The following is a 256,014-nucleotide window of genomic DNA, read 5'->3' on the forward strand; positions in this document are numbered from 1 at the left end:
ATCCTAAAAGCACGTTTTATTTGTTTGTTTTAGGCACGCGAAAATACCCGTATGTTAGTTTTGTCACGTTCATGGGACCGCCCATTAAAAGATTAATTTAAGGCAAATTTTTCGAGGTAGGTCATGAATTCGTGACTAATGAAATTCAACATTGTTGTATTGTAATGCTAATTTAATGCATTAAGTTCACCCGGTCAAGTTAGTAATGTTTTGGTTCATTTTTGAAGGTTATGACTGGTGACTGACAAGTTAGATACGTCACACAACCATTATGAATGTACAATTGTTTCTTGTAGCAGTAATATCGCTTAGGTATGTGGTTACTTTTGGCAAAACTCCACATTCATTAGACAAAATGGAGTAATCCTCCAATTCTTCCTGTTTTTCTGTTTGAACTGAAATCATATGTTAATGTACTGTAAAAACAAAACAAGAAATGTCTGTGTACATTGTCTTATTTAACTGAAATCTTTACTGTAACCCTTGATCAAATTGAGAATGTGTTTGAGAGTTGACTCTTGTTAATTATATTTTGTATTGTATTGACATTATCCTAGCTGCAAATGAACAACATGCCTCAGTAAAAAAAAAAAAAAAGCCCAGCGTACAGAGAGAGTATTAAATGAATATGAAAAAACACAGCATTTGCCATGCACCGTTTATGGCTGAAGTGAGATTTCTTACGGATAAATTTCAGAAATTATGACTGACTTTGCCATTAAGAATCATTACTTGATAAAAATGTGCAATCTTAATAGATACCCCATATTTTAGGATAGACTTTCTTTTTATTGCTTATATTTGAGGATTAATACTTACTCAACTGTATAGGAGTTTTACCCCCTCCAGTCACATACACACATTACACACACATACACACATTACCACGTGCATGCACACATTAAGATGCTGTATACAAAACACACAAAATACACAACACTTTAATATTCACTTGCACTTCCTCTTGCTTACCATGGGGTCAAAGTGTCATTTTATTACCCCAGGCTAGCTAGTTCTAACAGGGATCATTTAATCCCTCAACACGATTAATACCTGTGCAGGATAAATTGAGAGAAAAAAAAAATCTGTTCTATTAACAGGTCACTGGCTAAGGCTACTTCTCATGACATTTGCAGTTTGTCTGTGTGTGTGCGTGTGTCACTTTACTATATAAACACATGCAGTTGTACAGGTCCATTTATGGCGCAAATTAAATCACTTACATAATTTAGAAAGCAATGACAGAAGAAAAATGTCTCTTTAGTGTTATTGCTTTGACCCCTATTATTGTCAATGGGGCTGGTTCATTTTAATCTCGATTGGTTATAAAATTGTACAGTGTAAGTAGTATACAACAAAGAAAAAAATGGTAGTCTCATAGCCATTAGGTTAGATTATAATAACTGACCAACATTATAAGAACTGAATATTCAGACCGAGTAATTGTCATTTGAGAATTTGACAGTATTGATTAAAGATGACCAAATAAGTGGATAAAAAAAAACATGGTGGTGATGTTTAATTAAACACCAAAATCTATTCATCCATTCATTTTCTCCACCACTTCTTCTGTTCAGGCTTTCAGGGATCTGGATCCTATTCCAGTTGCTATTTGCAACTCACCAATCAATCACAATACATATACTATGCTTTATGGACTTCAATGTGGGAACTATTACCATTTTAATTAACAGTTACAGTTAGAGGCAAGCTCTACGTTAATTATTACCGACCAGTGTGCCTTGGGAGATCACCAGGTATTGTTCCAAGCAATTATCCAATCTCATTTAATTATTCGCAAAAAATGTATCTTTATTCATCTCTCATTGCCAGTGATCAATAATATGAGGCAGAACAATTAAATTATCCATTCAATGGCAAATTGTAAATAATTAACTTGTGTACAATATCCACTTTTTGTAACATTTTTGATTGGCAATGTGCTGTGGGCCTTTTATAATGAAAATGTTTTGTTTTGCCTTGGCTCAGGTTGTGAAAGGAGGCCAACATTAAAGCAACACAATGGACCACGGTACGGATTCTGGAGTTCCCTCACCCAGCACAATTGTAAGTTGCCACTTCTCACATAGCCACCCACAACAGTGTCATCAAACAGGAGAATATCATTAAATATTCAAAACAACCTCCCGCTAATTAATGATTATTTGAGCATATGTGTTCATTTAGATGTGGGGACCAAGTCCTTCACATTAAGCAATACCAAAGAAGCAGCACTCAGTTTCAAAAACTTTGGTTAGTACATCACTTCCTCTCATGTGAGATCGCTTAATTGTTGTGTGGAGGTGCAACGATTAACCGGTTGCAACTACGGTAATCAATTATCAAATTTATTGATAATTAGTTTGGATAATCGATTAATCTTTTAAGGACCTTTTTTTCATTTCAAACTGCTTTGTAATATGAATTTTGTCTGACTTCTGTAATCCTCCAACAAAGCGGACTGATTATCTTTTTGTTGAATCAATAAATAAACCATTTATTTTGGAAAACAAGTATTATATATTTTCCATATTTTAAAACCGCTAACTGAATCATAATTAATTTGTTTGTTTCTTTTCTGCACAGTCAATTTGAATTAATGTCATATTTTCTGGTGATTGGCTCCAAGTCAGCCCTATCATTCAGAAGCTCCAAAATTGCGTTGCTGAATAGGTTGCTGTTTCTTTTACCATCATCTGCAAATCTGATAAGCTATGTATCTCTGTAATCGCTGTATAATTAATTAATTATGCTCAATTAGGTGAGGGTAGCAGTGACTCCACAGGAGAGGCCTCGGCTCAACACTCAATCAGAAAGTGGAGGAACTATGTTACTGCAGTTGCTGGAATTTAAAACACATCTGCTTGAGGCCGTACAGGAGCTGCACATTCGAAGGGTACAGTAGAGTATCACACGGTCCTGTCCTTATGTATGTTTTCCCACGGAAACAAGAGTTAGTAGAATGATTTTATGATGGTATGATTCCACAGTCGAATGGCATAAAGGTTGTCTATTTTGGAACTCCATCAAAATATTCCTGTGCTACAAAAGTTTCACAGAAAACCTTGGAAGTTCAACAAAATAACAAAATACCTACAACTAAAATTGAAAAAAAAAAATTGTGAACATAATAAAACTGGTTTGAAAATGCTTTTAAAAAAACTGCATCTTTCGTTTATAGAACTAACTAACGTCTCCGATAAGGATATTTTTTCACATTTTTTGTTTGCCTGCTATTTGCATCAAACGGGATAAGCTGCCTTGTTAAGTTCATTCTTAATTGCGCAACTTAAAATAAAATAGCTTCATTTCATTGAAAAAAGGAAGAAAGTTGTGAGCATTTTGACCCGAAAGAGATCTACCGCTACCTTTGTCTTTTGGCTGTGTGATCCACACTATTAGACACCAGTTCGAAGGTCAGACATGCTATTTGGCCCTTGACCAATAAGTAAAAAGTTAATTTGTTTGTCAATGGCTATTGGGGGTGGTCATCATCCCACCCTCAAGCAAACACATTCAACCTGACAGTACATTGTCCGAGTGCATAAAGGCTGGAAGAGCAAAAATGTGATGTTAACTTTTTTTTTTTGCAATTTCAGTTTTATTGTTATGGTCACATTAACTGGAAAAATCAGTCTGCTCTTCCTCAGGCTGCTTCTATCACCAGAGGTTAAGGAGTACCATGTCATCATGGTCTTGGTACTCTGTTGCTATGGATTGGACAAGGCAGAGACAATATTAGGTTTCCTTGTAAATTAAAGCTTTACACGAAAGAACACACTGCAAGAATGCATATATCGAACATACGTAGTTTCATTTTAATTGGATCAAAATAAAAACACAGTGTGCCAATTAAAAAAAGCATTCTAAGGGAAAATCATCATCAACAAACTGGCTCTTCAGATTGAGAAGCAAGGTGTCAGTTTGTTTTTTAAAACTGCAACAAAACAAATTTACGAAATAAACATTGTTGTTATCATAATTTCCTAATACGGTCCAATCTGTTGCATGTTCTGTTTGGATTAGGACGACAGAACAAGTTCAGTAAAGCTTTAGTGTAGTTTCCACAACACTTTAAGGCCTAATGATTATTTGTCAAAGGGAAAATAACAGCTTTATCTTGTGCCCTCCTTTTGCACCACTGAACTGGTAGGCTACCATAGTTTAATGGGACTTATATAATAAACAGAGTTCAGCTTCTCCCACATGCACATAAATAGTCTCATGGCCATCGAGAGAAATTGACTTTTACCCACCTGCTTTGTGGGGGTTTCGAAGGAGGATAAGGACAGCTCACAACAAATATCTCCTCCCCTCTAATGTTAATCACTCTCAATGGTGTCCTTTCAATGAAATAGAAGAATGAAAGGGTGAAACTTGACTTGTATGTGATGCATTTGCGTACGGTACCCAAAGTGTGACTGACTTTCTTCACCTTTTGAGTGGAACCACATTGTCAGTATGTTTTGTAAATTTCAATTTCAATATAAATGAAGTCAATTGTTTTCAATATTTGTTTACTTTCTGCTTCTTTTCATCAATCTCCCCATGGTTCAGGAGGCAACAGCTCGGTTTGAGATTCAAATCAGCCAAGTGGTGCTGGAGAAACAGGAGATAGAGTGGGAGAAGGTACGGCTGGAGGGCAGTGGTTCTGTCAGTATTCAAGCTTTATGTCATTACAAATGAGCGCTTTCATCACTTGAGATATTTCACCCGATCATGACAGGACTCATTGCAGCGCCAAATCGAAACAGCTACAAAACAGCATGCGGAGTCTCTCATCAATGTCAAAAAGCAGGTGCAGCTCATCCTCACTTTCAAATGTTCGACTGTTACACATTGTTCTTGGAAAGAATATCGCTGCCTTTCTGATGTGATTTACAAAACCCAAAAGGTTTCACTGCAAGGAAGAGCTCGAACCCAAACTCCCAAGTAGACTTGCATTTTCCCATCATTCCAGTGTACAAGCCAGCCAATTTAATATGCACTAAAGCTGCTTCTTCTCCTTCATGCTACACTGAGTTGCTCGACCTCTTGAAGTACAAAGTGACATCCTAGGAAGAACCTCTAATCGTCTCCTTGAGGGGAAATTCAATTTATGTGCTTGAACATGATGCACACTCATAGTCCAATGTGCTTATCTCCATTTACAGAAGTTCTCAAACTTGTCCCTAAGTAATGTCATGCTATGCTTCTTCCTAGTCCTTTTCGAGCATTCTTTGTTATTGATTTTTTTCAGTTTGTTGCTTATTGTTTGTTTGTTTGTTGTACGGACTTACGTATGGCACGATAAAGTGTTATTATTTTATTTTTTTAATCTTTTTATGTTTTAAATATGTTTGAAATAAAGATAAAAACAAAAATGTCAATGGCTGCCCACAAGGGGAAATTAGTCTTGATTTTCTTTTTTAAAAAAAATGTAAATTTGACCTATGACTAGCAGACATCTTAAATCTTGATGTTTTTCTCAAGTTACAGGCCAAAATAAGAAACATGGAGGAGGATAAGGTATGAGCATCTCTGTACTTGTGAATTTCCTTCAATTACTGTTTTAGTAGTAAATTTTCTCGTCTCACTTGCACCCTCTTGGCTATTGGAATGCATTCTTTTGCTCTCAGCTTTGGCTTTTATTTCTTTTTTGACACTCAGAAGAATAATGTCACATTACAGGGGAAATACCAGTTCATTTCTGAGTTAAAAGAGAAGGAGATTAGCAACTTGAAGGAAGAGCTGAAGTCGCTCCAGGTATTGAACTTGTGCTCTCTGTCCATTTATCCTATTCGCACCATCACATTTATTACTTCATTGTTCTCATTCATGCTTGAAAAAAATAATGATTTACTTTGGATCTTTTATAAAACAATAGTACTCTGCTAAGTCAAGGGCAGAAGGTCTGAGCCAATTTGGCTTCCAAAATGTTTGTCCTCGGGCTCAACGCCATCGAGGTGACAAACAGCCATCCCCACGGACCGCTGCACTTTAACGACCAGCCGTCTTGCGTGTAGCTTTTTTTTTTTTTTCTTCTTGATATTCTATCTGGGAGACATTAACTGGTTTGTTTTGCTAAGTTGAGGCCCAGCTGTCTTAATTCTTGTGACATGGTCTAGTAGTTCCCTCTTCATTTTCACATGCACCGTTGTTGTGATTAAAGCATCTCAATCACTACCATCTTGACAAAATGCTAAAGTACAAGTTTCCTCAATTAAATAAAATAAAATTGTGAGTTTCATATTTTTTACATCAGTACTTGAACTCCAATGAAATGACTTTATGTAGAAGTGATTTATCAAAATAACGTTTGGATCTAATAAAAGAAAAAGTAAATATGTTGAAAAAACATTATGGCCCTTCTGATTGGTCATGATCTTACAATAAAACTTTGTGATTGCATATTTTTCCTAGAAACACGGATTATATATATGTTTTTGTTCCGTAGCCATTTTAATACCGAGCTGCCCTTCCTAGAATAAATTAGCAACTTTAATTTCTTGGGGAAATGTAATTTATTGGACCTTTTAAAACTATAATAATCATTATGATCTGTTGTTGATGTTGTGGATTTTGGTGTGAGTTTATTCCTGTCTTTCAGCTGCTGAAGTACAACTTTGAAAAGAAATCCAATGAGTTGGTAAGGAGGTTTTTAACTTGTTCCAGTCGTTGACAGAAGATAGGTGGGAGTGAGAAAAATTAAATGACTGGGGGAATAGGAGGACTAGCTTTTAGATGGAGGAGCTCATCACCATTAACGGATAGGGAGAGTGTGACACTTGAACCGCCCTGACAATATTAAAATATTTTATAACAGGACCACGCTTGGTTGAACCCTCTTCCTATGCCAGTGGCACAGTCAGGGAGTTGAAGGAAGGCTGGTGTACTAGGAGAGCAGGGAGTGAAATGAGAGTGGAGGGAGTGAATTATTGAAGAACGAGTGATACAGACAATCTAAGTGTAATGGCACTTTGAAGAGCGCTAAAGCTCTGTGAGGCATGGACTTTGCTGATGCCTTCATCCCATGATAATGTGTTAAACCATAAGCCTCAACTGAATTGACTGAAGTATCTCGGAGAAGATTTGCACTTTCTACTTCTTGTTTTATTTCTTGTTGGCAAGAGTATGATGAGTAAGCAACACATTCTTCTGGCAGCTTGATTCAGAAGGGACGTTGATAATGATTCTAAGGGCTCATAACTGGTAGCGACCCTAGAAATCTTTAAATCAACTTATGGTATTGACCTGTAGGGCCCTTGACTGGATTTTATAGCATTTTCACTGTTTTATAAGGATGTGTTCTAGTGTTTGTTTTACATGGTCATTAATGTATCTGCTGTATTTCTTTGACAGGAACAAAAGCAAGCTTTGCAGAATCGGTCAAAAGATAGTCACCTGATCCAAATAGGGGAAGTTGAAAAACGCTTTGGCACTCTATCCAGGCAGTGTGCAACACTCAAGAAGGCCCATGAGCAACTGGGGCAGAATGGTAGCTGATGGAAATTCTTATGTGAAAATGTACCTTTAGAGATTGTTTGGCTTTCTACAAAACAGTGAAATTGAACTTAAAACTGCATCAACAACATGATGTACAAATGGAATAACAATGCTAGCTCCGGAGTGTTCTGCAAAGTTAAAGACTCATTATACAGTCACCGTGGCCATGTTTTACTTGTGAGGTTAACAAGATCCTGGAAACAATTAGCAGGTTTTTTTTTTTTAACAAGATTCCTTTATTTGTCCCACACAACATCATAACGGTAGTAGCTTGTTAGTCCCTAAAGTATTGCTGGCAAAAAAAATACTGAGGAGGTAAGATCCTCCGTACACCATCATGTCTATAAAACTTTGTAACGACAACACATCAATTGCATTGATATCAAAAGTTTATTCTGATGTTTGTGCGTGTGTTTGTTTTTTCCTGACAGTTGATGAAGCCATGAAAAGAAATAAGAAACTAACAGCTACAAATGAAAAACATGAAGCAACCATTCAGAAACTAATGAAGGTATTGGAGACTTACATTTTTTTAAAACAAAAAATCTTCAATAATCCTCACATCTGGTACAATATAGGTGGGATCTGAGTCAGAGCAAAATCATCTTCTTAATTTGTGAATTTGAACCAATCGTGTTTGTCAGGAGTTGGAGGAAGTCACCATCAAACTGGTCAAGACAAAATTGTCATCAGTCCGACATGACACCTCCGCCATAATGACACACAAGGAGCAGCGTCTAAACCAGCTGAGTTACAAGCTGAGCATGGTAACCAATAACTCAAGAAGATAATTGAATTGCTTGTCTGTCAATCAATATGTGGGACACAAAGTATAAGGAATAAGGAAAGGTATTTAACTTGTTACAAGCTAATGTTCATATGTTTAGGAAAAGGAAATGAACAAGAGACTACAGGAAGAGTATGCAGCTTTGCGTTCAGAGAAACAGGTGAGTGAATCATGACTAATCATGAACACAGTCTAATTTGTGTCAAATTTTCATAACTTCCATGAACAAATCCTTTTTTTTTTTTTTTTTTTTTACAAATTTGACAAGCAAAATAATTGTGTTCCAGTGCTTTACTAGATATCCCACAGTGTGTTTATTTTGTGTGACTGTCAAGGAGGCGATGACGTCCCTGCAGCACACTCAGCAGCTTTTTTTGAACCAGACACAGGCTGTGAAGAGACTAGAGCTGCAGCTGCAGACACAAGAGGAGCAGTACAAGGTCAGAACTTATGATAGACCTTATGTTCCCCGTTACCTTTACATTCCTCTCATCACTTAAGTTACTTGTGAATTGGGATGAAGACCGATCATCCGTATTGATAAATGCATGATAATATTAATTGCCCTATGTGGATTTTCTTATAAAAGACCTCATGATTGACGATGAGGCAGCACAGACAGATCAGCTACCTCCCAGAAAGAAGGTTGCGGGTTTAAATTTAAGCTCTGTGTGCTATCTGTGCTTGCATGGGTTTTCTCAGATCTCACTGTCTACTTCCCAAAGTGCAGTATATGCACATATTATAGGCGAATTGAAAACTCTAAATTGTCTTGCTGTCAGTATGAGAGTGTCATCGTCGTAGAATGTGGATTTTGGCAGAGGGCTCTTCATGGGCTCCATCAAGTCAGTTTCTGCATCCATCATGTGAAGGACTGTATGCATCTTACGGGCCAATTTTAAAGGGAATGACGAGAGCCTCTTGGCTGCAAAGCAAATTGGCTATGTTGACTAAGAGATTTTTCTAACTGTGCTGAGCAGTGTGCGTCTCTGAAAATACTAACATTTGTCGTTGCCCGCCCCTTCTCACAGTTAGGCTATTTTAAGATTGCAGGTAAATTCTAATTCTTTTCCACTACTTGGACCAGTGCCATCACCAAAAGTCAAATATATGAGCTCCGCGTTAAAATTGTCTTTGCATCTGAATGTTGTGAGGAGTAATGGTGTTAATTTAGTGTCATTTAATTTTACATTTGACCTTCATTTAATACCACTTGAAACATAAAGTGGACATTTGTGGCAGCAAAGCATGTTCATTTGTTACACGTAGAAATAACGGGACCTTTTGTAGAGGAGTGTCATTTCATCCATCCATCCGTTTTCTATACCACTTGTCCCCACGGGGGTCACGGCGTGCTGAAGCCTATCCTAGCAGTCATCGGGCAGTAGGCGGGGGACACCCTGAACCGGTTGCCAGCCAATCGCAGGGCACTCAGAGAGGAACAATCCGTACTCACACCTATGAGCAATTTGGAGTGCTCAATCAGCCTACCGTACATGTTTTTGTGATGTGGGAGGAAACCGGAGTGCCCGAAAAAAAACAATGCAGGCACAGGGAGAACATGCAAACTCCACACAGGGAGGGCCGCAGGTGGAATCAAACCCGCACCCTCTGAACTGTGTGGCGGACGTGCTAACCAGTGTCCCGTCGTGCCGCCCTCTCACATTTATTAATGAATGAAATTATTAAAACCATCATTAAAATAGCACAAATTTGCAAGAGAAAGATATCGATTCACTTTCAGTTTACAGTTTCACGCCCTCGTTTCTTGTTATATCTGAAAGTTTTATATTGCTTTAAAAATGCTTTGAGTGAGTACTTTTACTACAGGCCCTCAAGCAGGAACATGAAGCGATGCAAGAAAAAGTTGCTGAATTGATGGTGAGCTACACAAAACCATTTTGGACAAATAGGAAAGAGATCATTTTATTGTTAGAGAAAGACACAGAGTTCCATTTTATTAAGTAGTTTAAAAGGAAAACATTTTGGTGATAATAGTTTGATAAACAAAAGAAAATGTTTTCTTTCACATGTAGAGTGAGCAGCAACATTTCCAAGCACTGAGAGAGGTACACGATGACCTCCAACAGAAATACAACGGACTGTCTGCACAAGTCAAAATGCAGGCCCAGAAAATACAGGAATTGCAGGTATGCATGGATTTTGCCTGTATCATGAATGAATTATTTTCTATAGGCATTAATGTATTCAACAGAGAGGCTGACCTGTATGCATTTGTTCAAATCCATCCATTATCCACACCGCTTCATCCTATTAAAGTAAAATATCAATTAAAAGCAGCTAACCCTACCCTACTCTAATAACAGTACACATGGAAAAGTATAGAATTAGAAAAGTTTAGAGAGAAAATACTATAGAACAGAGAGTACCCCAAATATAGTGCGGAAAAATGGAAATGAATAAATGAATGCTAGTGCAAAGAGGAGGGGCACCGAGATTAAAAGTATATAAATATATATAGTATATTAAGTATTTGTAGTATTAGTAGTGTTATTTGTTTGTTTGCACGAGTGCTGCGGTTCGATTTTCTACTTTTGATAGGCGCAGTAAATGTTCTCAAAATGACATCCTATATTATTTTGCTATTTTTAAAATCAATTCAGCTTTACTAAATGATCATTCTATTTGTTCTAACATTTCATCCTGTGAACAAAACATGATTGTATATTTAGCAATACCGTGCCAAGACATTGTCTTGCATAAAACGAAACTGGAAAATAAAATGGAAAATAAAATAGAAAATAAGCTGACAATATTTTATATCTTTCTGGTGGCCCATGTTTGTTATTTATAATTTGATGGCATGACATTTTTTCCAAATAACAGCCTCCAAGTGCACAACAGCTGCTGTTGACAGGGTTGACAACATTGTTGGATTTTAAACTTTTGGATGTTTGTTTTTCCTCTACACATGAGAGTCTGTCTTTCTACTTAGATGTTCCCCAATCTAGCAGAGGGAACCAAAGAGAGACCTCTTGATGAACCCAAATCCAGCCTTACACGGCCTGTCTTTGGCAGCCTTCAGAGCTCGGCCGTTTCTCAGAGCAAAATCCTGGACTGTCTGGAAGATACAACTGCTAAGACTAAACTGGATGGTGAAATGGGAGGTCAGCCAACATAATATAAACAATGTGATGAGCATGTTTTATTATTTGTTCTTTTCAAGAATTTAGTACTGTACAGCATTTTAAGTCGGTTTGGGACATGCAAGAATTAAGGGTTAGGGGTCAGCGTTAGATAAAAGATAAAATACAGAAATAGTATTTTTTCCGGACAGACAGGCCGTATTTTTATCAAAACTTGAAGCCTTGTTATTTGTACTTACACATTGTGCTTTCCTAGGAACACCAAAGCTCTATGGGAAGTGTGAAATTCAGCTCCAAGTTCAATGTGAGGAGCCCTTTTCAATTAGGTCACCCAAAAAGGTCCTGGGACTCTTGCGAACAATGGACAATGATGATATCGTTGTGAATAAACACAAACGCACCTCAAGCACAAGTGGACAGCTCTCCAATGAAGTGTCAGATGTGACTTGTACTACTTCTGCTCATGAGTTGGCCATCAGTGAAAGCAGAGTGGATGGAATAAACATATCAAACTCAGACAACATGTCAAGCCATTACCTACTAACCAACAACAGAAATAGCGTCCAGGGGAAGATAAGCGCAAGTGGAACAGACTGTAGTGGAATGGACAAAGTGAATAACGCAAGGAACAATAGAGATAAGGGGCACAGAAGTGAAAGTCAGCAGAGCAGTGCTGAAGATGTCATGGAAGAGAGATGTACTGGAGAGCAGAACAAGACTCTTTTTTTGCAAACAGCAGACAGTGGAAACAGTCAAGAACACGGCAAAATTGATGCACACAAAACAGAAACGACCAAAATAACTGCCCAGTTTAGGGATGCGGAGAAGAAGGAAGGACAAACAGAAACAGAGAAAGAGGCCCAGACAACTTGTGATCCAAAGATCAAATCCCCATCGGACGTTGACTTTGTGGACATCAGTGAGAAAATAAGCATTGTCTGTGAGGCAGACTGCTATCAAAAAGACACAGAGAAAGCTACAGACCACAGCTCTGTTAGCATGAGAGAAGAGAAGCGACTTTACAACCTCAACAGTTCTCCAGACCAAAGTCTACATAATAAATCTATTTTAATTGTGCAAGAGGCTCAATGCTCAAGTCAAGTTGAGGTCCAAACCAACGCAGAGACAGTCAAGTCTTCACCAATTGCACCTTATCCACTAGTTGAGAAAATCACAGAAGTGACGAGATTGGAGGAATCAACAGTTAATGTTGGAACTACCTCTTCTGACCTTCTCAGTCTGTCAGCAGATTCAGTCAAAAATCAGGCAATGAGAGAACCTATTCGTACTACAAGCAACGTGACTCCCACAGATGAAATGAGTGGTACAAACACAAATGAGATGTTCAAGAAAACCATTGTTGACACCGAGGTTGGATGCCATAATATGGGTGCATCTGAGTCTGCAAATGGACTAATGGAGGTTTTTGAAAGCGATGCACACGTGGAGATCTGTGAGATGACCCCTCAGGCAGAACCTGTCATTAGTGATGGTGATTTCAATAGTTCCATTTCTGACACAGACATTACAGAGGATTCTCATCAACCCAAAAGTGGTGAATTCCCTGAGGTTAGCACATTGAAATGCAAACTGCAGCCTGTTGTAAAAGATGTTTCCAACCCAAACATTGCAGTGGATTCAAACTCTGAAAATGTCCTGTTGGGGTCTGAGCGACCAAAAAATGGTGAAACATCTGAGGTTGAAACATCAACATGCCAAAAGGAGCCTGGCGTAAAAGAAGCCCTTGGTGATGTAAAGCGACTGTCTTTGCCCAATTTAAAGACTTACAGGCTGTCATTTGACTGGGGTGGCCCGATGAAACAGACGGTTCTTCCCACCATTACCTCTGACTCCAACCTGCTGCCAAATGTTCAGGTACGCATTCTAGAAAAGGTCAAAATTGAGCAATTTGTTGTACTTAATTAAGTTTTTGGGAGGATATTACTTTAATTACTGTATCAGCAGTATTTATGGCTGTCCACATACAGTATCTTCTGTTTGGCAAACTGCAGATGCTTTAATACCTAATACCAATACTGTTTTTTGCCTTCTTATATCTCAACCAACATAGTTTTAAAAGTAAAATTGGGAAGCGGTTTACAGTCTTGGATGAGCCAAAATGGTAGTAAAAATGACACTGCACCATGTAAAATACCAAAAGTTAGTCAAAAAAAATGAGAAGAGAGAAGCATTGTTGTTACATTTATATATATTTCCGGGCACTTATATTGCATATACTTTATTCAGAGAGATCAAATCAAAATGTTCCCAAACAAACATTTTCTGTTGAATGGAACCAACAGAACATGTTCAGTAAAAGATTGCAAAAACAGCACATGGAATAAAATAAAATCCTCCTAATGTGAGATAACAGGGGACCTCCATTGCATTTTGAGGTCCCTTTATTATGCAGTGCTTGCCACATCCTCGAACCACTTTCTGAAGGGGTCACGTCTTCTTTTGAAGTAAATGCGTCAACTGATGGAATTTGAATGACTCTGAGTTTAATGATGAATTAAACCTGCCAGGCTACCAGAGAAGGGGCTCGGTGGTTCGTGTCCAGGAGAGAGCAAACAATGAAAGAAATTATCGAATGTTACTTTTAAGTACAGTAAAATGATGAATTATTTCAATCAATAGTTTTTCATTTCAAGATACCACCACAGTCAAAGGCAGGAGGTATACAAAACAATTGTTTGGATAACAATTAGGCATTAAATATATTTTGGTCGATGAGATACAGGTTTGATTTTGATGTCATTAACCATTTCGCCTTGGTGTGTCTTCAGAAGTCTCCTGTGTCTGGGCAAAATGCAAGTGCTTCTCATGAGATACTCACACAGTCTCACTGCACATTTCTTAAAAGCCAGCCTAGTAAAGGTAAAACCTGAAAAGAATTAGATTATTGTCTCATAACGACATGTTTCACTGTTCTCACTGCAATATCTCACTTCATTCCTCTCAGAACCATTCAGAGTGTCTGACCTGTTGAAGGCCTCCAACGTCTCTGCATCCACAGGATTTGGGAGGAAACATAAGATGGGAGAGTGGAACGTTTGCGGAGAGGGCGTCAGAGAAACAGTAGTAACAGATGTTAGTTACAGAAACTTGATACTCTCGTAGCGTTTTGTCTAAATAAGGCTACAACTTCTAACTCATAAACAACATTGAGCACCTACTTACTGCCGTTGTCCAAAATTAGTTGTGAATTATCTATTGCACAAGGAAATACAGTAAATTGCCACAGTTGGATTTAAATGTGAGACGTGAGCTGCCTCAGATGACATTGCCGTATATATGCCATATTTTTCTCTATTTAATAAGTATCAATGTATTGCTTTACAAGTTTCCCATAAGGTTGCTCAAATTTGAAACCGTTTTTCTAATAAGATTTTATGGAAGTAGAAATAATCCATTCCAGGGTCAAACTGTCTTTACTGAAAAGAGTTTTTGGCAAGCATACAACCATGGTTTTAGTAAAAATTTTATCAGTATACAAATGGAACAAGCAGAGCATTGATGGACTGACTGACTGGACAAGTGATTATATTATGAGTAAAGACAGACTGACTATGACGGAAGGGTGCCAAGGTCACAAAGGAAGGATGGCAAAATTTTGTTGCCCACCTTGTAACAAGTTATCTATATTGTTATTCTTATCACGGGTAATTTAAAACTTAGCAATTCTAAGCATTCTTCATTGTATACAGTGTTCCCTTGTGAGATCACGGTTCCCCTTTCGCGGCCTTGATTTTATGCAGATTTTTTTAGGGGGTGTCAGCATAGCTTACTTTTTATTTGTTTTTATTATTATTTATGTATTTTACAGTGTAGCAATGGTAAATAACAAATGGAGTGCACTTATATGGTGTTCAGAAACTCAGAATGTTATTCTTCAAATGTGCTGTTGAGTCATTCAGTTGAGTCGTATAAGGCAGATAGTAAACAGTTACATTCAGAAATGGTGAGGTGAGGTGAGCGCTTAGCCACCGACCACATGACAAGGGTAATGAAAGAATGGCAAAAAAGTTTGTTAAAGTTAGTCTTAAAACGAATTACCTGAGGGTTAGAGTTCGAAAGATAAAGAAGACGATGACAACCTCAAAGACGAAGACGATGAAGAAGTAGAAGACGACAATAAAGAAGGGACTCATGGCCACCAACTTTTGTTTAGCACAACAAGGGTTGAAAGTCAAATTAAAATGCAGTATGCAATCATTCGATATGGGCAAGTCACTGGAACAGAGCAGATTGAGTACAGGCACTTTCGCATCAAAGGTTACATGTACAATAGCCGGACAGAAACCGGTGCCTGGCAAATCTCCTACCACATGATGACATGTAATGAGAATTACTTTATCAGCTTTTGTGGTCAGATAACAGCAGATAAACTACATCTGGTCAAAACTTTACACTCCACTGAAGATGTGAAGTGGATCACTTTGGTTGAATGTTAAATCATGTTTATTGACTGATGCGTCGGTCCTCATACATCCTGTAGAAAAGCTAAAGAAGAATCGAAATACTGGCTACCACAAGGAATTTGTGCAATTGTGTCATGTGTCCCTCCTTTCTTGCTTTCTCCCCACTCTTACTTAGTCTTATTTCATCATCTCACTTTGCTCCCACTCCTACTTCATCATCTGTCCATCAGTCGTCAATTTTCTTTTGTCCTCCCATATTCTGTCAGTATTTTTTCTTCACTGTTTCACACGCTGCTATGTACTCTTCTGTTACAATCACTATAAAATATCACTGTGGTTTATAAAATCCAGATGCAGGCTGTTGAGGGAGATATAGTGCAACACTTTGGATGTGTGAGGAACAAACTACTATGACAAAAACTGTAGTCAGCTAAATTCTTCATTCTACGTGGATTCTATATTATGGGAACTTCATATGAGCTCAGTCTAGGCCTGGTTTTTCTCTTCGAGCTGCCCAATCTCTGTTCATCAGTTAAAATTTCTCAAGAGGCCTAAATGAGTTGTCTTTTTTAGAGACTACTGTTTTATACGACATGGGAATTCAAGATTCTCTTTGTGTGTGTGTGTGCGTGTGTGTAGGAAAGCAGAGTTCCATTGTCTGCCCCTTCTTGTCAAGTCTTCAACTCTTCCAGCACGTGGCATTTTGGGTATGTCTATTCCTATGTCCTATATCCGCTGCTGTTAGTTGTAATCTAATTGAACGTGCTTTCATTCACAACATTGTACGGCCTGAAATCTATTTCTACCGCTGAAAGTAATTTCTGCCATGTCTTGTTTATTTTTGTTTCCCCTCTTCATGCAAAATAGAATTCCTTTGCCCACTGTAGCTCCAAGATCCGATGCTGAGTTGGAACCTCTGTGCTCTCAGGAACAGTCATCATTCAGATCTCAGATCTCAAAAATTGAAGAGTTCTTAAAATCAGAAACGTTCCACCTGTCCAAGCGACCACGCACAGACCACTAAACCAACACAAGATGTTGGTAATGCCTTAGTGCTTAAAATATTTTCATGTATTAAAAATTAATTGGTAAAATATATGTTATTATTAACTCAATAGTGTTCCCTGGGTTAATACTCCATGTCGTTTGCCTGTTGCACTTTTATTGGTGGTTCAAAGATGACAAGGCAAGGGAAAAATATCATTCTTGTAAAAAATGTTCCGTATTTTTTTGCAAAATAAATTACATATATTAGGGACAAATATGTATTTGCATTTTGTGTGTGTGTGTTTGTGTGTGGGTGCGTGTGTGTGCGTGTGTGTGTGTTCACGTGCGTGCGTGTCAATGGTTAATGTTAGTCACGGTTCCATTTGAAGCTTGCCATTACTTTTACACAAATTGCTCGGAATAATAACCAGCAAATGCCAAGCTTTGTTGTTTGTTGTAATGGTGTTAATAGCTAATTAGCTGTGAGTCTTTAATGGCAAATGGGGTTGAATGTCTCAGAGGTGCTGTAACCAGTCACACCGTTAGTCTATGGTTAGGCAGGAGAAATAGAAAAAAAAAAACTATTAACATGGATTTAGAGGTAGCAATTAGCTCAGCCTACTTTGTTACGATTAACAAACATCAATTAACACACATTAAGTCAAATTAAAACATTCTAATTAGCCTCTTGTTAACTTTATGTTCCCACTGAGCGAGTAACATATGGCCTCATGTTAGAATGAGCCATCGCACCACAGATAGTTAGCCACTAATTGCAGACAAATTGCTTGCCAGATATAATAGTGAGGAATTGGTAATAGCTGCATAGCAGCTAAGATTTTGCTTAACAAATACTCAAATGTGGTACTAATCATAAAGTAGAGTATTTAGGGAGACGATCAGAGATAAAATCCAAATTCCTACCCCCCAAAACCTTGGCATGCCACCAGACAGCATGGTTCTGTTTATTGCAAAAAGTTTTCACTCATCATTTCATAGCTGTTTTAGCAAAACAATGTGCATTGATGACCGATGATCGAGATTGCCTTGTTACTTTTGTCACCTGAGGCGGTTATGCTTATCCTGTGTTATGAACAGTACATTTGCTGCTTACTAGCATAACTATATTTTGGGAACTTTCTGACTGCCAGTGTATCAGCTACCAGATCTAAAAATCCTTTTGCCGACGTGAGACTCATTCTGCTCACTCATTAAAATTAATGGTGCATATTTTGATGGTTACCACAACGCATGGTCCGTCTTTCTGCACTTATTGCTAATGAATACATCTGAATTTTAATGCTCTCATAAAGACATCTGGTGCATTTCAGTGGCTTTGTCCACCACTGCTGACCCTTATCGTTATTGGGTGGTAGGGGGGTGGGTTGGTGGGTGTAAGTGGGAGAGGTGTGGAATGTTAAGTAGTTAATATTTTCACACACAGTTTGCTCTCACATCTAATTTCTTTATATTCCTTTGTTTCTCTCACACACATACACACACACACTTGCGCACACACACCATGGATTATGAACTTGTGGTGCTTTGAAACAGTCAATTACCCTCTTGCTGGGGAGGATACCTGCAGTTAATTACTGCTCAGTTTTTTATATGAAGAGTAAATAAGAAGACCACTGACATTCACATTCCATCAATGTGTCCCCTTGCACACACTCGTCTTTGTATTTTTTAAGTGGCGGTGCATAGCCGTATTGTGTTGCATACAGCAGAGGCACCATGCACCCTTAAAACTGAAAACTAAAATTTGGACTGACCCAGGCTGTTGGCACAAGTTTGACACAACTCTGGATTGTTTTGAGTTGCATCAAATCAGTTTAGGTCCAATTTGTAACCCAAATTGAGTTGTTTTCAACCCAACATTTTAAAGGTATGGGGAAAAACATTGCATGTTTATTGTATCAAAAATATTCATTTACAAGATGATAATATCCTCATTGACATTGTCAATTCCCCCTAGTGGCATCCCTGTTAATACTTCTCAAATGGTACAATGTCAGATAATCAGCGTTCTCATGTTTTTAACGGCATAATCTTTGATACTGCTCTTGCATTTGATATCATTAGATTGTGCAAATCGTCACAAAGCTGTGGTGCGTAGGTTTCATGTGGTACACAATGACTCAATGGTAAGGTTCACATTTTCCCCGGAAATCGGCTTACCAAAAACACGACATTCCTACCTCCTTAATATCACACCATACCCTTAACCATCCGCTAACCCAGTTCAAAGCCCGCTTCATGGTCACTGTTACGACAACCGTTTGGTCCTCCAAAATATACAATGAATTTGTTCCAGACACATAAAAGGTACCCCTTTCATACAGATGCCTGCACAAAAATAGAGCAGTTAAACGTCACTTCTGATTTATTGCTTGATTTTATTGAAATTCTGTACATAAGAAGGGAGTGAAGCAGTATATTTGTCAATCCTCCAGTTAAATGGGTCTCGGCACTAAACCTTGTTGAATATCCTGGGGTTATAGGGCCGTGTTTTGTCATATTATACCTCTTGCCGCAAAATACATCACTGTAAATAAAATGGGGAAGTCGTATTAAACGGCGCAGTAGACGGAGTGCAACCCTGGCACTCTGAGTGGACTCAAGAGTCTTAAACTGAAGAAATGCAGCTGCTCCTTTGGCCTTGTAAAATACTTGAATTAGAAGATTATAGTTGAGGGAGTGTTGAATGTTGTTATATCTTTTGTCCCATCCGGTTTCTTAATAACTATCTGACACTGTTAATGAATGAAACATTTGAAGTACGTTGTTCCTTTGTACCACAATGGTGTGAGTGAACTTGTCTCACGAGGCAGCTACTATAAGCATGTTTGTTAAGTATAAACAAATATGGTGTATGATGAGTGGCTGTAACCATCACTTCACACTGTCTTCAAACATTAACATGTTTCTCATAACAAATAACATTTCTTTACTCATTATTATACTGAATTTTCTTATAGTAAGTCTATTGACTTGACTTTATTTTGGCCTTCCCTGATGGCAAATCATCAATACTGGAGTTTTGTCATTCTTGATCGAATATATCAGGCCTGGAGAATCATTTACGATAGAAAATTTGGCCAATTGATGTCTGATCCAGGCATTAGACTGGGAGTTGATACAATAGCTCCCAGGTGCACGTCTCACTATGCGGCCTGTGGAAACCCAGGGAAGATTCAAATGGTGGAAAAAAGTGAGTGAGTCATTATGGGTGATTACTCAATGCCTAGACTTAAATGACTAAAATGTTCATGCAGATGTACATATATCAATATATGATTTCATAGCACAGATAAAATTGCAAATGTCAATTACAGGTTAATCTAACTTTTCATGAGCCAGAACCTTATCCATCCATCCATCCATCCATCCATCCATCCATCCATCCATCCATCCATCCATCCATCCATCCATCCATCCATCCATCCATCCATCCATCCATCCATCCATCCTTCCACTTTCAACACCGCTTATCCTGTTCAGGGTTGTAGGTGATGCTGGAGCCTATCTCAGCTGTCTTCGGGCAAGTGGCAGACTACACCCTGAACTGAACAGTCGCAGGTAAGTCAGAACTTGCTGATCCATATTAGGATACATTTCCTAAACATTGAATAGTCTTGAAATTGTAATTGATTTTGAAATATGTGATTATCATGACATCACGCAGTCACTCAGGTTGAAAAAAAAAATAGTACCAGTAAGTAGCGTGTCATTGCACTTAAATTATCCTCCCAGGGGGGGATCACCATGATAGCAAACATACGTTTCTGATTTCCTGGGAAGGCTTTTACTTCTTATGGGTACACGATCCTCCCACAGATGGACACTGATACCTATATATCTGGAGGAATGTGCGTGTGTGTGTGCGCGTGCATGCGTGTGTGTGTGTCTCCACTGCAGCATGCATGAGTGGGTTGCTCCTGAGAATGAAACCATTCGGTGATGGTGAAGAGGCCTTAAACTTTTAGGCCAGGGTCACCCACTCGTGCATGCACATGTAACTCAGTGTTCCTCATAGTCACAAACTTTTTCATTTAAGGGAGAGTTTATTAACCTGTTGATCCTTGGTCACGAGCTTTCCTGGTGTAGTATCTTCCCGTATGTATTCCTAAATGTTAATATTTAAATATCTTCAAATTTACTGAGTTCAGGACCTCACACGTGCACATGCTCACTGGCCTCTTAATCGCTGACCCAAAACAACACGTCAAGCTCTAGTTCTGCCATAAAACGTAATTCGTTATTGCCTTTGAAATGTCAAAGACTTGAGACCTTTACTCTGCAGCAACACATTTATGATCCGTTTCTAAAGTTGAATCATGGCTTTGAACTCGCAGATAACGACTGCAGTGATTGGTCTTATTTATTCCATTTTGTTTTCAATGGGCGCAACCCGTGTGGATGAAATAGTAGATAAACAGAGACTTCAGGTAAGGTAGGGGTCACAGGTTTACCTACATGTTGTAAACTGCATTAGATTCTTGATAAGGATCCTTGGGGTAAACAAAGACAAATTTAAGCCTTTCTAAAGAGTAGAGGATTCACAAAGGAGAGAGTTTTGAGAAGGTTTGTAAAACAATACTGGACAGAATAATGCTGGACACACAGGTGCTAGTTTATTATCATGAATACTCTACTTAATCATTCATGACTTGTGTGAATTACAAATCTTTTTTTTTAATTGTTGCAAAATCATGGCACGCTCACACCAAGTACAAGGTAGATGGAGGCTGTAGGTATAGAAATAGGTATAGGTATAGAAATAGGTATAGAAATCCCACAAAATTGAATTGATGACCGTGGTAGATCAACATTTTACCTCCCAGGCTTGACTCATTTATAATAGTGAGGTTGACCTCACCTCTTAATCTGCCTGAATTCATTTCTCATTATTTAATCTCTTTTGAGTTACTTGCTTACAGACTCATACTGTGAGTTGTTATGGTTGCATATCACTCAACACAGCACTGGATATTTAGCTTTGGGTGGTTGGGGGGGTCAACATGCCTACACTATACTTCACTCACATGGTGGATAAATGTTTTTCTTAATTCTATTATTGCGCCAAAACGCTGATATTAGTTATCACCTCCAGAATTCTAGAAGATTTGAATTACACATTGAGCATCAGTGACATTTCTGATTGTGCCATCTACTTGGAAATACGTCTTGTGTACGGCACTACTAAATACTGCAGACAGATCTGTGAGGTTGCACGAAAAGAAGACAAGAGAATGAAGAAAAGTAATAGTGGTTAAGAGTCGAAAGAAAAGTAATGCTGCCAGTTTGTCAACATCTGATCAAGCATCAGAAAAGTTGACTTCAGGTTACTAGCTAATATTTGTTCAACAGCAGACCTGCTTACAAGTTGAGACAGAATTTTGGGACAAGCAGGACAAGCAGGACAAAAACTGGTTGGACGGATGGATGGATGGATGGATGGATGGATGGATGGATGGATGGTGGATGGATGGATGAATGGATGGAACTGCAAGCAATACATGTCATTCACCTATTTACCCTCAATCTGGATGGGGAAAAAAAATAAATTTGGCAAACCAATTGGCAACAAAAAAGTTCTTTGATGATTACGGTACACATATACTTCCATATAGAGTAGAATGTCAATATTTATCATACAGTCTGAAAAATATGGTAAGGAACTGTATAAATATATATTTTCATGGATTTGAATAAACATTTTACTGTGTTCATTACATTTTTATAACTTTATAATAAATGTTGTTCCTGTGTTTGGCTTCTTTATGATGTCGGTTACTTTTAATTTGCATTTATTTGATTAACAAATTAATCAAGTGTCCAAATGCTTTCAATTTCAGCTTCTTAACTGAAATATGATCCAATTTATGTAGTCATTTATGATAGTGTACTGATTATCTTGGTGTAGAAACAAAATAATATTTTTGCTTTTACTTTGGGAAACATTCATGAACATTTCTGCTTAATTTATGACATGTCACAGACTAAACAAATAACTGAATCGTAATTAATTTTTGTTTGAAATCATGTTTTTTCTAAAATAATGGAATGGAAATTTAAACATCGATTTAATGATCTTTTTTTTATATTATATAAATAATAAATCGTTAGTTGCAGCCCAGGACAATGGAGCACCATTGCGGGTGCCACTCAAGCGAGAATAGATATACAGTTTGGTGCGGAACCTTGATACCCTTATTTAAATCGTAAAAGTAACATAATAATAATCATTTTTATAAAACATCATAAACAATGCTAATTACATTGCTGTTCTGTTCTCCTTAAAGTAATCAGTTCGGTTGTGTTTTTATTTTTCAATAATTATTTGGAGGGAGGCAATAAAGTGAATTGATGTTAATCTGTTTACTGCTGATTGATGGTGTTCAGCCCAGCCTTTAATGACCTGTCAGACAGCAGGAAAAATGAGGTCACAGGTCATCTGATTCTGACCAGCAGAGGTCTTACTTCGCCGCTGCCCACTGCCACTGTGGTCATCTCTCTATTTTGGTGTTTCTGTCTCACAGTGTTTTTTTTTTTTCGTGTGCTTTTTCATGTCGGAAGTGAATCAGGCCACCCTCCAAAAGCAACAAGTGAACCTCGAAAATAGAAGATTTAGACGAGCAAGGGAGTTCTGATTCAAAGAAAACAGAGATACAAATGTCAAGAAAATCTCCTGTTTTGCTGTTTAGGCTGCTAATTATGTCTGGGTACAACAAAATGATTCTACAGGGCCCAATGAATGTTTTGATTTAAATGGCATCAGAATAGTATTGTGTGTTTGAGATCATTTTTTGAATTATGCAGCAGATCATCTAAATGATCAGCCTTTGACGACTGACACCTTGGCATCATCAGTCCCTGTCACCCCATTTGTTATTAAAGTGCTGGAATGTGTCTGGTACTTTATCATGGAGAGCAGTCAGCCAGCAGCAGGACATTCATTTTCACCCTTTTCAGCAGACGTCCTGACAAAAAAACAGGTACGTACAGACATACACATGCATGTAATATAAGAAAACACACACAATGATGGCTGAGCAATAAATTTGCACGTCTTTATTGTGGAGTGCTTTCAGTGTGTGTGCACATCCGTAAATCGTTCATTAATCCCCACGTATATTTGTTTCAAGAAAATATTTAAAATATTTATATCGCTCTCATTTTCTTTCAACCTAAATAGGCATGAAAATTCACAAAAAAATCAACTTTGCACTTGTCATTTGTCATGGACACTTACAAAAAATGCCTCTGTAGCGCCCCCTACAGTGGAAATACATAATCTAATCCTGGTAACCTTGTTTTAGAAAAATTGGGACGCCTGAGTAGCACTCTAAAACGTAAGAAAAAATATATTATTTCAGCCATATGCCAAATTGAACAGGAAATGAGCAATGACTTTTTCAATGTCCACTTCTGGCCCATTTTTATACATTCACAGGGATTATTATTTTATTCATTTGCCGTTGCCCAAGACATTTCATCTTCAAACTTGGTCTTTACTATCTCAAGACCTGAGACATTAACAGAGTTGAAAAAAATTGACAAACTAAATGATGCTGTTTGCCAAGAAAACAATGCTGATTTTGAGGGTCTAAACATACTCTGAGAGTCAAGCCATTGTCTCCGACTTTGTGTTATTCCCAGAAAATTATGTAAAGTTCCAAACTGGGTCAAATGGATCTTCGCCAGAACACTTGCAGCATCACCACATTTTTGTTCCTAGTGTTCTTGGCACAATTTGGATCTTAGTACTTTAAATTCTAGCAGACCCACTAATGATTATTCAAGTACATGATGAGAACACAAAAACCTCCATCGAGACTGCACTTTCTGTATTTGTTTATCAGAAACCTGATGATTATTTTAATTGGACCTTTTTTAAAACCAAAGACTGATAAAATGGAATATTTTATTATGTGAAGAATGTTTCCTTTTATGACACACCTTTCGCTAACTCCACACTCATTCATTCTGGCCTTTCTCTGTCTGATAGCATGTCTCAGTTTTCTTGCCAACGCTGTTATTTACAGTTGCTGTTTGGATGACTGACTCACTCGTTATGTATAGGTGACGAGGATGAAGGTTGAAGTCAGTGTTAGATCACTGAGGCCTAAGAGGTCCTTCATCTGTGTTTGATTGTTTAGTTTACTTTATCAGTATTACCATTATGACTCATTGTGAGAGCGGATTCTGGATATTAACTGTCAGGAGGTTTTGCGATTTATATTTTTATAAACGAGTATTGTTTTTTTCTGAGAATAGATGTACTATTGGATGGTCTTTCATCACAAGTGTCCTAGTTACCTAGTAACATGATAGTCATCTTGTTTTGTGTTATTAGACGGCTGGTGTCAGGCGTAAATGCCTGAACATCCAATGGATTTGTTTCCTTTTAGAGACACCTGGAGTAGGAGTTGAATGACTCAGCTGATAGAGTGGCTGAATCCCAGTCTGAATTTTCTGGTTTTCGTTCCTCAGCCCTTAAGTGACTTTAAAAAACAAAGATAAACTTGTGCTATGTGAGTAAAACTCTCCTTGTAAAATGTACTTACAATTTCCGTAGTTGTTTTTAAGTAAATGTCATTCCAAATTTACTATGCAAAATACTATGCAAGCTCTTACTAGAAGTGGAAAAAAAACATGAAATACATATCTAAGTGATAACTTAAAAATATCACCCCAAATTTGTTTGTGCAAAATTTACTCTGACTACTTAACTCTTTTTTCAGTGTTAAGATTTTATTCTATGGTCCAATTGCGACCAAACTGATTCATTTTCGAGTAAAATGTACTCTATGAAATTTACTTTGTACCTAAGCCCTGATCACATAGCTATAATACAGCTTACGTGACTTTCTGCCACCGGGTCAGCTAAAAAACAAGTGCAGTGAGCCCTGCATCGTCACAAAGATCAGGATGCGCCAGGATTCCAAATGCGCCGTCTACAAAGACAGAGGCCTCTGTGTTGACGAGAGTCGCTAAGGGTTTGAACATGTATAAATCTATCGCTGTATGTCTGTATCACCTGTTGAACCCCCACCCGGGAGTGAAGGCATGTTGAGCTCAGCCTGTTTATACAATTAGTATAGAATGTCCTTATCGGACACATTGACGTTCGCCTTTGCCGTTTCGTTTTACATTCATACAATGTTAAATGTCAACTGTTACTATGTTTAGTAAATATATTTGGCTCTGACTTTATCAGTCGGGTTTAACATCAGCCACTCGGGGAGCACGGGCATCTCAGTTGAATAGGAGGTTTGGATATTTGAATGTTGAATTCCTGTCTGGGGCTTTATATTGTCTGAACGGGAAGATTTGGCACCATACTAAGGAAAGAGCTATGATTTGTTGCTCCAGTGTCTATCTGAAAATGTACTTTTGTGTACTGAACATTCAGTCGAATGCTCTTCCTTCGGTTGTCCACTAACAGTCGGAGATACTATCTCTGAAGAATTCTGTTTAACAGCCAGAACATAACTCAGCGCGCAGAGTGCTGATAGCAAGCCAACTTATCTCCCTACACTTTTGCTTAATTCTCTTGGAAAATGTTTCACTTTCTGACTCGTACTACTGAATTTGTGGCAAGCTGGTGGTATATGTATTACAGTTTCACATGTCCTATGTTATCAATCTTTTTTTAACCTTGATGAACAACAGTGTTCCATTCCTGACACAGGCCTCCTTTTCACAATTTCTCTTAGATTGTACCCCTTATCTGCTTATTCAAAGCAATAAAATGTCAATGTTTATATTACGTTCAAGGTGACATGTGTTTTTACTCCAAAAGGCTTCAGAGAGATCCAGAACTTCAGTGTGCGTTCCAGTTAAGCACCTGTTGGGAGGGACTTTCTCTTCCTTCAATAGATAGAAATGTTGAATTGAAACAAACTAGCTTTCTTGGTTTTTGCAATTTTTGATAACCCAATGCCAATCATGCCCATATATTATTATTGCTAAGCAATTGAAACACACACAATTATTATTGCTAAGCAATTGACACACACGCACGCACGCGCACACAGACACACACACAAAGCTGCAATATATTTGTTTTCAAAACGGGAGGATCCTAGATGGACACTCACATTTTAACAATCACATTTAAATGTCACAAGAAAAGTGTGTTTTCTCTCAATGGAAACGTCCGCTCAGCACACTTCTTCTTTCTCTGGAACTAATTACCGCACTGTCATGTCTCAATTTGGTTTGAGCTCTTTCTGAAGAAACATGTCCGGTAGGAGAAGGATCCCATTGTGGTGATGATGAGTGGATGTAGACTCTGGGTCTATGTTTCACTGGTTGAAAGTAATCCCAATAGTGTGTGAGTGCACATAAGTAGTTTGTTACATAGATGAGCAGAGATAAATGATGACTTCACCATCTGGAAATCCAGTCTCGCTCCCTCTCTCTTTGCAAGGAACTACTGACCCATGATTCAACTCGAGGAGGAACAGAGGGAGAGGATGAGGGAGGAACATAGTACTAAAAGTGCTTGTCATGAGGAGAAAAATCAGTGTGTTAAATGGCATTGTTGAACTGCCAATTAAAATGCTCGAAATAGAATATATACAATACATGTATACAAACGTAGACTCTGAGTGAGCCTGATTTATTGAGAATTACTGAAATGTCAGTGTGCAGTCATTCCTGTTCTGATCATTAAACTAGATTTTCAATGTGTAATTTGTTCTGATGTACTGTAATCATCAGGTGGCAGCATCGCTCACTGGTCGAGTTGTTGTCTTTGTTACGGGTTCAATCCCCAGCCTTTGAATCCATGTCGAAGGAGCAAGATAGAATGGAGGATGGTGTATGTGTATACTGGAAGCCACGCCTCTCTCACCCTGTGGCTACTTGCATCTTTTAACCAACCAGTGTGAATGTGTGAGCGCATGAATAATGTATCCACTGTCTTTTGAGTGTCCAAACGAGCGCTAAATCTGATGCATTATTATTATTATTATTATTATTGTCATGCCTCAGTCATTTTTTTCAATTTTAGGCAAACTTTAAATTTGAGCCACAACGGTAATTTGAAGCAACACGTGTTTGCCATTTTTTTTGTTTGTTTCTTAGCAAGTGTAAAAATGAATGTTTTAACAATAATGAAGAGTACCGGCCTCCACCCCGGGCTGTTAATATATATTGCAACCTATTAATTACAAATGTTCATCTTATTCCTGAAAGATGATTCACAGTGGTGCCGTTATGATTCTAGTGGGTGGAGGCTGACATTGATTCCGTGGGGACTCAAATTGTGATAATGCATTTTTGGATTTGAACCTTCATCATGGCCTTCACCAAAATGTCTGCCTTGTACTATTTCGCTCCCCTTATTGGAAGTGAGTCTTTTATTTTTGTATTTTGCCTACTCCTGTATTTATTGTTGTACTCTGCCCACATAGTGTATATGCTGTGAAAAAGGTCAATAAATCCAAAAATGTAATGGTGCCTAAGCAATGTATAATGCAAGTATGATGTCACAACACTCGAGTCAGCACTTTAGTCAAGAGATTTTTGCGAGAGATTTTTGTTGAGATTTTGCACAAGCATGGGGAGAAATAAAATGTATTATTGTTAAATACTCTGTTAAATACGAAGACAATCCAGCTTAATTTTGATTGACCCTGTTAGAAGTATTAAAGTTGTTAATAAGTGAGATTAAGCGAAATATTAGACACATCTTTCAACATGATGCAGTACAGTTGTACGCCACTGTAAACTTATCCATTATAAATCACATTGTTTATATAATATTCCTCCAGTGTCAAAAAGAACTAAGCATTGTTACCTTCAATCTAAATAATGCTCTTGTACTGGTTTTGCTATAGTCGATGTGTTATGCTAACAAGGCTGTCTAAAGCACTCTCTTATTATTTATTATGCAACTGTCAAATGTTTCCCACACACAATGCTGCATCAAATACACTATGTCATTAGTTCATAGTCGAACGCATCATTTGTTTTCAGCCGAGGTGACATTTGGACGCAAAGACATGTTTGTCTCTTTTGGCTCTGTGTTTTGCTGATAAATGATCCACTGATCTATCATGATAAGCCTTGTGATCTGTGATAGGTTTCAAACAAAGAAATAAACCAGCAGCACCAAACGCACATTCTCTCCGACTCGTCTCATCGTGTCTTTTTTTTTTTTTTGTCCTGCGTGCACGACCGCCTCCACTCTCAATATTAACATAGCTGGCCATCCCAGAAGAGCACTCATGCATCTGACTGGTCAACCAATATTGCTGAAGATTGATAGCCACACTGCAGACAGTGGAACACATTCCTCCTCTCCAAACAACAAATTATCTTCAAATGAAAATTTACCGGTGTTATACTCACCAATTTTTGACTAGCCACGGACAACAAGCATCTTAAACAGGCCTTCCATAGGCCCACGTTGGGAACGCATAATTGCACGAACATGCCCCCCCCCCCTTCCCATCCCTATAAGACACGTCTGGTGTGAATTGTTATTTTTATTTCTAGCTTTTAATGTTGCAGATGTGCTTGAGTGCAAATTTCTATCCAATCCAATCTGTTCTGTCCCAGATTTTAGCATATTAGTACTGATACACTAATGTTCAGTTTGTGAAACTTGTACTGTTGTGGGCAAAATAACAAGAGGTAATTTTAGTATGTGTGTGGAAAGCTTTGCTGAATAAAAGTGCCATTGTGCCAAATTATACTGACAGTGAAAATCGTGAATATATAAAAACATGTTTTTCCAATGTGAAATATGTATTTTATTTTCAGTCTGTGTATTATATTTTATTATTTTATCATGGTGGTGAAAATTCGTTCCGGAGAGGCCCCATCTCTTAATTAACACGATTCAAATAATTATCAAACCAAATACTTTTAACCAGAATACAGATCATTTCATGTTGAAGTAACACTGTGCAATAAATATTGAAAATGCATATTCTTCATAATATTATAGTTGGACACAATAGAAATGCCATACATTTTACATATGTATGTAAACAATCTTTCAAGTATCAAAACAAAATATAATGTAAGGATGAGATAATATAAGCTTTATTAGTCTCCCCATGGGGAAATTTGCAAATAAAGACATACATGTGATAATATATTATAATTTAACAATATATTTGAACATCATTTTATTTGACTGCAACCGTATCATGAAATATACACAATATTTTTGTAGACTGATTCAAAATATAATTGTATGTATTTTATGTTCATCTCGCTTGTGATGTTACGTTTTTTAAGAAAATAAACTCAACTTGTCATAATGCATTTTTTTAATGATTGTATGCATAAAATAAATGACTCAAAGAAAATATATTGGTGTTTAAATATAGTGTCACCTCCTGACTCCGCCTACAGATACACACAGATGGAGAGCATGGAGGGTAAAGAGGGCTACTCCTCCTCACTGGTCCACTCCTCTTCCTCCATTCACAGAGATCACTATTAGAGAAGACAACCTCTGTGCTTCTTGAATGGACCCAACACTCCTCCACGACAAAGCAAAGACCCCAGCCGGTTGTGTTCTTCTGTTTTTCTTTTCAACGTCGTAAAGTTGACCTCACCGCTGCATCACCATGAACCTGAGGAGTTTCCGCAGAGTGTGTGCTATTTTCAAAAAAACGACGGGCTTCAACTGAGCCAGACTTTGGCTAGACTTCTATGCAACAAGGTGGATCTTAGGGTGCGAGAGGGCAGTGAGGCTTTTTAATCGATAAGGAAGCAACGTCCATCATTTTATTTTTTTTGTTAATTTTGGACCACAATGGGTTCAGATGTACGTGACCTGAACTCCCTGCTACCTCCCGTTCCAGCCGGGCCCAGTCCAGGCTGCCCGGCTCTACCAGTCAACACGGCCCCACAGTGGGCTCCCGTCCTGGACTTCCACACTGCCACCTCCCCTTACTCATCTCTGGGACCCCCTCACACGTCCCTCGGGCCGCACTCCTTCATCAAGCAGGAGCCCAGCTGGGGGAGCGCGAGCGACCCCCACCACCTGGACTCGGATCCTCACTGCGGCCTCAGCGCCTTCACCGTCCACTTCTCGGGGCAGTTCACGGGCACGGGGGCCTGTCGATACGGGGCCGCCTTCGGGTCCCCCCCTCCTGCACCGGCCCCCTCCGTCCAGCCACCTTCAGTCGGTGCCCCGCATCATCACCAACCCCCCAGCAGGATGTTTAGCAACCCACCATACCTGACCAACTGCATGGACACACAGCCTGCCGCCCGCAACCAGACAGGTACATGCTCTACTGTACACATTTTTTTTACATGTGTATGTGCATGTGTGTTACCTGCTCTATACAGATTGTCTTCATGTGTAGCTCATTCTCTTAACATAACATCTGTGTGACCTATGACCTATGTTGAGCTGTTGCCTTCACGGCCTCCAATTCCTTGTTCACTTCAATCCCTCAATGTGTCACTGACTTTCTAGAGTCTATGATAAGCAAGATTCTGAAGAAATAGAATGAAACTCACAACATTTCTACAAATTACTTTTGACAGTTGCTTTATGCAGTTTAAAGTTCATGGACGCACCACGGTATAAGCGCTGTACTATTCCTAATGAAGTAGTTGTTAAAAGTTAAAAGAAAAAAAAAACATATATTGGGAAGACAAAGATTACATGGATACATCATTTAGCACCACAACTGACATGATAGAATTTGAAACAAAAGGCTTCTGTTTCTTTTTTATGTGGAACTGACCTGCTGCACTCACTCAGCACAATATTAGCTACACACACAAATACCTACACGATTCCATCAGTAAAAGTTGTGTCGAAAAATGCAATGCTTATTTTCCATTCATTTATCAAAGAGGTCATTAGTGGAGAGCTGCATTGCATCGGGCTGAAACCAGTTACTCGATTAAACTACTATATGAGAGAATAGTATTTAACTGAAATTACAACCGCAATAAAAACATTTAGTTAAATAAGAACCTCTCGGACAGTGATAGTAAAAGCATTATTACTTTTGTAACGGCAGAATATGTGATGCAACATATTTATTGCATCTTATTTGATTTTGCAAATGTGTCTGATGAAGTTCATGAGTTATGAATGTCAGCACCAGGAAAGACGTGGAATAATTGTATCTGATGCTCTGACATTATTTTGACCCGAAATTCTGTATCATGCATGACTGTACATTTTATTGCCTGTTTTTCATAATCTAGATTAGATTTTTTTATTGTTTAAAAATACAACTATGTTTTTTTGAGCATTGCATTGCACACTAAAATGTATGTCGCTTCTGATTCAATTCTACTAGCGAGTATTTTGATTCAAATAAGATTTATGTAAATTGTAAAAAGTTTGAAACACTTTGAGAAATCAGTCAAATGTAAAATGAACAGTAATCAGTAAAATGAAGGATCCCAATAAACACAATTTCTCGAGTATAAAATACAATGCAGTAATTCACAGCTTGAAATCTTAAATGTTCCTGTATTTTACGAGTAATTTTACAATAAATGATTATGATTTAAGTGCAAGCAATTTAAATAACGTAGTGAAAGATAGTGAATGTTTTCTCAAGCTGTTTCTTCCGCACAAGCATAGAAAGTCACAATCAATTTGGGAATTTGAGGCCATTTTTGTGGCTTACAATAAAAATATTAATTTATCAATCCATTCAAATGATCACTTTCGATGCCTTTTATCTTATTGTAACTGGATTTGATTTAGTGACCACATTATTATTTTTAGATTTCAAAATGGTTTTTAAATCATGGGCTAAAACAGACAAGTCAAATGTCAACAATGAGGATCACATTCGGTTGTGTTCATTCAGGATAATAGAACTGTTTATCCGTGCCCAGTAGATTAATTAGCAATAACATGCCTATCAAGCAGATAATTTAGGAATAACATTATAATCAAAGCACTGAGCTGACCTCTGACCTCGTTTATCTGGTCCCCGCTGTGGCTGGACAAGCACAGGCAAACAAACTAAGAGCAAGACTCAGGTCACACAGTAGAGCTGATAGCGGCGCAGGGTCACTCAGAGACCGAGGCGTCACCGCAAAAACTTCTACCTTGTGAAGAGGCACCCATGGCCGAGTCTAGTTCCATCTGGATGGACAATATGTCATTCACGGTTTGGTGGGTAATTAAGCATATCAAAGGATTTTCAAATTAAAAGAGAAATTCAATTTCACATGGAAAAAACAGACGCACTCATCAATGCAGGAACATGCAAAGGAAGTAGAAAATAATAGGATGAGTTTTGTTTTTCCATTCCCACTCAATTTATCGCGCTACATTGCATTTAAACTTAACTCAGTGTGTGTTTGTGTGTGTGCGTGCGTGCGTGTGTCTTGCGTGTGTGATTTATGGGGTTGAGTTCTGCCATTTAGTCAGTCATGTCATCAATCACATCTGAGTGTCAGACATTGAGTCAGCGTGTGTGTTTAAGTGTGTTTGTTTGATTACAGATTTGACAACTAAATAGTGATTATACTAATAATATTTTGAGGTATAACTAATTGCTGTTTAAACACAGCAACAACATGTTGATGGTGATTTAATTTAAAAATAAAAAATACATTAATGTGACTTGAATTTTGTGTTTGTGTGTTGCAGGTTACAGCACAGTCGCGTTCGATGGCGCCAACAATTACGGTCACACTCCAACTCACCCCAGCTCGCAGTTCTCCAACCACTCCTTCAAACATGAAGACACTCTAAGTCATCAGAATTCCATCGGTATGTTTGATATGATGTAACATCGCACGAAATCAATGCGTCACAGCCTCAGGAGACGAAAACAGATTTAACTGAATATGTATTTATGTCTCGCGAGTGGGTGCACGACCGCATCCGTAAGACCGCTGACCTCACAGTGGGGACGTCTTCTGACGTCTTCGTGTTGACCTGGTTTGTCAGAAGAATAAATCAGCCACATCCTGACTCACAAACTCCCTGGGCTTCTCTTCTCATCCACTCTTTCATCCACCTACCCATCCCGTTAAAAATACTCGGCGTGTGTTAGTGGTGATAAGTGAAAATAGAGGGGTTTTTTGTGTTGTGTCATTGTTCCAATATATTTTGGGACATCTTTGCAGCAGAAATAAGCAGCATTTTTGGAGGTGGGAGAGAAATTGGAATGCAAGGAACTGTCAAGGGAGCAGTTCACTCTCGAGTAGCAAACACAGGGAAAAAAATGAGATTTGGGGATAAAGATTGGAAAAGGGGATGAATAGAAAAGGCCTTAAAGAAGACTAACATAATGGAACTTGATACCCATCCTTGCTTTCCATTGACCCTGGGAGCTCCACAGTGGAAAGCAATCCATAACATAACTTCATCCGACCATTTGTACGTTTTTTGAATCAAATATTCCAATAGAAGTAAAGAAAAGAATCCCTTCCTGGGTCAAATTGTTTTAATCATAACACCTTTATTAAATTGGATGGGTATTTTTCAATATCAACAAAATGTCAGGAGGCTATAGTGAAAACGTCTATGCAAATTCGAGTTATGCCACAGCACTGCAGCCTGTACCTTAACTTGGCTAAGTGGTGACCTGCAATGTGAGCTTGCTTCACATTTCTTTCGCTGTGTATTTTTCTTCTTGCCATCTCATGTTCTTCTTTTCTCAACACAAGTGTTGAGGCTGATTATTATTTTGGAATTATAGTCAGATTTTTTTTTTTGTATGCATGCTTTTATGTAGTTATGCCAAGACAGGTGGTATCTTGATTTTCCAGTGCCTCAATTTGAAGGTTTTTCGAGATATGAGGTATCCCCCAGTAATTCTTCATTTTGTGGTGCAAATAGTGTCACAACAATTACCTTGAAAAAGTAGCTCCATAACTTTATGGATCATTTGCTTTTAAAAGTAACTTAGTTACTTCACTTCTATAACATTTTATTTAATGTTATTTTTATTTATTTCATTCTCTCTGTTTACTATGTTTTCATACAAGTGCTGTCTTTTCCCCATTAAAACATTTATTGGGGCGCTGGAATGCAATAATGGCATTTTAATTCATTTAAATTTTGATTTGAAAAACGGGTAAATTTTTGGGAATAAAATTCTGAAGTCTATGCTGATGTTTAGCATTGCATTATACGAGACACGTGAGCTTGAAAACAGCTTAAGAATTACACGAACGCTGACAGAAACAATCGCGTGCAGTATACAATATGTCTGTGTGTGCCTCATTATGTACATGTTTGTATGCATGTGTATATTTTTGTGTATATGTGTAGCAGAGCAGCAGTATCCTATGCCCCCTTCAATGTATGGATGCCACAACCCTTCAGACAGCTGTACCGGCAGTCAGGCTCTGCTGCTGAGGAATCCTTACAACAGGTACATACACACACATACTTTGTACACATTGATTACAAATAGTGTCATGATGCTGACCCCACATGCAAAATCTATTTTTATGATACAACAGCAATTAAAGGTGGGAATTTTTTGCAACTATTGTTTCATTGTAACTCAGTGAACGATGACAGGATGCCGTTTGAACAGGATGTTCACCTTCAGGACAGGTCTCTGTGCCATTGAAGCTTCCTCGATGTGGTTCAATTTCCTTTCCTGATGTTTGTGTATGCATGTCTAGACATATGATGGATGAGTTTGAAAAGTCTTTCTGATGTGTTAATTAAAACTTTTCAAAACTATAATAGAGGTTGAAAATTTTGCAGTGGATCTGAAATCACTCTTATAATTGGGCGATTCAATTCTTTGGAAACCTATTAAGATAATCAGCAGAAACATTGTGTCAATTTTGTTCGAACAATGGAATTGGTGTTGTTTTCATTCTAAATGGCTTACCTAAAGTAAAATCTCACTTTGCATTGTCGCCAACCACGAGCATCTGCGTCCGTTATTGCATGTTAGTGTTGTAAGATAGCTAGTTGCTAAAACCATAGATATACAACATCTAGAGTTTTTCTTTTTGTCGCAGTTCACTAGCACTCTATAACTATAGCTCATTGAATTCCTCAACTATCACACATGGACAAATTGGAGTGGTAAACTGCATGTCTTGGGGATGTGGAAGGAAACCAGAGTACCCAGAGGAAACCCACACGGGCACAGGGAGAACATGCAAACTCCACACAGGAAGGCCAGAGACAGAATCGAACCCTTACACCTCTGATCTGTGAGGTGGACATGCTAACCAGTGTATACTGTATATGCCGTATTTTCCGCACTATAAGGCGCACCTAAAAACCTCAAATTTTCTCAAAAGCCGACAGTGCGCCTTATAATCCGTTGCGCCTTATAGTGCGGAAAATACGGTACATCAACTATGGAAATCATGCAATCAATTACAATTAAAAATGATCGACTGGCAGCCCATTACTTATGGGGACAAGTCATAAATACAGCATTAGAAGTTTACCAGTTTGCGCTGCTTTTGTATGTTGTTTCCCAAAAAACATCCTTCACATTTTATGATAGTGTTTTCCTTCGAGAGTGCCGAGCAGCAGTAGAGTCTCTGTGAATGCCACAGTGTGATGTGGGTCTGTGTGTGCGTGTTTGCTGGGAAGCTACGGCTTATTTTTATGACAAAGACGACCAGCAGACCTCCAAGTTTATATTCCCCCCTGTTTCTCTTCCACAGAAACATGCATACGCCTGCACGCACACACATATGGGTTGATGTGGTTGTCTAATCTCACAGCCTGGTACAAGTTGCACTGTGTTTAATTGGCATGATGTCAAGTTGGCCCACTTGATCCACATGAAATAAAACATGCTGATGTTGTATTAGGTGTGATTTTATGTGGGGCTGTAAATACTGTATGTTGGTATTAGCATTTATTCTTTTTACCATAAATTTATTAATAAATTATTTTTCCATGTTGCCATTTATAAGCAATAGCTTTTGTTCAACAAAGAGGGCCTACATTTCACACTAAGCAGAGTTGTGAGTAAATCAAAATATGAATGATTCATCATTGCTTCAAGAATAGTACTTTTTGGAATAATTTTGTTTGGGGAGACAAAAGTTGGGAAATAGATTGATAGCAAGAATGAGGATATCAGATGAAATCAAATAAGATTTAGCTTACACACCAACCTTTGGTCAAACACATTGGTGCTGTTTTATTCCTTTTAATGAAATAATTAATTATTCAGTTGCATTGTTGAATCTTGTGTCCAGCCTCAATGTCAACTACAACTGTGCTGTTTGTGAGGCCCCACTAAATAGTAGCTGTGCTTTGAGCAGGGTGTCACTCCCACTCGTCTCTCCAGATTGTTTGCAGGCTGTAGGTGGCGTATATAGGAGGCTGTAAATCCAGCACGTGTGTGTGTGTACATAAATGTGAGCGTGAAAGGTCACGGGCATGCCTCTTGGCTTTGTTTCATTCATGTTGCTGGTGAGTTCAATTGTCTTGAGCAGTATTTTTTATTTTCTTTAACCTCAAATTGTGCGTGTGTGTGTTTCTGTAAATGTGTTGGCATTTGTCACCAGTGTTCCCTTGGGGACAACATGAAGCTACATAACATCACAAGGGGACTCTCAGCTCATGAGTTTTATTTTCTACATCTTGTTTGTCCTCCACAGTGGTGAAAATGTATATCAAATGACCTCTCAGTTGGAGTGTGTGGCTTGGAACCCTGTCAATACACTGGCATCCACCATGAAGAGGTAGGAACTCATCCATCGCTATCTTTACGAAGACGCAGCCAGTTGGGTGCAATTTTTAAAAAGAGAACATTTAGGGGTAGAAATGAAAGAGGACTACTAACTGCTTCTATACAGTGAATTAGTGGTGTCTGCGAGAAGGTAACCTGCATATGGCAATGTTGGTTTAGTATATTTGTTATGTGGCAGGGTGGAGGAGTGGTTAGCGGATATGGCTCACAGTACTGATGGGAATTTGAGTCCAGGTTTGCGTGCACTCCCTGTGCTTGCATGGGTTTTCTCGGAGTACATTCTCCAAAAACATTCATTTAAGTGTCACTGGAGACTCAAATATTGTCCATGGGTGTCATTGGGAGTGTGAATTCTTCTGTTTTTGACTTCTCCAAAGTCAGCTGGGAAAGGCTCCAGATCACTGGCAACATAGTGGGGCTAAGCAGTATGGACAATTAATGGACGGATGGATATATATTGCCCAATACTATATCTATTGAGAGATTTCTGTGACATTTTTAAAAATATATATTTTACTGATGATGGAATTTGTCCATGGCAAGAAACAAGTCAATTAATAGAAAATAAAATGTCAATCACCAGTCATATAATCTGTTGACCAACTTCTTGTTTAATGTAGCAATCAGATCAGGGCCCTTTCATGTCAAAAGCAGTGCCTAGAGCACAGATGTCAAACTCAAGGCCCGGGGGCCAGATATGGCCCGCCACCTCATTCTATGTGGCCTGCGAAGACAAATTGTGCATCAAATTCGTGTGTCATGACTAGAATTGCAAATTGTCTTCACTTTTAATATCTTTTTTTAAACATTTGACCAGTTTTTAACGCTTCTGATTTGAATAAGAGTTATTTGTCAGTTTGTTTTGTAGCTTTTACTGTATATAATGAGATGCTCATACATTTATTTGGGTAGACAGTCATAATGTCCCTCCGAAAGAAGCTATGTAACATCTAAAAGCTAACAAATTAGACAAATCCAAGAACAAATTAAAACTGAACAAAAAAAGTCCGCATCCAGTTGTGGAATCGGGTTTGTTGCCTTTCTTCCCTCCTGCTTCTTCATGGAAACTCTGACACACAAACAAAACATTAACTTATTAGATCAGAATTTTAGACCTGTTTTTGAAAGGCTACTACATCTATGTCCTCTCTTCATGGACAAACTTGGAATCCAAATATGCAAGTAGAAACAAAGTTTTGGGAAAGAAATATGTATAACAAAATGCAATTTAAAAATCCATCCACATTGTACGACTGCAGTGTCATCATGACCTGCAAATGCTTTCGAATCAGCAGGCATCCACCCACGATAGTAAATGAACAGGTGTGTGTGTTGCATACGTGAATGCTTCTTATAAAGTTGTGTACGTGCATGAAAAGCTAGTTTAGAAAAGTATGTGTCAAATAGGGTTGGTGATGAAAGTTTGATTAAAATGTCTTGCTTTTCATTTGTGCCGCTCTATCAATGGGGGATACAGAGGCATGGGGGAGTAAGGTTGAAGAGATGAGAGGGAGGAAGAGGTGGGAGTCGTTGGAAGAGAATGAGATAAAGAGAAACTGGTTGGAGGAAGAGGAAGTATTGGGGAGTTGAGCACAGTTTTAGTTGAGGTCACACAAACGCACACAAGCTGCATGGGATTTTCTCAATGTGTACGTGCATGAAACATTAGGCGGGTTGTTGTGTAGCATATTGTAGATTTATAGTTGATGTTTGATGTTGCATAAGCTGCTCAGCTGACACTGTTGCGATGAGTTTAAGTGTAAGACATGGACCCCAAGTTCCATCTTCATAAAGACGGTGCTAATCGCTTTAGATTGACTTTGCAATCTGTGTGCTTTTGGTGGTTGTAGTTTGCAGTAATGTCAAACTCCAGTGTCCCATATACTGAGAGTTGTTTCTAATATTTTAATGGCCATATTTTGCTTGAAACATTTCTCTTCTGTTATTGTACTGCACAGGTGCCAAACTCAAGGCCCGGGGGCCAGATACGGCCCGCCACATTTTATGTGCCCCGCAAAGACAAATTGTGCATCAAATTCGTGTCATGACTAGAATTGCAAATGGTCTTCACTTTTAATATCTTTTTGTTTTTAATATTTGACCAGTTTTTACTCGTCTGATTTGAAAACGAGTTATTTGTTAGTTTGTTTTGTAGCTTTTACTGTATATAATGAGGTGCTCATACATTTATTTGGGTTGACAGTCATAATGGCCCTCCGAAAGAAGCTATGACTACAATGCGGCCCGTGAAAAAAATTAGTTTGACACCCCTGTTGTACTGGATACCTGAAACGCTGTTCTGTTGTTGTATTTCAACGGTGGCAATAGTTTACACCACCTTTAGCAAAAAGATTCAATCACAATGGATTGTTAATTATTATGATGGTGACATTCGTTGTCCGGCAGATGTAGCGACAAGATTCTGCTTGCTTACAGACAGAGGGTAATATACACACGTTTCTCAGTGGATGTTATCAGAAGATGTTGAAGGTTACCCTTGCAGATGTGTCTCACAATGCAAGTGTTTTTCTACTCCTCCACACGGTTATCCAGAGATAGGATGATCCCAGACTTATCAAACTTCTTTGTCCAGCCAAGAGATGTAACTCTATTTTGATGCCCAACGGAACTGTGTGCATGAATGGTGTTTTGTTTCTTCTATTTTTTTATTTTTTTTATTTGCCACTTGTGTTGTTGTGGGAGTGAACACAGCCGGCTTGCTTCAGGTCAATAGAAATAGAGTGGCTCCTCTCGTTCCTTTTTAAATTTAGCACCGGAGAAGCACACGACATGTCTACATGGCAGAAGCATATATAAACTAACTCGCTGGAGTCCATGCAGATGCAAAGTACATGACCAAGGAATTACAAAAAGATCTCCACTTGCTGATGATGTTAGGGTTATGGCCAGCGTGATCGTAGATCGTCGCTGTGAAGTGGCCACTTGGACAACGGCGCAGGGGGTGATTTTTAAAATTCTAAAGATGTTATCTATGAATGAAATATTAGGACTTCCACCACACATATTCACAGTGGTCAGAATCTGTCTGACAGCACCTTGATCAGATTCACCAAAATCGTGTTACACCACCTGTGCCACAACTTAGACCTGCTTTCAGATGGTCTAATATGTACTTTCAGCCACTAAATCAGCAGGGGCACAGAGGGAATGTAAAAGAAAACGTTCACCGTAACGCCCAGCAAAAACATGTCTCATTTTATTCATCATAATTTTCTCAGACTTGCTTTGTCTGGTCCCTCAAATAGGATTTATTTTCCCAGGTGACCTGACCAGAAACATAAACGCTATCACAACTTAGCTCCTCGTCCCGAATACTCGCTAGTCTCACTGAAACACCAAAACGGTATGGTGATGGCTCAAGTAAGGCAGTTTTTGTTAATGTAATGATATGCGGTATCTATACAATGAGTCCTTTCTGTGTGGAATTCACATGCTGTCCCTGAGCTTGTGTGGGTCTCATCGTCACATACCTCAGTACAAAGATTAGAGTCACTGAAGATTCTAAATTTGAGGGCCATTGTCTGTCTTTTTATTGTATGCTTATTTCTGATTAAATTTTTGGATCCAGAATATATCAAAGGATTGTGAGATCTTGCAAAAGTTTTGTGTAGTTTTTTTTCTACCTTGTTTTTTTCTACCTTATTCTCTCAGGGGGACCATAGAAGGCAGACAGCACAGACCCAAATGTTGTGCACTCGCGTTGTGTGCTTTGTGTCTACTCCACATTTTTACCTCATTTGGCCCGAGTAAATTTCTCCAAACAGCAACTTGACCCTGCTCGAATCTTGTCTCTTCTCTTTGTAGTCATGCAGGGGGCTACGACAGTGACCCAAGCGCGCCCATGGTGTACAGCTGCAGCACACAGTACCGCATACACACGCATGGCGTCTTCAGAGGAATACAGGTATGTCTGTCTGTGGACTAAGCATTTAATGCTTTAATATCACTTCATATCCCTTATGCGTGGTTCTAGGTAGCCTAAATCTAGCTTTCTTTTTTTGTTTTTTTACCAAATTGGCAGATGTGCTGTGGCAGGAATGCCCAGTGCAGTGTCGCACGTCTACCAAATTTATAAACATGACTGGCACAAAAATGATGTGCCGTCTCCTTTCTGTCACCAAATTGTGGATAAATTGGGGGTTATGCTGAAATAGAATTTACGCCCGTTTTTATGCCAAGCATATGGTTGCCAGTTTACCAAAATAGGGACCTTTGACACTTATGATCTCAGTGCTAGATGCTTTATGATGTTCCTTTTTGACTTTGTGATGAGCTATAAATTATGCTTTGAGATATTTAGTAATCCCCTGTTTAGATTCAAGATTTTCGGTGTCATTTTTTCCCTCAAGAATTCCGAACAAATCTAGACTGAGTCAAGTGGAGTAGTGGACCTTTTTCAACTATTTAGAATGTTGGGAGACTGGATTTTATAAAAACTGATTCCGTATGAATGATATAGCTCGACTCTCTGTTGTGCTAATTGCACAATGATCGCACCACTAGCAATATATTTGTCATCTCTCTGTATTGAGTTTGAAGATCAATGAAGGTGAATATGAACCTAAAGTCTACAAATGATCATCTGCCATCTGAATCTCTTGCCGCTACTCTATCCTCCCAGAAGAGTCCTACTCTAGAAGTGATGTTAACTGTAAGTCGCTATCTGGTTTACTAATTCATCTTTTGGAATCACCAGTGAAAGATATAGCACGGTATACCGTCACCTTCCACACCATTTTGATTCCCTCTCTGGATTTTGTGCAATCTTGCAATAGCCACAGGTTGAGATTTAGCCATAACACTGTTTCTATCATGCAAATTACAGTTTGCACAGTACAGACAAAGAAGCATCGCAGGAATGACAAGAATGTATAACTGACTACGACATCTGGTCCTCTCCCCATTTCTGATACGGCTCGATCTTAGCTTGCAGGCAATTATTTCCAATCTGTGAAGCTGCATTCAGCAAAAGAACTGAAGTCAACTGAATACCTCCAACTACTACCACATTTACACACAGATTCTAAAGAGTCCTCGGCAGATAGGAGTGTTTAGTCTGCTAAAACAAACCTGTTTACCCCACCAGTCCATCTCGGACCCACGTCAACCAGGTACAGAATGTTTCCGTCCTGACTGACGCTGGTGCTGACTGTGAAGACTTAAATTACTGATCTGATTTTTTTTTTCATAGAGTAGGACTTTGTCTGTGGTGACCACAACAAAAAAGTTTGCCTTTTTTGTCTTTGAGCCACATCCACACTAGCCAGGATGCATACTTGTGTATTTTGGGCTCACATGTACCAGCGGTGCTTCATGCATGTTTTCATTTCATACAATAGTGAATTGGGTTTCTTGGAACATGATCAGCCAAGGTGTATTAATTTGAATGTGTTGTTTTTTACCAAATTGGTTACTTCTGGCAGTCAAACTGGTCAGAAGTAGCTGAGCAGGCCTTTTTTGTTTGGACTGACTACTCAATGCAGTCCAGTATCTCGAACGTGCTGCAAAAAAAAAAAAAAAGTTCCATGGGATGAGACCCTGTGAAGATGGTGCAATCAGTCTTGCAGGAATCCACCAGTTCAACTGTTCCTGTCAAATTCAGCCGTTGTTTGATTCGCGTCATACGTGTGCTTGGTCTGAAGAATGACAGGTGTTTTAAAGCAGGCCAAGTGCAGCAAAGTGAATGGAATCATTCTTCATGCTTGAAGGTCACCTGTTGATGTGAAGATTTCAATGGGGCAAATATTTAGAGGCAGGAAATGTAACGATCACAGGTTTCACAAAGGAGATAGAGAAAATAGTTTAAATTCCTTCAAACCGTATAAAGATAAGGTCTCGCTTTATTTTCCCGATTGTTGTTGAACTCTTATTGTGTTCTTTATGGTATTTGCTGTGATTCTCTTCCACAGGGCATTTGCAGTGAGCAGCAGGGTTCTAATGGGGCGCTCTGTCTAAAAGGCGTGACTAACAGCTCCCAATGGGCTGCAGTCAAATCGGGGTCACCTTACAGCTAATTATTATCAAATGAAAATAAAGAAGGAATATGACCATTTTATTTTAATGATCCCAAAAGTGCAAGGTTGATTAAATTACATGATTAGTCTTATTAACTGAATGGAATAAATATAAATCCGAATGTCTATGGATTATATTTTACAGGCATGAGATATTTCATTTGTTTTGTTAATGTGTGTGTGCATGCAGGATGTAAGGCGGGTTCCCAGCATTGGTCCAGCAATAGTTCGATCAGAGAGCAGCGAGAAACGTCCATTCATGTGTCCACACCCAGGATGCAACAAGCGCTACTTTAAGCTGTCTCATCTGCAGATGCACGGCCGCAAACACACAGGTGAATACAAGAGTGCATTGTTACTTCTTTGTGCCTTTTGAGTTTTATCAGACCCCTCTCCCACACACACACACACACTTTATTAAAGCAAAATAACTGAAAGTGTGAAAATATTCATGTGTATATCTTTCACTGCTTTAGTTTTTTATTTTTACTACAAAGTGGTAAAAATATACCATCAAAAATCTGATTTTTATATTTAGCATTATATAGTACATATTACAAATTTAAGTTATAGTAGCATAATAAAGTTGACTTGAAGTGGAGTGTTTTGAATAGCATTTCTAACTGTCATACAATTTTAGCCAGAGGATAATAAGCATATAAAATTACATACTTGCATTTAAAATTTCATGCCCATTTTTTTTATAATTAAATGCTTTATTGCCTTTTTAAATTATAATTAAATGCTTTATTGCCTTTTTAAATATACAAAATAAGCCAAGACACAGATGTGTGCAATGCTATCCTCCATTGCAAAATATTAAATTTAAAGCTCCTTGCCATGACTTTTCTCATCTTTGTGTCACTGCACACGGACGCTCTTCTTTGCTGTCCTGTTCTTAAGCAAATAACATCTGGCATTGAGGAGTGTATTGCTTCTGTTATTTATTGCCAAACAGACAAGTACATGGAAATTTGTGCTCGTTCAATACCCTTTCTTTGTCTGCGTCTAGGGGAGAAACCTTACCACTGTGACGTTGCAGAATGTGGTCGGGGCTTCTCTCGCTCTGACCAGCTCAAAAGACACCAAAGGAGGCACACAGGTTTGATTATTGCCTGATTTTCACTTATTCCTTCTCTTTGTTCTCCCCATTTGCTCCAACCTTCTTGTTTGCATGATGGCCATGATGTGTAAATTGCACAGGTTTGTCCAAATGGTCTCCTAAGATCAAACATGGTGAAAGTCCCACCCAGAGGCCATATCCTTCCCCGCAGCTTGTTTTTTACCGGCCCGCAGCATATTCCAAAAAGCGGCTCTTTATATGATGAATATTTGTAGTTTGAAAAAAATATATATATATACTTAATAATATTAAAAAATCACATCACCCCCCACTTTTCATGAAAATCCTAAATGGAGTGTTTATCACTGTTACATGCATAGTAAAGATTAGATTATCTGGTTGGGCCCCTCATATCATGTAAAGGTATAAGTACCGTAATTTTCGGACTATAAGTCGCGTTTTTTTTTCATAGTTTGGGTGGGGGGGCGACTTGTACTCAGGAGCGACTTATATACATATATATGTTTTTTTTTCACTTTTTTGGGCATTTTATGGCTGGTGCGACTTATACTCCGGTGCGACTTATAGTCCGAAAATTACGGTACATATACCTTTGCCCATGTGAGTTTAAGGTGAGAAATGTGAAAGCAAACACACACACACCCAACAGTAATCCTTCGAGTTTGCGGCTCTTGGCAAATGTTAGGGGCAACCCTGATCTTGGCTGGCGTTACAAAAAAACTGGCAGAGCTTTGGACTGCCTTTCCTGCAAGTCGCCGCTCTACTTTATTTTTCTGTCTCCCGCTCTGTGCGCGTGTGTGCTGAATATTTCTCTCGTGTGTGTGAAACTCCAATCTGTGTGCATGCAAATTGTACATGTGTTTAGGAGTTAAACCCTTCCAATGCGAGACGTGTCAGAGAAAATTCTCTCGGTCTGATCACCTTAAGACACACACCCGGACTCATACAGGTAAAACAAGTGCGTAAACTTTTCTTTTTTCTTTTATACCTCGTTCATGTTTACAGAATATAATAATTTATGATTTGGACATAACAGATACATAGACTAACGCATGGATAAATAACAAAAGATATTTCAATAAAACTTTGTTTTCCTAACCTCTTTTTTTTCCCCATGTGCACGTCTCCCACTCACCCTTCAGGCGAGAAGCCGTTCAACTGCCGTTGGCCAAACTGTCAGAAGAAGTTTGCCCGCAGTGATGAGTTGGTGCGGCACCACAACATGCACCAGAGAAACCTCACCAAGCTCCAACTGGCCATCTGAGTCTGCGTTCACTCACTGTGGCAAAACGGTAGCGTCGGATTGATTGTTAATACTTTTGTGTGCCAAAATCAATGCAGCAGAAACCGAGGTTGCCCAAGGACATTACATTCTTTCCTTCTTGCATGCGTGTCCACTCATGAAATTCCCGTGCCCATTCCTTTTGAGGGTTAAAGTAACCCGAGTGCTCTCTGGTGAAGCTTCAAATTATTAGCTTCAGCCCTATCTGAACATGACTCACTGAGCAATTAATCAGATTTCACAGAAAAACCTTGGGAGCCATAAAAGTGCACTTTTCACCCGAATACTCCCCAAGAGCATTAAATGTGATTTAATGATTGTGGAAAAAGTTGCACCTCACAGAAATAATTTAAGCCCGAGCAAGCAGACTTCCATCATCTAATCTAAAGGGCCCAGTGTAATTGTTACCAAAGTAACTCATCAGCATCATCTTACATTTCGGCATCCGTTTTTAAGGGGCTAATTGCTAATCCAATTTATTCATACTGGACCAACTCAAATTGATTGCAAGATCAATTCATTTGAAGTCAGAATAGAAGCCATGCATAATTTCTTGTACATTTTTGCATGGCAAAATGGTCACATAGAAATTTTGTGGTAAGCAGAGAGTGTAATTTGTCACAATATCAGGAACAAATCAAATACAATAAAGTGTTTAGTGTCATCACCACTTTTGTAAATATCGCCTGTTAAACTATTTATTTTTATTTCATGGATTGAGTCACTGGAACATAAGGGAGATTGCTATGTGCTCATACCTTTTTCAATGCTGTAAAAAAAAATGTCGTGATCATTTGCATCTGACTTGGCAGGCAGTAATTTTAGCGTTTTTGTCTGGGTCGCACAATGTCAACAAAAATTGTAGTTAGGTGTTCAGTCATGTGATGTACACTTTTTTTAATTCAACTCGTGCGTCAACATTGCCTTAGTTTCGTGTGTAGGGGTGTAAATAATAATGGACTCGGCCTTTGTTTTACACACCGCATGTTCTCAAATGTCTGTTGGGTCACACTGGCTCTGTGACCAGGACATGGTCAAGATGTAAATAATTTTGCTTTGCCATGGGAACTGAGTTTTCCATGAGGGATACATGTGACTTTTTGGTGGGTGAGGGGGTGGGTTGTCTTTGAATGTATCCTGGAACTATTTTTGTTTCTTCTTTGACATGTAATAACAATTAAGCTGTAAAAAGTAAATGCCAGTGAAATATTATAACGATGAGCTCGCTGTATAAATGTTTTCTGTCACATTGTATCCACCATTATTATTTATTCAGGTTTAAGCTATTTTCTATGAGCAATTAATGAAATGTGCACAAACTAACTGCTGAACAGCTCCGTTGTCACACTCTTTTCAACTTTGCCTATAAGATAACAAACCTTAACATTAAGATTATTTTGTTCTAATTTAATTTACCCTAACCGCACACTGATGTATCAAATATTCCATCTCTACAAAGAAAATGCATTTTGATTGACCTATAAGCATTATTGAGTCATGCCCAAAATTATTCATGCCCATGAACAATTTTAGGGATGACTGTATTTAACAAATGTTTGCAGTGGTGTAGAAGTATAACACAGGATAGTAGAGCAATTAATATTTTACCCCTTTTACTGTACAATGGAACAAATAAACTAAATCCGGTGTGACCCAGAGGCAGTTGTACATCGATACCACAGTAAATAACACAAGACAAATTATTTAAAAACTTTTTTTGGACTGTCTACAATAACAGTGTTATCTGTATTGCTTTTATGCAGCTCTTAATAAATCTCAAGGTGGGTGTAGGTGTACCTAATATAGCGTCCAGTGAGTGTATTCGCCTCTGTGCCAAAACTGATCCCCCTGAAAATATTGTCATATACATTATCACACACGCGTACTTAGTACAGTACAGTACCAACCACTTTCCTCGCTTTATCTCTGGCCAGATTCTTCATTACATTCCTCGACTCCCCATTGGGTGAAAAGGGCTGATAAAAAATGAACATGTTTTCTTTCAGTGTCTCTCAACTCTTTCACTCCCCTTGTGTTCCTTCCTCTCGTCTCCCCTCTTCGTCCTTGCTCGTACAAAACTTATTTTTTCATTTCCTATAGCCGCATAAATTATGATGCTCAGCTTCACAATAATGTGATATTTGCAAGTTTGTACGGAGAAAATAACAAGAGCAGAAGAGAGACGAGACTGATGGAGGGCAAGATGGATAAAGACAGATCCAGCAATGTTTCTTTTGTGAACTTTTATCGCAAGTTTAGCCAAAGTGTTAGTGTAAATCAGACATGTCCAATTCCCTCTGTGGAATTCCCCTGAAACTCCCCAGGGCCTTTGTGCTATATCTCAGCTGTCGGACAAGGCCTCTATCTCCCATCTCACTCTGCTTTGTGTGTGTTTATGTGTGAGCTTCACTGTTTCATCTTGGTCCAGTCTCATTGCTCAAGGCCTTTGAAGCCAGGTAGCTGCTCAGTGTAACTGTGACTTTGGCCACTTTTACATCCAGTTCCTCAATTGAAGGGGGGCATGAAAAAAAAAAAAAGACGAGAGAATATACACTGCCAATTAGGCACATGAAGATCCAAAGTACATATTGTACTGTAAGTTTTTGACAACTTTTATTTCAGACATTTAATTTTCAACCTTTGACCAAATCATATACTTAATTAAGCGCAATCAGTGTTAAGTAATGGAAGTTTTTTGTAGGATAAACAAGTTTAAAAAAAGAAATCAATGACTTTATCCTGTATATTTCTCAGAAAATAAACTATAAAGAGTGTATATCATGTATGACCATGTTTATTGACTTTTATGTCAAGGAATTCTAACTCACTGTGATTGATTGACTACAAGCTCTGAAAATACTTTCTTCATCCATCCATTTTCGACACCACCTATCCTCACTGGGGAAAGCGATTTGAGGTGAGATGCAGGGGACAGCATGGACTGGTCACCAGGGCACATGCTAACAACCATGCACACGCTTTGAGGAGTTTTCAATGTCCTCCGTTCAAGTGTTGAATGAATCCAGAGCACCCACAGAAAAAATACATGCATGGGCAATGTGTCAAGCAGAGACCCCAGTTGGAAAACCACTTTTATTGAGCCAAGATACACCAATCACAATCAACAATCCAATTTCACAGCATACCACCAAACAAAATACTTAAATTCTAATGGATGCTATGTTGGCCCTGAAGTGCGAAACACAAAGACAAATAACAAAAATGAACTAATCTAAAAACAACTACAAATAAAAACAATAATCATAATTATTCAAAACAACTAGATACAACAACAAAAATAACTCAACAAAAGCATAACAAGTACAACAGCAAATTAAAAAAAGTACAAAAATATATAATGAAACAAAACAACAAAATTAAATGCAATTGAAAATAAAAATTTAAAACACACAAACACACACACACACACACAAACACACACCGTCCTTTATTGATTTCGTGCTGCTTTATCAGAATACCGCAACCATGACAAAAAAACACAATTGCATTTGGTAAAAGGATATTTAGGACAAATGTTGACAACACACAAATAATAGTAAAATGAGGACAAATGTATTTGCTACAGGAAACTGTTTATCCTTTCTGGTTTCATTTGGTGAGGCTTATATTTTATTACTGTAAGACACAACCTGATAATGCGCAAAGCAATGTAGACTAATTTTTGCACTTGACAATTTCTGGAAGAATCAACTTTTTCTGCTTTAGTAAAGCATAATAAAAGTATCGATGAATTTAAAAACTAAGTCATAATGAGTAAACAGTAAAATAACGTGTACTAAATGTGACACCATCATGTTTGCAATAGGAAATGTATTATATTTTTTAATGTATACATTTGAATAAAATTGCATAATTTTGAAATACACACAAAACAAATTACCAATGAGGCTACCATTAGTTAATACCATTGTTATTTTAAGCAATTAAATGAAGAGCTTATTTAATTTACTTTACAAATATTTATTCATAATTGGTAAAACTTGTTAACGATGTGCTGAATGCAACAGAACAACCCCGTATAAGAACACATTCATAAGCACTTTGAAGGAGTTCATGTAAAGTTAAACATACACAATGGTTTAATGCTTAATGATGTTAAACACTCCAATGCATTAAAAAAAAATATATATATTCCAAGCAAGGCAAGACAGCGGACGTTGCAGGCTGCTCAGTCATTTAGTCTCTACCGCCACCGTGTGGTTAATGTGTGTATGCTGTCATCACGGCGAACCAAAAGTGGGAAGACTTAGTATCAAGTTTGAATCCATCATCTATACACAAACAATTCGCAGTCAAAATCCCACTTCTGAGCAATTTACAGTTTTCTGATATTTGAGGAATGTGGGAGGAATCACAATAAGCCGGAGAAAGAAGATGCAGATGTAGGAAGGTCTGTGCCAAGATATGAACTCAGAATATTTGGTCTTTAAGGACGTACTATGAATGTATTTTTATATTTGTATATTTATTTTTATATTCTGTCATCATGCTTGTCATGAATGCCATATAGGATATATTAATGTATTTAGTCATTTATACTATAAATCTTACTTTCGTTACTAGTTACTTAATCTTGTTATTCATATGAGGTGTTTCAGTACAAAAATAATAATAAAGTTGTCTGTTAAAAGAGTTGCGGAAAATAATTGGCACAATATTGGTACAATGGCGACAAATACTTTTGTTTGAGCTGTTTTATGCAACAATATAGTAGCATAAAATAAGAAGTTGAACAGTTTGCATGCATGTTCTCCCTGTCCGTAAGTGATTTTCTTTTCCTACATTCCCCAAAAATGTATTTTAAGCTTAATTGAAGACTGGAAATTGATGAGAGGTTTACAACGTGTATATGCACTGTAAAAAAATAGCAAGTGAATTTTATTTTGTAGTATTTAGTGATTAAATTTAATTACTTGTTTTAAAACACCTAAACAACTGTTAAGCAATATCACACTATAACGATTGATGGTCATCGTTTTCCAAAGTAAAAGCAAGTGTTGGCAAATGTTTATTTTGATTAAACACTGCTTTTGCTGCACTAAAGGAATGAGAGAATTATTACTTTTGAGAGCCTGGAAGTAGAACATTTGGATAATCTTTAGTCAATATAAGTCTCCAAAAAATTATTCGATTATTAAAATACGAGGCGAATAATTTGATAATCGGTTTGTTGTTGATTAATCGATTCATTTTCACACCTCTATGTTAAATCTTACCTGATATGCAGTGTGCGCTGCTGCAAACACGAGCGTTGTTGATGCATTACATGCCCTCCTCCTTCTTTTAAGGCCTTGTGCAATTAGAAGTCGCCATTGAGAAAGAAGTGGTCATCACTAGATGACACCAATGTTTAATTAAAAATGAATTAAAATGTAATCACGTGACTAACCATGCAAAACGGTAACAATTTGTGTACGACATGTACAACTAAGTGCTAGAACAGATGAACTAGTTTATTGTGGACAAATTACTTTATGACCACGTTTTGATTTTTCACAAAGTTTCCACATTTCCATTGAGTCGGATTATAAATGGAAACTCATTCCTCGTCCTAAACCCTTTAACCTTCCTGCAGTGTCAGGCTTTACTAAAGGTGTCTCGGGAATGTGGTTCAACTTGGGTCCCGTGTACTGCTTTGCTATTTGGAGAGAAAACAGACGCGTTACATAACCGCTCCATTGAGCCTGCGGGAGCGAGACGGAATGCATTGACGTCACGAGGAAGGAAGGGCTCGCTCGCTCGCTCGCTCGCTCCCTCCCCCGCCGCTTTTATGGAAAGCCTTTTGAGCGTTTATTCCAAATCGTTGATATCCAGTTTAAGGTCCATGAATTACTATGTCCTTTACCCTTACAAGAAAGGCAATTGTAAAATAACAAACAATTAACACTATGTATCTTTGTTAACGTTTTTTTTTCCACTACATATGCAACTTTTGACACATAGAAAACTAATTTAGTACAAAACTGCTGTGCTGTAGCCCTCTAGTAACACTGCTAGGCCTAAATAGCAGGCATGTCACACACTAGTATACTCTGAATTATTATTGGCGTCGTGTTACTAATTAATAACAAGGCTTTACAGCTTTATTTACTTTTGTATTTCGTGCATTTTATACACATAGTGTTTCATATATTGTTATTAAAAGTCAACATGCCATTTACAAACGAATTTAAGACATTTAAAAGCAAAATATAAAAAGTAGTTCACTATAATTTCAAAAGGAACGTTAAAGACACATTTGTTCCACTTTTGTGCCGTATTATACTACCAATGAGGATAAATTCACCCTTAAGAGGAATATCAAGAATATCTAATAAAAGTTCAAATGGCTTTATAGAAATCCGTTTCTGTAATTATTCTTTAAGTGTTCTATTAAGGTTTAATTTCATACTAGTAGGCCAAAAGTTACTGGTACTCGAAGAACACCATTGAGGACCTGGCAGTCCAGTGTGCTCATATGTCTCTCTCTCTCTCTCTCTCTCTCTCTCTCTCTCTCTCTCTCTCTCTCTCTCTCTCTCTCTCTCTCTCTCTCTCTCTCTCTCTCTCTCGCTAACCCTGGCAGTCAGTGTGCTCATATGAGTCTGTCTCTCTCTCGCTCTCTCTCTCTCTCTCTTTCTCTCTCTCTCTCTCTCTCATTGGCTCTCCATTGCAGTGAGGAGGGAAATGTGTACGCTGAGAGACAACATGGAGCTGGGAGAAGGAAGCGGAGGACCCGTCGTCGACGACGGTGTTCATTTTTAAGTTCGGCGGTGACAGCGAGTCGGACCCCCGCGGGTTGATCGTCGCGAGATGTTAGTATTGACGGTAAGTTTGATGGCGTCGTTATGAAATGTCCGCCGTGGCGTCCTTTGCTCGTGAAGCGTACGCTGGTCAAGCGGAAAGGAAGCCAGCCAGCCAGCAGGATGGCGGATTTGCCAAGTCGCGACTGCAGTTGTGGGCCGGCCAAGTAAACGAACAGCTGGCCGCGACACCCACAGTTGGCAGTTCCGTGGGCGACACCAAGACCAGAAACAATTAATCGTGCGCTTAATAACGCGACGAGGCCTCAATTTCGCCCGCTGGCAGTTTGTCCACATGTAAACAGTGAGGTGAGGCCGTCCGATTGTGATGTACGAGTGATGAGGATGGAGACAGATGATGCGAGCTTCGCGTGAGAAAGAAAATCGCGCTAACAGAAGAATGACGGACGGTGATGTCAGGTGGACGGACTCGTTACCCTTAGGGTGATCAGGTGATGACATCATTCGCGTAAACGTCACATTCGGACATTCTTGGTCAAACTAACATGGGAGCCTACACTTACACACTCAGGCAGGCTTCCACTTACAAGATCGATCAGACGTGCCATTTGTGCAGGGTGAGTGTAATTTGAGAAAGGCCGACAATGATCCCTCGTTCCACATAAGACAATGGAAAATGTTGGACATGTTTACTACTTATACTCAACGCTTTTGGAAATTAATCCAATTGCAATCCCCCCCAAATTTTGCGATTGCAATTTAAGATGATTCGTTTTTCAAGGTCTTCTACCCACTTATTTTTGAACAAATGCACGCAATAAATAAGCAATACCAGATATATGCTTTGGTCTTACAATATTCAGGATAACTTCACATTTCTGACATCTGGTATTAAACTCTATATTAAATACACTGCTTCTTTATGGAAAATATCGAAACAAAATGAAAACTGTGTTTTTCATCTTTGTACTGCTAGGCAACCCCCTTGCAGTGAAGATTTTGATCCGGCAAGTCTCCTTACAACCTCCCAAGGTTCTGCGTACATCTAACCCCTTTTTGATGTCAACATGGAGTGCGGCGAAAACATCCCAGCCCAAGATGAACATCTTAAATCAGACCGCTTGAATCTCAGCGGACTGTACCATGTGGGTCGGACCTTGGGGAGGGGCCACTATGCAGTGGTCAAACTGGCTCGACATGTCAACACAGGACAGTTGGTCGCTATCAAGATGATTGACAAGACCAAACTCGATGTCATGGCGACAAGCCACCTCTTACAGGAAGTCAGGTATAGACTGCTTCTGCTATCTTCATACAAACCATGGATGGAAGATTATTTGTTGTTTCGATGATTTACAGATGTATGAAGCGGGTGCAACATCCCAACGTAGTTCGCCTTTATGAGGTCATCGACACACCCACCACCCTTTACCTGGTCATGGAACTGGCCGAGGGGGGCGACCTGTACGATTACATCCTTCGCCACGAGACGGGCGTTGCTGAGGGCACCGCCAAACGCCATTTTGCCCAGATTGTGCGCGCTGTAGCGTACTGCCACGAGCTCCACGTGGTGCACCGAGACCTGAAGCCAGAGAATGTGGTGTTCTTTCCTCAGCAGGGGGCAGTGAAACTGACAGACTTTGGCTTCAGTAACCTATTCAAACCTGGGACCATGTTGGCCACTAGTTGTGGATCCCTGGCATATTCGGCACCTGAGATTTTGTTGGGCGAAGAGTATCATGCTCCAGCTGTGGGTAAGACTCTTAAGTCGACTTTTATTATGCACATTGCACTAAATTGTGTCCTGCTTTTATCTCAGTTGGCGTGGTCGAACAGCGGTTCAGGATGACAGAATGACTAGTTGAACCAAAGTACTTTGAACTTCGGTTTTCTGGTTTGGTTCACAACCGTTACACCCTTACTCAGTCATATATTCTTTATCCTCTGCATAGAATGACTAATGTCAGTGCTGCACTGATAAGCTGAGAAATGTTGAGAAGTTTTGGTGGTACCCACTGTATTTTTTACAAAGAACTGAAAGATCACTGAGACTGCCTGCTGAGCACGAGGTAGAATTTCAGCACTGCCCTGTGAATGAGGGGATAGCCACAAGGATGCCACATTTGCTCCAGGGAGCCAGAGAATAGTGGATAATTTGGTGATGCGTTGATCAAGAATCCTTCCATGACCCTTCTTCTGTATGTTCCTTCTCATTGCCTTATGTCCTAAATCGGGATTACTCGTACTATTTGTCCTTTCATATTCATCTGCTTGTGTGGCTGTGTGTAACACGTACGTTATGTACGTGTGTGTGCATGCATGTGTCTGCAAAGGATTATATCGTGTATCTGGGTCAGTCCAAGCAAGCCAGCCAAGCGGGCACGTTCTGCAGTGGAGCCAAACACTGCAGTGTCTGCCTTCTCTGTATTTCTCATCGTGTGGGAACATTGTGTGGTGTTTGTCACACTTTTTGAGGACAGGAAATAGATGTCCTTGGTGTTGTTTGGTGTAATGTCCTCTGAAGCCATTTAAGCAGGTTTTGGGTTCAGATTGGTCAGTTGGGTCTTTCTTCTGTGGAACGTAAATGATGTGGAAGTACTCAGGCTTCATCCAGGGTTGGAAATTGATGGACGGATGTACGTTAGAACTAGGAGTGGGACGATACGGGCAACTCACGACTCGATACTGTAGCGATATTTGGTCCACGATAATGATAATATCAGGATATAGGCGATATTCGACATATAGCAAGAAATTTCAGCAACAATATTTTATGATACGCGACTCAAAAAGAGAAAAAAAAGTACCCATGAAAAATACCAATAAAAAGGAAAACGTCTCATGCATTTATTCCTATTAAAAAAATATATATATACACCCTATACTAGACACACTCGCGGTGGTCGACACAAGCTACAAAATAAGTCTAAAATTTGTGTCGTTAATACTGTACACACCAGTGTCATGAGGAAACATTGAAACTATTTCAAAATATGAATACCACCCAAACCTAGCAAGTACTAGCCATTGTATATTCAGTTATGAATGATCAGTACTGAGTAGTTATGCTGGACTAAAATCGTGACAATTTCGTGCGCTAAGTATATGATTTGTTTCAAAATAGGAGTTAATCAAGCCAGTCCAATTTGAGTATGGAAAACTGATTAATATTTAAAGCTAAATGTCCTATCACTGTATTCGTAGTCTGAGTGGTCAATAGGCCAGTCATGGCGGCTATAGTGTGTATGTGCGATATTTCGTAGTGAGCTGGGAAAAGTACAGTACTCGGTGGCTTCTCCACCCTGTTGCGTAAGTGTTCTCTAAACAGAGACAAGTGTGACTGTGTACATTGTGCGCTGGTGACTGAGCGTGCTTGTTTGGACTGTGATGGTGGACAATGGCCGTATGTTGATACACATGGGAGTGCTGTGTGTGCAGGTTTGGGGATCATCAGTTTTCTATTTTTATATCAATCCTTTAAAACCAAATTAATGTACCATTAAAAACACTATACCATGAATTTGAGTTAAGGATGGTATTCATTCTTAAATATTCACTCAAACCTCGAGTACATTTGATTTATGAAAGTTCATTTAACACAATGACCAAAATTATGAACCAGACCTGTCATTTGGATGCAGATGATGATCTGACAATGTGGCAAAGTAGCACCAGCTACTGCTGAGAAAGACTTGATTTTTTTTTAAGTATCGGTGACAAGTATCGGCTGCCACCACAATACCTGAAAAGGCCCGCATCAGCCTGATACCGAGACCTGCTATCGTTACTCACCCCTCGATTGTATTTGTTATCGTTGGCCATCATGCATTAGATAGTGCCTGAAATCTCTCTGCTCTTCATTCTAAAAGGCTTAAAATTGCAACCTGCAGAGTGTTTGCAAAACACCGCGAAGCACATGGCCCAGTTCTGTGTTTTTCTGTCCTTTGATGTGCACTCGAACATATCATGTTGTTGTTACAGTGCATGTTACTTGTGGCTCATTGCATGGACAAGAAGACAAAATGTTGTGACAGTCAACCTTTTAGTGTCATCATTTTTGGCATTTTTGAAAATGCTGAAATGAATCTTTTGATTTATTTCATTCCTTTTTGTCTGCCCAAGCCAAGGCACAAAAGTATTCAATTATCTTTCTGATCTGAAGCCTACCATCCAATTTAACCTTAATTTTATAAGCCTTTCATAAACCGAGCCTTTGCACAGGAAAAGACACGCTCGACCGCTTCCTGCATTATACGGATCCAATGAAGCAACCTTGAAAGGGCAATGTCATGACAACACACATTAGATCACTGCTGCTTTTCTTTTTTTTTCTTTTTTCTTTTAAAAATGCCATTTTCACCCTTCATATAGTCTATCTGGCTTGACATGTGCAGTGAGCTCTCATTTGCAGGAAAAAAAAGAAGAGCAAAAGAAATTTCATTCTCAAAATAGCACTGTATCATGAGAGACGCACGCACGCATGCAACCAGGAGGTGGAAGGGAAGGAAAGGGAGGGGGACCACAAGAGGAAATACATATTCTGTCAGTATCCGGAAACATGTCTGTGGGTGCACGTCAGAAGTCAAGAGAACCAAAAAGCTTAAACACCTAAGTCATTTTCAGATTACTTTCATAGGTTTATTACAGTAAGCTACACATGATTACTTTATTTTGCTATTAAATGGCTTCACTTCTTGTTTGCGAAGGCTTTTAAATTTCATTTATGTGTCGGACTCACATTGAGTGTATGAATTGCGCAATATAAATAAAGCTGCCTTGCTTTGCCTTGTGCCTGACAGCATGTCTATATTGATTCCATTTTGTGTGTGTTGCAGATATCTGGTCTCTTGGGGTGATCTTATATATGTTAGTGTGCGGGGTTCCTCCCTTCCAGGAGGCCAACGACAGTGAAACGCTGGTAATGATTTTGGATTGTCGTTACTCCATCCCCGATCACATCTCAGGAGACTGCAGAGAGTAAGTACGCATATGCAATGGTGATGTTACCCACGTCAATCAAATGCCCCCCTTTCACAGCCGCTAAAAGAAAATGACCCTAATGCCATCACATCCTCATCGTTGCACTTCATTTATTAAATGCTATGTATTACTGAAGGCTTCTGAGCGTTTACTGCATAGATGTGAGTCACCCTGTGTTAAATAGCTAGTGACCGTAAAAGCATCTCATTAGTTTCAGCAAATAATTTTAGTGTTCTAGTTGGGCTGCACGCAGACATGCTTCATTAAACACTCGGCAGTCACTCGCCTCGAATTGCAGCAACAAAAGTTTTGGTTTTTCATTGACCCTTTTTTTTTTTTTTTTTTTTTTTTTACATTTGATCTGCCATATCAAAGCAAGCACATGAATCGAGTGGTTACATAGGTTTTGACTCATTGGCACTGGCTCCTCCTCAGCTGCAATAGGCTCCGGCTCACCTACCACCTTAATGTGGAGAAGCACTGTAGAAAATAGTAAGATTTATATCCAACTTAACAAATGACATCTTAATGTAAGGCTTATAGGCCACATTGCGTTTTATTTACCCAAAGCATTTTTTTCCTTTAATAGTTATTTGACCAGTATATAGAAATCCGACACTTTATAGGTAATTGTATGGATTCTTGAATAGAAACAATTCATGGATGAATGTTAAGATGCGTTCAGTTCTCATTTCAAATCATGACAAAGAAATCAGGACCTAAGTTAAATGAAGCAACTCCATAGTCCTTGTTCAGACTGTACGTCTGCTTCAACATTTCAAAACATAAAAGGTGCGTTTTCAACGGAGTCTAAACGTACATTGCTGTCATAATACAGCACTGATGTGCAGTAGTAGCGGTAAGTTGCATTTTATTTATTTTTCCATTGAGTAAGCAACAATGTTGTCAGCCCAGTGCCTGGCTGTTTGACCACAAACACTGTGGGATATATCTGATTCAAAACAATCTGCACTCACATGATCACATGATGGAGCATCTGAGCAGAACAGAACAACCTTTGGGATATTCTTAACGTCTCATGAGTTTGCTTTTGTGGATTGCCCAAGAAAGTGGATGACACTCGGTTGTATTCATGGCACATGAACAGAATGTTTTATAGATAGAATGCAATCTAAATAAAGAGATGCTTTTAACCACCTTAAAAAAAACATTTCTTTCAGCTAAACATAATCGTTTAGTTCAAATTCTGTTCATGAGGTATAGCTTCATCTCGTGGACAAACAATACAATGATGTTATTTTGGGTGACTTACTGTTTCATAACAAAGTAAGAATTTATTGGCGTTTATTTGACAAACTCTGGCCGATGATTATTTTGGAAAGGTGCTGTATCAACTGACCGATAATTTGGATAAGCCCTCATGAAAATGTTGATGGATTACACTGGTGTTTCACTTTTTTGCACAGTATAATCTGATTGTGTGTTTTTATTTTATTTTTTTTTGTCAGTCTGATCTCCAGGATGCTCCAGAAGGATCCATCAGTCCGAGCGTCGCTGCAAGAAATCGAGGCTCATCACTGGTTGCAGGGGTTGGACAATGTGCTGCTCAGCCCAGAGGCCCCTCCCCATTGGCTGTCAGGGGCGCTCTCCTCTACCTTGCCGCTTTCCCGAATGGTCGAGTCCGGCGACCTGCTCGCTGCCAAACCGCAGTCTTTACCGGCGCCACGGCAGGTCAACCTCAGCTACTCGCTTCACCCGCCACCGGTCGAGGAACCTCGCGCCACCAAGAACCTGCCAGCTCTCCTGCAGATCTGTGAGGAAGAGGAGGAGGAGGAAGAGGAAGAAGAGGAGGCCAACCTGGCCAAAGAGTGTGAGGGTTTATTGTCTTTGTCTGTGACTGAGCTACAGAAGGACACAGAGGTCACACAAGAAGGTGTGGACGATCGAGAGGAAATGGAGGAGCAGGGCATGAGCCCGGAGGAGACGTTGGAGGATGAGGATGATGGTGCAGACATGGAGATAGAGCACACGCAAAGCACATGCGTGATTTCATACCAACCGGTCGCTCACCTAGACAATCACGTGAGTCACGCGCCTGAGCCCCCCTCCTCATGTGAGGCTGAGGCCGCTTTGAGGGTGCCGTGCTGCCAGGGGTGGAGCGAGAAAGCCCCCCACCAAGAGACGGAGCCAAACAACAACTTCAATAAAGCCGCCTCCGCAACCCCCAAGAAAGTAAAGACAAGCCGTAGAGGGAAGAAGGAACAGAGGATGGACACGGGCGCCAGGGAGGACTTTGTGACAGACAAATCTCAAGCACGCAATGCGACGGGGTCTTGGGACGAAGCCGCCAACGGCGCCAGGATGGAGCCGGCGGGGAAACGCCACAGCCTCAAACTGCGCGAGCGCCTCTTCCAGCTGCCCTTGTGTGAGAAAGCTCTGTCTTTCAACATCCCCACAAACAACAAAGCTAAGATTCTCCCACTGGCTCAGTACAACTGTTGCCATGTGCTCTAAATGACACCGCCTGAGACACGCACACTCCCAGCGTGGTTCCATGAGACATTCGAGTGCCCGCTTGAGCCGAAAACACGACGTTAAGCTCCAGTTTGTCTCCGGCACAGTGGCTTGAGCATCGGCAGTCGCTTTGCGGCTTTGAGAGTGTAGCAAGCACACTGTACCTGCCCGTCCTGAAGAAGAGAAGAAGGTGCTCCTTCATGAGGTTTCTACAATAAAGGCTTCACAGAAAAAAAAAGCACTTGTTTCTTCTTCTCCTGCCCTTTGCACAACCTGCTTCTCTGGTTACAAACCTCTTAATATAAGCTGAGAGACTGTTACAATATATTATGATATGCTATACGCTATAATATGCCTCAGACTGAGATGATTGTATCATTCTCTGTCCCCTTAACGTTCCGTCTGTGGACCACTCGCCCTATTAGTTTTTGTTGTCACGACTGGGATGCGACCAACACTTTTCAAGTGTGCCACTCGTCATGGGAACCACGTGACTTGCCGTGCATGCTGTTACCGTTATTTATCACCGTATACCTCAATATCGTGTCTTGGCTTTTGCAGGACACTTGCTGTTGTCTTGTTACCTTGATTGCACACAGTACGGCACAGTTCCTGGTAGCTTCCTACTGTACATCGAAGGAATATGAGTTACGTGTCACATATTGATAGAGGAGTCACAACATGTATATTTGGTGTACTATTTTCACATCCACTCATGTCTTATTTGAGGTGAAGATGATAAATGTAGATACATTTTGTACAGTGACAAGGGCCAAAGCTGTAGAATAAGCTACTGTACAGTATATATATGGTTTCCCCCCTCTAGCTTGCAACTTATTCGTATTCATTTTTTACAGTTTCGTGCCCAAACTGGGTATCCAACCTAATGGTTCCCGCTTATAGCGTGACATCTGATTATCGCTCGTATTTCAGCAAACAATGTAAGGGTAAAATTTGTACCAAGAACAGATTATATATAGAAGTAATTATTCCTACACTTGCAGCCTGCCTCTCCCTGGTGTGTTCTGTCTACGACTGCTTTGTAATTAGAGGACCTAGTCTCTCTGGAATCATGTACTTATTTTTCTGTATCTATTTATTAAAATTGATTAAATCAATGTCACCAATGTGCTCCGTGTCATTTGTGAAGAAGAAAAAGCAGCCTTATTTCTGTCTTTATTGTGATATATATATGTTCATTGTCATCTCAAGTTAACACATGCAGAACCTTTAATATAGTTGATGCCCACTGGGAGGTGGAGGTCGACCAACTTTATATTGTAAACAACGAGGCGCCATAAGCCAATGTGTTGAAAGAATAAACCTCCCAAGTGTGATTGACCACATACAGGTCATGTATCTGTCAACATTGGAGAGTGAATGAATAGCACAATGTGCCAGAAGGCAAATTAGTGGTAATACTGCCAAATCAAGCAGTCATTAGTGACACAATACAAAATATAAATGTGACTCCACATTTTACACACACACAAAAAAAGAAAAAAAAAAAACACAATAGCAGAGCTCAAGTGGTCGTGGTTTTTTCTCATTGCACTCAACAGCTAACAATCAAACTCAGCATTTTTTGTTTGCTTTTACGTGACACGGTACACAATATTACTTTTATTGGCAACATCAGGATTGACTTTTGTAATATTTGGGGACATTTTAGCAGTTCCTAAATTCATTACATTTTTATTTTTTAAGGGGGCGAGATAAACATCAGTACCGAAACACAGAAACCACATTCTGTTATCCTTGTTACCAAAGAAGTCCTGTGCTATACTTTCCTAAATCAAAATTTAGATTGCAGTAAAGAGAGCACTGAGCAGCTATTAAGTAAACTGCTTCCTCTTCACTTTGATATTTACCTATTGTCAATCACTGTAGCTTATCGATAGCCTTGAACAGGACACCAAACTAAGATCTTGTCAAGAATACAGTGTCAGCATAATAATAAATATTTTTGTCTCTTCCTGACTCCCCTTTAACCAACCCACTCAAACTCTTGAACTGTAAGTTTCTTTGAAAGCAACTCTTGTACAACAAACAATATATACATTCAGTTTGCAGGAATTTTTGCAACAAATATTGAACATTCTAAACGTTTGAATTGCACTTTCAGTGTACGTGTGATAAAAAAGTGCAACTCAGAGCGTGTATATTGTCGAAGCACCATGTGTGGTAATAGCAAGCCAAGAAGCTTGGTGGAATTAAAGCTGCCATTTGGAACCTTGGAGTCAAAGCTACCAACCAACACGGGGAGAAAGATTACCAGACAGCCTTTTCTTAATAAAGGATCAGGAACACTTTTTAAAAAACAATATAAATTTAATATAATGCTTCTAATATTCATTTTCTAAAAGGCACACGTTTCATGGAAGAGAGGATTGTTGTTTAAAACATATATTGTATCTGTATGTCAATGTTATAAGGAAACCGTGTCTCACCATTAATGTTTTATTCTCAACAAACATGGGCTCCAACTTTGTTTTTTTAACATTTCAAAATTCCTCTTTCTGTGCTTCAGTGACCTTTTTCGCTTTTATTTTGAATTTGAGTTTATTTAACTCATGACTACAAAAGTCTGAAGGATTTTTTAAAACCACATTGAAAAGCGTTTTCAAGACATTTTACTGTTGTGAATTTCAAATAAAATTCGTTTTTTTTTCTTTAAATTAATCAAATAAAGAGGTTGTGATTTGTCTCCAAAGTGTAAAATGGCACCTTTAAAAGTACATACGATGAGTACGTATACGGGCACAGCAACACAACTGAAGCTCAAAGATTGTTCTTTTTGGGTCCAGTGCCTCACTTTTTGAAACAAATTCAGGACTCATCAGAAGGCAGGTTCTGGAAAAGAAAACAGTAATACATTTTACAGGCAAAAACTAAACTCATTCAAGACAATTAACAACACTGACTTTGCCTTTCTGCACCTCCATAATCAAATTTGAAAGATCCTAATTAAGGATCTTAACACTTTTCAAATTTAAGAGTTCACAAAGTTATGGTTTTAAGAATTACAGAGATTTTATGCAGAGTATCTCTATTTTCAGGGTCTCAGTCCCATCAACAAACATCATGGCATAACACGAGCAATAGCAATTTTTTCTCAGCTGACTGTTCTGTGAGGCAGCGGCCTTTCATTTGGAGCTTTTTTGAAAGGGAAAATTAAGCCAAATGATGAGACCAAAGAAGACCTACATTTAGAAGTAACTTTTACCTTTTCATGAGTATCCTTGATTTCATTTTTCTCCCCCATCCTAATTTTTCTCCCTCACAGGCCTACCAAACTGTTGATTTGACCACACTTGGGGTTTTAAGTATAATTTGTCATAGATTTATAATCAGATTTTTTAGCCAAATAATAGCCTCCTTCACTTGGACAAAGATGTCCTTGGGCTTTATACTCGAGTCACATGGCTTCCAAATGCCAACTTTGTAATCAACTGATCAATGCTACCAACTCCAGACTATCTTGAAGTCACAAGGAATTGTGCTGACCTTCTGTCGTAACGCCTGCATGGATGTATACTGCATGCGGGCTTTCTTCTTTTTTATCCAGTCTGGCTCATCTGGAATCAGGGCTGCCACAGTCACCTTAACTATGATGAGAACATGCTGCAAAAATATGAGGAAAATCAGTCGAACATGCACTCTGAGAAATAAGTCAAAATTGAATTAATAAATGTTAGTGGTAAGACATAAGTATGAAATTGCTTTCCACTGGGTGTACAGTACCGTATTTTCTGCACTATAAGGCGCACCGGATTATAAGGCGCACCTTCAATGAATGGCCCATTTTAAAACTTTGTCCATATATAAAGCGCACCGGATTATAAGGCGCACCTTCAATGAATGGCCCATTTTAAAACTTTGTCCATATATAAATCCATATATTTGGACACGCCTGCTGTAGTGGCTCAATATTGGTCCATATATAAGGCGCACCGGACGCCTTATAGTACGGAAATACGGTACATAATTATTTCAATACAAGTGTACTCAACATGTCCAATAAGTAGCGGTTTGTCAACAGCATTTGAAATTGAAGGACTTTCCCAGCATGCCAGGCTGCATTTGAAAATAGTTGTATACTTCAGCTTTGATTAGAGGTAAGTAGGCCTACTTGTTCTATTGTTATTGTCACTTATTGTTTGTGTTCTCTCGTTGTGTGTCTTACTTAGTATTCCAAACACATTGGAGTAATTCAGAAGGAATATATACATTTGTTACGTATTTTAAACACAATGGCCTTAGCCCTTAAAAGGTCTGGGAGTGTATACCTCAGCCAAAATGGCCATCAGCATGATGTCGCTGTTGCTCATCTGTCCCTCGTGCTGCATCCTTTGCAACTGCGGTGACAGTGTTAGCAGCCAGCAGTTCGACACCACCGCGACGAAACTCAGGATCTCAAACGCAATCTGGAGGACGACACAATGACACCTGTAGTCTCTAGTCACAATTGCGCACGCTGCATTATCTGCTGACCTGCCATACACCCATATTGGCCACGGGGGCAGAGAACGGCTTTCGGAAGAGCTTGCAGATCTTGTAGGCGTCGGAGCGGATCTCCGTTACGTTGTTGATGAGCAGCAGCACGGCCGTCAGAGGGTACACGCACGAGAAAAGACTCAGATAGCCAAACTGCACCAGGAGCTCAATGTACTCTGCAAAGAGGCCCTGGCGGCGGAAAACATGACGTGGTCAAAGACTCCTTGCCTACTTTCCTGCGTGTGGCTCCACCTTACGCCGTCACAACGCCAAGACAACTTCTCAGAGAAAAGTATGTTGTCACAGTAGTTGGCTTTGACATAATAGCAGGGGCGTCACACCCGTGGTGTCATCGTCATCATTTCATATTTAAAAAGTGCACTCACGGGGAACACTGGCAGCGTGATTTGATTCCTAAATTTGTCCTCCTCTGGGTCATCTTCGCTCTCCGACCTGTGGGGGGCACTAACGAAGCGATCCACAAGGAAGGGGATCACCACTTCTGTCACTTGGTTCACCAACTGAGTCACGATCAGCAAAGACGCCAGGCGCTACACATAAAATAGAAATTATTCATGCGGCCCACCAGACCAGATTTTGTTGTTGTTGTTGTTCAATTTGATAGTTTATACTATTTTTTCCAGAGAAGGCTTTGCATTTATTGTACTTATGTGGCTGTTGAGTGTAGTAAAGCGGAGGCCAGCTGTCACCTTGCGAAGCAACGACACATCCTGCTTGACAAATGCAATGTGGAAGAGGACTGCAAAGTAGTTGAAGAATGTGAACTGATGAAGGGGGTAATAAAACAGCAGAGTCAGCAGACAGTTGGGTGATGTAATAACGCTCATGACAGAGGGGGAAACTCACCACCAACACTTTAGCTGTCAGGTGGTTCTGGAAGGCAGATTCTTCTCTGTGGTTCTCTGAAGGCATATTTTTTTTCGTTATATAAACCAAGGGTGACTGAACAAAATTAACTTGTTATCTGGGCTCAGGGGGATGAACATCTTATCTTTGAAATAATGGTCACTCGAGGGCTTGGATAAGTTGAATACGGTTAGTCTTGTTGCACACTTACCAAATTCAGTCAAAGACTGGGCCACTCTTTTGTAACCAGTAGCCAGCACATTTGTGTAGACGATGTGAAGCACAGAGGGTGCGTAGAGTAACGTCTGAGACACCACCGAGTCCCATTCCTCGTGGATCCACATCACTTGGTTCTCCGCCCAGTAAAAACACAGCATACCCAGGAGCACCATTCCTGCACACGTATGTGAAACTAAAGTGATTAATAATAGCTTATTTGTGTGACACACGCTCTTATGTAATTGTGTTCTGATCTGTAAGGCATCAATATGCAGTAGCTAAGGAACCATACACAGACAAACTCATTGAAGAAGCATCTTGAAAACTTTTAACCCAGTCAGGCGTCAAGTCGAGTCATACCCAGAAACAGTCCGACCACCGGGACGGAGACCAGAGCCATCCGCAGATCCCTCTGCCATTCGGGAAACAGTGGCTCCATACGACCGGTGACAGTGTTCATCCCAAGATCGCCGTGGAAACCAGGTCGAGGTTCCGCAAAGCGCTCAGAGAGGTGAAGGGTCCCCCAGCGGTAGGAATTGGAGGCGCTACGACGCTTCCACAGTTCCATGAACACGGTGGACCAGAGCATACTGAACACAGCTTGGATCATGTGACCACTGACGCCGAGTCCGGCGTCCTCCTCGTGGATCTCGGCCTGTGAGCCGGCCACCGCCTCCACCGCTTCCTTCTGCACCTCACCTGGGAACAATACAAAACAGTTTTTGAAAAACATTCTCTTTAAAACCTAAACAACACTGTGTCTACCTCAACACTATGAATAATCATTTTGCACATACTTACTGGAAAAGTAGGTAATGAAAAGGCCCAGAATAGCCGGTGGCAACAGAGACCAAGTGTAGAAATCGAGGAAGCTGAAGTAGAATCCCACTGTGCTTCCAAAATATGCATTGACTGAATCTGATAGTGAAGTAGACAAAGAAAGATATGAAATACGGATGGACACAGATATAGTAGCACAAATCAATCACGCCATTTCAAACACAAAGAAAGTAACAATGGTTACTGATCACTTTAACAGTGAGTCTGTGCGTGTGCTAGTCATGCGCATCCACCTACCCAATGGTTGTGACAACTGGTTCCCAGAGTACCAAGATTTACTGAGCTCTTTCAGTTTTGCCTTGTTATGAAGAGGAAACGTGTCCACAACCACGCCAGTGGAGATCATCTTATGCCCTGCAAAACCACTCAGGGTTACTCATTTCATCAAAACAACACATGGAGTGAAAGTCCTGAACCTTGCAGCAACCAAGCCATTACCATGACATACAGTAAAACTGTACAGTAACATACACACTGACAGAGATGCTGAGGGAAGCATTTTGAAAATTGAAAGTGAGAAGCCAAGAACAGCTGAGATCAGCAACTCACAGACATGGTTTGTAGTGCTAGCAAAAAAACAACACACTTGTCATTACAGTTTAGAATCATTTCTGGCTTTTTTGGGGGGAGGGGGTTGGGTGATGTCAGTTGATCAAATATGATGAAGTTGTAAATAAAAGTCTGTGTATTACAAACAATAACACCACATGCCAAACCAAAATACACGTATTGTTAATTGACGATTACAGCAACTCTTGATACAACTCTTGTAAGGGGCCTCGTGATGTGCTATGTTGTTGCTGTTAAGTCTTTATACAAACTATCAATATAAACTATGCATGTGCGGTGCAGGTATTATTTCTGTCCACTTGGGGGCCATCATTCTTACTTTCTTCACTCCAGGATCTGTGACTTGGAATACATATATGTATGAACAAATGTTGGGCATGGGTTGTTGAGTAACATCAGAGGAACAAAAATCTTCAATATGGCGAAACATCCGCAAAATAAAACTAGATAGGTGTGATTTAAAAATTGGCGATATAGTGAAACAACAATTAACGAAGCTCGAGAAGATGAAGCATATCCCAATTGATGTGTATGACAGAGATGAATAAATACTGATCATTGTCTACTATGATTTTTATTTTATTCTATTTTCCTGCAGGACTCACAGATGTTGTCTCGGTGCTGTAGGGCGTATTTGTCAGCCAGACCAGGTATCCTCACATCCCTCCGTGCACGCAGACCCTCCAACTCATACTTGACAATGTACTGTTTCTCGGCCACCGTCAGGAACATCTCCATGTTGTCTGTCAAACAGGGTTGGAAAAGCCCTGTTAGGCGTTATGCAGTAAAACATCTAACTCATGTCCACAAAAACTTAGAAACAAAAAAAAAACCTCTCAAAAAACTAGAGCATACCTGTCAATCATTTGAGATTTGATCAAAAGACTCCAAATGCTTCCAAGGGAATTTAATGATACAGAAAAATCAAATGTTTTCCATCTGATTCATTTAAGATTCATTTCATTTGATTCATTTCCTTGATCTTAACACATTCAAGAAAACAGATTTTTTTAAATGAAACATTTCCTTCTGACAACCACAATTTCCCACAGCCATTTGTAGCTCATTAAATATAATTACCCAAGTAAATGTTTATTTTACATGTTAATAATTATTATAATTAATAATATTTTTTTGTACTTTTTTTAAAATTGAATATCAGTTGTTCTCAGGTGAAGTAGCTTACCCAATTTTAACAATTACTCTGAATATTTTATTACAAATTGTGTCAGATGTGTTTTATTACTATCACTTATTTTTACATTCTTCCATCAGTTATTCTACTGGTTTACCTGAGTGTCTAAAGTTCTCTCTGCTGTCGTATGAGAACGTCTCCATTTCACCGTTCTTAAACGTCTTACAGAGACCCAACTCCTCGGTAGCCTGTAGCAATGTGCACCGTGGGGCGGAGACCATGATGATGTCACCAGTGGCATCTTCACCTGGGTGGGCCAGCAATGCTGCACCTGGGAGAGTTGAGGAGAGTTATCCACACTCTCTTTTTGAAATCTATGCCCCAAAGTGGAAAGAACACAAGAGGAAACATGGTTGGCTTTTCTTTTTGTAATGAGGCGTAAACTGCTGCTCTGGAAAAAAATCCACCTTCTCCAATGAGTTTTGAGTTAACATGTTGGTGTGACATCCAACCAAGCAAACATTTTTGTTTGTTTTTCTTTTGTATATCCATGCACCTCAAATGTATGCAAGGGCTGGGATAGTTCCGATGCTGTATTTCAACCACAATGTGCTGAAACAAATATTAGGCTTCATCAGGGCTTAGGTTTTATAATAGTACGTAATATATATAATATATGTATGTAATAAATGTAAATAAACAAATGAATAAAATAAATGTAAAGATGGACATCATGCTAACATGTACTTTTATTTTGTTTTTAACCCACATAGCATGCCCAAAATAATTAGTACACAACACAACTCATATGTTTCTGTATTATCAACACCGTTATTATTTATATATTTTTATTATTATAGCTTATAATAATTATAAAATGTTCCATAGTAATAATATTGAAATAGAGGGTGATAAAAATAATAATAATAATAATAACAATAATATTACATGTTCATACTCCTTCCAATGTATTTAAAAAAAAACAACATATTTTTTAAAAAAACAACAAAGCTTTCCCTCTGGTCCTACATCAGTATTTTTAGATTCTTGATTGTCTATTTGACCTTCAACTTCCTCAGTTAATGAATTGCCTCATTGTTTCATTCAGGTACCTTTCCGAAGCTTGCTCATACAGGGTTGTTTTCCCAACCCACTTGTTTGGGTAGCTGTTTGGGACTTTTTCAGATGGGGTACTTTTATCTAAAGATTGGATTTTAGCGGCCTCTCTAGTCGAAGCCAGTTTTTCGGTCAGTCAGTCAGTCAGTCAGTCAGTCAGTCAGTCAGTCAGTCAGTCAGTCAGTCAGTCGAGTTGACATATAGTATAACTTCAGGAGCACATGGAAGTCGTCAGGAGTTTCATTTTATGGTTATTATTTTTGTACGTCTTTCCTTCTCCTACTACTAAGAGAGCACTTCATAATTAAACACCATGTTTGTGCGTACAAATTCACTGAGTGCATAAAGGACCTCACCTCCATCTTTTTGTGGCGTTCCAATCAGTTTGATGAGCCACCTTTTGGTCTCAGGTCGGACGTTCTCGCCAAGTTTCACCAGAACCAGTGGCTCAACCCACTCTGAAACACAGCAAGGGCAGCTAACCTTTGTCCATCCTGGCCCCGTTGTCGCAATACCCGGGGCCTTGTCACTCTGTAACTTCTCAGGGCGCTCTTCGGAGGCAATTACCACACCTTCGTCAAATCCTGCCTTACTCATGATGGCACTGAGAAGAAGAATGTGGGAACAAAAAAAACAACAGCAATCTTCAAACAAATGTGGTCCCAGTAACATGTGCTGATTTGCCAAATAGTTTCTTGGGAGGGAAAGAGCAAGAGAGACAGAGAAAAAGAGAGGGAGGGTAGAGAGAGGGATTATATTATTTTGTAATCGACATAGTGCCTCCTTATTGATGTAGAATTCATTGTTGTTGCTGTCAAAGTCTTCAATTTAAGGATTCAGTTTGTGTATTTTGTTGAAAAGAATGGTGGAGTGGATGATTTAGAAATGCTGGAGATTCTGCCTACAGTTGTGACACTGCCTCCTGAAATCTGGATTCAGACAAAGAGCCTAATGTGGTTCTCGTGGCATTGATTGCGAGCTAGTTTTTTTGTTGTGCTTCAGAAGAGATGGAAGAACTGAGAGTGGAAAAAAATTAACTTTTGTGTTTCTTTAATCCGGACTCTACTCAATGAACTGCCCATTAAAAAACAAAACTTGAAAAAATAAATGCATTTCGCTTTCTGTTTGGTCATAGTCTTATGACCAACAAATAAACATGTTAATTATTATTATTTTTTTTTACTCGTGGTTGAAGTAGTTAGGAACACTACGGCAGTCATTTGGTGGTTGGAACCAACATCACCCTTCTAACACAAACATAAAAATATTTGCTTTGTAAAGCCTCAACGTAACAGGGAATTAGCGCAAAATATAATTATTTTTATTATTTTATAAATCATCATGAGTGTAAATTCTGTGAAAATAAAATTTTCAATTATTTTAGCATAAAGCAACAACAACAAATTCCATGTAGGGATTCTTTCCAAAAAAAACTCAAGCTTATTTACACAGCATTCCAAATGATGTCCCTCCTCTAGTGTTTATGGCTTGTTGATTATCTTATTTAGCTCAATGAAAAGGCCTAAATATCAGCACAAAGTCTCAGTGTGATGCAGTGCAGCCAGTTGCGTAGCACTGCAGCAGACAACACACGTTGCTCATTATCTCTGTAAAGGCAGGCTCTTTGATATAGTACTGGAGGTCATTTGATTATGCAAGTGTACCAAATGAAATGAACAGCGAGTGTATTACATAATAATAACACAACAAGACAACTTTGGGATTTTATTGTGAGGCCCCATATGCAGCACTATACATTTATAGACAGGAAGTTGTTTTGTACACGTAGCAGACTGTAATGCATACTGAGAAGCCATAAAAGGGCGGTCAGAACAGATTGGGGTAGCCATGCACTCATCTTATCTGGACAGCCAAGGAGGAAGAGAAAGTGACTTGAAGTGACAAAGAGGATGAATTGAGAATACAACACCTGGTAGGGTCTGGATGATGATGAGTGTGTGGTCTCCAGTCCTCCAGCAGGCCGCCAAGAGGCCCACCAAACTACAACACACCACACCCCCTCCTCCTGTTAGGGGACATGAAGAAAGGTTTCTCGAGTCAGCTTCAGTGAAAACACAGCAGAAATGACACCGGATGACTGCACACACTCACTCAGCTCAGAGCCCTCGCAGATTTCTTGGTCTCTTCGTATGTGCAGTATGGCAAGAATGCAGAGAAACTTCCCTACACTGCAGGGTGTGGACTGTGGAGGCTTGTTTGGTTTATATTGGGCTCCTCCCTCAGGCCTGCTTGCTGCCTTACTGCTGCCGTCGTTGCAACCCTGGGTCCTACTGCTCAACCCGACTGTTTGACTGTGTGATTGGTCAGGGCAAATGCAGATTGCGTTTGGGAAAATAATCAAAACTGAGCCAATCAGACTGTCATAAAAACTTTTCTTTTTTTTTTATTTAAAAAAATCAGATAGATGTTGCCACATATGGGCAAAAAAATCAGATCTGGGTAGCATTTGCCTGCAGTGTGAACCTTGTCTTAGTTGCACACTGCACAAATTTTGTTGTTAGATAGAAAAAAAAAATCTCAAAGATAACCATAGAAGGTCCCGTTTGAAGTTTGCCACAAATGTGGAAGAAGGTGCTCTCATCAGATGAGACCCAAAAAGAACTTTCTGGGCTAATTGTAAAACGATATGTTTGGTGTAAAAGTAAAATGGCGGCGTCATGGTTCGTGGTGTTTTATTTTTTCAGCAGGCACAGAGTTGATAGTAGATGGAGTTGATTAGTAGATGGACGGAGCCAAATACAGGACCATTTTGGAAGAAAACCTGTTAAGTGCACCTGCGTGAAAAGTTTTAGCTCCTGCAGAACGTGAAAATGACCAAAATCTTTTCACGCAGGTGTGTTTAACGAGGGTAACTTGGAAAACATATTGGAACGCGGCCCCGAGGACTAGAGCTTGATACCTGTGACCTTTGACCATGATATTTCCCAAATAAAGTGGCCTGTTATTAGGTACACTTGAAAATGGCGGTGTACCTAATGGAGTGTCCGTGTGATTCCCTCGTTAAGTGCACCTGCATGAAAAGTTTTAGCTACCAAGTTCTTACCGAGCAAGAGCCCGTGTCATCAACCAGTCGGCTGTTTAGACCTGGCAGCGTATGGTCGTCTGCACTGTTTTGTACTAGTGATGTGCATTCCAGTTTTAAGTGAATTGAATCTTTAGAATCGGTTCACTCAAAATAGTTGTTCAAAAGAATCGTTCACCAAATCGTTCGCTACACCTTCTTATTTATTTCTTCTTTTTTTTTTTACCTCGTGTAGTGTACCAAAATATCCCATAATTAACTGCCTAAATAATTGTGAATAATTTAAGACTATTCTACTTGTTAATACCTACGCGCAAAATGGAAAAAAATAAGATATTCTAACCGGAGATTGCATTGACCTAATTTTCACATGGTCCTTGTTTACATTTTGCATTTGACACTGACAGCTGTCAAGTGCCACGTTAGGGCTCTTCTTGTGTCAGTTTTATTTGTTATGTTTTTTCTTTGGGTTTAACTTTGGGTGCTTCGAAAGTGTCATTTTAAATTATACTTTGCTAGGTTTTCGTGTACACTGTGTTGTGATGACATCTGCTGTGGAGTCTTCACTGATCTAACTATTCGCTTATGAGCTGATCCATAAAACCATACATATTCCTCATAATATGAGCGAGGCTTCCATGGTGTAGTGGTTAGTGCTCTGGGCTCTCACCCCAGCGACCCGGGTTCGAATCTCAGTGGGACCTAAAACTTTTTATCATGGAAAACTTTGCAGCACAGTTGCTCGTGTCCTGCCCCATATAACCATACACCTCCTTAGAGCTAGGGTTAGGTTTAAAGCTAGGGTTAGAAGTAGGGTTAGAGCTAGGGTTAGAGCTAGTGTTAGGGTTAGGGTTAGGGTTAGGGTTAGGGTTAGAGCTAGAGCTAGGGTTAGGGTTAGAGCTAGGGTTAGGGTTAGAGTTAGGGTTAGGGTTAGGGTTAGGGTTAGAGCTAGGGTTAGAGCTAGAGCTAGGGTTAGGGTTAGAACTGGTTAGGGTTAGGGTTAGAGCGAGGGTTAGAGCGAGGGTTAGAGCTAGGGTTAGGGTTAAGGTTAATGTTAGAGCTAGAGTTAGGGTTAGAGCTAGGGTTAGGGCTAGGGTTAGGGTTAGGGTTAGGGTTAGGGCTAGGACTAGGGTTAGAGCTAGGGTTAGGGTTTGAGCTAGGTTTAGGGTTAGAGCTAGAGTTAGGGTTAGTGTTAGGGTTAGAGCTAGGGTTAGGGTGAAGGTTAGTGTGAGAGCTAGGGTTAGGGTTAGCGCTAGGGTTAGGGTTAGAGCTAGGGTTAGGGTTAGAGCTAGGGTTAGGGTTAGGGTTAGAGCTAGAGCTAGAGCTAGGGTTAGGGTTAGGGTTAGGGTTAGAGCTAGGGTTAGGGTTAGAACTGGTTAGGGTTAGAGCGAGGGTTAGAGCTAGGGTTAGGGTTAAGGTTAAGGTTAATGTTAGAGCTAGAGTTAGGGTTAGAGCTAGGGTTAGGGTTAGGGTTAGGGTTAGGGCTAGGGTTAGGGTTAGGGTTAGGGTTAGGGCTAGGACTAGGGTTAGAGCTAGGGTTAGGGTTTGAGCTAGGTTTAGGGTTAGAGCTAGAGTTAGGGTTAGTGTTAGGGTTAGAGCTAGGGTTAGAGCTAGGGTTAGGGTGAAGGTTAGTGTGAGAGCTAGGGTTAGGGTTAGCGCTAGGGTTAGGGTTAGAGCTAGGGTTAGGGTTAGAGCTAGGGTTAGGGTTAGGGTTAGAGCTAGAGCTAGAGCTAGAGTTAGGGTTAGAGGTTAGGGTTAGGGTTAGGGTTAGGGTTAGGGTTAGAGCTAGGGTTAGGGTTAGAGCTAGGGTTAGGGTTAGAGCTAGGGTTAGGGTTAGGGTTAAGGTTAGAGCTAGGGTTAGGGTTAGGGTTTGAGCTAGGGTTAGAGCTAGGGTTAGGGTTAGAACTGGTTAGGGTTAGGGTTAGAGCGAGGGTTAGAGCGAAGGTTAGAGCTAGGGTTAGGGTTAAGGTTAATGTTAGAGCTAGGGTTAGGGTTAGGGTTAGGGCTAGGACTAGGGTTAGAGCTAGGGTTAGGGTTTGAGCTAGGGTTAGGTTTAGGGTTAGAGCTAGAGCTAGGGTTAGGGTTAGAGCTAGGGTTAAGGTTAGAGCTAGGGTTAGGGTTAGGGTTTGAGCTACGGTTTGAGCTAGGGTTATGGTTAGGGTTGGCGCTAGGGTTAGGGTTACAGCCAGGGTTAGGGTTAGAGCTAGGGTCCATAAAACCATATATATTCCATGCAATGTGACTGAGGGTACCATAGTGTAGTGGTTAGTGCTCTGGACTCTCACCCCAGTGACCTGGGTTCAAATCCCAGTGTGGCCTAAAATATTTTATCATAGAAAGATTTGCAACACAGTCGCTTGTGTGCTGCCCCATATAACCATAATAAACATTTGCTTGTGAGCTGCTCCATAAAACCATATATATTCCCTGTAATGTAAGCGAGTTTTCCATAGAGTAGTGGTTAGTACTCTGGACTCTCACCGCAGCGACCTGGTTTCAAATCCCTGTGAGACCAAAAATATTTTATCATAGAAAAATTTGCAACAGTCGCTCGTGTGCTGCCCCATATAACCATTATAACTATTTGCTTGTGAGCTGTTCCATAAAACCATATATATTCCATGTAACCTAAGTGAGGGTTTCATAGTGTAGTGGTTAGTGCTCTGGACTCTCACCCCAGCGACCCGGGTTCAAATCCCAATGAGACCTAAAATATTTTATCATAGAAATATTTGCAACACAGTCGCTCATGTTCTGCCACATATAACCATTTGCTTGTGAGCTGCTCCATAAAATCATATATATTCCATGGCACATAAGCGAGGGTTTCACAGTGTAGTGGTTAGTGCTCTGGGCTCTCACCCCAGCGACCTGGGTTCAAATCCCGGTGAGACCTAAAATATTTTATCATAGAAAGATTTCCAACTCAGTTGCTCGTGTGCTACCCCATATAACCATTATAACTATTTGCTTGTGAGCTGCTCCATAAAACCATATATATTCCATGTAACGTAAGCAAGGTTTTCATAGGGTAGAGAGTCCGTGTGATTCCCTCGTTAAGTGCACCTGCGTGAAAAGTTTTAGCTCCTGCAGAATGTGAAAATGACCAAAAACTTTTCACGCAGGTGGACTTAACGAGGGAATCTTGGAAAACATGTTGGAATGCGGCCCCGAGGACTAGACCTTGACACCTGTGACCTTTGACCATGATATTTCCCAAATAAAGTGGCCTGTTATTAGGTACACTTGAAAATGGCGGTGTACCTAATGGAGTGTCCGTGTGATTCCCTCGTTAAGCGCACCTGCGTGAAACGTTTTAGCTCCTGCAGAACGTGAAAGGAGCTAAAACTTTTCACGCAGGTGTGTTTAACGAGGGTAACTTGGAAAACATATTGGAACGCGGCCCCGAGGACTAGAGCTTGACACCTGTGACCTTTGACCATGATATTTCCCTAATACAGTGGCCTGTTATTAGGTACACTTGAAAATGGCGGTGTACCTAATGGAGTGTCCGTGTGATTCCCTCGTTAAGCGCACCTGCGTGAAAAGTTTTAGCTCCTGCAGAACGTGAAAGGAGCTAAAACTTTTCACGCAGGTGTGTTTAACGAGGGTAACTTGGAAAACATTGGAACGCGGCCCCGAGGACTAGCGCTTGACACCTGTGACCTTTGACCATGATATTTCCCTAATAAAGTGGCCTGTTATTAGGTACACTTGAAAATGGCGGTGTACCTAATGGAGTGTCCGTGTGATTCCCTCGTTAAGCGCACCTGCGTGAAAAGTTTTAGCTCCTGCAGAACGTGAAAGGAGCTAAAACTTTTCACGCAGGTGTGTTTAACGAGGGTAACTTGGAAAACATATTGGAACGCGGCCCCGAGGACTAGAGCTTGACACCTGTGACCTTTGACCATGATATTTCCCTAATAAAGTGGCCTATTATTAGGTACACTTGAAAATGGCGGTGTACCTAATGGAGTGTCCGTGTGATTCCCTCGTTAAGTGCACCTGCGTGAAAAGTTTTAGCTCCTGCCGAACGTGAAAATGACCAAAAACTTTTCACGCAGGTGCACTTAACGAGGGAATCTTGGAAAACATGTTGGAATGCGGCCCCGAGGACTAGAGCTTGACATCTGTGACCTTTGACCATCCTATTTCCCTAATGAAGTGGCCTGTTATTAGGTAGACTTGAAAATGGCGGTGTACCTAATGGAGTGTCCAAGTGACATCACAGATCAAACAGCCAATCAGGAGGTGGGGGTGAGGGCGGGTGTGGCACTTTTCACTTTCACTTAAGCTTTTTCCCTATTGAAGTGGCCTGTGATTAGGTACACCTCATGGACACTACAATAGGTACACTACACGAGGTAAAAAAAAGAAAAAAGAATAAATAAATAAGAAAGTGTAGTGAACGATTCGGTGAACGATTCTTTTGAACAAATATTTTGAGTGAACCGATTCTAAAGATTCAGTTCACTTGAGAACTGGAATGCACATCACTAGTACAAAACAGTGCAGACGACCATGAGCTTCCAGGTTGAAATAGCCGACTGGATAATAACATGGGCTCTTGCTCGGTATGAACTTGGTTCGACCCCAGGTGTGAGAAAGTGCTTTTATTGTGCAATTAGCCCTTTATTTATTTATTCTTTCTTTTTTGTTTTACCTCATGTAGTGTACCTATTGAAGTGTCCATGAGGTGTACCTACACATATTGTCATATAAAGCAGTGAACCAAATGTCTGATTTTTGTTTTAATTGGCGAATAAAAAAACAAGGAATAAAACACCAGACAAGTTTTAACATAAATGTTTATTTGAAAATAATAATATTAAATGTAAATTTCAAACCAGCAATCTAATGTGAAATTGCAGTAGATATATTGGATAACAATATTTAGGCGTATATATGCATACACGTTATTTAAAAACTACTACAAGTGTTATAAAATCAAGATTACCCAAAGAGAAGCATAATCTCCCCGTTGTTGCATAACGGCGCATCCCTTCATGCAATAAAGTTAGCCGTTAGCTTGGAGAACACGTGCATAAAAGAAGTGGTGTTTCAGCGAGTGGTTCTTTCTTTCCTTGGCAAATCGTAAATCGACACTCTGGCTTCCATAGCAGTGCCGGCTCTACGCAGGGGCAAGAGGGGGCAACGCCCCCTCAAACAGATGTCCTGCCCCCTCGAATCAAACTTTTAGAAGTGAAAAATCCGCTGATAGAAACACACGTTAATCAGCCCCCTCTCTTCTCTCATGTCGGTGCAGTGTGTGTCCTCACACAGCCTGCTGTCAGGACTCCGCGCCCCTCCGTAAACATCCAATCCCTGTGAGTATGCAAATGAGGCAAGACGCAGCCAGAGAGTGTCAAGTTACAGTCAGCGCGGTAGGAGTTGGAAGAAGCAGTAAAAACTCCACCAAACTCGTCGTAATGACCCGTGATATAACTAATGATTAACGACAACTCAAATAATAGTTAATATAACATTCATATTATATGTTCCCCCCCCTGAGAGATTGCCACCTTATTGTGGTCAGGGGGTTTGCGTGCCTCAGTGACCCTAAGAGCAATACCAGCAGAAGCTTTAATCTTCAGGTGGGACACCCAAGCTGGACAGGTCTTAGTGTAGAGGCCTGACAGAGTGCAATCCACTTCTCCAGGTTGAGATCTGGACACACAGCTAACAACTGCCGTGAAGAAAACACTAACAGTGTTAAAAATGTGTAAAAAAAAAAAAAAAACATGCCCCCTTCACATTTCTGACTGCCCCCTCTTATGTGCATTCCTAGAATGTTCCATAGTTCACGCCAGGAGGGAGACGCAACACATTTACTGACTGATCCGTTGATGCACGGGAAGTAAGGCAGTTGACTCGTTCGCGAACGGGAAAGTCAGGATTCGTTCCCTCACTGAACGGGAAGTTACGTCATTTTCTTCTTCGTTTTGTTTTACGGCGAGGCGGCACCAGCTTCAATGGGCATTACCGACACCTCCTGGTTGAAGTCATATGAACTGAAAAAAGAAAACAAAATCGTTCTTTTGAACGAATCGTTCACTCACGAGCCAACACTAACAGCAACATAACATAAAATAACATAACATAAACTGAGTATGTGCCAATGCCACAACATGAAATCTCAAGATTCTCCGATTTGCCACGCATGCACGATTAGCAAGTGGCTGACCAGTGGTTTGGCGATCCTGTTTACAATGCGCTCGGTATTTAATGTTGGACAATTTCCCACGGCACAGCTGAACATCTCTCACGACACACGTGATGTTGGGAAACACTGCCTTAGTGGATTCCCGGGTATGCTGGAGCCTATCACAGCTGACTCTCAGTGTGAGGTGTCCTGAACTGGTCGTCAGCCAATCACAAAGCAGGTAACCAGTTACACTGAGGTTCACACCTACAGACATTTTAAGATTTTCAATTATCCTACCAACCATGTTTTTGGAGAGTGGCGTTTGGGGGGGGTTAGGGGAACCCTGACTAAAGGGGAGAAAACGCGACACAGGAAACCTGGAGTCCAGATATGAACCCACGACTTTGTATATGTAAGGCAGATGTGCTAACTTGAACAGACAATCTTTTAGACAATCTAAAAAATAAAAATACTAACATCCAAAATGTAGACATTTATTTACAAATACATTTGCATAGAAATTTAAAATTGCAACATAAGATACAGGAGAACATTTTCTTTACAATAATATGTTGTCTGTGCCCCCACTTGTCTAAAAATGGCATTTTGATTAGTATTGTGTTTGTGGAGTGTGAGTTATTCAGGAAAATTCACCTGTTTTTATCAGGGGCGGCCAATTTGCTATTTGCTGTAGACCAAAAATGACATGACAGTTGCCAGGTCTCAGGTCACAACCAATCATGGCTCAGCTTCAGAAAACTGGTGACAGTTCAGTTGACAACAAGTGGCAAAATGGCCACTCCCTGAGATGGATAAAAACAAGTGGATTTTGACAAATTCCACAAACGAAACAGTAATCGGAACAATAGGGCTGCACAGAACATATTACAGAAAGAAATTGGGGGTTGACTTCTCCTTTTCGCACATACTATGCATAATTTTGTAAATATTTAGCACAATATCCAGTGCCTGAATCAAGCTGGCTAGCTGTTGTTTTCATCTTGATCAAATAAATGTAAAGATTTGTGTATACTTTATTCCAACAGACATGTACACAACCTCCATTGGTACACTCATCATCATGACATTGTGTTTGGAATCCATAAAGGGTTTTGTCATGAACATTTTAAAATTGCTATTACAATACCAATACAAATGAAGAAAATATAATCAACTCTGTGAACACAGGTTGGATGAATTGTGTTTCAGCCACCTCATTATCACAGATTTGAGAGTTATTGCTGCACTGAATAGGTTTAGAGTGCAAAAGCTGTTATTCCACAAATATTTACATTTTTCATCCTTAAAATAGTAAAAATTGAAAAAAGCATGAAGGTAATGTAATGTGTATGTGATTTTCCATGTTATGCATCTATTCTGTCAAATGTGAGTCATTCTGCAAACTAGTGGATTTCCTTCCAGTGTATTTTCTCTGAATTCAAAATGTATTACGCGTCAATGTTTTGTTCTGCATTGGTTATCAACAGTGCCCAGAGGGAACGCTTGAGGCTCAGCCAGCTATCAACACTTCCTGCTGCCCAGTCAGATGGTCGGTCCATCGTCATCCTCCTGGGAACTGTGGAGTCATTGCAAGCAGTCGCTTAATGCACAGTTTGTTCTCAAATGACCAAATTCAACATGTAAAAAAAAAAAAAAAAGATGCAAAGAGACAGCTTTGACCCCAAAGTCCCGCACAGCTGGAAGACTGACAAGCTGACCTCATTCCCTCACGTCATTCTTGCTCGGGCACGTATATTGACATCATCCATCGTTTTCGAAATTTGTGGAAAAACCGCTGCTCTCTACAGGATGATGCGCAACTGGAACTATCTAAGAATCTGCTGTACAAAGCATCTTACAAAACATATTTTTATATTTTTTTTACATTGTAGTAGCTTCATCATTAACAAAAGAAGAAAGAAAATGGGGGGGGGTTAAGACTTACAAAAATACAGTGCATATCCATTGAGGCCACACTATCAATAAGATTTTTACTCAAGAGAATCGTTTTACATGCATTTAATCCAAACTGATGGACGAATCTTCTACCATTGGGAGAACATCCCAGGTTACACATACTTTGTTTGCCTCCTGCCCTTCGCCACCACGTTCCATGTTCCACGTTCACGCACCGCCTTTCACTTCCTTACTCCCTTTGCTCACTCGGAAGGCTGATTTTAGGGAACCGCGTGTATTGAGGATGAGAAGAAAATGAGAGCCTATGATTCTTTGTTGTTGTTCTTATTGTAGTCCCGCGTGGTTATTTATGATTGAATGAAGTCCGCAAAACTTGACGTGTCAGAGTAATGCTGTATCTGTATTGCGCTTCAATCAGCTCATGGCGGTGTAACTCGCAAGTGATCTGACATGGGAAGGTCAGTGTGGTTAGAAGAGCAGCAATGGCATGTGACTTGGTTTGGGCAGTGATCCCTTGCGACAGTGAGGAAAAGCACACATCAACACTCACACACACACACATACACACATGAAATAGGAATGGGATGCTGACAGGATGTGAAGGCAAGATGAAATATTGAGAAGATGAATGGATTAGCTGCGTAAGCAAAGCCGTAGCCTGCATTTTGGCTGAACTGGGTGTCTGGTTTGTTTAAGACCTAATAGGAGGGTGCTTGATCAGTACTTTGGCCTTCTCAAGGAGACCTTCGAGATTAGAATTTCTCAGCAGGGATGACTGTGTTGAAGGGGTGGTCCCAGAATGCGGTGCTGATTCCAAAACCTGGAAAGACAAACATTTGGATTAAAACAGTTGTTCTAAAACTCTTTACACCAAGTATCACTTGAAAATTAAATTAGCTCTTCAAGTAAAGACCATCATCCACAAATGAAAAATTCAGCAGAATTTTAAGGATGTGTTTTTAATATTGTAAATAAGCCACTGTCACATTATCAACTTCTTGAACCTTAAAACTGCATCTAAATAAATAATACCTACTTAATGATACATTAAAATGTGTTTAGCATAAACAGGTCATTAAAAAATGTACCTAAATACATTTTCATGAATAAAAAGACTGAATGAAAATGTTACTTAAAAGCTAAACCGTAATTGGTCAGTGATTCTATTGGTTACCGCTAGAGGAAGCCCGCATACCATACTTAGGGAACAAATCAAACTGAAAGCAGGCAAGTCCACTGATGTCGGGTTGTGTGGTGCCTACCAGCTCTCTGGTGCTCAAAGTGGTGTTTGACGTGGTAGGCCTTCAAGCTGTACATGTACGAGCCTTTCTTGGGCGACCCGTAGTGAAGGTAGTAGTGGATCATATCGTAGATGACGTAGCCACACAGTCCCCCAACAAACATGGACATGGCCACAATTTCTGGCAGCAGGTTATTGAGGATTGTGTAGAAGATTCCAACCACAAAGGAGGCCAACCCGGGTGGAAAGACCAGCCGAGAGCCGTCGAATGGAGACTGAAGAGATGGGTCATAAAAGATTAAACATGCGGATGTACATTCGAAAAGTCAACTTATTGACAACTGTGGAAGTCAATATAAAATTTAGAGGATGTGCTTTGCCAACATCTACATATTACGTCCCCTGTGGTGGCAGCCATTTAGAGATTTTGGAATTCTGTCGACACAAAAGGCTCACCTTTTAAAAGGTGCTCCTTCGGTTTTTGAAAAAAGTAAAAGCTTTTAAGTGCGCCTTATGGTGCGGAAAATACAGTCATTTAAAGGGAGGGGTGTTGGAGACATGATACACAGGTGCTTGTTATTCATGGGTATTTACGGTACCTACGTACATGTGATTAATACTATCGAAATATCATGCGAGATTCCCATTTTAACTTTTGATGCCGCAATTTGTTTGTACCTTGTGATGCTGTCCATGGAGGAGAAAGTGTAGCGTGATGAGGTAGTAGTTATGAGCTGGTGGTTTCATGTGAAAGACAAAGCGATGAATGCAGTACTCGATGAATGACCACAAGAACCAGCCCATCATGAAGAGCAGTGGGAAAGTGTACTTATGGACCATGACAGAGAAGTCTGTGGACACAGGCGCACAATATTAAAACGGAGGATGAACATGTACCAAAGGTCACATGTCAATGTTAGAGAATGAGTGGCATTTGTGAATTTTGAATAAACTTGTGTTACCTGAGGTGATAGGTATTTTGGTGGTACCCTTTGCCAGGTTGGCGTAACAGGACCAACTAAGATAACATACAAGAGGAAGCCAAACCACGGGCACCCAGTACCTGTTATGACAGAGAAAGCGTGAATCTGAGTATTTATCATCTAAAATTGAAAAGGAAGTCTTATTTATTAACATATCCTTAATTATTTGAAAGTAGGAGCTGCCTGTCTTACCAGGAAGTCTTGGTGCTGGCCTCAAGGAAAGAGTTTCCAAAGAGTCTGATGGGTCTGTCAACTGGCTGATGTACCCAGGCATCATATTTCTCTCCTAAGTGGCCTACCTGCCACGCCAAGGGCTTCCTCCAGTCCACCAAATCCTGACAAGAACAGACCATGACGAGAGGAAGTGATTTCACGAAATCGCCAACAGGTGGCAACAAAACATTAGGAATTGTTTCAGGAACAACTCAGCGACTTTGTGTGTGGAGTAAGAAGTGGGGTTGTCCAAACTCCATCCATCCATCCATCCATCCATCCATCCATCCATCCATCCATCCATCCATCCATCCATCCATCCATCCATCCATCCATCCAAGATGGTTTGTCGTTCAAATGACACATAGGTCATTGAAAACTTGATGTCCATAAGAGGAGAGGCCTTTGGCAATAGCTTCTTGATTCAATTATCTTGTTTGAATAAAAGAAATATATAGAAAGATTAGACCCCTCTGTTGTGATAGCACAGCTTATTTGAAAAAAGAGTGGACGAGTCTCAATTCAGTTAATCGGCACCAATTTTAAATCAAGGCTTTGTTGAATATAAGCTTTCGTAACGTTTAAACTCACTGAATGGCGAAGGTTTGTAAGTCTTTCGGAAAGTAGCAAATGTTTTTTTGTTTTTTTGTTAAGGTTTGTTCAAAATCACAAACTGTCGCAGACATTCGCCAGGCAACTTGAAACAGTTTTAGTGGTCACAAACATTTTTTCTTGTCGCAAAGAAATTCTAAACATGTTCAACATTTCAAAAAACTGTTGGCAAATGACTGGCAAACGTTTTTGTTACAGTTTGCGGCCTTAAACAAACCCTGGCAGAAAAATCCATTTGAGCAACATCATAAAAAGCATGCTCCAGTACATTACATTATATTGTAGGAAGTAATAAAATAAAAGAATAATTTCACTTGACTTTTTGTCACATTATAGAAAATTGTAGATGGGCATTTTTTATCCCTGCAAATATGTGAAGATAGGTATTACCCAAAAAAAAACTTTAAATAGGAAATAAAATCACTACTACGATTTATCTGGACATGACAATTCTAAATTATGGGTTTGGGAGGACATGACACGACTACTATAAACGTGGTCTGCTTATTTGAACATTTCAATCCACTCAGTAGAAAAACAAACATCCTACCTATCAAAGAATGGAAAAAAAAAACTAAGGTAACGTAAGCTCTTGCCAAATATTCATCCCTAATGACCTGACAAACCGGTTTTCTTTACGTCACACTGCATATGTGAGTGTTTTCATAAGTGAAACAGCTTATTTTGTAAGATTAAAGGTCACATGTTTGATTTGTATTGGACAAGGTTAGGCTTTCCAAGCTGTTACGTGACTTCATTTAGCTCACTGTCAAATGAGCCCGATTTTGATCTGTTGTACCTGTATATTCCACAAGGAAGAACATTTGGTCATCAAAGGCAAGAAATGATCTACTCTTCCTGGATGCAGAAAATGTCACTGTTTCAGGAAAAAGAAAATTAGGGAGCGTTGCCATCTCCCCTCCGGCACTAACGTTATTGTACTCCTGAGTGTTTCAGTAACCACTGGTAAATAATTATGCTGAATGACAGAAATGCCAGCCTTATGCCTTGGTGCATAAGAACAATGATATCTATGCTGGGTTCCATGTCCAATATTGCCAAGAGTATAAAACAGAAAGAAACCGGCAGGTTTGAAGACAAAAGCAACTTTAACAGGTAACTGGCGGTGTTAATCGGACAAATAATAACCAGATTTGCCGATTCCTCAGATCAATTTAAATTTTTGTAACATCCATCCATTTTCTATACCGCTTGTCCCCACATGTCAGACAAAAACCTGTAACCGTATAATTGATTATTACTTGATTTCAATGGTCATAAAAGTATATAGAAAGCAATATCACATATACTATACGTATATATACTATATGCTATGTAAAGCATGAGAGGAGTATGCTGTATGGAATGCACTAAGATACTAAAGAATAAAATGGAAGATTTTTCAAATGCTGTACAAAGTTATTAAGTGGGATGATCTGAAGAAATCTGATCATTTGGGTTACACCAGTCAGTAATAAGTATTTCACAGATAATTTATGAGACTTTACAAAAATGTCTTAAAACAGAAATAATAAGGCTATTGAATGAAACTATGTATTCTCTGAATGATTAAAGCTCGAAATCAGTTCCTAAAAATAGCATTTAAGTCAAAACTAACTGATAGGCACAAATTTACATCATTAAGAAATAATGAAATTATAATGAATAAAGAAAAATTGAAAATGATATGGCAGCAAATTAGTAAGCTAACTGGAGGAAGTAATTCTAGAGAACAGATTGGAGCGAGAGAGACAGAGAGCCAAACACTCCAGAGATTACCAAAAAAAACAAATGGGGAAAGTTAGAGAGAAAGGCAAGGTGAATGACCTGATGAGCAGTTACCCTTTGTTCACTTAAATGCACTCTGTCACTGGCCACTTTGTACAACTTCATGCAGGCTGGTGCTATTATTTTAATGACGTCAGTTGGAAGGTGAAGTTTTGACACAGTATAATATTGTACTTTTTTTGTTCATTTTTATGTGAGCTATTGATCAGGTCAAGAGTCATCTATTAACGGGACATAATGAAGGGTCAAAAAGAGAACGCAGCTTCCATACGTTTTCCAAGTCCACAGAGCTGCAGAGGTTGTGTGGATGATTCTGGCCGTCATCTTTCTCTGTTGCCACAGCATTTTTTTCTTCTGTCTGTTTACTGGAGTTCCTTCTCTCACGCAGATCCTGGAGAAAATAAAGAAATAGAAAAAAAAAGAAAAAAATTCTGCTCACATTAAAAGCCAACAGGTCATCATGCCCTGCAGGGAGAATGTAGTGTAGCCTAAGTTTCCATTGTCACTGTACCAAAACTAGTGGAGAGGTAAAGGTTCAAATGAAGAATTAAAGGTCAGACTGAGTTTAAAACTTTTGGTATTCTGACTTATCCACTGACTGACTTATCTTACTATGGAGTGGATGCACAAACCCTGATAAGACTGATTTGCTTACCATGAGTTTCTTCCGTTCGTGCATTTATATGGCATGATAAGCATGGCTTTCTGTGGTTTAACAAAAACAGTAGAATATATCTACAAACAACATTCTTCCTGCAAAAGTACACTCAGATTAGTTTTCCAGATAAAACACAAAGTTAACCTAAACTAAACATCACACCTTCGATGTTTGCCAATAATTTCACGCTGGCCAATAGCCTAAATAACAAAATTATTAGCGTTGCTATGATCTGAAAACTTGTGATATACTTCCATGGCAAGGAAGTATTTCCCGTTTCCTCACCTCTGTCATCAGGTGTTTGTGACATAAAGATCTGCTCTGATTTTCAGATATCCATCGCCGTTTTGGTTTCTTTATTACTTTATTTAGATGTATTCTTTCACTGATTCTTCAAGATGATGTATTTGGTCAGAATGTTTGCCGTTTATTGTGATTTCGCCTCATAAGTCACACATCTTTCATAAATCTGACCTGCAGGCACTGAAGTGATGGAAACTGTTAGTATACATAAAAACAGTGTCGTATTGAATGAGAATTAGTGATAGTAGTTTTTTGGTGAAATATATTTTTAAATGCTCTTAATAAATGCATTTGTTTTCAAAAAGCTTCTTTTGAATATCCATGCTTTACTACCTACTAAAGGCCAAAACCTTTTATGCAATGACCTTTACGTGTCGTTTATATTACTTCACACAAACACTACATCCATCTGCTCCTGGTTGGGCCCCCCGGTCAAAATTTAGAACCCAGTTCAGCCCACAAGTCAAAAAGTTTGCCCACCCCTGTCCTAGACAGTGTATCAAGTGTGTGTCATTGGAAAAGAAGGTGGATGCAGTTCAGTAACTAATTGTTGGTTGGCATCTAAAGAGTGTTTGTGCACACTCTTCAGTTGTGAGGCAACAAGTGAAACCCCACAAACGAGTGGGCCATTGTCACATTGGAAATGACGGCAATCATTCGATTATGTTTCTTACTCTGTCCTTACCTATCAAAGTTTTTTTTTTTTATTCTTTTTTTAACCTTGACTGCATTCCTCCGTGTGTGCGTGTGCGTGTGTGCGTGTGAGTGTGCGTGTGTTTGGTTAATGTTTGGTTAATAAGTGACTAAGAAAAGTACACCGCATACCGGTTCACTCAACATCGTACAGTAGATTTATGTTTCAAAGTTGAGGGGAAAAAACACAAAGGCTAATATTGGATGATAATGTTACTGGCAAGAAGAAGGTCAATGAGAAGGACTTATGGAGGGGGTGGAGGCAGCAACAACACTGGCTTTTTTGTGTCTGAGAAGTAGAAATCGAAAAGAAAACAAAGGAGCTAGTTACTGTAGAAGAGGGGAGTGATTATGAGGCCTCGTACCATCACAATGCTGACACTGCAGTGGGCCACCGAGGGCATTGGAGCAGAGAATTCTGAGCAGTCCATTTTATCAAAAGGAAAAGGAAACAGTATATCAAGTATGAATATTAACTGAACATCTGCACAACCAATTTTGCACTATCAACTTTTTTTCATCATCAATACCATATTTTTTATCTTCTTGTTATGCTTAATACAACATTATATCGGGGCTCTTCTTATTTTCTTTGAAGCTATACAAGTGTCAACACAAATGACATGAGTTTTGCCATCAACACCATTGTGACAATTAGGGGTGCAGACAAAAATTGATTCTACAAAGAATCGCAATTCCTAATCGAAATTCCATCAAATCAATTCGAAAATGCTTATATTTACGCCCACTACTCGGCCACCATAGCGCACGGTTAGCTTGCTGTCTGAAAGAATACAGTATGCAAGCACGGAGAAAAAGGTTCTGCCATTTAAAAAATAAAACATAGCCTCAAATGTTTCAGTCATTGAGCAGGATTCGTTACCTTTTCTTCTACCTCACATTGCCATCACAGTTGCACACCTTGAAGGTGCCTCATTAATAAATTACTTATTCGTGTGGCAGCCATGACTGCAATGGAAAAAATCATCCATCCATCCATTTCCTGAACCCTTATCCTCACGAAGGTCACGGGTTTGCCAGCCAATTGCGGGGCACACATAGACGAACAACCAGCCGCACTTACAATACCAATGACGAGCAATTTATAGTGCTCAATCAGCCTACCAGGACTATTCTAAAATCAAAACACGACCAATTGAAATTCTGTAGCAAGTTAAAACAAAACACTAGTGTTGATATAAAACCTTATTTTGGAATAACTTGGCAGCGTCGTCCCAGAGCTTGTCTATGACAGGTTTTGTTCAAGGATGTCCGTCGTTGAGCAAGGAAAACAAAGATGTGGAGTAATAGTTGGTTCTTTATTTGCAAGATCTTGGGTTGTTTTACGGCAGTCAGTACACAATGCACTCCAGCAGATGAAACAACAAGGTCAGACTCCAGATCAGAAGGTTTTACACAAGCAGGAACACGGAAGGGAAGAAAAGGAAGGGGAAAAGAAAGAAAAACATAACCTCATAATGCAGACATTTGTTCTGTTATCACCTGAATGTTTGTTATCTACTGAATGTTTTGTATCAATGTGTCATGACGTTAATGAGCTCTGCCTTATGTGTCATGGAAAAGTTACCAAGCTGCGTGTGCCGTGTCTGTGCTCTGATGGAGCAACTATGTTTGTATAAATTAATACGAGTATTTAGACATTGCTGTTGCTCCCTCTTCACAGGCCAACTCGTTCTCAACTACTTGTAGCTAGTTTTTTTTAATTAAGTGGTTTTTAATACGTGTTAAAACAAACATTGCTATTGCATTAACATGAACGCCATCTTGATAAATCATGTCATGTTGTTTACATTGATCTAGCCTACGGCTGTTCTGATTAATGTGGCTAACCCTCACCCATGTAAACAGCAAAGTGGAAAAGGTCATGTCACAGTGGATTCAATTTGAATGACATTAAAAAAAAAAAGTCTAAAATTTCAATTTATAATGCAGAATAATTATTTTGCTTGTTGCTGATACACATTCATGAAAATGGGTGAGGAAATATTATTGGTAAGATTTTGAAATATTTGGAAATGATCACATTTCAAGCAATTCTCTTAAAATGATCCCTTCCTCACACTGAGTTGTTGAAACACCTTAAGATACTCACCTTTGTACACCGTGCCCGTACTTCATGCAACTGCTTGTCCTCATTCTTTTCCGAGGATGTATGTTAAATGTGACGCATGCTAGTTTTAGCAATGTGAGAACAATGTCTTCTCTGCTGATTACAACACACAACCATAGGACTGTTTCCTCATTCATGAATGAATGTGACTCACTTGCACGTCCTTGTTTTTAAAAACGTTGCAGCTTTCAGAGTTAAGACAGGAATGAAACGGGATTGAGAGAACGTCAGATTTGTCTGAATACTGCTCATTCAATAATTACAAGAGGATTTTGCGTCAAGGTATACATGAATAACGCCATCATTGTTTATGGTTTACAGATATAAAACAATGACATCAATGTTTTGTTTTCCATTGGTCTTTACAATGTTTATTACGCAAATTTATATGTATCTATTTCAATTCAAACTAATACATATGTAGCCTTTCAAAACATATAGTATATATATATATAAATATATATCAAATCTGTCAGTATTAGAACAAGGTGCTTGAGTGCTAGTATGCAAGCAAGCATGTGATCAGCCTTGAGCAATGGCGATTGCTTTGTGTCACTATTAGTAATATTAGTAATCAATTGCCATTGCTGAAGGCATTTAATTGAAGCCAGCTAACATTACTTCATCACCTCAAAGTTCCTCTATTAGCCAAATGTTACAACCTGCTTTGCACTTTTTTACTCCGTGCTACGGTTACAAAAGCCTGCATTGTCTGTGGCTTTTGACCTGCCGACCTATTGCTTTATTTAATCTTCTGACTGAAAGAATCTCACACATTAATCTGAACACATGAAATTTAAAGCATATTTCGATGGAATAAAACATCAAAGAGGCTGTCATGGACTAAATGTCATTTTCAAATATCAGCAGCCATCCCTGATTATCTTTCAACACCAAGAGCACACGTTTGCTTGCTTTATTTAATCCTCTGACTGAACATATACAGTGGGGACAGTAAACAATGATAGCATGACAATTCTTTTTTTTTTTTTTTTTTTTTTTTTTTACATTGTTATTTTTTATGATCTGACTGAAGTCCTTTTGGGCATCTGACCTGTGTAACAATTACCCAAACGTGGGCAGTCAAAAAACATGTGATTTAGTGTGCACGTGAGTGAACGATAATAAAAGTGCTTATGCCACATACCTGAAAGAACCAATCTAACCTGAATGACCAGTATTCCAGATTCACAGCCTGGCTGCGCGTGTTTGCATGTGTACACACACTCAAGAATCAGAGGCTGTCTGTAGCTAGCCAATTTCAGCAAGCAGTGTCAAGTTACCAGAGCCGTTACCATCAAGCGTTTCATTTTAGATCGTCATTTCAACCAATTCCATTACATCAAATAAAGTTGCTCATCTCCAGGATTTAAGAAAGAAAATTGAACAGGATTATAAGAGTTACAGGAAAAGAAAATTGTTCCAATTGTAAAACAATGGACTTATTTGTGTTATCCAGTCAGTACAATGTCGGAAAAAGGATTGGATAGTGAAGCCAATACCCACAGGAATTACACATTTCAAATAAATACAGAAACCTAAATCTCCTAGTCTCTCTCTCGAGCTTGATCAGGTGTTAACTGTGGCGAGAAGTAAAGCCATCTGAGGCCTTCACCGGAGAGCTAAGTGTCATGTCGGCAGTCTCTATGGTAGCAAAGGAAAACAATACCTTGGGTAATGTATCACCATGGAGCAAACTCAGAGCTGCTCTTCAAAATTGCAAGAGACAATTCATACTGTTGGGAATAATATGAATGTTGAAGACGTGATCTAATCTGCAGGCTTCTTCCCCTTCACCGGGGTTGCAACAACCAATCATCTTCTTCCATTTTGCCCTCCCTGCTCTACCTATATGTGCAGTGATTATGGTAAATGCTAAAATCTAATCTACAATTCCAGTGGCAACTAATGCTACCAATAAATGTTTGGCAGTTGATTGATGAAAATCACTAAATTCTTTCAGATATCACCAGACCTGGCAGTTTCTCTTGTCATTGTATTATGGCGGAGGACAATTGCATCATTGACAAGAATTCTACGCGGATGGGAGTCTGCATTCCACTCAATGACTTGCTCGCCTGCCAACATTCCATACACTTAATATATTAACACCCACCATGATCACCTCAATGCTCGGCCCCGTGCTCCTACGTTGCAGATTTATTACACGGTTTCATCTGTTGATGATCTCGTTTTTGTGATGAATACATTTGTATCAAAAATAAATCTCTTTTGTGATGTACTGGAATTGGTCTGATAACGTGCTTACAGGGCTTTTCCATACTATGTCATTTGTTCGGGCATTCACAGAGTCACCCATTTGTAATTCTGGTTGCTTCACAATGTCTGTATTGTCTTACTGCAGTGACTGCAGAAATGTTCTGAATGTCAAGGGGTGAATAGTAATTACAGGTAGAATTGCAGTGAGTGGTTTACGAATACTCATGTGCTCTGAGTTTGCAACTTTTATAACACGCAATGTGCTGAAAGTTTTTTTTCAATCTTAGAAAATCGATCTTTGTTTAAAAATGTTAAAAGTGCAGGGACGTTAACTGAAAATGTCAAAAGATTAAGAGTTCCCGCTTTCTGTAGCAAATGAAGGTTTTACAAAGAAAATGTCTTTAAAAATAAAATTTTGGTCTTTCGCTTATCCATCATCCACTCATCAGTTTTCTGAACGCTCAAGAATGGGGCAGTCACATAGGCTGGAACCAGGATTTGAACACGACTTCAAAACTGCGAGGCAGATGTCTGAACCAGTCACCACGTGTTGCACACTTATCACTTATTTAGGGGTAAATTCTTTCATTCACGCTTAACCCAGTTCCTTAGGCATCCATGTTATGCACTTTATAGGCATGCCAAGTCTCTCGTCTTTGCTTCTGACACACCCACCTGCGTCACCGTGTGAATAACCACGCCGCCGCCAAAGAGGTGTGACCCATTGAAATCTGAGGATGCCTGCAAGTCTAGGATTGTGGCGTTTTCATGTCAAACTTTAAATGTGAAATTGGTTCGCGTATGGAGCCAGAAGTTACCGATCATCCTTTTTTACCCGCGTAGCTATCTCATGGGCTACTTTGAAAAAGCATATGTAGGCTATTTGCATTCTGCGTTGAATAAAAATAATGAAAGTAATTCAATCTGTGGACTGTGCTCATGACTGAATGTATATTTGGAGCTGTTTCATTGTTGAAAAGCAAGTGAGCTTGGGTTGTCGTTTAAGCATTGCTTAGCAACGCTTTGTGCCGCACATGAGCACTCCACCTGCGTATGTCCAAGTAAAACAAATTATTCAAAATCCAACTCTGCCGTGCCAAATGAGACAGTCCTACTTGTTGCACTTTTTTTTTTTTTGCCCTTAAGATGATGGCCAAAACGGTTAAACAGACCATCCAGACTGCCAGAAAATACAAAGAAGAAAGAGTAGAAGAGTATTAAGACTAGCTGTTAAATTGTCTGGTAAACAGATTATGATTCAAAAACCTTCTCCTTGACATTGTTTCTGTGGTGAATAACATGGAAGACACGCTATGCAAATCCTCATCACAACCAGGTGCTCCTTTATTTGTGTCTGACAACAGCGTGAGTTTCAGGTAACGTCCTAACAGTATCCGGCTATTGTTCCTTTTTGCGTGACAATCATGGCTCGCCCAAACTCAGCGCAGAGTGCACACACACAGGATTTTTTATTGTAAATATTGAACCTGTTTAACATTTGCCAACCCCAACTGTTTTCCGAGCAGTTCGGGAAGGGGGTGGGGGGGTGTAAAAAAACAAAAATCACTCCTAACACACCCCACACACAGGATAATAAGTAAGAATTAACGGGCCTGTTGACTTTGATTAGAATAGGTATTTCAACATTTTTTGCTTTAGCTACGGATATAACAGTCACATTCAGAAGTGACTGACTGTGTTTCTATGGACAAAATTTCTTCAATACGATTATTTGGATTAGTTATGATCAGATGCACTAAAAATATTGGTTTGATTATGACTGTGTGTTCATGCGTCGCACTTTTGGCCGGAACAAATCGGTCTGACAGGCGCAGATTGACAAAATATACCGAAAATAGCAAGAAAAAGCCGTAGCGACTTCTGTGTCGATAAAAAAATCACTCCGTCCATTCCTACTTTAAATATGAACGCAATTTTGCGTATGTTTCCAGTTGGAGCTGTTATGCTGAGTTAACACCTCTTAATGGAACTGCAATATATCCTTCAGGCATCCACATATCCTCCAATAAAGATAGATTATTCCATCATTTCAGAGCACGTGTTTTCATGCACGCTGATCGGATTATCAATCGACATAAACCGCCCCGTAGCCATTGTGTAACATCACACAGAGTAACAAAAGAGGAATTTACATTAAAAGATGAACACCAAATGTTTAAACTTTTCCAACCTAGTTTTATTTTCATTACAAACTAAGTCTTTCTGGTTCTGAATGTAAACAAACATTGTTTATTATAAATGTTATGTTGTTGGCAGTGTAAACAGCACCCCCTTTTTTATTGTAAACCTGCCCTCGGGTACTTGCATGCAAAAACACATTGTGGGAGGCCCAATGTGGTAAACAAACAATATTGAACCATTTCTCCAGAAATAACTATGTAATGAGTGTGTTGAGATCCTGTTTAGATAATGATCACCGTCATGGAGACCAATGTCAAACCCCTTACTTAAAAAATATGTGGTGCAAAGTGCGAATTGCATATGCATCCTCTCTTTAAATTTAAACTCCACCCAGGTTAACCGCAGACTATTTTCCCGACTGACTTCTGTCAGGAGGTTTCGCAGTATCAACAGCAAGGTGTGCAGATTTAGGGTCAGTTTCTCCCCCCTGGCCATACAACTGTTGAACCCATACATCAAATAATCCCTCCTCTAACAGCCACAAACCACAATCCCCTACTCTCCCATGAGATTTCTGTTGGACTAAAGATTTATCATTAATGCTACAATGCTGCTAAAACTATGCTGACAGTGGAATATAATCACTTTATTGTTGTATTCATGCTCAACTATTTTCTATGCACCTATTCAGTTTATTTCATTCATTTGATACTGTGAGCTTTTGTCACATTTTGTTGAATATAACATGCAGTGGTTATATGTTCTTTGAGTGACAATAAAGGCACTCTAGTATCCTGTTTCATATGATCCTCCTTGAGATGGTTCTGTTGCAGAAAGGCAGAATGGATAATTCACAGAATGTACAAAGCAGGAGAAGGAAATTTACCATAATTAAGATTTGGGAGTCCTGACAAGGAACAGCTTTAATGCTTTCTAAATAATTGAATGGAAATGCCATTAATCCATTCCAGCCTCCCACAAAAAAAAAAAACGATTTTTAAATGAGAAAAAATACCACTCTGTGAAATTGTACTGAATAATAATACTAAAAAAAAACAAGTTAGGTGCACCCAACTCTTTGACTGCCTCAACACTTCAGTTTTATAGGTTAACTAACATCTTTTTAGGCATCCAATATTTTTTGAGTGTTTCTCAATGTTCTGAATCATTAGTTTTCCCCTTTTCCGTATTTTCTGAAAATATGGGAAACAATTTGGAAAACAAAAGAAGTCAATGATGGTTGCACGCAAACTGTGTTATGTGATATACTGAATTTGTAAGATTTCCTCTTTTGTGTATGTTGCAACACTTAGTCATATGTGGCTATATTCACATACACATGTAATATTCCATCGAGTGTTGACATCATCCTCCAGAACTATAACATTTGATGGTTTCAATTTACATGTCAATTTGGTCACAGTTAGCTCATGAAAGTATCTGTTAAAATAAATTGACTCTTGAATAAGAAAAAAAGAAACATTCACACGAACAGTTAGATAAAGTGTGCCAAAGAAATGTGGAATAATAAAGTGCTTTGCCAATTGTAGAGCGACTCAATTACGTTTATCCAATTTTGGAACGTTTCAGTGACTCACTGTCATGACTAACATCGTACCATCAGCTATGCATCAGCTCATCACTGCGGAGGTTCTCATTCTCAATGTGTCTTTGTCATCCTTAAAACAAAATTGTGAAAGCAATCTATTTCCTCAGCCACATCATGGGGTTCTCAGATACACTGCTTAGGCTAGATATTCTTCATTCCACAGCTGACACAACCAGGAAATGCTGCTGTGATGAACACAAAAAATGTCATTTTGAATCGAGAGAATATATTGTGTAGACTTTAAAAATCAAAACTCTGGACTCTATGGGGAAAATCGAACAAATAACATGACAGCACTGAATAAATGAATACACCTAAATCTTGATTTTACGCAGACTTTGGGATCCAGAATTTGGGAATCGTGTTAACCCCGAAAGCACGTTGTATAGATTGTCTTGTTTTCTTTTCAGAAAGGCATGTTTTTACGCAGCCGAAGGCGTCCTTTGTTACATTAATTTAGGTCAGGCGTGTTGTTGGGCAGCTGAAGGGGTCTGTTTGCTCCACACGTATGGAAGTCTGTTGACATTTTTTAAAAAGAGAAGCAATACGCAGATGACAGGCGGATTGAGTACGTCATTTTGATGCTATGTGAATTGGATGGAAGAGAGAATAAAGCAGCCACTTATTCTATTACTGTGTCTGGCCACGCTCTTTGATTAAAAGAGAATAAAACAGCTATTTATTCAACTACTGTGTCTGGCCACGCTCTTTGATTTGTGAGTGACTGTGTGGATGAGGTGCTTCCGCAAACTTCTCCCTTTCCGAATGAAAAATGATCCTTGCTATCCGTAATACTGTATTAAAGCAGTCAAGTTTGAAAGTGATTGGTTAATTCTGAACACAGCCAAATAAGAGGATGTGCACATATCTCAGTGATTTAATTTGACCTCTCTGCCACAGCGTGTATTATTGTTTTTCAATAGAGTTGCACAGGTCACGGGTCAGGGAAATAGTTGGTTGGTTACAAATCCCTGGCCCTTGAACAGTCATGTCGACTCTGTCTCCTGATTGCTACTTGTTTAAAACTTGGGGATAATGAAGCAATGTCTCAAATATCTCACACTCACATCAGCTAAAATATGTGACACATGACACTTAAACAATGACTAATGACTACTGTACAATATTTTGTCCTACTTCAAAAGTCCAACCGTTATTGACATGACATGACTTGCAGTGACAGCGGCAGTGTGCTGCATAGACACCAAAAGCAGAAGCTAAAAGCTTGCAGTTGCAATTATATGAAACGGGTGGGAAATCCACAAAAAGAAAACTCGTCATGTAAATGCAAGTGCAACATTAGACTAGACAAACTTCAAATCTTTTTCATTAAATTTGTCACTAAATGGGAAAATGAATGGAAATACTCACTTCTAGTCAAGTCATCGGGAATATATAAAATGAGAAATAAAACAATAAGAAGATAAGAAAAAATGACGTGATGAGAAGGAATGCCTGTTAATGTTTGAAACATTTTTAAAATTGTCATCAGCGATAACAATCTCCTAGTCACTCGGCACCAACCCTCTATATGCAAAGTGCCTGGTATTGTTTCTGAAACACAACCAAAGAAACAATCAGTATACTATTAAGGCCACACTGAGCAGCACACTATGGGTTTCTATTTTTTTGTCCTCCTCTCACTGGGACAAGACAAACCAGTTTTTTCCTCTACTTTGCTCTTTATCTCTTTCCCACTGACACCCACCGCTGAATCATTGACACCCCCCCCCTCCCTCCAACACACACAACCATCCCCCACCCGACAGGTTTACCCGATCACCTATGCACTCCTCCCATCTTCTCATTGACATTACGCGTGTTTTATACCAGATCCCTCCCTGTGCTTCTCCATTAACAAACATCTCATCCCTCCCCTATAATCAATAAAAGGAGGAGAGTAGGTACACAATGCCTGATGCCCCACAGAAATGTGCACTAAAGTCATTTGTCTAAAGTCAATGTCATTAAAAAAAAACATACAAGGATCATAAGGCAGGGTTGTTTAAGGAGGCATTTGGCTAATCTGTAACAACTTTTATCAAGCTTTTCGGGTCTTATTGCATCCTGTCATCCTGCTTGCCCTATTTTACTTTTACTAGCTTGTTGACCGCGAATATTCCTGGAATGCATTTGTGACTATTGCCCATAAAAAGCAAAATTGCTCAAAACTGAGTGGCAAAAAAGATCCTGAGGAACATGTATTTACTAGCATGTAGCTTATTGTTAATTTAAACCCACTAAATCCACTGTGCAGCTATTTAAATTAGAACGTAAAACCATGAATTTGAATACTACTTGTTTTTTCCCCACAGAAACTTCATATTCAGAGTGGATGAATTCACATTACCGCTTTTACTCTATCAGCCCTTGTCACTTGTAAGGGATATCTATTTGGTTGAAATTCCATATTCAAAAATAAAGAGTTGATGAATTGGCATTTAAAGTGCAAAGCAGAAATCCAACTGTTCGTCTGCCAGTCCCAGCCAAGTGATGCACTCCTTTTTACCTCAACTGCTTCAACAGACTAATAACACAGCTCATTTTCAGATATAGCTTTGTGTTCTTGAAGGTCATTTTTGACACCGACTTTTTTTAATTATTATTTTCTTACATGCAAGTTCTTTGAGATATTTTCATTTTTTTATTTGACCTATAAAAGCTTGTACAATACAGATTTTAACAGGTGCTGTAATTTGTATCTATGATAATTCAGAAAAATATCCAGCTGTTTCTGAACCTAACACTTAATTCATGAATATTACTAAATACAGTATATCACCATGTTACATATGATACTATTAATAAAACCCATGCAGGCACGGGAGAACACGCAAACTCCACACAGCAAGGCTAGAGCTGCAATCGAACCCCACACCTCTGCACTGAGGTGATGTGCTAACCAGTGCGCCACCTATAATTAATATTTCTTTTTTATTTATTTATTTATTTAATACCTGATCTGCTTGAAATTTTTTTGGGGGATTTGGAATGAGTGCAAAAACAATGGTTTACTTGCATTTCTCCTAAAAAAAAAGAAATTTAGTTGACCAGTGTAATCAACTATCACTCAGGGGTGCGGTGACCATTGGGAGTTTCAGGGGATTCACGAATAGCCGTCCATCTCAAAGCTGGGTGAACCCCTAATGACCCCTGGTCGACCATTATGTTTTGGTACATGATACAGCCTTAGTAGAGGTGGCACAGGTGAATGCATGTTTCAGCTTGTCATTTCAAAGTCAAAGTCAAAGTCAAAGTCAGCTTTATTGTCAATCCCTTCATACGTCAAGACACACAAAGAAACCGAAATTCCGTTTCCTCCATCCCACGGTGACGAGACATACAAGTAGGCGACACAAAACAAAAACAAGTAGGCACAAACCATAAATAATAAATAATAAATAAAATAAAATGAGCGATGAATAAAAACAGACCAATAACCCATTGAATATGAGGGGCAAAACCGAGCCAGTGAGCACACAGCAAGAACAGGACGCTACGCTGAAAGGGGGAGCGAGTTCAGGATCCTAACAGCCTGGAGTACGAAGCTGTTGGAAAGTCTGGTGGTGCGGGAGCGCAGGCTCCTGTACCGCCTCCCAGAGGGCAGAAGTTCAAACAAAGGGTGAGCGGGGACAGAGAGAGGTCGCTGCGTATGCACGCGCCGCCATCTTGAATCTTTTTTTTGACATCTTTGTAGACCATGTCACTATTGACAACGGGTAATACCGTATTGGCCCGAATATAAGACGGTGTTTTTTTGCATTGAAATAAGACTGAAAAAGTGGGGGTCGTCTTACATTCGGGGTCTAGACATTATACCCATTCACAACGCTAGATGGCGCCAGATATCTTTAAAGCGAATGCTAAACTTAACTCCCCAGGCCAAAGTGAACCCCTGTCACGAAGAAGAGAAATAAAAATAGCAGTTTGCATTATTTTACTGCAATGTTTTTCCTTATTCAGGTTTGTTTCAAGACTACAGTTACAGTTAGACTTCACTTTGATGGTTAATGTAGTTATTGCAATTTTGTTGTTTTATCACAGTAGATTGGTTTATTTACATTTCAAAAACCAAAAGTGATTGCACTTTAGTTTACATATTTAAATGTTCAGATATTAAGATGTGATAGACAGTTTTTGCATGATTTGAATGAGCAAAATAACATGCTTTCTCTCTCAAATATATTGTTATGATTATTTGTTTCAGATGTACTGTAATTATTTTCTGTATAAAAATTAAATTTGGTGTTCAAAAAGTCTTATTTCAAACTTGAGTCTTGAAAAAGGGAGTCGTCTTATAATCAGGGTCGTCTTATATTCGGGCCAATACGGTATTTCTGTTTGGGTAAATGCAGTCCATCTTGTAAATGGCTGGACCAATTGGTATAAGGCAGTGATGGCATGACATGGAAGATCATCAGGTGTGCCGCTGTAAATTGTTCAATTTCACTTACTTGATCTGAAAATTTACTTGGTAAATGTATCCACTACTCATGTTGCGACATATTGGTAGTGTGCAAAATATTAAAATGCTCTTTCCCTTGAGGTCATTGCATATTCACGTCTCACCGCGAGTTCTTCTTTCAACTAACGCAAAATATGCGCCCTGGGTCAATAAGGGTTGGGAAATACTGGTTTCGATAGTCATCAAAACCTGTATGTCCGTATGGAGCTTTAAGGACGCAGGGAAAAAGTTGGCCAATTACGTTGCTTAATTGTGACCTACTCGGGGGAGCATGGCTGAAAAGGTACCATGCACCTGTCAGGCTTATACTGTGATTTTTTTTTTTTTTTTTTTCCTGAGGCCACCGATGTCAGCCAAACACGCTCTGAGACAGCTGCTGCTTACCTGAAGCTCGTCTGTGTCTTTGCCGCTGTGTCGGTCCAACTCTCCAATGTAGTATTGCTCCATCCACCGTCGGGCATTCTCCGAGTGTCGATGCGGGGGTCCCTCCAACTCCCGGCTCACGTCTTTTCCCGACCTGCTAAGGATCAGCGCTTCCCCTCCTGGGTGCATCCGCAAGAAGGCGGTCACGTCGTACACCCGGGACCCGAGCAGCACCCAACACGAGTCCTCAGTACAGTGTCGGGTCACCTCCCTCTCCGTAAAGAACCGGGGGGATGTGGAAGGAGACATCTTACAGTGCAGATGCGGAATCCACCTGTACCGGGGGTGGGGGGGGTGGGGGTAAAATCTCAGGGAGTATTTAGAGGGAAAAATAACTCCGAGGGCCTGTTGTTTAGTGAGTCCAACTTGGCAGTTGACACCCAGACGCTGGAAGACAAACGTACGGAGGGAGGACAAAGTTGAGGGGCGGGGTCAAGGAGAGGTTCGCCGGCTCAGAAAAACGTAAATTCTGTACGCAGTACACCGATAAATTCACCACTCGTCAACTTACATCCTCTTAAAGATTAAAATAATCATTGCATGTCCTCTATTGAAAAATATGCTGGTTTTAAATGCAAAAAACAAACATATATTACAAGTTCTGTTAGCAGCAAAGAAAAATAAATGCGTCTTTTTGTGATCCTAGTTTTCCCAACTGTCCATGAATGCACCGTGACACCGAACCACACCTGTCGCACAGGCGAGCGCAGCCAGCCTCACTCACACACTCCACAACAGCTCGTCGGGTTTGACAGGAAGCTCCGACTCAGCCTTTATGGCATCAGTCATTGAACGACGAAACTTAAGGAAAATGCGGTCAGATGTTCAACATACACTACCAACGGACCTGAAAATTGACCTTTCCCCCAATATCACCCTCCAGGCCTTACGTAGATGCGAATGAAAAATGAAAAACAAAAAAAACGCGTGAATCGGAATCCTGAAGTTGGCACAGGAAGAAAAAAAAAAACTCTTTCGCAATGTCGCTCTGTAGACTTTATTGTTTACGCATTTGTCCCCTTTATTTTCACCCTAGAAGTGTAGAAAGTCGTTTCCACGAGTCCCCTATAGAAAAAGAAACGAGATTAAAATACATGGCTGGTTCCTGCAAGCGTATAGGAATGAATATACTGTATGCTGTTGTTTTTGGTTCTTTACTTCAGCGCACATCTTACGTGCCACAATTGCTGGGGCGTTTTGAGTGCGGTCTAACAGCACCTCCCGGCGGATTTTGGCGAACGCAGTTAAGGGGTACAAAGATGAAGAAGTGAGTATTACGCTCAAAGCGATTTTTAATATGAATATGTACCCCTCCATGTACATTGAAGAAAAACTTGCTGCATGTGTAAAACAGTAGGATAGTATAGAATAGAAAATAGGTAGGACAGTGTAGATAAGGAGGACAGTGTAGAACAGCGATTGTCAACCGGTAGTCTGCGGCCCTCTTGTGGTCCATGGCGTTATTGCAGGTGGTCCGCAAAATTGGAAATGGAAAGCAATTGTAACATTTTTAAAAATCAAATTGATTTATTATTTAGACCTGATTTATTTTCCAGCTAATTTTGTGAACCATTTACCCATCCAAATTATGTCAAATGTAGCTGAGATTCCCAAAATAGACATACAGTTGCAAGTAAATAGCCTGTATAGGGCTATCCTCCTTCGGTGCAAAATAAAATAATATTCCAATGAATATTATGAATTAGTCGATGAATAGCATCCTCACGTAGTTTACTTGGAGATCCAGTTGGCATTTGTGTGTGTGTGTGTGTGTGTGTGTGTGTGTGTGTGTGTGTGTGTGTGTGTGTGTGTGTGTGTGTGTGTGTGTGTGTGTGTGTGTGTGTGTGTGTGTGTGTGTGTGTGTGTGTGTGCGCGCGCGTGCGTGTAAACAGTGAGCTATTTTTACAAGTGGCATGCGAGGTAGTCAAGTGGCCCTTGGGTGCTAGTAGGTGTCCACGGTGGTGACACCTGGTCTGGGGACACTGAGTTGATCTCTCCTATCTCTGGGGTTGAGGTCACCGGGGTAATTAAAAAGCTCCTTTGTGTCCAGGCCCTGGAGGCGAATTAGAGCGACCTACAGACTGGGAATTAAGTCTCCATCATCAGATTTGTTGATGGCGTTTTCTCTCAGGTGGATGTGTTTGCTAGCACGCTCGTAGACTACAGTACAGCATGCTTTCCATTTCAGCGTCAAATTTTAGTGTCATTAATCCAAACAGAAAAGTCAAGCGAGTGTATTTCTTAGTTGATTAACAGGGAAATAGACTATACCATATCCTTACAAATTACACTCTAGTCTCATTTCAAAATGATTTCATCCTGCTAGCCTTTAGGATAAACATACCACAGTCAAGGTCATTTTATTTATTGCTCTCAACTAAATTAATTAACTAATCCCTCGTGATCATGTCTGAATTTCCAATGTCCATATTGACTAATCGATTTATCTGTTGAAATGTAAATTTTGGCTGGCGTTACATTTCCTTGTAAAACAATTCACCTCTCATCAGGTCTTCTTTTCAAGTAACACTTAACACACTATGGCAGTATAGAGAAGTCTAAAATAGCACTGGTCAAAAAGTTTTTCCATCCATCCATCCATCCATCCATCCATCCATCCATCCATCCATCCATCCATCCATCCATCCATCCATCCATCCATCCGTTTTCTGTACCGCTTGTCCCCACGGGGGTCGCTGGCGTGCTGGAGCCTATCCCAGTAGTCATCGGGCATTAGGCGGGGGACACCCTGAACCGGTTGCCAGCCAATCGCAGGGCATACAGCGACGATTCACACTCGCACTCACACCCATGAGCAATTTGGAGTGCTCAATTGGCCTGCCAAGCATGTTTTAGGGATGTGGGAGGAAAGCGAAGTTCCTGGGGACAACCCACACAGGCACGGGGAGAACACGCAAACTCATGAATTCATTGTAAAATGTGGATGCTATAGCATTTTTTTTTTTATCAGAATAAAATGATGTTGAATAATCATCTCTCTGTGTTAACACATTTAAATTGCTGAGGGAGTACCTCCATGTGCTTGCTCAATGATTGTTTGATAGATGTGTGTAACGTAGACAATGTGTAACGCCCTGATGCATCACTTTGTTCAGCAATGACATCAGACACCGAGTGACGCTTGCTTCCCTCAGCGCCTTCCTCCGTGTTGTCCATCTCAGCTGATCTTTTTCCCTCCATTTTGACATCCCGTCCCATCTGTCACGTCCCATCCATGCATAACATTTTACCTTCTTTGCTCCCCTTTCATCTCCTTTCCTTCTTTTGCCTCATCCCCTAAATTACAACTGCTTCTAAAAATACCTCACCACAAAAAGACCTCTTCATCAGTTCGTGTCAGTGTTTGTAACATGAAGCTACCTGAAGTGCACACGCGTGTGCGATGTCACTGTGGTGATGTCAGAAGGAGGTGGACTTTTGGCTTCGAAGGGTGATTGGCTGATCTTCTCTCCTGTTCATGTGTGTATCTATAAGAAGGCTGCCGTCCCAAACTGATGACAGTATTTTATTGAATCAGGCCTTAACTTCATCATCATCATCATCATGGCTACTTTTGTCCATGTAAGTATGCGGACATATACGAGCTGATGTAAAACGTTTTATACGATTAGGAAGTTAGACTTGATGCTTTTTCCAATTTGCGCTTGTTAATACCCGAATAAGTTGTTTCATCATTTGCAGTCCAATGTACATGTGATGTGTTTTTCACATATGTAATTGGGCAATTGTTTGTGAGCACCATGATCAAATGTCAATGCTGTAAGAGTGGAGGTTTAGGTTTCTGTTGGAGCAGGTGATTAAATCTACTGCCATTCACCCTGTCCATGCAAAAGGGAGGCCCATTCATGCGTTTGATGTACATTTTACATAACTTGCTTTCAGGGTGGTTTAACTTTGTTACCACATAATGAGGTAATGTGATTTAAAAAAAATGATTCATCCTCAGTTTGGATTGACATATTATGTTTTGTATTGTGGTTGCAATTTCTACCTGATCCTTCAGGGGGGACTTAGTGTAAAACACTTCTTACACTATCACGTCACAGTTATAGAACTCGACAATGCAATGAAAAAATGTTTCAAAACATCTAACAGCCCACAGCTGTGCCACTTACATCATCCTTTGCAGTTTAGTCATATTTATCTTATAAGATAGCCATAATATAAAACATTTTTTTAGAAATACATGATAACACATGCAGATTTTTACATGTTCAGATTACTTACTGACTTGCTCTGACAAACCAATCAGATAATGGGAAAATGCCATTATGGGCCAGCTTGCAAATTTAAAATTTGATTGGACAAAGAAACAGCTTATAATTACTGATATAGTACTAAGTTACTTTGGCTAGAACTACTAGTTCTGAAGGCCCTGGACAGGTTCAATTAACATGACAATACATTAGGGCTGAAATTTGACTGGTAGGTTAAAGCTAATGTCCACATGCATTGAGGCAGTGCAGCAAAGAAAGAGTGTTGGGGAAAAAAAAGACGTTTTTTTTTTTATTAACAAATGACAGAATTATTATCATTACTTTATTGAACACATTAAAGTAATGTGTAATTGTGTACCAAGGGCACAGGTTTTTTTTTTTTTTTTTGCATGCATGCATCTAGGCTCAAAAATGTATTGGATCATGTTAAAAAAAAGACAATTTCGTGTCCCTTAACACTTTGCCCTTTCTTCTTTCTGTGTTGACAGTGTGCATCTTGTTATGCGCACAGCAGCGTTCAGCCCCTGCACATGTTTGGCAAATGTCCAGATCGGGGCAACTATATGTCATTCTTTACTTACCGAGGTCCTCGCTATGCCCCACGACCACGCCTGCCTCGCCACGCTCCAAACATGACGCTGCGGCAGATCTGTCACATGCTGAAGCTGATGAAACAGGTCAGGAAAAGAGAAGCTGCTGCAGCCAGGTTAGGATCAATACAAGTCGGTGAATTCTATCTTGAATTATGAATTATGGTGTATATTTAAAACAGCTATTTGATACATAACAACACGCACTGTATTGATGCACGCTTTTAAAACGTGCCGAGTTGTCACGGATCAAACGTATGGCCCAGGCCAGAACCAGCCATTAAGGGGGTCTAACTCTGTCCGTGAGATTGCGACGCAACTTTTCAATAAAAGTAACCATTTTTGCAATTTTCCCCACTGGAGGGCGCCCTAATGACAATTCAAATGACGATTTACCACTTACCGTACTGGCCCGAATATAAGACGACCCTGATTATAAGACGACCCCCTCTTTTTCAAGACTCAAGTTTGAAAAAAGACTTTTTGAACACCAAATCTAATTTTTATACAGAAGATAATTACAGTACATCTGAAACAAATGATTATAACAATATATTCGAGAGAAAAAGCATGTTATTTTGCCTCATTCAAATCTATGAGTAATAGATGTTTTGTTGTTGTTGAGGCCAAGGGAGTGTACAGTAAATAATTAAATAGTGTCATGTCACCACAACAAACATTCAATCACACTTGCTTCTCTAATTTCTCAACCTCTGTGTCCGGTTTCTTGTTCTTTACAGGAAACAGTCGTGTGCCGCCCCGACACCGGTCTCCTCCGGCACCAAGTTGGAGAGGAAATGTATCCCGAGCTGTATCAGACACAAGCGCAATGTAAAACGTGCCTGCTGATCCACTAGTCCTTAATGACCAACTTTACCCTCAGCAGAAACCTTCTTTTTTTTGGGGGGAAATCCTACTTACTCTAACTATCCCTGAAAAGACTTTTTAAAATGTCCATGCCCCGACAGCATGGGAAACAGTTCATGTAGAGCCAATTTAAAATCAACTTCCCTCAAGTATGCCAGAGATGGGGTCACATTTGTAATGGCTCTGCTTTGTTCGCAAACCATCATCCGATCAGATGCTCTTGTGTTCGAAACAGCAATGGATCTGCTGGTTTTTGGGTGAAAGCTAATGAGGAGGAAATCATTTGCCACTCTTTTCGCATGAAGTGTTGATTGTGTTAAAGTGTGTGTGAAATAAATAAAATAGGTTGACAAACTTCCTGCACTGTCAGTCTCACATTTTATCTTATTTATATGTAAACATAAATACACCAAATTGTTGCCGATTCAATTACCGTATTTTCCGGACTATAAGTCGCTCCGGAGTACAAGTCACACCAGTCATAAAATGCATACATAATAAAGAAGAAAAAGATATATATAAGTCGCACTGGAGTATAAATCGCACTTTTGGGGGAAATTTATTTAATAAAATCCAACACCAAGAACAGACATGTCATCTTGAAAGGCAATTTAAAATTAAAATAGAATAGAGGCAACAGGCTGAATAATTGTACAGTACGCTAACGTTACGATACATGAACAACAAACTGAGAACGTGCTTGGTATGTTAACATAACATATTAAGAGTTATTCAAATAACTATAGCAACAAGTTTTCCAAACCATCCATGTCACTCCAAATCACTAAATCCAATGAAATCTTCATCCTCTGTGTTACTTATAAACAACTCCGCTAACCCCGGAAGTAGAAGATGCGGCGCTTCCTCTTCTACATGAGTATAAGTCGCACCACCGGCCAAACTATAAAAAAAAGTGACTTATAGTCTGGAAAATACAGTAATTTCATATGCAGTGGTACCTTGACATACGATTAGAATTCAATTGTTCCACGTAACTGAATCTCCATCCACCCGTCCGTCCATCCATGATCTGAACAGATTCCAAGTGCAACTGAGAAAGGAAGACCTTTATCTTAGACAACTGCTGAAGATGGAAGAAGCTGGAATCAACAGCACCGATTACCCAGTCAAATTTAAAAACACTGTTGAATTTAAGACTGTTGGCTTTTGATAAGAGTGGTCTTACAGCTTCTGAGCCTGCGTACATACAACAGAAATCATTCAGATCAGATCATTTTACTTCTTTTAGGTGCTGGTCACAGAAAGGCTGTGATTATCAAGCTAATCACCATCTAGGTCACACTGTTGCGAGACAGCAATCCAGACTCAACACTGCAAGTCAGCCAGGGTTCAGCTGTTTGCTAATCAATAGAATACGCTACAAAATATAATAGTATAAAACCATAATGTAATATTTATTTTGAACAATAATATATAATATTGTTTCGCCAGATCTATCACTTTTCATCCTTCACACAGCCACTGGAAATAGAAATGTAATTCAGTCACGCGGGAGCGCTCATGATTTCATGACACTGTGCGCTGGCACTCATGACAAATGCGGTCAACAACAAAGAGACAACCCGGTGTGTGTTTGTGTTAGGTGTACATTTGGGAGTCAAGTCACTTTTTATTTGATGGCTCGAAGCTCAAAGAGAACCAGTGTTGTTGCACACCCGACGACGTGTGTGGTTGAGCATTGCTAGACGTGAGCAAGTTGTCGAGAAGTAAGCCAAAGCTCCGGTTTCTTAAGTGAAGTTGATACATTGGTGTCACGCTCACTCACTGACAGCAACCACAACTAATGATTGATGACCCGTACAAACAAGCTTGTTCCGTATCAGAAAACCTTGGCACGTGCATCGTGCAAGTACGTCACACCAAAAACACTTTGACAATGTCAAACTATGATAAACGCTTTCCATACAGTACTTTTTGTCAGAGTAACAATGAAATTGTTTGAACACGTATGCAACATATGCTAAATTTTAGCAGAAGGGTAGTCAGAGACATTTAAAAAGACCACCTTGACTATTGTACATGTTTCTTTTCATTTTATGGACGAAGCACGGCGGAACGCTCACATTGAATTTTGGAGGTTTATCAGCATTTGTTTGTAAATTTTTATTTGCCAATGCATGTAAATTGGCATCATTTATAGGCTTGTGAGTGTCCACTGTAGTTTTAAGTTTAGCCCAGAGAACAGAGCTGATGGTGCAGGCCTTCGATGCATTCATGTCACCTCTTTCTACTTGGTGTAGTTTGCATCATTGCAGGATTGCATGCAATTCCTTGTTCAATTCCTTTAGACATTATACAAAAAAAAAAAAACTCTTGACAGGCAAAGTTCATCTAAATAAAAATCATTTATTTTTCATTAATATTATTATCATTCTAGCTAGAGAGAGTCCACCATGCCACCTTCAGAACTGGAGTAGTGCTAAGACATTTGTCTGTCAGGGTAAAAGATGGCAAGGAGGGCGGACAGAGAGATGGGTGCATGGATGAACGGGGTCTTGGGGAGAGGGAGTGGTGGTGGCTTGTACGGGGGTCACACTCCTGTCCATCTTCCATGCTGATGCAAACAAAGAGGTGGGACGACATAAAGGAAGGATGGAGACATGGAGAGGGAATCTTTAAAAGTATTGTCCTTGTACAAGAGACTGACATGGGAGGGGGTCAGGTGGTGAGCAGCTTCAAGCTCATTGGTCAGACTGCTGGACAGGACACCAGAACAGGCCAATCACAGACTGATACAGAGGAGGAGGGTGTATGTATACCTGCTTGCATGTGTGTATGTGTGCGTGTCTGTTTGCACATATCTGCGAGAGTGTAACTGGTCAGTCACTTTGATCCATTGTCACTGTACACTTGTCAAAGTTACTGTCACAACCGCGGACAAAGTTGAGGTAACAAACATCCTTCTTCTTTCGACTCTCTGCAGAGAAAGAGGAGAAATGACACAAGGGAACATATTAACCCATTTCAAAATGTAAAATAAACAGAGTGCACAGAAATCTTTTCATGATTGGCTGTTTGAGCTAACCTTTGACCTGATATCCCATAATCTAAAATTGTGACATCAAATGATTTTGTTTAAGGGCCCATTCATTCCCAAGACGTTTCTAATGTCGCCTTCCCAGATTTTGTTCTATTGTATAGAATACACACCTTTGTTTCATCGCGCCGTGGTGTTGCCACTGGAAACCATGTTGTCAGAGTTGGACAGAGACTGCTCCTTGACAACTGGGTCTGTTGTAAGTTACAGCGGTTAGTGTTAATGCATCCTGGAGCGCCACACTGACAAATTATTGAATACCAACAATACAGCACAAGCTAAAGAAAAACATTCAGGGACACTTCCCAGTGTCAATGCTGCTCCAACATTCACACTGGGGTCTAAGGATGGAATGTGTGTGTTACTGACAGAAGTAGGGATGCTCCATGGCCTCTGTGGCTGTCAATCTCTGTTGGTGGTCGTAGCGTAGCAGCTTGTCCAGAAGGTCCAAAGCCTCAGGACTCACTAGGTGCTGGTTTTCGGTTTGCACAAACTGCTCCCAGCGCTTCCTGCTCTGTCTGAGATCATGCGCAGCAAGTAAGTAAATGAATTGGCAGAGGGTTGTCATTATTGTACTAGTGCCACAACATTCACAAAATAACCTTGTCTGATTTGATATCAATTTATGTATACACTCTGAAGCACTTAAGCAGCAGTTATGCACTTAGGCGAGTGGTCCCCAGAGCTGTATGAGGTTCATTTAACACTGATTCGCAACGTAAATAAAGACTAACTATTTTATGTGATGATCCCCCGTTACTTATTTTTTCCATGTAATTCTACATTTGAAGAGTACGGCGAATTTAAAAAAGTCGACACACCCTAGTTCAAATGCTAGGTTTTTGTCAAGCAAAAAAATGAGAAAATGTGCTGTGCCAATAGGCGAGTGATTTTCATGCCTGTCGATGTTTACCAGCTGCTAGTCAATTTAGCTACAATCCCGGAGACTCCAACTTCACAATAAAATGTATATCCGATCTGTTCTCGTCCTCTCTTTTGTTATCATTTTGTCTTGTCCGACGTTAGTATTTCCTATCGATGTATTTAACTGCTGGCAACTGAATTTACCCCGGGATCAATAAAGTACCTATCTATCTCTTTGTTTTTTTTTACAAGGAAACAAATATCTAGCTATTATTTTGTAATTTAAAATCGACATGACTCAGTAAAATAATCGTTTTTTTTTCAGCTTCACAGAAGACTATACACTCCATGCGATAAAATGATGATGGTACACAAAAGTAGATAGCATTTTGGGGTTTACTCAGTTGGTCTTCATGATTTCATAATTGCATAATGATGCCTAGAAAACACACAGCCGTTTTCAGGGCATCGGACTGTTTCAGCTTGCACAAAGAATGTTCCTGTCCATGACAAATTTAACTACAAACTAGTTAAAGTGAGAATTCTGGCTGACTTACTGTCCAAGCAGATCTTTGAAGCGTGGATCCAGTTCGATGTGGTATTTACGCAGGTAGCCGAACAGCTCATCTGTCCCCAAAACCTTGGCAATTCGCACCAGCTGCAAAACGGACTAGTCTCAGGCAAACAATCAATCTCAACGTCTGAGGTGCCTCGGTGAGAGAGTTACCTGGTCATAATTGTCCTGCCCGTGGAAGAAGGGCTCTTTCTGGAAGATCATGCTGGCAAGCATACAGCCCAAGCTCCACATGTCTAGACTGTAATCATACATCTGAAAGACAGAGTTCAAACAATAGCAATGGAAGCAATTCCTATCAGCTATGTGAACAACACAAAATCTCCCACATTTGTTTTGCCTTTTGTCATACACTATAAGGCGTGCAACGATAGTAAAGGAAAAGTGCAATAACTGCTAAACCAAAAATGGACTCTTGACATTAAGCATCTTGCTGTTGAGTACACTACAAGCAATAAACATTTAATCTCTATTATGCACATACATTTATTTTGCTATTGCACATGAATTTATTATATGCTGCACAACACTAATTTACGTAAAAAAAAAAAAAAAAGAGGGGGGGGTCAATACTAAAATTTCTTTCTAAGCCAGCACGTTACGCGCCTTACCTGATAATCCACCAGGAGCTCTGGGCCTTTAAAATATCGGGATGCCACTCTGACATTGTACTCCTGGGAAGGGTGATAGAACTCTGCCAAACCCCAATCTATAAGGCGTAGCTGAGGGGGGAATAACACTTATTAAAATCCAGCATTCTGAAAAATATGGGAAGTAATGTCGAGTGGTCAATTTTCTCTATTAAGAGGAATGTAATGGAAGTCCTGAAATGTCTCTTAAACTGACGCTTTGGTGGCGATTTGTTGCCCCCTGCTGGACATGTTGCAGTGTATAATTTGAAGTGCAAAAATGGTGATTCCATCCTACATGCGGGAGCGTGAATGATTTTCAAACCATTGAAATGCTTTTTAATAATTCGTTTTTAAAAATGTTTGATAATCATGTTGGGTGTGTTGATAGCATTGCAATAAACAGTGATAATGCATTGACAGCAAGTCAGTAACAATTTTGTTACATAAATGCCCCTTTAAACACACCGAGGGTCGTTTGGATATCGTTTTAAGAATGACCACACATATACTCAGTTCTTCTCATAAATTACTTGAAATCTGAATTGATTTTTTTCTATCTCTGTCAGCTACTTTGTCAGATCTTATTCATCGTGAAAAATTCCACCATCCACAACAGCATTCTAGTAGTATTCACCATGAGTGGTCGGACCAAAATTACATCTGCTGTTATTTTGAGGCTCGTCCTCCCACACTATTCACAGTTAGCGGAACTCACATAACCAAGAAGAGAGAGAATATTCTCTAACATGAGTCAAAAAGGCAACAGAATGAGAGGGCAAAAAAAAAAGGCTTTGAATACAGCAGGCCCGTGCCACTGATGGAAAGAACCTACATCTTCAGTAGTGATGGGCAACATGGACAAAATTTAGGATACTGATAAAGTTGGAAATATGGTTAATTATTGTTGTAAAATAATTAACCGTATACTTTATTTCTATGGCTTGGCAATGCACGGCGAGCAGACGTGTCTCACTCTTTTTACTGCCTGTAGTTTGTGACATCACCACACCGTGCAATCTCCGTCGGATGATAGTCATTGGCTGACTTTAGGGTATCTGGTTGGTTGGCTTGCGCTGCAAATCAGCGCAAGCGTGATAAATTCACATAGTTGCCAGATATCGTCTTGACTTTCAGGTTTAGTATTTTGTATGTACAGTAGTCGTCTGACTTGTATGCGGGTAGCGTGGGATTGATTCCCGCTCGGTGACGGCGTGCATGTGAGTGCAATCGATTGTCTCTGTGTGTGCCCTGCGACTGGCTGGTGATCAGTTCAGGGTATAGTGTGCCTTTCGCTCAATGTCAGCACCCCTGCGACCCTGAACAGGATAAGCCGTGTTGAAGATGGATGGATGGATGGATGGATGGATGGATGGATGGATGGATGGATGGATGGATGGATGGATGGATGGATGGATGGATGGATGGATGGATAAATGTACAGTCAGTCCGTCATCTGGACTCATAAGACACCATGGCCATTTTTCATTGGTGCTTCATTAAGTGTGTGTGTGTGTGTGTGTGTGTGTGTGTGTGTGTGTGTGTGTGTGTGTGTGTGTGTGTGTGTGTGTGTGTGTGTTACTGTGTGTAATTAATAGGAGACTGCCTACCTTTCTCAACTGGTGGTCGATCATCACATTGTGGGGTTTGACATCTCGGTGCATGATTCCCATGCTGTGACAGTAGTCCAGGGCCTGGCCAGTGACAAGTACAGACCAAACATTAATAATGACCATACTGACGAAATCTACTAAATGTCATTTCTCACCTTCAGTAGTTCATACATATAAAAACGGATATCATAGTCAGTCAACTTCTGGTATAACTCCTGTAGGGGTGAGAGATGAATTTGTCATTTGAAAACATCCCAACATTGGCCAATATTTAAAAAGGTGACCGTTGTTACCTTGAAGTCTGTGTTATTGATGCATTCAAAGACAAGTGCTGGAGTTCTGGACTGTGATAACATGACAAAGAGAAGAAACAGCAACTATTATTCAGAGTGATGAAGAAACTGGTGTATGAAAGAAACCAATAGATGCTTGTCCACCATCTACGAGAATTCCCCCCCCGCCAGAACACTGAGAAGTAACACATTTGAAGGTGTAAAATGACGAAATTTGCTAAAATAAACTCAGCAACATTTATGTAAACATTTTAGTATTGCAGACTGACGACCACATGTAGCTTTCCAGTGTTGACAACATTGTACCAATAATGATGTTAAAGAACGGACACACAAAAGTGCACTGACCCAACAACTGTCATTTAAGAGCCACTGTGGAACCTTGTGCCCAATTGTAAGCCGCAAAAACACCCTTAACTATTTCTTAAAATGCATTCAGGATGAATTTCTCACAGTTCATAGAAGTTTCATTGTCCGTACAACTGAAGCAAGATGAAACACTCAGACCACTAACATTCTGAGAGGTCACAACGATCCCTTTCGTAATGTGGTTGTATTTTGCAATGGTCTTGTGAAATGATTCTCCTAAGTGTGCCGTGAGATCTCTAAAGGTGTGCGGTGAGAAATGATCTGAATTCACTTAAGTGGTCAGAAAATGATTTCTTAGTTACTATGTATTTATAGCCATCTATCTATGCCAGCAGCTTACAGCGACAGACAGAACATGACGTCAATGAAAGGAGTGTAAAAATTCAAAATCCACATGGTTGCACTCAAAATTTACACTATGGATATAATTTCATTTGTTAACTCACCACGGGGTCTTTGACTGTGTCCACCAGACGGATGATGTTGGTCCCACCTCTCAGATTCTCCAAGATCTTGATCTCACGCTTGATCTTCTTTTTCTTAACTGGCTGAGATGTGACATGGGATGGGGAGTTGGGGAGTGGGAAATCACATCACATGTCACTTTTGACTCCTGATGCTGAAGCTGCTTATTCAGCTGGCCTGCCTCTGGCCTGCACGCTTCAGCATCATACTGTCAAGTCACTCAGACAACTCTCGCAGCAAAAATGCCGTTTAGGTGCGGCGGATCTCAGTTCGTAGGGCTGCTCAATGAATCGAATTTTACTCATGATTACGATTTTTAGCTCCAGACGATCTCAAAAGTCATATAATCGAGGGCAAACGATTATTTGCTGTTTTCGTTCTGAGATGTCCAAGCGCAACTCAACCCCTACGCCCCCGCGTGTGTGCAGAGTAGAGATCCAGGCCATATTTAACAGGCAGTGTTGTACCTTAACGCGTTCAACGAACGAATGTTCATGAAGTCGTTCATATTTTGGACGAACGTAGGCATTTTTGCTCCGTGAACGAGCTCATTCTGGGGCCAATGAATGATTTTGAACGGCAGTTTACTTTCGTTCAAGGATGCCAGGGTTTCTCTTAGACGTCAAAATAAAACCGTGCTAAATACACTGGAAACAAGGCAAGGGGGAAAAGGATTTGGCCACCAACAGTGGCACGGCGCGCGCCTCATCAAAATGCGACGAAAGCACGATGTCAGAAGCGCCATTCGATGAAAACTCACGTGTCGCGCGGCGAGCATCCCCACTCGCCCTTTCTTGTCAAACGGTATCATCATCCTGTGAGAGCATTCAGGCATTTGGCGTTGAACCACAAATTACTCTTAATGAGATTGTTTCTGTTGTTTTAGTAATTGATGTACCTTTGCACTTTTATGTCCCAAATTCTAAACGTTTTCTGGTTCTTTGGGCAAGCAAGACATCAATTTGTGTTTGCGCATTCTGGACCACGGTCATGTTTTTGTTTCAATACATACGGAAAAAGACAATTCAAGCAATTTTCTCTTGTATTTAAGATTGTACAGCGATAGCACCTAGATATTAGTGTGAATGGAATGGGTGAAAACAATGAGAAAATGCCAGAGGGTAACACCGCGAAGCAACTTTTTTTTTTGATTGAGGGAAGAGAAGAATTATAAAGTTTTAAATTTTAGAACCATAAACTTAGTTCATAAAATTACGAACTGAACAAGTTCATTTTAAAATTTGTTAACAGAACCTTGAGCTAGTTAGTGTAGAAAATGAACTTTCCCAACTCTGTTAATAGGAGAGTGTTTTTTTTTGTTTTTTTTTAATATGTTCAATAAATAGTTCCAGTCATGTTCAGCAAATGCTTTTCCAATTTCCAAAACATAATTGTGATTACTATATTGAACAAAATAATCGCGATTATGATTTTTACCCATAATCGAGCAGCCCTACTAGCTGATATTATTTTTGCTGTCATTTGTATGTCAAAGTGCATCCCCGGACATGGCTGAGCAGAGCACATTGGGAAAGAAAACTCAGAATTGCCTAATTCACCACTCCTTTTCTAAATGGTCTAGCGACGTGTCTTCGAAATTGGGACAGCGTGAGTGGAATCATTGTCAGATTGTGTTCCATACGCCAAAGAGCCTGGTGAAAGTCACTCAATAACAACCAAAGGTATGCGCTTCTGAGACGCAAATACTTTGCAGAGCGTGCCTGTCATGTGAAACTGCTGAACATTCAAAATGTTCATTTAGTAGGGACTGATACTTCCAAGAGGAAAAACTTGATTTCAAAAAAATATTTCCTTTCCATTATTTCTCTGGTAATTAATGTTATTAATTGTATTGTAATTGGATCTGGGTTTCAAAGCCTGTTTTCAGGAGAAATACAGAAAGAGGAAAATATGAAAGGAAAAGTTGTTCTGCAAGTCAATTGCTTTTCCTTTATGTAAAAATGAAAGATTTGAGTAATCTGATTCCTATGTGAGAAAAATACAGATTCTAAGGCCATATTGCCTTTTTCAAGGTTGTACATTGCAGGTGTCACGCAAAACTTTAGAATTGAAACCGTGTGTCATGCAATCTCACCAGAACTCAGTTCAGTGACTACCAAGATTATTTTTGCTTTTTCTTTGGCTTCTTGAAACTACTATTCCAAAACGACAAGCCTTAGAAAAGCAGTTTAACACAAGAAGAGAACAATATAGACATCTCTCATGAGGGTAGCAGACTGACCGTTTCATGCACTGTCAAACTACTTTTCGCCCACCTTCATCATGTGCATCGTTATTTTAAAAAAAGAGGAGAGGTCGTTGCAATTTTCTCTTTCGGATCAAACATGCTCACCTTCAGAATCTTGACCACCACCTTCTCGTTGTTGGTGATGTTTATGGCCTCGAACACTTCACTATACTTCCCTCTGCCCAGTTTACGTACCAGCTGGTAGTCCTCTTGGTTGCTATGGGGACAGACAGAGAATCTGTGCAGTGTATGCATGTAAGCAATAGTGGAAAAAATATCTTTAGATCCGGAGTGAAAGCCCATCCAACCATCCTTTTCCTACACTGCTTGTCGTCATTTGGCTCAGAGGAGAGCTGAAGTTTACTTATAATAATTTATTTAGTATGTTAAATGCTTATTCATTTTTTTAGACCAAACCGAACTAACGGTTTAGTCATTACAATCCTTCAGAGGGAAATGTAACTCACACTGCAATACTGTACATACATACTTTGTGTTGCACACATGCAGACATTCCAGGCCAGATTCTGAGTTAAAGAGGCACGCAAACTACTTGGCGAGAACTGGAAGGGTTAGGGTTGTCTCCAACAACTAGCTGCCATATTCTCATTATTGGCAAGAGCAAGACTCGAACCTGTGATATTCAAATTTACTAGGAGCATAGTGGCGCAAAATAAGTAAATTAATTAAAAAAAAAAAAAAAAAAGCATTTCTCAATAATATGACTGGTCACACAGGTGCAAAGGCCACCATTAGTGGGCAGTCTGGAGCCCTGGGGTACACCCCGGATTGGTCACCAGATAGACAACCAACCATTTATGATCCCATTCACATCGATGGATAATTTATACCATTCAACCTATGGCCAGAGCAAATTTGAACCCAGAGCTATGAGGAAGAAGAAAACAATATGCTTTTGAAAAATGTCTTTCAAAGCATAAATCTAGCAAAGTAGCAAGGAGGATGGTGAGAGACTGCAATGTGGTGTCATCACACCCTCGCAGCAAGAAGTGTAAAAATAGACAACCATCCACACTTTCCCTAACAAGCAGCCATTATGTGCAGTGTTCAGGCATCACATGCATGCTATTAAAGACAACCAGAATAAGAAATGTCCTCACTTCCAGTTGGGTACGTGGGCCTCGTAGTCCCAGTAATCCCGGCTCTTCAGTGTGTTGACATCGACGTACACACGGGACTTGCTACCGGCCACCGGACCCGGCATGGCGAGACCCGTGGCTCGGAAGCGGGGCGGTCACGGGACGGGAGATTGGTCACGGACAATGTTGTGTGGGTTCCGGTTGTAGACCAAGATCAGGATCGAAGCTCGTAGGTGGGTGATAGGTGGACGAACGGGCCAGCTAGCTTCCGTCTGCAGCAAGTGACGATAAAAGGGGAGCGGGCGGAGAGGAGCTCAAATGCCCGCCCTGCAGTTCTCCTTCACCGGATTGTCAGATACAACGTTCCCGATGGGGCTAAGAGAGGAAGTCGAGATTCCGGAGAGGAGCGAGGAGGCATCGGGGTGATGAGGTAGAAAAGACAGCGGCTCCAAAAGTGGCCACCGAGGATTGGTGTCAGTAATTTCAACACCGCTTGGTTAAAAGTGAGGGGCTACTTTGGAGCCACGGGCCCTGAATATAAAACGTTAGGGGGTAAAGCGATACGTTTCCTGTGCCAAATGGAGGGCAGTAACCCCTCGGTGGTCCACTCTTAGCTATCAATCAAATGTTGATTGGCGATGTTGATCAGTAGTGGGGTCGAGCTCCGGGAGGGAGCGAGGGGGTGGAGTATCGGAGATCGATGTTGTAAGCTAACGTTAGCGAGCGATGCTACTTGAGCGCGGAGATGTCGCACAGACGAGGAGCGCTCGCCGCCGTGCACCACCTGCAGCGGATCCCGCGTCATCAGCGACCGGCTGTGCGGGGAATGAGCGCTTCGAGAGACCCCCCCAGGACAAGACGGCGGCCGACGAACTGTGGGTGTCTTCAGTGGCCACGGTCCTCCCCGGTCGACAGCACAGGAAAGGGGAGCGGAGCGAGAATGAAGAGACGCTAGCGCCACCCGGAAGTGAAAGCCGATGACTACGGGGTTGAGATTGAGAAGTACAATCACCGGCTAAACTGCTGTGTCATAGCGACCCCTTGTGACCAGGAAGGTAAGTCTCCCAAACAGGACCGAAAGATAGTGCTAAATTTCCTATTAAAATGAACAGAAATCTCATCAAGCTGTTCAAAAACACATTTTTTGGTAATGTGGTTTATTGTATGAAACATTAAAATAGGCATCTGAGTAAAATTTCAGCATTATCAGACAGACCATTTGAAGAAGATTCCAGTCACATAAGTATAATTTTCCTGTGTCAAACATGAATGAAGTTAGAACTTTAAAAGCAGTCAAAATACACCAATTTCTGGCCAAATATCAATATGAGTCGAAATTTTTTGTAGTCACTTTTAAACTTCCATAACTTTCTTAATCATTATCCTATTGTGAATAGACTGTTATCATTGGAAAGCTTGATAAACATTTTTTGTAATTATTTCAAATTAATCAGGAAAGCAATTCCAGCCTTTAAGCAAAACATTAAGTAAATGTCTGCATAACAAAGACCTTAATTTGAAAATACCATTGACTATAATTGAAATTTACAATACAAACTAATATGTTAATTTGAAAATACCATTGACTATAATTGAAATTTACAATACAAACTAATATGTTGGTAAAGTAATATTGATGAAGTAAAATACTTCAAATAAGATAAAAACAAGGACTACTATGGTTGTTCATATTTTCCTAATAGATACCATGCATAGAAAAAAATTATTAAGAAGCAAGAGTGAACGGAGTCAATTAAGGAACAAAAGTTAGGGGCTATTTGCAGTTGTTAGAATTCATGAAATTAGCATGTTTGGCTTCAAACCATCACACCATGGCATAATTTCCGGTGCGACTCGATCACAATTGGTGTCTAAAGACACATTAAGCCTGTCCGAATTGGCCACGGTTTATGTGGTCCACGGAGGCTACACGAGGAGCCTTTGAAGGGGTCAAAAGACCCAGTCTGCTAATTGCCTTTCTAAAATCTGGAAAGCACGTGCGGTCGGGCGAGTCGCGCTGGAACTGATGTCATGTAGCTGAAAATACGGCCTTCGAGGACACAACCTATGATGAGGGCCATTAAGGAAAAAGTAATGTGCACTCAAATGTTTGGAGAAGGTCCAATTAAATTCACCTCTAACAATTATAGTTTAGGTTTTAGGTTCATTCAAAAATGTCACCACAAACCTTATATCACTTTAAGTAGTGTTCTATTACACTATACTATTATGAAATATTCTTACACAAGTTGCTGTGTCTGACAAAAGTAATTTTATAATGACAAGTTGAGGACATTCTACACAATTCAACACTTCTAAGTTCTGTACACTTTAGAATAATTTTGAGCATCTTAAGTATGTAGACTGACTGATCTTTGATACACTGCCATGTTGATTGTTATTGCCACCTTCTAAATTACTACTCTCCTGCGTTCAATTCGGTCATTTGAACAAAACGGAGATGGATGACAATCGCAAAGCGAGATATTTGAGTAAAATAGCCACATAGTCTACAACCTTTTTGTTCATCTTTCCTAAGATAAACATCCAAAATCAGCACCTGTCACTCAATATTGTTATAGGTGTATGATGTCAGACATACAGATGATGGACATAGAGGCAGAGGAACCCACTTCAAGGTTTAAACAGAGAATTTGTCACAATATTTTAATACAGCACTCACTGTAAATGTGGGGAAATTCATGGAAGAACAAAGAAAATTTGCCAGATTAGTAGAAACAGAAATAGATCGCGAAGTCTCTTTAGCAAATTTGCATGTTATGCATTACTCTACCTTGACAGATGTCACCAGGCGCAAGAGTTTTTTTTGTTCCAACACAAAAAGGATTGGGAATCTTAAGGACAGCGGCTGTCTTTTGTTCACCCTCTGGGCTTTAAATTTGTAAACAACGCAGGTGGCGCTCAAGTGTAAAACCTGGCACGTCGAGATTTTTGCGCTGCTGCAAACCTTGTTTAGCGAGTTGGGAATTTGGTAAACCGCTGTGCAAAATGCTGGCCGTTCCCGGGTACCGAGGGCGTGTCAACGATAATGCACCTTACAATTTGATGGCTAAAGGTTGACTAAACTTCACCCCTGGTGGAACTAGATCAAAGCGCCGGGAGTCTAACGCAATTTTGGTCAACACGATTGAAGTGCATTTCATTTATAATTATGACAATAGTGTGCATGGAAACCTCTGAATCACTGCAGAAATCAATTCATTGAATGCATTATTTTTATCATCTTTATTGTATTTCTCCCAAAAACCTCTCGGGCCGCGGCACAGCTATGGTTCACACACAAAACGTACTATCGGGGTGAAAGGCAGGCTCAAAGTGCCCAATTCATAGCGGTGATCTACTAACTCCCGAACCGACTTTACATGATTTGCCTGTTGAGGTCTGCTTGCAGTTCCTTATAAACTTTGCACACTCGTGAATTTTAAAGGGAATAAGAGGAACTGCTTTGAATGGCTGCAAAAGTAAGTCTGCTATGTTCGCACCCACAACAGCGCAAACCACCCGTTTTTAACCATGAGCGCCTCTGCAAAAATACCGAAACTTGGTGTAGCCCACACCTTTTGCACAGTAGGACCGTGCTCTATGTGCCAGAACTGCGCTGGGCACGAATATAGAGCCCTCTATGACAGACAAAAAAATTTTTCTACAAGACTACGCTTTCAGATCTGCTGATGCATTGCTCAATGACAATTTCTGTCAGTATGTATTTCCTTTTTTAAACAAATAGTCTACATTCACACACTCAAGATGGTTGTCATTAGGTAACCTTCAACAATCACTACATGCCGGGTGGGGTGCTGTAAGAGAACGTGTTTAACTGATTATAACTCACGGCCAATGACTGACAGAGGCCCTTGTTAATAGTAGTGTATTTTCAGTTTGCTGCCCCACATAGGGCTACAGTTCCCTGGTGATACCCCTAACTAACTGGACTACACAGGGCAAAAAAAAACAACAACCCACAAACAAACATCTGTTAAGTCATTTAAAATGGTGAGCAGGAATACAAAAAACATCTTTAAATACATTTTCTTGAAAGACATTTTGACAAGTTCACGCATCACATACATCCACTATGTACAGTACTGACCTCTGAAGGAAACTTCAATAGACTGAATACTCGTACTTATTGAATGTCAATATTATCATTTTCCATGTGTGGGATCGGCATTACACGTGTATTTAGGAAAGAAACCACACATACAGAACTATTTCCCTAGAAGTGGAACATCCTCAACCACTAAAATCTTCACACTAGTCAATTTACAAGAGCTATTAGAAAATACTGAGTTATCTTTGCATTTCAGCTGTCCTGGGTCTTTCAATTGTGAGGGCCCAAAAAACATTTAACACCAGAATTATGCAAATTAGGAAGTGGAACTATCAGGTTGAACATTTTGTGGTGGCAAAGAAAGCAAAAGCAAATGTCTGTCATCAAGTGTCAAAGGAAATGACTGCTCGTGTATGTTTGTAGCATAGTTATTGTAATTACATAAGTGGAGCCTCATTTGATAACATACAACTGCCTATTTATACAGTGTCCCAAAAGGTAACTAGAGTAATTTATTGAGTATCAGAGAAACAGCTCCGTATGCATAATAGTCCTTCATGTAGTAAATATAAGGCAAAAAGCTTTAGGCCAACACACCAATGAAAAAATAAACAGCCTAGTTTTTACAACCCAAAGTTGGCGAGTATGGTAATCTGCAAATGACAACTATAATTCTTGAAGAGCAAAAGCCATATTTTTTGTGACAGTTAAAAAGAATGGCGGTTTCTTTGTTGCACTCCTGTGACAAGAGGTCTGAAGCGGATGTTCAGGTGGGAGGATATTATGGAATGCAAGCTTCCAAATCCATAATTTGACATTTTGGCCATTTTAGTACAAAAATATTTGTGGTGACGCTTGCAGTGGTGTGCTTATGAATGGTGGAGCTAGAAACTGCTTTCTGTTGACTGGTAAAAAGCAAATTGTCTGCATTCTTCTGTCGTACAATGTAATGAATTGAAGTGGCAAAACACTAGAGTTCAATTTAGTTCAACAGTCCAGATGAGGATTCAAAGATGTATTTTGATAAATTAATCGGCAAATTACACTGCCTGGTAGTGATGGAAAAATGAAGCTTCGAATTTGCTTCATGAACCAACATTGGGCTGAAGGCACACTGACGTGCTATTTCTTAAACTCCTTCAAGAGTGCCCTCTAGAGGAGTCAATGAATGTAACAACTGTTTTATGAAGCAGATGTCAAGCTTCATTTACCCATCACCAAGTGTCTGGTAGGTACGCTACGATATTCCAACATTTACATAGCAGATGCAGCTATCACCCTGCTGTAAAATCAACAACATGAACATGCCTTATCTGATCACAACACACCTTAGGAAAATCTGAGTTTTGTGATCCTTCCCATGTGTCCCTCGCTCTACTTTTTTTGGTACCATACTGTGCCACTGAAGTTGGTATCCCATCAAAGAGTGCCAAAAAGAGATCATTGATTACCGTGCAATTTTTGGTAAAACACACACACACAAAAAACCTGTACTTTACTAAACCGGAACACAGTGTTGTACCTGAACGCGTTCAATGAACAAAAGTTCATGAACTCGTTCGTATTTTGATTGAACTGAATATAGTGCATTTTTCCTTAGTGAACGTTTTTGTGAACGTGCTCATTCTGGGGCCAATGAATGGTTTTGAAGGGCAGTTCATTTTCATTCGACAGTGCCAGGTTTTCTCTTGTCAGACTTCAAAATAACAGTCCGCTAAACACACTGTAAACAAAGCTTAATTAGGCAGGGGGAAACGATTTGTCAACCCCGGCCAGTCGCACGCTGCTGCGTATGCCATCAAAATGCGACGTGTGCTTGAAAAGGTATCATCCTGCGAGAGCATTCAGGAATTTTAGGACACGTTGTAGTGCTCTCAATGGCGCTGACCCACGAGTTAGTCTTAATGAGATTGTTTTTGTTGTTTTAGAAATGTATTTGGGCTTTGCACCTTCACCTTTGCACTGTTATGTCCCAAATTCTAAATATTTTCTGGTTCTTTGGGCAAAGAAGTTAAGAACTAAAACATTCACTAAAGTTAGTTCAAGCAAATATCATGTTACTTTACATTGAGTACGTCATTTGTACATCCTTTGTTTCCTACCTCAGTCTGGCACCTATAGCTGATTGATTGCATTTGCACATTCTGGACCACAGTCGTGTTTTTGTTTCAATTGACAATTCAAGCAATTTTCTCTTATATTTGAGGTTGTAAGGTGATAGAAGCACCTGGATACTAGTGTGAATGGAATGGTTGCAAACAATTAGAAAATGTCGATACGTCACATCTTGCAGCAACCTTTTTTCTTTTTTTTTTAGGGTAAGAAAATAACTATGAACTTTTCATTTTTGAAACATTGAACTTAGTTTAAAATACAATTCAATTATGAAGTATGAACTAAACAAGTTCGTTTTAAAATTTGTGAATTGATCTGTGTACTACAAAGTTCGTGTAGAAAATTAACTTTCCCAACACTTCCGGAACAATACTACTCGGTAGAAACATGCTTGCAGGGGACAAAAAGTTTTCAGGGATTCAGTTACATGCACTGGGGCACAGGGTAGTCCCCTCCATCAGCTGTGTGCTGTACTGTGTGATCCTGCAAAGAGCCCAAGTCACTGAAACGCTCACCACACCAAACACACTTGAACTGTCCTTCTCTCGAGTGCGTGTTCTGGTGTTTGGTCATGTGTTCGCGCTGTTTGAAAAACTTGTTGCAATGCTCACACTTGTACGGCTTCTCCCCCGTGTGAACACGCACATGTCTGTTGAGGTCTGAGGAGTATTTGAAGCGCTTCTCACAATCGGGACACTTGAGCGGCTTTTCCCGGGAGGGGTCGCAGCGATGCTGCACAAATTCAGAAGAAGAGAGGAAGCGGCGGTCGCAGAGGGAGCACTTCAGGGGCTTTTCTTGGCAGTGAGAGTTTTGGTGGCGCTGCAACGTGGAACTCTTCTTGTAGCCCTTGCCGCACACGTCGCACTTGTACGGCTTGTCGGGCACGGTGTTAGGCGACTCGCCACACTTGTGCCTAAGTAGCTCTCCCGATTGGCTGAACTCCTTCTGACATGAGGCGCACTTGAACAGGTTGTCCATGCCGTGCACGTGCTGGTGGTAGAGAAGGTGCGAGGGTTGCATGAAGCCCATGTCGCACAGATTGCATTTGAACGGCCGGTCGGCCGGGTCTTTGTGTGTGCGGCGGTGGCGCACCAGGGCGTACTGCTGTTTGAAGCTCATCTGACACTCATCACAGTGGAACGGACGCTCCTCTGAGTGCGCTCGCTCGTGTTGGCGGAGATCGGACGGGCGTTTGAAACCCTTTCCGCAGGTTGCGCAGCGGAAGGGCCGAGAGCCTTGCGGGTGGCAGGGATGGTGAAGGAGCTCCGATGACTCTTTGAAGTGCAACTCGCATAAGTTGCATTTGAATAAGTGCTCACCAGAATGCACGTACATATGGCGCACCAGATGGGAACGGTGCTTGAAGCTTTTCTCACAAACGGCACACTTGAAAGGACGTTCGTTGCTGTGTGTCCGCTGGTGGTGCTGAAGGTGTGACGATTGGCTGAAAGCCTTGTCACACGTGTCACATTTAAAAGGCTTCTCCCCTGTGTGCACTCTGTCGTGACGGGTGAGTTCTGACAAGTGTTTGAAACCCTTCTGGCAAACAGAACATTTGTATGGGCGGTCGCGGGCTGACGGGAAGGGTAGAATGGATGAGCTACTGGTGGCCGATGCCCTAAGACTGCTAGCTTGCTGGGCATTGTTTGCCGAAGAGTTGGAGCTCATGCTGCCGGAAGAACCGGGCCGGTAGGTCTTCTCACATATTGAACACTTCATCGGATTGTTGCTGTTATGGGATGAGTGGTGGTGAGCCAGAGAGGTTAGCAAGGAGAAGCCCATCTTGCAGAGGCCACATACAAAAGGCTTCTGTTCTACTTGAACACATTGATGCTCTAGTAAGTCAGTGGCCTGGTGAAAAATCTTCATGCACTGGGTGCACTGGAAGGACCTATCCTGACTTACTATGCATTGGTGCTCGTGGGGGTTGGCTAGGTGGGAGATGTCATGTCCACAGGCCCCACACTTGTGTCCTCCCTCAGTTCCTACCTGCAAGGTGGTCTGCTCGGTTGGAGTAGAGTGCTGCTGACTGTGCTGCCCACTCCCATGCTGCCCACTCCCGTGCTGCTGATTCCCACTGTGCTGCTGATTGTGCTGTCCATGCTGGGTCTGCTGCTGCTGTTGAAGAGATGTTGACTCTTGCTGCAGGACAATTCCATACACAGCACAGCCCAGAGAACTTTCGGCTCCGGGAGGCATGGCGTGAACCACCTGAGGTTGAGAAACACCATGCTGCTGCCAAGCTTCACTCATGCGGGCTCGAGTGTACGGGTTCAGTTTGACAGCAGGAGTGGCCCAGCTACAGCAAGTAAAAGAAACTGTTAGCTAGTAATAATGAGAAAATGTTTTGGTGTGTTATGACAGAAAAACAAACTCACTCCATGACTGCCAAATACACTGAAGAACTACCTCAAGGTGATTTCTGAAGGATTGATGTTGTAAAGGTGGCAACAGCGATGTTTGTGGATAACAGGAAGAAAATCCAGCACGTTCACGTTTGTGTGGCATCTGTGTGGACAAGATGGCAGTAGCAATTCAAATATTCATACGACAGGCTGACTTCATTCATTACATTTATTCAATTGTTTAAAATAAGCCAGTAAATTAACCTTTCAACTTCCTCATGATATTAATTTGATTTCTCTTGATCAATTGGAACCTCGCCTCAGGAGTACCAAGCACGTTAGCATCACAAAGAGATGCGAGTATAATGACGAACCACCATGCGCACAGCTGAGCAAGTGCCGTATATTGAATCGATCAGTCGTGGTGCCAGGCTCTTTTCATTGTTAATTGCGCGAATAATTGGCCTAATGTGATTAATAAACGACAGCATATGGGAATCTATGAACGTCTCCCCAAAACGACAGCGTAAACGCGATTAGGTGAGCAACATTAGCTTTGGCAACACACAGGCTCAAGCAACCGACCCGCATCGGACAGGTTTGGTCGTGAGACTAAAAGCCGTCACACACTTCTGTTTACATACCTGGCGCATTAAAAATGCTACTTTGGCGTGCATCAGATATTCAAAATAGCATCTCCATCTTCTCATCTGCAAACGGCGCTCGTATGCTCTCTTGTCGAAACACTGAAGCTCCAGGGGCCGACGCAGTCGAATAAAGAGATTTTGTGGCTCACTAACAGGTTGTGAGAATCCAGTTTCGTTTTCCGAAACGGTTACCGTGTCACATGTGCATTTATTTGGCTAAGACGGGATTCAGTCGCTAGTGGAGAACGTGTGCATTACGTTATCAGTCGCTGGTTAGCTTCTCTTTTAGCTCCCCCGTGTTTTTAGCTAGCTTGCCTTCTGTCCGTCCCCGCACACGGGAACATGAATACAGCAAGTACGAGAGCACACATAAAAACGGACCTGAGTGTGTGCGCGCGCGTGCGAATCCAAATTATTATTGTCCCTCATATAGATTACTGTCTGTTGCATGTAATACAATACAATACAATACAATACAATACAATACAATACAATACAATACCCAACTCTCTACGCTTCATTAAACCTCACATTTTGTATTTATTTATAATGCGATGTTCTGTGTTCATTCAGATTTATATTCATTTGGAGAAATTTTCAAGAAATGTCCAAACAAGCAGTCAACATACTTGTTAACACAGCATGCACACAAGTTGCTACAAAGAGAAAACATCAAAACAGACTGTGACGCCATTATGCCAACATTAGCATGGGAACGTTTGCCATCGAGTTGTTTCAAGGGCACGCAAATGTTGAGACTCAGAATTTGTTAACACCGGAAGTGCACTTTAACTTGAGCCTTTGGCTTTGGCAAGCAAATGTGGCCCAGCCGGTTATCTTTGGTTGAATATGATGAGACATTCCCGATAAACTGCGTCGTTGTCTTATTTCCCAACACGGACTTTTAGAGCAGCTGTAGAATGTTAGTCGGCTACAGCAGCAGTTCGGATGAGGAAAGTGATGCTAGTGGTGTGGAGGCAGTCGCCGCTCCAGATCATCACGGCGATGGCGATGATTGTCCGATGAAAAAGAAGCCCAAAATAGAGAAATCATCGGCAAGGTAGTATCACACAAATAGCCAACACATCGGCAAAAAATGTACTTCCCCTCAACTACATTTGTTCACAAAGAAATTAAGCATAACAAAGCCTTTCTGAGTGGTTTGATTAGTTTAGCCTCAGGCGGGTCTGTACTTGTGCCTTCTTTAGCAGCGGACCTGACGGTTCCTGTTTAATAACCAGGGTGTGTATTCTCTGCAGACTACCCCTGCCGGGTTGTTTTCTTAGCATGTTTCCAGATGATGAGGAGCCACAGACTGAGGAGAGCTCTTTGCATGATGGTCGTATCCGCTCATTCAAACATGAGCGAGGAAATTGGGCGACCTATGTTTATTTTCCATGTAAGTATTGTGCAGCGTACTTGCATAGGTGTTATTTGGCTTCCTGCTACGTTCTGGAAGCATGCTAGGTTAATTTAAGGTTCTAAGTGTACAGGAGGTGTTGGGGTGGGTGTGAAGCTTAAGAAAACTGGTGAGCTGTGATTGTTTGTGACCTGAGACCTGGCAACTGTGATTCCATTTTCAGTTGACAGCAAGTGGCAAAATGGCCGCCCCCTGCGGTGGATAAAAACAGATGGATTTTGCCTGCTTAATTCATATTCCAAGAATGAACATTAACCAGAACACTGTGTTTTGACTTGTTGGGCTGCACAGAACATATTATTGCAGACAGAAATTGGGGTTTGAGTTCCCCTTTAATGGGCTAATGGGGGAATTTCTTTTTCACATAGGCGTACGAAAGAAATGAATTGCCATTGTCGAGGTAATTGCATATTTTTTTAAATGTCTGTCATCTTATCACATTAGACAAACCTGAAGAGGAGTTTGGGGAGTTAATGGAGGTCCTTATGTCAGCTGCAGCTGCCTTTGGAGTGGCTTTGACCCCACAGGAGGAATTTCACCTCAGCCTGTCTCAGACAGTGGTCCTGAGACACCACTGGATCCAGCCCTTCGTACAGGGCCTCAAGGCAGGCCTGGCCCCCTGCAAAAGGTTTGCTTTGCTTCGTCTTTACATGTAGACTCGCAAGAATTTGTCCATAAGGCCAAAGAATTGACAGTATTACAAACATGCTAATATGTTCTGTTTGCAGGTTTATGTGTTCCGCATCCAGACTGAACGTCTATTGTAATGCAGAGAAGACAAGGTACTGTCATTATGTTTTTTATGTTAATACTTGATGATCTGTCTGTGTAATATTAGTCGTATTACCTGCTTACTAAGATATGCATTTTCTTTTTTGTTTGAGTAGATGCACATGCGCTGCCTGCTTCTGTGATTATTTGATTATAAGCATTTCTCTCTGCAGGACCTTCATGGGGATGGAGGTTATAACCGGGCATGCTCAGTTATTAAATGTGGTTCGAGTGGTGGACAGAACATTGACAGACTTTCACCTGGACACCTTTTATCAGGTTGCTGAGGAGCACAGTTTAATGTGTACATTTTTGTACACGCTAAAACCGCTACAGAATTCACGAATTTTTCCTGTATCCTGTAGGATCCATCTTTCCACGTGAGCTTGGCCTGGTGTGTTGGCGACTTCACTGTGCAATTGAAACAATGCCTTCATGAGCTTCAGGTGAGCTGGAAAACAATGCGACAGAATGTTAACCATCAAAGTGTTTATTTCAATGTGAACATTGTATCTTTTTTTTCCCCCCAGAATTTGGTCGATAACCATGAAGAGGAACCGTATCATCTGTGGTTAGACTGTGCAGAGTTGCGCTGCCGCACAGGAAACAAAACCTTCCGCTTCCCTCTGGATGCTTAAAACTGAATGCACTGAGTGTTACAGCATATCCCGGCACATGGAGTTTCATGACTATACAGTGGGTCCCTAGTTTCTGGTCCCAACATATGGGGGAGGTAATTGCACAGCAGCATACGAATGTTGTGTCGTTATGCAGCACAATAGGGCTCGCTCAATTCACTGCCATACCTTTTTTCCTTTTGATATTTTTATGTTTAGCGCTTCGGCGTGTTTTTCATTGCACCTTTAATGCAATTATAACGTCAAATGACTTTTTAAAGCTCCCTCATTTCCCCATCCAAAACACTGATGTATGCTTCCTATTTTTGCAAATGTGAGATACTTGCATATTTTTCTTAAGCAGGGGCCACCCATTACTCTGCTTTAACTATCAGATGATGATTTTTGGGACAAATGGTTTTTTTTCTTCAATAATAGTATATTTTTGTATGAGTCTTGTCATTGAATTCAGGTATATGACGATGCCATGTCTGCTATATTGTCTTGCACTCATCAGCGAATAAATATTTTTTTTAATACTGTTGCATATTGGGCTACTGTTATTACTTGATGGAACAAATACTCTTCTCAAATGAAATTTCCGATTTTAGGAAACGAGACACTGAATGAACTGAAATGCTACCCACCCAGGTTTTTGTACCAGCTTGTATAACATTGCTATTAAGCGAAGAGTAAGTAATAACGGCTGCATGAACATAGGCGAATAGTTTAACCCAAGACACACTTAGGACTGCCCCCTCTTTTGAATAAAATTTCCTTATGCTTTGCAAGACCAAAATTGCCAAAATCAAAAATAAAACTAATCTAAAAATATAATTGACAATTTAATTTAAGAAATACATGGAAATAAAAACAACAAAATATATAACAGTAAAAGTAAAAATAAACACAAAACAAACTCACTTCTTCACAACTACTCTTCACAGACTGAAGGTAAAAAAAATTACTTCTATATACAATTATACACTTTTTGTTTCAACATTGTTGGTCTCTTTATTCTATTAGGGAAACTTAACATTCACAAAGCCATTTTTTTAAATTACTCCATGTTTTAAGGTATGTTTGATACCTGGGGATGTTTCTTTTGAGTCTCATAAATTTGTAAAGAACAAGAAATATAAAAAGATATCTGAAATATACTTTTGGTGAAAACTATCAACAATTTGTCGATATTTATTTAATTTTAGACAATCATTTTCACAACTTGCTGTTTCTGGGTGGGCGTACAAGCTCCTTTATTTTGAAAACATTATATCGGAAGTGGCTGTGGATACTGACTAGCAAATCTTTTTTTTTTAATACAAATTCTGTACTTTGTACTTTTTCTGCTGAATCCCGTTTGATTTTTTGATCAAACTGGGCGCCAGGTAAGTATATCTTGTGGTTTTATTTAGGCATGTATTCTTTTTATTTGTGTCGTGCTGTTTGTTGGTTCCCAGGTACACTTAAGCTTTTAGCTCCATATGCTAACCCCTTTAACCAGCTAAGGGAAACGGCAACGTTGCTTTCTTGAAATATTTATTTTTGCATTTGGTATTGATACCCTGTTGGGACACAGCAAAGAGCAATGCACGGGTGTTGTTAAGTATAAAAATAGCTTTCTTGTTGACCAAACGACGGGAGATTATCGCCAGTGGAACGAGCTTTGGCTTGACACTTTTTGTTGCTAGGCAACAGAACTCTGGTGCCTCTGGCAAAGCTCGTAATTACATTAGTGTTGCAAAATCACGCATTGTCATTTGATAATATATGTTGTTTTCTTTTGTTTAGGAGGGAGCATATGCATCATGTTGGTCCCCATATTCACTCTCAAGCTGAGCCATAAAATAAACCCTCGAATGGTGACGTTAGGAAAATTTGATGGCGTCCACCCGTGCCTCACTGCAGCCACACAAGCTGGAAAGGTAAAAATTAAACCCCATTTGTTAGATTCTTGGCTGCACAATGGAGTTGTGCTTTGCTCCTCTGAAACATTTATGATAAGGGTCAGCAAAGACTCTAAATTGTCCATTATTTCAGGTTGAAACTCAGATTTTTATAGTGTAAATAATGTCTTCATTCCAGCCAGTAACATTTTGCTCTCTCTCTACAAGGTTTTTATACACAACCCTCACACTCGTGCTCCAAAACCTGCATCTCACCGACTGAGCCAAAGCACTGAAGATTCAGATGTGTCTTTACTTAACATCAACCAGGCAGTCACTTGTCTGACTGCAGGTCCTCTTGGCACAAACACTGCCGGTGACACACTCTTGGTGGGATCTCAGACCAACCTGCTGGCTTATGACGTCCATGACAATACCGATATCTTCTACAAAGAGGTTAGTAAAATAAACTTTGAGGACATAGGCGCTGGATCAAATGCCATGGCCAAATAAATTGCACACTCACCAAATGCTTCATTTGGGACAGTCTTAATGAGATACAAAAATAGTAACAAAATTGTGTGTGAAAGTGTGTTGTCCATACATTTGCCTGGTATATTATACCTTTTGGCTATTGTTTACATTCCCACTGAATTGCTGTTACCATTAGTGAATACTTTCTCCTGAATTTGTTGTTGATGAGTTGCTCATATATTGATTAAATCTGCGACTCTGCACATAGGTTATTTAATGTTGTCTCTGGTCTACGTTTGTTTTGTTTTTTCTCTTTGTACCCCTGTGTGTGTGTATAGGTGTCCGATGGGGCCAATGCAATCGTCCTGGGAAATCTTGGGGACATCCCGAGTCCTCTTGCCATCATTGGAGGGAACTGTGCCATACAAGGCTTTGATTGCCTGGGCAATGACCTCTTCTGGACTGTAAGAAATGAGATATAATCTACTCACTAACTCCAATACTGTTTGATTCAATAAATGTAGTGAGAAAATAAATTAATAATCAATACATTTTTTTGTTTATAATGCGCTTTTAGATTTGAGAGTGATTATTTAGTTTATGTTGGAATTTACAGTATGCTACCGTGTATGTTTTTTCAAGGTAACAGGAGATAATGTGAGATCGCTTGTGCTCTGTGATTTCACTGGGGATGGCAAAAATGAGGTAAGCCAAGGCGAAACACTGCCATTGCTTTTGTGTTTGGATTGCAATCTGTTAAGGAAAAAAAAAACAGTTAATGTCATAGCAATAGTTGGATTATTAATTCTATGAGGAAAGTTGTGTTTGTTGTGGGACTTGTTGCAGCTCCTGGTTGGATCTGAGGATTTTGACATCAGGGTTTTCAAAGAGGATGAGCTTGTGTCTGAGATGACTGAAAATGAGGTAACTGGCTCCCTTTCAAATGGGATGAATCAAAGGCAATTCATGAAAAGGATTAGAGATATTCATGTACATATGATAAAATGATGTCAAGTTAACTAGTGCAAGTAAATTGTCACCAATACATAGTCCACAACCAACTACTCACTTAATATAATTAAGATAATGTTTTTTTTGTAATTTTGATGATCAAATCAATTATCAAAAATTCAAATTTTTGATAATTATTGAATGGTTTTGTGACCTAGTTTGATTTTGTAAAATTGTACAAATCAGAATTTAAGCATCTAAATTTCAGATTTTTGTAGTGCTCCATGTACTATATCTTTGTGTTGAATCAAAACATAAAACATTTGCTTTTACTTTTGAAGAAAAAAATCTGTGTCTTTGTGTTTTTTTCTGACATGTTGCTGACCAAACAAGCGTCAATAAGAAAAGTGTTAATATGTATATTATTTCACATTTCTCTTCTTTGCGTGTAGACAGTAACAGCACTGTGTCACATGCACAGCAGCCGGTTTGGTTACGCCCTGGCCAATGGCACTGTGGGAGTCTATGATCGCAACTCTCGGTACTGGAGGATCAAGGTAATTGACTAAAATCATTTTAATAATGCTTACTTGTTTCTTTATTACTGCAAACACTGATGTAAACATTGAAAATTCTTCAATATTTTATATGCTCAGACTCTTCATTTGTCACCCCCACTAATTCCGCTTCGTGGATTCTGAGTCCCTTTTTACCGTTCAGAATCAGTGGCTCTTTTATGATCTTGACTATTTTTAATGTAGCAAAATGTTTCTTTCATTCTATTTCGTCATTGTCTTGCATTATTTTTTTCTTCAATGTAGTCAAAAAATCATGCAATGAGCATCCACGCCTTTGACCTGAACGCTGATGGGGTTGTTGAGCTCATCACTGGCTGGTCCAATGGAAAGGTCAGCATTTTAGCATTAGATGACCTTGCACTAATAAATCAATGTTACAGAAAACATTCATGTATTCATCACCACCTTTTTTGCTCACATTCCTTTGATATTCCAGATTGACGCTCGAAGTGACCGCACAGGCGAAGTCATTTTCAGAGACAACTTCTCATCCTCTATTGCCGGAGTAGTTGAGGGAGACTATAGATTGGATGGGCAGAAGCAACTCATTTGTGCCTCTGTAGAGGGAGAAGGTTTGCTGCGTGTACTTTTTGAGTGACTAAGCTTGAAAACAATCACAGTGAACAGCCTCTTTAAACTTTGAGTGTAATGTTGATTTATTTTTGCCATGTATGTGCAGTCCGTGGCTACCTGCCTGCTGGAAAAGAGCTGAAAGGCAATCTCATGGACTCCAGTGCTGAACAGGACCTCATTAGAGAGCTCAGTCATCGCAAACAGAATCTATTGCTGGAGCTCCGCAATTATGAAGAGAATGCAAAGGTACATCTAATTAGACAAGTGCCAAAATTTAAAAAAGGATAAATAACAGACAAGGACAAAGACAAGTGCCACGAGTAGCGGTAAAGACAAAACACAATTTTATCAGGCGCCACGCATGTTGTAGAGTCTGACAGCAGTGGGAATGAAGGACCTGCGGAATCTTTCCTTCCTACACCGTGGGTGTAATAGTCTGCTGCTAAAGGAGCTGCTCAGGGACCGCACAGGACAGAGCTCGCTCTCCTGACCATCTTATTTAGTCTCCCCCTGTCCCTGTCCGTACTGCACCCACCCCAGCAGACCACAGCGTAGAGGATGGCTGAGGCCACCACAGAGTCATAGAAGGTCCTGAGGAGAGCCCTGCACACACCGAAGGACCTCAGCAGGTGGATGCGACTGTCAGAAAATAGTCAAATAGCATTATAGTTGACCCTCGGTATTCGCAGGAATAGGGACCAGGGTGACCTGCAAAAATATCCTCCCATTTAAATGCATTGGCGGGACAAGCCTGAAAAAATATTTTTAAAAAAAACAAACGCTGATGAACCTCCAATACGCATTTCCCACAAAAAATAGGGTCCGCTCTCCAGATCTTATATGTTGTGGGTTTCAGTTCAGGGTGGCCTCCATGCATTTTTATGTAATGCAGGGTTTAAGTGCAGCTTGAGAGAGGTTTGTGGTATTCTACTGAGTCCAGCAATTATAAACATATTTCTTCTATCCAGCTGTATCTTTTTACCAGTCATTGGTTCAACAGCATTTATGTTTCATACAAGAAACCTCACTTGATAGGACTCACACCCATACTAATTGGGAACACAGTTTAGAATTCTTGAAGACAAACATGTGACTTTTAATTCTCCCATGTTATGATTCCCAACAGCTGTCCTGTTGTTTCAGGGTGTGTCGGACAGCACAGGTGGGATTCCAGCCAACACTCAGCTCCAAACAGCTCTCACAGTACAAGCTGCAACTGAGGTCCAAAAAGCCCATGTGGAGCTCAGCATCACAACGCCAAATGGTATCATCCAGTAGCACACAACTAAGAATGTTGTGCATAAATATTCTTTCCTTGAATCCTTTATTTCCCTCCTCCAGAAACCATAATCCGCGCAGTACTCATCTTTGCAGAGGGTATTTTTGAGGGTGAGAGTCATGTTGTTCACCCCAGTGTCCAGAACCTGTCAGGTTGTGTTCGAGTCCCCATCGTACCTCCTAAAGACATACCGGTAGATCTGCACATCAAAGCATTTGTCGGTGGCAGAACCAGGTAGGCTGGGCTTGCTTAGGTGTCACATTGTTATACTCACTTTTTGAATGAGGGAGAGATTTTAGTTGCCTTATCCTACATCAGTTGTAACTAGGCTCAGTAACTCTCTGGGGGGAAAAAAATGGTTATTTTTAGGTGACAACAGAGCCATTGGCATAGGTTTGCTGAATTATCTTGGTTTCACTGCAGTAAAGTTGTAGGATTAAAGAATTAGAAAAGTGTTACAGAAAATGAATACATAGGTACTATATATGAACTTGAAATATTCCTTTTTACATATACAGTGATCCCTCGCTACTTCGCGTTTCGTTTATCGCGGCTTCACTACATCGCGGATTTTTTTTCCCCAAATTAAAAAAACATTTAAAAGTCAAAATAAAACTTCTAAACTGAGGAAACGTGTCTAACCTTTAGGACAATTATCCGCAATAAACGAGGGATTACTGTACTACATTCTTCTGAAATAAAATGAAAGTAAAATTACAGTTCTTTCCTGTCTCTCACCACACAACTTGCTTTTATTTGCACCCCCCCAGCACTCAGTTTCACGTGTTTGAAATCACTCGACAGCTGCCGCGTTTCTCCATGTATGACATTGCAGTCAAACCCTCAGCTCCAGCTCCCACCGGAAAAGTCACTTTCACCATCAATGACCGGCCACAGCGGGTATGTCAAGACTCTTCTTGAGAGAATCCAAACCTCAGGGTTGGTTTAACTAACTTGTGTGCATGTGAGTATAGGTCACAATGTGGTTGAACCAAAACTTCCTGCTGCCTGTGGGAGTAGATAGTCCTGACGTTACATTTAGTTCACTCCGGGGAGGTGGACTGCTGTCCATCAGTATGGCCTCTAATGGACAGGTAAGCCCAAACACTTATAAAATATTGATGGAAGATGATTTTTTGGGAGATGGCAAATTTATTTTGGGCATTTAGTCAAGCAAAACAATGATCCACCTCTTAGAACTATGTGATGTTCCCTGTTAAATAAACCACAGCAGTTCTCTGATTACACACATTTTTAGGATTTTTTTAGTCAGAGATACAAGTAAACTTTTCCAGGGTAATATTTTGCACTGATTCTGAATCTGTCCCTTTTCTGTGGCGCATTATGTTTCAATAATAATATACAAATATATTTAGTAATACTTCTGAATTGTGGGTATCAGATCACTCTGCAAACAGACGATATCGACCTGGCGGGCGATCTGGTCCAATCACTGGCCTCTTTCCTGGCTATCGAGGAACTGTCAGCAGAGGCAGACTTCCCAACTTATTTTGAGGATCTTCAAACCACACTCACTGAGGTTTGGCTTTAAGAAAAAACATTTCAAATACAGTTTATTTCTTTTCACTAACTCATAAAGGTCATGGGTGTCTATTAATCAATTCTATTCCTAAAGTGCTGTCTAGTTGCTGTCTTGTAATTAGAGATCCTTAAATGTATCCACTAGGTGGATGAGTTCCATGCAGTCCATCAGAAGTTAACTATGGAAATGGCTGACCACTCCAACTTCATCAAGAGCATGCTAGTGCAAGCAGAGGATGCTCGCTTGATGGGTGACATGTGAGTTCCAATATGCCATTTATATTCCCATTTTACACTGCATCACCGTGTTGCCTTTTTCTCTTCTCTGCTTAAGATTCTACCAAATTCTACTTTAAATGTGAAATGCCTATCCTTCAAAAATAATGATTTCTAATTTTTGATTTTACCTGACTTCAAAATCCAATCTTCAGACTTACATTTACCTTTTATTATTACAGTATTATTATTATCAATTGCTCCAGCACTTACTGTTGACTTTCCATTCATAGGCAACACTGCAATTCAACTGAGCATCCTTCCATAACATATTTGATGTCCCAGCCAGATCAGTCCGATTGTTTATCAATTTGTTGGTCATTCCTCGCCCTCTTTGTCTTTGGCAGGACTTCCATGAAGAAGCGTTACAGAGACCTATACGATCTAAACCGAGATCTTCTCAGCGAGTATAAAATTCGCTGTAATAATCACAATGCTCTGCTGGCCTGTCTCAAGTCTGTCAACCAGGCCATTCAGCGAGCTGGTCGACTCCGAGGTAGGCTGCTTTGACCTCGAGTCCGTATATCATTGTGTGCTATACAATTAATGATCCATCAAATATGAAATTATTAAAGCTTTTGTACATAATCTAGGGAAAAAAAGAAAGAAATATGAGCGACTATTACTCTTCAAAAGTACTTTTACATATTCTCCCTCTCTGTTTTTGTCTATTTGTGCTTGTCTTTCAGTGGGTAAACCAAAGAACCAAGTCATTTCAGCATGCCGGGACGCCATCAAGAGCAATAACGTCAACGCACTCTTGAGAGCCATGAGAGCTGGCGTGGCTGCCTCTTGAAAGTGATGCAAGGCTTGAATATGTGCTAGATTGTTTAACTGCCAAATTATATTTGTCATTTAATTTGTTTGTGCAAATCACAATTAGTGAAAGAAACTGAACACAAAACATGCATACAATAATAATAATAATGATAATAATAATAAATCAAACAAATTAAATGACAAATATAATTTGGTAGTTAAAGATTGGATTGCAGAGAGCCATCCATGTCAGTCAAGTGTTGTGTGTAGCTAGTCCATCAGTATGGCGTGTATGAGACAGCAGCTAGAATAGAAAACTGTAAACGGTTCAGTGTAGGAGCCAGCTCGCAGTTTTACAGGAATGGCATTTAACTGTCAAGGTAATGCTGACTATCAAATCACATTATTTATTTTTCTGAGTGGGAAGTACTAAATATTTTAAAGACGCAGTTTGTAGTATTACCACTGCCATAGAATTCAAACACAATTAAAGAACAAAATGTTTGTGGGGAGATCTATTCTTTAGTCATCCCAAGCATTCAAAATATTGTATTCAAATGTGACAATGCACAAAATAACCCATCCAGCCAGCCTGTTACACTGTGAATGTATCCCCAGCCTATAGCATTGGTATGATATTCTGAGATGCATTAACTAGCATTATCAACTTCAATTCCGAACTTTTTTTTTTCTTATTCCAGCTATGTCAAAAATGTGTCTGTTGTCACATGAGGGACTTTTGAGTTGGAATGAGCAATTGAAAGGCGGTTTAAAAGTTATTAGTGTGCCAGGTTCCAGAATCTGTTGCACATTGGTCAAAAAAGGCCTAGTAATGGCTCAAATTGTCATGTTTGTGTTACCACAAAAAAAAACAGCAAACGCCAGCTATGACTGTTTTGCTGACTCAGTAATGTTTTAAGACAAAGGGGAAACCCATTGGGAACATTGTTGCATATTAGCTCCGTGTTTGTAGCCAAAGAAAACATTCAGTGTCACAGATGATGATGTGTTTACTTTTTCTAAATTATGTTTGTCGATGTCCTTTTGTGAAGATTAAACTAACCATTGTTTTAAGTTTTGTGTAACTGTTCCATGACTTTGACGGGGCATTACGAAGGAAAAATGTGTCTTTCCGATGAGCTGGCTCACTCAGCAGTTTTCTCCAACTGCTGGATGGATTTGGACATAGGGATTAGTGTGCATAACCAAACCAACGTGTCCTCTAAAAAAGACAGCAAACTCATTAGCCTTCTCCTCCTTCGCTGGCTTTCCTCTTTTCTTTACTCAACATCTGCGAATCACATGTGACATGGCACAGCTGCACAGGACCAGCCCAGACTTTCTTGTGTCCACCAGCAGACTTTATGCATCATGAACAAAGAAGGTAAACAACAATTAATAGTGCAGTTGAGGGCAATTACACTGTTCATATTACATTCACACAGAGCGAATAGCATATAAAACGTACCCCTGTTCAAATGCCAGTTTTTTTTTTACTATGTTAAAAAAAAAAGGAAACAAGGATAACCATTTTTAAAACGTTTTTCCACTTGTAATGTGAACTACAACGGTAGAATCACAGGGAAAATACGTACATTCAGAGAGCTGGAAAGTCCATACATTAGTAGTCAGCTATCAAATGGTATTTGAATTCTGTCCAGGTTATTTACCGTATTTTTCGCACCAAATGGCGCACTGGATTATAAAGCGCACCCTCATTGATTTTTTTTTATTTTAGAAATTATTTCATATATAGGGCGCACCAGATTAAAAGGCGCATACAATAGAATCTATACTGCAACAAACTGAGGTACCTCGAGGTGGTTCAGATCTGACCCACCCATCGACCCTCTCAAGCATATTGTAGGATGTCGGTCAGGCAATTAGCCGTTTGACTGTGTTCTTTGTGATGTGCATTTTGAGGTACTCTGGGAACGCTGAAGTACAGAATTGAATACATGGATGAATATTCTCCTTTTTCTCTCATTTAGAACTTTTGTGAACACAAAGCTATATATTCTGTGTACCACATATGATTTTGTCACAAAAGCAGAACTCTTTAATGGACCCAAAGCCCTCAATAGACTACTGCGTAGACTAAAGAATGCAGTCATAAATTATCATCACAGTTGCTCATTGTGAGAAGCTCCTCATCGTCACTTTGCCCAATACTATGAGAGTTCTATCCTTCTTTACTACAAACAAATTGTTGGGATCAATGTGCCCTTTTGCAGGAAAGTCCACATTGCTTTTCCCCACAATGCCTTTTCCCCACATGGACCACACCAACCCCCATTCTGCTGTGTCTGCCTCAGTCTTGGCTGTTCCTCCAAATTTTAGCCACGTGGTTAGGGTTCAGAAAATGCTGCCTTCACGTCCTCCCCTTAATTTCCTGTCCTGACAACCAAATCCCATCACTACATTTTTAGCAAGTTTAAATGTTTGCCAGTGGTATTAAACAAATTCACTTTCATCACTATACTTTAAACATTGTATTTCACAATTCAAAACGACATGTTAGCGAGGGAGCTGCAATGCAGGTTGTATCAGAAAAATAACGAAAGGCATATTTCCCATAGCACTTAAAGGCAACAAAAGTACCAGTGAGACGCAGTACGTACAGATGTTTCCAGTTTGTCCTACCTCCTCCTTTCTCGGGTAAGTTTGAATCAACTTGCTTTATGTTATACTTACATGCTATTTAAAATCACCTTTATTATAAAAAAGAATGGTTATTGACGTTGTAAAACAGCTAAAATATTTAATTGTGCGTGTTTTCAGACTTTTACGTTAAACTATTCTACGTACGTGACAATTAGGCATTACATGTTATATATACTTATATACATTTAGAAGTGGTCCTCTAACAATCAATATTATGTTGACAAGTTGACTAATTATTCGGCACGCGAATACAAATGCTGTATTCACTTATATAACAGCAGACACGCCCCCTTCATTTGTACACATGTAGAATTTGTACGTTATCAATAATATCGATTAACGCTGTGAATACTGGGGGAACTTTCATTCACGATTAATAGAGAAACAATGTGACAAATGTTTTTTTCGGAGAAATAAAGGTTAAAAAAACCCGTTTCCCCCCCCCCCCCCCCAGTTAATAATTATATTGAGCCAAGGCACACATTTCATTCGTATCGGAAAATATTTCACTGGACGTCACACCACTGAGTAAAACGGCTCACACAAAGTGGATATGTACAGGTTAATTATACCTTCAGCCATCTAGTGGAAGAGCATTATTTTTGTTTTGCCTCCTACTATATACGTGGTTGGCATAAATAAATTAAGAAACGACGCATATATTAGAAAAGAATACATTTCTGGTCAAAATAGCTGACAGTGGATAATTTTCCGCAGCACACCTAGCTGATCACCTCCCATGCAGGGCACACTAATGTGCCACTGCACACTGGTTGAGAATCACTGTTCTAAACAAATACAGTTTAAGGAGAGACTGCAGTGTATATTTTTTGGGTGAGCGGCGGGCGTAGATGTGTCTAACAAACATTTTAAAAACTACTGTCAGTAATTGACGATCTGTCACGGATCGAAATGGAGCAGGGCGACCAAATGCAGCTTGGAGCAGGGTTTAGTCAGCAAAAAAAACTAACAGACCCGGCAAACTGACATAAAGTAAGAAAACAACAAGAGAACTAACCGACAGGGACGTGAAACAAAGCACGTGAAGACATTAGGACATGACGACAGCAAGACAGTACGACAACAAACGTGAAGACAATGATCCGACTGGAAGTGAGGGGCAGACAGGACTTAAATACACGACAGGTAACAAGAGGCAGGTGAGAATGATCACATGATCATGGGCACACAGGAGGGGAGGGGCGAGCACACAAGCACACGGACAGAAACTATGACAATATGCACATATCCAAACAACCGGGGATGAGATGTGACACTATCTTGGAGTTCATATTAATTAATACCTCTGCAACAGTGCCAATCAAAATAGAGTATTGCCGTGATCCATCTGTTGTGTCTTTGTTTTATTTGTGTCAGGATGCCTGTGCTGGCTCTGGAGAAGAGGGCAATGGACATAAATGGTTGCCCAGACTCTCACATACTACAGAGATCATACATTTTCTAGGACAAATGGTGACGTCCTAAAAGCAGAGATGCTTAAGAGATCTCTAACTATATCACCCGCTGTTGAATGTGCTATTAAAGCCAGAAAATGGTGATGCTGAGGAGAAGGCGGTGCTACGTAAAAGGAGATGTTATGTGCACGATGCTGCTACTGCTGCTCTTCTTCCTGTTACTCTATGCGCGACAGGTAGACCCAAATCGAATCAAATACCATAAATAGACAAATCGGCACAAAGCTCCCATTCTAACCGAGACTATGACGTTCCAGGCCCTTTTGTCCTCTGGGTGGGACAAGCCAGCATGGAGGCTGGATATTCTTCGTCCCACCAGCTCCAGTCGGACCCTGCTGGGAACAAACAGAGCCAAAGTGGCCCAGGGCGCCCCGGAGGTAAGATTCAAGGGTTGATTAAGAGTACATTTTTGTATCGGGCCTCCTTATCTACAAATTAACTTCGATTTTGAATAACATTTAAATGTTGAAATATCTGTACTGGTCAACAGAATGTTAAAGTGGAAAATTTGATCTGTAATCATATGTTCTGTGCAGCCCAAATAGTCAAAACACAGTGTTCTGATTAATGTTTTGTTTTTGTAATACGAATGAGGTCTCAGAATCAAACACGGCTTACCAGTTTTCTGAAACTGAGCCATGATTGGTTGTGACCTGAGACCTGGCAACTGTGATGTCAAAATGGCCGCCCCCTGAGACATTTTAAAACGGGTGAATTTTGCTGCATAAATCACCTATTCCACAAATGCAATATTAATCAGAATGCTCTGTTTAGACTGGTGGGTGCACGTTCAACATATTATTTTAAATATATTTTGGGAGTTTAGGTCCTCTTTAAATAATATCTCAAATACAATCAGAGGAATGATTTTAGTCAGTTTTCATTGAAATGTCCGCTACCCATATCTGTCCAAATGAGCAGTATGCATTTAGCCCCTCTGATCTTCAGCTACCTCCCTGTGAACACAAGTCAAAACGCACTCAACCCAAGTCCAAAGCTCAGTCCAAATCCAAAGCAAAGTCCAAGTCCCGACGGAAGGGCATCACACCAACGAAGACGACCGGCGCTCCTCTGCCGACATTGCCGCCGTTTGACTTTGTGGGTTACCTGAGAGAGAAGGACAACCGCAACTTTCGGCTGCTAATAGATCAACCACAGAAATGTCAGCTGGGAGAGTCTGAAGGAGCTGGAGAAAGCCGTGAGCTCTACATGCTCATTGCAGTGAAATCTGTCGCTGCAGATTTTGACAAGCGGCAGGTAAACACATATTATCCTTTTTTTTTTTTTCTTTCATCCAATGATTCAATGTACTGACAAGTTCACGTACTGAGCAGCACTTGCATATTAGAGTTCTCCTTCAACTCACATCCCACCTCTGGGGCATTACCAATCACAACAATCATCAGCGCAGATTTAATTTCTACTTTAGTGATACGATCACTGCCTTGTCTGACACTCGTTTCACCTCAATAACCTTCTCTGCTGGATGGGTTCCTTTTTTGTTTTCAAACAAAATGGAAAATTCTCTCGACTTTCAGGTGGTACGTAGGACCTGGGGTAAAGAAGGCAGGTCTATCCGCACTGTCTTCCTGTTGGGGGTCCCTAAGAATCGCACAGCCTTGCCTCTGTGGGATCAGCTGCTGACCTACGAGAGTCAAACCTTTGGGGACATTCTGCTGTGGGACTTTGAAGACACCTTTTTCAACTTGACGCTGAAAGAAACTCACTTTCTAGAATGGATCAACCGCACCTGTCCTCGAGTCAAGTGAGTGTGAGATTTACCTAAGCCAAGCAAGACGCAGTCATCGTCATTTATCGTCTGTCACTGTCATCTAGGTTCGTCTTCAAAGGGGATGCTGATGTTTATGTAAATGTCGAGAACATACTGGAGATGCTTCAAAGTGAAAAGTCAAATGAAGATCTTTTTATTGGGGATATAATCGTCAACGCCAAACCCATTCGGCGCCGCACTTCCAAGTACTACGTGCCAGAGTTTGTCTACGGTAGCGCTTTGTACCCATCTTATGCCGGGGGAGGGGGCTTCGTCATGTCTGGCTATACAGCACGGAGACTCAGCGCCTCCTGTCAACAAGTATTTGCCACTCGCTACAAAGTCGAGTCATCTTTTCGGTCTTTTCTTTCACGTTGATATTTTCTCATGAATTCCAGGTGGAGCTGTTCCCCATCGATGACGTGTTTCTGGGAATGTGCCTCCAGCTGATCGGAATCAAGCCATCGCGCCACCAAGGTTTTCGGACCTTTGGCATTCCGCGTCCATCAGCAGCGCCTCACCTCCAGACGTTCGACCCGTGTTTTTACCGGGAGCTCATGGTGGTTCATAGCCTCAATGTGCCCCAGATCTGGCTCATGTGGAACTTGTTGCATGACCCCAAACTGAGCTGTCACAACAGGTCCAGACTGACATCAGGATCCTTCAGGTGGAGAACAAGCGATTTAAAAGGCGAGGAGGAGACTGACTATGAAGAGAAGGGAGTGTTTGTCACACATGATTAAAATCTGTAGGAAAGATTTAGAATAAAATAAGACAGGCTTCGTGGCTATCTTGAAAGGCCCGTGATGCCAAGCACAGATGCCCCACATGACACCTCATCCAAGTTGGCAGACGGGCAAAATGAACTGAAAATAGACAAACATACTTCTGTGTTTTCCCCCTGTTAAATAGGCATTAAGGAAAGAGTCATGCTTTTAGTGTTTAATTAATGACTGACATCTTCACTTAAAAATGTTCTGTCACTGCCTATGGACATTATTCCAAAATAGCTGGCCAAGTGTGCACAAGTGTGTGTCTAGATTAGAATAAATGTTAATGAACTAATGAAATCCCACCCAGTAATTATGGTGTCATCCAATTTGGCTAAACACACTGCAAAAAATGTTAATGAACTACTTTAAAACTAGTTGAAGTCCCACCCAGTAATCATGATGTTTGGCTAAACACACACTGCAAAAATGGTACTCTGAGAACTAATAGCTGACTTCAAGAGCTGATGAGCTTCAAGAGCTATTTGGAACCTGGACACCTGACATAACACTTGTGATGTGCCCCGAAGACACTTATACATTATCATGTGACTGCAGGTGGTGATTTATGAGAAATTTTTATTTTGTATGTTCTTGTGGTTTTGGCACGTTTGTTTCTGAGTCACTGACTTTGAATTACTGTTTGTGTTATCCCCTTAACGGCACTTTTGATGGTTTAATAATGCCCTTTTATTTCTTTTTTTTTGTGAATTTGTAACATGCAAAAAAAAAAAAACTTTACAAATGTTTGTCACATCCAGATTGTTTATTTTTTTATGGACGGGGGGGATCAATATCCTCATCACACTGAAAATAATCTTGGATGTTAATGAACTGATCATTTGCACTCATAAAAGTGCAAATGGGTTCAGTAGCATGTTTGGAGTTTTAAGTCAACAAGCACAAATTTAGCAATGCTTCAAAAGCATTTTTGAGAAGCAAAGCTTTCAGTCACCCTTTGCACTGCATGATATAATTATTGCACTTTTTATTCAACATGCCAAGTATCATTTCTTCTTGCACAGTCAAAGAAATAGCATTCAAAATATAATCACGTGAAGAATTTTAACAGGTTTCAATTAAGTACAACCGCCTCATTTTAAGGAATGGATTTCAAATGCTAGTGGAGTGAGTCCACAATATATGGATCACAATATTCACTTTGAGAGGAAATAGTTGGGTGTGTGATGGGAACAGAACAGACAATACAAAGCGTTAACAGGAGAGTAATATACATATTACTACCAAAACAAGGCTTTGCATTATAAATTAAAAATGTATAATACCCATTGACCTGTCTATAAAAATAAAACCGCAGATGGACAACTTGTCTCGCAAGCCATTAGTGGTTCTGATATATCCACCTGAGGAGATGCACCCATTCACTTGAAGCTGGCTGGAGCTCACCAAAACCTCTACATGATTACTCTATTGGGACACCTTTAAGTCAAATGTATAAATTCTGAGGCAAGCCTTAAAGAGTTTTTGGTGTAGATATGGTTGCCACTCAAAAAGAGCTCAAACGAAAAAGTACAAAACATTGAGGTGTTGTAGAAAAATGCAGTCTGCAATCTGAACAGGCAAAATGTAAAATTGACAGAACACATTAAAAGCAGCATGTGAGATGCTGTTATGATAGGAAATATAAATTCATTAATTCATTCACCAAAATGCTGCATTTCACTTAATCCTCCATTTACATTCTATGTACAAGGAGATTTTTCTTATTTTACATTGGATATAACAACTAGTCAAAAAACAGGCTCAGTGGGAGATGAGGCACAATAAGTTCCGCAGTTTCTTCTTCTCTGCTTTCTTCTCAAAGCAAGTTGCCAATAAACATTTCACTACAACTCTCAGACATTTACAATAGGGTACATCCAACCCAAGATCACGAAGCAGATAATTTTCTTCTGCCTCAGTCAAACTCTCGCGGTAAACTGAGAAACCAAAAACTCAATTTCTGATTACAGCCAGCTTGCCTCTGCAGTCAAAATGTGGACCCGACCATTTATGATTACATAGCGCAAACATCCCCACACAGCAGCAGTTTACACTGAATTGATGCCCCGACAAATAATAAAACATTCTTAGAACTTGGTACTGAGAAATTAATCAATGAAATTAAAAGTGTTATTTAAAAAATAAATATGCAACTCGTATATAATTTCGATAATTTCCATGATAAAAAAAAAAAAAAGCTCAAAACGAGATGCTTATCTATAGTCTGCAATGTTAAAGTATTGGAATGATGAGTTGCCCATCCTTCTGAATTGACTATAACACACAAGAAGTAATTAAAAATAAACATTTAAAAATTTGGGCCGAACAAATTGTTAAAAAAGGAGTATGCGGGCCACACAAAGAGAAAACCTAGAATGTTACCAGAACATGAATTTCAGCCATACTTCCAACAATTAAGATACATTTCACAAAAAATAAAGTCCTGAATAAATTCAAAGTAAAATATTACCCAAATGATGTCCAAAGTGTTATTTTATGAAAATAAAGTCCTAATATCACGGGACAAATGTCCGTAATTCACACAACAAAGGCAGAAAAAAAAAGTCCTTTTGAAGGATAAAGGCTTGATTCTATGCTGTTATGACTCAAAACATACGCACGCACACACACACACAAAAGCAATCTCATGACACATCAACACTGTCAGCAGCATCAGCAGTTTGAACACATCTTCATATTTCATTAAATATTATCAGAAAAATAACACAAAGCAGGTATCTACAGGGGCATAGTAAAAGGGACAGAGGAGAGATGGCTGTAACATGATTGAGAGGACATCAAAAATGTATTTTGAATTTACAGAATTATTAAATATTGAAGTGGTGGGGTAATAAGTGACGTTTTCCCCTGGGGGCTCTAAATTACTATCAAATTCTAACAAATTTTCTTTTGGCCCAAATAGTGCTTCATAGCTTTGGAATCATAGTGGGAAGTTGACAAACTAGATAGAGGAGGATCTTCTACTCTACCACTTTCATTTGCAGAAATGCATGGAAAATCATCCATTTTCTATACCGTTGTCCCCACGGGGGGCCCAGCAGTCATCGGGCAGTGGACACCCTGAACCGGTTGCTAGCCCATTGCAGGGTATGGAAAACCATTTCTTCAATATTCTTGATATCCAGGTGGAGGTACAGTACATGTACTACAGAGGTACGTGCTTTGCCCTCACGAGTAGAATATCGAATCAATACAGATTTTCCCATGCCAAAGTTGTCCTACTAGTAAATACACCCACCTCTTGCCAGACACAATGGCATAGGATGAAATATTAGTTAGGTCAGCAAACCAGGACAAAATAACCCCAAAATGCCATTTGCACTTGGTAGCTAAACGAACAAGACAATGCATCACTGGGATACTTGAAGAGTAACACACAGCAAACAAAAGAGAGGACAACGTAACACAAGTTGTGTTGACACACCCTACACAGCATAGGGCTATCGACTCTCTAAACTTGGTCATTTAGTAATTTAAAAAAAACAAAATCAAGTCCTTTGTCAACTTCCTTTCTCCTAACATAATCAAGTACAGAGGTGCATTTGCGTGCAAAGTGGCATTATAAAAAGAACATGGAAATAATGATGGTATGTTAAGTGAGACCGGGCACACAAAGAGGACAAAAAAATGCACTGTCCAATGCTTCCAACATCCCGGACTAAAAATAAAGAAAAGAGGTTGCCAATTTGTGCTTCTACACAAACCCGTTTCCCGAGTTCATGTGTGCATGTTTACTGGTTGAGAGGAGGAGTAGAAGAAAATTAAAAAAAAAAAGGGGTGGGGGGCAAAATGCTGACCTCTGTTTTGAACTCACTTGGCAAGTAATCTGTGTGCTTTGTTGATTTGATAGATGATTCGGCAGGCTAATTCGTGCGGGGGATCATTTATGGGCGTATTGGGAGTGACAAGGGAAGCAACGTTGGCAAAGCAATGGTTCTGCTTTAAGAGGCGTCGCATGTGGCCTGGCCAATGAATGTTTTGGTCCTTTACTGTTCAAATAACCTTTGGATTAGACAGCTTTTGGTGTATCAGTTCTCTGTAGCATCCGATGGTTCTTTCTGGTTTGATTGGCGTCTTCCGTTTTTCTTTTTGACAGGCGGCAGCTGCCGGTTGGCAGTGCAGTTGGTTGATGATGATGATTCCGAAGATCAAACCAAGTTTCTCTCATGTTTGACTTTGACCACAGCAGTTTTTCACAAGTCCACAATGGCAGGACATTGCAATTCTTTCAAGCCAGAAGGGCAACAAATGGAACTGTTGCCATTTGTGATTTTAATGCTGTGTTGTTTTTGTGGCTTGCTTGATTTCAACTGTGCTGAAAATAAGCCAGAGTGGAATGCAATGTCGGGTTTCTGGTTCAGTGGGAGCTGCTGCAACCGGCCTCTGGTTGGGCTTGACTGGTGGTCAGTGGAGCACCATAGAGCGTCACTGATGCTATGTGGTTATTCTGCATCACCTGGAGAAAAAAATATGAGGTGAAAACAAAATGATGCCAAAGCTTGTTATCTGGTCTGAGCTTGTCACCTATCTTTAATGGTGAGCCCGCGCACTGTGCAGAGCAAACGCATTTCAGACGCTTGTATCTGGAACCTTGTTATTTCAGCCGCGACCTACAGTTTGTGATTGATGTAGTTCGGTTGATTACCTTCCAAAGGGCAATATAAATTACGGGTGTATTCAGACCTGACTGTTTGGTCCACTTTAAACGGACCAGGGTTCGATTGTAACGCTGATCCGGACCTTTTGTGCGGATGTGAATACACGCAAACGAATCCTGGTGCGGATTAAAGAAACGGACTGAGAGTCTGAGACCCACTTTTTCAAGTGGTCTCGGTTCACTTCAGGTGTGAATACAAACAACGTAGATCCGAACCAACAGCACAAATATGCAGAGCAGGAATGCAGCGCGTAGTACTCGCATGTTTTCCTCCATTTCCGGGTCTGTGTGCCACCCTGGTCATTGCTGTTCAATGGGAGCACAGATTGCCACGCGGGTGTGTTTACAAAATATACTTCGCTTGCAAAACGTACAGTCTGAATAGGAACAGCACCAAACGAAAAAATGTATGTCCGCTTTTGGTCCGGACCAAACAAGCGGACTAAAGGACTTTTCTGCTCTGAATACACGACATAAATCAAAAATTGCGATAAACTATTCTGCGGACCGGATGTGAGCAAGCATCAACAAGTAAACATCAGACATCAGTAAATGTGCGTGACAGCAGCCAATCAGACTCCAGCTTTTCCATCTCACCTGGTTTGCATGTTTAAAAGATAAACAGAAAGTAAAAGACATAACAACTAAACATTGACATTCACACGGACTCAAGTTGCATACAAAGTAGACTGACCTCAAAAATCATCCTCTGCAGTCCAAAGCAAAATGTAGAGCCAAAGGGGTTGGTATTGTTGGCAGACGAGGACCTGTCAACCAGATTTTTCTTTTTCATGGTGACACTACGACAATTATGTACTTGCAGTAAAAGTTTAGATGAAATCCTTTTTTTGGTGTTATTTCACAGAAAAAGTATTACCTACGAAGCACAACAGGCTTTTCCATTGGGTGGCCCAGCACTTCCTGAACCTGATCCCACTGGTGATGAAAAACAGACGCTAATCACGTCGTGTTAAGTTTACAAGTCAAAATGCTAGAGGAAATAACAAAGCTATGATGTCACGGAGCAACATTAATGACCACTAAAAGCAGGGAAGAATTGCTCAGGAAACCACTGGAAAATTTTTATGTATGTTTTGGTTGTAAATGTACTAAATCTTGTGATTTTTCAGAAATACATAAAACCCATTTCCGTAGAGATTGCAGATGAGTCCAATTTAGAGCGTGTTCTTTCAAACAAATTTCAGAGAACTGTTTACAAGTTTAGTGACTGACCTTGCTGTAAGCAGTTAGTATGCAGTCATCGGTCTGTGAGTCAGCTCCTCCGAAGACAGAAAGCAAATGCAAATTGATAAAGTGGGTAAAATGAATAAATAAAAGCATTACAGATGGTGACACTAGAGCATCCAGTCACTAACCTTTCTTCACAATGAGTGGAATTTTAAAGTCACATCGATGGTATCTACAGTGAAAAAAAAGGGAACAGAATGACAGCATTTTTGTACAAAAATGTACTTTTGCGATTATCTAAACAAAATCCAAAGTTCAAAAACAAAGAAATACACCCAAAGTGACAAGGTATTTACATATTGAAGTTATAATGTCCTGGGTAGTTGGTATGGAGGACAAACTTCTTAACCAGATGAGTTGTGGAATCGAAAAGGATATCCTGCAAAAGAAAATCATCAATCTCCTTACATATTACAATTCTGTAAAAATATGGACACAAACGCAATGCCAACTTCTTAAAACACAGCCAAGTCCTTACGTACCACTCCAAGAGTGAAGTAGTTAAAGAAGTAGTCGTTACATTTGGAAGAAACCTCTTTGTGAGGTGATGGAGAATGAATCTTCATCTGGAAAATAAAAATAAAAACACATATAGAGACGATCAACTCTCACGTGCAGAGTATCGGCACAGTAATGAGAAGTGTTTTCTTTCCACATGACGCAGGGTGAGAAGTAGAGTTTCAACACCTTGTCCTCAGACTTGTAGAATACTTTATGAGGGGATCCAAGAGCACCCAGCACCTGCTGGCAGGAGTCTCCAAAGTAGATCTTTCTTTCTAAGGACATCACTTTAGCATCACCCATCACACCAGGACTGAAATCTGCACTCATTCGAAACAAGATTATGAGTGAATAAACATATACTGTAGTGTTCCGCTGCTGTGTGCACAAATGTCCGTGTAGTGATGAGAAATAGAGTACAGTTTGCTATTCAAGCTACTAATAGAATTCATTCTGAATGGCTGAAAATAAACACACAATTTCTCCAAAGAATTTAAGAATTGGCACAAAAACGTGTTACCTGCAGAAAGTAGGAGGAACTTAAGCCCCACTGGTCCTGTACTCTCTCTCAGGACATCCACACACTCTGCATAGATGTTACCAAGGAAACAGGCCAATGGCATCGCTGGAGCTCTGAGTACATGACAATTTCAATGTTATAACACAATACAGAACAAGTTTCCGAATAACTTAGTAACAGGGTGGATGTGAAGTACTTTGTTTCTTGCAGGTTGTTGCCAGCGTAGATGTGCATACTCTTGACAACGGCCCCATGTGGAATCTGCAAGTAAGCCAAGCCCATAGCAAAGTTAGGCTGCCAAGGCAAAACAACTGGGAGTAATAGTGTGGATGGAAACGCACAAATCGTGTATACATAAGAGTGTACCCATCAACTCAAGGCCATGTCAAAAACAATGCAACTGCTGCAAGAAGATGAACTTGCTAGAATGATCAGAGAGACTTTACTCGTATCGCACCTAAGCAACCATATGCCTATTAATCTTTAAACTGATTGTTAACAATGCATTTACAGTGCAGGTTGGTTGTCTCGAAGGTAGAAATGCTTAATCTGGAAAACTCTAAAGAGAGAACCCATACAAGTTTACTTCCTGTTCATGATTTTGGAATTGTTGTTTTGAAACTGATGTTATAGCTCTAAACAAATTAGAAACAGTTGCTTCCATTTCCATACATGCAACTTGCGTTCTCCCGATTTGAAAAGGACTGGTAAAGACAAGCGTGCATATATCGACAACTGCAGTTTTTAAGCAATCACCAACTGTACCATTCTCACCTCGTATTTTGGAGCTTCATTCCAAGAGTCAAGGTGGAAGGAGAATGACAATCCTCGAAAGCTGAGATGGAACAACTGCTCTGCTGCATTGTAAACTGGACACAAATGGGACATAAGAGAGCATTTAGTACATTTCTCTATTTATGAATTCTCTATTTTTCCATTGTGTCTAAATGAAAAATGTTAAAAGAAAAGTGTACCTCCAGGGTGGGTTGCCCCAAAAGACTGGTCTATTTGTTCTATAGTGGGGGCAACAACTTGAGAGTTGAAATGGACTCCACTTGAAAGACACAGAGTATATAGCCAGTGAGACACATAAACAACCATGTGCTATTCGACATTACTTCAGATGCTAATGTCTACAAAGTGTCCTAAGAACACATTAAAAGACGGACTGACTCCATTACAGGTCAAATAATTGCAGCGGTGTGGCTAAAAGTTGAATGTAGTCTCCAATGCAACATAAAACGAACAATGAATCGACCATACATGTAATAATAAAGCAGAAATCAATTCCAAAATGTTCTTTACAATAATATGTTGTATGAGCCCCCACTAGTCCAAACACGGCATTCTGATTAATATTGCATTTGCAGAATATGAGTTCAACAGCTAAATTCACATATTGGAACATATTATTTATCTTATCATTGTTTCCTTTGGGAAGACATTCTTTTGATATATATCAGCTGGAATAGAGCCAGCATCACACAATCGATTGCATGAAACCACAGCTGTATCTTGGATTTAGAGCGAGATATAGTTTTCAAACTCTGCATGGGACTATTTCATATGCAGACACCATACTCTGAAATCCCAGCTATTAGTTGTTTATTCCAGCATCCATATTATACATACTCTAAGTATTTGGGTGGATGTGTATACATTAAGAAAACTCTGAGTCTAAAATTTTATTTCATCCACAGGGAAACTGTTTGGATTAAGAGTATACATTTTATTTTCACTCACCAGTATTTCAATTTCACTTTGCTTCGGTCATACACTTCAATTACCTGTCAACAAACAGAAAAAAAAAAATCAATAATGTAACAAGAATACAATGCTTCTTTTAGTTGAATGTGATACTGAGTGAAATGATATTAATGGAAAAACAAAACAAAAAAAACAGTATTATGCAGTTGGTTTATGAGACCTTCTCTTGTCTATCAATAATGTAGTTCATTGTTGTGAGATCTTCAGAAACAATTTTGTGGAGGTGGTAGTACAAAAATATGTAAATATTTCACCTTGAGTCTCTGATTTGTAGCATCAAACAGCAGTTTAATACCATCCTGAGTCAAGTTCAGCATGAGGTCATGGCTGAGCGGAGTCTGTTGAGACAAACCAGCTCATTTATTAACATTAAGATGGGTGGACTGTGGATATGTAATTATGCACATGAAGCTGAAGGCAATTCCTGGAATCTGGCAGATAGCAAGGAACATTTACGAGAGCCACAAATCATTTCTCAACAGACAAGACAGAATCACTGACAAAACGTTAAATAACAACATACATGTAAATAATATATCATGCAAAAAAGTATTTGAGCCAGTAGCGGGCTGACGCACACATTGAAATTGTCAAAATATTGTCACCCCTCAATACAATGTAGACTGAAGTTGCATGAAATATATAAAACAATAAAATGTTTGTTGCTGGTACGGCCATCAACAGAGGATCTCGTTATTATTTTTGCTGTAAATGAATGAAACAGATATTGTGACCATCTCACCTGTTCATTGTAAAGCACCTGGACATTTTTTATGATGCGGCACTGTTTCTGGAGAATAGAGATGGCCTGGGCCAATGGCATGCCTGCATGAAAAAATAAAAACAACAAATAAACAAAAAGCATATTGAGTCTAACTTCCCGTAAGCTTCACTATAAAGCAACATCCAGAACCTGCAGTTTGAATCTATGCAACAAGCTATTAATTTCTTTCTGTGGTAACTATTAATGTGATAAATTATGGTAAATATTTTAGGTGCTGTGTCCTAAATGTAAAAATGCATTCAAATCCAAACAAAAACGACGAACGGTATTTCTCGGGATTAAAGCCAAATACCTTGTTTTGTTATGTTCTTTCAAATATAGCATTTGTCAAATCAATACCTACCGAGGACAAGTTCCCATTGCTCATTTCCAAGTGATCGCTCTGGCACCACTTCCAGATCCAGCATTGGCGAGTAGTAGCTGATGGCTCACCTTAAAACTCAATGGGACCCTCTGAGGGACCCTCTCCCTGTCTCTCGACCCTGACTACTGCAATCGGATACTTAAATTCATAACTCCCAACATAAACAAGCCACCAAATACAGCGGTGGGCATCAGCGTGAAACTTTCCAGTCATAAGTGACCACTTTAATGTACGACATTGAAACTATGATTAAAAGAGTGCAAAAAGATGTCAATCAAATAAGGATAAAATAACGATCCCAAGGTCTCAGTCTTACAAGCAACAATTTTAAAAGCAGGCTACCAAGTTAGCTGCTCTCGACTTTGGCAAACAAATTACGCAACCTGACGCCAAAGTCGACACGTACAAGGTCGGCAATCAGTCGGAATATTGCTTCATTTAAAGGCTAAATTAATCGGTCACTATCGGCAAATTACGAAAGCGCCGAGCAAGACAACAACAGTGTTGCTCTATTCGCTAACATTAGCCGACTGAGCTAGTTGCGCTTATTGCATTGAGAATTAAGTACAAAAACCGTATATAAAGTAAATATCCTGAATTCGATACACAAGAGATAGAAAATGCAGCTCACACGGTCATGGCAAAAATAAACAAAACGGCTTGTTTGTCTTTCTTTCTTTCTTTCTCCCTTCCACCATCACCAGTTTGTGAGCTAGCTCTTGTGCCGCGAGGATGCCAATTCAAATTGCCCACGTCTCCCGTTAGTCATGTGTTTGTGAGCTTTTAACCATCCGCTGAATTCCTTCCCCGGGCTGAATGTGTCCGAACAACGGCAACTTCAGGAATCAACAAGGGGACGCACGATCAGCTGATTGATCAACTTCCGGTGTTTGGCGCATGTTCTGGGTGGGCTTGATGACGTCATAGCAAATCGGGCAGCAAGAAACCACCATAGAGGTCGAGGGTCGCTGATGATGTAGTGGTACACTACAATTTATTGGCTAGATAATAAATGAGCAAATATAATAATATATATATATATATATATTAGGAGTATGAGGACCTCTGTGCAGGTCAACTTTTTAGTTTATTTCATTGTAATTTCTTTACCCACAGAGAAAACACGTATAAACATTTGTGAATAAGCTCCATGGAGAGTTCTCATTAAAGAGTGACCGCTGCACAAAACAAACAGATTTTGGTTAAATAATAAAAAAACCACACAAAAACACATTTGGCTATTTAAAAACATTTATGTGACCTAAAAACAGAACTTTGGATCCACATTCAAAGCACAGAATAAAACTTACAAAACAAAGAAATGCAGAGGAAATTCTAACCAAAACTTTTTGGTATTTGGTAAATTCCAAAATCCAACCTGTCAGACACAAAACACTTTTGTTTTAGTCACTAACAAAGATAAAAGATGGGGAAAAAAGATTTTTATGATTAGGAGCAAGAATATAAAAAGTAAACTTTGTGACTGACGCACGCACACACACACACACACGCAAGCACGCACGCACGCACACACACACACACACACACACACACACACACACACACACACACACACACACAGGATAATTAAACACATTTCACGACGCTCGTGCTGTAACAGGAAATTGTTTTCTTTTACTGCATTCACACGTTTACAATCCTCAATGAGGAAAAATTGGGGACTGGCCAATGAATATATTTAAAGTATAAAAGATAACGATTTGAAGTTCTAACAATCAATCAATGTTTGTTTTATTTTGGTGTTGATTAGCTGTGTCATGTGACTTTGAGTCACCCAATTATTCCTCATCTGAACCTTGTCAAGCGAGTGCTGTGATGAGAAATAGACCAGCCCATAGAACAGCCGACACAAATAGGTAGCCCTCAGTTTAGCTTCATGCAAACAAAATCCATGTGAACTTGACTTGATTGTATCACATAGTGCAAAACACAACCTGGATGACATGTTATGGACCCCCTCCCACACACACACACACAAATAAAACCCACATAATTTTCCGTAATTGTTTGTCGCTACATTACCCCTGACTTAATGTACATTTTTGGATGGTTAACTCACCAATGTGGTCATTTGAGAAACACTTCAAACTACCAAAAAGCAAAAAAAAATCTTTTGGCCTCTCTCCCTCTCATCGACCTCCCTTTCATCCCAGCAAGGTGAATGTTGGTCTCAGAAAACAGCCGTTTTTTTGTTTTTAACGTTAACATTCTGAGTTAAGGGATCGCGATGACCCACTGTCATCTCCCACATTTATTCTTGATCAAAAATATATTTTGGTATGTGTAATAAGCTATTAAAACCAAAGACAAGATTTTGCATGACTTGATCTTCAACTCTTATTTACTCAGACATTAGTCACATTTAAATGTGATCAAATACAGGTGTTCTTATTCTTTTCTCGACATGGTTCACTTTCCATTCAACTAATTACCTATATTTGAATGTCTACCTAAAGTAGCTGTTTCATTTAAAAAAAAATACTGGAATAAAATCTGAAAAAGTCTTCATTTCTTTTTAGCTAATTGTATTAAAAGTGAACGCATGCCAGCCTGAGTTTCCTCTTCTTTTTTCTGCTACCTGTCATCTTCCTCGGCACATCTTGTGTTCCGTATCAGCGCTGGCGATGTTTAAGCGAGGGCTGGGGTCTTGCTGTTGTCTGTACTAGAGTGAGAGGGATGAGGGGATGACAGGGAAGAGAGGAAATTTTAGCCCAAGAAGGTGAGTATGACAGGTGGATGAAGATTTGACAGAGTAAAACAGAAAGAAAAATATGAATGATAGCAAGAAAGGATACAGAGAGAGGAGAATTGCATTAAGTACAAAGTTTTAAAATTTCAAATGCATCAGTCAAACTGCAAGTTTCTTTCGCCATTTAGCTTGAGAAAAGCTTATCGAGCATATCTAAATCAATTCCACTAAGCACCACTAGAGGTTGCAAGAGAGCTTATTAAAGGCACTTCTGTGTCGACACGTTTGCATTCTGACAGATTTAGCAGGATGTCTGGCGCTAATAAACGCACGCGCGCACACACGCGCGCACACGCACATCCCCGCACAACCAACCCACCCACCCGCACACACACACTCGCACACACAGTGTCATTAGATCATCAGAAATGATTGGCATAACTTTCGAAGTATATGATGACAACGAGCATGGGTCATGGCCTGCTCTTGCTGTAAAAATACTTGCGGTTACGTGTTTACACTTGTGATAGCCGAGAGAATTGCAGACGGAGGGTGACGGGGAGGTGTGAAACTGGGCACAAGGGGTGAAGCAGGTAGCAGGACGACATGCGGACAGAGATAGCAAATGGGGTCATTAGTTCAACTGGAATGCCATTTGTGATTGGCCATAATAGCAACATATCGCACAGTCGCACACTCAAGCTACAGTATGTCATGGTACAATTTTACCTCCTACCAGTCTGACTGACTCGACTATCAGTCTGTACTCCAGGAAAAGCACTTGTCAGAAATAGAGTCCATTGCAGGCTGTCTGTCTTATCGTAAAGCACGATAATGTTGATTTAATTTTTAATTCTGTCTTCTCTAAATGACAAAGTTCATTTTTTAAAATAAAAATACTCACTGTTTTTGCTGTTTATGTTGTTTATGCTGTTTCACGGGGGGGGGGGGGGGGGGTGTTTCTCTTTGCAGGAGCGAGCACTCTAATCATAAGGGCAAGGAGAGCTTTCTCTATCGATCCATACACAAATTGAAGCCTGCTAGTCTGGTGTTGCCTGCTTAACCACAACTCAATACTAGAGAAGTGAGCGAGTGTGTGTGTGTGTGTGTGTGTTTAGCAGTGCAGCAGCTTTGCTGTGTCTGCAAGTTTTGCATGCATCCACTTGAACAATACAAATGTGAGACGAAGCATGGGGGCTGATGTCGATCAATACTAATGATATATTAATGCTTTCTGGCCTAGATGATCATTTACCGCCAAATTCTCTTTCTGCTGTGTGTGTATGTGTGTGTGTGTGGGCATTGCAGCCATTAATCATTTTTACAGATCCCTTTTGACCTTGAATACAGTAAGTGGCCTGCTTTTGGATAAATGAATTAAATTATGTTTTAGTGGATTGTTGTCTTCAACGAGGAAAATGAACAATTCAAGAATATTTTTCTAAAAATCCCTCAACTGATTATTTTGTGTATTACAATGCAATGTAATGTAGAAATTAGGGCACTGTGAGACAGTGAAATTCTTCCAAAATTAATATATCAGGGTAAAACATTGTTCTATTTTCTATAATATTTTCTTATCTTCTTCAGGGTCACGGGGAGATGGAGCCTTTCAGGATATAACACTGATTTATTTATTGATTTATTCAAACTTGACGCTTAAATAAGTTAAGCAACATTTACATGTGTGTAATTCGCTGTCTTTCAGGGGTAAGCCATGGCAATTCTATTGATTCAATGGGAAACACGAGTTTTCTTCTTCTCTGTGCCTCAGGGAAGAAATTTGAGATCAGTTAGATGAAACGTGACCTTGAAAAAATGCCTGACTTCCTCCCTTTGTACTTTACTCATCTGATGTCTGTCTGCTGAGTGCCTTCCTTTCTCTCCTCTCTAGTTGCTCTTGAAACATGAGCAGACACTTTAGTTGGGTCTTGATGAGTTCTAGCACATATTTTAATCGACTACTTTTAGGGGAAACAAGGTGGCGTAGTCAAGCGATCCCCGGTTGAACTTTTTTGGCTCAGGCACTCACTGTGTGGCATTTGAATGTTTTTCTTTCCTAGGCTTGCAGGGGATTTCTCCACATACCTCCCCAAAACATGCACGTTAGGTTCAATTGATTACCTTTAATAGTCAATTAAGTGTAAATATATGTCGTTGTTTATCTATTTTTGCTCCGCAATTGACTGGTGACAAGTCTAACTTGGACCATGCTTAAAGTCTTCTGGGGCTGGCTCCAGGTCAAAGGTGACCCTTATGAGGACAGGCGCTAAAGGAAATAGATGGACGGATGCAGGCAAGTGGAATGATAGATCCCTAGAGGTGTTTCCGAACCAGTCCTTTTGCCCTGGATGAGAAAAGTGCCCTTTGGAGACCATCTTTTTTTTGTCATTAATATTTGGGGAAAAAAAAAAATAAAAAATTATATTTTATGTTTTAAAATTACGTTTGTCCAAACAAATGCTGATTTAATTTAAAATGAACAAGAAACTGAAGAATATCTTTTTTTCCCCCCACAACTGTATATTTATCAACTGTGTTTATTGTGTTAGCAGAAATTAATCCATGAGGTAAATCTATCTACAACTGATTCTCCTGATAGTGTGAATAGTTTTGCCTATTTTGGCTTGAGCACATGCCCTTCAAAATGTCTGTGCACTGGATAATTCTTTTAGCAGATACGTATGGTCTTCAATCAAGTAAGTATGCCATTAAACAAATTATGTTATGTGTAGTATAGTCTCTGGCATAGCTCAGATGTATTACATCAATTCAAATGCATGCTCAATGAAAGGCACATATATTGTCAAGCACGCAATGAGCCATTCCGCAGAAACACAGCAGAAAGTAACGGAGGACACACACATAAACATGCCCACACACAAATACACAGATCCCACCGACGCGCAAGATGGTTTAGTGCAGGACAGTGTGATAAATAAAGTACACAGACCCTGTTGTTTTCTGCTGGCTGTTTGTCGGTCTGTCTGTCATCAGTCCCAGATTTTAGAAACCACAGGGTCCTAAAAAAAGAAGCAATTCAGGGTTCAATTTTAGGATGTGCACTTTTCGTTGATTTGACCGAAATTTATAGTAAAGTGCATTGAGTCAATAAATATGTTTATAACTGAAGAATAGAAGAATATTTGACACATGTACGTATAGAACTTACTGTAACGCAAACACAAAATACTTAGACATAAAGGAATTTAAAAAATAAAAAAAATACAAATTTATTCCCTAAAAGAGATGTGAAAACTTTTCAGTGTAAGAACCCTTTTCTGATTTGACAAATTTCAGGTAGAAAGGCACAAACATACTGTTACAGTAGTGAGTTTTACTGTCCGAGCATTCCTGAATTAGAAATCTCTTGCTCTCTCACCTCTAGATCCTCTCTGTGTGATCGCTCTCGTTCTTCAAAGTCTCTGGTTCTGCGTCGAGCCTCCTCGAATGCTGCCTGAGCCAAAGCGTCCTCATGCTATGCACACGCACGCACGCAAGCAAGAATGTCAGAGCAGGTTGCAAACAAGTTATTTTAGGAAAAAACCTGCGTGAGATACAGCAGTCAGAAATAACGTGGTGCATGTCAGTTGAGTTATCCACTATTTAAAGACAATATGTGTTGCGGTACCTGTGCCCTCTCGTCATCATATTCCAGGAATCCCATCCCATCCAGTCTTTGTAGGTCAATCCAACCTCTCCAAATCACGCACACTCCATTCAGAATCATCGGAGCCTTCAAATGGACCTGAGGAAACAAAGAAGCAAAAAAAATCTCCTTTCATTACTTCAACATAACCACATATACAAGATGTTTTTAATCTTATTTTTTTTTTCATTGAAATGTGATTTTTTTGTTAAGCTTGAAACTGATGATGTCAAGATTTTTCTAATACATGTGTGTTAGTAAGTTTTCTGTGGTGCGTTATCAAATCAAGAATTTAGGAATGAATCAACAAAATCAAATATCATACACGCTTTTTTAGGGGGACATGAGGCAGCACCAAGCGCCAGTATTTCACTCAAGCTATTTTTGGAGGAACTCATACAGGGACCTCTTTTACCACACTGCTCAGAGGACGGAGGGGGACCGCACCCCACGAGGTTGGCGAGGTTGTGGCTTTTAGTACAGTTTAGTACAGATGTGCATACGACAATGATAGAAGAGAAACATTTGTAGCAGAAAAGGATAGATGGCTTCCAAATCATTGAAGCTGAAGTAGAATGGTACTTTCAAAAGAAAACTTCATTTTGCCTGACAAGGAAAATGTGCATGTGTGTGTTTGTACTGTGTGTCTGCATGAGGGGAAAATATGCAGAAACGGTCCAACCACAGACTTCCTCTGAGAACCATGTCAACCCCCACTTCCATTTGCTAACGCACGCACGCACACGCGCACACACACGTACACACACACACACTATTATTCCACTCTATATATGTTTTGTGGAGATACTTTGCAGTCTTTTCTATTCTAGTTTGAAAAATGAGTAATTTTCCCAAATGGCATGATTATGGAGGGGGAAAAACATTGTCAGAATAAATTAATAATACTCCCATAATCTAAATTATAATATCCACTATATCCCCAGAAATGTAATTAAAAATTGAGAATGATTGAGGGGAAATCAGTGATTTATGTTATTGTCGTTAAATATCGTCAACTAGTATAATGACGGTTAAGTTTGAGCAAATATGGTTGTAAATGTATTTTTGTTGTTAAAGCAAATACTACTTTATAGCACTTCATAAAAACGTGTGTGTGTGTGCGCGCGTGTGCGAACGTACATGCATGAAACAGTGAGTGTGAAAGAGATCAAGAGTGAGTGTCCTCCCAGTCAGCATCAAACTGCCCATAGGACACAAAATAACGCCCACGAGCTGTGATAGCACAATAGGCATCTTTGTTTTCCAATTCTAGAGAGACAGTATGTGGCCCCAACACATGTACACACTTTCATCACACAATCTTATAGATTGGTGCATATTACGACCAGTGTCCTTTATTTACAGGTGTTGTGTCAATTGAGCAATGAGTCACTCGTGCTTTTTTTTCTTTCTTTCTTTCATTCTTTCCTGCTAGGACATTAAAGAACATGACCCAAGTATTTGTCTCATTACTCATCCCTGATTCACACGCACGTTGCAACCCTTTCACAGCCAGCTACATGAACATGACACCAACAAAGTGCAGATGTCACGTCAATTGCGATGTTTGGTGACTTAATCACACTGGTCATGTGGAACTCAGGCTGGGGAAATTCTCTCTAGAAACTAGAGTTTTGAATTTAAAGTTAAGCTTGTTGGGAACAAATACGCACACATGCACACTGTTCCAAAGTCTCTTGTTTTTATGAAAGTCAATAGAAAAGAAATGGCCATGATTACTGTTTTCAGTCGCATTGTGTGAACCCACAGCATCTTTTAACCCTTTTGTAAGAAAAGTTTGTTAATTTTCAGAGACAAAGACTCAAAGTCTCAAAGACTCTTCTCCATTTTGTCAATGCCAACGTGTATCTTGGGCCAAATTAAAACACTGAAAACATTTCCCATGTGTTTTCCATTGCGCATTATAATGGTAAAATGGTTCAGCGGCAGTTTGTTTTTCCATTGTGAGCCTGTTTACATTTGGGTTCCTCTTTGAGCCAAGTGCTGCTTGTTACTTCCTATGGCTTTCACAGACATGGAAATGTTATGAAAATGAACACAGACTGGACATAGTCCCATTCACTTAAGTTTGAATGTGAAGTGAAGTCACTAAGAGGGAAAAATTCAGTTTAATCCATTTCACTTCCTGCCAACGGCAATTTTTTTACATGACATGGTCTATGCTATCTTCTGACAAAACTAAAAGGATTGCTAAAAATCTGAACTCAAACAAAAATCTTTTCATCTGTCTGGTTTCTGTACACAGTGCCTGATACCCAGTGCTTGTAATGCAGTTGGTAGAGTTGATATGTGGAGATGAGAGACTGGCAACAGATCATTTGTCTGTGGGCACCAGGTATCCTCCATTCATGAATGTAAAAATATGGAGGTGCGACCAATTGAGTGTTTTCAAAGGTGGCGAATGTCGCATTCTTGGTAGGGTTCGTTCAAGGTCGCAAATAGTCACCAGCTGTTTGCTTGGATCTTTAATTTTGAGACAATAAAAATCACTAAAACTGTTTGCAAACTTCTGGCAAACCTTTGGTGAAATTCTGTCACCTTGAAAAAAACCCAGAAGAACTCTGACATGAATGCAACATTCACTGCCTTCAAAAACATTTGCAATTTTTTGTGGCTCAATGCAAATAGGGCATAATGGGACATTGTTATTTTCTAGGAATATTTTAGAAGTAATCATTTAAAAATATAAACAAGCAGGGATTTGTGAAAGTTAAATGTTACATATTGATTGTGAGAAAGCATTAATATGAGCAATGTCTTCTTATAAAGGAATCTCATTAGTTTGTATCAAACAAGCTCTTCGCATGAAACGACTACAGAAAAAAATTAGCTCTCGGTTTCAAAAAAGTTGGTAACCCTCTATTTAGATTCTTCAATGAACCAAACACACATTTTGGGATTGGAGGGCTAAACGGGAGGAGAGAGCAATCCCATGTCTATATTCCTTTAGCATATGCTCTAGTTTTCAGGTCAACCCGCCCCTCCAGAATTATGGACATACTGACCAAATGGTAATAATGTCTGACTCGAGTGACAATCCAGGTAAACAGTCTAGCATATTTCACTCCTCCCAGTTACTGGAAGAGAAGGACATACAACAGAGGAATGCAGCTGACACACACATGCTGGATGTCACACCAGACTGACCTCTCATTGCATTGAAACTTGTGTCACTGTCAGTTGTTTGTGAATCTCTCCGACAACACGCATCATTTCTCTACGTGCAGAGAGACAATACCGGTAGTCCAACATGGGCACACAGAGAGGATGTAAACAAAGGATGTGGTCTAAGTGTGGGGCAGTGCATTGTGGGAATGGGTGTGGTCAATCATTTTAAGCCTAAGGAGGTAATATGAAACCTGGATGGCATGTGTTTTGTGGTACACTACTAGCCTTTGCTAACAGGGAGATCCAGACAGCAGCAGTAACAGAAGAAAGCAATTAGTGGAGGAGACTTTGATGATGTCACTGACGGATGAAGAACCCTTGGCACAGCTTCTGTTCCAAACACTTCTTATCTGACACCAAGGCCTTTCATTTAGTGATTCATTTTAACTCCTGTCACATGTTTGTGTGTGATTGTGGCAGAGAGATTAATAGCATAGACGAAAAAAAACACATGCAGCTAGATAAGAGTTTACTAGAAGAAAGAATCTGAACAGAGCCTAACTTAATAAAATTACAATCAAACATCTGGCATTTTCCCTTCTTTTTATATAAAGCATGGACCCAAAAAAATCAGACCTGTTATGTACCGATAGGGGCTTAATATGTACCTTTTGTTAACATATTCAGATAAAACTTTAAATCACATTTACTGCAATTGACTGGTGACCCCGCTTATTGTCAAAGGTCACCTGGGATAGGTTCCAGCCCACCCGCAGCCCTATCGAAGGCAAGTGGAAATGGTATAGAAAATGCTTGTGTGGTCAAATATATTTCTCAGTTGATCAGTAGGTCAGTGTTCAATTAAATCATAGAGCGCTAGCAACTAAGTTGGCATGTCAACCATAACAGCACTGGAGAGTTGGTCGACTGAAAAGAATGATCAAAAACAGGATTCCTTTCTGCTGTTTTGTTTCCTCCAGACAAAACTGAACTCTGTTCAACATTCCTATCACACAGGTCAAAACAATCACAGAAAAACAGCCTCTTTTGTTTCAACCCTGTTTCAAAATCATAACCTCCACATGTGAGAACTGCACTTGTCTATTTGTAGGCAAGAATGATGCTGCCTATCAGCCTCAAAAAATGCTGAAAGTGAAAATATATTTATAAATAGCTGTACAAACATGTCTCTAATTGTTTACAGTTTTGCAACAAAATTGTTCAAAACAATAAAAGGTCGGGCCCAAAGTACACTAACTGCCTTTGTATTAATACGTTCTGTATAGAACCACTAGTCAAAACACAGTGTTCAGAATCAAGTGTTGGAGTGTGACAGAATATTACCACGTGAGCAGAGGATGAAGAAAGTGTATGTACTGCGGCGACAGAGCTTTGAGCAAAGAGGAAAGTATGTCAAATCGTCGTTGCATCATTTATCGTGGGAAATGTATAGGCATCCATGTTAAAAACGAAATCTTTTTTTAAATGCATAAATACTTTGCAAGTGTGGATCAAAAAAATATGGAACCGTGACACTCATGTATTGAAATGAACCGAATCATAATATTTGTGTACCGTCGCGCTGTATTTCTAGTGTGTTGTACAAAATGTTATAAAATATCTATTCACGTTTTACTTCCACAACTTCATATTATATTTTTATGAAGGCATTTAAAGATTTTTTTTTTTTTTTTAAATAATCAAAGAAAATCCTGAAAATGGCTGTCTGCTCAAAATGTGAGCAAAGCTCAAAAACAATCTGCCACAAACTAACATTTCAAATATATCAAGATAAGTCCTTCTTTCCTGAATAAAATCAGAAAATTCTTTGATGTGTGTGATTTGACTAGAATTCGTCTTTCCTGAAGAAAATCAGAGAAACATTTTTGCAAATTCTTTCACGTGTTATTTGACTAAATGAAATCCGGTGTCTGAGATAACTACAAAGCAGACTATTGAGACGTAATGAATGCCTTCCTCTTCCAACTATTCCTTTTCTTCTAACAGAGCATTGCCTCTCGAAAATAGCGGTAACACATTGACCTGTCTGTCTCCATACGTCATAATATTAACCTTACATAAACAACTGCAACCTTATATTTATACTTCTATTTAAATAGTCCAATAATGTGTATGTGACTTTGTTTTTGCAAAACAACTATGCAACTACTTTATGGTGATATTCCTGGCCTCATTAAAACTTCATAGAGCTGTGAGCACAGTTGAGGTAACAAAGAAGGCGATATCAACTTCCTAACACACAACACACACACACACACACGCACACACACACAGCCCAAAATACACTGCATGTAGTAATCTTCCCTCTCTCATTCTCTCTCTCTCACACACCCAATTACACACTGCAACACTCATCAACACAACACTCAGTTGCAAACCATCAGTGCACTCGTGTTAAATAATTGAGATTAGTCCGTCAGCCCTGGGGCAAGGAGGTCCATCGATTCTACAGACTGCATTTTTAATGAGCTGCCAGCCAGCATGCATTTCAGCTGGCCAGTGTCCATGGAGCGGCCTTCTGACACACGCACGCACACACACACACACACGGACATGCGAGTGAGGTGCCAAGGGAGACAATTAACAATCACAGCAGTAGCGTTGCACTGCTTTCTGCACTAATGCCTTCTGGTCTCTTTAGGTTATTTAACTTTGACTCCGATTTCGACTGAACCCAATCACCCTCATGAATGGGAGCTCAGCAGTGATTCCACCTCTGTGATTTCTACTCATTGATCGTCACAACAATCGCTGGAAAGGTTGCTACTGGATCAAACAAGATTAACATTTGACTCCGTGTCATCCAGCTTTCCTCCTGACGAATCTATATGGAAACGGTGATGGGCTGACTTGAATGAGTACAGTGAAAAAGTACTTGGCCCTTTTCTTGAATTCTTGTTTGTGTTTTTTGCATAGTTGCTCGCCCTTTAGTGTTCAACATCATGAAACAAATGTAAATATCAGACAATGATAACCCAACTAAACATCAAATGCTGTTTTTTAAATGCAACTTTCCACAGATGGCTAAAATGTGGCCCACTTGGCCCTGTGTGGAAAAGGCATGTACAAAATAACAACTGAAATAAAGCAATTTCTGGCAATAAGTCTTCCACATAGTATCTGTGGGGATATCTTGGCCCCTCGTCCTTGCAGAATTGCTTTAATTCTGCAAAACTGGAGGATTTTCCAGCATGAATGGCCTTTTTATGGTCATGTCACAGCATTTCAATCGGATTCAAGTACCAACTTTGACTAAGCCACTCACTCCAAAACCTTCATTTTCCTCAAGCCATTAGTTGAATTGGCGGTGGTCAGTCAGTGACCTGCTGAAGAAACGAAGTCAGCTTCATCTTGAGGTCATAAACAGAAGGCTTAACATTCTCCCTTAGGATTTTCTGGTAAGGAGCGGAATTCATGGTTCTGTCAGTCACAGCAAGTAGATCCAGAGCATCACTCTGCTTTTGGGGTAATTTTTGGAGTCTGGTAAGGTTCGCCACAGTTTCATAATTTATTCATGTGTGTGTGTGTGTGTGTGTGTGTGTGTGTGTGTGTCTCCTAAAACTTTGTAAAAACCTCTACACCGATCAATGTCAATTACAGTATTTCTCATCTGTTGATTTTTTTCCAGATCATAGCATTTTATTTCAGCTTTTAGAAATATTTTCCAAACTTCATTTCTTCTGACAAGTTCTATTAAAGTGATTTCTTGCCTTCATTAAGTCAGGAGGTAATCAGGCTTAGTTGGGTGTGGTGAGTGAAAATGAACTCAGCTTCAAAAAAATGGATTAGACACAGTTCGTAATTCATAATTTAACGAGAGGCAAGCACTTTTTACACACAATGTGGTTGAATATGTTTTTTTTCTCCAGTCAGTTTCAAAGTGTGTGAGAGTGATAAAAGTATAACTAAGTACTACTAAGTATATTAACCAATGCTCACTCTACATTACCAAAAAAAATAGATATGCTGGGACACAGAATAAAAACTTATGAGGTAAAATTGGCATTTTAATAAAATGTTGTCTACCATTTTGGCATGCAACTCACACCAGCACTTCCTTGTATGTGACAAACAAATGAGAGACTGTGCTTATGTTTGTTTATATATAAGCCCTACCTTTCCCGTCTCTCTCTCAAAGTCAACATACTCCCTCGTAGGAACCTGCCTCTGATCTCCATGCAGGTTAGCTGGAAAGAACTGGAGGGAGAGGTTGGTGCCTGTTGCTACAAAGGCCTGAGGAGAGGAAGAATGAAAGGGCTGGTATTAGAGCGATAGAAAATGATGACAATCCTAATAGTTTTTGAAAGTCTGAAAAGGAAAATATAATCTATTTGTAGTATTGCAGAATTGTTTAATGCAGTGCTATTCAATTAGCGGCCCGTGGGCCACATGTGGCCCAGAACCAACCCCCGAGTGGCCTAGCCTGTAGTCCTACCTGCCTGAGTTGAATTAAAGAGATGCAGAGGGTATGTTCTTTGCAAAATGTCAAAAATTCCTACAATATTTGATATCGTGAATGCAACATGCGCGTAGTTTACATTGCTAACGGTGTTGTTTTGAAGTGTGGCGTTTTAACTATGAAACGTAAAATTTACCATGTAAACCTTCGATATGCAAATATGTATGGTCATCTCTTGATTTGAAAATTTGGCCCAAATAAAGTCGTAATTCAATAGCCCCGGTATAATTGACGTACCAGTAGATAGCGTTCCGGACATGCCTTCCAAAATATTAATTAATTGTTAATTTTCTCATACATTGAGAAGAATTAAATCATATCACCTCACCCCAAATATCAGCAATGTGTGTGGAATATATTTTCTTGAAGTAAAAGGAATATGACATATTATTGAGTTCTGATGTTGGATACCTTGAGGCAAATTGTCTTAGCTTTTAAGGTGGAGTTCACTAAAGTGATTATTTTCTCTTTTCTGATGAATTAAATGTTCCAAGAATTTGACCTCAATTTAGAAAAAGCTTCAGGCTCTGGACGGAGAACACACTTACACATGTTTTCTTGCACACGTGCTGAAAAACAAATGCGATTAAAAATCGATTGAATGCACTGCTCTGTCAGAGTGCAACGATTTGTACAGGCAGAACATTAAGTCAGAAATTTCCATTTTTATGCATCTGTGTGTGCGTGTCTGTGTGTGTCTGAGACAGATCAATACTAAGGGCATTTCGGTTGGATCTTAGCTGGCTGTGTATGAATTATGTACGGTGTCATAGTTGAGAGGACGAGGAGAGAAAGTCTGAATTTAAAAGACAGGGTGAACATGTAATGAAAACATTGAAAATAAAATCAGAACGAATGACACACGCACATGCACACACAAGCGTCACACACGCGTGCACGCACACACATTTAGAGAATCTAAGAGCGCCCAAGTCCTAATTTCTACCCTATTGGATTACAACATCTGACAGTAATTTGCTGCCTACTACTGCGAGAGAAAAGGAGGCAAGGAGTGACTGCTTGAGAGCAAAGAGAGGGAGGGAAAGACAGATGGAGTGGGTAGAAGGAGGAACACAGAGAAAGATGAGAAAGAAAAATGGAGGGAACATGGGCAACGGCAGTAAGGAGGAAGAAAGAAGTTCAACGGAAAGGGGAAGCGAAATGGAAATAAGATGCAAGCACGGCATGAAAATCAATAGTTGTTTAAACGCTGACTCATAATGAGTTTACACAATGTGACTTTGAATAACTGTCCCGTCTATCAGGGCCATCAACATTTTAAGATTTTTTATCGCATTCACGCTAGGTATATGTACCTTTATGGCGACGAGACTTATTATTCGTTCGGATACATCAAATGTAGTAATACGAGACTTTGAGACACAGTGCATCCATATGACTTCATTTTTTTTCTTAAATATATTTTACATTGTTTTTAAACTGTAACAATGCAATGCAATTGCCTTTCATTTAAAATGTTAACCTTTTGATGTGCTCCTTATATTGGATATACATGGTTGGTTGTGCCTAGTGTACCTAAACAATTGGCCAGTGGGTGTTCTCCAAAAGCATCAACTTGATGAAGATCTGGCTGTGTCTTTGCATCTGCTACTTGCTCACACTGATTGTGAAAATAGCAGGGGGTCTTTTAGAGATATAGCAAATCAGCGTCAATTTTCACAGCAATGAGGGAGTTTATAAATACAGCGAGGACAGACAGCCAGACGCATCCATGGATGAAGAAAGACGGCAAAACTAAACGGGCTCTCTTACTCTCTCCCTGCTGAGATGATGATGTAAAAATACAGAGGGAATACAGTGTGGTTTTGCCAAACTTCACAATATTTTTAGGACATAATTGATTGGACATGATTTTAACAGGCTCAGTCAGTCCGGTGGCATAACAAAATGAATATACAATGTGTGAGTGTTATAAAATTATAAACCTATTGAAGGCCACATTTATGTTCTAAGAGGTTGTTCTTTGCAGAAGAGCTGAATTCGATCAGCTCATGAAATTATCCATATGATTACACTTAGGATTTACTAATTAACAGTGATACAGTTTGAAACTGTTTGGTGTTACCATTCCAATTTTTAATTATCCTCACTTCTTTATTTAGACCATGTACGAGCAGTAGTTGTTTTTCAGCTTCTTCCAGAATACAAGTGAAGAAAGACAATAATAATAATAATAATAATAATAATAATAATAATAATAGTAGGCTCCAGCACACCCGCGACCCCCGTGGGGACTAAGTGGTTCAGAAAATGGATGGATGGATAATAATAATAATAATAATAATAATAATAGTAACCGTGATAATTTGGTCACTTTAATTGTGATATGAATTTGTTGAACCATGACTGGCGAAAGCAGTACACATAAAAATACAATATAATTAATTCCAGATCAGGGAATCAATTTCAAGCTCTGTAAGATGTATATATTTTTGTACATCAAACGAATGCTTCTTTTCTTGTTACCATGTTGACAAAGACATAACACGATACTTATTAAGAGTAATATTAGTCCAATTTGTTGCCCAGACAGTGTGATGCAACCAGAATCTGTCCGAGTAATCACGTGTTTGATGTCTGGGTGTGCTTTTGCACAAAGCTGACACACTCATGATTGCTGGGATCAAGCAAGACGTAGCTGTCAAACCTGATGACATGATGGACAACTTGACTACTTCCTGGTGCAACACTATGCAATTATTCTCAAAATAGTTTATTTTTTTTGGTACTTTTATCATTACATTACATGAATACAAACAAAAACAAACAGGCAGACTGTGTTTTGATTTGCGCTACTTACTATTTCTGACCGTCCATCTCTGCAGGCGTTCTGGAATCGGGCTTGTCTCTCCTCATGGGGTCTGTCCCTAAAGCCAGTGTATTTAATCTGAAAACAAAACATCGCAATCTTGAAAAGCCCGGCGACAATATACGTTTTCAGATAGGCAAAGTCAACACCTAACCTGCCTTTTCAAGATAAACCACAGGAATTTTGATTTAACACCATCGTGCTTTGCTTCCAAAAGAAAAGGAAAGGAAAAAAAAAACTGAAGCAACGTTCATAACTCTTCATTTGAGGTTAAAATAAATGAACTTGTAGATACCGTTTATGTAGACGAATTTTCAAGAGGGTCAAATAGCACGTATGGTAATTTTATATATATAAATATTTTTTCAACTTGAGGCCGTAATTACCTGTATTTGCAGAGCATCAGACTTAGTACAAATAAATTTAATATCAGCCAGTCAGTATGTGTGTTTATTTCCGCCGTGCGCGCTCACCTCACACTCCCTGCTCAACTTGCGGAAAAACTCCTCATTCTCAAACTTGCTCCTCTGGTCCGGAACTACCCGCGGCATCTTTCCCACTGTGGATTCCTCACTTTTTCCCCGCTTTGTCCCCCCCTCACCATCAACCAAAAACGAGCCCGCGCAGTCAAACTTTTTATGCTGTTGTTTCTTCGAGTCTTTCAACTTCCCTTCCGTGTGTTAGTCGGCTTGTGTCTTCCTCCTCGTGTGGAGAAATTTGTATCCTTCTTTCCACGCGCGCGTGACTAATGATTTTTGCTGCCCCTATCGCACCCTCTTTCTCCTTGCCTCCGAGTGCGCCTTATTAAGTGACCCACGTAGACAGAAAAAAACGCTCAAGATCAATTTGACCGCGTCTCTCTCTCTCTCTCTCTCTCTCTCTCTCTCTCTCTCTCTCTCTCTCTCTCTCTCTCTCTCGCTCGCTCTCCTCCCTCTCAATGTCTCTTGACTAATCTTTCTCCCCGAGCGTCTTCTTTCTCTACCTGCAACTTTCAAATGCTCCTCCCTCCGTGGGCCTGGCCAAACTTCACACATTAAAGCCCCCGTTTCTTCCATTATTATTATTATTATTATTATTATTATTATTATTATTATTATAGAAGCCGCCTATGTAACAATGAATGATCACGTGACGCCGAGCTATTTTACCAGTATAAGGGCGTGCTCGTACGTTTTATTTATTATGGTAGTCCACAATGTTTAGTTGTGATCCTCAAAATGTTTACAAAAGCCAAAATGACTACGCGCAGTCACTACGAAAATAGGAAGTCAGCAAAAGAAGAGCCCATCATTTCGTCACGATGGCTTTTCAAATTTCCGCATGGCCGTGAAGGCACCCAACGCAAGTCTACTTCCTGGCTCCGCGGAGTCGCTCTTGTGACTGAACACCCAAAATACCAGCCGCCCCAACGCCCCCACTACCCCCATTCACAACAATAATACAACGACACACGCTGCTCGGCAGGTCACTGCGCATGCGTGCGGTCCCGAACCGCAAACTTTATGGGATCCATATGTGAGGGGCGCGCCAAGCAGGGACGCTATTTAAAGGCTCCCCCACAGCAGAGTGGAACAGGCTTTTTGAGATGGAACGTTTTTCAATTGTCTGTTTAAAAATTAAAACTGTCAACTGCACACATTTGGTTTCTTGTGCAAATGTTCAAATGTGCTCAGAACACGGTGTTCTTATAATGAGTCGGTGGAGTTACTGTATTGCTAATGTGATGGGCCAGTGGGATAATTTAGAAATATATAATAGCGAAGCTATTTAGACTAAATATAGTAATAATAATAACAATAAAAATAATAATAATTATAATAATTAATTGATTTCTGTGGCGGCACAGTGACGCACTGGTTACCACGTCCGCCTTGCAGTTCAGCCATTGCGGGTTCCATTCCCGCTCCGGCCCACCTTGTGTTCTCCCCGTGCTTGTGTGGATTTTTGCAACATTCGTTCTCGATCTAAAGCCGTATGAAAGTTTTGAAACACTCCACCCTCAAACACACATAAAAGTGTATGGAAGTGAGTTGTGTCCAGTCAACTGTGTGAATATGAGACCAGACTGCATGCACATCAGAATTGTTCACGATGGTAACCGCAGATTATCTGACTAATTGATGAACCTCTTACTGCATCACCGGCTAGAACTGTTAAATCACTCATGCACTGTTTGGCCTGCAGCAAACATAGGCACAAATGGCCACTTTGAGGAACTAAAGTTGTCGGCTTTGTCTGTAAGCGTGATCAAGTAAATGAAAGAAAAATTACTGGGAATCAATGACATGAGTCTTTCTTTTTTGTAGAACTATTCCGAGCATATGCTCCAGCCTCAGGCCCAAATCCCCTGAAAAGTGCTTGTCAGCTGCTCACTCCATACAAGTCGGACAATTCCCCTGGCTTAAAAAAAATAGAAAATTGAATTCTTGTATTTCTGTGCCATGAATAATGGGATCATGTCAGGCACCCACAATTTACTTGTGTATTTTTTCACAAATCTGAATATTTTAGTCAAGCCTAACTGGTGTAATTAATGGTTCATTGTAACTTAATATGTTTTGCCTTGTTGTGGCAATGACATTATGGATAAGCACGGTGTTTTTTAATTTTGATAATTTAACTCAAGATACTGGTGCAATTACTGCTACGACTATTACCCCGGCTTCTGTGTGAACACAAAACAACAATGGGACACGAAACTCATGTAGCCTGGAGGCCTAATAAAATTGGTGTCAAAGGATTTAGAAGCCAGTTGAGGTTTTCATTGACTGAATGGCTTTCATTCATCTCCGGTTGTACATTTTTCACTAAAAACGAAATCACATTTTATTGTAATTAAAAAAAAAAAACACGTCTCAATGGCATCTCATACAGTAGCTGTTAGCTATAGCAAAGTAGGGAGGAGAATGCTATGATAATTGGAATGGTAAAGTCAAGTCCCGTGCCATGGCCAACTGTTTACAGAAGTTTAAAAATAAAGAGCTGCACTTCTGTTTTAGTCGAGGTTTGTTAGTCGGCACGATGTTTATGTTTATGAAAGATGATATGAGATGTTACAAATAGATACAGAGTGGCAAAACAGTGAGCAGTAAGTGAAAATTCGTCCGTCCATCCGTCCATCCATCCATCCATCCATCCATCCATCCATCCATCCATCCATCCATCCATCCATCCATCCATCCATCCATCCATCCATATCTGTACTGTACAATACATCCACATTTACATCTGCTGGCTCCAGGTTGCAGGGCAACGAGTCTTAGCGCAGACTTCACAGTTTCTGAAACTGTCTCTGGATCCAAAGGAAAGACAAAAGGCCAGACCAAGGTCTGACATTGTTCCTAGGTTTTGCCCAAGGTCTTCTCCGAAGGTGTGACATGCATGGAATGTCTCACCAGGGAGGAGTCAGTGTCACCACAGCTGGTCACCCTTGATGTGGAGGAGGAGCAGCTCACTTTCGGCTCAGTTTAACGACCAGAAAATAGCAATCCAAACACCTTGCCATTGTGCTTGGCAGATATAATAAAGGGATGGATTGCCTCTAACAGCTGTTGAAATCGACCAATTAACGAATTGACAAAAATCAAAAGTACAGTTCCACACCACTGCAAAATAAAATCACAATAAAGAACATCAATTCCTTTCCAACAGTGTAAATAACGAGTAAAGATTATTAGCCTTGGAATGAATATGTCACGTCTACACGGCCGGCCGGACACAGTAGTAGAATAAGTGGCTGCTTTATTCTCTCTTCAATCCAATTCAAATAGCATCAACATTACTTACCCAATCCACCAGATATTGTCATCTACGTATTGCTTCTCTTTTAATAAAATGTCAACAGACTTCCATGTGTGTGGAGCAAACGAGCCCTTTCGGCTGCCCAACAACATGCCTGACCTAAATCAATGTAACAAATTACCCCTTTGGCTGCCTAAAAACATGCATGCTTTCGTGGTTAACGCGATTCCCAAATTCTGGACCCCAAAGTCTGCGTAAAATGGAGATTTAGGTGTATTTGGCTTTGGAACACAAGGATGTGCTATGTCTCTGAAGTCGCCATACAGTACATAATTTATTTCACAACTCGCATTGGCTGTTGAACATTAAACACAGAGTATGTGCCAGATGTTTGTAGTTCCCCTCATTGTTATTCGAGGACACACACACAGCAAAATTTGGCCTTCATTTTCCGGTGCGGATAATGCTGCGTCCCTGGAAATGGCCTAATAAATATTTAAAATGCATCAATAACACAGAAAAGCTAATGACGCTACAGTGGCAAGGAGCTGACTCGGGATAACGTTCTCGAATCAGTTCTTTGAGGTCGGAGCGTGTGTTCGCTTATTGTTATGCTAGGTGTAATCCGCTCACGCTGTCAGCTCAAGCGAGACTGAAAACTGTCGCCTGAGTTGTCTGTACAACTATTTCTGTTCTTGCTGCACTAAAGCCTTAAGTAAATAATTAATGAGCCCAAAATCTTTCAAAGATATTGACAATGCAGTACTTTCACCATACCGCTGCTGCTTCTCTGCCGCTTAGGAAGGCCTTAGACAACTTTTCTCGTTTTCGCCTTCGTCGATGAAATGGAAAACTCAGAAATTGTTTCTACTCAAAAAAATACTACAAGCAAAACAGACCCAAAGAGTTGCTTTTAAAAGTTTATTGTTTATTAAGAAAAAGGAGACTGGTTCTCGTTACTTGGACGACATCCGTCACTTACATCATTCCCACACACAAAAACGCAGACATATCAGTACAGAGCAGGGGAGCCGTGTCGATGTATGTATGTTTATTCTTGGTGTCAGACGGTGGCATCCCGTGGCTGACAGACAAATTTGGAATGGCGCATGGTCTAGTAATTTAGTGTATCAGTTACAATGTTTGGTCAGCCAGTCTGTCTGTCTGTCTGTAAATTTGGCTGGCTGACTGTCCACTTTTTATTCATGTCTGGAACCGAGACACACAAACACGCACGCACACGCACGTACTGAAAAACACAAACAGAAGTTGATCTATTTAGATTCAAAACAAACTGTATGCGAGAAAGAAATCACAACATGCAATCATGTCATCCATTTTGCAACATTATTATGAAACTCTTCGAATTAGACACCCTGCAACTATGCATTTTAGCAATGAAATTTGTTTATTCCTGTAATTACTAAAGAATATGTATGAGAGGCCTTCAGGGTCAGCATTCAGGATCTCACACACTACTGAATGATCTCATATGACACACTGCTGAAACGTTTTTACAAAAACTACTTTTCTTTTTTTTAACTCACATACATGACTGAATTCCCTTCACTCAACTACTGAACGACACACAATGGAAATGCATATCCGCACTGTCACCTGTCGCTCCCCCCAGGAGATCATACGGCTCACATGTATATGTAATGACTTGCTGTAGTGACTCCTGACGATACAAACTGCACATTATAGCTCCACTTGTAAAACACTCTCACGCGCACTAATTAACACGCACTAATCTGTGTACACCCAGAGTATATGCGCACATACAAGAAATATGCAAATTGCATTTGCCGTCCCTCTTTACTCCCATACCTTCATTCTGTAAATTCACTTACAGCTCTTTCAAACAATGATAAATCATAACGATCAAAAAAGGTGCAACATTCAACTTCTAAAACAGCAAAAGTAGCTCTGTCTCCTTTAGGTTGACAGACGCTGAGTTTAAGGTTAACTTTAACGCCCTCATGCGGCGATATACAAAAAGACACCCTACAAAGCAGCGTTTCTCATGGTAAATTGACGCAGAAAAATAAAATGATTTCAATTCTAATTGAAATCAGACACTTTTAAATTTACAAAGGACCAGTGCATGAACAAGAAACGGAGAAATTGTTTTATTAGTTTGAACGTGACCTAGATTTAATGCCGTTTAATCACCCTTCCACCAGAAAAAAAAAATAATTTGAAAAAAAAAAATCAAGTAGTCAATTTTGCCTACTTATCCTGTTCAGGGTCATGAGTGCATCAATCTGTCTGTCCATCTATCCCATGCTGGATTGGTCATCAGTCAATCACATATGCACAGACATCAATAAATTTGTTAGTTTATAAATTGGACCCTGAAAATTGGGTACATTTGACCCAATTTTGGTATGTGTGTGTGTGTGTTTGTGTATGTATGTTTCTGTGTGTGGTACATGACTTGGGTACATCATCAAATGCGTGTTCAATTATATAAACAAATTAAAGTGCAGTGTCTGAGAATTCTGAGCTGGCTGGTATCCTAGCAACAGAAGGTTAGTGCTGTGGTGCTATAAATATCCATTTGATGTGTGTGCGTGTGTGTGTCTATGTGGGTGGTGCGGATGTGTGTGAGTTAGTAGCTGCAAAGACAGTATCTTTTTTCTGCACGAACAATATTCATTGAGTCTTGAAGCTAACTATCTGTCTGGTTAATTAAGTGCCACCGGTGTTTCTCCTCGTCCAGAATGAGAAGGACGAATAGAGCTGGGTGACAGAAATATGATGAATGAGAATGAAACAGGCACGGTGGTGTCAAAAAGGACAGGCCTGCAGCAGAGAGCAAAAAGCTGAAATACACTGTGAGGTTGTTTTTATATTAATCATCTCCATGTACAGATTGGCTTGTGTAACATTTGTCGTTTTAAAATGGACGTGGGATTAGATGTACTCTGTTCAATTAATAATGTCCTTTTCTGCTTTTAATTTTGTTTAGGGCTTCAGAGAGGGCCTGGCTAGCTCACCACATTCACATGCACAGTAATAAAATTTGACCAAACGTGCATGTCTTGATCTGGTTTCTTGTCTTTGCATGTGAGGCATGGCATAAAACAATACAGACAAGAAAACTGGGCGTGGTGGTGCTATGTCCACGTTCCACCACTAGATAGAGCACCTCATCTATAAGAAAAGGGCAGAGATGGGCAGACAGAAAAAGAGGAAAGGAAGTGCAGAGGCCTGGAGGAAAAATTTAAACCGTATTATCCATCCATCCATCCATCCATCCATCCATCCATCCATCCATCCATCCATCCATCCATCCATCCATCCATCCATCCATCCATCCATCCATCCATCCATCCATCCATCCATCCATCCATCCATCCATCCATCCATCCATCCATCCATCCATCCATCCTTTGCATATTTCGTCCGTGTTGTGCTCCACAACAGTCATATTAAGAAGACAGAATGGTCATTACGTGTGAATGAGCGTGAATAGTTGTCGTCCATTCCAGGGTTCTTGCTGCTGGGTTCATCACCACCACCATCATCATCATTGCAGCAATAAAGATATGCAAGAATTGATTTTGAATGCCACCCTTTCAGTTTTGAAATGAATTTTGACTGTATTGCACTGTCAACAGGATGAATCAACTGATAATCCAATTGAAATTACAGTAATATGTAAGATGTTTGTGTGGTGCGTTTCAGCAACGTAATGTGGTTAAAAATGTTCAAGCAACAGACATTTCCCAAGTAATTAGAAAGAACACGGAATGTGATTGAAATCTCTTCTTTCCACCAGCACTCATTTTGTCTCTGTCACTCACATTTTCTCTGTGTGTGCCTTGAAGCCAGTAAACCGACCTTTTCCTTGCAGCAAGTGTTCCGCCATTGACAATGAAAGGCTCAGCTTTTGTCAGACACATCCGCCCAGCTCTGCCTCCTATTGCTCCACATTATTTGTGTCTGTCAGGCTTCAGCTTCTTTCTCTTCTGTGGGTTACACTTCATCTCGTATGATCTGGAGAAAAACAAGTCTCATCTCAGTTCTTGCCTTTGCATGATTCCCCTCTGCTTGGGTTGCTTTGGGGGAACTGCACTCCAGCAATTTGACTTATCTTGGGTTCACTGAGAACTAACTCGGGAGCAGAAGTGAATGTCAGGGTGATTGATTGGTGATAGGTTGCATCCACTTTACATTCGGACAAATGTACAACTTCATAATGACATGCTGTAGAGAAAACAGACACTGAAGAGCTTGTACGTACATTATACTGATTCTCTGCATTTGAGAAAGTTCATCTGATATTCTAAAGCAAAACTATGTCTGTAAATCCTCAGAACACTAGTTTGAATCACTACAGTAAAATAGAGAGTGACACCTGTGTGACTATTATTGCCCTGGATTTGACAACTGATGTAAATTAAAGTTTCTATTTTGTTTTATTTTGATACACAAGACACAGTAACTTCTGAATCCCTCGAGCAAAATGAAATCCATCAGCAAATACAAAATACAAAGAAGAGAAAAAACTCAATGTTATCTGCCGGTAACTTTCATTCGCATTATTTGGACAGAGTTGGATTCAACCGACTTCTGGTTACCGATCGATCTACTCTACCGCCTGAGCCACAGCCGCCACACTATAGTTTGAAAAAGATTTGCAAGTCATTGTTTTCTGTTTTTATTCACGTTCCAACTTTGTTGGAATAAGGGTATATACTTCAACCTTCTATCACCTGTTTGTTTGTGACGGTTGTATCGGTCAGGCTGCCACAATGGCCAACTAGGGTGAACAATAACACCAGCGCTCATTTGGAGTTCATGAAAAATGTGGAGAAGAACCTGCAGCACTCTGAAAAAACACCAGCCATCCATTTTCTGCTCTGCTTGTCCTCATTAAGGTCACGGGTGAGCTGGACTCAATCCCAGATGCCTTTGGGTGAGAGGCAGTGTATGCCCTGGATTGGTTGCCATTTCCTACGGGGCACATATAAACAAACAACCATTCACATTCATGTTCACACATACAGTCCCTCGATGGAGAAAAATAATTTGCTCACACTGCTCTTGAAATAGCATCAATTTGCTTCTGCTCTCAACGAAATGAACAACATGAATAAAGCGTTATTCTGGCTTTAAACTGCTATATTGACCAAGTAACACAGTCACAATTTTGTTTGGGTTGGACTAAATGGATGCCAATTGTTTGAGTTGACGCAAACTTGACACAAACCCTAAGGCAGGACTGAAAAGGACTGTAGGTGGAAATAACCACCCCCACTCAGATTCATGTGGGGATGCAACCTACGTTGTCTACATGCAAACAAGAGAACTGCTAGAGCGTCACTGACTTACATTATTTCTAGTATTTCCCAAATCACTGGTAAGATAAATGATTCCCCTGCTGTCATTGCAGTAAGTTTGGGCTGCCTACTGTCGAGCGCCCTCTGGAAAGCAACGAGCGCTCATTAAAACGCAATTAATGAGCAGCAGTGTTTCATTAATGTGATGTGGCTTGATCCTCAATCTTATTTTAGACATGGTGCAAAAGGTAATTGTTATCTTGAAGGGTTTTGGTTCACAAATGATGATGCTACCGACCCATCACACATGACAGTATTTTTTACAGCTTTACAAAAGGAATACCAATCTACCATGAACAAAATGGGCACGCTGCTGAGGGAATGGTCCCAGTTGACCTCAGTCATGGCCAATCAAAACAGTTCCACTCATTCTCTCTAAATGCGCCGACCTAGTCTCGTACTACAGTCTTGACATGGAGAGAGCATATCTGCACTGCCAAGTGGCCACTTGGAAACTGCCTCCAGCCATGCCAGCCAGTGGGATGATTCTAGAAATGTAATATTGATAACAATACTAATACCGTATTTTCCGGACTATAAGGCACACCTAAAAACCTAAAATTTCCTCAAAAGCCTACAGTGCGCCTTATAGTCCGGTGCGCCTTATATATGGACCAAACTCCTAAATTTAAACTGGCCCGAAGCATTGTGTCATGAAATCAATCATAAGTGGCCCACTGAAGACTATGAATCATGAATCAAAAAGACTATGGATCATTATTTTGTGATTATAAAGTAATTTGTTGCGTCTGAAGTTGAAATAAAAAAGATCAAATGGAGAATGATTTGATTTGGATTAAAAATCTGACATGATGCATTAATGGTGCGCCTTATAGTCCGGTGCGCCTTATATAAGGACAACGTTTTAAAATGGGCCATTCATTGAAGGTGCGCCTTATGGTCCGGTGCGCCTTATAGTCCGCAAAATACGGTAATGTGATCAATATATTGATCTGTTCAACAATTTCAAGGTTTTGATTTCAAATTTAGATATTTACGAACGAAAGCCATCTGATCTCTTCCATAAATATTGGCCAGCTTGGTATTTGTGTTGTTTAGCTTGACTTTTTGCCACTAAATTGGTGATCTTTTGGACACATTTCCAATGACGCATTCTCTGCTGCTCTAACACACCCAGCTCTACAAAAACATCTATGACTCCATTCAAATGAGAAGGTTCAAGCGGCAAAATGTGACATGTTGCTTACATGAGCCAAAATACTTTACTACAGCAATTTTTCCACATTGCATTTCTACTTCCACAAGAATTCATTTACTTGCCTGTTAGATCTTCTGGTTTTTAAGGTGATGAAAATCGTTCTTGCCTTTGACCCTGTCCTTGGTGTCTCACCTGCATGAGAAATGGCCACCTTCACCAACAGGGTAATTTCAGTTAGACACGAAATAGGCTGTGCAAATGTATAATTCCTGATCTCTGCTGTATGTTAAGTTTTAAATAGTGGAAAAAGTGCTGTATTTTTCACTTTCTCATACCTGATCTCATCAGTGTAGTCATGACCTCAACGCCATCAAGACACTCTTGGGAACCTGTTGCAGGTGCAAAGGGGGTCCCAACTCTATATTTTAGCTCCTGTACAGTACACAGTATGCATAACCAACTGTCACAAAGGTACTGGGACAGTTGGCTATGTTTGTGCATAACATTGAGAGGGTTTATACACAAAAGACAAATCAGTGAGTTTTTCTTGTAGTCATGAAAACAGTGGCTTTTAATGTAAACACTACATTCGATTGTTTTTTCCATCACGGACATCCCACATGAAATAACAACCATTCACTAAGAGGAGAGAGAGAGAGAATAAGCTGCACAGAAAAAAAGCATTCACTGATTTGAGAACAGAAATCAGAAAAAAAACAAATGAAAGTATCAAGAACAGAATGCAAAAAAAAAAAAGCTATATAATGTCATTATACACACTTGCTTTCTCTTTTTAAAACTTTAAATCAAGACAAGAAAGAGAGGGCTACATTGAAAGACTGATGAAGGCTAACATAGACATGGATAGGTAAGAAATTTTGATATTCACGTATTTATGTGTGAGTGTAAATCTGCATGTGTGTGTGTGTGTGTGTGTGCGTGGCAACTGTGCTTTTCTTTGTAGACCTGAAAGGTGTGTCAAATGAATAAGTAACAGGGGAAGGAGGAAAAAGAGGATGGTTTTACATCGCCATGTAAGAACATGCGGCATCACTAACAAGCGGACGCAGCAAGAAACCTGTTCCCCGTGAAAGAACAGTAATTTTTTCTGAAATAATAAAAAATAGATATCGTTATCATATAATTTAATCGTTCCGAGTCAGGCTAAATGCGTTCTAATGCAGGGAAACAGGCAAAACAGTAACGATAGAGAAGATGGGGCACAGTTCCAAGCAAATACAAATTGTTTTTTGAGATCACCGTGGCTCCTAATCAGCTTGTTGTCTAGCTGGAACAAATTGCAAAATGTGTTTTATTTTACAAAAGGGAGATATATAGAGGGGAAAAAAAACTGTAGCTACAAAGCACAGGAAATATTGTAGAATATTACAGGACCATGGTGACCATTATGTAATACTCATGTTCATTTCTGTCACAGGTGTGATTTTTAAAAATCAATTTTTTTTTCTTAAACAGTTTGACATTGATGTTGCTGCAAGAATTTCCCCAAAAATCTATAACAGTGTCTTTCCAGCTTTCAAAACCTTAATCGTCATAACTGTTTATACAGTAGCTGGTTGAATCCAAGAACAAACCATCTGTCTCCTAAGCACGGCACTGAATCAATTGCAGCGGGACTCTTCTGGTTGTCTCACAAGACAATTTGTCTCTAATCCAAGCGGGCTTCATCAGAAATATTGTAGAATATTACAGGACCATGGTGACCATTATGTAATACTCATGTTCATTTCTGTCACAGGTGTGATTTTTAAAAATCAATTTTTTTTTCTTAAACAGTTTGACATTGATGTTGCTGCAAGAATTTCCCCAAAAATCTATAACAGTGTCTTTCCAGCTTTCAAAACCTTAATCGTCATAACTGTTTATACAGTAGCTGGTTGAATCCAAGAACAAACCATCTGTCTCCTAAGCACGGCACTGAATCAATTGCAGCGGGACTCTTCTGGTTGTCTCACAAGACAATTTGTCTCTAATCCAAGCGGGCTTCATCAGTTCATACATATATGGGCTAAGGGGCGACAACAAATGTCTTCAAAGAGAACCCCAACAGTCGGGGGTCGCCTTGACAATGAAATGACCCCGATGAGAATCTTCGCAGCTATCTCTCTCCCTAAATCACTGCACTTATCCTGCCAATTCATTTTAATAAATATATTTTATCCAAAGTGCTTTTCTTCGGTTTTCCATTTTTAATGACTTTTTAAAAACTATTAACAATATGCGTGTGGATCTTATTTTCTTCCAGTTTTGGAGTAACTGGTCACTTTATACAAAGGCTGGAGTAATATCATGCTATACATGTCAAGAGCGGGGAGGGAGAGAGGGTTTATGACAACCTCACCCCCACCTCACCTCCAATAATAGCCGTATGCCATGGGTGCCATGCATGGATGGACGTGAAAGACGTAAAGGCAAGACGGTGCATACTGTAAATGTGGAGAAAGAGAGACCCATAGATAGAGTATGTCTGGGATAGAATGTGATCATCAATAAATTAATTCATTAACCATTTTCAAACCAAGACCAAACTTCCTTACATTGAGAATATTAGTAGAGGTTATAATAGTGAGAAAGGTAGTTATAACGTGTACTCACTTCTAAAGGCATTACTATCTACAGTACAGTACCTGCATGTGTCACCTGGCACTGCTTCCCATTGGCTGTCAGGCTAAAGCCAGCTTAGGAAACACTTCCTGTCCATGCCAGGACTCCTTGTGGAACAGTAAAGTCATACTAGTTGGACAGAAAATGTCCAACAAAGGTCTCCAAAGTGTCTCTGCTAATGTAAACAAAAGACCAATGTTAAATTAATCTGTGTTTAACAGCTTCATTAGGTCTTGGGTGTTTTTCAAAGGTTTTGATTGGCTGACCTGTTTGATATAGTGATAGACATTTTCACATATTTATTTAAAATCGTTCCTACATAAGCACTACTGTTGCAAGAAACAAAATAATATACAACAAATGTGTCAGGTGAGACAAACTGTGGATACAAATCTGTGTACAGGCTGTTGATGTAATAAATATAGACATTATCAACAAAAACAAAAGACAATCCATATCCAAGGTCATAAAAAAAGATGTTTTGTTAGCAACATAAGACACCACAGGAAAAAAAAAATGATTAGAAGAGAGACTTTCATCAAATTTGTTCAAGACGGTTTCAAGGCTGCAGAGTTTTGTGTTTTCTTCCAAAACACATTGGTTTGTCTGCTTGTCAGCAGGGCAGAGAACATTGGTGGGGAAGCAATGGACAAACTAATCCATTGTTAGTTTGGATATATATATATATATATATATATATATATATATATATATATATATAAAACATACATATATATACATATATAGTGTATTTATATATGTATGTCTAATATATTTTTTATTATCCTCATTAATATATACCTAGCTGCATTTTTCTTCATCTTTTTTTATTCAGCATCGTTAGCATCATCATTTCCACAGCAGTGTCAGAAGAGACGGGTTGAGCAGGAGGACAAAGTGGAAGAGGACAGGTAAGGAAAAAGGAAGGGGCGGGTAGGTGGGGGTATTACATGGATGTGCTTAGTACAAGCCACATCCTCGGAGGTTGTTGGCGATGATGATATCGGTCACGGCATCAAACACCACCTGGATGTTCCCTGTATCTGTGGCGCAGGTCATGTGACAGTAGATTTCCTTATTTGGAGAGCGGTTTTTGCTCTCAAATTGTGCTTGGATATAAGCTGCTGCATCGTCGTAGGTGTTTGGTCCTGGGGAAATACAGGGAAAACAAGGAACACTTAGACATGATGATCCTTAAATCTCAGATCTGTGTCATTTTGGTTGTAAGAGACAGTTTGCAATTTTCAAACAAATCACTTTGGTTTTTCACTTTTGTGAAAACCTTCAGTATACTGTCACAAAGGAAACATCCTGGACGAAAATCAACCAATCAAAGAAAGAGGGTGTGGCCTTTTTTTTCACATTACACAATTAAGTTAGAAGATAGCTCTTATCTTTTCAAACCATGTCTTATTTTGGTTAGATTTTGTCCATGTTAAAGTTGTTTGCTACCAAGATTTTTTGGTATCATCTATCTCTATGCATTCGGTGGAAATGACTCTTACCTGTGTATTCAGGGAAACAGATGCTGAGCGCCGACTTCTTGATCTTCTCTGCAAACAGATCTTTCTTATTGAGGAAGAGGATGATGGAGGTGTCGATGAAGAATTTGTTGTTGCAGATTGAGTCAAACAGCATCAGAGACTCATGCATGCGATTCTGTGGAAGAGAAGACAAAGTTGAGTTTTCCATATGTATGCAAAGATTTGTAAGACAATGGAAGACGGATACTCTTTTTGGGTTAAAACCCCCCAAAAATAATCACACCAAGTTAAAAAAAGGCAAAAATAATTTTCACACATCAAGTTATTCAAGTTGTGCTTTATTGTAATTTCAATGCATTTCCAATACAATGTCAAAAAATTCCATCACAAGGCATACAGTATTAGTGGTGGTTAAGGAATAAGGAGTAAGACCCTAAGCAAAGACTGACACTACACTTTTTCCATCCGTCCATCCATCCGTCCGTCCGTCCATCCGTCCGTCCGTCCGTCCGTCCGTCCGTCCGTCCGTCCATCCATCCATCCATCCATCCATCCATCCATCCAAAAATTGTTTCATAATAAACTTTATGGAAAAATTAATTCAATTATTCGATTAATCGAATAGAACAATCGATAGAATCAATAGAATAATCGATAGAACAATAGAAAAATGTTCTTTTGTGACAGGCTGATGGCCCTAATGTCAATAAAACCCACTCTTAACTTTTGGGGAGAGTTTTCTCACAAACCTTTCCATTTGTCAACAAATAAGAGAATAAAGGTCAGTGAAAAAGCACAATGGTGTCATAATTACTGTATTCTCAAATTGTAGGCCCCATCTAATTGTATGCGTGTATTACATGGATCACATGTTTACGATGTCACGCACAGAAGAAACTTTACTGTATTGCTTTAGACAAAGTCAGAAGCAAGACAAAGCAGTGGGTTGCCTCCCACCATGAAAAATGAAATTGTAGGCAAGAAAATTTCACTGACTCATCAACTGTGATTTATCTTCTTAGACATTTAAAAGATAGAACGGCAACATAAGGGATGCACAGCGACACAGAATGAACCAGAGAACAATGAAGCCAACACCTGGCTACACAATAACAACAGCTGCACAAACAAAATGAGGAGGCGCTGCATGCATATTGCATAGCAATATCAGGTCACATTTCCAAGGCAGCGCACATGTCTATGAAATTAACTATTTCATATCTTGATTTATTTTTATCTGGAACATTGTCATGGCATTTTGAAACTACATAGCTGTGTTCAAGGCTTTGTGTGTTGACAGCCAGCGTGTGTGGAAAGGATGGACAAGTGCCTTCTGGGTCGTTAATCCACTCATATTATTGGCTCACGTTGTCTCTCACACAACACTTTCTAGTGCCAGTATATACTAGACCCATGCAAAAACACACTTCCCTACATAATTCACACACACACGCACGCACACTGGAACCGCAAACACATCCACAAAGCAAGCTGATCAACAGCCTAAGGCTGCTCAGTGATTCTAATTAGGACGCGCCATGTTTGGGAGCGGGAGACGTCATCTACCTGGTTCTTAAAATAGAAATTTAGATCTAAGCAGACCGGCCTTTAAAAAAAATGAATAAAATGGAATTTAAACTTTTAGTATGAAAGTTAATAAGGGATATAAGATCTGCTATATTCTAGGTGTGACATGCATGTTAATGTCATGCACACTGGCCTTTTTAAATGAATATGTCATGCAAGTTTTTCAGTTGGTTGGGAACGAAGCAGCAGAAGCAGCTGAGCTCCAATCTATTGTAAAATTAGATTAGATAGAACTTTATTCATCCCACAGTGGGGAAGTCCCACTTGACAATGTAACTGCACAAATGCAATACATTTTTTTCGCAGCTCATGTTGGACTTATTAGAGCGAGGTTGCGGACAATAAGGAAAAAAAAAAACACTTTCAGCAGCACGCAATATGGTAGAAGATGCCTCCGGTGGGCCTATAAAGTCATTTTCCGCTGAAGTATTCTCGGAGAAGTGTCAGGTTGAGTCGGCACACTTCCTTCGGCCCATACAAGAAGACGATGGCTCCCATAAGCATAAAGAGCAACAATAAAGGCACTTTTTATCCAGTGCAGGAAAATATACATAAAATAGCAATGATAAAAAAATAAATTGCTGCAAACTAAATGTTGAACAATGCAATGTATTGCAGATTATCCAATTTTAGTATTTTCATAAAATACAGTAGAAGATTTACCAAAATGAAATAATCAAAAAATTCGCGCAGCTATAAATTCCTCTAATCTATTACGACCCAATTTGGAAAAATATCCAGTAACATTATGAATCTAATGATGGTGATATCACAGGTAACTTTAACGTTCCATCTGTCTATTCAGCCGTCCAAGCTATTGATGACGATTACATTCACGCCCAGGGCCAATTAAATCAGATACGGTGAAACCTCTACTTACGAACTTAATTCGTTCCGTGATCGGGTTCATAGGTAGAAGAGATTGTAGGTTGGTAGAAGCAATTTTCCCATAAGAATGTAAAATGTAAAATTAATTTTAAGTGCTTTATCTTGAAAGACATGACGACTCGGCGCTTGCGAGACGGTGGGGGATCATGTACGGTTTGCTTAAGTTCTACGTTCGCTTCACCCTCTTCTGCCTACGCTCGCCGCTATTTGCACTAGCTTTCTTAGGAGTTTGTATCTCGAAATGTTCATAAGAATAGACGTTCGTAAGTCGCGGTTTCACTGTACATGTGTTTGGATTGAACCCACAAGCTGCTTTATATCAGTTGACCTTGAGGTCACAACATTATCAGGTTAGGAAAGAGCGTTGGAGGCTGTCGGCGATGATGACATCAGTGGCAGCGTTAAAGACAAAGAGTAAATCTTCTTCGATGACTTGTTCTTGCTGTTGAACGGAGATGTAATGAAGGAGATTCCTTCCACATATGTGTTTGTCCCTGTGGAAACAGAGTTAACATAGACATTAATGACATTATTGTCATCATTATGCCATTATTATTATAATAGCTTTGGAACGGAATAACACACTCTGCGGGTTGCATTTGATTAATATGCTGCTATGATTCCACCAAATACAAAAGGAGGTGTTCGGTCTAAAATTAGACAACATGTGTTATTATGGTTTTAGGCCTGAGCAATGTACCTGAACGTACCACTGCCTTCGTAATTATGTGTTTTTTTTTCTTTGGCACCACACTCTTGGACTGCTGCAGATGAACGAGAGCTCAAAGGTAGCAATCGTAATTCACGGCACGTATTGATTCATTTCACAAATCTATTGCATGCCCCGTGCTTCACATCCATAATCGACTGTGACACTAAGAACTGGAATTTGCAACTTATCGCTTGTTAAAACGCTGTTAGATTGAGTCAGATGGTGATGAGTAGAGTCATCTGTGGGGCAAGTGTCAGTAAGATATCTGGCGCTCAGTTGTTGGCAGCACTGTGGCTTCTCTGTCTGTTTCAGATGCAACACCATCAGAACATGCACTGAGTCCTTCCATGCCAAGAGATGAAGAAAGGAAAGGGGGAATGATTGGAATATGAATTTTCTCTTTCTCACACTCATGCTGTTCTGGTCCCTCTCCACAATCTTGATTTCTCTGTTTCTAATGTTTTCCCAATTACACATGCTTTCTATCTTTCTCACTTTTTCTTGTTTTTTCCTTTTGTCATCTCTTCAATATGAGCCTGTCAGCTGCTCTCCATTCATCACAGACATCTACAGTTAGACCATTCTGCAGTCACAGCCGGTATTGGGGGCAAATCAGTACATTACATAAAGTTACACTAAATATCAGTTTCTGGTTTAACAGAGTACAACATTATGAATGCAGTTGTCAATAATAGTTTTAGATTGTGGGCCTGTTCTGTGTGCTTGTAATGTGTCTGAAAGTGGGATTAGAGGCTTTAAATAGGTGCATATAGGTTGGTGAGGATGTAGACTGCTTCCTGTTTGGATAGTGGTGTTAACTGTGTTTACGTAAATATATTTAAAGCCTTATATTTTGAAATTAATAAGTCAGTGTTGTATCTCAGAGCGGATCTGTAAACACATTAGACTGAACTGAAATGAACGATGACTAGATGACACTTGCGTAATTTGAATTGAATAGATTTAGATTACCGTAATTCAAGTGTCCCATTCAAAGAGGGAAACAGAATGAAAGGTTAAAACGGAATAGTTTCGCTGTCATATGTGGACCTACCAGTGCGACTTGCTGATTTTGTTCTCAAAAATGTCCTTTTTGTTAAGGAAGAGGATGATGGAAGTCTCTCGAAAAACCACTTGCTGTTACGGATGGAATCAAACATCTTCAGAGACTCGTGCATGCCATTCTGCAGAGGAAACAAACACTTTTAAAATGGTCTGTAATGCATGTAGGTGGACACAAACCAAAAGACTCATCCAGCAAATGAGAATATGTGCATGCAGAAAAAAACATTTAAAAAAAATAAAAAAATAGGAAAAACGGCATGAAGTAAATTATGTAATTACATAATTATCGCGTTAATGAAAGCCATGCATTGTTAGCGTTTTAGCGTTGAGTCACTGCCCAGTCTAATTGTATGATGCCATAGATCACCACTTAAGGTACACAGTGGGGTTTTGCTATAATGACAGCACATTTGCAAATTACTTTAATTATAAAACCAGATATTTGATTATGGAGGTAAATACATGCTAGAAAAATAACATTGCATAGTTCTAAATTAGAGAAACTGTTGGATTAGCTAAAGGGAACCGATGCATGAAAATACAGACCTACATGATAATATCTATTAGTACTTAAATAATAGAGCGTAAGTCATTCAAACATTTCATGCAATTATAAGACACGATTAATAAATAGCATTTCATTGCCATGAATTTGGAACTTTTTTGTTATCCATTGCAACACATTAAACGGGTGAAGCAGTGATTTTATAGATAAAAAGCTGATTGAGGACAGTGAATAGAGAGCATGAAATAAACACGCACATATGCAAGGAAATCATGCGACGCTTATCCACTTTTCCTCATACCTGTAGGTGGGCGGAGCGTCTGTGGAACATCTGACTGCTGATTGCATCAACAGGTCAGCCGAGGATGAGAGTAACAAGTGAACAAGTGAAGTGGAAGGCACCAAAGATGCTGCGAGGAGGAGCCTAAAGCCGGAAGCAAGGGACTCACTTCCCCGGAACACACCCTTATACAGAGTCTTTCGTTCTCTTTCTCTCTCAAACAAACGTGCGCGCGTGCTTGTGCGCAATCTATTATCTATTGATTAATTCACTTCATGCTTCACTGTTACCCACCACCAAATTTACCTGGCAACAGTCTAATAAGGGGAGTTAGCCTATCAACACTTTTTTTTGCCCATTATTATCCATCCATCCATCCATCCATCCATCCATCCATCCATCCATCCATCCATCCGTACCGCTTGTCCCCATGGGGGTCGCCTGCAGGCTGGAGCCTATCCCAGCAGTCATCGGGCAGTAGGCGGGGGACACCCTGAACCGGTTGCCAGCCAATCGCAGGGCACACAGACGAACAACCATTTGCACTCACACGCACACCTAGGGGCAATTTGGAGTGCTCAATCGGCCTGCCAAGCATGTTTTTGGGATGTGGGAGGAAACCGGAGTGCCCGGAGAAAACCCACGCGGGCACAGGGAGAACATGCAAACTCCACACAGGGAGGGTTGGAGGTAGAATCGAACCGGCACCCTCCTAACTGTGAGGCGGATGTGCTAACTAGTGCGCCACCGAGCCGCCTCCCCATTATTATATTATTTTTGTTTTGGTTAATTAAAATGATCTGAGTACCAACTAATGGGTGACAGGTTGGGATTAATATTGTCTTAGTTCATAACTCTTTAACTGTCTTTAATGCGACAACACAGGAGCTCTGGAGTGATAAACATAACTGCAAGTGGATTAAATTGAATACAGTCAAAGTCTAATTAACCAACAACCTAAAAAAAATGATGACAAAATTGATGGATAGATAGATTACATGAAGTAAACCACAATTCTATTGTATAAGGTCCTGTTGATTGATTTCCTTTTTCAAACACAATGCGAGTGTAGGTTTGCACAACTATTTATAAACGTTCAGTTCCACACACAGACGCACAAGCGCACGCACGGACAAACACGCATGCAGGCACGCATGCACAAACGCACACGCACACACAAAAGAATGTCGACCCAAAAACAGAATTGGCATTTCAATGATCCAACTTGAACAGGAGAGGTATAAAATGCTAGCAGCAAAATGTTTTGCACTGTAGATGTTAAACAGTCACCTTATGCTTCACCCAAAGGAGAACTGTAACTCCCTTCTGTGACAGAGTTCTCACTTCTCTTCCTCATACTGTCATTATAAATTCACTCTAGCGTAGTAATTGCACATCTTAGAACAGCACACTGTCTCATTAAAGTAGGCCGTGCCATACGTCAGTCTCATGAGTAACCAAATGCTTAATTAAAGCACTGTAGGTGCAGCACTGCAGACAAAGCTGCTGAAGTGAGTTTTCTGGGAATTGAAAGAAAACTGTCCCAATGTGGTTGTTTTTTCATTACAGGACAATAGGAGTAGTAAGCACCTGACATTTGGAGATAACAGTGGCATATCACAAACACATTGTCTTTTATCAAATCTTTTATCACGGTTGTGTTAAAAATAGCACAGCGGTAGACATCTGCACAGATTGCAACTGTCAACATCAGCCCTATGACACATCATCGCACAAGAGCAGACTAAGCGGCGCTCCCAACTCACAAGGAGGCAAGAAGACATCTGCGTAAATAGAGCAGCTACTGAGCACTAATTCTCAGCGGATACACTTTAGACCTATAAATATCAACCAGCATAGATAATATTCAAATTATCCTCTTTTTTTTTCGTCACATGACAACAGCTTGACTATCAATGTCTACATTTACCATCCACTAAATACGTTCGAGGGAATAAGCATGTCATGGCAACACAGGCTTTCCATAACCTCACGTTTGAGTACAGAAAATCACGTTTATAAATACAGTGACAGTATATTATTATAATATTCCAGGGGCAGGCTGACAATTGGGACGTTTGTGACAACTCCCAAGCAGCTCCTAAAATCCAGGCTTACCTGGCCTATCATTGTCTCTCTCTCCTTTTCTCTCCTTGTTCGGTGATGAAATGAGCCAATGACGGTTTGTTTACCCGAAGGCATTTGCGGCTTGCTCCAACAATCTAAAAGCAGACTCGGAACAGAGTTTTTCAAAACGAATGGGCACACCCGTACTTTTCTATTTTTCCAGAAGATTCTCTTTTTCCAAAGCCCAAGCCACATTTCTCATTTGTGACAAGACTGTGACTTTAATAACGTTATGTGTAACATAATAACGTTCATGAGAACAAAGACATTTCCCAATTATCTGTAAACTTTAGGGGTAGAACAACAATATGGTGTTTATGATCCTAAAGCACTAAGACAGACCCCGATCTCCCTCGACGACGAGACTTTGACAGAGTCCGCCCCCTCAGCAACAGGCGACAACACCGGTGAGCGGAAAGAAAGGGGAAATTCATCCATGTGAGGAATATTGATTGATTGATGGTTTGATAATGGCACCCGTGGTTGGATTAGATGTTTCATACTTTGGTACAATTTCATGTTCTTGGTTCTCGCTATGGACCTCTTTATGGTCCACGTCACAATGACATCACAGTGCTAGCTGCAGGCAATCGAAGTAGTAAAAAATGTCATCTTGTACTTTTGGTTGCCAAACCCGTAAAAGCAAAAAACAAAAACTCGAAATTATATACCAGCTTATTCCAGTCATGAAATGTTGAAATTGATAATCGCCAGCGAGGTACCGTTTCTGTCACCTCTGTCTGTTTTCTTTCATAAGTCACAAACTCATTGTGTTCCGAGAGGCTTTTTTGAGTTGTTCATAGTGAATGAAAGTCGATTATAAATAACATTAGAAAAAATTAAAAGTGTATTAGGACGTTTGAGTATATACATAAGTATTTCGTTAATTATATATAGTCAATCGATCTTATAAAACTTATCAAAAGGATTTTGTGTCGATGTGTGGCCAGCATCGATGTGCACTAGTCCAACGTAGCTGACATACATTGATTAAATAGATGTATTTTAAAACCCCTATTAAATGCTGTATGCTCTTAAAATCTGTTATAGAGTCACCATTTAGGGTAGATTTATAATGCAGGTCTTAAATCCGTTTTTATGTCGTTAATTTATTATTTTAACTGTCTTTATTTTCATATGTCAGATTTCTTTGCACTTTGTATGCATCTGCACTTGTTTTTAAAATGCTCTGTAAATGAAGTTGAAGTTGAGATTCCCGGGAGCCTGTCCCGTGTTACTTTGAACGAGAGGCAGGGTCAATCTTGGACTTATTGCTATTGAATTGCAGAACACTAAATAATAATACATTCCGACGAGTTTGACCGATACTGACTTACCCCCCATGGGGTCAAAAGACACATCACAAAACAGTAATGGCAGATAAAAGGTATCAGTCAACTGGTCACCATTGGCTTATGTTTTCCCTTGTTATTGGTCTGTGTAACCACTGAGTTTATGTTGTTTTTGTTTGGGTAGATACCGGTTATATTGCTAGATCCATTTCAATCAAGTCCACTCAATGAGAAGATTGATCCCATCTGTTGGACAACTCTCCAGTTGCACTGTCGGATCTTCAATTCCCTGGCATACGCACATATATTTGTCTCACAACACTGCCATACTGTATCTGAGGAAACTGGGTCAACTTGTAGTGGGTGTACTGTAAATCCATCTTTCAATGTAAACAGTGAAAGAGAGACATCGTGTTTCCTTACCGTGGTCTCGTCCTCGTGCAACACCTGGTCGTATCCACTGAGTGCGACGCAGAAAATGATGGCAGTGACGTCCTCAAAACAATGGATCCACTTCTTCCTCTCTGACCTCTGGCCTCCGACATCAAACAGCCTGATAGATGTAAAGCACATTCCCACATTTACAGACAAGACTTTAAAAACATCATCTGACTCAGTTAACGGTCACGTTACATTATAGAAATATCTGACAGCTCTGCTTAATTATAGCGTTGTCAATCAAATATTGGAAAGGGGTGTTCATTTACGTAACCTCAGAGAGGACCACGCTTATTCAAAGTAAAATGTGTTTATTATATGTTATTATATTTAATGAGGCAGCACCATGTGGTAATTTTTAATAAGTCCGCCTCGCAGTTCTGAGTGCTTTACTACTGTGGAGTTTGCATAGTCTCGCCGAGCACTTGCTGGACATTTTGTTTCATTGGACCTGGCAGGATTTATCAGTTTTCTAATGAGTGGAACTGGAGACATTTGAACACTGAAAGTCATTCGGTCTTTTGCTGAATTGTTTTAAGTTTTGTGTATTTTGTCACTTTTTTTTGTGAACCGTACATGTTAATGCTGCGATGGTACTATTATGAAACTTAAAAGTGGACTTAACTGAACTCGAAATAGATGCTTACTTGTATTGAATTTATTCGAGAGGTATTTAAGAAATAAAATGAAAATTTAACATAACAGCCTGAGAACAGTAAAAGTGTATGGATGAAATGATATGATCTTTACTGCAATGCATCATATTAATAATTGTCTCGAACGTTTTGATATCTTAATGCTCGCAAAAGATCAAGTCTCTCTCACGGAAGAAGCTTTGCAGTCCTACCACCATTTTAAAGCCAGAATAATTTTTATTCCCCAAGTAGGTTAGAGGCACAAGTAAGTTGTGTAGATCTCATTAGAGTGTGTAATATGTGGGGCTTCTGTGTGTACACCCAGAGTATATGCAGAAATGCAAGAAACATGCAAATTGGATTTGAAAACTAAAGCCTTCAGTGGCACAGCTCCATTCTGTAATTCAAACGATGACCAATCATAAACATGGATCCTACAGTCTCTTTTTATACAATTACAATAAAGACATTTAAAGGCAGTGATAGCAGAGTTGCAAGGAATATGCCATAAAGTCCCTGTGTTTGCGAGTGCGTTGAGTCATTATTTAATTAAATTGTACTCATACCTGAAGTGGAGATTTTTGAAGGTAAAGTGTGTTTCCACAATGCCAGTAGTCTTCACCCGCGTCCTCAGAATGTCCTGCTCTGTTGGCTGGTAGTCCGGAGCACCGATCCGATCTAGGCTGTCGAGGTAGCTTCACAATAAAGAAGATACATATTGCCTTACTTTAGATGGCAGCATTAATCCGCTTTAATGTGTATTGAAATGAGGACATCAAATAAAGGACTTATTATTAATTCAGTTTATCACAAGTAGGGAAATTAGTTTTACAAGACAAACTGAAATACTCACTGAAGCAATATTTCACTATAATTTAGATGCTCCGATTCGAGGACCAAACAATATTACGTGACAAAAGGACAATGAACTCAAACTACTGAATGACTGCGCTTCAACACCCGCAACTGACCCTCAACAATTATTCAATAAAGTAATAAGTAATTTAACTAGAGCGGTAAAGCGCAGACCTCCGCTATCCGAACTATATAAAAAAAACTACCTGGTTGAGATTAAAGTTTCAGACCAGTGGATAAAGTGATTGAATTATATCTTCCGTACAAAACTTTAAGTATGTGATATAATACTATTGGTATCAATAAAATCCATCTTATTCTTCCCACAAATTGTCATTGAAGATCGTCCAGTGAATATAGCCATTTGCATCCATCTTGTGTGATAAGTCTATAAATGTATTGAGTAAAGACGGTGTGGCTTAGTATTTTTATATGGATGGGGACTTAACCCCCGATGAATAGAAGAACATTTAGTTGGTGATTTGTGTGTGCAGGAAGACAAGCACGCACACACACACACATTGTACACACACAGGTCCATTGATGACATGGACAGATACAATGGTTAGATTTTGTGCAATAAAGCATGAAGATAATATAAGAATCGAGATGGTGATTTCGTTGTGAACCCACTCTGACTTTTATGACTAATTAACAGCAGACTAATTTTCTCCTAAAATTGCTGAAAAGATGAAGGACAATAAAATGTTTGGTAACATATCAAAAAGCATCTTGTGTGACACTAAAAATACTACATGACACTTTTCTGCTCCTTGTTTGATATGTTTGAAGACAAAAATAACTAGAAACAATTCAGAGTCTCCTTCCTGCTCGGCACAATTTATTCACCAGTATGAAGGAAGGCAACAAATCTTGCTGGCTGGAAGAACTCTTACTTACTTAAAAACGGTTATGTACTGCAAGCCAGTGTGTGCTAAACTGAAGTTGCTTTTGCATGTTAGCCAACATTATTTGTGCAGCAAGATGCTGCACAGTCATCAAGCAGACTCAAATTTATGACCTTCGGCGTGGGAGGATAGTGTGATTTGTTCTCTGAAGGTGTCACACATGGCAATGTAATTTCAATCGACAGGCAACCAGATAAAACGGTTTGCTGTGAAGTAATATTGATGTATATGTGTTCATGTCTATGTAAGTTTGCGTGCGGCATCTAAAAGTTATCAGGACAAGCCGTCAGCATCATCCTCAGAATATATACGACACGCTGTTTTCAAAAGCTTGCATTACTCTTGCTGAGTATGGAGGCAGTTTTAGGAAGGTACTGGGTAGGTAATGGGGCCATAGAGGATGAGGGAGGGCAATCTAATGGATGTGCAGGTCAGAGCCATCCATCCAAGATGGGGGCTTGAGCCTAACACTGCTGACTGGGTGGAAGGTTGATGACACCCTTGATTGGTAGCCAGTCAATCACAGGGCACTGAGGGCTGATATAAAGACGGATAAGCAACCATTCACGCTCACATTCACATCTGCAATCACCAAACAGTTATTGACTGTCCGTTTGAAAGTCAGCTGTGTGAGCCACAACACGGCAAGTCACCTTGTTAGTGTTGACATATAACGATGAGGTGTTGATGACATGACGAATCATTTATAGTATTCCACAAATTATAATAATGACATGCAGGAAAATAGTGTTCCACGTTATTACCAAATGCACAGACAAATGTCTCAATTTGTTTATTAATGTTAATAAGGTGCTACTGATGACATAATCCCTCATAAATGCTTCTGAAATATGCAGTGAAAAGCACCTCACGAGGAAAGAAACATGAAATGATGGCTTTACCTGCTTTACCGGTTTTAATCTCATCTGATTATTAATTTTGATATGACAGTCACGCCTTATCAACACTCTGTCTGTTTGATCAGCGACACAAACACAAACAAAATCCCACAGTGAATTCCACCAACGCTAGATAACCTGCAGCATATTTATTTGCATGAGCGCACTTTTTGTTGCCACATAAAACCCTACAATATAATACATAATGATCCAGGTGTTGTGATAAAGTCTAAATGAAATAATTAATTTGAACATCTTGTATTTTTTTTCAGTAAATGTAAGTGATGAGCAATCTTGACAAGTGTAATTTTACTATCAGCAAAAATGGAATGACATTATTTGCAAGAGCAGGAACCGATGAGGAACTGAGATTCCTTCTGACAAGGGCTGTCTCTATCAAATTTCTTTTTATCGATTATTCTATCAATTCTATCCATCGAGTAATTAAATAAAAATGTTACTTTGCATGATTATAAAACCACATTTTCTAGATTAAGTTGTTGTTTATTTGGTATTATTTAGTGATAAAAAACAACAGCAATGAAGCAAGTGAGATTGCAGATGGAGAATCACATGCCTCTACACAATAATTTGATGATTGAAATAGTTGTCGATCGATTTGATAATTGATTAGCTGTCAAGGAATTGACTAAATTTGACACCGCTACCTCCAATTATATACATAATCTGTATTAGTGATGAAAACTAAGGCCAACTTCGTGGTTGTGCGTTTGGGGCTGTCATTTCACGAATGAGAAGCTTCTCATTTATCAAAGAGGCAGTGAAATAAAAAAACTAAATCTTCAGAAGAGCCAAATTATTGCATTGAATCAAAGAAAACAGTGAATTGAATAGTCTAGTGTAGTAGTCTAGTGTATCACTAACAACTTTATATATACAAATACAGCGGGAACATTTCCAAACTTTACATTCTCATTTTAAGGGAGTGGGATAGCTGGGAGATTTCATTCTGTTCTTTTCATGCAAGAATAGAAAAAGGAAGCACAGGAAATTATCTCCATACATTGATCGAAAGCCCTTGTCATCAGTATAACAACATCGAGGAAGCATGCAGTAACCATAGACTTGATGGATGGGAGGAAAAGTAGGCTGGATACAGTTGTCAAAATATTTTGATGGTGTAAATTATAGGTAAATTAGTTGCATTCAAATGTAAAAGCTTGAGTGAGGACACTTTACATTCAAGAGACCCTTCAGTCTATGGATGGTCTCCTTCCCTATCTCACCCCATCAACACTATACAGATAAATGACGCCATACTTACACATACGTATATGTGCATTGTGGTAAATAGGTCAACATGCAAGCATTTCAGAAAGGGGTAGAGAAGGCTTAAGGCATCGCTCTTAGAATGCGTCTTTCTGCTTTTGACAGTGTGACGTAACATACATTACACATAGCCAGTATGCACACCCTTGGGAATTAAGAACACAACAGTAAACATTATTTAATGCACAGAGCACACAGCACATGACGACAGAAGTTAACCTATCTGTGGTTGGATGTGAGTCACACACACATACATACGAGCCCCCCCCCACACACACACACACTCCACAGGCCAGGAAGCTGCTATCAATCTTTAATGTGACATTTAGCACACACAAATGGTGTGCATGCATGCACACACACAAGTGCAGATGTTGTTTCAATTGAACACTGGCCACGTGTAACTGTTACGTCACCTAGATGATAAAACAAATGTTAAAAATAGCCTTTTCCCTATATGCGGCCTTCGCATCATTCATCTTGACACAAGGCACAGGTTTTGCCGAAGTTCTTTTTTTTTTTTTCACTTCTTCAAATGTCTTGCATCTGTTCTCGTGTGCTCTGCCCTATTCCCTGTAATTTATTCTATTTGATGTGGCCGTCAAACGTGCTTTGTTTTAACCTCCACATTCTTGTTCATTGATTTTATCCAGTGACTGTCTCTCCAGAGATGTGTTTGGTCTGATAACCCATCGATGTTCCAAAGCTGCCTCTTTCTGTAAGCAGAATCTACTGCACATTATGTTGCCGTGAGGCTTCAATCAGCTTCAAATGTCAATGATCTGGCACTCAAGAGCCTGCTGGAGCCCGACGTGTCCGTTAGAGGGCCTTCAAGAGCAACTAAGCATAAGACCCTCAAACTTCAACAGTGCAATTTGAGCATTGATTGCATGACATCTCGAAAGGAGAGAAGCTGCTGCGGGGTGAAAACTTTGAGTGACAAGAAGTGGAGCTCACCAGCTTTCTCCCGGAGACCGGCGTTGGTAGTTCTCAGCTACTGACATTTATCATTTTCCATTCTGCTTCTTCTGTTTACAGTCACAGGGAGCTGAAGCCTCTACCTCTGAATTTAGGTAATGGAAACTACACTGGTCTCTTGTCGATTACAGGGCACATGCAAAGTCAGGCAATAATTCACCACAATGACACCACGATTGAGTGGGTCCTGAAGCCATACTGCCTGCACCAACGTCAGGCAAGTAAACCACTACACCGTCACTGACTCCAGTCAAAACTGTATAGTCGATTATTACATCGTTGTCGACTTGTCATTTTACACATGAGCTAAGTTCAAATGAAAGGATACTTTGTGGTTTACAAACTACGTGGTTAAGTTCAAGCCCCTCATGATAGTAAAGGGCAAGTACTCTGTTTGCAAGTAAAAAAAAAAAATCTGAACAACTACAATAATGTAATGATAATGTGTGTAGTATCACACAATCATTCATGTATTTACCCACCACCTCATAACTTGACGGCAACCACGAGCAGAGATGGGTGATTTAACAAATTTTGCCAGTATGTAATGCGTCCTTCATCCTTGGGCACTCTTACGTCATTGTCAGTCTGTCCTTATTCCTAATATAATTGTCGGTCTGTCTGTCATTATTTTAAAAGCGCTTCAGTCATCACCACCATCTGTCTGTCCATCGTCACACCCCCCCAAAAAAATTATTTTCGTAGATTTCCGTGTGTCTGTGAGACAAAGCAGCAAAAAGATCGATCCATTGTAACGTGAATCGACATCATAAAAGTTACATGCTGCCAAAGTCTAAATTAGATTTAGCCAGATAAAAGAGCAAAGAAAGTTCAGGTATTATAGTCCAAGGTTTCTTGTCATTTTTTCTTCACTCTTGATGGATATCGTCTGACTTAGTGTTGATTTTCATGTTTTTTTCCATTGGCAGATATGAAAAGTGATTTTTTTTCCCCTTCATGAATCAACAACTAGTCCATACAGTCAAAACAAACAAATATTGTACGTATATGCTGCATCAGTCACATTATCGTTGGAATCTTCCATCTACCGTCTCTGTACTATAGAAGAAAGACTCCCTCCAATGTACTCAATCCATGTTCTTCAAGTCACTGTATGCATTTTCACAGGATCTATGGTGTACAGTTGACCAAGGACTACATGCACAAACATGGCACTTAACGTAAAAGGCTCCCCTCCCCCCTTTTTGTTGTCTTTTCTCCTGCTGTCTCCATCTCCCCCCACGCACAGCCACTCAGCATAAATCAGGCCCGGCACTGGTAATGGTAATTGACTGTGTGCGGTAATAGCTTGTGTATGATCACATTGAGAAAATTAGAAATAATTAGTGATGTGTGTTTGAGAGCACGCTGCCCTTGCTTTTTTGGAAATACTTTTGATTTATACAAGAGATTGCACTCAAAAATCAAGATGTTTTATCTGATTCAGCTAAGCCCGGACAATAGCTTGATTTTTTCATTATTTTTTTTATTAATTAGTTGTTGTTTTTTTTTGCTACAGAAAATTTCCAAAACAATAAACTAGATTTTTTGTTCAACGTTGCTGCAGTGTACGTTTTCTCCCCAGGGGCTTCCGTAGGTTCTGCCCTCCCAGACTATGACAATATGCCTAACGCGAAGAAAATAATTCTTTCACCAGTGGTTTGAAACAAGTTTGGGTTTTTTGAGACCGATATGGAACAAGTGACTGCAGAGTGCAAAATTTTGCTACGCTCATTGCAACAAAAGCCGGTCACAACTTCTGGTTGTATTCATACTGTAGGGCTTTTCCCAATTTGTATTTTTATTTTTAAATCTTATCTTTTGAAATGCGACCTGGTTCTCTTTGGTATGCAGCTAGAATCGGCAAAGTTGTTTTGAGCAACAATTAACATCTGACTTTAATTTAATCTCACTTGAAATATGAAGCCTAAAAGACATTTCTGGTTCAAGATGCAAAGATTACATGCAAGAATTATGTGACGTCACGTCTTTTTTGTTTGGGTGCACATCACTTGTCGCCGTGCTTTGTGCGCAAGTGAGTCACATCATACACGCATTGGCTCCACATTAGAACCTGCATTGGTTTTTGTAATGTGAACGAGTACACAAAAAAAGTGGATTTAGCAAAATTATCCGATAGGGGCATCGAGCTCCTAGCCTTATATTCACGTATGAAATAGGCTCAGGTCATTTTGTCAACTCCCCATCCTTTGTTTGATGTACGAACAGCAAACTCATTAGAATAGAGAATACAGGTGAATTAAGTGATGCAGACATTTGGAAATGAGAATAGTTGTCAAGAGGAAGATTAGTGAGAGGTCAAACTGGAACACACAAACACAGACACGCATGGACTTACTACTGCGCTGAATCGTTGAGCTGGTACTCCCGAGCCCGGCTGAAACATTCCTGGATACCTGAGTCGGACCAGAGACGCATCATGGAAGAGAGCAGCTCGCTGGAGTAAGGCTCTGTGTCCTCCATACGACTAACTACATCACACACCATCTTGGCATCTGCCTAAAGAGAAACAAAAGAGGGGCAAATAATGTTATGCAAAAGTCTCACGAGGATGAAATTGCTACAACATGAATAAACTTGGTCAATTTTGTCATAATGTGGTCTAATATAGACTACCTTTGTCTAATATAGTTTTAATGCAGCAATACAAGACAAAAAAACAAAAAAAACAAAAACGCTTTTGCCTCATATTGGCCAGAATTGAGTTCTATCAGTTTTCTCTCCATAATTGTAGCAGATTTACGAAGACTTTCAAATTGCTGCTAAGCTTTGACGTGGTCCCCTTAAAAACGTACAAGCCGCCTCCCTCTTTATGTGCCTAGTATCCTCTAATTTCTAAAGTTGAACTTTGTCTTGGATGTGAGACGATTACTAAAAACTGAATCATATTTGATGAGCACAGTCATGCTTTGTCATTACTGCCTATTATGTTGCAGTTATTCTCCCTGCTTCTTTACCACAGCCTCGTTTCCTCACAAGGATCTCTGGTAAGCTGATGCATATGCTTACAGACTTTGGGTGAGAGGCAAGGTAGGCCGCCATTCACTGTTTTTGATATTTTTCTGCAATTTAGGATTCACAACCCCACTGCTGTCGGGATGTATGCAAAGTTGAACCCCCACTCCTCATTTAAATATGAGCGCTGCGTGTTGAAGAATTGACTCATCACTTCTACTTAGACTTTGGATAGACGATCATCATCATCTTCATTCTACCTCTGCTTCAGTTCATTATGTTTCTGTATGATAAAGGCTCTCCAATCAGTTGGGTAGCATCTTCCTTTATATTGCGAGGCAAAAATGTTCTATAGATTTCAGAGTTCAATTAGTTGCCACGTGTTCCATAACTAAAGATTAATGAGCCTCCTCCAGAAGCCACACAAACTCAAGTCATTCTATTTGCTTCACTCAGATTCACAGATGGGCTTCTATGTTTGCTTGTTTTTGCACAAAGAGTTTTTTTCAACACTTTATTGAAGGATAGACTTTGCCTCAAGAGTCAAATTCAAACCTGCCCTTCCTATTCTTCTTGTTAGTGAGGGGTTTACCTCTTTTGGTGCAGTTTTTCCAACCTTTATTGGGCCCAGTCACATTCCAAAAATCCATCAGCAAAACACCAAACACAAAAAGGATACAAACTTGATATCTCAATTCACTCAATTTGATTGAACACAAAGGTCACAAAAAGGATATAAACTTGATACTATCTTATTTCACTCAATTTGATTGAATATAAAGGTCACAACATCCATCCATCCAGAAATTAAAGTAACATATACACACAGATCTAAACAAATTCAAACCAATTTATATTGTTCCAATTCTTTTGGTGAGGTGTTACGGTATTGTACACTCCTGCAAGTGTTATTATTTGTGGTCAAAAGACCGCACAAAAAAGAGCACAAGAAACGTCCACCTCCCAGGCTTTCACCAAATCAAAAGTCTTTCCGCTGTTCCTTCGAAATACTGTGACAGCTTCTGGCTGCTTGCACTCGGCAACTATCCCACTGGAATGGATTTAATTTGATACAAACATTTTGTTTTTGTTTTAGTGCCGGTTAAAGCTGAGCTTCAGCTTCCCCCCGGTGATTGATGCTCCAACACTCTCCTTACAGCCACACAGCGCCTGATATGGAGTGTGTGTGTGTGTGTGTGCTAATGATGTTCAGTGCAAAGTGAAACCCAGTCTGTTTTCTATTTGTATACTTTAAAGTGCTGGGCGGTGGGCCACAGACACACTTAGAATCACTGAGCAGACAAAGGGTACCATCTAAACTGATCATATTGAACAGGGTCAGTTGTGCGTGTGTGCGTGTGTGTGTGTGTGTGTGATGATAATGATGACGGTGGGCTTTTTGCACAGTCTATGTTTGGCATTCACCTCCCTTATAATTCTTCTCTACATCACACTGACACACAAACACACGCACACACACAATGTAAAAACTATCGAGGGCCAAATATTAATCTATCTACCTAACCACTCAGACCACTTTATGAACAAGTGTAATTGATTATATTAAATTTACAATTCCATTTTTATTTACAGTTAACGTATTTCAATCAAGCTGAGGATGTCAGTATCATCTATTACCAGACCTCTGTAAAGGTCAGAACACTGACCCTTGTATAGTTCTGTACTTAAAAATGATGTATGGATAAAATTCCAAGAGCATTCCCCGGTTTGACAAATGTAGCATTTATCCTGCTGGGATCGAAATTTCATGGTACACTGCGTTTTAATTTTTGGTTTCAGTCGGAACAGATACAGAATAAGGGTTGTTATGGTTAGAGTTCACACACTCATATTCGTCATTCTCCATGGCCTTAGAGAGCTTTAAAACAATACAAGTCTTTACAATGTGATTCTAAGGCACTACAACAATTATATTGACCATAAACTGTGTCGTGAAACACATCTGTCTTTTGCGATTTTGCAGAACTTAGGAAATATAGCAGACAAACCTCCTCAGAAGTCAACCTCTGATTTCTTGGTACATATTTTGAAACCATTTCTACAATAGCAAACAATAAAACAATGGAAATAAAATGTGCCAGTCAAACTCACTACACACATTCTTAACTGCTAAAAAAAAATGTGAAAAAGGTTAACTATTATTATTATTGTTTTTTTCCCTTTCCTTATCCAAAACACTATACACTCACAATTATTATTATTATTACACAATAAAATATAGGGAAAGTGATGACTAGTGAGGGCACAATGTGCCGTTAACAGTCTGTTCCTGCTCTTCTCTTCATCGCCCGCCCCCAACCCTTTCTTTCTATTTTTGGACAAGCATTGACTCTGTCAATCATCTCTTTCATCATTCTGTACAATCTACAGTCTTTTTGTCACCTCACGTTTCCTTTCTTTCATGGCACGACTGATATCAAAGGACAATTCCACAGGACAATTCCACACAATTTATTTAATCATTTCTCAATAACATCCTTTTCCCCCCACTGTCTCCAGGCATGCCCCACCCTCTCACTGCACCTCTCTTTTTCACTCTCAACTATCCTCATCCCTGACTCCTCTGCATCATGTGACTCTCACATGCAGTTGCCATGGTGACATCCTCATCTCCCAAGAATGCAATCTTGTCTGTTTTGCTCTCTCTTGTGCCCTTTCCATTCCTTCTGCAGCACTCTGCTTCTCCTTCACCGTTATCATCCTTCCATCGACACGTCAATCCTAATCATATGAAATACAAACAATGTTTCCAAAGGGATATGATGATTTCTGCGCGGTTCGGAGTTGTTTGTATTCCTGTATCAGTACCCGATAAACAAACACCATCCCCTTGTCTCTTGTGCCCCTCCCTCCGCCTCCTATGGAACAAACCGCTGAATGCTGGAAGTGATTAAATATTTAATTGTCGCTCAGCCCCCCTATGGCCTGCCTTGCAGAAGCATTGACACACACGTGTCAAACAAATGTGTGTGTGCATGTGTGTGTGTGTACGAGCGCACGCGTGCGTGTGCTGTCAGTGTGTGTGTGGCCGCGGCTTTGCACCACTGGGGCTTCCGTCAGCACACTGGCAGGGTGTCCTGCTACCACACCCACCCACCCACAGAGGAAGGAACCAGTGGATATGAAACATACACAGTCTGTGGTATTATATGAGCAAATCGTCAAAACACACTTGGTGGTGGCAAACACATCATCTCAAAAGTGTGGTAAAAATCAATTTGATGTTTACTTGCTGTGACGTAGTATCCTTCGTGAGGATAAAACGGTTCGGACAATGGATGGATGATGATTACATTCGATGATGTTACATCCCACACATCTGCAGAGCGCCTAAACTATCTGCCTGTGCCTAGAGGCATAAACAGTGTAATCATTACCCTAAATAAAACCAAGACTACTCCGTAGAGATAAGGCCAGCCACATATTGTGTCTTGGGACCTTTATCAATCAAAGTTGATTAGACTAGAAAACATGGAAAAACACACCAGAGATATTGAAAACGTTCAGATACATGGATGAGGGATTCATAGGAATGATTTTTTTTGGTTTGTTAGCCATTAGCACTGCTACCTTTTGTGTGTGGATCCTCTCTGGGTACTCCAGCTTTCTTACACAGGCCACTGGTAAGGTTAATTGAAGAATCCAATTATCCGTAAGTGTGATTGTCGGTGTGAATGGTTGTCTGTCTCTATGCGCCCGTCCTGTGGTCGACAAGCTACCAGTCCAGGGTGTACTCAGCCTATCGCCAGGTCAGCGGATGACCCCAAGCATAGGATGGATACCATTTTAGAATGACATTTTGTCATATTTTAGTTCTCTCGATCTTTTCTTTCTTAGCTGTTTTCTTAGCTTCCTGTCTTCCTTGCCATTTCTAACCTCTTTATTTTTATAAATCTTCTTAAGTACTTTAACATTTAGTGTCTCTTCTCATATGCCATCCAAATTTAGAAGCACCAGTGAGCTATCACCCTGCCTTTAATAGCAGACTCTACACTTAGAAACACACATACGCACAAACCTGGCTAAAAATACGTCGGCCCACATGAAACAGCAAAAGGATGTTGCTTTGTTGAATTTGGAGAAGCAGAGAGGTTATAAAGTTCACACCAAAAATAGATCAGCTCCACCAAAATTGATGCATGGATTTCTAAACTGTTATTTGGTCAACCGAAAAGAGAAATCCTATGTTTAAGACTACAAACAGGTATGTTCTTAACTCTGACTGCTATGCTCAAAATTTGGTAGGGCAATTTTACAGTATATACACAAGAGACACAACCACCCACTGTCACCAAAAAAAAAAAAAAAAAGCTAGAGGATGTAACAACTAAAAAGAATATAGTTGCAACCTTGTAGCTGCAACATCATCCTTCTAAGAATCTCCCTAAATTGCAATATGTGTTGTGTCGGTAGAAACTAACAGAAGAACATTTGGCACAAGCAAATAAATGTCGGGCCTGCAATGCACCTCAAATTATGCGTTAAGGCGGTGCAAAAGGGGTTATTCTAGTTGTTGGGCAGACTGACTGTACATTTCTGCAAAATACTCTTCAAACATTGTTGAAGGCTGAGCTGAATGTTTTTTTTCCATCCGAAGTAAAACTTTAAACAGGAAATCAGAACCCTAGTTACAAGGAGCAAGACCAGGCATTAAAGAGTAGAAATGAAACAGGCCTAATTCTTAACTGAAGTCATTACTGAAGCCCATTGGTTATGTAATGCGACTTGGAAACTCGCATCATGGAAAACTTAAGGTGCGAGATTTTAACTTAAACACAAAGGATATATATATTTAATGGGTGATGATTGCACAACTCTTTAGAGCTGTTGTGTTGAAAATAATGCGCATACCAAGGTTGTAGGCGAACAGTGATTCAGTTCGGTTTCAAAGACACATGCAATGGTGGTTCCCTTATTTGTATGCTTTTGGATGGTAATGTTTCAATGTATTCTTGGCTCTTGGCAGGTAATAAGTCAGTTTTACAATAAGCAGTTCCTAGTAACTGATACACACAAGGTTAGGGGCATATGCATATATGCAATGGCTGTAGTATTATGCTGATGTAATACAAACCCTGTCTTCTGAGCCAGGCAGACAAAGGTGGAGGAGATGCAGATACGTACAGAGATACAAAGCAGCAGGGGGAAAAAACATAAAAAGGAGAGGGTGAAAATAAAATGATGCAATGAAAGTCAAGACAGGGAATCTCTTTAACTAATCATATACAAATAATCACGGCAAAAGTAATATCCAATTGGGTAAGAGCTAAGTGATTGGTTGACATGAGTGCTCCATAAAAGTGGCTGTTGAGCCTGGTTGCTATGGTAACTGGATAGTGACCTGGAGACTGGTGACAGTTTTTTTTAATTTTTTTTATAGAAAACTGAATGCAAGGATACAAAGAGATGAGGGAGGAGGAACTTTTATCAAATCGCACACAACTTGAAAATCGTCATTTTCACAAGAAAAACCTTGATCTTTCATTCCAAGAAAAAAAACAAAAAACATTCGGCTGTTGAGCTGACATCAGGTTTCAGCTTAAAGTCATGCTGAGGAAACATTTGACTGCTAATTATTTGCAAAATTTGCTTTAAAATTCCTGCATTGGATCAACCTTCTTGAGAATAATGAGAATTTACGCAATAATGTGTATTGTGTTACTGCAGTGTTTTCTCAACCTTTATTTTGCCATTTGACCATTTGACATTACGTCAGAAAGAAAATGTCATAAATAGTATGAATGAGGATCTGATCTCAATTTAATAGCAAATCTACTTACACGCCATGATATCTAGGGATGTTTAATTAAATAGAAAGCTGAAATACTCATGTGACTTACTCTGTTGTATAAATGGAAAAAGTGGAAACAGATTTAGTTCACCCTCTGCCAGCAAATGTGAAACCATTTGGTTGTTCTGCTTGACACACAGGTCAATTAAGTGAAATAGCATCATTTTCTGCAGTATTCCTGATGATGTCTCATGGCAAAGTAGTGTTGACGACACTTTCGTTGGGTTGGGAATTATTGGCACAGAGAAGCAAGACAGGGGAACTATTTTAGTACGCGTCATCTCAAGTATGCTTTTCTTGTTCAATTGTCTAAAAGTGTCATTTTTTAAATGTCGGTTAAATGGGAGATTTTCATTCCCAAATTTCTCAAAAGGACATTACGGAGATCTGTGTGTCCAAAGTGCCAGGACTTGTCTGGCTCAAAAATTCACTACACCGTCAAATGTATTGTGTGCGTGTTTCTGTTTTTTGTGTTGCCCTGGGCAGAATCTTTACAGTGGGCCTAGAAAGCAGCAGATACACTCTCACAGTCTGGCTGACTCGATGCTTTGGGAACACACACATGCACACGCACACATTGCCTTTGTCTCTGAGCCACTCAGCCTGTTACTAGTCTATTCAAGCTGCTCCGCTCTTCCCTCCCTGAGAACTGTCAGCTTGCAAAATGGAGCAGCTATGGGCAGGGAGACGCACACGCACCCACAAGGGGCTGGGGGCACTGAGGCATATTATGATATGCATGACAGGACTCATACAAGATTGGACATATAGCACCAGGCTCACTAAGAACACATGCGAGTGTACAATTATTAAATCTTGCTGTGTCCTGCAGCGTTTCCTCCAATCTGTGTCATCCTCTTAAGAAAAAAAATGCCCGGTACTTCAGTGTTTATTGCCTGTGCAGAACTTTGACTCAGCAGCACATCGACTGTCATAAACCTTATGAGAGAGAGTGACAAGCGTTAAATACATAATAATATTAAATTGCAACAATAAATACTGTGTAATATGCACTGATCAAAACCAAAGCTGGGTATTATGTCCCAGTGATAAGGATAGACTGACAATGACTGAAAGGTCCGAAGGAGACCTTTCATCAAAAATACGTCACTGCCAGATTTAACTACATTATCTTTAATAGTGACTTAACACCTCACCAATGACAATGCGGGGGGTCAGCAAGTTTACTTACTGGTCTTATAGTGTGTGGTGTACTTGAGCTGACCTTGCACAGCACACCGCAGATAATGAAATGTTTTCCGACAATAGCAAGTCTCTACCCACAAACCAGTTCAACTATTGTCACTCCAGAACTCTTTCTGAGCAGAACGGAGAGGAAACAAAATCAGCGATAACATACTCTTCACTCGTTAATCAGTATGTGTGCAACCCGCTTGAAATGTAAATGTGCATCATATTCGAGGTAAAACTAAAGCACAGCAAGAATTTAACTAACTAAATCGGACAAAATATTAATCAATTAATCAACAACGTATTTCATTTGACCCCTCAATTATCGCCGATTGTTGTTATTGTTTCACATACAAATGTGGGCCCTAAAAATATGGTTGGATAAATTTATGGCCAAAGAACTGATGCCTTAATTCATTTAAAATACAATCTGACAAAAAATGGTCAGTGTAGCTGAGGTGAAATCCATGTCATATGGATGGATGGATATTTAAGCCCTCAACGAAATCAGGCTTCTAATATTGTCACCGATCGATAGAATATATAAGACACAAAACAAAACTGTATTGTTATTGAAAGGGTGACAGTGAGTCGGGTCAAGTGACAGAAAGCAGGAAGTCAGATGAGCATGCGATGGGAAAAAATAGGCTCCAACAAGCTTTCCTTTAAAGGTCTAGACATGTAGGGGCCCGTGTTATGTCAGTGCCATATCAGGAGGAACACACACACATACGCGCTTATACAAAACCCTCCCAAAAATCTACTCATTTACTAAATTTTCTGTACTTCGCCAAAGTTTATTTTTATTCTGCAGGTCAAGTAATATATTTTTGACCAATGTGTCATGTATCTGATTTTAATGTCATTAAAGCCTCCCTCAAATCCAATCCGCTGCACTCCGGATGCTCAGATCGTGCTCTTCCGACCCTAAGGTCATCAAAAGGAGACAAACAAAACGGTTGTTCCACAAAGAGACGGGCGCCAAAAGCCAAAAGCATTGGTGGATGAAAGAGCAGAAAACAGTTTAGTTTAAAAACAAACTGTGCGTGTGTGTGTGCGCGTCCGTGCGTGTGTGTCATTTTGACCCGTTTCGTTTGGGGCACCGGACGACCTTGTTTGATTTTGTCAAAAGTGAGGAGAGAGAGAGCGAAAAACAACAAGAGTGAATATTGTACTGTTTTCGTAGAATTTAGCCTTTCACGGTGGGTTCCGTAAACAATCTCACATAAAGACACCACTGAATAAAACACTGATTCAGAACAAATATGTATCAGTATATCTTCATATGATTAAACTAAGAATAAACACTATCTGCAAACAGATACGGCAAGAGGACAGACAGTAAAAAGAGCATTGAACTCTTTAGAATGATATACCGTATTTTCCGCACTATAAGGCGCACTTAAAAGCCTTTAATTTATTCAAAAAACCACAGTGCGCTTTATAACCCGGGGCGCCTTCTATCTGAATCATTGGGTGAATTTGTTGAGTCATACTGGTTGTACACAGCAAAATGTTTCAGTACGACTAGTAAATCACAAGGTCGCATTGCTTTCAGGATTATGGCAACCGTGGTCAGGGGTTTCTAACATAAAACATTCAATGAAGGTGCGCCTTATAATCCAGTGCGCCTTATAGTGCAGAAAATACTGTACATAAAAAACTGAATAACGCTACGCTGGACAAATCAAATGGACAAATATAGGTCAAGTGAGCTCATTAATGTAAAAGGCAGTACAAAAGGAAGAAGAACAGGACAGGGAGATGGATGTATTTTCTCCAAACGGCCTTCTATCGAAACCGCCCTGCTTGCACACAGGGAACACCCCATTTGAGCCTAAATTATTTATGAACATGCAGAGAGATTGCAGGTTTTTATGAAGTGAATAATTGAAGACAAATGAAGCAGAGGGACAGCCAAGAGTAGAGGGTAACGATTATTGATATACAAAATTCGAAAAACCCTTACCCAAAGTGAGCACTATTGTCTCATCATGTTGCTGTATATTCCTTTACCCATCTCTTTTATATTTCCAATATCTGCCCTTCATTTTCTCTCCAGCATGTGTCCCTCCCCTTGCATCCTTTTTCCCAGGTGTCCCTGTTACCGTAGCAACAGCAGGCTGAAGCACAGAGTGTTTCATTTTTTCCTTTCATACAAAACAGGACACAAGTGCACATTGACAAAGGCTGACATTGTACTGTATTGTGACAGGTGATTCAATGTAACTAAAACATTTGCGCTTTTGCCCCTAAAATACACAAAAAGATAACAGCAGATAATGCGTAGCTAGCTGTACAATCACAATCACCGACTGATTATGCAAATCCTGCACAATGAATGTTATGTATTATCCTTGTGTGTATAAAATTGAATTCAATAATTATAAATGTGTGTGATACACAAATGTCAATTTACGACGGTGTCTAGTTATGTTGTTTCTTGTTTACGGCACACGTCTCATATATTTAAAGCCTTCTTTCGACCTAAGCAGTTTTGCGTCGTAAGATTTATAATGCGCGCAGGCACTAGTTGGTGCGCGCGGCGGGAGAATACGCCACGAGAGAGGCTATGGGTCGAGGAGACGGTGTTACCCACTCACATGGTATACGCCGTTTTGGACTGTTTCGTCGTCTCTCTCTCTCACGTGTTATCATTTTTGTGAACTTTTTACCTTTCATCATGGCTCCCAAGCGTAAGCATTTTTTATTACTATACTGTTTCATTTTATTACTGTTCCGACTTACACCGAAATACGTATTACGTCGCCGCGTAGGAACGGATAAACGTCGTAAATCGAGGACCCCCCTGTACTGCAATATGGAGACTTCAACTGCCCCAAATTCACTGACTACTATTACTAACTGCCAGTTATTGAGCATTTAGGAATCTGATTATTAATTTCAAATAAAACATTTGCCAAATAATAGGTCACCTATAGTTTTGATCACAGGATACAGCATATGCGTATGTGTGTGGTCATATACTGTCATGTATACACTATGCCTAATTGTCATGTTGTTGCTTAAAATACAGCAGAAATCCAACAATGACAGCAAGAGGGAAAAGAGTGAAGGAAATCGTGTCATGCTGATGGTTATCTGCTAACCTTCAATTAGCAGCGGTAGTCAGAAGGGCATTGATTTGCTTTTAAATGCCACAATACCGCCACAAACAAAAACACAAACCCATACATATAGGCTACACGCACGCACGCACGCACATTACCAACAAATAATACCATTATGTCACACTATTTCTATAAATCCCTGCAACTGTTTTACATTTTCAAATGATCACAATGATCAACATTCCTAAGAAATCACAATCTCATCACTGATGATCTATTTTAGGAACCGGCTACATGTGTGAGCCCTTAGGGGCTACCTGGTGCTCATGGGCAACACCACACAGGTACTCTACGGGTACGGTGTTTCATTGTATTTTATACATAAATAAATATAGGGGGAAAAAAGCTAAAATTGGCTTTACGTATTTAATTTACATTAAGTTTAGTTATGGCTTGCTAGCTAATCATTTGTAATTTGCAAAGGAAAGAGGTCCTAATGAAAACAAGCACCCGTTCACAACATACACAGTCGCAATTTAAGTAATTGTGCCTTTCTGTTCCTTTTAAGAAAAAAAGTTGCAAGACAGGAACAGGGACAACCATTCACGCACATGAACCTCTCTGCCAAATGACTGCTGTCTAAGTAAGAGGTAGCCATCAAATATGGATTAAAATGTCCTTTATAATTTAGATCGAGAGGCCACTGCAGGAACACTAAACATACAGAGCAAACTCATACGTTGCCATCTTGCTATTTAAAGACCGCATGTGACTGTGCGCACAGGGAAATGTGTACGTCACCAGGAAGGAAAAATAGAACACTGGAAAAAATGGAAAGGGGAACAATATCAAAAAAGATGTCAACTAAAGACTTTTGTGATAAGGTGCCACTATCTTTTTGAAAGGGCTATTCACTGAAGCAATCCAAAAGGCTCACTTTCCTTTTCTCACATGTACCGGTGACTCAATTCTCACTTGATCTTTTTAGTCCGTTGTCTGTTGTACTGTAATGATTGGAGTTCACTGTGTACTGTTCCCTGGCATTGAGGTTGAGACTTAAAGACCGTGTGCGTCTAATGGTGGTGCAACTGGGTTAATGCTAGGTGAGTGCAGCAACAAAGCCAATCTCCGTCTTCCTATTTACCGTCAAGTTCGTGTGCAGTTGTGACGGGTAGGTCGGGAGCTATGACAGAGCGTGTGGTTAAGGCGTTTACTGTAGGGAAATGAACAAACCTCAGCCTTAGTATACAGTAGCTACTGTTAAGTCTATGGAGAAAACTATGGCAAGACTGCAGAATGCGATATACAACCATTGCAAAAAGTGTTTGGTGAGGTTGAGGCCAGGGCTTTCCAGTTCTTTTGGACTAAAACACTCCCAACCATGGACAATGCTGGTACACTGGTTGCACTGGTACACAGATATACTGGAACAGCTCCAAACTGTTACTTTGTAAATAGACAACAAATGCTTGGTTAGCCACAGAATGAATACACTTAAGAATTAAGACACTGACTTGACACGTAATACTCGTGATCACTGAAGTTTTTAAGGGTTTTAGATTATGCCATCCATTTTCAACACGGCCTATCCTGTTCAGGGTCGCAGGGGATGCTGGAGCCTGTCCCAGCAGACATTGGACGAAAAGCAGACTACACCCTGAATTGGTCGCCAGTCAGTCGCAGGGCACACATAAAGACAAACAGCCGGTCACACCCACATGCACACCGCCACTGAGCAGAAAGCGATCCCACGGTGCTCACATACAAGTCAGGCAAGTGTACCCCTACACCACAGGTGTCAAAATCAAGGCCCGGGGGCCAGATACGGCCCGCCACATCATTTCATGTGGCCCGCGAAGACAAATTGTGCATCAAATTTGTGTGTCATTACTAGAATTGCAAATTGTCTTCACTTTTAATAATATCTTTTTTTTTTTTAAATAATTGACCAGTTTTTACTCGTCTGATTGGAAAATGAGTTATTTGTCAGTTTGTTTTGGAGCTTATACTATATAATATAATATGAGGTCCTCATACATTTATTTGGGTTGACAGTCATAATGGCCCTCCGAAAGAAGCTATGACTACAATGCGGCCCGTGAAAAAAAACGAGTTTGACACCCCTGCCCTACACCATTAGCAACTTACATATTAAATTATCCACGCTGTAAAAAATGGCGAGTGAAATTTATTTCAAAATCTGTTCATTAAAGTATTGAGGGGCGAATGAATGACCTTCAGTTGGGGGGAGTACTCCTAACACCTGCACGATTCCACAAATACTGCATGTCTGTCTATTGCTGGTGTCTCCAGGAGAAAACCAAAATGGGTTTTGCGGTTTAGAGGACTATGTGGATTCAACCTTACAGCAGCAATCAGGCTACAGACGGCATGGGGTATGTGATGAAAGTGGTAGAGTTGCCATCTTTCAACCAGGGTGTTGTGCGATCAATCCTCAACGCTGACTTTTTTATACACGAGCAACATTTCCTCCAAATCTCCCCTTGTAAAATTTACTGAGAATTTGGAAAATTTTACTCGTACATTTCTTATCATGCAGCAAGTCTGTGAATCTTGAGTTTTTGTAAGAAAAAGTGTTTGGCACACCAGCAGTGATGTACACGGGCATCGGGGCGACATGAGCAAGGCCTCATGGTCTTGTTCTTAGCACAGAGGCTTGGCAGGTCCACGTGCCAGTCATATGACGCTGGCAGCGCCAGTCTGGTAAACACAGTGAGGGAAGTAAACGAGACTATTTGTGTGTGTGTGTGTGGGCGTGCGTGCATGCGTGTGTGTCTTTGTGCATGTGTGAGGAAGTTTCAGTGGGTTTATGGGTGTGCAGCGTGAGTTATGCATGGGTTCAGATTGTTTGTTCCCCAAAAGGCTGAAAGCTTTTCTGATGTTATGCACAGTGACATGATGAACAGGCTCACTCCTGTTCACGTACGCCCGCATGCATGCACACACACGCAGCTGTCACCCTGTTAAAAAAAAACAATCCCTCAAATCCATTTTACATTAACTATCATGATATGTTACCAAGTAGAATCAACACCAAACTGTCACTCAATTCAGTTATCATCATTTACGTACATATAGGAAAGGTTTCTAATTATAATCTTTAGCAGATCACACAAACACGTCATATTTTTTAGTGCTATGAGCAAAGTCATGGGATGAGTGACGTTCGACACTTTTTTTTTTTTTTTTTTTGCTTTCAATGGCTCAGAGAGCTTTTATAAATTCCAGGGCTTTGTATGTACCTAGTAATTATTGTGGGATTTCATTCTGAACAAAAGACTTGACCAAAGCCAGAGAACCTGTGATAGTGCCATGCACTGAGTGAGTGCAGTCATCAATTAAATCATTTTCTATTCTGATTCGACTGCACAAAGTCACAGCAGTGACAAAACATAAACATTACCTGGCAGGCAATCAATCAAAGTGCAATTGCAATTGATCCTAAGTTCCCTAGGTGAAACCAAACTTACTAATGGCATTTCCGCAGGTAGAAAATAAGCAAACGAGAAAGGCCTGAACCGAGATTGGAACGGTTTTCCCTTTTTTTTGAGCGGAAACGGGACAAACCAATGAGTATTGTGCTGCCACGCTGCAGGCATACAACCCTTAACCAGAGTCTAAATGTCATGGATAGGTATTCAAGGAAATTCATATCTTCAGGCATTCATCCTATTCTCTGAACAATTTATCCTATCTAGGTCACTGGATACTGGAACTTCTCCCAGTTTCTTCTGTTGCCAGTTGATCTCAATGCTGGGCAGAAACACACAAACACACGTCCACAAACAAGAAGGCACAAAGAATAAACACATCTAGCGTCCACAGTTAAGAATACAACCAAAAAATGGCTGTGAAAAAAGCAATCAAACCAATTCAGTGTTTCGGAAGCAGCCTACAGTAGAATGGTGAACTGTATTTGACAGTTTTGTGTATTGTAGTCTGTTTTTGTACAAGGCCAAACCAAAAAAACCCTGACTAATTATTACTTGTCATGTAGCATGTGATGTGAGAAAAAACAGACATATCTTAGTGAAATCTTTAACCCTGAACTATGTAAACTCTAACACACACCAAGCAAAATCAGTAAATCTCAGGTCACAGTTCTTTCTGTTGCTAGGATACAGTTCAGTCTCACTCAGATTCATGAAGCTGAATTTCTTTGGTTTACTATATTTATCCTGGTTTCGCTGGGCATGCCCTTAACACCCAAAACTGCTTTAATATTCCACATTCATTTTAAGGACGTGTTTCAAGATGGGATATGAAAATACGGAACCGACTTTGTTTGTAGCGTCGGCAGGAATAGAATAACAGAAAAATCAAAGTCTGTGTCGAAATAGGAAAGTACAAACTGTGAAGCCATGATGAATAACGTAACAAAGAGATGAGGAAGTAAGTGATGAAGCGTTTTATGCTTTGATCAGTGTGGAGGGAAGGGGAAGCGATAGAGAGGAAGCTGAAAATAGCAAGAGGTGAGAGAGCAAAAAGGCAGGGAGTCGATTTGAGATTGTTCATCTGCCATGGACGCCATAAAATGCAGTTCTATTGGGGGGGGTTCTTTATAACTGCACCCAAACCCATTCCTTTTCGAAACATGAAATGACATCTGCGGCTGCTTCCGGGAAACAAACAAAAAAAGTCAAATAAATTAGTACTCATGATGATTTACCATTTACAGTTAAACTTTCTTTGACTTCCCATCAGGGGCTCACCACAGCGAGTCATGTTTCCAACTTTGTAGATTTTGTGGCCCAGTTTTTATGTGGATGCCCTTACTGACACCACCCTGCTATTTATTTGAGCTTACATCATGAGTGGAAGCGTTGGGTGAAGTTGAGTCTGAACTAGCTGCTTCAAAAGTAGCAATGTGTATCTCGCTGCTGCCCAGATCTTATTATTTTGTCTACCTCAAATAATTAACATAGACCCCAAATGGAGCAGTTGTTAGAAATTGATAAATGAGAATAAACTTGGTGCATCTGTGTACGTATTTGGGTATGTATTTTCAAAATTTGAAACAAAAACAGTGAAGGAAACCTGTTAGTTGTGTAGACTAAACTTTCCACATGCAGGTTGCTTCATTCTTTAATGAGCAGAGGGAAAATGGTCTTCTCAGGGGCGTTGTTCATATGCTCAGTGTGCAAGTGCGACATATGAAGGTGCACACAAACTAGCCCCTGAGGAATCCCAGCATCCACCTGCTGGCCAGCTTTCCCAGCTCTTTTGCTTTTTTCAATTTCTACTGTAGGTGCACTGCCTATACCTTCCATGCATGTCTAAATTAGGACTCCCTTTCTACTTCTTCTTGTCAAGTGTTTTTATGATGCCACATTCTGCGTGCTTGCATGCAGACGTGCAGCTGCGTCCTTTCCCGAGCTTCTTCAGTTGAGTCAAGATTACGTTTGCATTTCGTCTGAAATGGGATGACGAAATAGGGATGTCTTGTAAATAATTGTTTTGCTTTTAAAATGATTTGCACATGTAAAATGTGTAGTGGTGTCAATTAATAACAACTCCCTTTTAATGGCACTAATCTTTTTTAATCGTGCGATAAAGGCTCATTTTGGCCTAATAAAACGTGTACTCTTTTCACGTACTACAACACCTCACCTGATCTTGCGAGACCGGAAATAAACTTCAAGCACGCCACACCGGTGACACTAGTCTTGGCTTGTTAAGCAGATATTTCATCAGTTTTTAGAAATAAAAGCATCATGGTGACTGGTCTGTTCATTCTTTCTTGAGAAATCAGAAACAGGGTTAAAATGGTGAATTAAGACCATTACTATATTGCTGCTAAGTTCCGAACTTTAAAGATGGTTTGTTGCACTATAGCAGGTTTTGTCATTTTGTCGTGGCGGTATTGCAGGTGGTCCACGATATTGAAAATGGAAAATAATTCTAACATCTTTAGAAATAAAAATGATTTATTTTCCAGCTAATTTTGTCAATCAACTGACATTTTCTGTGTCTTCCTGAGGGTGTTTAGTGACTAAGTCAACCCATGAGAATAAGTACCCCCTCCCAAATTAGAAAAAGCAGTGGTCCCTGAGTTGATTCTTGGTTAAAATGGTGGTCCCTTGGACAAAACCACCCCTGCTGAGTCCTTGTTTGCATTTGATAGGCATGTTGTATTTTTTATATTGCCCAAATTTTGATTTCTTAGAATGGACTGCTGTGTGAATTTTCATAAATTGAATCCAATTCAATAAAAAATGTCTCTCCCATAAGTAAATCAATCATCTTTTTCATGTTAAGGGTATCAAAATTTGCTAAAATAATGGCACAGAAAAGAATCAAGGTCTTTTTTACAGTAAGTAAAATGTGCCATCAACTATGAGTTAACAATAAACAAATGTGATTAACGACGATGAAATATTTAACAATAATTTTTTTAAATTTATTACGATTAAATATTTTAATCGCTTGACAGCACTACAAAAGGGGTAACTAAAATAAAGTCCTGCCAGATGCACAGCAATCAAGCATGTTAGTATCATTAACACTTTTTGTAAAATGTCCTAAAATCTCACAAACAAAACGTTTAAGATAAACCTTTCCTCTTTCAATCTTTGTTTTTGAACACCTATGAATGCAGCTTTAGATTGCAGTGACAACACAGTCTAGGTGGTGTGAGATGTGAGGCAGGTGTGTGTGTGTGTGCGTGCGTGTGTCACACTGCCCTTGGACACAGGCTTGCGGAATGTGTTACGAGCAAGGCAAAACATCGGGTTGCCACAGCAACTAGCCAAGGCCAGGGACCAGATTTGGGGAGTTATCAGGTTAGTACAGGCTGAATTAAAAATGTATCTCCATAATTGAGGCTGATCTACAAATCCAGACAAGAGGGCCCAGACACAATCAATTAATGAAGCAATCAGAAGTTGGCGTCGTCATTTTTCATTTTACTAAGATCTTTAGAACAGGCCTAACTCTCGCTCTCGATTGGACCGAACGAATCATATAGGCAATGCACGTTTTATTATTTATTTATTTATTTTTACTGGGAGCAGCAGAGCGCTCCATTGGCTGAGCAGGGAGGGAGACCGAACACAGCAGGCAAAGCGGAGCAGGGGGAGGATGGAGGGGAAGCAAGGTTGGGGGCCGTGGTGGCAGCTGGAGTGTAGTACACACGTAAGTACGGAAGAGGAGTGCGCTTATGCGAGCCGGGATTCGGATTAGTGGGGATCCTTCCAGAATAAGCAAAATGATGTGGGTGCACTTGATTGGTAGATGGACGACCACATTTGTTTGCGCGTGCCATCTTTTGCAAGTGAAAACCTTCAAGTCCTATTTGACATTATGACCTATCCTACTCTCAGTCCTACCCTTCACCTCTACCAGGAAATGCAATACGACACTCAAGTATGCATACACAAACAAACACAGGTAGATATTATGTCAAAATCAATACGTGTGCTGTTATTTTCGTCTTCATCGCTCAGTAGCAATGACCTCATTGCAATTAGAAACAGACAGTGCCTTTCGTTAAGGTTAGAGACAATGACTCAATGACGTACAGTGAGATAGAAAGAATGTAAGGAGGTGTACATTACATACACAATCTCTAGTTAAACCGTTATCCTGCTAAAAATAAATCTGTTGATGGATTGGCTTAATTGTGTTCAACCATCATCTGTGTAGAGATTGATAAATTATACACGGAAAAGCAAAAGTGATTAGAAACATCTTGTTACAGAAACTACATGGACAGATAGGACCAGGGTTGAAAAACCTATCTGGACATGTGTGGCATAAATATAAATATTACTGGAGAAAATGTATACCAAAATGCCTAAACTATCAAATAATAAGGGTGCTTGATAGGCAACAAGTGTTGCAGAATATCAACAGACCGTAATTCCACACAAAATCTTCTTTTTTTAAATTTTTTTTAAAATACCTTCATTATGCCACCTTACAATCACTCCACCAATCCAGCATTGTGTGTTAATAGACAAGACAACTCTAATTAACCTTCATCCATTGCTCCCTTGGTCAGGGAACTGGTGCGTTTGTGTGGATTACACTCATAATCCTCACAGAGTGTATTATATACAGAAATTGTGTGATATAGGATTTAGCGGTTTGAGAGGTCGGACTAACTTAATTGTGATGATGGACTTTTGGCTGGGGCTTCACAGGAGCAGACCATAATGCTCGGAAATATGTGGTCTCCTTTTTTAGTACATGTATCAAGAAAAAGGTTTTGTGCTACCTGGTTTAAAAAATTGCAGCTTTAATAAACGGCCAACATTTTTGCAGAAAGCCAGCATTTGTTTGGATGTGTTTTTTTTTTTTTTTTACCTTTATCTTTTTCACTCCAGCAGATGAACAGGAAAAATTACACTGTGTCATGTAAAACTAAGATATCCTGCAATACAATTCTCCCTCAGGATTTTCCTGTCGTTTTGACGTTAAAAATTCTAAAAATGTATATAGTAAGTCCTTTTCATCTAATGTTGATCATCTGAAAATTTTAAGATTTGCCCAAATTTCGATCATGTGATGCAACCCTGTTGTGAGTTTAATCATTTTATTTTATTTGTTTATCTGAGCAGTATGTTTGAGCATTTCTGATGTTTTGAGTCAAATTTTTTACATTTATTACGTTCCACTTTGGTCAGTCTGGCAACAAATGTGCATTTACTGCTGCAATTTTTAATTGACCATATGCAGCAAGCACACGAGTAAAATAACTGAATCTGCTTCTTCAGCTTAAAAATGTCTGTAAAGGGTAGTATGATAAAACAAACACCTAATCTCCAGCTGATAAACAAAGACGAGTTGGTTAGGGAGGCAAAAGGGTTCAGCCTCGTTTATCGGTCACATTACAAATGTGAGTAACAGATAACGAGTCCTTGAATCATGCAGTAGCTGTGAGTCTGTGGTAAGTGGTGACGCCACTGGAAGTGTACCTTCCCATCTGCTACACTGCTGCAAGTGAGGAGATGATTGAATCTAATTCAATAAAAAGCAAATCAAAAGTTACTTTGCAGCGCATTTGTCTTCCGAGTGGTAAGCGGGCATTCATTTCGCAGTACAATATGTCCTCATAACAAACTCTACATGTCTTCAGAATGGAACAGCCCACATTTATAAAAATTGTGAGCATAAAACACCCAACATCCATATGATACGGCACGTGAAACAGAAAACAAGCTGACGTGAAGGTTAACCTTAGTTGTCTGCTCCATTTACATTGGCAGTTCTGTGCAACCTCGACAACTCATACCACATGTCAAAATATCTGGGACTAGTCAGATCAACCTTCCACAGTTCGAAACTAGTCAAACTATTCCTCCGTCCTTTTTCTATGCTTCTCATCCTCGTTAGGGTAGACCCTTGAAAGGTCATACGTCAATTGCAAGGCACATATGGACAAACAACCTTTCACACTTAATTTAGAGTTGTCAAATAACAACAGAGGAAGCACATATTTTATATGTGGAAGAAAGCCAGAGTACACAGAGAAAGCCCACACCAGTATGGGGAGGCTGCCTTATTTGGTGAATGATTCGATTATCAGCTGCATTGTCAAAGTTCATCAAGTATTAGTTGTCCGAAGAAGAAGCCTAACCATGCTGGTTCCTGATTTGTAACACAGTACAGGTTTTTGTCAGCAAGCTACCATTTTCATTTGGTGTTGATTGTGATGTGTTCTATTTCTGGTGATGAACTTAACCCGAGGAAAGAACTCTCTGCCAATAATGCTCTTCAGCACTTGCAGTAGACTATGATAATGAAGGCTGATCAATTTCTCCATTTAGCTTGCTACAACATTAGATTTAAATTCCCCACTCAATTATGTGTGACAAAGGCACACCATTTTAGACAGCAAATTGTATATTGATAAATGGTGCATATCAAGAACATGCACCAGGACTCACCTTCCTCTCTTTATCTCCATAATCAAGGCCCAGTGTATCCATGGCGCGAACAATGGCAGCTAGAGATTGGATGGTGTTGCTGTAAACAACAGGCTTGTATTGCTTTACATCATCACCAGAGAAACCGTCCTCGTGGATGATCCTAAACACAAACAAATAAAATTGTCAGTGGGAACATACAGATGTTAATGCAATGTAATATATTTGATAGGATGAAAATGGTTGGTGTGTACTGGTAAGTAGTCAGGGGCATGACTAATCATCATCATCATCATCATAATGTAGAACAACACGAGTAGATAAAATACAATTTAAAAACAGCTTGGAGGAAGATGACATTTAGCCACAGTTGCAGCAGCCTGGTCTATTGTTTTAAATGTCATGCAGTCTTTCCCTTCCAGGAAGACAAGGACATACAGTGAAAAGATCGTTTTCCAGGCAGACAAACAGTTGCAAGGAGACAAACAAGATAAGACCAATCAGACAGTCTATTTGAAAAGAGAAACATAAAGATAAACAATTGTGGAGAATTTAAGATTCAGAGCAATGTTTGCAGGGTAACCAGTTGAGATGGGCAGCAGCTGCCTTTCGAAGAGAATTGATACGTACGTATATACACAATAGTATTTGATTTTTGAAAAAAGATTCGCTTGATCATATCATAAAGTATCTGGAACAAAACTTAGGGACACTGTAAACCAATCAGATATACTTAGCTTTTTCTGTATTGTCGATGACAGTTACAATGATAGCTACAAGATAGAAATGATCTATCCGTTCGTCCATCTCTGTCTGTCCATCCGTCCATCCGTCCATCCATCCATCCATCCATCCATCCATCCATCCATCCATCCATCCATCCATCCATCCATCCATCCATCCATCCATCCATCCATCCATCCATCCATCCATCCATCCATCCATCCATCCATTTTCTGAGCTACTCTATCCTCACAAGGGTCGTGGGCGTGCTGGAGCCAAAGAATATAAATTTTTCTCTAGATATTGACAAACATTTGCATCGTAACTTCACATCACAAAACAAGGTTTTAATGTGATCTAAAATGCATCCCCTCAATTCCAGCAGAATGGAAAATACGGACCATTTCTAGGAAGCAAGCAATGGCTTATGTTGTGTGTGCTTCTGCAAGTGTGTGTGCGTGAGAATCTGGCCTGCTGATGTGTGTTTTCATGCATGAGGACCTTTTCTCATTGCCCACCCTCCAAGCCCTTCTGTCAGCAAAGAGCTGCATGTGCGAGTGTCAATGTGTGTGTGTGTGTGCAAATTTTCTCTTTGCCTTGGCTAATCTGTGACCTGAAAACATAGTTTAATTTCACACCGAGCCAGACAGATGGACAGACTTGCTGACATATGGGCAATTTAACCATGATATTACACCATGATAGTCGAAGGGTGTCTGTCAACTTTACGCAAGTAATCCTTTGGTCTGTGGGTTAATACGTGGTAAATTTTGGTGAGATAGAGAGAGCGCAAGAGAGAGAGACAGAGAGAGAGATGATGATTTACCATGCAATAAAGTTTAGTTAAGTTTCAACAAAATTATTACAGGATATTTTAATTACCGTATTTTCCGCACTATAAGGCACACTTAAAAACTTATAATTTACTCAAAAAAAAACACAGTGCGTCTTGTAATGCAGAGTACCTTATATATGGATCAATTGATGAATTTGTTGATTCATAATAGCTGTACACAGCGCTCTGCCAAAATGTTTCAGTACGTATTAGTAGGACTAGTAAATTACAAGGTCTCATCGCTTTCAGCATTACGCCAACCGTGGTCAGGGGCGTCACCGAAGTAAGCTGGTCGATCACCAGACATTCTTTCTATAGGCTAGAATCCATCCCATCGCTTGATTGACATACAGGTAAGCCTGTTGGGAGGCAGTCAGAGTGAGCCCCCCCCCCCACCGCAGCTCTTTGTCTGCGCATACACAAAGCGAATAAGCTAATCAACGCATTACGCATCAACACATTTTTCTTTTAAACTAAAGAAAGTTTATGACCATCAAAAATGAGTGGGGTTCCATCCCATCTCTTGATTGACATACAGGTAAGCAAATCGGGGGGGCAATCACCGGCGTTTAGCTGCGCATTGCGCTAGACTTGTGCCCGGCACGAAAATAGAGCCCATGGACTTGGAAAAACCCACACAATGAGTGGTTCCTGTTGTAATGGAAAAGCAAAGGAGGCCAGGCCAGGCCAAGCGAAGCTGGATCTGATCGTTCTGGAACTTGGAAAAATGCCATCATTTGTTTTATCACACATAGTCATGTGAAGATGCACTTTCAAAGACACAAATCCTGCACACCACACTGTGCAATAAGGTCTTTATCTTCACCATTGTCCAAATCCAAGGACACACAACTCTTAGAGGTTGTCTCTTTATCACTCTGTTGCACATCTACTCCATTTGCAGTCTTTGTCAACAGAGCCCTTTGTGACAAGGTGCATGCTGACCAGCTCCTGTCAACACTTCTGGACAGTGTTACAGACACCTTTCAAGTGTGTCTGTGTTTATGGGGGAGAATTAACATTAATGGGCATAAGATAGATGACTGTAGAACAACATTATTACAAAAGAATCTAAGAATAAGTGTCATTAGGACGGCCTCGACCTTAATAGACTCCAACACACTACCAGACGCGTTACTCAAAATGAATGCCTCAGTCACTTTGTAATCTGGCATCACACATTAAGGTCAAGTAGCAACATCCTCACGGCACATACTGTACTTTCAAACCTCTGTACTCTGACTGCAATATCTATTGTAAGTATTCTTTTAAGGACCAAAAACCTATTTATTATGGGTAGAGAATGACGTAAGTTTGAGCTGTGATGTGTTCCAACCTTTCAGCAAAAGCCTTGTTAATTAAGTATAAGTTCAGCTTTTAAAAGAAAAGCTTTACACCTTAGGTAGGCAGCACCATACAATATCTTCTAAACTGCATTCAAAGTGTACAGTTTTGAGAGGTTCACTTAATGCACTTTGAAGTGGAAAGCATAGAACAAAGAAAATATCTGGTATGTTACATGCATTTTGTTCATGCACCACTGTTCAAAAGTTCGGGGTCACCTAGAAATGTCCTTATTTTTTTTTAAATCGAATTGCTATTTTTGTCAACAAGGATAACATTAACCTAATCAAGAAAATACTCTATATATCGTCAATGTGGTAAATCACTATTCTAGCTGCAAACGTCTGGTTTTTAATGCAATATCTACATGGGTGTATAAAGACCCATTTCCAGCAACTATCTAATGGTCCATTGTTTGCTATAATGATTAGAAAACCCAAGTGCAATTATGTTAGTTTTCATGGAAAACACTAAATTCTCTGGGTGACCCCAAACTTTTGAATGGTAGTGTAGCTCATCGGGTTTACTGCGCCAAATGGTCGGCAACGGTTTTAATGTTCACAAACAGTATTTCTTGTTGCAACCAAATTTGGAATATCTGTCAGGCGTAATTTGTGACCATTTGGGTGGACCATGAAAAAAAATCATCATTCATAACCATTGCAAACACTCGCAAACGTTCGAACTTACTTTTTTCTTTTTTTTTTTACAAAAGTATTTAGTTGGGGGGGTTGTCACAAAAAATCATTTAAAAATAATCTTTAAAAACAGATCAACTTTGCTTTCTCAACAGTCTTTGCTATTGTCATTTACGTATATCTATCTTAGCTGTGCATGATCACGGGAAGCTAGCTCCAATGTGAAGCCCCACAACCAGATGCGCAAGACGCACTAACAAATCTGTTTTATTATGAACAAAGTGGGTCACTGTAAAATAAATAAGGAAAATCAATATTGAGAAGCAGACATTATGCCAGTCCCAGTTATCCCGGTTGTCCCAGATCCAAGGTCAAACTTTAATTATTCAGTTCATCTGCCCTCCCCTGTGTAAAAGTCAGTTACTTACTTTAAACATGTATAATAAAAGTTGATCGTGAGAACCAAAGAGAGCTTAATCATAAATCACACTATGAAGAGCAAAACGCAGGGATAAAAACGATTGAGTATCAAATGATGAGTATCAAATGATCATCAATGCACATTTTTCAGCAGTTCAATCCATAACTCATGCAGAAATTAATATATATAAAAAAAAATTCACCTTTGGTTTAGGTTGTCAAATAAAAACAAACTCACAGATACATGAGATACATTGGACAGCTGCAAGCACACAGGTCACAGAATAGCCAGAGAGGTGTCATGGGGTCAATCCTCAGTCGATGACTTATTCAGAAACACCTTGCGATTGACTAATCAGTGCGGGGTGTCTGGTTTTCACCATAAATGAGAGTTTGACTCCAGCTCCCTCTGAGCTCAGTATATAAAGTGGCTGGACAGATCAATGAATAACTACTAATATAAAGCTTTATGAAGTGAGTTCAAATTTAATTCAGTCAATTCATTTGTATAAATTACAGTCAATATTTTCTTGTATAAAATCCCACTGAAGAAAAGCCGAATGTTTTCCATGGTTTTATGAAAATGATTAAAATGAGAACCGAAAACACGGACATGGTGTAACACAGTGCAATTCTAGGCAATAGAGAATTAAGACTTCAAGACAGTCCTGGACTACATCACTGCATTATCTTCAGCTTCTCTCCTCTCACTTCAAATGACTTATGTAAAGTTTTACTCAAGAGCCTTACGCAATATCATTTTTCAATTTTATTTCATTTTGTTTAAATCAATACATTAACATTATCTGCACCTTTATATTTACATGAGAGTTAGGTATTTATTAATATCATTAAGTGTTCACAAGTACACACATTCTCTTTGCATATGTTATATCGAACAATTTTTGTTCATTTCATGTACAGTGAAATCCAAAACAAAAATGTTGCCTGATCAGTTGAGTGTACTTCATCTCTGCTACATGAGATGCAATGAAATAAACAAGCATACGTACATACAAAAGCTCATCCAGCCACAAACCACATAGCCACTTCTGTCAGCTGACCATCATAATAAAGACTACATTGTCTCACAGCGTGACTGATGTTAAATCAGGCAAACGGTCCAAGGCAGTAGCTCCAAAAGACCACAATCACATGGTTACACCAACAGTTGCACAGAAATAAAAACATAGGCAGGAAGGAACACATATAATCTTATTTTTGTATAATTCTGGTGCATACCCCAAAAATAAACCAACAAAATAATACCAAACTTGTCTCATTGAGCTACAAAATCGGGAAAAAAGAACTGCTGAAAGACTATCACAACTTCAAAAAAAGCTTTGCACACATCGAAAAACAGCAGGAGACAACGATGTACAAAAAAATTGACAGCAAGGGAATAACCATAGTATGTTTCCTCAGATTAATAAATAGGGAGGACTCAAACTATAGTGTGTGTAGAGAGAAAAATAAACCACAGTCCAGGTAAACATCCAGCTACAAAGCCAATTTGGATTGATAGTTAAAAACATTAAAACCCCACCACACCCGCCTCCATTATGAACATTTAGTCATAAACCCAACCCTGCCAAGCAGAAACATATAAAAAAGGCCCAGGGGCAAAGTTTCAAAAAGATTTTTTTTTTCTTTTGTCTCATGTATAAATGAGCCACTGCTCAGCCCGCTAATTGTCAATCCCATTGACCAATGTCGGTGTGCGGCTTTCATTACCATGGAAACTTGGGGTGTGGCCAGGGTAATTCAGGTTAAAAAAAAGATAATGAGAACAGCAAGGATTAACCAAAAATGGTGTTTTCACTTGTGGAGTCAGCGTTTCATCATCAAGCCACTAGACTGCACTTGTCAGTAAGTACGCAGCCGCAGATCCATAAAATCAGGCTGCGAGCAGACTGCAGGTCTTAATGCTCAATTAGGATTTTTGAGTGAAATCTGTGTGTGTGTGTGTGTGTGTGTGTGTGTGTGTGTGTGTGTGCGTGCGTGTGTGTGTCTCAAGGATGACAAATAAAAAAAATCACAGGTCACATTTTGGAAAATAAATCTAAATCTGGGTCGCATTTTCCTGCAATGAAAATGCAATTTTCCTGGCCTAAAATCCAAATCATTTTGTAATTATCACACTATTTTTTTTTTTTATAAAATAGAACTACATTTTAAAGAAATTTGAAAGATTCAAGCACATACAAGCAGTTGAGTTTTAAGACACACACACACACACACACACACACACATGCACGCACACAAACATTGAAAACAAGCTGTTATTTCACAGCTCACTCAGGCAGCCAATCAAATCATTCCGGAGATGAGCACGCCCGCGGCTATATTTAACCAATGAAGGATGACTATCTGGCTGACAGACTTCTTCAGATGACCAGTTAGCTAGATTAACGGTTGGTACCAACACAACCCCCTCGAATCGATCCCTCTCTTCCATTTCCGACCATGACTTTTTTGGGTTGAGCTTTTCCACAGGTCAGGCGGCTAATAATTATCAGAAGAGAGCAGAGTCCACCGAAGGCGTGGCCTTGCAAGCTTGGCTGACAACTCTGTTCTTGTTTATGTGTGTCATTTCTCCCTGCTTACCTAATGAACAAAGACTTGTTATTGTACTTGCCAAACTTTATTCCTCTTGCTCAAAGGAGGCTTTTGCCCCCCCCCCCCCCCAGTACTGCACAGCCGTAATTCATTCATAATATGTTCTTTTCTTTTTTGTTTTATACTGCACATCTTTTTTTCTTTGAAAGAATAAATCTCCACATCAAGTTGCTTTAGTTTGGTGCTTTAACAACCCACTCCATTGTTTTTCAGACCCAAGTGATCTCTCTCAAGCCCTCTTGCAACGTCAGCTCTCAAACAACAAACTGCTTGCTTGTCCCTGGAACCTGGACCGTTTCTGTGCAAACTTGCTCTTCTCACTCGTTCTGGACAGTTGGCATTAAAACTCTTTCCCAGACTCCCTAATCTATCCCCTCTTTGCCTCTTGTCTCTAACCCCCCATCCTTTCAGCACAAAACACAGTCCCATTTTTTTCTTCCTAACCCTCCCACCTCTCCTTTTCTGAGGATCAGACCTAATTATCGCCTGGTCTAGAGAAACCACACACACAACTTCACAGGGGGGGGAAGACTGTAGGAAGCATTGTAGCCGTAAAGGACCAACTTATGTTCTAGGGCGCAAATACACATTTAGATTGGAAAGAAAAACTTAAAAATCAAGTCAAGTAAAAAAAAAAAAAAAAAGAAAATCACATCAGCCTCAACCTAAGGTTTGGTCAAGTAACATAAGCAAGGCGAACCCTTGAGCACTGATGTCATTTTCAGTCGACAGCAAGTGTGACCACAAACTTGAAGCTTCCTGAGACGGGTGGATTTTTATTCCTATTCCACAAACACAATATTTAATCAGAATACCATGTTTAGACTTGTAGGGGCGCACAGTACATATTGGAACGAATTCTTTTGACTTGACTTCCCCTTTAAAACGTAAATAACTAAACGACTTTGTACTCGTCTGCTACTATAGCTACCATATCATTAATATGTTCTAAATTATCTTAATGGCAGTTACTGACAGAAAAACGACTACAGAGATTTGTGATCGACAATAGCTGAAATAAAAAGCTTGTTCTAAGAGCGTGTTCAACCAATATTCCTATTTTCCCTGAAATCTTTTTAACACGTGACTATGTCAGGTCAATAAATGTATGTATGTCGGTTAATTGTGTATCACCAAAATCAGTTTGGAAGCTTTATACAATGATTTAAAAAAATATGAACAGCAAAAGCACACTGTGAACTTGAGTTACCCTTGACCATCTCATTCTATTGTTTTGTAATCAAAGTACAGTTAATGATTGAAGAGGCTATATGAGCCTTCATGAACCATGAACTGCTAAATTAAAAAAATAAAATAATAAAAATATGGTTGAAGTAACAGGGGCAACGCAAGATGGCTTCCCTCTGGCTTTGTGAGAAACGACCGGAAGTCCAGGTTATTTACGTTTGTGTACTCCTCCGCTTTCTAGATTGATTTCACATGATCTAGGTCCGTTTGTGTCCCACAGTCTTCATTGTGGTTGTTTTGTTTCTTTTTTCATAAAGTAAAAACAGTGACTGGAATTGGTCATAAAATGCAAAGTAAACAGTGCTGTCCTAGCCAATATTAGCTGTAGCAACGCTCCACGACTTGGAGTGAAACTGCAGCACATTTTCAAAAAGGTAAACTGCGCGTGGCATTGTCGCAGTGACGTCCTTGCACAGACTATAAAGAAGCCTGAAGAAAACACTGCAACCCAGTTTTACAACATTATATTATTTAAACACACAAAATAATCACAATGAGAGTGGTCAGTTGTCCTTTCACGGAACATTGACACACGTGTGACCACATGGACAACTTCAAACAGATGGTGTCTCTCCAGCATCTCTCACACACACACACATACACATCTCTTAGAACACTGGTCCATGTACCGTATTTTCCGGACTATAAGGTGCACTGGACTATAAGGCGCACCTTCAATGAATGGCCCATTTTAAAACTTTGTCCTTATATAAGGCGCACCGGACTATTATTTTCTGTTTGCAGTTCTTCTGCTTCCGCTCAGCTATTTTCTTACCTGGTGTTTTTTTGATTGTTTCAACATCACTAAAGTGTCAAATTTTGTTTCTCTTGTTTCTCATTTTGTATAGTGTATTTGTTTATGTATGTATACGTTCACTTTCGTATATATGCATATATAAATATGACGATTTAATATTTAGCTAGTTATGCTTGTGTTTATTCATTGATGTTTATTCATTTATATATATATATATATATATATATATATATATATATATTATTATTATTATTTTTTTCTTTCTTAAACACTTGAATAATATTTGATGTCACAGCACTTTGTTTGTTGTGCACTTTGATTATACAGGAGTGGAGCTCCTTACAAGCCCTAGGCTTCGTCTCCCTCCCTGCACTGTTATTTGTTATAATAATATGTGCTAAACAATAAACTAAAACTAAACTAAAACTATAAGGCGCACCATTAATGCATCATGTCAGATTTTTAATCCAAATCAAATCATTCTCCATTTTATCTTTTTTATTTCAACTTCAGATGCAACAAATTACTTTATAATCACAAAATAATGATCCATAGTCTTTTTGATTCATTATTCATATTCTTCAGCGGGCCACTTATGATTGATTTCATGACACAATGCTTCGGGACAGTTTAAATTTAGGAATTTGGTCCGTATATAAGGCGCACCGGACTATAAGGCGCACTGTCAGCTTTTGAGAAATTTTTAGGTTTTTAGGTGCGCCTTATAGGCTGGAAAATACGGTATTAGAAATCATACACTGGAAACTCGTGCGTCCACCGACATGTTTCCACAGGCGATGCAATAGCTTTACTTCATTACCATAACAAGTTTCCCTCTTTAAACTGTATCACCTGATGAGCAGTGTTGAGAATCATATTTCATCTGTGCTCCTCGGCAGAGATATTATCACTGCTTTGTCACAATGCTCTCGTCATTTATCACTAACCCAGTGATTGCATTAACCCAGGAGTCGATACCTTTCCAAAGCGACATCACATGCAGTAACAGAAAAGCTTTAAACTTGAAAAATTGACATTTTCTGTGTTTCTAATAAAAACCTCTAAACTATCGGTGAAGGTATTCTGGTCGATTTGCACTCAAACAGACTGCAACGCACAGTGCCGCTCAATCGAGAGAGAGAGAGACACGATCAAATCTCAACCCAAATCTAACCAAATCATCTCACCGTAATGCTCGCTGAATGTAACACATCCACACACTCCCACATGCAGACATGCCCAGAATGGGCTACTCAAGTGCACGGCAGCTGTTCAAAACTCAGCAACAGAAAATGCAGTCGAGATAGTCGAACCAAATGCAATACTGAGGAAATCGCTGAGACTCTGAGGAAGAAAATGTAAGGAGGGTATAACACATCACAGTGTAGCCCACATTTCTCTCCTTTATGACTAAAGCCCATCAAGCCCAGAAAACTGACTCCGCCGTTAGAGAGAATAATTTTAAAATCCTCGTCCAACATGCGTACGAGTGCAAATTGACAATACGAAACAGTGAAGGTAATCTATCTATTGAGATGACCATTCATTTGTTCCAGTGATTTATTATAGGCAAAGTGTATATTCAATGAACCCACTGGGAGTATGAGTCAGTGTGCAGAATGTGCTGCACTGCAAGAACAACCATTAACAGCTGAGAAACAGACTCATCTGGATTCACTGAATCATATATTCATGTGATACGTATTCATATGTCACTATGGCCGAAGCCTATTATCGGCTGAAGTGCACTGAACCATCTGTAAAGTGATGCAATGCTAGAGACTGGGGGGGAGGCATCACGACAGGATTACTGGATTGCTGTGTAAATTGCTAATAAATCAATATAGGCAGCTGGGGAAAAAAAAAAGAAAAAACAGGTAAATCCTGAGGGCACAATATATTGGACGATGAGTGCAGTGATATTGTAAATATCACGATACTATTATTAAAATAATGTTCGGAGAAAAAACACCAAGAGTAAAGACAATTACATACTGGAGTTTTGTGTGAATATTAAAATTGGAAAAAAAATATTACTTGAATCGTGTCACATACATACATGTTTTTGGGGGGGGGGAGAAGAAAAAGCAGTCGAGCAAAACTTATGTGGTCAAACACAATGAATGATTCGTTTTGATTTTAAAACAATTCCCCCCAAACTATAGAAATATAAACAATATGTGTATTTTTGCACCTTTTATTCATTTAAAGTGACCCTGAGTGTCTTTTTAAATTTGAAGTATTGCTCCATGGAAGTGGCAAAACATTGGTTGCATGTAACGCAAATATGGTTTTTCAATAACTAATTATAGTTTTGGGACAGAATTTTTTGTGTTGACCAATTTTTCCCCTTTTGACTTTGACTTTACGATCACAGCTCAATGCCTGCAGTACATGTTGGTCTCTGTGATATGTTCCTGAAAGAGAGAGGTACTGCAATCTTATTCATACACTGTAGATTTATTAGAGACCAATTGAGACTTACTTCATCTGTTTTACGATGGTGCTTTTCCCTGACTCTCCAGCCCCTGCAAGGATGAGAGAAAAGACAATATCAACTGGGTAGATTTGAGCACCTTTGTGCATACATGCATGCATGCATATGTGAGAGCGCAAGATGGAGAGAGTGAAAAGGGGGAGGGCGTGGGTGGAGAGAGCCAGTGAGAGAGGAAGAGAATGATCCTCTTCACTGAAAAAGCTGGGTGGAGATGGCAGAAGGAGGACGCACCCATTCCTCCCAAACATCCTTTCCATCCCCATGAACCTGGCCGCCATGAATAATTAAGACACCAATCAATGATTCAATCTACAATCTAAAGAGACGCTGTGGGACCCCCATCCTCACATACCTATATCTGCATGGATGTGTGATGTGATATCAAATTAGGGTGTGTTCAGATCCACTCACGATCAACTCGATGCAGTTCTTCATTTCCCTTTGAGTTGGACTGTATTAAAATGGATTTGAATACTCTATCGCTTCTGAATCTTTAATGACGCCCACCCGCGCGTCGTAGTTCTGCAGAAGCCCCGGCGCGGTGGTTCTCTTACCGAGCAGCAACAGCTTGACATCTTTGGCCGCGGTGACCCCGTCTTCCTTGAGGTTCTTCTCGATGGCTTTGCTCCGGTCCAGAGCAGCCCTCTCCTCTGCGCTCAAAGTACATCCCATGGCTAAAGAACACAGCTTGATAGCGTTACCAGTGACTGCACCCACGGAAACAAATGCACTTCAAAAAAGGCTTCAAACTGGTTGCAATTCCCGATTTTGCGATCCCGCTGTCGTTCTCTCACTTCCTCTCTCAAGTGCTCTCAAAGCGGCGGTGGGACCGTTAGAACATTTAAACTCGGCTCCACTCGTTTTGCTCCACGGAACAACAGTACGCAGCCTCCGCACCTATTAGGCTTCCAAACGTGGGCTGCAATGGATCCGCTTGTCCGTCCGTCTGGTTTTTTTTTTTTTTTGAGGAGGGGGGGTGTTTTCTCACTTTTAGAACACGTCTGGTTCTGTTCGTCTCCACTCCGTTACTGGGTAGCTCGCATTGTTCGCGTCGACCTTCCTCCGTTCCGGTCCTCTGGTGACAGGGACTCTGACTGTGTGCAAAGCGACAGCCTCCCGGTATCTCCCGTAGGGGCTCAGTCAATGCTTCATTACTTCATTCGTTGACTTGCAGGTTGCTAACGTCATAAGGGGGGCGGAATTGGAAGCATGGAAGGAAGGGGCAGCAGAGGTTCTCGTTGGCGCGGCTTAGTGGCGCATTGATGTAGTTTAAACAGCGTTGCCATCCAAAACACATATAGGCAAATCATACACAACCAGTTTGCCTTGAGAAAACACCGGAAGCGCAGTGACATTTTATTTTTTTTCCCAAAATACAGACTGTATAAAATTAATTTCAGTAACAGGCAAAACAACATTGCGGTTGGCTGGCAACCCGTTCAGGGTGTCCCCCGCCTACTGCCTGATGACAGCTGGGATAGGCTCCAGCACGCCCGTGACCCCCGTGGGGACAAGCGGTACAGATAATGGATGGATGGATAATTATAAGAATGTTAAATGTAAATAGCTTTTGAAAAGTTGATTCCTAAATCCATCATCCACACACTTAAGCACACAATTATGCTCTTAACTATACTGACTTGTGTATAAAACAATTTTCAAACTACTTTGGTATTTGCACATCGTGATTTCATCGTGAACATTTTGACACTAGACAGTGAATTTACTTTAATGAATGAGTTTTTTAGTCTCATGCCTTTTGCCATGCGGATCTTACATTCACAGTTAATACAATATACCGTAATTTTCGGACTATAAGTCGCGGTTTTTTTTCATAGTTTGGGTGGGGGTGCGACTTATACTCAGGAGCGATTTATATACATATATATGGTTTTTTTCACTTTTTTGGGCATTTTATGGCTGGTGCGACTTATACTCCGGTGCGACTTATAGTCCGAAAATTACGGTAGTCTTTCCCCTAAACCACAGGTGTCAAAGTCAAGGCCCGGGGGCCAGATACGGCCCGCCACATCATTTTATGTGGCCTGCGAAGACAAATTGTGCATCAAATTCGTGTGTCATGACTAGAATTACAAATTGTCTTCACTTTTAATAATATCTTTTTTTTTTTTTATTTGACCAGTTTTTACTCATCTGATTTGAAAACGAGTTATTTGTCAGTTTGTGTTGTAGCTTTTACTGGATATAATATGAGGTGCTCATACATTTATTTGGGTAGACAGTCATAATGGCAATCCGAAAGAAGCTATGACTACAATGCGGCCCGCGAATAAAATACTTTTTGACACCACTGCCCTAAACATTCAGTCACATACTCAATTTTTGGTGGTTTCTTAGAAACAAGGCGTGGTTCAACTTGACTCTATGCTCAAATTATCGCCCCCTACTGTAAATCACATGAGGTTATATATACCCATGCAACTAGGAATGCTGGAAAATAGAGAGGAATGAGTGGATACTTAAAAACATACAAACAAACTGAATAAACAACATTTAACTAACTACTGAAGCCATCAAAGAACACACGGATTAAAGGTTTAGCAATTTGAGATGTCCCAAAACAAAAAATGGCATTTATGGCATGCCCATTTTAGGAGACTAAAAATGTCACTGTTTCAAAGCTTCACACTAGTTTGACGTCAATAACTGATTTCACAACCGGCTGGTTTGCATCTTCACATCCCTTGGAGGTCTATAAAAAGTTTTTTTTTTCCATAAAAACTGCAGAGGTTTGCTGCAACAGTCACATCACAATGGCCACTACCAGATCAAACACATACTTTTTTCTACAAACACAAGCAGAAAAGGATGGATGTCTTTGAAATTCGTTCAAAGTTGTCATTGTCATGACAGACAAAATAGTAAACAAATCTGCCTATGTAAAATGATCGGGGGTTTTTTTGTGTTGCTTTGTGAGAATAAGCCAACATTTTCAAACAAAATGTTTCAGGCACAGCGGTTTCTGCTGAAGACTGTCAATGAGTGTACTGGTGTACCCTCTTTTGAACTTTAAAATATTTGGGCAATAAAATATGAACACACGTTTGTTTCTTTTGCCTCCTCTTATTTTTTTATGTTGTAGAAATATGATTGGCAGATGAATCGCTTGTGCCGCTGGAAATAAATATAAATAAATAAATACAAACCCCGGGGGCAATTTAGAATTTTGATCTTTAGTTACCCGGCATGTTTATGAAATTTGGCAACAAACTGGAGTACCTGCAGAAAACCCATACACTGAACAAGGAAAAAAACATGCAAAACCCTCACGGGATTTTTCAAAAGGTCATATACAAACATGCAAACATTATGCATGAAATGAAGACGATAAAAATATATCCCCTCCATGAGCCGTCAGCTTATCGTGGTGGAGGGGTTTGTGCGCCCTAATGATCCTAGGAGCCAAGTTGCCTTGGGCTTTATGCCGCTGGCAGGATCACCGATGGCAAAAGGGTCCTCGGTGAGGGGCCAAACAAAGCATGGCTTGTAGATCCTGAAGTGACTAGACCCTATATAGTCGCTTCCCGGGGCTAATGAACGGAGTTAGGACTTGTGCCTTTGCACTTGACAGCGTAAGCAGACGTAGAGTTGGTGTAGGTCAAGAAAAAAGACGTGCAGGTATATTTTTCAAATGAAACACGGCAAATAACAGCATTAAAGTAACCAAAACAACCACGTATGGCTCTCACTGTAACACAAATAGCTCCAAGGCATTGACACAGTGGAAAACTGCTTACTTCCTGTCAACCTCGCTAGTGTTCAAATTCACAGCGTGTTTTATAGCTTCCCTGTGCCATGGGCACAAGAGTCCCTCTGGTGGTTTGGGAGGTAGACTACCCCCCGATCAGAACCTGAGTGGTGTTAACACTATTGGACGTCTGTGCTCGATATGGATCATCCATAATGAACACCATGTTCAAGCATAAGGGATCATCGGAGTTGTGGCTGCATGTTTGGGACACTCGGGTGAAGAGAGGGGCGGAGTTGTTGGCTCCGAAGCTGGGGTAAGATGCCTGTCCGACCTGGAAGACTCAAACGTGTTGTGAAGGTTTTCTGGCAGAATCCCCTGTCAGAAAGAGCTCCAACTCATACCTCCAGCCCCTTAGATATGGGGTGAGAAGATCAGGCATCCTCGAGGGACACGGAGTCAAACTGCTGCTCCTCTACATTGAGAGGAGCCAGATGAGGTGGCTCGGGCATCTCTTTAGGATGCCTCCGAGACGCCTCCCCGGGGAGGGGTATGTCCTACCGACAGGATGACCCAGGACACGCTCGAGAGACTATGTCTCTCAGCTGGCCTGGAAAGGCCTTGGGATCCCTCGGGATGTGCTGGACGAAGTGGCAGGGGAGAGAGAAGTTTTGGCTTCCCTGCTGAAGGTGCTGCCCCCACGACGCGGCCCAGGATAAGCGGTCGAAAATGGACTGATCGAATTACTGCAAAGTGGTGCTGGCGGAGCATGGAGATGGACAATGGATGTCTGGTTTGGATGGATGGATCGATGGATAAAAATAATTAAAAAATAATTTAAAAAAAACACCAATGCCATGAAAATGTCTCATTTCAATATCCCTTTTCTTTTATTTATTAATATTTTGTTCACATGTGAAATACATATCCAGTTCAACTGACCCTGTGTAATATTGCACTTTAGTCTTTTTATGAAAGCCATTTAACACATTAACATTTGCCGATGATGATGGCCCACTTTAAAAGCATTGAAACACCTCAGATCTGTTTCATGGTAGTCAAAATATTTTGGTGAAAAGTTTATTTTAAAATGTTCCAAGGCCATTGATAGCAAGAGATGACACATTCAATTCTATTTTCTGTCCATAGTGTAATAATGCTTTTTGGGTATGTCGGGCTCTTTCTTTTACAGCAGTCATATTTTCACTTGTTTGCTACTAATACTTAGTAGCATGCCTTAACACACATCCATTCATGTCCAGTGCAAATGATTAAAAATTAAAATAGGATAAATAAAGAACACAACAGCAGCTGAATGTGTGTAGTCACTCCTGAAAAACAATCGAATTGTTGTGAGGAACAGGAAAATAAATGCATGTCTTAAATGTGCTGTGCCTGTACACTTTCAAATATACAACTGTATTTTTAGTGCAATTCCTCATGTTACACACCAAAGTTAACATGCTAAAAAATCAGAAGGCATATTATTATTTTTTTGTTCTTGCTTGTTTGGGCTAATTCGGCATCTTCCGCGTGTTTCCATTTGACTCGCATCAAGTTCAAATGGAAGCAAACGAATCACGTTCAATAAGGGTTATAATAATAGAATGCAACAGAGTAAAAGTTCTCTCAGCTAAATTTCCAAGTAAATTAATGCCCTGATTCTCATTCCCAACAGTAAGCCGAATGAAATCCTTCTCTCAGGCATGTTACGCCTGCCTTGAAAGTTTTTGGACACGCATTCTCCTTCTGCTGTGCATTTGACTTTGGTGTCTTCCACCTCACGGTTGCTCTTTACGACATTCCTATGGTCATCCACATATTGTATTCTGTACAGTATTGCACAAATCATATTTTCTAAAGAAAGTCTCCCCAAGTATACTAGCACTAAAAGTAAAACTAGAAAATATCCAGTGTCAGTGTTTTAAAAAGAATGACATAACATACAGTATGAGTTCATTGGGATGTTTTTTTCCAAAGAATAATTCTACACTTCTTCAATTTATAGATGCATAAATGATGAAATGAAATGCTCAAGAAACCACCTCACTGAACCCACATTAAAACACGAGAGGACATTTGGAAGCGAGGAAAGGCAGTGTCTTAGTCGGTCAGTCAGTCAGTCAGTCAGTCAGTCAGTCAGTCAGTCAGTTAGTTAGTTAGAGGAAAGGCAGTGTTGAAATGTTTGATATGTTAGTCAGACAGTCAGTCAGTCAGACAGTCAGTCAGTCAGTCAGTCAGTCAGTTAGTTAGTTAGCTTGTTCGTTCGTTCGTTCGTTTGTTTGTTTGTTTGTTGTTTGTTGGTTGATTCTAAAGATGATCCAAGTCTACTTTAAACCACCATGTTTAGAATGCCATCAATTAACAAAGAACAAACTATTTAACCATAACTGTACTATGGAGTTTGTGCAAAAATGCAGTGGTGTGGTTGGTTCAGTCAAGTTGAAAAGTCTATCATTTGTTGTCCTTGAAACCATACATTTAGTTAGACGAAATAACCCTAGTTACGTGTCTGACCCAAAGTACATAGGTTAGATATTAAACCTCCTGCAATATGTCCTACTGATACTTAAAATGGTTTCTGAATGAAGTTTAGAGTGGCTTGATTCCATATGTTGACTGATGAATCTTCTATTTCATGAAGGACAACTTGCCTTAAGATTAACACACAAAAATGCTTATGATTGTGTCTACATTTTTTTCCAGAACCCCCAAAAATCAGACAGAACAAAATATATAATGACAATCTCAATCCATGTTTTGCACACATTCAGGTAATCACAATATTTTGTTTCACTTGTGTGCATTTGCAATAATATGATTCGAAAATAACAAGTTATTTCTGTACCCATATGTAGGAATCCCCTCTCACAGAAAGACTAAAGTGCTCAAGCCAAGCATGCACTGTGTGCATCTTGCTGGTAATAGGGTCTTGATATTCTTGGAGCAATCCATTAAAGAAAAAAGACATTATTTGTACAAATATGATCATTTCTGCATTTCATAAGAATACTTATGCATACAAAAAAGGCAAATAAAATAAATAACCTGGCCAGCTTCTAGGATCAAATTCATGCACGGTAAGATGTGTCTGTGGCCTGTAGAGAAAAGTATCATTATTAGGACCAGACAAAGAAAGGCGATAGAGTTGACTGAAAATACTTGTTAAATTAAAACGATTTTGTCGTGTTTTGTTGCTATTGATTGAACCGAGATAGTCCATTTCTGGTTTGTTAGCTGTTTTCAAATATGTAGTCCATAAACACACACACACACACTCACACATCTCAATGATTAGTTTGTCAACTTTATTACCTTCTATTTCAAAAAGGGCCACTCACTGCACAAACTAATCACTGTTTCTCACAAGTGGATGCTGGAAAAGCCTCAGGTTCTTGATTTTGGAACACATACTGTTAAGTGTAAGAGAGATGCACCTCAATGTGAGCAATTTTAATGCTCAATCAGACAGGAAAAGCAGAATTTGGTAAGTCCACGGAATAGTAAAAAGAGAGAACAGAAAAATATTCTAGAGGTGTAAAATTTACATTGAGTAACTTACTGATTTGAGATTGGACTCCATCTCATTAAAGCTCCATTCAGTCAGAGGAAGGTTTACACTGAAGGGCTGCAAAAGAGACAAAAGCAGGGGCAACATGTTGGGCTCACAGTGTAGGGAATAGTGATAGGACCGATAATGCTAGGTGGCGAATTCTCCCACAATTCATGACAAAGTAACTCTTGGTGGCGAGATGCCAGTCATGGAAAAATCACCACTGGATAAAAGTAAAGCATTAATGGCCATGCTTTGTGCAGGAAAGAAAGATGAGATGTATGGACAAATTTGCTACATTAAAGTGGAGAAAAAAATAAAAACACAAGTTTGATTTTAGTTGAAGCGAAGGAATGCGGGCACAAAGAGCCGTATTTTTGTCTAGGTTACCGTATTTGAGATTTTGGCAGACTGTCTTGTGCCAATTTGTGTGTTTCGCCGCAAATAGTAATTATTAACATCCGAATCACGTTTATTGGAATTGCGGAACACAATCATATCCTAGTTGTAAAAGGGTGTGTGGACTGATGTCAGTTGTTTACTTTTAACTCCCCTCTGTAAAAGATTACAAAAATGAATTGTACAAGTTATAGGTCACATTACTCTCTGAAATAATTTATCATCGTCTCATTTCATGTTATCACAAAAACTGGCCTTTGAACAGGGTTGTGTAGTTTTTTTATCCACTTATGCACGCATGTGGTTTGCGTGCATGCGTGTGAATGCTTACATCCATGTTACTCTGTTGATGGCTCCTGAGTATCAGCTGCTGCAACTCCTCCAGGCTCATCTCCATATTTTCCACTGCATCAGAACCACACTCCACTCTGCAGACACAAATAGACCCAGTGACAAGTTGTCACCGCTTAAACATGATGTGAGTGCTTACCTTTCAATAGCAGCTCTCTTATTCCTCCTTTCTGTCACTGAGGCAGATGATCCTCTCCCCTCTAAGACAGACTGCACCATTGCAACAGGAAGGACGGGAGGTTCCGAGGTGCACACTTCACAAGCGGAGTTTAACGCCAGGGTGTCTCCTCCAGCAACACCGCCACTTTTCACTCCTGCTCTCACTCCTGGACTCACAGGCTCTTCTTTGATCAGCATCAGGCACTTTTCCCTATGACTTAAACAAATGGGGCAATTACCCATAAATTAGTTCATGTATAGGCTTGCTATGAGAATGTGCGTAACGCACAAGATTAATCAAAATACTGTGTTCAGACTAGTGGGGGCACATTCAACATGTAGGAATATTTAGGGGTTGACTTCCCCTTTAAAGCTTGTGGGCACAAATGTATATATTGTACATATTATATATTATACATATCTGCTTTTGGGGATAAAATAAAGCTCACATTGAATGCATCAAACTAGTCCCACAATCATCCTTCAAGTTTTGTCTTAAATCACGTCACTTATTTAAAGCGGATTCGAACAGCTCTTGTCTAGATTTGTGGGAATTGTGTCAGCCATGTGAGTAAGATGACAGACGTTGAAAAATGTACTGCTTTGTATACCGACTTTACCTACCTGGTCTCATCAGACTGCATCTGTAGAGGCATGCTGGCTTGAGACAGGTCTGTTACATCCGATATGATCGGTCCACCTGCTAGTCCAGTGGTAGAACATGAAGCAGTATCACTGGATGGCTGTGAAAGAAGAGCGGTCGAGTCAAGTTTATTCAAAGTATAGTATCCTTAATCAAAAGGGGCCTCGAAGTGTGTCTAAGGCCACGGTTCACAGAGATCAATGACATCCCCTGGTCCAAACCACCCATCCCTAAAAACTCAGGGCAAATGTAAAAAACTTTGAGTAGAGATCACAGATGAGAGGATGGTGACGGTATTTGCATCTCTCACTCAGCACTGCTTCCATCTAGTGTTGATACGGATTACATAACAGAATACAGGCATTTACAGAGGAGTTGGGACGAGCAATTTTTCCACGTACAGAATCTATCAATGTATCCATGTATCTACTGTATCTATGTATCTGTCTGTCTGTCTATCTATGTATCTATGTATCTATGTATCAATCAATCAATCAATCAATCAATCAATCAATCAATCAATCTATCTATCTATCTATCTATCTATCTATCTATCTATCTATCTATCTATCTATCTATCTATCTATCTATCTATCCATCCATCCATCCATCCATCCATCCATCCATCCATCCATCCATCCATCCATCTATCTATCTATCTATCTATCTATCTATCTATCTATCTATCTATCTATCTATCCATCCATCCATCCATCCATCCATCCATCCATCCATCCATCCGTCCTTCCGTCCGTCCGTCCGCAGACTGCCCAACCCGCCCGCCTGTCCGTCCGTCCGAGTATCTTGCTATAGAAGTTGCTATTTATCCCAGCGCATTGATTCTATACATGACTGCAAGACCTCAGTGAATGAGTATAAGGCAGCTGCATAAAATTGAAGCTGTGAACATTCTCTCACCGACTGGATGTAGAAGGGCTCATGCACTGGCTCCATTGGGTTAATATGGCTGAACTTGGACGCAGGTGGGCTAAGAGAGCCATCATCCAACATCAATGGCCTGAACAGATAATGAGGTTTTAATGTTAAAGGTTTGTGTCAGAGCAGTTTCACTATGCTGTCAATACCTATTGAGTGAACAATGAAAGGCTTGACGATTGGTATGTTTTCAATACGGTCAGAGCGTTAGAGAATATATTGGGGAAATAAATTCTGTGCTATATAGTTTTACCTTGTAAACCATATTTACTCAACGGATTCAAGCATGATCACTCAAATCATTATGTGAACTCATGGTAAAGCATGAGCCATCACTGCAGCTTTGCCAGGCAGCATGCTGACCCTGAAATGTCTGTTCTCTTGCCACCTTTGTGTGAGAACGTGCCTTTCCCACCGCAAGGCTGAACCAGCATTTTACATTGGCTCTAGCAGGGTCATGCACTCAGGTCTGCCTTCCATCTGTGTGCACGTGTGTGTGTGTGCGTGTGTGTGTGTGTGTGCGTGTAACTGATTCAGCACTTGTCGCCATTCACACAGCTTGATGGTTCAGTTTGTCAGCTGAGCCAGCCCTTCCCACTGCCCCACTGTGGCCCCGTTTGTCTAAATTTTGTTGATAGGAACTCCGTGTGTGTGTTTTGTGTGTGTGTTCGTACTCACAGCTTTCTCTTCAAGCTAACAGTGCCGGGTGTGTTGGACTGCATCTGGCTGAACAGAAACTGAATTAGCTGGCAAAGAGAGAAAAGGCACAGCATGAATCAGCAACTCCCTCTCACCTTTCTCTCTCAAACATAAGTGCACACGTACACACACACACGCACGCATGCACACGGACAAAGAATATTACATTTCAATATCTTTACTTCGGAAGGTCTGTTCGGCTATACGTACATATTTAGTTAACATAGTGTATGTAGTTGAGTTGGCTAATACAATACAATACAATACAATACAATACAATACAATACAATACAATACAATACAATACAATACAATACAACACAACACAACACAACACAACACAACACAATACAATACAATACAATACAATACAATACATAACAATACAATACAATACAATACAATACAATACAATACAATACATCATTTATATAAGCAAAGGATTTGTGGAAAAGTTACAATTAATGCATACGTTTGCGTATCTACATTGACTAAAATGAACGACAAATAATTGCAGTACGTCTTAGTGATATTTCACTAAATGTTCATCAATAACAGCTATTGATATTGAGGGAAAAGTACTATGTGGCCTTTACTTCAATACATATTTCCGATCATGTTTAATGAAAGAACATCTGAACGGTGAAGACAAAAATGTAAGATTTTCTGATGGATATAATGTGTGCAATTTGTTGTTGATTAAGGCATCTGGAAGCAATTTTTGATGAAGTGAATTGAACTATTTACACACATCTGCTATATGGCTAAACAATATTGGTACAATAGTCAGTCAAGCATATTTAGTCATAACAATGACATCATCAACAGTCCTATTCTTTAGATCATATGGACTGACCTTGTTCATGACCTTTTGTTGCTGTGTGTGGTTCTGTCTCAGTGAGACCACCTCTCTCCACAGAACCTCATTCTGCCTGCAAATAGGACAGGAAAAAGATGTGATTACAAGCTGAAGGGGACATATTTAGTATTTGTTTCAGTTAATACAAGAAAAAAAATGATGATTTGATACAGAGAGAGACAAAGCCGGAATATCATTACAAATTTTCCCTAAATTTGTTTAAGATAAGAAATAATTATATGTACCCTGCAAATTATTAACATTTTTGTGGCATCTTGCGGGCATGGGCATGTCTCCAGTGATCAGATTGTTTTAACACCATCCAAATAGAGCACTATGAAATCATCACTTTGTTATGCCATGGGCAAATTATTTCATTCTGCTTAACGTGACTGTCAATCGCTCAGAATTATGATTCATGAAAAGTAAGATACTTTAGACCATTGTCACATACATGTGTCTTTATCAATGTGGTCACTGTGTGTGTGTGTGCCTGTGTGTGTGCATGCGCCAGTCAGGTGAGCAGGTGAACATTCTCTGCTCTCATTAACAAACAATGCTGAGTACAAAGAAACAGCAGCACACAAAGAACACACAGCAGCAATTGAACAACAATAGTGGGCTCTGTTCATGTACATGTTGCAACCACGCAACATGACTCACATGCTTTTTTCAACCATGTACACTACCGTTCAAAGTTTGGGGTCACAAAATTGTTTGGATGACCCCAAACTTTTGAACGGTAGTGTAATATTATTATAATAAATATATGAATTAACTATTATAAATTATATCTTATATTTGTATAAGATTATAAAAAATCTATGAATATAAGTATACATATATATTATAAGATTTTTTACACAGAAGATTATATATATAATCTATAAATAATTATCTAAATAAATATATACACTACCGTTCAAAAGTTTGGGGTCACACAAACAATTTTGTGACCCCAAACTTTTGAACGGTAGTGTATATTTTCAACAGCTGGATGGACAGTATATGGATTTTTTGGACACACGAGCGATCTACTCACTGCTTCATGTCCTGCATCTGACACTCCATGTTGTCTTGCTGTGTTCTTAATAGCTGAACTTCATACAGCAGTTTACTGAGGTCCTCTTGACGAACTTTGGTTTCTTCGCTCTTCACTATTGATACCTGCACGCATGGTTATTTTGTGACACGATGTTTGTTTTGGGGCAGTATTCTTTATTTTGTGTCCATACAATACCTTCCTCTTGATGTGCTCCAGCATATGTTCATGTCCCTGGAGGAAGTACAAATGTTGGAACTCTGTATCATCTCTCTCAGGTTTAACCAGACCGCTTTGCTCAATATTTACAACTTTTCGGAAGCCGTCTAGACACACAGATCGTGCAAAATAGAAATGCATTAGAAGGAAAACAGGGGAAAAAGATGAAATGATAATAAAAAAAAGACTCACACATATTAAGCTGTCGGACAAAGCTTGCCATGTTATTGTGTTTAAAGTACTTTGGTAGAACTTCTTTGGCAAAGCGACCCTGGTCAAACACATGGAAACTGGTCCCAGTCTAAAACAGACAAATACAGTAATTAATCCTGGCTGTTTTAAGATATCTTGCTCTCATCATAAATCACTCTATTAAATCAATTCCCATGAGTCATACGTCCAATGTAGTCAGATGATCTACCAAATATTGTGAGAGTCTGGCCATCAGTTGCTCACAGAGTAGTCATACATTCACATTCACATGTATAGGCGATTAAAGTCTTAAGTCAACATAACATGCATGTGGTTGGGATGCCAGAGGAAACTGGATCGCATGAATGTGAGGCAGCTCTCTTGACCACAGAGACATTTCGCTACCTATCTGTCTCATCAAAAGGACAAAAATGCTTGTCCTCAAGACACGGAGCAGACAAACACTGCAAGTAGCATATTGTGTAGTGTTTGTGAGTCAAGCAAAAATTGTTTGCTCATGAATATGCAGCTACAATGGTAATGATGACAGACAGCATACATGACCAGTTGTTCTCCACGTTTATTTTTTGTTTATTTGTTTTTGTGTGGTACTGTCTTAACTAAACTTTCTCATATTTGCTGCCATTGGGCCATAACCTCATGTCAATCTATCTAAAATCTCCCACAAATATATAGCGTTGGTCAGGTCAGTCCACGTGTGTGTTATTTTTGCAAATTATTCCGTTGGAAATGGATTATTCTATTTGACGACGTGATGTTAATGGTTGAACAAACACGTCATTTTTGTCCAGACAAAACATTATTTTGGAGGTATGAGGATTTGGCCTGACACCAGTGAATATATTTTTGACTTAGTAGTGGTACTGTATGCAGTGTACAGTGTGAGCAAATGGAGAAAAATATAGTTAGGACTACTGACTTAATTTTCCATCCTGAAAATTAGCCAGAAAGATCAATAACTAGAGTAATCAAGGTAGCCTACCCGATAACTACTACAACATAGCATTATCATTATGGTCTTCCATTTCTGACTTTAGGCCAACATTGTAGAAATCCTCAGAATACGGAACAAGCTTTTCTTTATTATAATTCATTTATTTCTTAATTAACGAACACACTGACATATAGCTAACATGTACATTTTCGATTTTGCGATTAATTAGGATGGTCCAAAGCTGACATCCACACATCCACATTACAGCTTAAGTATTTCGTTGTATCGTGGGTAACTTGTGTGTCAAAAAGCATTATTGTACTTTCGATGAACACAGCAGCACACTGCTCCCTTGTTTACAAGTGTCCAGTGGATGATTTGAGGTTACTCACAGCACTCCAGCATATTAGGTGGTTGGTATCCGGATCCTCCACTAGAGTCCACAGTTTGGTGAGAAAAGCTGGAACATTGCTGGTGTAGTTGCCATCTACACCCAAGGCACCTGGAGACTCCTGCATGCTGACTTGAGGAAACCAGATGTGTGTAAGAGTGAGGAAGGCCTGTATACGAGTGTATGTGTGCCAGTTCCCTCTGACACTATTTCATTTTGGAGAAATCCACTTGTGGAAATCCGTTACTGATATTCTCAAGTTTGCCGCAGTCGATTTGATTCCATGCTGAGCTTGTTTACGTCATGTCCAGCTTTGTATTTACCTTTACGGTCCTTGACTAGCTTGGCAAATATCTTAGAAAGATCTCTATTAATCTCTCAGTAAGAGTGTTGGCCAATTTTTTCTGCCCTCTCTCTGCTCTCTCTGCCCCACCATCATTCAACTGAATGTCATCACAGAAGGTCTTTGTCAGCACCATTCAAACCCATCCCCTAACACACACATACGTGCGGGTGCACACACACGTACAACAATACCTTACAAAGAGTGCACTATCATTCTACACAAAAAAAAATGACGCACGCAGGTTATTTTTAAAATAATAAAAAAATAACAGAGCTTCCTTTTAAGGTGTTAAGGATTTTCTCTTTATTATGGAACTGTCCAAGAGGGGAATTCAAGGATTGAGTGATCTGCTTTGGTTATACTCAACCTAAACCCTTTTGGGATTTGGTTTACTACAAAAGTTGTCTTTTTAGGTTTAAAGAGAAAAATATTTTTTTAGAACTATTATCAAATCAACATTTAAAGAGTTGCGATAACACAGAAATGTACGTATAAGAGCAAATTTGACCAACAGTTCCATCAGATGCCTGCCGGTCAAGTGACAAAAGTGTGTGTGTGTGTGCGTGTGTGTGTGTGCGCGTTTTTGTACATTTTAGGTGACATTATCACAAACTGCTTCAAATGGCCTATAAGTGCCACATTTGAAACAGGCTCAGTCTTTCACTTAATGGTGTTTGTAAAAAGGGAAAAAAAAAAGAAGAAACAAATTTTAGATATGCATCGTGCCAGGTTATACCAACTACCTATACCTCATGAGTAAATAATAGTATAATAGTTAGCCTCATTTAATTTTTACTCAGCTTTCATGCATTGTTCTGAGTTGTATCTTCATACGATAAGGTTTGGGAGTGAGAGTGACCCCATAGACTGGGGTGAAGTCTGGCTCTCCTGCATCTTCAGGCCAGATGAACTTGAATTTTTTCAGCATAGTCACCGTGATGAGGAAGAGTTCCATACGGGCCAAACCTTCACCGAGACACATGCGAGGACCTATATAGGGAATGTTGGAGAAATCATTCGCAGCGGTTTCAACTTGTAAAATATGTTCCTATACAAACCTGCAGAAAAAGGCATAAAAGCTTCTGGCTTGACAAACTCGCCCTGGTCATTGAGGAAGTTTTCTGGGTTGAATTTATGAGGGGATTTCCACTGGCCTTCCTCATGCAGCACCGAGGTCAAATTTGGGATGATCATTGTACCCTGGAGAGCCAAAGAAACCAAATGATGTGAAGACAATGTAGTATAGAAAAGTGCAAGATAGATACAATAAGATCACTGTCATTTTGTTGCACATTTGATTGACCATCTTATGGCCAAACACATGAAAAGAAACATGGTGCGTCAAGATACTGTATTTTCCCTATTTGTCAACAATTCACCCAAAGTTTAGGTCTACATCCATGAAGCCCAGCAAACATTTGCGTTGTCCTGTCTCTTACCTTAGGAATCGAATATCCCATCAACTCTGTGTTTTTTGTTGTACAGTGAAACACACTCAGTGGCACAGTGTTTGCAATTCTCTGAATTTCATGGATTACAGCCTGTAATAAACAAATAAATGAATGAATAAATAAATACATAAATAAATAAATAAATGAATAGATAAAGAAAGATTTTTTTTAATTTTGAAATTATTAATAATATCTTGCTTTAGGTGTCTTATAAAAGCAAACATGCTATTATCGTAACATTTAACATGGAATAAATTAATACGTTTAATTTCAAATCATTTACATCATACAGTATAAAATACTGATGTACCTGCACGTACGGCATTTTGTTTCGGTCATCAAAACACACTTTATCCTCGCCGTTCAACACTTCATCAATCTCCTGTTGGCAACGCTCTAATAAATACAGGAGAAAAAATGGTGTGAGAGGAAATCTAATTTTAATTCCATATGAAATAACATGAATGTGTGAAATACAAGATCTGTTTTTTTGTATGTGTGTCTGTGGAGATTTATGTTTATGTGTAAACAAGGTTTATCCGTCGATTAATGTTTTATTCCTTTATTTTATCAAATAATACATCATTTTATCGTTTTAATACATCAAGGAATTACACACCTCACTAGTGGAGCAACAATCGCCTTCACATTCAAACCTCACTCATGGATCATGCAATATACTGAATTCATTGATCACCTAGTAAAGACAAACTGAGAAACCGCATGTGTATGCAATTTTGAGAACCAAGAGAGAGTGCATTTCCGTGTTTAATTTTTTTTGTGTTCATATCTGATTATGTTCTGCACAGTGATCTATTAATTAATGAATTATCGGAATATGAGGTATATCTTAGGAATGTGTAATTTTTTTCATTGTACTTGATTAGATTTCAAAGCTAGTTTATACACAAAGTATAATTGCAAATTTCAACTCTGTGACTGGGTAAACTTAACTTTTCCTGTTGAAATGACTGGATTGGATAACAGAGGCCTTCGACCTATCCCTGAGTGGGAGGCAAGCCAAGTTCCCTGCAGCTATAAGCCATCATTCCCTCCTTTCGCTCTCTTGTCTTGCTTCCTGGCTTCCCAACCTCCCTCCTAGAAGTTCTCTTCTGCTCTGCACTTCCCCAGGCCCGTTTTGGGACGGGGGCTCGGGTGTTCTGCACATGGACGCGGCTGAACTCGGCATGAGACTCAGGTACCGCGTGACCTCACTTTGGTTGGGTAACCTAGTTTCTTTGTTTGGCTGGGTGCCAGCACTGGTCAATGCATCCCATTGCTTTCCAAGGCAGTGAGCATGAGCTCACGTCGGTTCCTGCCGACTCCACCATGGTGGACTCAGCGTGCCAGAACCTTTTTCAGGCCTAAAACCAGGCCGAGCAAAAACACTGCAAAAGCCAGTTGTCCATCACACTGCTCACGAGCTCCCCATAACCATATGCTGTGCGAAGTCAGTGTTTCACAATCTTTTCATTTTCCATTTTTATTTTTACCTTTTTCTTCCTACGTAGCCTGGCTTACTGCAAAGACACTTCAAAACTGCCTCCGGCTTCAGACAAGAACACAGTCAGTCAGTGCAATCTACCAGTGTACAAATATTGGTGCATAGATTCGTGGAAAAGGATTTCAACTTTCTCACCCTTTTGCACATTAATACCAGTTCATACCAGATCGCTGATTTTGAACTGCTCTTATCGTTAATCTTGTCTATCCGATGATATTCTTATTTCTTTACCATACTTTTCTTTCTTAACGTACTTAGTGTGACTTCCATGTACATTTTAACAATAAATTTCCACATTATTAAATGGCATTGATTATTATTGTGTGTGTGTGCGCGTGTGTGTGTGTGCGCATGCGTGTGTGTGTGTCTAAATTAAAGTTAGGGACCTCTAAGTTTGATTTATGTTTCATTTTATTACATATATTTTCATTTTATTAACTGTGGTCGCCTTCGGATATACGTAAGATATCCATAGATTTAAACCTTAAAGTTGAAGTCTTAAACTATAAAGAATACAAACAACATGGTGCCGCTAGTGGCCGTTAATTATACTGCTGGCAATAGCTTTCCGCCACCACTAACAACTAATTGATTATTTAACTAACTAATTAATAATTAGTTACTTATTTAATTAATTTGATTGTTAATTACCCCATATTCGCTACACTGGGAAGCAGATCACACAGACGCATTCAATGAGATACTGCATGCACCACTGAGCTGAGACCTTGCTCAAGTCCCCCTTGACATCCGCATTTCTCCAGCAAAGCTGCAATTTTTTTGGGGGGGGAAATTGACTCTCTGGTTCCAAAGCCTAAGTCTTTGTAGATAAACTAACGATGCGTCGGTTAAACATAGCGATTTTTATCTTTTCTGAGTGAGAGGTGGCTGACCACCTGCCAATCATTGACACACAATCATTCACATTGACACGAACAAGACTTTACTACACGATAAGCACCCATCTTGTCCTGCTGTCTTTCAACAAGAATAAAAAAAATAAAAAAAGTTCAATGTTATTTATTGTAATACAGTAAGAGTTTCGGGTTATTTGTGATTGACCGATACAATCTAATTGTATTTGTAGAAGGAAATGATGATGGTGCTGAATATGTTAGTCAGACTGTATTTAGTCAGAGGATTGGAAAGTTTGTTATTATGGGCTTCTTCTGTAGATAAACTGTAAGTGTACATTTTCAGCTCAGCAACAACTGCTTGTAATTTCTAGAACAGGAGACAAATCACCTAGGGAGAAAACAATTACTAGGAGCAAACATACCTTGTACGTCTGGATGAGTCATAAGATAAAGGAAAGCTGTCAGTAGGGTATTGGAAGTGGTGTCTGTCCCAGCAAAGTGAAGATCTAGAGCGTACATTGACAGCTGGTCCTCTGAAAATGAGGAATCATCATCACCACTTCTCTTAAAAAAAAAGAAATGATTGTTTCAGTATATATTAAAAAAAAAAACATACTGGATTTAACAACGACTCCAGTTAATATTTGTGACCACCTTAAACATTTCATCTAGATAGCAGTCAATAAAGTCGCGTGGTTCATTGGGGATTCTGGTTCTCTTGTGCTCAGCCAACAACTCCTTTGCAAGATTTTGACATTTCTAAAGAACAAGAGTAGAACGTTCAATCATTTTATTTTTACTAAAACAAGGACACTTGTCAGCATAACTTCGTTGAGATCTGTTGAAATCCTAAAGTCTGTCTTTGATCTGAATCGTGGAACCTTATCTCGAACATTAAATACAAAGCCATATAACATACCTTGACATTTTCAAAAGACTTCATGAAGGGCAATGGAAGACTACGAATCATCGGGAAGGAGTCATACAGCTGCAAGGATAAATGAGAAAATAATCATGGGTAATCTCCCATTATACCAACCAGTGTAAGTGCATAAACATACTGATTAAAATGCGTCCTTCATAGTGTGTGCAAAGTGAAGGGTTTATTTTTGCCTAGTGAATTTGGAGAGATCGGGTATCAGCGGATCACCCATTAATAGCATTTTTCAGGAATGGGCGACTGGCATGCGCTCTGAATGGCCACATGATTAACACAAGAAAAAAAATCTTTTGAATTATTCATATTTTTTACAAACCCAAAATAATTTAAAAAAGAAAAATGCTGATAAGCATTGAATACATAAATTGTCCATGGAAAAATGGGAAACATGGGAAGAACAATTCAGGAAAAAAGCCAAAATATGAAAACAATTTGAGAAAAGAAACAGAAAAACAAATTTGTGATCATGCAAATCCACGAGTGCTGAACTGCAAATATACACGAGTTGACTGTAATTTTAAGTTGTAATTTCATCATTCACCAGTAGATGGCAGACATGTTCTATATAGTTACACTGGAGGCCCTATTTCTATGTTGAGCGCAAAGTGCAGTCTAACACTGCTGGTATTTGCTAGATTTTGAACAAGTACAATTGGGCATAAGGGGGTGTTTGCGTTTTTCTTGACTCACCATAGCCCAGGGTCCATTGGCCAATTTAGCATTCTCAGTGAAACAACGAACAATGACCTTGATGAACTCATCATCATAATCGTAGCGTCTACCAAACAGAACCTGGCAGATGATGTTAGAGGATGCATTATGGAACATAAGTTGGGGACTCAGGGTACTACCTGTAGGAAAGGTTTCAATAAAAGATTATTAGTGCAAACTCATGGTACAAAGACATTAAATATTTAACACAAAATCCAGCATTGCAACACGGACTGAGCGAAAGAAAAATTACAAACAGATGAAATAGCATGTATTATTTTTGGTGTGAACAACATCAGATCATGTGTACAGTAAATGTACGCTCCACATACCAGTACACTTTTCCAGTGTATTCATGATGAATTCTGTTTCTCCCAGAATCCTCTCCTCCATTGAATTCTTCCCAAGACCAAAGTTCCTCAAAGTCATCAGAGCAAATCGCCGATGTTCCTTCCAACTAGAACCATAATCAGCCAGAATGACTCCTGCAACAGGTGTAAAGGTGGTTAATGGAGAGAATATGAAAAAGTGTACATGTCAAACGATATGACTGTTTTTTTGTTTAATAGATAGAATCCAGCACACCCGTGATCCGAGTGATCTTGGCATCAATTTACCTTTTCTGTTTGTTGTGTCATTGACATAAAGGTCTTGGGGTCGTCCAGCAAAGTCAATCGCTTTGGAGACTAAAGCCTCCTTCATGGCTTGTAACCCGTTGATAATAATAGCAGGACGAGGGCCAAGGTACACACTGTAGACATTTCCGTATGCCTTCCTTAGCTTAGAAAACATAAAAACAATATAGAATGTTAGCACAATACAGAAGTTCAGTATATTAACTAACATTTACATGTCGTATAAGAGTGGACAGACCTAAAGAACTCAGTGGCTTTGAAGAGGATACACAACTCTTACCTTCTTTTTTGGGGTCTTTAAGTAAAATGAAGAATTGAAGAGACCTAAAGCCACCAGAGCATAGACTAAGAAGTTGGTAATGTTCAAGACATTGGGTAACATATATGTTCAGAAATAACCAATCAAATTCAAACTTGTTAAATGAGTGTCAACACTCACACACTTGCTTTGACAAACCCCGAATGTAGATTTTCCAGTAGGCTTTTCATGACTTTTTTTTTAAATTGATATCAAGCAGAAGACTGAAGTTTTTTTGTTAACTGACTACTATTTAAACATACACGCTCCAGCTCATGATGATTATGATCATGATGTATTTTGGTTGACTTTCTACATTTTGTATGATTACATTATGACCTCTTTTATTTTCTTCTCGAGTTGTTAGAATAGGACTCTTTGGCATACGTGATTAGATAGGTAGCTTGAACTGTGCCGTTATCTTGTTGTGACTCTTGCATTCACTGGCCTTCTCTTCTCTATGACAGTCTTTGCACATATGTATTAGTTGACTTCAGTTGAGACTGCAACGTCACACTAGCGAGGCAGAGTCGCACCCTTGTTAGCAAGGATTAGTCCTTCTTTTGCAATTTCACAGAAAAGGCAACACAGCCATGTCTCGATCTTTCTGGCATACAGTAAATAGTTAAACTGAGAATTCAGCCTCCAGGTTAATACTATTAGCCCAGCGAGCATTACTGTTAAAGAACTGGGAAAATATAACAGAGTCATGATTAGTGTGTGAACTCTTAAGGTCAAGGCCAAAGAGTAGCCTTGGGTTTTATTAGTGTGGCAAAAGGGTACAGCTTTCAACTGTGCACAGACTATTGTTATGCAATCATATTGAAATAGTAGAGTTGAGTGAAATCCCTCCCGCAAAAGCATTGACCCGATAAGTGATTTTTTTTTTTTTTTTAAATTCAATACATTATGACATAATGTGTCAGGGGTGTCAAACTCATTTTTTTCGCGGGCCGCATTGTAGTCATAGCTTCTTTCGGAGGGCCATTATGACTGTCAACCCAAAAAAATGTATGAGCACCTCATATTATATACAGTAATAGCTACAAAACAAACTGACAAATAAGTCGTTTTCAAATCAGACGAGTAAAAACTGGTCAAATATTTAAAATCAAAGATATTATTACAAGTGAAGACAATTTGCAATTCTAGTAATGACACGAATTTGATGCACAATTTGTCTTCGCGGGCCACATAAAATGATATGGCGGGCTGTATCCGGCCCCCCGGGCCTTGCGTTTGACACCTGCGCATTATGTAGTGGTGAGAATGACACAGAAAAATCAAACAAACTCAATATGATGATTCTATAAAGAAATGCATTCTTGGGAACTTACGAATTAGGTTTTAAAATGTAATAAAATGTATTGCACAAATAGCAATTTAAAATGTATCTGTGTTTCATACCCGCTCAAAGTCTTGCAGGGGGTTTTCCAAGCTCAGGCTCAATATGTTTCCCAGGATTGGCAAGATCGTGGGCCCCGGTGGAAAGTTTTTCGGCCTTCGGCACATGAAATTAAAAAGTATAAAGAAAACACAAAGTGGAAGGAGGATTGTAGCTAGCATGTTGGAGAAGAGTGGACTGACCAAAACAACACCACTGCTTGTGCGATTGGGCAACTATCCTGCCTCTGTCTTTGTGTACTTTGCTTTCCTGAATATGAGAGGGGGAAGGGCGGAGATCAGCGGAAATGAAGTCTATACACTCCTATTCAAATGACAGGTTTTTGTGATGTTAAGAAAACAAGATCAAGAATGTCTGCATATGGTTATTTCATCTATAATTCTAATTGAATATATTGGACCAAGAAGCACCAAGTGCTGAGCAAAAACCGTTAACATTTAAGATTCTTTCTTTACAGCCTAACTGTAT

At 39.7% G+C, this 256,014-nt stretch overlaps 14 protein-coding genes and 2 long non-coding RNA genes across 30 annotated transcripts; 6 read left to right on the top strand and 10 right to left on the bottom strand.

The window, feature by feature from the left end:
* Positions 1-30,228: 30,228 nt before the first annotated feature.
* Positions 30,229-46,259, top strand: wt1a (WT1 transcription factor a). Of its 4 annotated transcripts, none has more exons than XM_037255127.1 (9): positions 30,229-31,054; positions 33,406-33,528; positions 35,038-35,140; positions 37,359-37,442; positions 41,276-41,375; positions 43,676-43,820; positions 44,498-44,587; positions 45,435-45,527; positions 45,712-46,259. In XM_037255127.1, exons 1-9 carry the CDS (start codon positions 30,580-30,582, stop codon positions 45,831-45,833), a joined length of 1,335 nt encoding a protein of 444 aa, XP_037111022.1. In that variant the 5' UTR covers positions 30,229-30,579; the 3' UTR covers positions 45,834-46,259. The 4 variants fall into 4 exon arrangements, with proteins under 4 accessions (XP_037111022.1, XP_037111023.1, XP_037111024.1 ...); XM_037255128.1 differs by having other exon boundaries at positions 45,435-45,518; XM_037255129.1 differs by lacking the exon at positions 37,359-37,442.
* A 6,236-nt stretch (positions 46,260-52,495) lies between these two features.
* snrkb (SNF related kinase b) lies at positions 52,496-61,190 on the top strand. Its single transcript, XM_037254274.1, has 5 exons — positions 52,496-52,676; positions 53,589-53,900; positions 53,972-54,366; positions 57,448-57,589; positions 59,062-61,190. The coding sequence occupies exons 2-5, from the start codon at positions 53,680-53,682 to the stop codon at positions 60,065-60,067; spliced, it is 1,764 nt and encodes a 587-aa protein (XP_037110169.1). The 5' UTR covers positions 52,496-52,676; positions 53,589-53,679; the 3' UTR covers positions 60,068-61,190.
* Positions 61,191-61,230: 40 nt separating this feature from the next.
* ano10b (anoctamin 10b) lies at positions 61,231-71,557 on the bottom strand. 3 transcript variants are annotated; one of them, XM_037254272.1, is made up of 17 exons: positions 71,424-71,557; positions 71,242-71,337; positions 69,884-69,915; positions 69,668-69,769; positions 68,353-68,526; positions 67,666-67,803; positions 66,728-66,844; positions 66,452-66,568; positions 66,011-66,349; positions 65,643-65,825; positions 65,432-65,487; positions 65,275-65,349; positions 64,951-65,115; positions 64,562-64,753; positions 64,357-64,494; positions 63,575-63,691; positions 61,231-62,920 (listed from the first exon to the last, which is right to left on the bottom strand). In XM_037254272.1, the coding sequence occupies exons 3-17, from the start codon at positions 69,906-69,908 to the stop codon at positions 62,897-62,899; spliced, it is 1,962 nt and encodes a 653-aa protein (XP_037110167.1). In that variant the 5' UTR covers positions 69,909-69,915; positions 71,242-71,337; positions 71,424-71,557; the 3' UTR covers positions 61,231-62,896. The 3 variants fall into 3 exon arrangements, with proteins under 3 accessions (XP_037110167.1, XP_037110166.1, XP_037110168.1); XM_037254271.1 differs by having other exon boundaries at positions 69,668-69,915; XM_037254273.1 differs by lacking the exons at positions 69,884-69,915; positions 71,242-71,337; positions 71,424-71,557 and having other exon boundaries at positions 68,353-68,569; positions 69,668-69,799.
* A 1,010-nt stretch (positions 71,558-72,567) lies between these two features.
* On the bottom strand, positions 72,568-73,157 carry LOC119124515. Its single transcript, XR_005098290.1, has 2 exons — positions 73,025-73,157; positions 72,568-72,713 (listed from the first exon to the last, which is right to left on the bottom strand). It is a non-coding gene; the product is annotated as an uncharacterized LOC119124515 (long non-coding RNA).
* A 5,822-nt stretch (positions 73,158-78,979) lies between these two features.
* fa2h (fatty acid 2-hydroxylase) lies at positions 78,980-100,303 on the bottom strand. 3 transcript variants are annotated; one of them, XR_005098386.1, is made up of 8 exons: positions 99,858-100,302; positions 85,524-85,643; positions 82,832-82,974; positions 82,619-82,719; positions 82,335-82,507; positions 81,679-81,931; positions 81,115-81,236; positions 78,980-80,075 (listed from the first exon to the last, which is right to left on the bottom strand). XR_005098386.1 is itself a non-coding variant. In XM_037255385.1 (8 exons), exons 1-7 carry the CDS (start codon positions 100,143-100,145, stop codon positions 81,169-81,171), a joined length of 1,146 nt encoding a protein of 381 aa, XP_037111280.1. In that variant the 5' UTR covers positions 100,146-100,303; the 3' UTR covers positions 78,980-80,075; positions 81,141-81,168. The 3 variants fall into 3 exon arrangements, 2 of the variants coding, with proteins under 2 accessions (XP_037111280.1, XP_037111279.1); XM_037255385.1 differs by having other exon boundaries at positions 81,141-81,236; positions 99,858-100,303; XM_037255384.1 differs by having other exon boundaries at positions 78,980-81,236.
* Positions 100,304-107,938: 7,635 nt separating this feature from the next.
* csnk2a2b (casein kinase 2, alpha prime polypeptide b) lies at positions 107,939-117,769 on the bottom strand. Its single transcript, XM_037255386.1, has 12 exons — positions 116,826-117,769; positions 115,810-115,921; positions 113,438-113,539; positions 112,623-112,673; positions 112,485-112,544; positions 112,327-112,410; positions 110,699-110,809; positions 110,241-110,342; positions 110,071-110,171; positions 109,019-109,167; positions 108,763-108,843; positions 107,939-108,529 (listed from the first exon to the last, which is right to left on the bottom strand). Exons 1-11 carry the CDS (start codon positions 116,927-116,929, stop codon positions 108,770-108,772), a joined length of 1,050 nt encoding a protein of 349 aa, XP_037111281.1. The 5' UTR covers positions 116,930-117,769; the 3' UTR covers positions 107,939-108,529; positions 108,763-108,769.
* A 2,262-nt stretch (positions 117,770-120,031) lies between these two features.
* Positions 120,032-126,364, bottom strand: znf319b (zinc finger protein 319b). 2 transcript variants are annotated; one of them, XM_037255383.1, is made up of 4 exons: positions 125,981-126,364; positions 125,401-125,499; positions 122,348-125,290; positions 120,032-121,948 (listed from the first exon to the last, which is right to left on the bottom strand). In XM_037255383.1, the coding sequence occupies exon 3, from the start codon at positions 125,242-125,244 to the stop codon at positions 123,415-123,417; it is 1,830 nt and encodes a 609-aa protein (XP_037111278.1). In that variant the 5' UTR covers positions 125,245-125,290; positions 125,401-125,499; positions 125,981-126,364; the 3' UTR covers positions 120,032-121,948; positions 122,348-123,414. The 2 variants fall into 2 exon arrangements, with proteins under 2 accessions (XP_037111278.1, XP_037111277.1); XM_037255382.1 differs by having other exon boundaries at positions 125,370-125,499; positions 125,981-126,363.
* A 301-nt stretch (positions 126,365-126,665) lies between these two features.
* usb1 (U6 snRNA biogenesis 1) lies at positions 126,666-129,338 on the top strand. Its single transcript, XM_037255387.1, has 7 exons — positions 126,666-127,043; positions 127,243-127,382; positions 127,848-128,031; positions 128,132-128,185; positions 128,348-128,453; positions 128,540-128,620; positions 128,705-129,338. Exons 1-7 carry the CDS (start codon positions 126,904-126,906, stop codon positions 128,810-128,812), a joined length of 813 nt encoding a protein of 270 aa, XP_037111282.1. The 5' UTR covers positions 126,666-126,903; the 3' UTR covers positions 128,813-129,338.
* Positions 129,339-130,125: 787 nt separating this feature from the next.
* Positions 130,126-138,183, top strand: bbs2 (Bardet-Biedl syndrome 2). 2 transcript variants are annotated; one of them, XM_037255090.1, is made up of 18 exons: positions 130,126-130,179; positions 130,583-130,716; positions 130,906-131,133; positions 131,490-131,615; positions 131,794-131,856; positions 131,998-132,075; positions 132,555-132,659; positions 132,924-133,010; positions 133,117-133,252; positions 133,360-133,499; positions 134,397-134,517; positions 134,595-134,766; positions 135,303-135,432; positions 135,507-135,626; positions 135,935-136,072; positions 136,220-136,332; positions 136,698-136,846; positions 137,040-138,183. In XM_037255090.1, the coding sequence occupies exons 2-18, from the start codon at positions 130,600-130,602 to the stop codon at positions 137,144-137,146; spliced, it is 2,130 nt and encodes a 709-aa protein (XP_037110985.1). In that variant the 5' UTR covers positions 130,126-130,179; positions 130,583-130,599; the 3' UTR covers positions 137,147-138,183. The 2 variants fall into 2 exon arrangements, with proteins under 2 accessions (XP_037110985.1, XP_037110983.1); XM_037255088.1 differs by having other exon boundaries at positions 130,127-130,206.
* A 1,488-nt stretch (positions 138,184-139,671) lies between these two features.
* b3gnt9 (UDP-GlcNAc:betaGal beta-1,3-N-acetylglucosaminyltransferase 9) lies at positions 139,672-143,910 on the top strand. The gene is made up of 7 exons (XM_037253953.1): positions 139,672-139,767; positions 141,151-141,424; positions 141,506-141,625; positions 142,197-142,505; positions 142,787-143,013; positions 143,085-143,340; positions 143,418-143,910. Exons 2-7 carry the CDS (start codon positions 141,326-141,328, stop codon positions 143,760-143,762), a joined length of 1,356 nt encoding a protein of 451 aa, XP_037109848.1. The 5' UTR covers positions 139,672-139,767; positions 141,151-141,325; the 3' UTR covers positions 143,763-143,910.
* Positions 143,911-147,893: 3,983 nt separating this feature from the next.
* Positions 147,894-154,560, bottom strand: c6h16orf70 (chromosome 6 C16orf70 homolog). Of its 2 annotated transcripts, XM_037253954.1 has the most exons (16): positions 153,634-154,560; positions 153,249-153,331; positions 152,761-152,844; positions 152,483-152,526; positions 151,714-151,793; positions 151,514-151,608; positions 150,936-151,000; positions 150,740-150,852; positions 150,406-150,539; positions 150,201-150,284; positions 150,015-150,097; positions 149,847-149,890; positions 149,704-149,750; positions 149,348-149,406; positions 149,165-149,237; positions 147,894-148,269 (listed from the first exon to the last, which is right to left on the bottom strand). In XM_037253954.1, the coding sequence occupies exons 1-16, from the start codon at positions 153,695-153,697 to the stop codon at positions 148,171-148,173; spliced, it is 1,251 nt and encodes a 416-aa protein (XP_037109849.1). In that variant the 5' UTR covers positions 153,698-154,560; the 3' UTR covers positions 147,894-148,170. The 2 variants fall into 2 exon arrangements, with proteins under 2 accessions (XP_037109849.1, XP_037109850.1); XM_037253955.1 differs by lacking the exon at positions 152,483-152,526 and having other exon boundaries at positions 153,634-153,689.
* Positions 154,561-155,863: 1,303 nt separating this feature from the next.
* Positions 155,864-171,402, bottom strand: cbfb (core-binding factor subunit beta). Of its 3 annotated transcripts, none has more exons than XM_037253957.1 (7): positions 170,926-171,396; positions 170,444-170,530; positions 167,280-167,396; positions 159,996-160,112; positions 159,747-159,842; positions 159,318-159,387; positions 155,864-156,332 (listed from the first exon to the last, which is right to left on the bottom strand). In XM_037253957.1, the coding sequence occupies exons 1-6, from the start codon at positions 171,001-171,003 to the stop codon at positions 159,358-159,360; spliced, it is 525 nt and encodes a 174-aa protein (XP_037109852.1). In that variant the 5' UTR covers positions 171,004-171,396; the 3' UTR covers positions 155,864-156,332; positions 159,318-159,357. The 3 variants fall into 3 exon arrangements, with proteins under 3 accessions (XP_037109852.1, XP_037109851.1, XP_037109853.1); XM_037253956.1 differs by having other exon boundaries at positions 155,864-156,337; XM_037253958.1 differs by lacking the exon at positions 159,318-159,387 and having other exon boundaries at positions 155,864-156,337; positions 170,926-171,402.
* An 11,950-nt stretch (positions 171,403-183,352) lies between these two features.
* Positions 183,353-234,466, bottom strand: gnao1a (guanine nucleotide binding protein (G protein), alpha activating activity polypeptide O, a). Its single transcript, XM_037253960.1, has 9 exons — positions 234,281-234,466; positions 233,847-233,966; positions 233,281-233,323; positions 222,233-222,374; positions 201,631-201,791; positions 194,908-195,036; positions 193,692-193,821; positions 184,834-184,987; positions 183,353-184,476 (listed from the first exon to the last, which is right to left on the bottom strand). The coding sequence occupies exons 2-9, from the start codon at positions 233,962-233,964 to the stop codon at positions 184,289-184,291; spliced, it is 1,065 nt and encodes a 354-aa protein (XP_037109855.1). The 5' UTR covers positions 233,965-233,966; positions 234,281-234,466; the 3' UTR covers positions 183,353-184,288.
* LOC119124237 lies at positions 206,439-207,767 on the top strand. Its single transcript, XR_005098225.1, has 2 exons — positions 206,439-207,150; positions 207,235-207,767. It is a non-coding gene; the product is annotated as an uncharacterized LOC119124237 (long non-coding RNA).
* A 4,761-nt stretch (positions 234,467-239,227) lies between the features above and the next one.
* On the bottom strand, positions 239,228-247,897 carry hsf4 (heat shock transcription factor 4). 2 transcript variants are annotated; one of them, XM_037255313.1, is made up of 13 exons: positions 247,401-247,896; positions 246,054-246,162; positions 245,841-245,968; positions 245,643-245,767; positions 244,598-244,673; positions 243,721-243,788; positions 243,025-243,124; positions 242,088-242,206; positions 241,444-241,680; positions 241,285-241,381; positions 240,564-240,629; positions 240,317-240,414; positions 239,228-240,099 (listed from the first exon to the last, which is right to left on the bottom strand). In XM_037255313.1, the coding sequence occupies exons 1-12, from the start codon at positions 247,524-247,526 to the stop codon at positions 240,355-240,357; spliced, it is 1,311 nt and encodes a 436-aa protein (XP_037111208.1). In that variant the 5' UTR covers positions 247,527-247,896; the 3' UTR covers positions 239,228-240,099; positions 240,317-240,354. The 2 variants fall into 2 exon arrangements, with proteins under 2 accessions (XP_037111208.1, XP_037111209.1); XM_037255314.1 differs by lacking the exon at positions 240,317-240,414 and having other exon boundaries at positions 247,401-247,897.
* Positions 247,898-248,023: 126 nt separating this feature from the next.
* Positions 248,024-255,786, bottom strand: LOC119124796 (cytochrome P450 2F2-like). Of its 2 annotated transcripts, XR_005098333.1 has the most exons (12): positions 255,549-255,786; positions 253,826-253,988; positions 253,541-253,693; positions 253,188-253,348; positions 252,477-252,545; positions 252,212-252,316; positions 251,980-252,121; positions 249,507-249,592; positions 249,185-249,286; positions 248,804-248,945; positions 248,452-248,735; positions 248,024-248,420 (listed from the first exon to the last, which is right to left on the bottom strand). XR_005098333.1 is itself a non-coding variant. In XM_037255081.1 (11 exons), exons 1-11 carry the CDS (start codon positions 255,705-255,707, stop codon positions 248,542-248,544), a joined length of 1,476 nt encoding a protein of 491 aa, XP_037110976.1. In that variant the 5' UTR covers positions 255,708-255,786; the 3' UTR covers positions 248,024-248,541. The 2 variants fall into 2 exon arrangements, 1 of the variants encoding a protein (XP_037110976.1); XM_037255081.1 differs by having other exon boundaries at positions 248,024-248,735.
* Positions 255,787-256,014: the final 228 nt, after the last annotated feature.

The sequence above is a fragment of the Syngnathus acus genome, chromosome 6 (assembly GCF_901709675.1).
Source record: "Syngnathus acus chromosome 6, fSynAcu1.2, whole genome shotgun sequence".
NCBI classification, from domain to species: Eukaryota; Metazoa; Chordata; class Actinopteri; order Syngnathiformes; family Syngnathidae; genus Syngnathus; species Syngnathus acus.

Coding starts and splice junctions, on each gene's coding strand:
- b3gnt9 (XM_037253953.1), top strand. CDS start 141,326: ATGGTGATGCTGAGGAGAAGGCGGTGCTACGTAAAAGGAGATGTTATG. Junction 142,506..142,786: donor CAGATTTTGACAAGCGGCAG/GTAAACACATAT, acceptor CTCGACTTTCAG/GTGGTACGTAGGACCTGGGG. Junction 143,341..143,417: donor TCAGCGCCTCCTGTCAACAA/GTATTTGCCACT, acceptor CATGAATTCCAG/GTGGAGCTGTTCCCCATCGA.
- LOC119124796 (XM_037255081.1), bottom strand. CDS start 255,707: ATGCTAGCTACAATCCTCCTTCCACTTTGTGTTTTCTTTATACTTTTT. Junction 249,593..251,979: donor GACTCATCCAGACGTACAAG/GTATGTTTGCTC, acceptor TGTATTTATTAG/AGCGTTGCCAACAGGAGATT. Junction 249,287..249,506: donor ACAAAATGCCGTACGTGCAG/GTACATCAGTAT, acceptor TGTTTATTACAG/GCTGTAATCCATGAAATTCA.
- ano10b (XM_037254271.1), bottom strand. CDS start 69,908: ATGAGTAAGGCAGGATTTGACGAAGGTGTGGTAATTGCCTCCGAAGAG. Junction 65,826..66,010: donor GGTGGTCGGACTGTTTCTGG/GTATGACTCGAC, acceptor ATACGTGTGCAG/GAATGGTGCTCCTGGGTATG. Junction 65,116..65,274: donor ATGTGTCGTTGCTTCGCAAG/GTGACAGCTGGC, acceptor TTTTATGTGTAG/CGCCTGGCGTCTTTGCTGAT.
- bbs2 (XM_037255090.1), top strand. CDS start 130,600: ATGTTGGTCCCCATATTCACTCTCAAGCTGAGCCATAAAATAAACCCT. Junction 132,076..132,554: donor CTGAGATGACTGAAAATGAG/GTAACTGGCTCC, acceptor CTTTGCGTGTAG/ACAGTAACAGCACTGTGTCA. Junction 135,433..135,506: donor TCAATGACCGGCCACAGCGG/GTATGTCAAGAC, acceptor ATGTGAGTATAG/GTCACAATGTGGTTGAACCA.
- wt1a (XM_037255127.1), top strand. CDS start 30,580: ATGGGTTCAGATGTACGTGACCTGAACTCCCTGCTACCTCCCGTTCCA. Junction 43,821..44,497: donor GCACGGCCGCAAACACACAG/GTGAATACAAGA, acceptor GTCTGCGTCTAG/GGGAGAAACCTTACCACTGT. Junction 45,528..45,711: donor GACTCATACAGGTAAAACAA/GTGCGTAAACTT, acceptor CTCACCCTTCAG/GCGAGAAGCCGTTCAACTGC.
- snrkb (XM_037254274.1), top strand. CDS start 53,680: ATGGAGTGCGGCGAAAACATCCCAGCCCAAGATGAACATCTTAAATCA. Junction 53,901..53,971: donor CACCTCTTACAGGAAGTCAG/GTATAGACTGCT, acceptor GATGATTTACAG/ATGTATGAAGCGGGTGCAAC. Junction 57,590..59,061: donor ATCTCAGGAGACTGCAGAGA/GTAAGTACGCAT, acceptor TTTTTTTGTCAG/TCTGATCTCCAGGATGCTCC.
- gnao1a (XM_037253960.1), bottom strand. CDS start 233,964: ATGGGATGTACTTTGAGCGCAGAGGAGAGGGCTGCTCTGGACCGGAGC. Junction 222,375..233,280: donor ACCATCGTAAAACAGATGAA/GTAAGTCTCAAT, acceptor GTTTGTGTTTAG/GATCATCCACGAGGACGGTT. Junction 184,988..193,691: donor TGCACGAGGACGAGACCACG/GTAAGGAAACAC, acceptor TCTCTTCCACAG/AATCGCATGCATGAGTCTCT.
- usb1 (XM_037255387.1), top strand. CDS start 126,904: ATGTTAGTCGGCTACAGCAGCAGTTCGGATGAGGAAAGTGATGCTAGT. Junction 127,383..127,847: donor GACCTATGTTTATTTTCCAT/GTAAGTATTGTG, acceptor TTATCACATTAG/ACAAACCTGAAGAGGAGTTT. Junction 128,454..128,539: donor ACCTGGACACCTTTTATCAG/GTTGCTGAGGAG, acceptor TGTATCCTGTAG/GATCCATCTTTCCACGTGAG.
- csnk2a2b (XM_037255386.1), bottom strand. CDS start 116,929: ATGCCGGGTCCGGTGGCCGGTAGCAAGTCCCGTGTGTACGTCGATGTC. Junction 110,343..110,698: donor AGCTCCTGGTGGATTATCAG/GTAAGGCGCGTA, acceptor TCTGTCTTTCAG/ATGTATGATTACAGTCTAGA. Junction 108,844..109,018: donor CATGGAGCATCCCTACTTCT/GTCAGTAACACA, acceptor AACTTACAACAG/ACCCAGTTGTCAAGGAGCAG.
- c6h16orf70 (XM_037253954.1), bottom strand. CDS start 153,697: ATGCTGGATCTGGAAGTGGTGCCAGAGCGATCACTTGGAAATGAGCAA. Junction 152,845..153,248: donor AGGTGCTTTACAATGAACAG/GTGAGATGGTCA, acceptor TTGTCTCAACAG/ACTCCGCTCAGCCATGACCT. Junction 149,891..150,014: donor GGACATTATAACTTCAATAT/GTAAATACCTTG, acceptor TTTTCACTGTAG/ATACCATCGATGTGACTTTA.
- hsf4 (XM_037255313.1), bottom strand. CDS start 247,526: ATGCAGGAGTCTCCAGGTGCCTTGGGTGTAGATGGCAACTACACCAGC. Junction 246,163..247,400: donor ACCTAATATGCTGGAGTGCT/GTGAGTAACCTC, acceptor TGTCTGTTTTAG/ACTGGGACCAGTTTCCATGT. Junction 243,125..243,720: donor GTTAGCTTGAAGAGAAAGCT/GTGAGTACGAAC, acceptor TTATCTGTTCAG/GCCATTGATGTTGGATGATG.
- cbfb (XM_037253958.1), bottom strand. CDS start 171,003: ATGCCGCGGGTAGTTCCGGACCAGAGGAGCAAGTTTGAGAATGAGGAG. Junction 170,531..170,925: donor AGTTGAGCAGGGAGTGTGAG/GTGAGCGCGCAC, acceptor TTTTGTTTTCAG/ATTAAATACACTGGCTTTAG. Junction 156,338..159,746: donor CACACAGAGAGGATCTAGAG/GTGAGAGAGCAA, acceptor CTCTCACTCTAG/TACAGACAACAGCAAGACCC.
- fa2h (XM_037255385.1), bottom strand. CDS start 100,145: ATGTCTCCTTCCACATCCCCCCGGTTCTTTACGGAGAGGGAGGTGACC. Junction 85,644..99,857: donor AAGACACAGACGAGCTTCAG/GTAAGCAGCAGC, acceptor TATTTTCTCCAG/GATCTGCGTGAGAGAAGGAA. Junction 81,932..82,334: donor TCCATGGACAGCATCACAAG/GTACAAACAAAT, acceptor CCATCTCTTCAG/TCTCCATTCGACGGCTCTCG.